Source organism: Pleurodeles waltl, chromosome 5 (assembly GCF_031143425.1).
Source record: "Pleurodeles waltl isolate 20211129_DDA chromosome 5, aPleWal1.hap1.20221129, whole genome shotgun sequence".
In the NCBI taxonomy this organism is placed as follows: domain Eukaryota; kingdom Metazoa; phylum Chordata; class Amphibia; order Caudata; family Salamandridae; genus Pleurodeles; species Pleurodeles waltl.
The window spans coordinates 655,116,767-655,360,559 of NC_090444.1; the positions used below are offsets into that span (position 1 = coordinate 655,116,767).

The 243,793-nt window shown below is 46.0% G+C and overlaps 1 protein-coding gene across 1 annotated transcript; it reads right to left on the reverse strand.

Moving 5' to 3' along the window:
* Positions 1 to 74,686: 74,686 nt before the first annotated feature.
* LOC138297052 (protein unc-93 homolog A-like) lies at positions 74,687 to 243,124 on the reverse strand. The gene is made up of 9 exons (XM_069236562.1): positions 242,964 to 243,124; positions 196,593 to 196,774; positions 137,121 to 137,350; positions 134,680 to 134,685; positions 134,348 to 134,476; positions 127,973 to 128,184; positions 114,508 to 114,643; positions 96,564 to 96,695; positions 74,687 to 74,970 (listed from the first exon to the last, which is right to left on the reverse strand). The coding sequence occupies exons 1-9, from the start codon at positions 243,051 to 243,053 to the stop codon at positions 74,687 to 74,689; spliced, it is 1,401 nt and encodes a 466-aa protein (XP_069092663.1). The 5' UTR covers positions 243,054 to 243,124.
* Between the last annotated feature and the right edge of the window lie 669 nt (positions 243,125 to 243,793).

Consider the following 243,793-nt stretch of genomic DNA (forward strand, 5'->3'; position numbering starts at 1 on the left):
TGTGGACACTTTTTTGGAATATTTCATAAAGATTCATTAAACGGCAGCAAAGATATAGCTAAGTCAAAAAATGCTTTATCAAAAGAAACTATGTCCTAACTATAACTACGTATTGGTGACTAGAAATTAACTTAAAAAAACAAAGGTTACAGGGATGTTATAGTTAGGCTCACATTTTAAATAAATGTACAAAGCCATAGAAATTCACCTGTTATATTTAGAGTTATCTGAACTCGTACCCTAAGGTAACTATAATTTGATATATATACGTGGCAAATACGTTTATTTTACTTTCTACCTAGCTTGATCTCTCTTTTAACATCTATGAATTTGGACTTGAAAATGGTTTTCATGTTTTTTTTCTTTTCTTACATACATTTTCAAAGTTCCTTACTCAGAGCTATAATTACCAAATGCACTCACTACCGCTCAGATATTTAGGGGCATATTTATACTTTGTTTGCGCCGAATATGCGTCAAAATTTTTGACGCACATTCAGCGCAAACCTTGCCCCCTATTTAAACTTTGACGCCCGAGCCCGTGGACGTCAAAATTCCTCTGTGTAAGTCATTTTTTGGATGCGGGAAACTGCCTTGCGTTAATGACATGCATGGTAGGCGTTCCCGCCCAAAAAATGACTTTAAGGCCTGTGTGCCTTATTTATACTCCTGTGTCATTTTGACGCACAGGAGAGGACGGGCCTTAAAAAATGTTGCACAGCCTGATGTGCGCCGTTTTTTAACGCCTCGTTCAGGGCAGGCGTTAAGGGACCTGTGGACTCACTTCCATGGTCTCTGACCATGGAAGGAGTCCAGAGGTGCCCTTCCCTGCCCCCAGGGACACCCCCTGCCACCCTCGCCCACCCCTGGAGGACACACATGGATGGGGGGACCCATCCCAGGTAAGTATTTTTTTAATTTTTTTTTAAGTGGCATGGGGGCCTATTTTGGGCCCTCCTACATGCCACTGTGCCCAATGGCCATGTCCAGGGGACAGAAGTCCCCTCGGCATGGCCATTGGGCAAGGGGGCATGACTCCTTTCTTTGCTAAGACAGGAGTCATTTCAATGGGTTTGTGCATCAAAAAATGGCGCAAGTCCGGTTTGAGGCATGATTTTTGCCTCAAACCTGACTTGCACCATTTTTTGACACACAACCCCCATTTTTCCCCTACGCTGGTGCTGCCTGGTTTGAGTCATTTTTTTTTACTCTGACCAGTCCACAGCACCGGCTAACGTCATTCCTTAAATAAGGCACCCGCACGGTGCGTAGGAATGGCGTTAGCCGGCGGTAAAAACATTTACGCAAACCAGCGCCGGCACTGGTTTGCGTCAAAAAGTATAAATATGGGCCTTAGTTTATAAAAGGCACGGGTGCCGGAAGTTCATGGAAGCTCACAGACGGAGCCATACTGAACTGTTGTCGCCTACTGCCGCCCCCTGTCACCATTTCCGAGGGAAGGAGAGCAGAGTAGCAGGAATGGGCTTCCTGGTGTTCAGTTAAGTTCCTGGGAGAAGGGTCAGATTCTCATGCTTTATTTTAATCTATAAAATCATTTTGCTGCTTTTGATTCACTGCATTTCTCATGTTATCATTGTGCTAGCATTGCGCTATAAATGTACATGCCACTGTTCTGGTAATGTTCATCCATTAATGAATCTAGTGTTATTCACGCAACCACTCCCTTGTTTAACTATTAAAGTCATATTCATTATTGCACTTCTGATTAACTGCATTACAATTGATTCCAGACCGTGTGTTTCCCTACTGTTGTGCTAGCAGAGCACTGTATGCTTGTATTCTTCAGTAATGATCTTGGCTATTGGGTTTGGTATCTAAAGCAAAAGGCTCGATTCTCCTGTGTTAGTCTAAGTGACAGCCTTAAGCCACTGCATCATGAGTGATTGCAGCCAGCTTGTGATCTACCTCTAGCCATGCTGCTAATGTATAACCATCATTCTATATATTTACACACACACACACACATGTATATCTATATATACCTATATATATATATATATATATATATATATATATATATACATATATATATATATATATATATATATATATAGTTATAAATATATATAAATAGATATATTTGTTCTAGTGTTATTCATGCAACTAGTCTGCTGTTTAACTATCATTGTCAATATATGTGCTTGTGCTAGTGTTTTGTTAAAGTCATATTGCATCAGCTACGTGTGCGTTTTGCTGCTTACTGAGGGTCTTTATTGATTTGTACATGACTGCTCGTGCAGCCAGTGCAATACAATATGTCTCATCGATATTGTGGTTTCAATATTCAGTGTGCACACCCAAATGTTGTCAATAAAAACGTTTTTTTACACCAGAACAACAAGAGGAGATAAAATGGAACCAAAACTCTTACGACTGCTGATAATAGTTTACGTAATACAACTGCAGGACACAGACATATCTACCAGTGGTGCAGTAGATGCAGTGACATTGTATCAGGGCCCAGAGGCATTAGGGGCAACGTTCCATGTAATAATTGTTGTCTGCGTGCGGAAAAGGAATGTTTGCATGCACCCATGTTTCACACTGTGCGCGACTGCGGGTAAGTTTGCACTTTTATGGGGTGATTTGAAGGAATTACTATTTGGTTTATCAGTAATTACTTTGGACTACCTAGCATATTTTACAGAATATTACTCACTTTATTTATAAAAAGATATACTTAGGAGGGACTTTTGAATAGGAAATTATGACATCATCAAATATAACACTGCACAATTATACTTTGCGAAATAGGACATTTAAAGGCCATCAAATCGAGAAATTGTAGAGTACGTCCATCAAAACGAATGTGACCAGGTAGTATCTGCATTGAATTGCTAGGCCACAGAATGGTTAATTTGTGTGCTAGTATTTTATCCATAAGAGTCACTGCGCCCACCGAGCATGTGTAACCTCAACCAGTTACAGTGATCAAACCACCTGCCATGCAATTAAGTGTTCCTCAGAATACCTGTTTTCCAGGTATTGTGTGTGGAGAGTGAACCTGAAACATGGGTTGTACTTTCTACAGGTCTTACACTGAGATGCCTTTGCTCATATAATGTAACACTTAAGAAGTATCAAATCCCTGTCTATAATACCTCCCATCATTGGTTCACAGAAGGATTGTCTCCCCTTTCTTTATCTCTCACCCTCTCCTTTTTGAACTATTTGTCTTCCAACTTCTCTCTCATTTTGTCTCTCACGTCAATATGTTTCCTTCCATCTACAGCTCCAAGCCCATACATATCTTCCTCCCACCCACACTCTATTTCTCTATTGCTCTCTGCACCTCACTCTCTCTTTGTCTTACTTATGCTGAGTCTATCACTTGAATTTAGGGTCATATTTATAATCCCCTAGCACCACCTTGCACCACATTAACATAATTATTTTTTACGTTAATGTGGTCCATCGAGGCCGAAATCCCCTCACCGTATTTACAGAGTGGTGCAATGCACGCATTGCACCACTCTGAAAGCCTTTGCGCTACATTATGCCTGCACCAGGCATAATATATGTAAAGGGGGCGTTCCCCGTTAGGAGGGCCAAAAAAATGGCAATGATTTCCTTGCACCATTTTTTAACTGCACTTTTAACGCCTCCTCAGAGAAGGCTTTAAAAGGGGACTTCAATTCCTTTGAATGGGCCCCTATGTACTATGCAGGAGTAGCACCAACAGTTTGGTGCTACTCCTGCAGAGTACATAAATAGCGTGAAAAATAATGATGCTATTGCCCCTACCCTGTTTCATGGTGCGCTGTATTTTGAGTACGGCTATCACATCGTGGAGGAAGGGGTGCGCTAAGGGGTGCAGGGAAAGTGGCGCTGTACTTGGTATAGTGCCACTTTCCATAAAGCTGCCCCTTAGTATCTTACTAGAACATTCATTCACATGGTAACACAGTCACTATCCCTCAGTCACTACCATTTTCAACGATTATAGTGCTCTATATTTTTCTCACTAACTCTTTCTATCTCCGCGAATGACTCTCTTGCTCAGAAATCGGTTATGACCGCTCTCACACCTTCTCTCTTTCTGTCACTTCCTGTGAATCAGTCAGACAAAAGGTGTAAACTTGGCAATAAATAATAGGCGAAATATGAACATGAGGGAATGTGACTTTATGACATTTAAACCTTGCACAATATTCAATGTAAAAATGAAATTACTTTAACAGTAAGGCTTCCAGACCAAAGGTCAGTGATAAACTGGCAGTACCAAAACCCACACCGTTACACCAACAGAAATACACCAACAGCATCAGGACCCATGAATCACCACGACGGACATTCAACCGCAGTAAACCATTGGCGATACACACCGCCACGCTCAAAAAACACACACACTAACAAAACTACACCACATTGGACAGTTCAAACTATACACACCTGACACACATACACACACCACACCCACACACCCAATCCAATATAAAACACACACCCACATTACCCACAACCCCTTACAACAACAAAAAATATTGCCAACTGAGAAAGAAACAAGTGAGGAGCACCCACTGAATCTGAGCCACATAACACCATCACCTATACACTATCCACACACCTCACAGCACACACCCCAACACATCACCCCACACACCCTCACACATACCACTCACACTACACCCATGGCACCACAGAGACACCCCAGGTTCTCAGAGGAGGAGCTAAGGGTCATGGTGGAGGAAATCATCCGGGTAGAGCCACAGCTATTCGGATCACAGGTGCAGCAGACGTCCATTGCAAGGAAGATGGAGCTATGGCGGAGAGTCGTGGAAGGGTCAACGCCGTGGGAGAGCACCCCAGTACAAGGGATGAAATCAGGTAGAGGTGGAACGACATACAGGGGAAGGTGCGTTCCGTTGTAGCAAGACACCAGGTAATCGTACAGAGGACTGGCGGTGGACCCCCACCTCCACCCCCACAACTAATAACATGGGAGGAGCAAGTCTTGGCGATCATGCATCCTGAGGGCCTAGCAAGAGTAGCAGGAGGACTGCACTCTAGTAAGTCAAATCTTTACTACTATATCCCCCACCCTATCTGCATGCTATCACAAACCCCTACCCTCACCCCACCACTCCACCACCTCACATATACCCCACTATCACAACCCACCATCCCAATACCAAGCCCTGCATGCAACACCAATGCATAGACACCCATAACAGACCTGCATGGACACCATCACCACAGCATGCACAGTAGTGACAATCCCTTAGATAAACCAATAACATCTCACACAACCCATATGTGCCTTGCTAATAACAACCATAGAGGGAAACATATCCATGCACAAGTGGCACACACAGATACAATAACACTGCATTTACAGCCCCTCAGGACCCCCACTCAATGTCACCGGAGAGGAGGTGCCACCAACCTCCAGTACCCCCACAGAAGAGGCCCACAGTGATGACAGCAGCTCTGCACGCCTGGATCACGATGACCAACCTGGCCCATCAGGGACCTCTGGACAGTCAGTTACCCTGCCACAGTCCCAAACCACCACAGAGCCTCCACCCTCAGGAAACATCAGAACAGCACCCACCCAGCGGGCCCATCCCTCTGTCCCCAGGACACGTTAATCAGCAGTGTGTCCACCACTACAGGGACCCTAGGCAACCCCACAAACCCAAGACAGTCAGAGACCTGGGATCAGTGGCAGTGGGCACACTGTTCAGGGGACAGAGGCACAGGACAACAGAGAAGCTGGGAGGACTGCTGTGCGACAGGGGGAGGACAGGCCCGGGGAACCCACTCTCCACGAGGCACGTGCAGTGATCCTGGGAGCATTCCAGCATTTCCAGGAGACCTTTGGCCAGATACTGTACAAGTTGCAGGAAACCCAGCAGCTGCAGGAGGGACAGTACCTGGGGATCAGGAAGGACCTCAAACACATCCACACCATGCTGGTCACCATTGCAGAGGTGTTGGCTGACATGGCCAACACCATGAGGGAGGCAGTGGCACACCAACGGGCCCTTGACCCGTTGACACCTCCACCTCCACCGGCGCTAGTGGACAGGAGGCCCCGGTACAGGACCAACAGGCCACCAGCACCTCACCCCTTGCAGAAGGAGAACCACCCCGCAAACGGTCCCTGCGATCCAGGCAGAAGCCAGAGAACACTGCTGAGACCCCCACCAGAAAATAAGACTCTCCTGACTGTCACCCTTCTGTCCCACGCTGTCACCCTGTCCACCTTGTACTGCCATTGCTCCCCTTCCTATGCCCCCTTGGACAATGCACCTGTGATACAAATAGACTGAACTCTATCCTGGACATTCTTCCACCATCACCTTAGCCCATTGCACACCCCCCTCTACTTATTAGCACTTAAATAAACACCCTTGGAACAAATACAAGTATGGAGTCTGTCAAATGATTGAAACATGTATTAGTTTAACAAGCTGTAAACATTGCAATTCATATGTACAGTTATATATACACAGGTATGACCTGTACTGGGCAGCAGTTAGCACACCAAGAACCAGAGTGGGGCACAGAGATCTGAAAATAGAGATGCCAAAGGGTACAGTAAGTGGCCATAGACATAGGGAAATCAGGCTGCCATGTCCAATGTCTAATACAAAACTGTAATGGAAAGTGAAGTTACAGTGTCTTACCTGTGTGTCAATAGAAGAACTGTTCAATGAGCAAACTTTTGTTGTCCACATCTTCTTCCTCTGCCTCCTCTTCCTCACTGTCCAGAGGCTCCACCGCTGCCACAAGACCATCTCCAGGCTCATCCCCCTGCAGAAAAGGCACCTGACGTCTCAAGGCCAGGTTGTGCAACATGCAACATGCAACAATGCTCTGGCACACCTTCTGGGTGAGTAGTACAGCCTGTCAGATGGAGGCACCTGGATCTGGCCTTCAGGAGGCCAAAGGTTCTTTCAATTATCCTCCTTGTTTGCCCATGTGCCTCATTGTAACGTCCCTCGGCCCTTGTCCTGGCATTCCTCACTGGGCTCAGTAGCCATGAGAGGTTGGAGTAACCAGAGTCACCTGCAAATACCAAGGGATACCTGTTTGCCAGACACTAACCCTTAGGGCCAAACCCATACACATTCACCAACATATACTGGGTGGGAACCATGGGCTCACCTATTAGCCACACCTGGTGCCTCTGGAATTGAGACATCACATATAGAATGCTGCTATTACTCAAGATAAAGGCATCATGCACAGAGCCAGGATACTTGGCATTCACATGGGAGATGTACTGGTCGCCAAACACACCATCTGCACATTCAGAGAGTGAAAGCTTTTTCTATTCTTGAACACTTGTTCATTTCTCTGGGGGGGGAACAAATACTACATGGGTACCATCAATGGCACCAATAATGTTGGGGATATGTACCAGTGCATAAAAGTCAACCTTCACTGTGGCCAAATCCTCCACCTGGGGGAATACGATGTAGCTGCGCATATGCTTCATCAGGCTGACAACACTCTGGTCAACACATTGGAGAACATTGGCTGAGACATCCCTGATGCCATGGCCACTGTCGCTTGGAAGGAACCACTTGCCAGGAAATGGAGCACTGATAGGACCTGCACTAGATGGGGGATACCTGTGGGCTGGCGGATAGCTGAAATCAGGTCTGGCTCCAATTGGGCACACAGTTCTTGGATTGTGGCCCTATCAAGTCTGTAGGTAAGGATAATGTGTCTGTCCTCCATTGTCGCCAGGTCCATCAGGGATCTGTACACGGGGGGATGTCTCCATCTCCTGTTCATCCTCAGCGGTTGAACTCTAGGGTGGAAAACTGTGAGCAGAGGGTCATATTTACACATATGTGAAATTTAGAATGCATTTTTTCCTTTACAGAAAGAGTATGTGAATTTGAGAGTCAGTTGATGTGCCAATGTCTGCTGTGATGCAGTTAGGTGCCATGCCCTGTGCCCCTCTGAAATGGCAGCTGCCTGACCTGTGAGGAGAGACAAGTGGAAATGAGGTAACTCTGCTGGCGTTGTGCGCCGTTGCGGTCGGCGGTCGACAACCACCGCGCAACATGGCATTGGTTGTCATTGGTCCCTATGGGTTCCAGGAGCCAATGTCGATGTATGCCAGCAGTGACGGTACGCACCACCGCGAAAGTCACCACCATTTTCTATCTGTTCACTCACTTGCTACCTGACCTTTAACAGGAGAGGATCTACACTGCAAGTGCTGCTGTGATCTGTGTCTGGAAGCGACAATGGCTAGAGTGTCTGGGGAAAGGGCCCCGCCTTCACTTCAGAGGAGTTGGAGAAACTAGTGGGTGGGGTCCTCCCCTAGTACACGTAACTGTTCGGTCCTCCAGACAAACAGGTGAATACACTGTGAGCATGCTGCATGGGCAATGTCAGCTTTGAGTGGTGTGGATGGATGGTTGGAGAGACTGGTGGATGGGGTCCTACCCCAGTATACTTTACTCTATGGTCCTCCAGACAAACAGGTGAGTACACTGTGAGCATGATGCATGTGCCATGAATGTATGGATTGCTGTGTGTGTAAGCCTCATGTAGGGGGAGCTGAGAGGTCTTTGGCAGGTCAATGTCTGTGCGTAAGGGGATGGGAGGGATCTTGTGGGCCATGAGTGTAACAGTCCGGATGGTATGACTAATCCCTTTTTTCTATGCATATTTTCCTGCAGGTCAGCGCCCATCAGAAAAAGGGTATTTGGCGTGCAATCGCCAAGGAGGTGCGGACCCTGTGATCTTTGACAGGCAGAGCACCCACTGCTGCAAATGGTGGGAGGACCTACGCGACTTGGCAAGGAAGACAGCGGAGGCCCAGCTGGGGCTGGCCTCCCAACAAGGAAGGGGTGCCCTTCGTACCATGAACCCTCTGATGTTCCGCATCCTGGTGGTGGCCTATCTGGAGTTGGATGGACACTTGAACGCATCACAGCAGCCACAAGGGGATGAGTACAGTTTCTGAATCATGACTTTGCGCGCATTAAGGTTGTACCTGGGTGGGGGATGTGGGCTGTGGGTGCCCCTAGGCAAGGGCAAACTGGCAGGGTAGGTCCCTTGTTGGGCAGGCTCTGAAGCACTCCAACCTCAATAGTTTTAGTGGGCATCTACTACTGGGCAGGGTCCTGTTGGTTTCAGGTGTGCAGCCAATGGCATTGGGCAATGTACCCTATGGGCTGGTGACTAGCTGTGTAACTGGTAGTGCATGGCCTAGTGCATAGGGCTGATCCCTGTGTGTTGTGTACACCAACGGTAGTGTTGTTGCTGGCATTGACCAAGTGTATGCTCTGTCTCTCCCCCCTTCTTTTTTTGTCACCTTGTCCTTGTGTGCATTAGCATCATCTAGTAGAGGAGGAAAAGCACCGGCGACAGAGTGCACCAGTGGGACGGAGGGCGAGGGGAGCACCACGACGAAGACAGGAGGGGACACTACAGACAGTGACTCCTCCCCCGTTGGAAGCTCCCTGGCTGTGAGGGACACCTCTGTGCCCACCGCAATAACAGGTACAGCTGCCACACCCTGTACCAGCACCACCCTCCCAGCACAGCCCCTCAGCATCTTTCCCATGCCGGCTCACAAAGGAGGGAGGGCATCTCCTTTGCCCCAGACACCTCAGGCCCTGCCCCAGTCAGCCCTGCTGCCCTCAGTGAGAAGGCTATTGACCTCCTGAGATCCCTCACTGTTGGGCAGTCAACCATGCTGAATGCCATCCAGGGTGTCGAAAGGCATTTGCAACAAACATATGCATACCTGAAGGGCATGCACTCTAGCGTGGCGGCCCAACAGAGAGCATTTCAGGCTCTTGCCACCGCACTGATGGCATCCTTTGTCCCTGTATCGAGCCTCTCCACTCCAACTTCCTCTACCGAGTCCCAATCCCCTCAACTCCAACCTATCCCAAGCACACCTTCATACCAGCATTCACCCAAATCAACACACAGAAGTGGCTCAGGCAAACACAAGCACCACACTTCATCTCACAGGCACTCACACAAGCACCATTCCCATGCAGACACACCAACATCCACTGCCTCCACTGTGTCCCCCTCCTCCTCGTTGTTCCCCTCCCTCCCAGTAGCGTCTCCACTTACACCTGCATGCACTACATCCTCATCCACTACCTCCATCACCAGCACGCCTATCACTACACGTCCCTTACTGGCAGTCACCACCCCCACATCCATGCACACATCCCCTCTGTCCTCTCCCACTGTGTCTGTGACCCCTCCTCTCAAAGTACACAAACACAAGCACACACCCACCCAACAGCCATCCACCTCACAAAAGCATCCAGCTCAAGCACCTGCACCCAAACACAGCAGACTGACACCTCCTACAACTACTCCCTCTTCCTCCACTCCCAAACCTTCACCCTCTTCCTGCCCCAATGTCCCTAAGAATTTTTCCTAGCCAACATTGACCTCTTCCCTACCCCCCGTCCTTCACCTCAGGCTAGGGTGGCCAGAAGCCAGCCCAGCACCTCGGACACCAAGTCCACTTCCGCTGTGGTTTCTGCAGCTCTGAGAGGCTCTAAGGAGGCACCTGTAAGCCCAGCCAGTGTGCCACCAACACTTGCCAAGGCCAAGAAGTGTCTGCCACCTGGCAAGGGCAACAAGGGGACAGCATTCAGCAAGGAGAAGGAGGCACAACCAGCCAGCAAGGCCAAGGCAAAGACTCCAGCTGGCAGAAGCAAGGAGGCCCCACCATCTGCCAAGGGCAGGAAGGGGCACAGAACACCATCCAGGGCACTTCAGCCATCCGAGGCTACAGGGGAAGGGCTGGAGCCGCCCCCCCACCACTTTGCAGCACCAACCCCTGCACCACGGCCAGCACCGCCACCAGCACCGCTGCAAGCACCGCCACCTGCACCGGCGCAAGCAGCACCAATGTCAGCAGCAGCAGCCCCAGTTGGCAGCCGCCCGAGGCTGCAGGGGAAGGGCTGGAGCCGCCCCCACCACTGGAAGCACCGACACCTGCACCGCGGACAGCACGCCACCAGCACAACCACCTGCACAACCACCTGCACTGCCGCAAGCAGCACCACTGCCAGCAGCCCCAGTGGGCAGCTACCTGAGGCTGCAGGGGAAGGGCTGGAGCCGCCCCCACCACTGGCAGCACCGCCACCTGCACTGCGGCCAGCACCAGCACCTCCGCAAGCACCGCCACCTGCACTGCCACAAGCAGCACCACTGCCAGCAGCAGCAGTCCCAGTGGGCAGCCATCTGAGGCTGCAGGGGAAGGGCTGCATGCCTCCATGGTGTGTCATGCATCCGGGCCACAGAACATCGTATGGGTCTGATGACCAGGTGAGTGACTGTGACCTTGCAATCCCCCTGTGCTGCATCACTGGGCACAAACCCCCATCCAGAACCAGTGGAAGAAGGCATCCACTCACCCTATCCTTGGCAGGATAACGCACACTGGGCACAAAGCCCCCTCCAGAACCTGTGGAAAAAGGCAACCACTCACCCTATCCTTGGCAGGATGACGCACACTGGGCACAAAGCCCCCTCCAGAACCAGTGTCAGAAGGCAACCAATCACCCTATCCTTGGCAGGATGAAGCACACTGGGCACAAAGCTCCCTCCAGAACCAGTGGAAGAAGGCATCCACTTGAGAGACTGTGGCTTTACACTCCCCAGGACCAAGCAGTGGGCAAACCACCCACTTGAGAGACTGTGGCTTTGCACTCCCCAGGACCAAGCAGTGGGCAGACCACCCACTTGAGAGACTGTGGCTTTGCACTCCCCAGAACCAAGCAGTGGGCAGACCACCCACTTGAGAGACTGTGGCTTTGCACTCCCCAAGACCAAGCAGTGGGCAAACCACCAACTTGAGAGGCTTGAGAGGCTGTGGCTTTGCACTCCCCAGAACCAAGCAGTGGGCATGGAGCCCCCTCCAGGAGCAGTGGTGTTGTACCATCTTCCAGCTGAGGTGCCCCCCCCTTCCCCGTCCCCGTAAGGTGCCTGTGTGTTCTCTCCATATTGAGGCAGGAGTCAAGTGTGGGCTTGGCCTATGTGTTTTGGCCCAGTGGGCCACGGACAGTTTGTGTGGGCATTGTCCCTCATTTTGTATATATTGCATACATTGTAAATACTGTTTTTGATTTCTGAACGTTTTTCTAACTATTTCTAATATTAAAATAATTTGACTCCATTCCTTTTGTCCTTGCATTATTCCTGAGGGTTACGGGGGGTATATGTGATGTTGTTGCATGTGTTTGTGTGGATGGTGTTTGGGGTGAGGGTGGGGGTGTTGCGCGTTGCGTGTGTCACTCTCTTTTTCCTCCCCCCTTCCCTGTGTGCTAGGTGCAGTACTCACCGTGGCTGTCGTCACCGGCATTGGTACTCCTGGTATATGAACAGATACACCAGCATGGGGAAGACCTGCAGCTCGGGCTCCATGGCGTCCTGGTTCTTCCTTGAGTGTCGAGAGGTGAGTTGTTTCCCTTGAGAACACTATTTCCGCAGTGCTTTTGATGGCGTTGGTACCGCCCCGGAAAAGATGGTGGTAGGCCTCTTGTAATACACTGGGCGGAACCTTGTCTTCCGCCTGGCTATTTGTGGTTACCGCCGCAGTGTTTGTTGCTACCGCCGTGGCTGTATGTGTTGGCGGTTTCCGCCGTGGTCATGATTCCATTTTTTTTACCGCCGGCCTGTTGGCAGTGTTACCGCCGCTTTAACACCGACCGCCAGGGTTGTGATGAGAGCCTAAATTTCTTTGCATGTCATTCAGGAAAACTAATTCAAAGTGAAACACAATTTGCAGACAAAAATACTATATAGGACGGTCGTTGGAAGTTTGGCCCCTATTTATACTTTTTTAGCACCGCATTTGCGTAATTTTTTTATGCAAAATCGGCGCAAACTTACAAAATACTATTGTATTTTGTAAGTTTGCGCCGCTTTTGCATCACAAAACGGCGCAAATGCAGTGCTAAAAAAGTATAAATATGGGCCTTAGGCCCTCATTCTGACCTTGGCGGGCGGCGGAGGCCGCCCGCCAAAGTCCCGCCGTCAGGTTACCGTTCCGCGGTCGAAAGACCGCGGCGGTAATTCTGACTTTCCCGCTGGGCTGGCGGGCGGTCGCCTTCAGACCGCCAGCCAGCCCAGCGGGAAAGAGGCTTCCACGATGAAGCCGGCTCGGAATCGAGCCGGCGGAGTGGAAGCTGTGCGACGGGTGCAGTTGCACCCGTCGCGTATTTCACTGTCTGCGCAGCAGACAGTGAAATACATGTAGGGGCCCTCTTACGGGGGCCCCTGCAATGCCCATGCCAGTGGCATGGGCACTGCAGGGGCCCCCAGGGGCCCCGCGACCCCCCCTACCGCCATCCGGATCTCGGCGGTCCGACCGCCGGGATCTGGATGGCGGTAGGGGGGGTCGGAATCCCCGCGGCGGTGCAGCAAGCTGCGCCGCCGCGGAGGATTCAATGGGGCCGCGGTACACTGGCGGGACCCCGCCAGTGGTGCCGGTCCGACCGCGGCTTTACCGCCGCGGTCGGAATCCCCATTGGAGCACCGCCGGCCTGTCGGCGGTGCTCCCGCGGTCCTCCGCCCTGACGGTCAAAGACCGCCAGGGTCAGAATGACCACCTTAGTGTCTTAGAAAAAAGGTGGAAAGGGAGAAAAGCAAAGCAGCCTCAAATTTGTTTCTAGTGCCTAATCACAGTGCACCCAGTGAGAAGATCCACAAATCCTAGATTTAGGTGGTCATTATGAACCTGGCGGTTCAGCACACCATGCCGGCCTGGCGGATAATGTTTCATATGCCGCCAGCCTTTTCCTGGTGGGATATCCCGCCTTGAAAAGGCTGGCGGAGTGGGTGTCCCGGGGCAAAAAGATTGTTGCGCAGCGCACTTCACTGCCGGTGCTCAGTGATGGAGGAGAACAACCTCGAAAATATTTTGTGAACAAGAATCTCACCGCACTCCACGAGGTTCAAATTGACATGTTTTATTGCAAGTATAAACAATGAAAGAAAAGAGGGACTAATTTACTGTGATCAAGAATCCTTGAGAGTCGAAACGCGTACGTGGCTGTTGCTTGCAATAAAAGATGCCAATTTGAACCTTGTGGAGTGGGGTGAGAATCTTGTTCACACAATATATATATATATATATATATATATATATATATGCATGCATGCATGTCTTTTCTGTAGTGGCAGTTGCCATAAAGTAGCTGAGTGGATTAGTAAAGGCAAGCGTTACCTGCGCTTTAAAACAAATGTAATGCCAGGGGGACTATGGAGATATGAGTGGCACTTTTGCTGGGTAGTACTGAGAGAATTAGAAGAGGAGGTAATGGGAGGCAGAGCACCAAAAATGACTATTGCACAGGGTTTGTGGTAAGTTGAAGTAATACATTCTTTTTTTGTTTTTTTCAGTGTTTTCAGAGAATCTGCAGAATTGGAGAAGAAGCGAAGGTAAGGTGACGACATTTCCTGTTGTACACAACAAACATACCCACAAGCAATTTTGTGACTATCTGCCTTCTACGTAGGCTAGTAATTTAGAGGGACAGTTTAGCCAGTTGCAGAGATGGCGTCTCGTTGGATGACTGCTGATCAAGCCCTAGCTCGGGTTATGGAGGACAGTTCTGATGTAGGCTCAGAGACTGAGACCGCAGACACTGAGACAGCATCTGAGGGAGAGGACAATGGGGCAGATTCTGGGAGTGATTTTTCAGTCGGCGGAGTCCCATCTGACGACACCTCTTCCAGTGAGTCTGAAGGAGACAATGACGACATCCGTGCTGTCCCTTCGCAAGCACATTCTGGGCAGCGGGACCACATTGGGTTAGCCGAACCCAGAGAGCATGTGCTTGCTGCCGCAAGCACAGAGAGAGTGCTCTCTTGGCAGCCCCCCTGTTTGGTTCAGCCCCAAATTCCACCTTTTACTGGTGACGCTGGATGTAAAGTCGATACAGCTAACTTTTTGCCAGTCGACTACATCTATCTGTTTTTGGATGTTGACTTTCTTCAGAAAGTTGTGCAGCAAACAAATTTGCGTGCAGACCAATTTCTGAGGGAGTGCGGAGGCACTCAAGGGCCCCGTTCTAGGGCACGCCAGTGGACTCCCACTTCGCAGGCGGAGTTGAAGATATTTTTGGGCCTTACGCTCAAAATGGGGTTAGTGCAGAAATCCACCTTGCAGTCCCACTGGACGACTCGCACGGTTTGGGTAACTCCCATCTTCACACCATACATGAGCAGAGATCGTTTTTTGCTACTGCAGCGCATGCTGCATTTCAATGACAATTCTGCTTCATTGCCCCGGGACCATCCAGATCATGACAGGTTGTTCAAAATTCGGCCTGTCGTGGAACATTTGTCTGCCAGGTTTCCAGAGATCTATACTCCTGGAAAGAATATAGCAGTCGATGAGTCCTTGATCCTGTACAAAGGACGGCTGCTTTTCAGACAGTACATTGCGAGCAAAAGAGCTCGCTATGGCATAAAGCTGTACATGCTGTGTGAGAGCTCTACTGGCTATGTGTACAGCCTGAGAGTGTATACAGGGAAGGATTCTACCCTAAACCCTGTAGGTTGCCCTCCCGCGTTAGGGGTCACAGGTAAGATTGTATGGGAATTTGTCCAGCCACTTCTTCACAAAGGTTATAACCTTTATGTGGACAATTTCTATACAGGAGTAGAGCTGTTCAGTGAGCTCTACAAAGCTGGCACTGTGGCCTGCAGTACAGTTCGTTGTAACCGCAAAGGATTCCCGCAGGAGCTTGTTTGCAAGAAGCTCCAGAAATCACAGAGTACTGCATTGCGTTCTAACGAACTGCTCGCAGTCAAGTTCCTAGATAGGCGTGATGTATACGTGCTCACTACAATTCATGATGAGAGCACTTCTCCCATCACGGTTTGGGGTCAGATGGCCAAAGTCCACAAGCCCATCTGTATACTCGATTACAATAAGTACATGGGTGGAGTGGACAAGAACGACCAGGTTCTTCAACCATACAATGCATGTTGTAAAACTCGCACTTGGTACAAGAAACTGTTTACCCACCTGATTCAGATGGCAACATATAATGCGTATGTTGTTTACCGTCAGACAACAACAGGAAGACTCATGACTTTCCTTGACTTCCAGTTGTCTGTAATTGAAAGCCTCACTGCTGTTACAGAAGAAGCAGCAGCCTCCACCTCATATGTTCTGGAGGATGTGGCTAGGCTGCAGGAGCGACACTTTGCTGATCGCATACCTAAAACACCCAAAAAGGATTGTCCATGTCGTCGCTGTAAAGTGTGCTCAAAGCATGGAAAGCGGCAGGAGAGTCGGTATTACTGTCCCCAGTGTCCATCACAACCAGGCCTCTGTATCCCTACTTGCTTTACATTGTATCAAATAAAGCAAACTTCTGGAAAATCGACTGAGGTTGAGCTGCTGTTGGGTAATCCTTTCAGTGGCAGTGCATGGATACCGAACGTCCATGGGCCACTGCTTCGTTAGGCAAGGAGCCACAGAATTTTACTTCATCATGGACTTCCTTTTGGCGTGGTCGGTGTTCTGTTCAATTAACATGCATTTTCTTCCCTCCACTGCATATACTAGTGGACAGAACATATGCCACATTGCCACGGAGTACCCTTTCTTCAACTGCATGTCTACCTTACTTTCAACGGTAGATATGCTCTCTCAGTTTGAGGAATCACTTTGTACGGCATACTTGGAAACCCCCAACTTGCTTCCACAAACTAGTATAGGTTCACTTGGCTATTATACAGGATTAGCCAGGACTCTGATGAGAACAGAGACATGGATGGGTAAGGAAAGCTTATGGTAGGAGTGCCTTCACAGGGTTATTGCACACGTAGAAGGCAGATAGTAAAGGTAGTGCAGATGTACATCATCTACACCTATGGATTCAAACCCATTGGTGCCATCCCAGCACTAAAGGAGAATGACTTGTATAGGTCAGTGTTGGACCTGCTTTTCATGTTCATCCTCCATCAGAACTTAGTAGATGTTCAGTTTGCTGTATAAATGCATTATAGTCACATCACTGCACATAATGTTGGCTGGGACATATGCTACGTTCTCATGGACTCCCCTATGTACCAAACACTACCCTTTTCCATAGCCTATGACCTTCTCTTAAGGGAACATCATGAGAAATCCCCAGCATGTCTCACTTAGTTTCAAAAGTAGATATGCTCACTCAGTTCGAGGAATCGCTTTGTACGGCATACTCGGACACCCCCAACTTGCATCCACAAACTGGAAGGAGTTGGATTTAGCACAGAGAGTGCGCTAAAGGCGCATGAAAAAAATGTCTTCCTGAGCCTCAGGTGGCTGTCACAGGAGTCATTAGTAAAGGTTTGTTACGCATGCATTTGGTAATGTTAAGGAAGAAGGAGGCAGGTAGCCTATGACCTTCTCTTTAGGTAACAGCATGAGAAATCCCCAGCATGTCTCCCTTAGTTTCAAAGGTAGATATGCTCACTCAGTTCGAGGAATCGCTTTGTACGGCATACCCGGACACCCCCAACTTGCATCCACAAACTGGAAGGAGTTGGATTTAGCACAGAGAGTGCGTTAAAGTCGCATGAAAAACATGTCTTCCTGAGCCTCAGGTGGCTGTCACAGGAGTCATTAGTAAAGATTCGTTATGCATGCATTTGGTAATGTTAAGGAAGAAGGAGGCAGTTACTTGACAGGTGGTAAAATGTAGTCAAACTTATTCCGTTCTGTGGCGTGTGAATGTGATGAGCCCTTGTCTGGCAGCGGTAAGTTAATGTGAGTGGAGTGATTGGTTGGATTGGGCCCGTGGCTGGCGATATGAAAGGGTTGTTTGTTGTGCGTGAATGGCGTGTGAATGGACCATAAAGAGGTTGGTGCCTGGACGCGGCTTTATGGCCAACCTTCAAAAGGCTTGGTTTCAATATTCAGATACTTTGATAAGTAATCATGCTTTGAAACCATAATTTCTGGAGGTGCTAAAACCAACCAGTGTGAGTGGTGGGTTAACTTTAACAAACTAGTACCAGGGGAGTCCAAGGGTGCAGGACTTGCATGGCTCTCACCAGTTTTCCTTCACCCAGAATCCCCTTGAAATTACATTATGTGCTTAAAAAACACATTTTCCTTGCATTCCAATGAGCAGAAGTCCAGGGATCTGCAGGGATCCTCAAAATTCCTACCACCCAGTGTTTCCCCACTTGTCCTGATAAAAACACAACCCCGCTTGTGTGCCTGCGCCTAGTGCCTGCTTCAGGAATGAATCACTCCAGGGTTAACAGTAGACCTCAAGCAAGGACTACCATTGACCCTTGTGTGATCCATACCTGTCGCGGGCGCTAGGCCTACCCACACAAGTGAGGTATCATTTTTATCGGGAGACTTGGGGGGACGCTGGGTGGAAGGAAATTTGTGGCTCCTCTCAGATTCCAGAACTTTCTGTCACCGAAATGTGAGGAAAACTTGTTTTTTTAGCCACTTTTTGAGGTTTGCAAAGGATTCTGGGTAACAGAACCTGGTCAGAGCCCCGCAAGTCACCCCATCTTGGATTCCCCTGGGTCTCTAGTTTTCAAAAATGCACAGGTTTGGTAGGTTTCCCTAGGTGCCGGCTGAGCTAGAGGCCAAAATCTACAGGTAGGCACTTTGCAAAAAACACCTCTGGTTTCTTTCCAAAAATTTGATGTGTCCACGTTGCGTTTTGGGGCATTTCCTGTTGCGGGCGCTAGGCCTACCCACACAAGTGAGGTATCATTTTTATCGGGAGACTTGGGTGGACGCTGGATGGAAGGGAATTTGTGGCTCCTCTCAGATTCCAGAACTTTCTGTCACCGAAATGTGAGGAAAACCTGTTTTTATTGCCACTTTTTGAGGTTTGCAAAGGATTCTGGGTAACAGAACCTGGTCAGAGCCCCGCAAGTCACCCCATCTTGGATTCCCCTAGGTCTCTAGTTTTAAAAAATGCACAGGTTTGGTAGGTTTCCCTAGGTGCCGGCTGAGCTAGAGGCCAAAATCTACAGGTAGGCACTTTGTAAAAAACACCTCTGTTTTCTTTCAAAATATTTGATGTGTCCACGTTGCGTTTTGGGGCATTTCCTGTCACGGGCGCTAGGCCTACCCACACAAGTGAGGTATCATTTTTATCGGGAGACTTGGGGGGACGCTGGGTGGAAGGAAATTTGTGGCTCCTCTCTGATTCCAGAACTTTCTGTCACCAAAATGTGAGGAAAACCTTTTTTTTGCCACTTTTTGAGGTTTGCAAAGGATTCTGGGTAACAGAACCTGGTCAGAGCCCCGCAAGTCACCCCATCTTGGATTCCCCTAGGTCTCTAGTTTTCCAAAATGCACAGGTTTGGTAGGTTTCCCTAGTTGCCGGCTGAGCTAGAGGCCAAAATGTACAGGCAGGCACTTTGCAAAAAACAGCTGTGTTTTCTTTCAAAATATTTGATGTGTCCACGTTGCGTTTTGGGGCATTTCCTGTCGCGGGAGCTAGGCCTACCTACACAAGTGAGGTATCATTTTTATCGGGAGACTTGGGGGGACGCTGGGTGGAAGGAAATTTGTGGCTCCTCTCAGATTCCAGAACTTTCAGTCACCGAAATGTGAGGAAAACTTGTTTTTTTAGCCACTTTTTGAGGTTTGCAAAGGATTCTGGGTAACAGAACCGGGTCAGAGCCCCGCAAGTCACCCCATCTTGGATTCCCCTGGGTCTCTAGTTTTCAAAAATGCACAGGTTTGGTAGGTTTCCCTAGGTGCCGGCTGAGCTAGAGGCCAAAATCTACAGGTAGGCACTTTGCAAAAAACACCTCTGTTTTCTTTCCAAAAATTTGATGTGTCCACGTTGCGTTTTGGGGCATTTCCTGTTGCGGGCGCTAGGCCTACCCACACAAGTGAGGTATCATTTTTATCGGGAGACTTGGGTGGACGCTGGATGGAAGGGAATTTGTGGCTCCTCTCAGATTCCAGAACTTTCTGTCACCGAAATGTGAGGAAAACCTGTTTTTATTGCCACTTTTTGAGGTTTGCAAAGGATTCTGGGTAACAGAACCTGGTCAGAGCCCCGCAAGTCACCCCATCTTGGATTCCCCTAGGTCTCTAGTTTTAAAAAATGCACAGGTTTGGTAGGTTTCCCTAGGTGCCGGCTGAGCTAGAGGCCAAAATCTACAGGTAGGCACTTTGCAAAAAACACCTCTGTTTTCTTTCAAAATATTTGATGTGACCACGTTGCGTTTTGGGGCATTTCCTGTCACGGGCGATAGGCCTACCCACACAAGTGAGGTATCATTTTTATCGGGAGACTTGGGGGGACGCTGGGTGGAAGGAAATTTGTGGCTCCTCTCTGATTCCAGAACTTTCTGTCACCAAAATGTGAGGAAAACCTTTTTTTTGCCACTTTTTGAGGTTTGCAAAGGATTCTGGGTAACAGAACCTGGTCAGAGCCCCGAAAGTCACCCCATCTTGGATTCCCCTAGGTCTCTAGTTTTAAAAAATGCACAGGTTTGGTAGGTTTCCCTAGGTGCCGGCTGAGCTAGAGGCCAAAATGTACAGGCAGGCACTTTGCAAAAAACAGCTGTGTTTTCTTTCAAAATATTTGATGTGTCCACGTTGCGTTTTGGGGCATTTCCTGTCGCGGGCGCTAGGCCTACCCACACAAGTGAGGTATCATTTTTATCGGGAGACTTGGGGGGACGCTGGGTGGAAGGAAGTATGTGGCTCCTCTCAGATTCCAGAACTTTCTGTCACCGAAATGTGAGGAAAACTTGTTTTTTTAGCCACTTTTTGAGGTTTGCAAAGGATTCTGGGTAACAGAACCTGGTCAGAGCCCCGCAAGTCACCCCATCTTGGATTCCCCTAGGTCTCTAGTTTTCAAAAATGCACAGGTTTTGTAGGTTTCCCTAGGTGCCGGCTGAGCTAGAGGCCGAAATCTACAGGTAGGCACTTTTAAAAAAAACACCTCTGTTTTCTTTCCAAAAATTTGATGTGTCCACGTTGCGTTTTGGGGCATTTCCTGTCGCGGGCGCTAGGCCTACCCACACAAGTGAGGTATCATTTTTATCGGGAGACTTGGGGGGACGCTGGGTGGAAGGGAATTTGTGGCTCCTCTCATATTCCAGAACTTTCTGTCACCGAAATGTGAGGAAAACCTGTTTTTATTGCCACTTTTTGAGGTTTGCAAAGGATTCTGGGTAACAGAACCTGGTCAGAGCCCCGCAAGTCACCCCATCTTGGATTCCCCTAGGTCTCTAGTTTTCAAAAATGCACATGTTTTGTATGTTTCCCCAGGTGCCGGCTGAGCTAGAGGCCAAAATCTACAGGTAGGCACTTTGCAAAAAACACCTCTGTTTTCTTTCCAAAAATTTGATGTGTCCAGGTTGCGTTTTGGGGCATTTCCTGTCGCGGGCGCTAGGCCTACCCACACAAGTGAGGTATCATTTTTATCGGGAGACTTGGGGGGACGCTGGGTGGAAGGGAATTTGTGGCTCCTCTCAGATTCCAGAACTTTCTGTCACCAAAATGTGAGGAAAACCTGTTTTTATTGCCACTTTTTGAGGTTTGCAAAGGATTCTGGGTAACAGAACCTGGTCAGAGCCCCGCAAGTCACCCCATCTTGGATTCCCCTAGTTTTAAAAAATGCACAGGTTTGGTAGGTTTCCCTAGGTGCCGGCTGAGCTAGAGGCCAAAATCTACAGGTAGGCACTTTGCAAAAAACACCTCTGTTTTCTTTCAAAATATTTGATGTGTCCATGTTGCGTTTTGGGGCATTTCCTGTCGCGGGCGCTAGGCCTACCCACACAAGTGAGGTATCATTTTTATCGGGAGACTTGGGGGAACGCTGGGTGGAAGGAAATTTGTGGCTCCTCTCTGATTCCAGAACTTTCTGTCACCAAAATGTGAGGAAAACCTTTTTTTTGCCACTTTTTGAGGTTTGCAAAGGATTCTGGGTAACAGAACCTGGTCAGAGCCCCGCAAGTCACCCCATCTTGGATTCCCCTAGGTCTCTAGTTTTCCAAAATGCACAGGTTTGGTAGGTTTCCCTAGTTGCCGGCTGAGCTAGAGGCCAAAATGTACAGGCAGGCACTTTGCAAAAAACAGCTGTGTTTTCTTTCAAAATATTTGATGTGTCCATGTTGCGTTTTGGGGCATTTCCTGTCGCGGGCGCTAGGCCTACCCACACAAGTGAGGTATCATTGTTATCGGGAGACTTGGGGGGACGCTGGGTGGAAGGAAATTTGTGGCTCCTCTCAGATTCCAGAACTTTCTGTCACTGAAATGTGAGGAAAACCTGTTTTTTTTGCCACTTTTTGAGGTTTGCAAAGGATTCTGGGTAACAGAACCTGGTCAGAGCCCCGCAAGTCACCCCATCTTGGATTCCCCTAGGTCTGTAGTTTTAAAAAATGCACAGGTTTGGTAGGTTTCCCTAGGTGCCGGCTGAGCTAGAGGCCAAAATGTACAGGCAGGCACTTTGCAAAAAACAGCTGTGTTTTCTTTCAAAATATTTGATGTGTCCACGTTGCGTTTTGGGGCATTTCCTGTTGCGGGCGCTAGGCCTACCCACACAAGTGAGGTATCATTTTTATCGGGAGACCTGGGGGAACATAGAATAGCAAAACAATTGTTATTGCCCCTTATCTTTCTCTGCATTTTTTCATTCCAAATATAAGAGAGTGTGTAAAAAAATGTCTATTTGAGAAATGCCCTGCAATTCACATGCTAGTATGGGCACCCCGGAATTCAGAGATGTGCAAAAAACCATTGCTCCTCAAAACCTTATCTTGAGCCAATTTTGGAAATGCAAAGGTTTTCTTGATACCTATTTTTCACTCTTCATATTTCAGCAAATGAATTGCTGTATACCCTGTATAGAATGAAAACCAACTGCAGGGTGCAGCTCATTTATTGGCTCTGGGTACCTAGGGTTCTTGATGAACCTACAAGCCGTTTATATCCCCGCAACCAGAAGAGTCCAGCAGACATAACGGTATATTGCTTTCAAAAATCTGACATCGCAGGATAAAATTACAGAGTAAAACAGAAAGAAAAATGGCTGTTGTTTTCAGCTGAATTTCAATATTCTTTTATTTCAGCTGTTTTTTTCTGTAGGAAAACCTTGTAGGATCTACACAAATGACCCCTTGCTGAATTCAGAATTTTGTCTAGTTTTCAGAAATGTTTAGCTTTCCGGGATCCAGCATTGGTTTCATACCCATTCCTGTCACTAACTGGAAGGAGGCTGAAAGCACCAAAAATAGTAAAAATGGGGTATGTCCCAGTAAAATGCCAAATTTGTGTTGAAAAATGTGTTTTTCTGATTCAAGTCTGCCCGTTCCTGAAAGGTGGGAAGATGGTGATTTCAGCACCAGAAACCCTTTGTTGATGGCATTTTCAGGGAAAAAACCACAAGCCTTCTTTGGTGGCCCTTTCTAACAATTTTTTGGGAAAAAACTAATTTTTCACTGTATTTTGGCTAATTTCTTGGTCTCCTCCAGGGGAAACCACAAACTCTGGGTACCATTAGAATCCCTACGATGTTGGAAAAAAAGGATGCAAATTTGGCGTGGATAGCTTATGTGCACAAAAAGTTATGAAGGCCTAAGCGTGAACTACCCCAAATAGCCAAAAAAGGGCCCAGCACTGGGGGGGGGGGAAACGGCCCAGCAGCTAAGGGGTTAAGGGAATATAGCTTAGGGGCCCACTAAACCCAGTTTTTTACTGGCCGTCCAGCAGTAAAGGGGCCCATTTGCCTTGGTTGACCCTGAATGCATGGCACACTTGCTACGCCAGTTCTTTAGGGCTGTGATTTGGAGGGCATGCTTTTAAATTCCCAGAAGGCTTTCATACATGTGAGGTCAGTAAATTGAGTACCATTACATTAGATGATAGTCATGGATGTTATTTACATTGTTTAGAAAAGGAAGGAGTGTGTCATGAAGGCTCAATGAAAAGCAACTCATTATGATGATATAATGGCGGGGACACTCATCTAGGACATCGCCTTGCACTGAAATGTATGATGTAGTTGATTTGTAAAATGTGTCATAAAGTACACAGCTTTTGAGTCTATATTTTAAGCATTTCTTGACAGGAGACTACCCAAGAACATTTGAGATGGTCTGATTTACTCTCCTGTACAATATGGGACTGGTCTGACAAACCTTCATTGGGCGTTTGGTTTCCAATCTATTCCTGCTGGGCTGGCTGCTGGACCAAAAGATAAGCATGGACCATGTGTCCTGAAACTGGGAAAGTGTAGCTGTTGCACCATTTTCTTTGGTGCTCGCCTGACAAGCAGGACAGGCAATGATTGGAACTAATGTGCTTAAAATAAGTGTCAAGTGTTTTTTCATGAATCATACTTCAGGCATATCTAGTAACTAAGGGCCAGGTGTAGGTAGGTTTCCTTTTGCGAGTTGCAAATTGCGAGTCCCAGCGACTCGCAATTTGCAACTCGCAAAAGGAAATGCAAAAAGGTGTCTCAGACACCTTCTGCGACTTGCTATGGGGTCGCAAAGACCCACCTCATGAATATTCATGAGGTGGGTTGCAGTTTGCGACCCCATAGCGAGTCTAGGCACTCACGGGGATGGTGGCCTGCTGGGGACAGCAGACCACCATGTCCGTGACTGCTTTCTTATTAAAGCAGTTTTTTTTTTTCTTTTTGCAGCCCGTTTTCCTGAAACGAAAACGAGCTGCAAACAGAAAAAAAAACGAAACCATTTGTTTCGGTTTTTTCAGAGTAGGCAGAGGTCCATAGGACCACTGCCTGCTCTGAAAAAATATTTTTGTTTGCATTCACAAAGGGTAAGGGGTCCCATGGGGACCCCTTTCCATTTGCGAATGAGGTACCATCCACTTCAAGTGGATGGTAACTGCGAGTTGATTTGCGACCGCTTTCGCGGTCACAAATCAACTCTACATCACGATGCGGTCGCAAATAGGAAGGGAACACCCCTTCCTATTTGCGAGTCGGAATCACATTTTGCGAGTCGGTACTGACTCGCCAATTGTGATTCTGCATCGCGTAAGGGCTTTTGCGCCTCGCAAACTGTGTTTTTCGCTGTTTGCAAGGCGCAAAATCCTTCCTACATCTGGCCCTTGGCTTGCAATGGTTCAGATATGCAAGGAATTCTGCAAAGAGATTTTGATATGTAGGTTTTTTTTTTAAATGAAAAATGCATTGCGCAAGGAAGCCAAATTTCTTAGCTTGCACTCAAGCTCTAACTTATAGTATGTTGGATGTTTGATGCACACTACTGACATGTCGAGTTCTAAGCTCCTTCTAGTGCTTCCCAAGGAGGGTAGCTTGTCCATCCAAAATTCCATCTGGGGCACTATGGAACAGAACACAATGTTGATGAATGCCTGTTCATGCAGCTCCCATTGCAATCCACATAAGATTTGAACTCAAACTGCTGTGAGGGTCCCATGGGAAGATCCTTGGAAGAATGTGCTTCTGAAGAATGAAGTTGAACGGGCAAAGATGGGATGTGCACAAGCATTTTCATCTAATGATATCAGGGTTCTTGCTGAAACTTGTGTTTGTTAATACTTGCATGGCTACTATTTGCAGAAAGCATGGCAACTGCATTTTACATGGAGCCAATAACATTTTTGAAATCAGATGTTAACTAGACTGCTATGCAGAAACCAGGACTTATATTGCTCCCTCCTGAATGGTTTTGGCACAAACGGAGTAGTATCATGGGAGTTCTGAAAACTAACTTATGACAAGTGTTGGACCTGGCCCTATCTATAGGGTCACCCCCTAATGTTTTGCCTTCACTCCCTTCCTTTGCTGAAGCCTTTTTGTTGGCTTCTGGGACTTGTGCACTTTACCAATGCTAACCAGTGCTAAAGTGCTTGCGCTCTCTCCTTTAAACATGGTTAAACTGGTCTACGCCTGATTGGTACATTTAAATTACTAATAAGTCTGTAGTAAATGGTACTACCTGTACCCAGGCCTATAAGTTAAATGCTACTAATTTGTCTACAGCATCCATTGTGCCACCCATTAAAGTAGCCTTTTAAAACATGTCTCAGACCTGCCACTACAGCCTTTAGTGCAGTTTTAAACTGCCTTTTCAGCCAGGCAAAATTAACCTTCTTTTGCCAGGCCTAAAACTTATTTTCTTACACATATAAGTCACCTCTAAGGTAGCTCATGAAAGGACAGTAGGGGCGGGTGCACTGTATTTAAAATGTAGGACATTTGCTCTTAAGTTGTACATATCGTAGTAGTGAAAAACTCTTAAATTCATTTCTTACTACTGTAAGGCCTATCTCTCCCATTGAATGACATTGGGTTACCTTATTATATTTAATAAGTGCTAGCTTATGATTGGGAGCAGATGGGGATGTCAAATTTGGACTCACATGAATGTAAAATCCTATTCTGAAAATGCTACTGTTAGAAAGTTGTCCATCATCACAGGGAGTGATCACATTAAGGAAATAGGGGGTGGGATCCATAAACTCATTATGCAAAACAGTACCCCTATACCATAGATTTAATTGTACCTAGATGGCTAGGGCACCACATATCCATTACATAATATGGTAATGAGATTTGTCTACCATTATACATGACATACATTTCCATTTTTTGTGTTTTATGTGTAGTGTCCAGTACAAGAATACGTAAAGGCCTGAGGAAGACTTTCGCTAATTGAATATCAGTCCAACAGAGAAGGTTGAAGCACGCTGGCATAAAAAAGTGTGTTAGGAGGGCAAATATACCTAGATAAGGTCAACAATAGCCACAGGATAGAGACTGTAAAGATATATACCTCCAACCTGATTGAATGAAGATGGAAAATTGTGCCACAACCACGTCGGGCCTTACGTTACACTCAAGACAGCATAAAGAGGAGCACAATATATTTATCAACTGTGATAAAGATTTGTATTTTGGACACTTATCTTTGTTGAAAAATCTTTATGTGATTATATATGTTGAAGACATTTTTATTGGCATAGAGACTAAAGAAGGATTTGAATATGTTATTGTAGATGTTGGAAAGTCATCTCATTTATTTGATATTATAATGATGATAGTCAACTTGTCCTTTATGTTATGATGTTTTGTATATTAATGTGATTACATGTTCTGAAGAGAACATAGGTTCACAAGAAATAGTTTCTATTTGTCAACAATGTACTTGTGGAGGGATCAGGTCAAATATTGATTGGTATGCTTTGACTTGAATGTGTGTCATGAACGGTTTGCTGGTATAGATGGCATAGACGTGTGAGGATAGACACAAAGAATCACTTTAAATAATTAGGAATGTCTGTTGGCATAAGAATGCATACACTTATATAATTAATCCATGGTTTAGGGGGTACTATTTCTGTACTGACTTTTAGAAAGTTGGCATTTGCTTGTCCTAATCATTTGTTGCCTGCTTCCTATGCCCTAGGTCACATAACTGTGAATGGCTTTTATGTATTCCTCCCATACAGTCAGACAAAGGAGAAGTAAGTGCTGGCACAATGGCTAGTTGCGGAGCTATTCTCTGCCCCACTACACTTAAAAGGGTTTGCCTCCAGCACACACAAAGGAACCTGACAGTAGTCTTTTGTCACCCCAGATTTCTAGAAGCCTTGGCTGAGAAAGGGAAGAGTGTTGCAGAACCAAGCATGGGGATACCCTAGGAAATTCCCCCACTTTGAAGGCTGACACTAAGAATGAATGTTGGACCCTCAGAACACTTCTTCAGTACATCCTTAGACCTGTGTAAGACTTCAGAAAGACTGTCTGGACCCCCAGTGAATTGTCCTGCTATGACCAGAGGGTTGACCTGCTGGTAAAGGCCTGCCTTGATTCTTGTAGGAGAACTGGGCCGTCTCTTTGAACCCAAGACCACCAGAAGTGACTTAAAAAGGCAGTTGGCTGTCCACCTGTGTGATGAGCAACTAGGGCATAACAAGCTCCAGAGACAATGAAACCTGCACTTGGTCTCTGCTGGTGTGAACAGTAACTTCCCAAGTAATATTTCCCAAGTCCTAAACCCTTGAAAGTGCTGTAAGAGGTGCTGATCCTGCCTAACCCTAAAATGTGGGTCTTAGAAATATTTTCACCAAAAAGTACCAAAAGAACTGACAGAAGACCAGGAACTACCTGTCAGCCGACCTACCCAAGGTGCATCACCTGTTGCACTGACATTCCTTTCTGCAGGAGGTCTCAGCTATGGTATCCAGCCTTGTGGAGCCCTTTCTCAGTTACGGCTTGCAGCTTTATCCTGCTGAAGGATTTCCACTTTCAAAACGTTATCTAAGTCCGGAGGTGAAAATCTTTACCAAGCTCGCCGACGACAAGCTCCCCATTGATGACGACAACCTTCCCCGCCTGGAAATCCGGATTTTCCTGTTCAGATCTTTTTCTTTCCTGCCATCCCCGATGGCTTCACTGAGACTTCATCCAGCTGCTTCCTTATGACAACACCTCCTAGGGCACGGCCTGCTGCCTTGCAGATGAACTCTACCTTTCCCTGGACTTCTTTTAAAGAAATGTTCTAAGTCTGAAAGAAAACCAAGACCATGCCCATTCCACCCCTTGTATCATATCACACCTCCCTCATGGTCAGCCATGACTTTTGAATCGATCTCATGTGGTACCCACATTGTTCTTTCAGGTACTAGATGTTATTAAAAAGGTTTTTTTTAAACTTAACTCTGGTTCTGTTGTTTGGATTGAATTCCTTTTGCTGTCAGTTTACTTATTAAAATGTAGCCTATTTCTCTAAATTAGTTTGGGACTTTTATTTTGTTGCGTTTTCACAGTATTACTGTTTGCGAGCTGCATAAATACTTAACAAATTGCCTCTGATTTAAGCCTGACTGATTTCGTGACCAGCTAGGAGAGAGTTAAGCACAGGCTAATTTAGTGACCTGTGGTTCACCCTGACAAGGACTGTGGTTATTCCCTGAGTGGGGCTTCGAACTCGGCCTGTTGGAACTCATGGATTTTAACTCTTTGGAATTCGGCAGAGTTACTTAAAAACTCTGCATATTCTGCAGCTTTTCGAGAGTGGCAACATTTTAGTACGTTGCGCTACTCGTGCTGATTTTTAGCCCTGGGAGCTTGTTCCATGCTGTAAAGTCTGGTCGAAGTGCACCACGTGGCGCCCCAAAGGGCGCTGCTTCTTCCTGTTGCTTGAGTAGATTTTCTACTCAAGGGACAGCTTTCTCAATACAAGCGGTATTGACCTGCCACAACTGCACTCATTAAGAAATTGCACTGGTAGGCATTCTAGCACCTGTAAATAGCACTAGGGGATGCAAATTCTTGCCCATCAACTTAATGTTGGCGAGCCGCATGTGAGAAAAAAATCTGCCACTCTGCAGTTGGCAGAGTTTTGCCCGAACTCTGCACTTCAACCGGAACGTGGAGTAGGCGAATCTCTGATAACTCTGCCAGCAGACAAGAATTATTTGCCCACCCCTACTTTCAACCCCCTCAACAACTAAGCCAATTACTTACGAGTAGATATGCAATGCCTGTAGGTCAAAGTCTTGGTAAGACATGTCTTGCAGAGCTTCGACCTATGGTTAAGGTCACTGACTCTTTGCCAAACCTTCAAGTCTTTCCTTGGTACCGATCTGAAGGAAGCTATGCAAATACCTTTCCACTTGCTATTGCCTGTTGCTGTGGTCAAGGCGGAGACACAGTGAGAATTTCTACGGATCACTGGCTAATGTGGGGTTTTGGTAGGCAAACAGTGACTCTAATCCACAGACTCTGTACATGTATTAAACACATTTTTAGAACAGCCATACTCCCTATAAAACAAAGACAAGGAAGCCATGCCTCTACACTTTCTTTCTAGTTAGCAGTGCTGCATGTAAAGCTGGTGTGTCCAATTTCTTGGTTTGCCAGAAAATCATTTTATTCGTGAATTAGTTCTAATAGTCTGCTTATGGAGTGCTTTTTTTTTTATTGAAGTGTATTAGCTACACTGCAAATGCATTTCCTCGGCAACGAAAAATATATTGTTATTATTCTTTATTGTTATGGGGGGCAGTGAGTCAGTTCCTCAATAGCTGTGCATGTCACAGGTTCGCCAGGAACCCAGCATTGATGTGCTTCATTACTACAGGTATCATATTGGCCAGCCCTTTACGACCATCCTTTCAGGCCTTTCATAATGGGAAACATAAGGGACAGCTACCCGTACATCTCCCCATTTCCTCCAGTGGATGGAGGGGTCGGTCAATGGGCCATGCTATTGGTGAGTGGGAGTGACATCCCGTGCATGCAGGTGTGAGCTGAGCTGAGCCGGAGTTCAGAGAGACCCCTTTCAAGAAAAGAAGCGGTTTTAACACATTTCATATAGCTTTTCTTGCGATGCATTAGTTGTTTATAAGTGGTATATCTAATAAAAAGTATTTACAAATTAGCCAATTTAAGGTGTGTTATTAAGCTCGGAATGCTGAAAGAATGACTCCTAGATTGTTTTGATATTCCAAGGCTTTGCATGAATCTCCTTGCATGCTCCTACCAGCAGGTGCTCGACCAAGAGGCAGCGGCGTTGGAAGGTGGTTTGTCGCTGTGCTCTTTCTTTGGGCATACCTTTTTTTTTTCTTAATCCTAGAGTTGCATAAATGGAGCAGCTCTGCAGTATGCGGTCAATCGTCTCCATCCCTCCTCCAAACCATAAGGACCACAAGGACATCGGTGAACAATCCTTAAAATACCCTTTAAAGGCTAATGAGAAGTAAGTCAAAAGGTCATTTTGGTTTATCTTGTTATCTACATTTTAGTCCTGATCCCTCTATACATTGCCTCTCACTTAAAATGAGGATGCGATCATACCTAACTCCTAAATGTACTCTCAAGAAACTGGAGTAAATGCATGGATTGGTTTCATTAACAGCACAAGACTATAGCGAAAAACACTGGAAATAGTGTCCTACTCCCTGTAAAGCATTTTAATGCATCGTCATGGGTAGCAAGCACTATATAAATGCAAATTCAAGTCCATTAAATAAAATGGAGGAATAAGAGTGCCCCTACCGGTTGCGTTAGAAGGAATAGAAAGTAAGGAAAGAAAAGCACTTGTGTAAACAGATAATAGCTCACGAATCATTTTCAGAAGTTTTACTTTTAGCACTTTTGTAGACAAACATCTTGAAGTCACATTATTTAATCTTGCAGAACTGTAACATAGTTGAGAACAGGGGTTAGTTCTTAGCAGTATTATGATGCCAATTGCATGTGTAGGCAATAATGGTGGTGTGTAGTGAATAGGTAATCGCCGGCTGTGTCTGAAAAAGCTGGTGATTTCTTAGGAGACCAGGGTAAACTACCTTGAGGATTACCACTATTGTTGGATGCAACAAAATCCCTCCTTGCCCAGAACAACAATTTCCTTTTGGGGCATCAATGTAGCATCCAGTGGAAATGGTATGCATGGTATATAGAATGATAATCCACTCCTCCCAATTTACTATCCATTCATGGGGAAAGGCTTTATTTTCAGCAATCAGGAGAGCAGCTTAAAATTAGAAATCACTGTTCTACCACAAATAATTGATTTCTGGAAACAGTGAAATGGCCCACCGTGGAATTTATCAAATTAATTTTCTTCTACGAATGGCACAGTTTGCCATTGCTTAACTACTATTGCAGCTGAAGCACCACACCTCTACCAAGTGGTAGATAACTCAATGCCTCACACTTGGAGCATGACAAAGCCTAGGAAGCATCAGCAGCGCAGCAGTGAAAACTCTTGCTCTGGTCTCTTGTTGTCATGAAGGAAATAACACGCATCCTGAAAATCTTTGCTTTCCGTCTCTGGAAAAAATGGATCCATAACAGATGTATATTGCCAGAAAAACAACAAATTCTTCATGGTTCTTCTGAACTGAAGTGTCCAGATCACAAGGATTTTACTGTGAGTATTCTTGTCTTAGTCTTGTAGAATTACCAACTTACTCCCGAATAAATCCAAGAATGAGCCAGGGCACTCCAGATTTCAAGGGGCAAGCCAGGAGTACTCCTGAATGACTTAGTGAATTTAGTAGTAATCAAGGAGTTGTACAATAGCAAGCCATAGCAACGTCGTTGTGAATCGTGCCCCAAATGTTTACTTTCACCCAAGGAGAAGCATTGCTTCCTGATTTATGCTGTGACCGAATCAGCATCACAATACAACCTTTCCAAACGGAAACAAAATATTGGGATTTTGAAAGCTATTTTTGTGAATAAGCATGTCAATTCATTAGTAAGTCAAACTTAAGCCCAAAGTAACACAAAACTACTCCCAAAAAAACTTTACAAACTTTGCCTGATGTTGGACCTGGCCCTTTTGACTCCAAACGTTTTGCATTCCTCCTAATATGTTTCTGATCTTTTGTTGGCATTAGCACTTTACCACTGCTATCCATTGCTAAAGTGCATGTGCTCTTTCCTTTGAACATGGTATAATTGATTTACAACTGTTTGGCATATTTGATTTACTTGTAAGTCCCTTGTAAAGTGGTATACCATACACCCAGAAAACACAATGTGTGGCAACTCCCTCATCAATGAAAATTATTCACAAATGTAGAACAATACACAATCCAAATTACAATAGGGTTTGGAATAGTAAGTTAGACATTATACCAGCCATCTTGTTGTCAACAATATCTTCGTCATAAACAAAAAATAGAATTGAGTAACAATCGAAAGTTACAACAAATTATGTTCAAATTTATATTTAATGCTTTGATACAGTTCTTGTAAATAGATGACAAATTTTCTGCCTGAATTTGTATTTAAGTACAATTATTACAGATTGGTTAAAAAACCTCTGCCTTAATGACAAAATTATCTGCCTGAATTTGTGTTTAGGTATAATCTTTACAGATTGGTGAAAAAAATCCTCTGCCAACACGTGTTTCGTCATTTGAACATAATTTGTTGTAACTTTCGATTGTTACTCAATTCTATTCTGGATTGTGTATTGTTCTACATTTGTGAATAATTTTCATTGATGAGGGAGTTGCCACACATTGTGTTTTCTCAGTGTACTTGGTCGTTGACCTCGAGGGATTGGGTGTTTCCCTTGTGTTGGCACTTTTTCATCTTTGAACACTAACTGGTTTGATAGAGGATCCTGAGCGCCCACTTAACCCTAACATAACACCCCTTTTTGGTAGTATACCATACACCCAGGGCCTGTAAATTAAATGCTAATAGTTGGCCTGTGTTGCATTCATGCTTTTGTGGAATTGTCGGCACATTCCTCGTGATGACAATTCCATTTAAAGAATGCCCTCGGCATTTGACGGGAGGCAGTTAGTGGAGAAAGCAGAGGAGCCAGACGCTGGTGGTAGTCCTCGTAGCGTGCCTGCATCTACTTTGGATTATGAATAAACTAAAGTGAAACCATACATGGCCTGCCTTATCTGTCACTCTACAACAAATTTATGGTGACAAGCGCTAGCGATCTGGAACCAATTGCCTAGCAGACACATGCAGGGAGAGCCGAACGAACTCACAAGGAACTATTTCTGGCAAAGAACTGAGTTTAAGGTACTGTCAGCGTGGTGGCACTACTTACGGAGGTTCAGTTTATATTTCCAAGAGGGACGGGACTTACTTGTGGAGCGCAATTGAAATTGTGTGGTTGGAGGCACATGCGAATCTCCTCGCGCTGGTAGTTTGAAGTTCCCTGAAGAGTGCAAGCTGGGCTGCCCATCATATTGCCTCACGCAACCACGCATTGAAGGCTATTTACGGAGGTTCTGTTTATATTTCAGACACAGACGGGACTTACTTGTGGAGCACAATTGAAAGTGTGTGGTTGGAGGCGCATGTGAATCTCCTCGTGCTGGTAGTTTGAAGTGCCCTGAAGAGCGTGAGCTGTGCTGACAACTGTAACACCTCGCGCAACCACGCATTGAAGCATTTCCGGAACACGCGCTCACCGCGCGAGAAACTGGTTGCTAGGAGACTCCCCTCTAGGCAATAACAACAATCTTCGCAGCAGTTTAAACGGAGTGCCCTGTTCAAGTGGATTGTTTGCAACAAAGAAAAAGAAGAAGAGGAAAGAAGAAAGCAATTGTATCAGCACAAGGAAGGGGTTGGAGTGCTACTGTCAAGTTTAGGAAAAGAAATAAAATTAATTAATACCGGACAGAGAATACATTAAAAAAATAATTATTATATATATATATATACTGTATATATATGTATAATTTTTTTTTTTTTAATTTTAAATTGTTCAGTATTATTCCGTGGCATATTGTTAGTCTACTGTGGTCATGAGTGCTAACAGTCAGGGTAGAATACCACCACCCTAATTTTTGACACAACCAGGGAATCCAAATATCCCTTGGTAGGAGTGGGTGGACATCTTTGAAAACTATTTGGTGGCACTGGATGGACAAGACCTGAAACCTGCGAGGAAAAAAGCAATTCTTCTCAGTACATTGGGAAAGGGAGGACAGTGGATATTTAAATACTTACCTCCCATAATACAGCAGGAAGGACAACAAACGATGGATATATACACAGAAGCGTTGAAGAGATTGGAAAAGCGCTTTGCAAAAGAATTTAATATAGTTATGATAAGACACAAATTGTATACGCAACCACGAAGAATGGGAGAGAGTATTGACACATTTGTTTCTAGGTTGAGGGAATTGTCTACAAGGTGTAAATTTGGGATAATGACTGATGAGCTAATTCGTGACCAATTAATTGTACAATGCCGAAGTAAAAAAATGCAAGAGAGATTGTGGGCGGCAAAAAATCTTACGTTGAGGGATGCAATTGAAATAGCAAAGGTGGTTGAAGAGTCTGAATACTGTATGAGAGAAATGGAAAGAAAGAACAAAGCAGATGCTGATAGTATTGATGTGAATTGTGTAAGCAAAGTAGGGAGTGAGGATAATGAGGTATTAGCGGCTACAAATTCAACCCGTAAATACACTAACAAAACCAGCAATTTTGGAAAAAATGTGAATAAATCACGTACGAGATGTGGGAGCAAGTTTCATAATTCAGAGTCTAAAACATGCTTTGCAATAGGAAAGGAATGTATGAAATGTGGGAAGAAGGGCCATTTTGCACGTGTGAAAGACAATGTCCAAGTACAATGTGGGAGTGGTGCGTGATAACCCTATACTTGATGAAGGAGCTGCTACAGTATTGTCAATAGGAGATGATGGAGTGCTGCATGATATCAAACCTCCAAGGCCTACAGCGAACTTTGTGATGAGGCAAGGGTGTACAACTGATGATTGACTCAGTGTCACTGTACACAATTACTGTATACCTGAAAAAATGTTTTCACAGGAGTGGCCAGGTGTTAGACTTTTGCCTAAAGATATCAATCCAGGAGGTTACCAGGGAGGAAAAATCGACATATTGGGATATATGTTGGCCAAGATTGAGTTTGGGGAGAGACATGTTGATATTGATTTTGGGATGGCATCATCAGTATGATCTCCATATTAAGATCGATCCACAAGCTTTTGAGAATGTTATGTTGGTGGGCAGTGGTAATATTGAGGAAATTGTGGATGAATACAAGGAGGTTTTCAAGGATACTTTGGGAGAACTTAAAGGTTTTGTACATAAAATCGTGGTGAAGACAAATGCAATTCCAGTTCAACATAAACTGAGGCGGGTACCAATTTTGGCTCGTCAAGAAGTGAGCAAGATGATCTCAAAAATGGTGCAGGAGGGTATTATTGAGCCGATAGAAAAATCAAGTTGGATTTCCCCAGTGGTTGTGATGGGAAAATCAGATGGAGCATCAGATTTTGTGTTGACCTCCACACGCTCAATCAAAACATTGTGGTGAATAACTATCCATTACCAAATATCAATGAATTGATTTTGTTGTCACGAGGGGGGAAGAACTTCTCTAAGCTTGATCTTAGAAGTGCATATCATCAAATTAAACTGCACACTGAGTCTAAAGGGCTTACAGCCTTTATTACCATGGAAGGAATCTTTTAATTTACGCGAATGCCATTTGGCCTTGCTTTGGCTGCAGGAGTATTCCAAAGGTTGATGACTGAGTTATTCAGTGGTGTGGAAAATGTCATTTATTTTCAAGATGATATTTTGGTGTTTGGGGACTCAGTGGAGAGGCATAACAATGTGTTGAGATGTGTTTCGGCTAGGATTAAAAGAACTGGATTAAAGTTGAAGAAAGAAAACTGCAAATTTTTGGTGAATAAGATCGATTATTTGGGGTACACATTGTCTGAGCAGGGTGTTAAACCAAAGAATGGATGCAATAAAAAATGCTCCTCTTCCTCAGGATAAGCATCAACTCAGGTTGTTTCTTGGGTTGGTAGAGTACTATTCGAAATATATACAAAACTTTGCAGACAAGACAGAGAACTTGAGGACATTTTTGCACAAAGGACAGAAATTTCAGTGGGGTGTAGAACAAAAGACTGCGTAAGGAGGAGATGTGCATGGCACAAGTATTGGTGCCATTTGATGTGAATGCTAAAACTATCATTACCATTGACGCGAGTGCTATTGGTTTGGGGGCAGTGTTGTCACAGATGCACGGTGTAGAAGAAAAAACTGTGGCATTTGCTTCCAGATCTTTGACTATAACGGAACAAAATTATTCAGTCATTGAAAAAGAAACTTTGGCTACCACTTGGGCGATTGAGTATTTTAGGACTTATGTGTGGAGGCGTAAAATCATTCTTCGCACAGATCATAAACCTTTGTTGAGGATATTGTTACCAGGGGGTGTAGGCAAAGTTTCGGCCAAATTGGCCAGGTTTGCAGCTCGTTTGCAAGAGTATCAGTTTGAGGTTGAGTATATTCAAGGTTGGCGTAATATTAGAGCGGATTGTCTGTCTCGACTACCGAAAGATTGGCAAAGAGTTGATAAGGAGAGCATACGAGAATGTGAGAAGGAAGGAGCAGTGGCAATTATTGAGGACGTGATCGAATGCTCTCAGGGCACAATTTCCCAGGACGAGTGGTGCGAGAGTATGGAAATTTATGTTGCTATGAATGGTGTAATTAAGTTGATCAAGGAAGAAGGGAGGAGAGAAAGCACTCTTGATGTTCAAATCCGTCCCTATGTGAAGGTGCTGGAGGAGCTATCATTCACAACTGATAACATTAGTTTGAGGGGGGATAGGTTTGTTCCTCCTGAGGAGTTAAGAATTAAATTATTTGTTAGCACATGAGGGCCATTTGGGTTGGACGTTAACTAAGAAAAGGTTAAGGGAGCATTTCTGGTGGCCTGGACTGGATACTGATGTGGATCTGTGGGTTGAGAACTGTATTGATTGTAAGGAAGGTGAGAAGAGGTTGAAAGATGGGAAATAAAGTGCTGTTGGGACTATACCAGGGAAAGCATGGCATACAGTGTGTATGGATTTTATCCCCAGATTTGAGGTGTGCATTGGTCATGGTTGATGTGCATTCACGATGGCTAACTGTAAAGTTTTGAAGAGATAGCACTACCACATGTATAATTAAAGCAATGAAAGAAGTGTTTCTGGAGGAGGGGTGTCCAGCGGAAATCATCACTGATAATGGTACACAATTAACTTCTCTTGAGATGGAACATTTCTTAAAATCGTGTGGGATTGGTCACTCACGCACTTCCTTGTACGATCCACAAGCAAATGGTATAGTAGAGAGGAGTAACCGCATGGTGAAAGGTATTATCCAAATGGCATTGAGTAGTGGGAAAGATGTACGGGATATGGTAAATGACCGAGTTTGGGCTTATAGAACAACTGAAATGGGGGAACAGGTAAAACACCTTTTACGGTGATGAGAGGTAAAGAAGCTGGGACAAAATTGCACGCAATATGGATGCCTAGTTTGGTTGAGAAAGGAGAGGTGTTTACAAGTGAGAGGGTACTCCCCATACCGAAAGTGGGGAATGTGGTTGAAAAGGGGGACTTGGTTAAAGTGCGATCAGGACACATTTGTGGAGGTCTTATAAAGTTTCGAGGACCATACAAATTGAGGGAAGTTAATAATTTTCACGTAGTGTTGGAGAATGGTCAACGGTGGGACAAAAGGAAAGTTGCTTTTTATAGCAAAGGAAGGGAAAAAAAATAATGACTATAGGTGTGAAAATGCTGGTGGCTGCAACAGTTTCTTGTTGATGTCCGGTGAGGATTTGTTGAAAAATAATCATGTAAATGGTGAAAGTGGTGTACAGACACCAACTACCTTGCCCACACCAACCACCAGTTGTGTTACTGACACACGTGGGTTAGGTCCTAAGTGTCGGAAAGTTCCGGCATATTAACAGGAGTTTGTTATGTGATATGATGTTATACAGTATTTTTGTTAAACATTGTTTGATGTTATACAGTAGTTTTGCTGTACATTTTACCTTTAGTATTCTGTTTGTTTATGTGAATTTATTTGTTCATTTGGTTTGTATAAGGGGAATGGATATGTTGTATTCATGTGTTGGTGGAATTGTCGGCACGTTCCTCGTGAAAAAATTCCATTTAAAGAATGCCCTCAGGATTCGATGGGAGGCGGTTAGTGGAGAAAGCAGAGGAGCCAGACGCTGGTGGGAGTCCTCGTAGCATGTCTGCATCTACTTTGGATTATGAATAAACTGAAGTGAAACTATACATGACCTGCCTTATCTTGCCCAGCCTTAAACTCCCTTTTATTACACGTAGGTCACCCCTAAGATAGGCCTTAGGGAGCCCTATGGGCAGGGTGCTGTGTACGTAAAATGTAGGACATGTACTTTTATGTTTTGCATGTCCTGGTAGTGACAACCTATTTCATTTTTTAACTACTGTGAGGCCTGCTCCTCTCATAGGTTTTCAGTGGGAATTCCCTTATACCCTTTTAAGTCCTAATTCCTGATCAGAAAGGAGTAGCTTTGTCATATTTGGTTTATTTAGAATGCTAGTGATTGATCCTCCTTACTGAGAAGTTAGATTTCCCATTACTATTTTAGTAATGGCAATTTTAGAAAGTGGGCATTTCTCTGTGCTTATGACTCTGTGTTTTGCAGTCTGTCTCCAATACACATCTGGGGGACACCTACATTTTGTGCATACTCTCTAGAGAACCACAACACAGGAGGGGCTGACTGTGACAGGGGATACAGCTGCATTCATCTGCATACTGATAGTCTTCCTGGGCTGGTAGAAGTAGAGATGGTTCACACTCACATGTTAATAGGTTGTGTCCTGCCCTCAAACAAAAGGATGATTTACCCTCTAATGATCTTCTGGAGCCAGGGCTGGGCTAAAAGGGATTGTTGGCCAGTCCTGAGGGTTCCTTTGAAGTCACCCGTTCATTAAAGACATATTTGAGTATAAGTACTAGGGCTGTGACCCCATGTTTTTAGACAATGCGTGGAAATTGTAACCAGACCCTGCTGGCTCTACATTCTGCACATAGCCTGAGAACTGCAGTGCTGCCAGGAGGAACCGCCATTTGGACTACCTGCTTACTTGTGCTGGCTATCTATCTTCTGGGCTGCTGGAGTCATTGTCACTCTGCAACTGGACCTTTTTGCTGGCCTCCGTGCTGCTTGAGAAATAGTGCAAGCTGTCAGTAGGAGAAAAAATGCTGCCCGGGAACTGGCATGCCCCCTTTGTGGTTCCCGCTGCACCAGCAGTGTGCGCTGAGCCCTCAGCGCTTCCCGCTTTTTGTGTTCATACCGCACAGGCAGTGCTCGCTGGTTCAGGAGCGGCCTTCCTCTGTCCCCGCATCGCAGTGACAACAAGGAGGCTCCTGTTGATGTGTGCCAGAGTTTCAGATAAGGAGCACCTGGATCATCTTCCTTGGTTGGCCTGCCTACTAAGCTGATGCCAATATTAGGGTAGCACTGTGCTCAAAAGGAACAAGTGGCCTGTGGAGCCACCCCCCATTTTTCTGCAAAGGTTTCGTATCTCAGATCGGAAGCCTGCAAGATTTCATGGCATTGCTAGGCCCCACATAGTGACTCCTGGCTGTTGTTGGCACATACCCAATAGACTAATGGAGTCTACGTTCTTTTATTGTCTGCCTCCTTTGTACTGAGCGTGGGGCATTGTCTTCTGTGTTGTACAGGGGAAGGTGAGCGAGTCATCCCACACTTCTTCGCTGGAAAAGTTCTTTCGGTGACTTGGCTTCTTACATTACTGTATCCAGGTAGTAGGCACACAGGTGCCTCTTTGCCCTACCTTTTATGCCGGCATGCAATTATTTCGACAAGGCTCATAGGAAAATATGATACATGTGGAATAGGGGTGCAGGTGCACTTTTCTTATTGTAATTTATATGATTATCCTAACAATCTGTATTATTTGCACTGTAGGGGTTTTCTCTAATTCTGCATGGGACTTACACTGAGAAGTTACTGTAAAGTGCCTAATATAAGCGCAGGTGCTTCTGATGCGGCTATGTGTTTTATATGCATTTAAAGTGATACTCATTTAAAACTGCATAACCTGCAAAATATTATATTTCATGGCATTTTGTTGGAGGTATAATATAGAAATCTATTTTTACATAATTCTGTGTGGAGTCTTTTGTGTTACTGTGTGAGTGTGTTGTGCACACACTTTACATATTACCTCTGATGACACCTCTGATGATAAGCCTGCCTGCTCAGCACCAAGCTGCCAGAGGGCGAGCACAGATTATCTCTGGTGTGTAACTAACTTACCCTGTCTAGAGTGGTGGGTTCTGCCTGGCATAGGTGCATACCCTAGCCAACCAGAAACCCTATTTCTAACACCTGGTTATTTGTGTCATTCAAATCTAAGACAAAAAATACAGAAATAAGATGTAACTACTCATAGAAAAAGATTTGTTACTAAGGTGCTCTGTTTTTGTTAGTCAAGCTCGGTAACCACTAACTGCATGTATACATCTACTAAAGCCTAAATAACCCAAGAACTGAACTACTGCATGGGTATGATATTAGTTAGCCATTTAACTATGCTGTGCACATTATTTTTAGATAATTGGAGTGTCTGTGTTTGAGTAAGGAGTACGCCAAAATGCCCAATGGTGTTCTTGGTGATTAAAAGGTATTACCCTGCAAAATAAAAGTACTCAGAAACGAAAAAATAAATATATTACGTCACTTAATTACACATTTGAAAACTCAGGCCCATAGTTATACTTTTTATTGCACCGCATTTCCATCATTTTTTGATGTAAAGGTGGCGCAAACTTACAAAATATAATTGTATTTTGTAAGTTTGCTCTGCTTTTGCATCAAAAAATTACACAAATGCAGTGCAAACAAAGTATAAATATGGGCCTCAATATTTTATTCAGGATTGCCATTTTAAGTTTGATAAAGAATTCAAAATCAAAGATAGAAGAACCGTGTGAGTTTATCTCTTTTAATAATAGACCTTTTGCTATTACAAACTTTCCTTTTTAATACTTATGAGTCACCCCCCTAAGGTAGGCCCTAAAAGCTCACAGGGAAGGGGCAAGGGGCCACTCACCTCTCTTTCCCTGAACTTCTGTCTTCTGCCTTCCGCTCTCTCCTCCAACCTCTCTCTACACCTCTGCTGTCCATTTCCCTTCGCTTCCTGCGCCTCCTTCCTGCTTCTGGTAGCCATCTTTCTCTGCTCCTCTTCTGCAGCCCACTTGCTGCGTGTTCTGCTCTTCCTCTGTGCCCGGCTCCTCTTCCTCACCGCGTTTTCTTCCTGCTTTGCTCTTCCTCTGTGTTCTTCTTTTCTCATCTGCACCCCGTCCTGTGTGTTCTTTCTTCTTCTGTGTTCTTCTGTGCTCTTCTCCTCCTCTGCACCCCGTCCTGCGTGTTCTTTTCTTCTTTTTCTTCATGTGTGTTCTTCTTTGCTCTTCTCCTCCTCTGCACCCTGTCCTGCGTGTTCTTTTCTTCTTTTTCTTCATCTGTGTTCTTCTGCTCTTCTCCTCCTCTGCACCCCGTCCTGCGTGTTCTTTTCTTCTTTTTCTTCATCTGTGTTCTTCTGTGCTCTTCTTCTTCTCTGCACCCCGTCCTGCGTGTTCTTTTCTTTTTTTTCTTCATCTGTGTTCTTCTGCTCTTCTCCTCCTCTGCACCCCGTCCTGCGTGTTCTTTCTTCTTCTGTACTCTTCTCTGCGTGTTCCTTTTTCTTCTTCTGTGGCCTTCTCCTCATCTTCTGGACGCTTCCCTCCTCTGCTTCTCTGGTCTCTCCTCTTCTTCTTGACTCTTCTCTCCTCTTCTTCTTGACTCTTCTTCTTGACTCTTCTTCTCTCCTCTTCTTCTTGACTCTTCTCTCTCCTCTTCTTCTTGACTCTTCTCTCCTCTTCTTCTTGACTCTTCTCTCCTGACTCTTCTCTCTCCTCTTCTTCTTGACTCTTCTCTCTTGACTCTTCTCTCTCCTCCTCTTCTTGACTCTTCTCTCCTGACTCTTCTACTCCTCTCTTCTGTTCTTCCTGACTCCTCTCCTCCTCTGTAATCCCCCCTTCCCTATCTTTTTTTCCCTTCCCCTCTACCTGACCCCCCCGCCCTCCGATATCCCGCCGCCACCTCCCGCTTGGCCCCGCCCCCCCTGCTCCCATTCGTCGCCCGCCCCCAGTTGACCCCTCCTCCCCCCCTCCTCCCTCTTATGGCGGCCGCTGTGCGGCCGCGCAGCAGGTGCTCCGCTGGCGCGCCGAAGGAGCGCCACAGGCAAGCCCGTCTGCGCCTGGACCGCGCCTAGCGCCACGACCCCTGGCCCCCCAGCACTCCCAAACCCCGCAGCACTGCTACGACCCCACCTCCATCCATGCTCTCAACCCGGGGTGCTCCAGAACCTGCTTCTAAGCCAACCCTAAACGCACCCACGGACCCTTCGCATGCCTCACCTGCAAACTCACCTTTCACTGCGACTGCACCCCGCCCACCAGCCCACGCGCCAATAACCACCTCAAATGCATCCTGATCAAAGCACGCTCCGTCCACAAGCACGCCATTGAACTATGGGACTCCTGGACTCCACCTCACCGGACGTCGCCTTCATCACTGAGACCTGGATGAACGCCTCCTCGGCCCCCGACATCGCCATAGCCATCCCCGACGGCTACAATATCACCAGGAGAGACCACACCAACCAAGTCAGTGGAGGAATCGCCATCATTTTCAAGGACTCCATCAGCATCACCACCTCCCCCGAAGACACCCCCCTCGCCGCCGAACACATGCACTTCCAGATCCACTCCGACCCCAGGACCACCCTCAGAGGAACTCTCATCTACAGACCCCCTGGACCACGCGCCCTCTTCAGCGAATCCATCGCAGACTTCATCTCCCCGCACGCCCTTGCCTTGCCGGACTACATCCTCCTCGGTGACCTCAACTTCCACCTGGAGCAGAACAACGACCCCAACACCACCACCCTGCTCGACAACCTCGCCAACCTCGGTCTCAAGCAACTGGTGAACACCCCCACCGACATCGCCGGACACACGCTCGACCCCATCTTCTCTGCCAGCAACCACGTATCCTTCAGCCACTCCTCCGTAATACACTGGACTGACCATAGATGTGTCCACTTCACCTTCAGACGCAAGACTCTTCACCTCCGCACACAACCCATCCCATGCAGACATTGGAACAAAATCCCCACGGAACAGCTTCGCTCCACTCTCAGCGACAACCAACCCACCTTCTCCAACGACCCCAATGACGCAGCCCTCAACCTCACTCATTGGATCACCAACTGCACGGACAACCTCGCACCTCTCAGACGCCTCCCAAGACAGACCAGCGCCAGGAAACCTCAATGGTTCACAGACACCCTGAAGGAATCCAAAAAAAACTGCTGTACCCTCGAGAAAGCCTGGCGCAAAGACCACACCGCAGAAAACATGTCTGCCCTCAAAACCGCCACCCGTGAACACCATCAGCTGATCCGCGCCACCAAAAGAACTTCCTTCACAGACAGACTGGACAAGAACACTCACAACAGCAGAGAACTCTTCAACATCGTCAAAGAGCTCTCCAATCCAAACACCAACTCCAACTCCATCACGCCCTCACAAGACCTCTGCATCTCCCTCGCTACCTTCTTCCATCGTAAGATCACCGACCTACACGACAGCTTCGGACACCAGACCCAGCCAACCACCACAGAACCTACTACCCCAGCCATCACTCTCAACGCCTGGACTCACATCAGCGCAGAGGAGACCAAAGCTACTATGAACTCCATCCACTTCGGTGCCCCCTAGGACCCCTGCCCACACTTCATCTTCAACAAAGCCGACGACATCATCGCCCCGCATCTCCAGACCATCATCAACAGCTCGTTTGCTTCTGCCGCCTTCCCCGAGAGCTGGAAACACGCAGAAGTCCTGGACCCGCTTCGCACCATGACCAAACAAGTCAACGCCGTATCATCTTCCTGCTTCCTCACTCTCCGCATGCTCCGAAAGATCTTCCGCTGGATCCCCGCCGACACCAGAAAAACTGTGGCCCACGCCCTCGTCACAAGCCGCCTGGACTACGGAAACACCCTATACGCAGGAACCACCGCTAAACTCCAGAAACGTCTGCAGCGAATACAAAACGCCTCCGCCCGCCTCGTCTTCGACATACCCCGCAACAGCCACATCTCCGCCCACCTGAGACACCTGCACTGGCTTCCCGTCAGCAAAAGGATCACCTTCCGGCTCCTCACCCACGCACACAAAGCCCTCCACAACAAGGGACCCGAATACCTCAACCGTCGCCTCAGTTTCTAAACGCCCACCCGTCAACTTCACTCCGCTAACCACGCACTCGCCGCCGTCCCTCGCATCCGCCGCACCATGGCAGGTGGGAAATCCTTCTCCTACCTGGCGGCCAAGACATGGAACTCCCTCCCAGCCAACCTCAGGACCACCCAGGACCACCCTGTATTCCGGAGGCAGCTCAAAACCTGGCTCTTCGATCAGCAGTAACCCCCTTCCCCTAGCGCTTTGAGACCCTCACAGGTGAGTAGCGCGCTTTATAAATGTTTTTGATTTGATTTGATTTGATTTGATTTGATGGTATTTAAAAAATAGGACCTTTACATGTCCTGACAGTGAAAAACACTGAGGCACATATTTATACTTTTTTAGCGCCGCATTTGTGTAATTTGTTGATGCAAAAGCAGCGCAAAATTACAAAATACAATTGAATTTCGTAAGTTTTCGCCGATTTGGCGTAAAAAAACAAATCAAATGCGGTGCTAAAAATCTATAAACATGGGCCCTAAAGTCATTTTTCACTGTTGTGAAACTATCTCTTCCATAGACTAACAATGGATTACCTCATTACACTTAAGAAGCTAGAGAAATGGTTCTTCCACTCATTTAAAATTGGAATTTAAAATCCTCTTTAATGGCAAAATCGGATTTTAATGTAATACTCTTTTAGAAATTTGCTATTTTTCTGCCTGAACCAAATGTGCCTTTCCCCCAGTGTCAAAGGTCACATGACTGTGAATGGCCCTCATGTGGTGTTTTGTGTATTTCTTCCAGACATGGGGACAGAAGGGCCTTGGGTGTGGGGCAGGATCTTCGTCTCCTGACCATGATGTCCTGTGAGGCTGTACTCAGCCCTTCCTGAGCTTCAAAGAGTAGCCTCAGAACTATGCCCACCCCCTTCCCTACATCTAAGGGTTCCTTACTCTGCCACTGACAAATGCAGCTCACACCTCGACCTGCCTGCCCTTTGTTACCATAACCAGTTTGGAGCCACAGCCAGGAAAGGGGAAAGGTTAAGAAAAGGGGTGTTCCTCTCCCACAGGTTGACACTGGATATAGGAATAGAACCTACAGAACCTCTCACAAGAACACTCCCTGACATGTGGATAATTCAGAAGAAGGAATGTCCTGCTGTCTGAAGAAGGAAGACTGCACCTGCTTGCCTTGAACCCATGCTCCCCAAAAGTGACTCCAAGGCTTAGTTAGATGATCTCTTCTTTGAAATACAGGAACACATCAAGGTTCCAGAGGCCTACTTCCAACTGCTCAACTGACTAGCACTGAATGGACCTGCCTGAGCCCTGCTGCCAGGATCTGCTAGAGTGAGTCCTGATACCTAGGACATGATACCCAGGTGCTGAACCATTAGCTGGCATCAGAGTGTACTCCCCCTGAATTCCAGGTGAAAATCTAGGTGTTTTGGGCTCCTTGCAAACTCTTCGTGTCAACAAACAACCATCTGCAATGCCTGCCAACGTGAAGCTCCAGCAATGGCCAGCTCTTCGCATCAGTGAAAAACATCCACAACAGAAATGAACACCGCTTCTTCTGCCAATATAAAACTCTAGTGTCAACCTGCTCTTCATGCCAAACAGGGATCACCTGCGTCGACCATCAATGTGAAGCTCCATCGGTAACCTGCTCCTCACGCCAACAATGACATCCTCGTGGCCCCCGCCATCATGAAGCTCCAGCTGAGGATCTTTGTGTGTACTTGATCTTTGAGAAAGTAAACTCTTCTCTGTGCTAAGCTCCTTTTACCTCTCTTGAGCTCTATTGCAGTCAGCTTTCACTTGTGACTTTGACCCAGTCCATTGCAGCCAGATACCAGCGAGTGACACTATTTTTACCTAGAACTTTAAAAATTCATAACGTTGGTTCTACTTATTGGATTTTTGTTATTTCAGTGTAATTTTATGTAATATATTTCACTCTATTTTTCTAAATTGGATTTTGCTGTATTTTCACTTTATTATAGTTTGAGTGCTCCATAAATACTTTAGACATTGCCTTTAAGTAGGCCTGACTGCTTTTTTTTTTTAAAGCTACCAGAGGGTAAAACACAGGTTTGTTTAGTGACTTGTGGTTCACCCTGACAATGTTTGCATTTATTACTATAGTGAGGCTCCCCTACCCCTCAACTAATAACCCAATTCGTACATTGATGTCCAGTGGTAGGATCCAATACTTGTGTTTGTGCAGTGCCACTCTGTGATTTTTGTAGTACAAAAGATCCCTCGTAATAATTTGATATCAGAATAATTTTTATTTTTAAATTCTCCTTGATGAGCTACTTTTTCTGTTTTTCCCAAACTAAATTCTGGCCTCATTCATGTGCACCTGGTATAGTTGTTTGAGAAATGAAGTTGGGAGTTCATTAGTATTGATAGTCTCAAGGTGACAAATCTTGCTGGCTCATGAAAAGAGTCAGAAGGAACTGGACTGGAAAGCAAGGACGTTCATAGAGTCCAGTGAAAATGGTGGCAGCAACAAACCAGTGTCATCTAGAAGTAATAGAGTCCACATCCTCAAAGACCTGGTGCCTAGCTTTAAGGTGAATATGACAGAGACAAGTGGTCTGAAGCCTATGAGATAGCTCTGGAGGTGCATAGACCCCTTGAGGAGGAGTAGAGGGCCAGTCTCTGGAGGCACATGTCCAGTAAGGGAAGGGATTGATTAATTTTATTGTAAAGGCTGAAATCCACAATAATATAGTATGAACAAATAGGTTGCTGGTGGACTGAGGCATGAACCCTGGTCAGGCAACAGCCACAATACCTGGCAGGTCATACCACCAAAAGCCACTAAATTAACCTGTGCTTAACCCTAGGTAGCTTGGCACAAAAAGCATTCAGGCTTAATATATAGGCAATGTGTAAAGTATTTGTGCAGCACACAAACAATAATAAAGTGAAAACACAACAAAAGAAAAATCCCACCAATTTAGAAAACCAGAGTAAATTATAAAAAGTTATTTGACACCAAAGCAACACAAATCCAAACAGTAGAACTGGAGTTATTATTTTGTAAATGTTTTTAGTAAAGACAAGCACCTAAAAGTTCAGCCTGTCAACTGGGGACAACTAGTCGTGCAAGACCGGTTCAAAGTCGAAAGAATGGCCAACCATGATGGAGCCCGGGTCAGATACAAAAAGTGGTCTGCACCCAGTCAGCGCTTACCTTCGAACTTAGAAGAATTTTTAAGAACATTTTCTGAGAAGGTATAGTTCAGTGGGGCAATGCTGCAGGTTGTGTCTGAGGAGGGAGTGTTATCATCAGCGAGCCGCTGGATGAAGTAGTGGTGAAGACTTCTATGTTGTCACTTAGTCACTTTTATGAAGTTGAAAATCTCAAGTGTAACAAGGCAGGAGGGTTTAGCTGAACACAGTTCCAGAAGCTTGGATACCCCTTTGACGACGAACTCCTGAACAGGATTTCCTGGTGCTCAGCAGTTCGCATCGGGAGCAGCTGTGGAGTCAGGCCACTCAGCAATGTGCTTTGGGTGGCTCAAAGAACAGGTTGGTCCCGGTCTTCCCCCGGTTCTCAGAGCAGTTTAATCCTAAACATTTTTGATTCCCAAGCTCTGGATTTTGGCAATCTGGGCACAATTAGCACCACAAACAAGGGTCTAGGACAGGTTGTTCACCATTGGAGGATTCAGGACTCACTCAGTTTGGGTCCAGGTGTGGGTTCCTGATGGTGGGAGTCTTTTATGTCCTTGTGGCTCAGAACAAGAGACCAGCAAATTAGCCCTTGGAGTCACTCTGGTAGCCCTGGGTTCCGGTGAAGATGCAGGGCTCAAACAGCAGAGCAGGCCTCTGATGGTTCCATGCAGGCTCCGGGCAGCAAAGCAGTACTTCCAGGTACAGCAAAGCAGTCTTTCAGAGTGCACAGCAGATCACAGCAGCAGGCGGTTCTCAGAACATCCTTACAACGGCCCAGAAAGTGAACTGTAGGGGGGGGGGGGGTCTATTGTCCCATGTTTATACCTGGTGCCTTCTTTGAAGATGGGAGAATTTTCTAGAGGTTTCAATTTGAAGTGCTTGGAATTTCCTGACTTCCCCTGCCTTGGCTCCAAGATGGCTGCAGTGACATTGTGGAGGTGATAAGGCCCTTTGTGTGGGGGCAGAGCACAGCCTTTTTAGCTGCAAGTTGGGCTGTGCCCAGCTCAGGCCCCCATTCTGCCAGCAGACAGCTCATTCAGGCATACCTAATCCCTCTATTGTGTGATTGTTTTGAGTCACAACATCAGTAACACCCTCTCATGTGCCCAAAGCGGTTCTTCGCAACCAAAGAGCAAAGGACAGGAAAATGCCAACTTTATCAACTGTATAACTTAAAATCAGACTTTACCATTGAAGAGGATTTTTCATTACAATTTCAGAGATCCCAAACATGAACTGCCTATCTAGTCAACATCAAATGTTAGTACTTATGAAATGTAAAAAGGCAACTCTTATCCTTTGGGACAGGTAGAACTCACAGTAGTGAAAAAGGAATTTAGGTGTTTTTCACTACCAGGACATGTAAAACTTTAATGTACATGTCCAACCTTTTAATTGCGATGCACCCTGCCCTGTGGACTACAAAGGGCCTACCTTAGGGGTGACTTATATTCAGTAGAAGGGTCATTTAAGGCTTGGCAAGTGGGTTATGTCTAGTGGAATTAGAAATTTAAATCTGCATTCAGACTGCAATGGCAGGCCTGGGACATGTTTTCAGGGGCTACGTAGGTAGATGGCACAATATATGCTACAGGCTCACTAATAATATTTATTTTAAAGGCCCTAGTATTATGGTATACCAACCTACAAGGTACTTATAAGTACATTAAATATGCCAATTCGATATAAACCAATTTAACTATGTTTAGGGGAGTGGGCACAAGCACTGTAGCACATGGTGGCAGTGGTGAAGTGCACAGAGTCCTAAGGCTAACAAAAATAAATTTCAGCAGAAAGATGGAGGTAATTAGGCATAAAGCTTGGGGAAAGATCACTCTTAGGTTGACAGGTCTAACATAGAGTGATAGCTTTATTATTGCAGCTTTTCTATTATCATTCCTTAAAGATCTGGAATAAAACCTGGATTCTTCAAAGTTTTGATGAGATAACATGCTGTGCTTCAGTGAGCACATAAAAGTGCTATATCTTTCAAGATCATTAGAATGATATCTGGGAAAGTCAGTATTCTAGTCGCTTGCCCTGTATGGATATACTTTATTATGGTGGATGGTATAACACATTGGTTCTTGTTGCTTTATTACAATTAGAATGAAGTAAATGCCTTGCGTTTAATTCTTCAACAGTGCATGCACCAGAATGGCATCATTCATTGATAGAAAAAAAGCTGTTAGCATGCTGTTGGGCCATACAAAAGCTCTAACTGTATAAACATCTTCTGTTTATTTTAGATGGTAATAAGGTGCACGATTAGCGTGATTATCCTCAAAGTTGTGAAATTACCACCTAGATGTGAAATATACTTCTTGAAGTACAAGAGCCAAAGGAAATGATCTTTGCTGAAAGCATATGGGGTATTAAGAACAGGATGAAGCTTAAAATGAAGATAAACAATTTCATGTGGTACTTGTTTACATTACAAGTGCCTACTAAATTCCTATGGTACAGCTAATAGGAGTTATGAGCCCTACTGCTATTATTCAATGAGTAAGCCTGAAGGGAGTCATTATGGTGAAAGTAAATTCAGAGGTAGATGAAAGGGTCTTTTGGACGTGGCACATTCTGGAGGTCGGAGGCGAGGCCCCAGTCAGGTAGAACCTACCACTTCCGTCAGGGGTGAGTGATTATTCTCACTATATAACCTGCTCTCACCCTTGGGTAGATTGGCACAGAACAGTCAGGCTTATCACAAAGGTAATGTATAAAGCATTGGCACAACACTCAAACACAACAATTACACTGAGTGTCACAAAAGAGACTTCACACTGGGTTATGTAAATAAAGTTTGTATTCAACACTCACTTTAACCGCTTAGCTGCTGGGCCTTCCCCCCACCCCCCACCCCCACCCCAATGCTGAGCCCTTTTGTTGGCTATTTGGGGGTAGTTTGCGCTTAGGCCTCCATAACTTTTTTGTCCACATAAGCTATCCAATGCCATATTTGCATCCTTTTTCTCCAACATCCTAGAGATTCTAAAGGTACCCAGAGTGTGTGGGTTCCCCTGGAAGAGGCCAATAAATTAACCAAAATATAGCTAACATTATGGGCCTCATTATGACCCTGGCGGGCGGCGGAGGCCGCCCGCCAGGATCCCGCCCTCCAAATTACCGCGCCGCGGTCAAAAGACCGCGGCGGGTATTACGAGTTTTCCCCTGGGCTGGCGGGCGGTTCCAGTTAAACCGCCCGCCAGCCTAGGGGAAAACGACCTTCCCACGAGGATGCCGGCTCGTAATCGAGCCGGCGGAGTGGGAAGGTGCGACGGGTGCTACTGCACCCGTCGCGTATTTCACTGTCTGCAAGGCAGACAGTGAAATACATTTTGGGGCCCTCTTACGGGGGCCCCTGCCGTGCCCATGCCATTGGCATGGGCACGGCAGGGGCCCCCAGGGGCCCCGCGACCCCCCCTACCGCCATCCTGTTCATGGCGGCTTTCCCGCCATGAACTGGATGGCGGTAGGGGGGGTCAGAATCCTCATGGCTGCGGAGCGCGCTCCGCAGCCATGGAGGATTCCAATGAGCAGCGGAAAGTCAGCGGGAGACCGCTGACTTTCCGCTTCTGACCGCGGCTGAACCGCCGCGGTCAGAATGCTCATTGGAGCACCGCCAGCCTGTCGGCGGTGCTCCCGTGGTCGGTGGCCCTGGCGGCCACCGGCCGCCAGGGTCAGAATGACCCTCTATGTGTTTTTCAGAAAAATTAGAAAAAAGGGCCGCTGAAGAAAGCATGTGTTTTTTCCCTGAAAATGGCATCAACAAAGGATTTGTGGTGCTAAAATCAACATCTTCCCAGCTTTCAGGAACAGGCAGACTTGAATCAGAAAACCACATTTTTTAAACACAATTTTGGCATTTTACTGGGACATACCCCATTTAGAAAAAAATGTGTGCTTTCAACCTCCTTCCAGTTAGTGACAGAAATGGGTGTAAAACCAATGCTGGATCCCAGACAGCTAAACATTTCTAAAAAGTAGATGAAATTCTGAATTCAGCAAGGGGTCATTTGTGTAGATCCTTCAAAGTTTTCCTACAGAAAGTAACAGCTAAAATATAAATATATTGATATTGAGGTTCAAAAAAGAGACATTTCTGGCAACCTTTTCTTCTATAAATTTTTCCAGCTATGGCAGATTTTTGAAAGCAATAGACCGTTATGTCTGCTGGACTCTTCTAGTTGCGGAGATATATAGGGCTTGTAGGTTCATCAAGAACTATAGGTACCCAGAGCCAATAAATGAGCTGCACCTTGCAATGGGTTTTCATTGTATACCGGGTATACAGCAATTCATTTGGTGAAATATAAAGACTGAAAAATAGGTATCAAGAAAACCTTTGTATTTTCAAAATTGGCACAGGATAAGGTGTTGAGAAGCAGTGGTTATTTGCACATCTCTGAATTTTGGGGTCCCCTTACGAGCATGTGAATTACAGGGCATTTCTCAAATAGATGTGTTTTTAACACACTGTCTTACATTTGGAAGGAAATGTAGAGAAAGACAAGGGGCAATAACACTTATTGTGCTTTTCTGTGTTCCCCAAAGTCTCCCAATTGTGTTGGGAGGCCTACTGCCCGCGACAGGAAATGCCACATGGACACATCACATTTTAACATTGAAATCTGATGAGGTTTTTGGAAAGTACCTAGCTGTGGTCTTTGGCCTCTAACTCAGCCGGCACCTAGGGAAACCTGCCAAACCTGTGCATTTTTGAAAACTAGACAACTAGGGGACTCCAGGATGGGGTAACTTGTGGCGCTCTAACCGTCCTTTGCAAAACTCAAAATTTTGCAAAAAAACCACTTTTTCTTTATATTTCAGTGATAGAAAGTTCGGGAATCTGAGAGGAGCCATTAATTTCTTCCACCTAGCATTCCCTGAAGTCTCCCGATAAAAATGGTACCTCACTGTGTGGGTAGGCCTAGTGCCCGTGTCAGGAATAGATCACACAATGGTCAATGTTGGTCCTTACATGAGGGCAACTGTTGACCTTGGGGTGATCCATTCCTGACGGAGGCACTAGGTACAGGCACTCAAGTGGGGTAGCATTTCTATCAGGACAGATGGGGAAACACTGGGTGGTAGGAATTTTATGGATCCCAGCATATTCCTTTAGTTTGTGTGACAGAAATTTAAGAAAAAGAAGAGTTTTTATTCAGGGTATTCTGTGTAAGAATACTTTGGGGAACCACACAAGTCACCCCACTGTGGACTCCCCCGGATGTCTAGTTTCCAGAAATGTCTGAGTTTAGTAGATTTCCCTATATGGCCACCGACCCCAGAACCAAAAACGCAGGTGCCTGCCTTAAAAAACCATGTTGTTTTGTGATAGATAATTTTGATGTCTCCACAATACAATTGGGGCAGTGGAATTTGGGGATGAACTAAATTGGGGAGCTCCCAACAGAGCACTCTCTCTGTGCTTGCCACCACATGCACCTGCTTTCTGGGGTGGACTAACCCGCTATTGTCTCGCTGCACAGACTGTGCTTGCAAAGGGACAGCTGGACTGTCCTCATCAACTCCATCATAATCACTGGAAGAGGAGTTTTCGAATGGTACTCCTCCAACTGAAAAATCACTCCCAGAGTCTTTGCCATTGTCCTATCCATCAGATGCTGTCTCAGTATCTGCTGTCTCAATCTCTGATCCTACATCAGAGTTGTCCTCTATAACCCGAGTTTGGGCTTGAGCAGCAGTCATTCAACGAGATGCCATCTCTGCTACAGCCTAAACTGTCGCTCTAAAACACTAGCCTATGTAGACAGTCACAAAATTGCTGGTGGGTGTGTGTGATACCTGCCACAGTAGGGGTCACCTTACCTTTGCTTCTTCCCTCAATCAGCACGTTCTCTCAAGACACTCAAAAAATAAATAAAAAAGACACACTATTACTTCACCTTGTCACATACCAATCATCACAGTCTTTAGAACCTCTAGCACCCAGTCCAACATTCATTATTGGTGCTCCCACTCCCATGACCTCCTTCTCCGATTCCCTCACCACCACCGAGCAACAGTGCATTTCATCTCTCCTTAGCCCCCCCTTGCACGTATATTTTATTTGTATTATAGCACAGGTAATGGCTGGCTTCCTTATCCACTCAGCTAGTCACATAAAATACAGATAAACCTTCTGATCTTCTTTATGTCACTAGACAAAAGTCAGATCCTTTTCTAGCAGAAACATAATCACAAGAGTTACTTGACTATTTTTTAATGCTGCTTAAAAGCTACATTTGAAACGCGTCAGTTGAATTATGTGCATTGCTTTGAAGACGCAAGCTGCAACTGCAAGAGAACTGATGGCGAATATATATATATATATATATATATATATATATATATATATATATATATATATGTGTGTGTGTGAATAAAGAGAGAATGGCTGACCAGGAAACATTTGACAAATGGAGGTTTGGCCACACCTCGGGAAGTTCACTCAGGGGTCTCCACACCGGCCTGCCGGCATGGGCCCTGGTCGGCAAAGCACTGGGAGGGTCACCTTGGGACACACGCTGTTCACAATGGTACACAGCCAAGCCAGACACTCCAATCCACAAATAGTTACCAATTCCATGCCTCCCAGGAACAGGGGCACCACGTCAGGGGCACAATGACTTGGGCTGCCCCCGGCATCCTGGTTGCAGACGACAAGTTACCAAATCCACATCTTCCTGAAAGAAAGCACAAGGTCCGGTGCACGATGACTTGAGTTGCACCAGATGATTTTGATCACCCATGAACAATTACAAATTTTTGGGCCCTCCTGGTACGGGCACAATGTCTGTTGCGCAATGACCTGAATTGGCACTGGGTGATTCTAATCGCATGCACACACAGACACAAGTTCAGCAGTGCAGGAAAAGGTAGAATGCAGCACTGCTCCAGATGTACCCTCACCTCCAGGGTGCACAACCAGTGACACAAACACCTCACACAATGAGCCTGATGTGGATGTCTCACAAGAGAAATGCAGCATGCTCAACAGCAGCGGCCACGTGGGGTCCTGCAACTGCCGAATCTGCTTACTACCAACCAGACCGTTATGCATGTTGTGGCCAGACGATGAAGGGCCACTCTCTTTGACTGTGGGCAGTACTTCAAAGGCTCCTCACCAGGTGAAACTGGTCTCCAGGCGCAATACTTAGTTCTATACTCATACCACTGCCACCCGGTGGAATCCAGCAGACGACGTGGGCTTGTACGAGGGCAATGTTCTCCAGATGACACAGGTAGAAGGTGTAGGTCCCACGCAGAAGGTCTTTGATGTTCCTGAGATCTCCATAAAGAGCATGGTGCATGCCAACAGGCCCTTAGAGAACACACCTCAGAGTGGCAAACTGCAGCAAGCAGTTTGCCCAGGCCATCCACAATGCAGAAATGATCCACAGCCCATTCCCGGGGCAGTAAATACTCCTGTGCACAACAGATTCCTCTGGCAGTGTGCACCATGCAGTTCAGGGTGTCTGTCCCACATTCTTGCAAGTGTTTCTCTGAGGTGCTAATGTGTGGTACCCCTACGTATACTGAAGTGTGCCTTTAAAGTTGGGTGTGGTTCAAAAGGTTTCCCCTTTGAACCAAAGATGCTTCCCCTAAATTTCAGTCTTCTCTGTCATGGGGCTGTGGAATGCAGATCTTAATCATTAGTGGGCCATGATGTGGCTTCCAGAGGCCAAATTTATAAACTTCTCCATCCAATCTATCCACCTAGGCCCTCAAATGGCGGAGGTTTGTCGTTCCAGTAGCCCACGTTTTATAACTGTCACTGGGGAATGCACAGAGGTGTTTTCCCCCGGCCTCCAGATAAATGAAGTTGAATTAAAAAGGCACACAAAAGGAGTTTTTGAACATAGAAATGCCCACTTTCTAGAAGTAAAAAGAACAGATGATGGACAGAATGCTGAACAAGGCAAACATTCACCCCCAATCACAAAGATCTGGGTTTAATCCATTGTTTTTTTTGCCCACCACGCCACCCCAGTTTGGACCCAGCCATATGCAAATCAGTCATGACCCTGTTCCCCATGGGAACAATCCAGCCCAAACTGCCAAGCCAGGTCCCCCCTGGACCGGAAACAAGCATCCAGGGACCGGTTTCAGGGTCCCGGGGAGGTGAGCATTAGGTAATGAGCGGGAGTGTCGCTTTGAGGAAAGTGTGACTACAAGCACACACCCCTCCCGGCGGATCTAGGATACTGTAGCCAGCATACTACAGAGTATCATTTGAGGACCCCACATAAGATAGGTATCATTTGAGGACACTACATAAGATAGGTGAAATGCACTTTATCGGGTAGCATGCAATATTTATGCACACACTAGTGGTAGATATATAAGGAATGGAACCAGGGAGTCAGCCTTGGTCTTGAAGAGGAACCTAGGGGTTAACATGTAGACCAGGAAGACAGTTACATGGCATACCCAACTTCCATATAACCCCCTTTTTTTAATGATACCTCCAACAGGAGATCTATTAAACTATTGGAACCACTAGGAGGCAGATATTTTTAATTTGTTCAAGACTCCACCACTTCTATCCCTAACTTGAATCACATTGATGTGACTACATCAGTGCTCCCAGGTATTTCACAGGTTGTTGCACACCCCATTCCGTAGTGGAACGTGAGGAACCCAATGATGAAGCATGCCACCAAGGGGTAACCATGGTGGGTGAGGGTTTTTCTAGAAGGAAAATCCTTTTTCCTTGTCGATCCTGTGGGATTTTCCTTTCTACTGGGCCTTTTTTGTAACATTACTTGAATGAAATGATAGTAAACATTTTGAGGCTGCTCCACTGCAATCCACTATTGAAACTAGGATTAATTGTAAACTTTCCCCCATATTACTCTATGGACAAATCAGCTTTCAATGGTAGTGAAAACGCACATGGGCATCCTTCACTCCCTGGGCACAAGTACCCTGGTGTACACATAAGCCTGCAGAGGCAGGCTGGACACAATTGTTAAGGACACCACAAAGGTGCCAGTGAGCTCATAAAGGCCTGCTGTGACAGGCTCAGTGTACATATGAAAACATCACTATATATATATATATATATATATATATATATATATATACATATATATATATATATATTAATAACACAAAAGGATGATGGACGGAGTGCTGACAATGCAAACATTCACCCCCAGTCACAGATCTGGGTTTAATCCATCGTTCTTTTGCTCACCATGCCACCCCAGTTCGGACCAAGCCATATGCAAATCAGTCCTGACCCTGTTCCTCATGGGAACAGTCCAGCCCGAACTGCCAGGCCAGGTCCTCCCTAGACCGGAAACAAGCATCCTGGGACCAGTTTCAGGGTATCACCCTTCTTCAGCCTGGCTAGCTTGATTCCAGTGGCACAGTGAGCAAGGGACCCAGGTCTGGGCATACCCTTCCCACTTAGGGCAACATTAGTAACACAAAAGGATGATGGACGGAGTGCTGACAATGCAAACACTCACCCCAGTCACAGATCTGGGTTTAATCCATCGTTCTTTTGATCACCATGCCACCCCAGTTCGGACCAAGCCATATGCAAATCAGTCTTGCCCCTGCTCCTCATGGGAACAGTCCAGCCCGAACTGTATAAATAAACACCATTGTGCAAATGTGCAGTTACTGGTAAGCCACGCCAGGCTCAGCATATATCTGAGAATACCAATGTGCAAGTGTGCACATATTGGTAGGTGCCCCTTCCTAACATATATAGGAAGGGCGCACACACTTTCACACTGTACTTACAGTGGGAAAGCATCCAGGGTCCTAAGGCCACTCCAAGAGGACCAGCAAAACTATGGGAAGAGCTGACCTCCTTTGTAGGGAAACCCATGTGGGGGTTATCCCTGACCAGGGCATCGGGCACCCTTGTGTATCTGTTCTACCTTCTGCCTACCACCTGATCTGTCCCCCAGGGGGTGCGCTAGGGTAGTGGAAGGCCTACTCAGGGTTGGCCAAGGTGGGAGAGGTGCCACCATGAGCGCAGGCCTAATACATGATGGCCAGGTTTCTCTGGTGGGTGGCACACTCAGTGTAGCATCCCACTAGTGGCCAGGGCTGTACCTGGCCTGAGTTTGTGGGGTACCTTTTTACAGGGCATTCCTTGGTACAGCACCTCAACCAATCACATAAGCGCCCCTTCTTAAGATGGGTAGGAAGGGCATGCGCACTTTCCCACTGCAGTACAGTGGTAAGATTTAAAACCAATGCACATCACACTTGCATTGGTCTGTAACCTATAGTAATGCAAAGCAGTGCAATGTGCTGCCTTGCATTACTTTCTTTCAGGCAGGCATTCCACGGGTGACACCTCAGCATCCCCATATGTCCACCCACAGGTTTTACCACAAATTCATATCTATAAAACTTTTGTACACATGGATTTACAAACAAATCTTATGACTGTCTGAGGCTGATTGAACAAGGAGAAACTTGTCCTCATTTTTTTCTGTAGCACACCTATAGAGTAAATAGCCTAAAATGATAGTATTTATGCAGAAAGGGGCCTGCTAGAAATCGGGTTGTTGGTGGCTGGTGTGTAAGCCCTGGTCAAGCAGCAACCACAATCCTAGTCAGGGTAAGGCTTACGTAAACCCTGGGTGAATCCATGCTCACCCTCTGGTAGCTTAGCAGAGCAGTAAGGCTTAACTTAGAGGCAGTGTGTAAAGTATTTGGGCAACACTTCCAACAGTAAAACAGTGAAAACACCACACTCAAATATTTCACACCAGGTTAGAAAACTAGTTTTCATTTCAATAAATAAACAACAACAAAAAAAAAAATTCACAAAAATCCAATAATTAGAACTGGAGATATTGAATTTCAAAGAATTAAGTAAAAGTAATGGCTAGAAGCAAGAAGCATTATTGGGGATATCTGATTGTGCTGGACAAGGACAAAGTCAGAAGTTCTGTCCCACTGTGTTAGAGCACGGGTCAGCTAAATGTACCCAGTTAGGCTTGCTGAACCAAAGTTCCAAAGTACCTTAAATCCTGTAGATCGTTGTGTGGATACACGTCAAAGATGTGTAATGCAGCTGAGACAGTGCGTAGTTTCTGAGATGCTGCAAGGCTGTGATGCAAGGTCATGTTGCGGTGACATTAAGGATCCTGTTGACGGGGCTTGAGAAGCAAAGGCCAGTGTTGACGATGCATTGTGCAGTTGGAACAATTCGTAGGTTCCGATGAGCAGTGAAGTTTCAAAGTATAGTTTAGGTGTCATCAGTGAGGCTGCCATCAATGGGAAATGTGAGGAGTTTGAGTCAGGAAATGCGTTGTGCAGGAGGGGTTCCAAAGACGATGAGTCAAGCCTAAAATGCAGGATGTGAGGGTAATGGAAGTCAGTTGCAACGAGTCCAATCACTGCAACAGCAGGGATGAATTGGTCCTGCTCGAGGATGCACTTTTCAGCCAAGGAGATGCATTTGTTCTGCTCTGGGATGCATGGCTCATCAGAGGATGCATTGATTCTGTTGAGAAAACAATTTAGGCCCACTTCCAAGGGTACAGGAATGGGGTGGAACAGGAGGCCAGGTGACCAGCCCTTGAACTTACTCTGGGTTCTAGGTTCAAGTGATACAGGTCCAGTCCTTCTCACCCAGGCAGAAGGCAGCAGGATGCAGGTCTGCAAAGCAGGAGTCCAGCACAGTGCAGTCCAGTAGACTGGCAGTCCTTTCGCAGCAGATCAGTCCTTCTTCCTGGTAGAGTATTCACAGGTCCAGAGCTGTACCGTGGTGGTGTCTGGTGGTCAAGTTCTTAAACCAAGTGGTGCTTTTAAACTGGGGGAGACTTGAATGACATGTCTTTTAAGTACCCAGATGCACTCTCTTTCTTCCCTGGTTGCAAACTCGCTACAGGGGGAATGCAGCCCTATGTGTGGAGACAGGGCAAAGCTGATTCAGGTGCAAGTGAGGCTGGGTCCATCTCCTTCCTCCCATCCTGCCCCAATGGAAAATCACACCTAAGCCTCCATTGTGTGTGGTTGTCTAGGAGAAATACACAAAACCTAGCTGTCACCCACCCAAGGCATGTGATCAGAGGCAGGCAGCAGGCACCCAAATGGTTAAATAAGAAAATGCCAACTTTCCCAAAAATTGCCTTTTTAGAACTGCAATTTAAAATCTGACTTCACTATAAGGCAGGATTTTACGTGAAAGAATTGTCTCTTCCCATTTGGAAATGATGCTTATAAATTGTAATAAGGAAACTCCAAAGCTATTCTATGCAAGAGATAGGTCTTGTAGAGGTGAATAATGAATTTAAGAGTTTTTCACTACCAGGACACGTAATACGTAAAAGGGCATGTCCAGCCCATTAACTACATTGCATCCTGCCTTCTGGTTTGTCCAGGGTCTACCTTATGGGCGACATATATGTATAAAAAAGGAAGGTTTGGGCTGGCAAAAGGGTTATTTTGCCAGGTCGACAAAGCAATGTAAAACTTCCCATACAGGCTCTGCAATGGCTGGACTGAGACATGGTTAAAGGGTTACTTAACTAGGTGGCAGAATCCGTGCTGCAGGCCCACTTGCAGCATTTCATTTACAGCACTTGGGTACATGCAGTGCTCTTTACTCGGGACTTATAAGTAAATGAAATATGCCAACTGTGGATAGGCTAACAATACCCTGTTTAGAGGAGAGGGCACAAGCACTTTAGCACTGGCTAGCAGTGGCAAAGTGCACAGAGCCCTAAGGCCAACAAAACAAATTCAGCAATAATAGGAGGAAGAAGACAAAAAGTTTACTGATGACCCTGCAGAAAGGGCAAGGCCCAACAGGACCCCTTCTTGCACAAAAACTATCCTGAACTCAAAGCAGTCAAGCGTGCACTACGGCACAAGGTTGCCTGCATTGGAACAAGGCTTCTCAAAGTGTGCTTACGAATGGAGAGAGATGAACTGCACCATTTATTTGTAGATATAGCAGCGCGCAGTTCTGCTGTCTCCAATTCACACAATGCAGCATAGCAACTTTGCTTGCTGCCCTGTGGGAAACTATTTGTAAATCTGGACCTTTGTTTTTTACTTATGAAGAACAAATGGAAACTTAGATATTAGCTGTGAAACACTTGAATATTATGTCCAGTAGATCGCATATAGGTATGCTTCCAGCACGACTGTCAAGACCAATACATTTTGGTTGGAGCTGTGGTATGTTAAAAGGATCTGGGATTTGTTAAGACAGTTATACGTAAATACAGGAAAATATTTGAAAAGACTCATTGAAATTGCTGTTAGCATTATGGTTGCTGAATGGTGCAGATACAAGCATGTTATGGAAAAAAGTACTCCATAATAGTGTTTTATTTTTTGTTTTCATTGGGCTGACCAATTGGGTTTTTAATTCATGTGTGTTTCCTTTGGTGTGTGTTTTGATATTTGTTTGGGAAATTCGAAAACCTGTTGAATCTAATCTGCCTCTATCTGTGTATAGCGACACAAAAGGATGATGGACAGAGTGCTGAAACGTTTGAAACACTCACCTTCAGTCACAGATCTGGGTTAAATCCATTGTTCTTCTGCTCACCATGCCACCCCAGTTTGGACCCAGGCATAAGCAAACCTCCTGAAAGGCTTCCTGTATACTTCTTCTTGCCCAATGAAGTGCCTGAAATTCTGCCAAACATTATAGGAATTACACTGGCACCACCATTCAAACATCCATCATCTTCAAGGCCAGCTGACATATTTATATTAAAACATGCAATAGAAAGCCTGCATATCTGGCTGGGAAATTAACTCACCTCCGATGGAAAGCTTCACAATTGGAGCAAGGACATCACTAAAACATACAAGAAAAAGAAAGCCTAAAGGCTGGCCGTCTCAATCTATGCACCTAGGATCTAGAACTACATCCCCAATAACATAAGGACTGCTTCTACTCTACTAAAATCCAGATAGGGAACTTATAACTCACCTGTTCAGAAAATACTACCGACTAAGCACCATATCAATATTCTTCGTGGTTGCAAATTATCATGAATCATCATGAGGGTATGTGCTCTTGTTCGGTATTCCATTTCTCTCTGGGTAGATTTGCTCTATAAAAATATTTTTACATACGTACATAAACGGTTAGAATAATACCAAATACGGCAGTGAATAACAGTGATTCCTTTGAGTTGCTGGAAAATTCATTTCTAATGCATCAATATATCTTGTGATAGGTAATTTGAATCAACGCAATTTCTCATTTCCATCTTTCCAGCTTCCTTTCCTATTTCTCGTTAATTTTATACATGTCTTTGACCATTACAACGCCCCGTTACCTTTTGGCTAGGTTTGCACTATAGAAATACCATATACATACTTGCATGCACATACATCTTTCTGAGTGTGCCTTCAAAAAAAGGAGGACAGAAATCCGGCGAAACAATCCGCTCAAAGTGGTGTGGAACAATTCTATATACTGCTTAAGGTGCTCTGACAGTGATGTGTGCGATGCAATGATGGTGCAAGCCAGACCTACCTATGAATAAGGTGCTTGTAGGAAATTGGATTGGATTGCTGCATTTATATAGCGCTTCACACTGCAAAGTGCATTATTGGATGCATGGCATGCTAATCTGTGGGGTAGTGCGTGGTTGGCAAAGTATTGCACTTATTGTAATCTGGTATGGGAATTATTTTGGTGTCATGCAGGGGTCACCAGAGAGGTGCCCTAATGACACCTTTGGCCACAGTGCCTAGATATGGGATGAAGAAGATGTGAGAGATGGGCAAAATAATTATGTCATTAGAATTAAAACATATAGGCACCTACACAACACGACTTAGCCAAAGGGGCTGTGAGGTGCTGTCTGCGTGTACACAAGAAAAAGGGGAGGATTCAGAGAAGGCTCACTAATTGTTGGAGCTGGCCCTTGTGGCAGGTTCATCCCCTGACTTTTTGCCTCCTTCCTCCTATTTTTTCTGACCTTTTGCTGTTGGCTCTAGGACTCTGAGCCCTTTACTACTGCTGATCAGTGCTAAAGTGTAGGTTCTCTCCCATCTAAAGTTGGTATGATTGGCTTATACCTATTTGGCATATTTAATTTACCTGTAAGTCCCTTGTAAAGTGGTATCTCTATACCCAGGGCCTGTAAATTAAATGCTACTAGTGGGCCTGAAGCGCTGCTTGCGCCACCCACTCAATTAGCCTTTCAAACCTGTCTCAGGCCTGCCAGCACAGGGACCTGGCATCTAAATTAACTTGCCAGCCCCAGTACTCCCCTTACATGTTAGTCACCCCTAAGGTAGGCCCTAGCTAGCCCTATTAGCAGGGTGCTATGTATGTAGAAGGAAGGACATGTGCCAGGTTACGTGGCTTGTCCTGGTAGTGACAATAGGATTGCATTGGAAATGCCCTGCCTTATGTGTAGGGGGTATTGTCTGATTATGAGGAGTAGCGTAGGCATGTTTGGTATGGTTGTAATGGTAGTGAGAAATGCTGCTTACTGGTGTAAGTGGATTTTTTTTACTATTACAGAAATGCCACTTCTAGAAAGTCAGCATTTCTCTGTGCTTATGACTCTGACTCCAATCCACGTCTGGGCAGAGTGACAGTTGGGCTTTGTGCATACTTTTCAGACAGCCTGTACACAGGGAGGGTGGAGGTTTCACAGAGGTCCATCTTCATGCTGAATAGTGCTCCTGGGTTGAGAGAAAGCATTTGTAAAGGCTGTGCCCTGGCCTCACACAATAGGGTTGTTTACCCGCAACTGATGTTTGGAGCCTGTACTAAAGGAGAGAGGGGACACTCCCAGAACCAGTTGGAACTGGTTGGAACCTCCTCTCCCCTCCTTTGTGGACACACAGTAAAACTGAGTATAAGTACTGGAGAATTTTCCCCACAATAGGGGAACTCTTGGATACATTTTGGAACTGGACACAGAATGCTGGAAGGACTCACCAGGAACCGCCATGGACTGCTGCTACTGTGCTGACTTGTGAACTGCTTGGTCACTGTAAGGAACTGCCACTTGCCTGCATTTATCTTGTGCTGGCCTGCTGCTGGACCCTGCTGCCCTGTGCTCCTTGAGTACTTTGTCCCCCAGGAGCAGGGTGCTGTGGCCCCTGACCCCTGCAACAGCCTGCGGTGATCCTGGAGGAGTGCTGTTGTGCTGTTTCTTGATATAGGCATAGCCCCTGGAAGAGCGCTCTGCCTTAGCACTTTGAAGAGAGCTCCTGTTTGGCATCCTAAGGACTTTGGAAAGCACTGCCATGGCCCCTCTGCGCTCATGGAGCGCTTATCGCAGTGAATAATCCCCGCTGCGACCCGGGCATGACGAGACTCGAGCACGTCAAGAACGTGCTTCTGGAGGTGCCCCCGGGGCACGAGTAAGGCCAGAGAAGGAGCGAGCGCCCTCCAACCATGGCCCCGAGGCAAAGCACGCTCCATGGAGCACCCCCGGGCACAGGCAGGCACCCGCTTCGGTGTCTGCCTACGTTCAGAGCATCCGTTTCTCCGAGGGGGATGGGCAGTAAAGGAAGCCTCATAGGAGGCTCCCCGCCCCACCAGAGTCCCTCACTGGAGTCCTGACAACAGGCGGGGGGAGGAAGCCTCATCGGAGGCTCCTCCTGTCCAAACTGAGGCTCCAATCTTTTTCAGAGACCGCAGGCAGGGCGGAAGCCTCGCCGGAGGCCCCCCGCCTCACAGGTCTCCCTTGTATCTTGGGGGCCCCCGCAAGAGTGTGGTGAGGCCCCCCATCGGTGGCCCCAATTGTTTCTGCTACCTTTGCCCCCCCCGGAGGGCCAGTTGAGGCAACAGGGGGCCCCAGGGATTGTGGGCCCTAGTAGGGGCCCATTATAAACCAGAGGGGGGTGCATGTCACAACACTCCTCCCCCAAATCATCAAAGTGGCCCAGAGGAGCATTGGAACACCAGGCGCCCCATTTCATTCTTCCTGGCACTAGGAGTACCCGCACATCTTAATAAAGGTACTTTTAAAGGACATATATTTGTCATAGGTGCCTTGTATGGACCTTATTGATTTATATATTGCCTACCTATTCTTGTGATGTGTCATATATGTTTGCTAGTGTTCCTTTTATGGACATAACATGCTAACTTGTTTTTCTGACTTGCCATATATTTTATAATGTTTCTGATATGGGTGATTATGATATTTCTATGACAAGTGCTTTTATTTAGTAATGTGATTCCTGACTATTGCTTATGTTGCAGAATACTAGGTAACCTGTGTGTTACATGTGACTACTGCTGGTACTGCAGAGTAACTAATGTGTAATGTTCTGACAACTGCTAAGGTAGCAGGATATTACTGACATGTTGGGTTTGGTATAATAATTGTGTTGTGTACAATACAGTATATTTTCCTATAACTTGGTGTTGTGTTTCCTTTGTGGTGGGGATAGTGTGTCACGTGTGTTGTGTGTGTTGTGCAAACGCCTTACACATTGCCTCTGGGATAGGCCTGACTGCTCTTGACAGCTACCAAGGGGGTGAGCAGGGGTTATCTTGGACGTGTAACTTCCTTGCCCTGACTAGAGTAGGTGGGTTCTGCCTGGCTTAGTGCATACCCTAGCCAACCAGAAGCCCCATTTCTAACACTAATCCATTGCAACATGAGAAAGCCAGAGATTATGTCACATGAGTAAAATGATGGCAAATGAGGAAGAACGTGTGTAGCAGCCTTGCATATTTTTTAAAGGCAAGAATGTTGCCTACTGATGCACAAATATATGAGCAAAAAAAGTAGCGGAATAAAGGTTGGCAAGTAGTGGAGAAAGTATTTATTCTTCAAGGTGACCAGATTTTAGCTACTTCTTCAAGGATGAAGGAAGCCAACATTTTGAGTTAGGGTTTGCATCTGCTCAAAGGTGGATCCCAAAGGTGGACAAGCGACAGACAGCAAGCTCTAGTCAGGTCATGCTCTGACCCTAGCCATGTCAGCAACCTGCTCATGCAAGAATGAGAGACACAGTGCTTGGTAGGTTGCTGTCCTTATTGTTGAAGAATTAATATGCCTGCCCTATGTTACCCTTCTTTCTTTGCCCCTCCATTCAAGACCAATAATTGTTCCTTGATTCCACAGTCCATTGCTCCTATTAGTTTTACATGAGAAGGCCTTTCTGTCACTCAAAAAGTTACTCCCAGACAACGTCTGCTTTAATTATTAATAGGGAATAACATCCTAGCATTACTGGATAGTCCTGGTTTATGGGTCAAGTCATGGACTGACTTAATAGTTATATACTACTGAAATTAAACTATACTCTTATTAGATTGCATACTTTGTCTTGAGGTGAGGTGAGGGCCTTGCCACCTTCAGTGTTACAACCACCACATCTTATCAGAGCTTGCATAAAGCGCCTATGAAACTGCTCTTGTAGCATTCACTTGTATAGTCTGGCTTTCCGTACAAGACAGATCCATAAATCTCCTATGTACTGACTTAATCAGCTCCTTCACAGTCACAGACCACATATATGCAGAGATGTTTTAAGGAATGGGCAAAGTGGGCTCTGCCCAGGGCCCCAGCCTTTCAGGGGGTTCACTGGTAGATCTGGCTCTGTTCTCCACTCAGTCCTGCCCTGATGACCTCAAATGATTTTTAAAAGATAAATACCATTTTCCTTCAATTTATTTTTAAATTAGGTAATGTGTGGGAGCCTATTAGAGATATTTTGCAGAGAACTGTTTTTTTTTTTGTTTTCCAACACCATGCACCATCTATTAAAAATATTCTTTTAGATCAAAACAGGACCTCACATATGTGAAATAGCAGTCGGTTGCAGAGATTATCAGTAATAATGTTAGTGAGCTGTTGCTATATTACAATATGGAACACTGAATATTAGATGAATATTATATAAAAACACAATTATAACTTGGACGAGTCTGCCTGTGCAGTGTCATTGACCTGGTCAAAGGGGGCATGAAAGAGCTGAAACTGGATCATAATTCAAAGCTGCTCCTAACAGGGGCCCTGAACTATATTTTGCCTTAGGCCCCCAAAATCCTTAAGATGTCCCTCCATTTCTGATGCTCTGGATATGTTCTTTAAAATGACATCAGTATCTGCTGTGTTAGGTGGTTGATCACTCTGAGGGACTTTAACGAACACTCTTGTATATTGGCACTTGAAATCTTACAGAGAAATGATAATACTATGAGTGACAGTATTTCACTAGGTCATTACTGCTTGCCAACTCAGATCAGAAGAGATGAGAATGAGGGCTTAATTTGTGGTATTGTAGATTTGTATCCTGATATTTGAAAGCTCCACAGTTATCTCATCCAAATTGCTTCCCACACTAACCTATGCAAGAGTGGCAATGCACAGTCAGGATGAACTCATGATAGACAAAACACAGCTTAAAGTATTTGGACGAGTCTTCAAATTACCAAACTCTACCTCACCGGCGCAGGTACGCCTTGAATTCGGACTTGTACGGTAAGACTTAGCCCCAAGAGCAGTGGCGGCTAAAACATGATACAAAATCAGTCATTCAGCAGACAAATTGAACGAGGCACTCTGGCGGGCCCTAGAATATGACCAGCACTCAGCCTACCACAAGTATCTTCGATCATCAGTCATCCAACTACGACTTAAGGATCTGTGGGAGGTAGCACCAACATACAATTAATTTTAAAGAGGGGTTAAAAAGGCCATTAAACTGCTTTCGTTCATTGAAGATGGAGCCAAATTTAGTGCCCGGTCCCATGCCTGGATAAACATAAAACACAATGCCAAACTGGAACTGGCTGCCTATCTTTTCACCATCTATGCACCACACATGAAACATGAACGTATGACAATACGACTAGGTAACTTGCCAACCTCGGCCAATGCTCCGTTATGGAGGAACATTATTGCGCAGCAGTGTAGGCACTGTTTATGTCAAAAGAAAGATCTACTACACATGATCTGCATCAGTCTGGGTCTGTTAGACCTTCGAAGGAGATTTCTTAAGAGGATGTTTACTGACGGAGCCATAAGGTCCTGTAGGGGAGCCAGAGTAGCCTGCTTCAACCCGCACAATCCTCAGCTAAACTGTGAGTTTGTTAAGATCCTGAAACATTCTATGCAAAAAAAGAGGTGTTCGGGTTTGTAGCACCAGTAGGCCACAACCAAAATAGTATGTCTAATCAACTACCCCAGGTCACACACAGATCACTTCAACTGTACATACACCAATTGGTTCATGGTACTGGCTCCAACATAGGGCACTTTCGGCCCTTTTTTTTGCCCCATTTTTAATTATCCCTAAGTCTAAAAAGCTTTCAAGATGAATCATGTTAGGCCAGCGGGTCGGGTAGTCGCAGTATTTATGATATTTCTTTATCAAAGATATCTGCATATCTTTTACTACAAGCAAGACATTTTACAAGATTTACTTATCTCAGGAAAACTAAAATGTAATTTATTTTTTTCTTTTTAACTTTTCAATTTATATTTAATCACTCTATATAAAAAATCGTAATTTATTTTAGAATGTTTTTTATCTTGTAAAATGGCATAACTGTGATGGTTTTAATTAACTGAAACAATAAATTAAATTACCCAATTACCATTCAAAAAGGCTGCCCCTGACAAAACACGCACGGGAAAACAACCTAAGATTATGGTAAATCATAATCCTCTTGCATATCCTTATTTACTCTTGAAAAAGCGGATCACATGATCTGCAAAAGAAGCCTTATATGTAAATGTGTGTTCTCAAACATGTCGCCAATTGCCCCAGCATCTCTTATTTGGTTAATTCATTTAAAAATTATAGATTTTATGGCAATGTTTGGAGAAGGTGAAAAAGTATGCAACATCATGAAAGTTAACTAGATAGTTGCTTTCACAGCATTCAGTAGAGAATTTATAATTGTGACTCCAATAGCGATACCCAATAGAGTTGATGAGATGGAAAAATAGTGGGGTACATGGAGAGAGTATTGTACAGTCTACATATTTAAAACAAAGCCTGTCAGATAACATTGCGGTGTAGAACAAGATTCTCTTTGGACAGTCAACTATCCAGAGGTGGATGACCAAAGATATTCTTTTACTTACACAGAGCTGCTACAACTGTCTACCAGGGTGTTGACAACTTGGAGTTGAATTTATCTCAAGCAGCTCTTTGAACTGTTAATGTTTTCGTATCCACTGCAAGTCAGGTGCAGAGTGTGCCTGTTGTAGAGTGTGATTGAGCAATAAGTAGGGAATATGATCAACAAATGATGCAACTAATACAGAGTCGAACTGACATGTAATTTAAATGAGACAGAGTGTGAAAGGTGTAGAGTGTGACTCGTGGTGACTGTGAGACATGTACTGAAAGAGTGGTGAAAATATTGAAATATATAGAGTTTGATTAAATACTAATGTGGGATTTTGTAAAAAAAAAAATAGGTGCAGGTGTACAAAGTTGGCCACCACCCACTTATTATCTGGGCATACAAATCAGCTTCAAATACATTCACTTCACTATTTCGATCAACTACTTGGCTGAAAACTTCATCTGAGAAGAAACTAGCTGCAGATTTCAACATATCTGCCCTTTGAGACTCACATACTCTGTAATTTGTTCTTTCATCAATCCCTTTGACCGTTGTTCTGGCTGAGTCACAGATAACACATTGAAAATCCTCTGGTTTCTGATCAGTTGTTGGAGGTGAATGAGGGGTAGCCATTGATCTTCTAAGTGGATGGGGACTGGGTTTGGTTATCATCAATTTCTCAGGAGACTCAGATTCTTGTTGTGATTGACTGTTTTCTGCTATTTTTGACTAATTCTTTCAAGGATTTTTTACTTTACTTGTAGTACTTTTTGTTACAACGATAAAATATTTGATCCTCCTCACCCATCAGTTTCAGTCTTTTGTGATCTTCGTCTTGCTGTATTTCTCCAACATCTCAGACTTTCTTCTCCCAGCCGCAGTTGATGTTAGGTCTTCTTTCGGATGAGTTTGGCATATGACACATTTTTCCCAGTTGAAGGAGTCCTCAGATTTTTAAGTGATCAACACTGTCAGGAGGTAAAGATCCTCTGCTACCACCTGCTTCGCTCATGTTTGTGAATTTGAATCAATGGAAAACCTAAAACAAAAACAATATTAAAATAAATTACCAATATGTTGGCTAAAACACATCATTATAGAGCCACCATTTTGGAAAATAGCAGAATGTGTGCTCTGAGGAGTTAATTTCTGTCTGTATAAAACTACTTGATCCCTATAAACCTATGTTTTGACCCCAAAATTAAATATGTAATTCGCATGGTTCCGGAATTATTACATCATCACTGCAACACATAGAAATGTCGTCCAGAAATGTTTTGCCTGGGTTAGCAATGTTTACCCAAGCTAAATTACTTCTCTAATGATACAAAAAGACAAATAAAAATGTAAATCTCTGGACAACAATTTTTTTTACAGAAGTATATCAAAGGGCCAGGACTAAAAACAGAATATTCCTCAAGGGTGTGAAGAGACCTGTGTCATGTCCCATCCAGTAATCATCAGAGGACATGATTAAGAAAGTGGCTTATCATTAAGCTGAAGTACAAATATGTTCCTGTTGCACTGATGCAAAGGAATTGTTCTGCAGGAGTACTGCTCTTTAAATAAATAATCACAGGTATTTATTTGCATAGCAGTACTTTTACAGAGCATTTACTTTGCATTTGTGCAGTAGGAATGAAAGGCTCCTGCTTCTGTTCTACAATGCTGATTCCAGCAATTTAAATCATTCATGAGTATTTAGTTTTTGTACATATATTTGGGGTTAATATTAGGTGATCATAAAGAGGAAGGATTTACCAAGTTTCAAAACAATTAATTATCATAATGATATCATAACATAACCCATTAAATAAACTCATTAATGGCTACTTTGTGACTTGCCGGTTACAACAGTGCTATGCAGGAGGGATATATATTCGCCTATTTGTACTGTTTGAAACGTGTGCACAGCGGACTGCACATACTTTTCTGTTGCAAGTGCAATAACCTTCTGAACTACATTACTAGAATGATCCCCAGAGTCTTGCTTGGTATGCATAGATTACCTATTACTTGCAAGTGAGTGATTTGCCATGCAAACATTATTACTATGCGCCAGGCTGTAATTATTATGTTGGGTATGTAAAATAAATGTTCATTTCACCTCTTCAAAGGCTGCTGCAGTAGCACTTCTCCTTGCGAGTTGCTGCTTGTGACGTCTTTGGAATTGTACCAGTCAATGGTTTGGCCTCTTCCTGAGAGACCATATAAAACAGAGAGGGACAGAACTGGTTTAGGGCCCCTGCCAGCCCTGTAACTTTCCCCAGACTCAGCGCAGACAGCTGAACACTAACCACTTTCACCCCACCCGGAGTGCTGTATTTCATGTCCCTGGAGAGGCCTGTACTCGGCAACATTGCAGTAGAAATATTGCAATGTTTTGTATTTTAGCTCTGTGGATATCAAGAGGCTTGTGTGAGCTTTGTTTTCATTTTGTTTGCAGTTGTGGAGAGGTTTCCAGGAAGCTGGGGGCCCAAAGAACAACTGGGTTCTAGGGCCCTTTGTTAAGCCCCTGGTTGTTGGCTTTATGGTCCCAATAGTCAGAGTGGTCAACAGTTGCTGCACATGGCGCGCAGTAACGGCGGTTAGGGAATAAAAAGTAAATTAAAAAATAAACACTTACCTTGCTCATCGCCATAGCACCGCTCCATCTGCTTCTCCTCAGCAGGGAGAGGCTCCTAGCCTGCCCTGTGGCCAATCCTGACACTGCTGGGAGCACCCAACCAAGGCGCTCCCAGGCAGACCTGGAGCCCGTGCATGCTCTCTCCAGCCCAGCAACACAGTAACGGGCTGGAGAGAGACGGTCAGCTAAACATACATGCGCAGTGAGGGGGAGTGCTGTGGTTTATTATCGTTTTTTGGTAAAAGGTTTGCAGCTGCTGCTACTGGCGGGGTTGCAACACTCTTCCGCCCTAATGGAGGAGCCGCCCAAGGTGGCCAATGGAATTGGATTCAAGACTGTGCTGCAGCAGTGAAAGAAATATGGCAATTTTGCACTATTTATGTTTGGTAGCTTTACATTTATATGGTTAACTGTTAAATTTAATTTAAACCATTTCCAATCTGAAATAGTGTGCAGTTTTTGTGAAGATGTTTAAGAAGGTGTACATTTCAGGGAGTGCTTAACAAGCTGTTGGGCTTTTAGTTCTTTTTAGTACTCGACTGGAATTGTGTGTCCAGAATGCAGTGGAGAAAACCACCATCAAATTTACCATCCTCTCAGATCTTCTTTTGATCTGTGTGCTTCCACTAAAATCATGAAATTCTGTTTAATGATTTTCAGAACATTGGAGTTACATCAAATATTACTCTCTGAATGCAGTATAATACCAGAAGCCACGACAGGGCAGCAGCACTTAAATAACTGAAAAAAGAAGTGTTGTACCATAAAAAGTCTTAACTACACTGAAAATATTCAGGCATTATATGCTAAGAAATGCAGCATTCAGGTCTTAACAACTACCAGTGCAGCTTTAAGTACTCCTACAGCACAAAGCACACATCCAACATAAGCAGCCATAGGGGGTCATTACGACCCTGGCGGCCGGCGGTAAGTTGGCGGTAACACCGCCAACAGGCTGGCGGTGTTCCGCCAGCAATTATGACCGTGGCGGAAAAGCCACGGCCATACCGCCGGCCCCTCCATTTTCCCGCCAGGATTGCGCCTGGCGGTCATAATCCCCAGGGCAGCGGTGCATGCACCGCTGCCCTGGGGATTATGAGTCCCCGACCGCCAGCCTGTCCGTGGCGGTACACACCGCCATTGAAAGGCTGGCGGTAAGGGGACTTGGGGTGCCCCTGGGGGCCCCTGCACTGCCCATGCAGTTGGCATGGGCAGTGCAGGGGCCCCCAGGCATAGCCCCGTTGCGCATTTCACTGCCCGAATTTAGGGCAGTGAAATGTGCGACGGGTGCTACTGCACCCGCTGCACATCAGCATTGCAGACGGCTCTATTATGAGCCGGCAGCAATGTTGATGTGACATTTCCGCTGGGCCAGCGAACGGTAAAAATGTTACCGTCCGCTGGCCCAGCGGAAATGCCATAATAGGGAGCCAGGAATACCGCCGGCAATGGCGGTATTCTGTCTCCCGCGGCCTCAGCGGTCTTTCTTTACAGAGTCACAGCATCATAGGATTTAGGGGCCTTGATGGTGAATTTCAGACCTCTTGTTTATTTTTGTTTTGATTTGATTTTAATGTTACAGTCTGCTAGGTAAATGTATTGCCTTCATTGTAAGTGTGTGCAGTTGGTTGATGGAAATGGCAAAATAGCAATTGCCTCATTACATATGTTTGTAAATTTTATCCTAAGCTACGTACAAAGAGCTGCTAAAAGGAACATACATAAAGGTTAAGATCATGCCATAGAGGCTCAAAGGCAAGAACAGTTCGCTCGTATGAGATGGGCCACATAGGAAAGGAAAGCTTACATAGAAACAGTGCAAGTTCAGAATTGTGCGCATTCAGCATTAGCAAGATAAATCTTACAACTGCCTTATATTGGACAACCATGTCATTACAATAACAGCAAAACCGAAAATGAAAAATTTTGCTGATCATTGCGTATCTCAGATGTGGAGTGTGTAGCACTGTGTGCAGATTAATGTAGAGGGCTGAGTAAAAAACCTATTGCACACTTGTGAATAGAGGTATACAATAGCTTCATGGACTGTGAGACCTGGGAACTATCCCGCTGGAGTGGGATACTTTTGTGCTCCCCCCACCCTGTGCTACTGGCATTGGGGAAGGCGGTCGGGGAGGGGAATAGTAATTGGGTTAGGGGCGCCTCTGCCCTGCACAGGGATGGACTACAGCACATTTGGGGGGACCAGCATGACCCCTGAGTCTCAGGGATCTGACCGCTCTCCCTTCCCTATCAATATTCCTACGAGAGCATACTAGCAGATTTCTATGGCTTGCTGGGTACCCATTGCTGGCCAACAATTTCCTTTAAGTTATAATTTGTTGTTTATGTTTCTCTCTTCAAATGACTTTGCTGTATTGTAGATGTGGAGTGCCCTGAAAAGTCTAATGATGTAGTATTGTATCCAGCGCCTTGAGACTCTCACGGGTGAGTGTTGTGCTTTACAAATTCCCAGCTAAATTTAGCACCAGCGCAGGGTGAAACGCAGGGGTGCGTTGTATTCCCTTAAATACGGTGCATCCCTGTGTTTCTAAAGTGAAGTAGCGCTGCGCTGCCAATTTTGGGGGCAGCACCTCGCTGCGCCACTTTTCTTTAAATCTTTCCTTAAATCTTTCATCTGTGCAAGCTTCAGCGGCTGTTTTGTTTTCCAGTGATCCATTAGCAGCCTTTGAATCCTTAGAAACATAGAAGCAGACATGCCTGCCACAGAAGTATGCAAATTTTGCACCTGTAGCTAGAAAGGGATGTCACATTATTAATGTTCTCAATGGCACAGTCCAAGTGGTTAAAATGTTAAATAATCTTGATAAAGCACAGAATTTTCATATTTGTTTAATTGTAGTGAAATCTCAGACTTTACATGAAAGCACTGGGGATAATACACGTGACGTCCTACAGTAGTCTCATGTTTACATTGTTATAATTCTCTCATGATACAAGTGAGATATGGAGAAAGCATGCTTACATTTTGATTTACATATACAAAGTTTCTATTTTAAAATGCACTGACCAGTTTAACAAAATCTGAGCCTGTGGTAAATTCAATGATGCATTATTTAAAAAAATATACCAGTCAGACCCCCTTGCCAGTCTGGGATACATACATCATAATAGTAATACTAAATTAGATGGGGTCCCTGAGGAGAAATATTTTTTTTCTTCAAGTTTATAATTTCAAGGGATGTTACGACTTAAAATATTTGATTTTACTTTTACTAATCTTACTGTAAAGAAGAATCAATTTTCTTAAAACTAACTTTATTGGTTTTTTGCACTTTATTCATCCCTGCTTGTAGGTTGGGATGCTTGTTGTTTGGGTATCCAGGGGGATTTCTCTGTCTTTGATATCGGTAGTTGTTACAGGTTTTTTCCTGGATTCAATGTATTCAACAATGCCATAGAGAGTCATGCTAAGCACCAGGAAAGACAGCAATATGTAAAGCTTCACATAGATGCACAGGGCTGCGCTGTATCCAAAGGAAAGGGCGAATCCCACTGAATTCCAGACGTGATAGTTAGAAAAGGCGGCCTCCTTGTGCTCATCAAATAATACTCCATACAGAGCTGTGAATATATGACAACAATTTTGCAATGTTAAAAAGGGGTCACTCCAGTAAAAGCATCTTTAAAAACAAACATAAATACCTCTGATGTGTGAAATAGGACATTTTGCTATCATTTTCGGAGGTGATAACTGATATCAGTGTAGCACACATAAATCTAAAGCTCCCAACATATTATATATTGAGTGTTTACACGTGCATTCAATTATCTGCTGTGTGTTGATATACTTAAAAGCATGCAATATATATTTTACATTTTTTAATATGATTTCTTTCAAAATCTAATGAAATTAATATTTGTACAGCCAACTATCTCATACTCAGCACCAAGACAGAAGTAGGGAACTTCGGCAAGATCACCTCACCATCGGAGTCCAAATGGTGTCTGACCAAACTCAGACCCAAACCCACATCCACACCCACACCCACACCTACACCTTAAACCCACCTTGAACCCACACCAGGAACCTCAGTATAATCATCAACAGTAAAATGGACATTATTGCACAAGGCAATGCCATCCCTGTTTTCTGCTTCCATACACTGAAGATGCTGAAGAAAATCTTCAAATGTTTCCCAGGCAACACTGGAAAAACTGTCACTCACATCCTAGCCACCACAAGTTGGAGTATGAGAGCACCCTCTACACCATGATCACCAAGCATTTTAGTAGAAGACGAAACACTATCCAGAACTTGGCAGCTAGAATCATCCTCAACCTTTCACAAACAACTCACATCACACCACACCTCACAAAAGTCACCTTTCTCCTGATACACAAACTCGCTCAATTCAAACCCCTTGCATACACATTCAAGGTACAACTTGGGCCCACCTTTCTGAACAGTCTCATCTCCTTCCAACAACCACCTAGACAGCTCTGCTCCACAGGGCTCATAATCACACTCATTCCTACGCATACACAGAACCAGATCAGAAGGACAGCATTCTCTTACATCATTCCCAAAGTGTGGAATGGCCTCTCACTTCACTCTAGAGCCTCCTTCTCTCTTCCTTCATTCAGTAAGAAGGTGGCTTTTCAGTTAATTAACCTACCATAGATCGGTCTAGGCACACACACCTGCTCAGCGCTAGGATACCCTCATGGGTGATAGTGTGCTTTACAAAAACACATTACATATAATCAGTGTGCCTTGCTTAGCAATAATATATGTGTATTATGCGACACATTATGTAATCTGCACTCAGCCTGTGGATTCATAATGCTTTGCTACTGCTTTAGAAGTAGTTTAGGATAAGAATGCTACGCATGAAAACTGTGACACATTGTGGTTTAGAAGATTTCCAAGTGAAGTTATGAACAAAAACTGAAAGAACGTTCTTGTAGAAACTCACTGGATTTGTCTTATAACTGGGCAATGGATGGCATTGGTTTTGCCAGAGACATAAGCAGATGTACTTGTCAGTGCTCCATCCAGTAGACAGCCTTGTGTGTGTTAGTGAAACAATTCATGGTGACTTAAGAGCAATATAAATTTGCTCTGGACAGCTGCATGAACCAGCAGGTGTTTCAGTAACTGGCTGAAATGTTCAGCAAGATGACAGCCCTGACCAAGAAAACCTCCCAAATCTACTTGGAGGACTTAAATCCATTTTAGCAGAATACAGGGAATTAGATTAGGTTTATAACCCCCCAACTCACCCCCCACCCACCCCGCGTTTTCAGATTTGAAGACAATGCGATTGGCTGTGCAAACAATCTGTGTAATAAATGTGTTGTTGTGCATTTAATAGTACTGTTGCTCTAATTAATGCGTTTTGGGCAACGTTTGTTTCCAAAATTACAGGTGGAGTTTCTTTTATATCTTTTATGTGGGGATCTGGCATGCAATCGATCACATAAGTTGAACCTGATGTTCTTCATTGGCAATATAATACCAACTTATTTGGTGTTATGTTATAATATGTAGCTTTTCTAAAGAGCCCATACATACAACCAAGTCTCATGACAGTAACACTCTCCTTATGGGTGATATGGGAATACTGATGTGGTATTCCAGCACTTTGCAACCCAGTTCCATGAGCATTGGTAATTTCAAGGAGCAAGAATAGAATAGTATTCTGAGATGCATCAGATACCTCTGATAATGATGTAGGAATCTGGGTTTTTCCACTTAATTTTATGATAATTACACGTTCTGGCCTCGCCCCCATCCTGATGTTTCACTAGGTTTCTCGTAGAGAAATTTCCAGGGTGAAAGAAGGAGGTGTACACACCACTTTGGTTGTAATTCCTGGTTCGGCATTTACCAGCCTGGTAAAGCAAACCATTCAGAATAATGGCCTGGCAGTGGGGGAGGGGGGCTAGAATACAAGAAATTAAAGCAGCTAGGAAAAAATCAGGTTTTAATGGTTGAATGGAATGAAGAAATTATCGAGAAATACTTTCAGGAAGCTGGGGAGAAAGTTTTAAAGGATAGGTGTTAGGGACCAACGTGAGAACAAATGACTTTCTGGCACCCATTTTGGGGAATAACCGAGAAGTATGGAATGTATGGTCTAGCAAGGCATTGATAAGCGAGATGTTTTCAGCAAAAAGGCACTGTTCAGAATACAGCATGATAGGCAATAAAAGATACCTTTAACGGGATCTGGCTTTCAATGAGAGCCAATGAAGAGTGAGAAGAATTGAAGAGGCACTGCAAAATTACGGACACTTGGATACCGCTCTACGAGTTGCATTCTCTTCTCGATTACTTCTAGGAGTTTAAATAGGTCTTTTTACACCACTCAAATGAAGAGACATGGAGTAGTCCTGCCCTGATACCATGACAGCAGCAACTGCAGATTTATTTACCAGTAAGCTAAGGTAGAATCTTCCTCAAGTACTGTAGGTGGAACACAATTAGGACATGCCTGTGCTAAATTGAGACGATAACCGAAGATTAGTGTCAAAAAAGAAATCAAGTTTTTTCACAGTTTTAGTCGAAATATCAGAGGATCACATCTCAGTAGGCCAAAGCCCCGACACGAATGTCGGGATTTTGCTCTGCTTCCATGATTTCAGCTTTGCTGGCTTTTAGTGCGAGCAAGAGGGTGCACATCCACTCTCAAACCTTTATGACAGAAGGTTGAACAGACACTCAGAAGCACCACCAAGTCCAAGAGAACGATAATTTGGAAGTCATACACATATATAAAGATGTGGAGGGTTAGGCCCAAATTTATACTTTTTTAGCGTCGCATTTGTGTAATTGTTTGACGCAAAAACAGCGCAAACTTACAAAAGGCAATTGTATTTTGTAAGTTTGTGCCGTTTTTGCGTCAAAAAGCGGAGCAAATGTGGTGCTTAAAAAGTATAAATATGGGCCTTAGGGGCATATTTACATGGAACTGGCGCATCACGGCTCTGCCACAAAATTGGCTCCGCCGCACTGCGTCAGTTCTGAAATGTAGGGATGTGCCGTATTTACAAAAATACGGCACACCGCTGTATTTCCCCTATAGCTACATTTCGCTGCCATAACCTACTCAGGCATTCTTGCACCATAGTGCAAGGGTGTCTGCATTGAAGGGAATGTTTGTTTATGTGCAGTAAGGAACACCTTCCTGCACATAAACAATCATTAATGGGCTTTTGCTCTTTCTATGCGTGCTGCCAGATGCAACACACATGGAAAAAGCAAAAATGAGGAGAAATAAAAGTACTTCTCCTCATTCCGTCATGCTAGTGACTCCCCTGGGTAAATCTGGGGAAGCGCCAAAAGCAATGGGTGTTGCAGTGGAATGTCCAAAGCAACACCCATTGCACGCCCCTCTGATGCAGAAAACTGCATTGGAGGGGCCCATATTTACTACCTGGCGTTAAGTCTCAAAAAGTGGCTTAGCACCCCCTTGTAAATATGGTGCAATGCACAGCATCACTGGAGCATCGATGAAAGTAATTCTTTGGTGGCTCTAGGGGCTTGTAAATATGCCCCTTAGAGTGGCAATACGGTTTGCCAGCAAATGGAAGTGAAAATCCTGGCACGAGAGATATCAATTCTGGTCAGTAATTCCTCCCTCAGTATGCTCCATTATGCGTTTCTGAGCCCAGAACCGAGGAAAACATTCAGGACCTGGATTTAGCAAATCGAGTTCCAAATGTGATTCCCAATACTAGGTCCCTTTTTGGATACATTTTCATCCCACTTCCAGCAGCAGAAATATGTGTGCAGAAATACATTGTACATTTGGAATCAGTATGCCACCCCAGGCTCATTGCATGGCTTGACTCAAAATGAGGGCTTTTAAGAGTAGATGAGCCTGGCCAGATGCTCGAATTAGAAGCTAAATTATAAGAGAGAGGGCACATTCTTGAGGAATCCCAACAGAGATGCTGTGCTTGGAGCACTGAAATGGAGGAAGGCAGACTCTCTGTGAAGTTTCAATAAAGAAGAGGACATCCAGTCAAGCACCACCTGGTGCTTGTTCACCAAAATTTAGTTGTCATTTGTGTCGAATGCTGCTGATAGATCTAAAAGTATCAGGCTCTGACACCATTCTCATCAGTGATTAAACAGAGGTTGTTAAGATGGATTTCCTGCCCAAAGGAAGATGGAACTCAGCTTTTGAACTATCTAAGATTATGTTAGAGTTGTCACTAGGAAGGCTATGAATTAGGCATGAACATAACTTTCAAAGCTATAAGCAGAATGCGCATACTTACAAATGGCTGCCAAAAAAAGATTTGTTTCTTGACAAGGAAGGTGACAACTCCTTCGTTGAGCTCAGGAGGATCAGAACCTTTGAGAGAAATTGATTAGGAGTGGCACAAGGAAAATTAGAAATTATCAAGCTCAGTATTTTGGCTAGCGAGGTGGACATGTGTCAAACACGGGATTAGATTGTTGATGTAGGGCAATACCTATAACCCTGTAGAGTTTCAGTGATCTTTGTTGGTCCACATAACACTTGCCATGAAATTTGTGTCTCAGATAATGTGATTCCACATAAGTTCATTTACAAATGCAAGCCAAAACCATGGATAAGACCTCTCCAATACATTTCAAGATCTGTCATAAAAGGTTCAATACACTTCTTAGAATATAATTATTATCCCACCTTCAAACATCATTATCCACCTGAGGCTGTGTTACATAAAGTGCCCAAGGGATGCAAAGAGTGCTTGTGCCAGATTGTGCTGATGTACACATAGCGCCAGCGTTATCAGCAGAAGGTGTTCTCTCATTTGCACAGGAGTGAGGCCCCCTGCAAATGAGGGAATCTTTTTGCCTCTGCAATCATGCTGTATTATGGAAATGGGCGCAAAGGCAAAGAAGCTCTCAGGAGGCATACTGACTCTGTGCCACAAAAAGGTGCAGCCCTCTGCAAGGGGTGAAGGGGGTCCTGTGGACTCCCCAGACATCCCCTTGCAGATGGGTGCAGTCACTCACTGCATCTGCCTGCAAGGGAATCTCTCACCCCTATTAAAAGTGCAGGTGGGGTGTCATCTGCACAGTGAAACATGGAGTGTCTGCTTCAAAGCCCCTCAGTATTTCACTTGAATGCGCTGCCCCCAGGGCACTGTGAGTTTGCAGCTACCGTGGGTGCAGCACATTCATTCTTATATGGTACACTCTCCTTGTTTGCACAGGGCACACCTTCTGAAAGGTGCACTCGGCCCAAAGAAGGAAAATATGCTGTATTTCTAATATTGGCACTGGAGGCCTATTTTGATGATGAGAGATGCATCTGCTCCTAAACTGGAACCTCATGAACAGTAGTTATGGTGATTTGCATTGCTGCTGATTTCATCTTCATGGTTGAGATAACAGGGATGCTTCTGCATACTCCCAACGTCTAATTTATCAGTAGTCTTTTTACATGTAACCACAGAGCACTGTGCTGAAAAGTATGCTGGGAACTGAAGGGTACTCCAGGGTTCAGATGATTTAGTCTAGAGTAGTTATGTGGTTCTTCAGTCACAAATAAATGATTTCCAGGAACAGTAAACAAAACAAAACAATAAACACTTTGAAAACAGGTTGCTCGTGTGTTTATCTTGGCCAAAGGAGAAGCTGAATCAAGCAGTAATCTCATTCATTTTGTGTTCCTTACTTCTCCTTCCCACAAACCAATTCTCAGCCCTAATAAGAGTGCTGTGTGTTTATCTGATTCAATAGAAGTTACTTATGTCCTCAAACCATCTTACATACTAGTCATTAACCCTGTTCATGCTCTTTGACTTGAGGAGGAAGTGGAATCATTGTTTTGAGTTCCTCTGATATTTTCTTTTTATCCAACAAAATTACAAAGAAAGGGAGCAAACTGCCTACACTCCAGCAACAGTGTCCAACCCCAATGCATCATAGTAAATGCAGTCGAATTCGTACTCCGTTCAGCAGATAATAAAGTCTTTCACCTCCGTAGGCGCAGCAAGTGCTGTATATCCCTGTACACGTGTTTCTGGGTTTAGCCCAGCCTCAGCAGGGAGCAGCATGGTATAGGGGCTTGCTTGAAATGCCGCCAAATGTCTTCTCAGGTTTACAAAGCATCATTACAATAGTACCAAAAAGAAAATACTCTAGATTTCATTAATTCTACTTTAACTCTCTTTCTCGGTTTCTCTTTCTATCCCGTTATTGAATTCTAATGGAAATATGAGCCAGTTTCTTGAGTGTGCACTTTTCAGGAAAGAGAAAGCTTACTTTTTTCCAGGAAAACTCTCACTTTCTTTATTTGATGGTGCAGGGAGGGTATGCAAAACAGCCTATTGTGTCTTCTGCTAGGTTCAAAGCACATCCTGCCATTATTTATTTACTAGAATATAAAATAGATTTTAGATTAATGAAGGATTATTTTTACTATCAGTATATTACTTTTATGTCTGTTGGTGGCATTCGTGTTTCACTTCATGCCAAGTGACACGGTGGTGTGCTGAGTGAGCAGCTAAAGACACACCTTGTTTAATTCTGGAGAAGTGCAGCGTGCCGTACTGTGGGCGAGACATTTTATCGGATTCTGACTCTAGATCCAATGTTTCAATTGGGAACTTTCTTCCCAGACTCATTATGGGTGACATTTGCAAGAGGCCTGAGCTGGCATTGCATTATTGGCTCTGCGTCTGGCAGGAATGAAGGATGGATGTTCATCCTCCAAGAGGGGAAAGTTAGTCAACACCATATGTAGGATCTCTCACCTACAGACAGGTACAACATAGAAATGTACTCGTCAGGCAGACAAATGATAACCATGCATAGCAACTGGATTTATTGAGAGGTGGCAATCACTGCACATATCAACCACAGTCAGCATTCCAATGCTTGTCACATAGTAGAACATAATGAATGCATGGATCAGGCCGCAAGATGAAGCACTTGCTCTGATGCCCTGTTGGAGCGCAGTTTGCGAGCTTTCTGATTTTGTTTCCTGGCTGGTTCTCATACACACCTCATTTTTCAGCCTGGAAATAGGAAGGTAGGAAGGTACGCCGTTGAGTGAGGTGACCAAAAGCCAGGTATCATCACAACACTACACCCCAATTTATGTTGACTGCCCATGTTAGCCCATTTTAGTTATGAGATGCCCTAGAGCTATAATCTTTTTTGGCCTTGACAGGTAAGTGAAAGAGACAGGAGGTACAACATGACTGACAGAGTAAGCGGTATTGACATTTGAGATTGCTTCAGATTGAGAGACAGGTGGAGAAGCAGTGTGACAGTCTGAAGAAAGAAAGGAATGGAAGATGTGTGAAAAGGATGCTTGGCCAGCCAAATTAGTTGAGCGTTCACCTGGAATTTCAGTCTACTACACCTTCTTCTGCACATTTAATATCTGAGAGAATTGATATTCTTTCCAATAACAGCTCCCAAGTGTCCCAAGTAAAGTCTGAAAAAAAAGAGTTTCGTTTGATGTTGTGTCCAGCTCACTATGAATTGTCATGGAACCAAAGATGTCTGTGACCACATATGGCCTGGATTTTTCTTACAAGTACGCCAGGATTTGACTGACACATGAATTCCTTGAGCTAGGTGTGTGGAATGAGCTCTTCCCCTTAATCATTATAGTCATTCATGTCACGTCCTCATTTGTGGGAAAGTGCATCAGGAAAGTGCAGACATCGGATGCAAAGTTAAGATTCTTCCAACTCCAGTTTTTTTTTGTGTTTGGTAGTCACTTCTGCTTCATATTCTATAGTTGTGGACAAACATGTGATGAGAAGGATGTTTTCCACCTTTCTGAGAACAGTGAAATCACAGCCAGCAATGATCGGAAGGCTTCGTCAGTCTTGCAGTTGTCAAACCCACAATGTTGCAGATGCTCCTTCAGTATTGTGACAAAACAGTCAGTAGTGTCACTCTGCTTCTGCACTGTTGAATGGACTAGGTTGCGTTCATAATCAACTTTTCGCTTGGGCTGAAAAGACAGCATAAAGCCTTGTTTCAGGTCTTCATACGATGATCTTTCATTGTCATCAGACTGGTAAATGATGCCATGAGTATCAGGGCCCACACAGTTCCTTAGCAGTGGGACTCCAAAGGACAATGACTTTGGGGTGGTGATGCGAAGGTCGAGCTGGTTGTACAGGTGCACATTCGGAATAACTTTAACCTGCAGTTACGCATGGCTTGTCTTTTTCGGATGATGACTTGACCATGCTGCGAGCTGTACTCTCGATATGCCTGTTGTGCAGGGCCCATGGCGGTGTCACAATGCGTGCTTCATGCCTTCCTCATTGACATTATAGGATTTCTCGCTTTCAGGCAGGTATGACAAAGGATCCTAAACATACTTATCAGGCAGACAAGCAATGACAATGCATATCAGCAGGATTTATTGAGAGGTGACATTTGCTGCACTTATCAGCAAGTAAGTACTTGTCATACTGATTAACATAAAGTCTGCCTGAATGAGGCTGGAGATGGAGTGCTTGTGCCGGCATCCTGCTTGAGTGTCGGTTACATACTGTCTGCTTTTTGCCCACCTGCTTCCAGCATGTATCACTTCCTAGGCCTGAAGAAGGAAGGTATCATCACGCCGGGAAATGATCCTCACAACACTGCAGGCTTCTGTGTAATCATCAAAATCCTTTAGCCATCGACACCACCAGGAGCCAAGATTGTGATATTGGTTACAGCAAAATGCTTTGACACTTCCAATGACAACAGCTCAGGAGTGGTGATGGCAGAAGGTGAAACTGTTTGAACAGGTGCTCTTGTGCCTTCAGTTTCACCTGCCTTGTCTTCGTCGAAAGATGATGAGGCCTTGCTGCAAGCTGTATTGTCGAAATGTGAGTTGCATGGTTCCAAGAGCAGCCTCACGATGCATATTTTGTGTCTACTTTGTTGAACGTGAAAGATTTCACACCTTTGGGCAGGAGACACCAAACGTACGTATCAGACAGACAAATGATGAAGATGTATAACAACTAGATTTATTGAAAGGAGACAATCACTGAATGCATGGGCCACAATCAACACCGCAATATGGGCCTCATTTACAAGCCCTTTGCACCATGGCTGCGTCATTTTCTTTTGATGCAGTGGTGGTGCTAGCGGTGCACTACACTGCTCCATGTATACAAACTGACGCATTGTGCCCAATGCATCCGTTTGTAAAGCTCTGTGTCACATTATGCCTGTGCCAGGTATAATGTATGCAGGGTAGGCGTTCCCACAGGAAAAGTCATGCAGGACTGATTTAGTGAAATTACAACATTTTACTGTCATTCTGCAACTTCACTGCATCAAAATTTTACCGCCTGCTCAGAGCAGGAGTAAAATTGACGCAGGGGGTTTACCGTTGGGAGACTCCTCACATCAGTTCAACAACACTACTCCAGTAACGCGTGAGTTTAGCACCAACATATGCATCAGAAAATTGTGTGCCATGGAGCTGTGTATTGTAAATACAGCGCATCCATGGCATTGCAGGAAGCGCAAGAGATCTGATGCATCAATGGTGATGAGTCAGATTTAAGTAATGAAGCCCTATGTGTCATACAGATTACCATCAGGCCAGCATGCATCAGACCTGGGGACAGAGATCTTGTGCCAATGTCCTGCTCTGACGCCAGTTGCTTCCTTCCTGACTTTTGCCTATCTGGTTCCTGCACGCATCACTCCCCAACCCAGTCATTATCCTGGGGAGTGACATAACTGGAAACCAGGCATCATCGCAAAACTACACTCTTGGGCTCTTATACCAAAATACTTCAAATGTTGAAAATGAACTAGATGGCCATGGCTTAAATAGTATGCCAGTAGAAGGCACAGCAGTGCAGAGCTGACAGACAAGACTGGACTGGGCAGCAAAAACACCTCTGGCAAATTTTGGAATCTCAGCCCCCATACTGCGTGCAGTGAGCGAGCTCAGTGTTTTACTGGGGGATTGGCAGGGTGGGGGCAAGTTTCAATGCCGGTGGTTACCGGTTTTGTTGCTGTAGCCAGCCGGCCATGTTCTTGACTGCAGGAGAAAGGAACTACCGAAATGCAAAAAACAAACTGTTTTACAGCTCGGTTTTTTTGCATTGTTTATTCATATGTTTTGGAGGCAGGAACGTGTCCGGCTGGTCCCCAGGAACAAAACCAGCTGCCACCAGCAGTGAACCCAACACCCCCACTCTGCCAGTCCACCAGGGCAACGCTGAAGCCTGGTAATGCCAGTCAGGTCATGGGATGTATCATGAAAGGTGCATGTGCATGTGCAAAGCATATTTGGACGTATTTGCATTCCGGAAACATCTACTTACACTGCACTCAAAAACACACCTGTGCATGAAGGCAATGGGATTGGCTGGAGTGCAATTGATTCCGTCACATCATCGCACAGTGGCGGCCTGTCCTTTAGGGTGGGGGGCCACGCCCCCCCACCTTTTGTCCCTCATGAAGAGTGTCTGTCAGGCCGAACAAAGGCCAGCCTGACAGACACTCTTCATTTTCAGCTCAGACAGCCAGGAGTAAGCCACAAACGATTTGCGCAGACTCCTGGCTGCCTGAGCTGAACTTTGCTGGGCTAAGGAGGTCACAGCTCCTATGGGCGTGACCTCCTCGGCTCAGCAAAGGTGCCTCGAGGCCCTCCCCTGGGTGATGAGGAAAGCGTCACCCATTGACACTCGCCCTGGGCGCTTCAGGTTTAAGCCCTGAAGCGCCCAGGGCGAGTGTCAATCAGTGACACTTCGTCACAGAGTGGGGTGGGGTCAGCAGTCTCACTGACCCCATCCCACTCTGTGACGAGGCTGGGACTGCTGCCTTCCCTCATTGGCTGACCAATCAGCCAATGAGGGAAGGCAGCAGTCCCAACCCTCCTGGGACCTGGAGGCTGAAGGTAAGTGTGTGTGTGTGTGTGTGTGTGTCATGTTTTAAATTGAATGTTTGGTGCGTGCGTGCATGTTTGAGTGTTATGAGTGTTGTTAATGGCTGTGCATGCGTGTGTGAAAGAATGAGTGTGTGTGATGTTTTAAAATGAATGTTTGGTGCGTGCATGCATGTTTGAATGGTATGAGTGTTGTTAATGGATGTGCGTGCGTGCATGTCTGTGTGTGAAAGAATGAGTGTGTGTGTGTGTGTGTGTCCCGCCCGCCCGCCCCCTCCCTCCTAAAGCTGCCGTCCGCCACTGTTATTGCATGAGAGTTTTGAAAGCATGTGGTGTAACTCATTCAGGAGTGGAGAAGGTGAGGTGCTATGACACTCTGACTCAGGTGCTGTGTATTAAAAAGGGCAGTAGTCTCTTACATCAAGGTCGAGTAAGGCAGGATAAATCAGGAAGAGAGGGAGGAGACAGCAGTTTCTCAGGAAGAGGGAGGAAGTTGTGAAAGAACAAGAATACTGGTAAATTGGGGGAGAGTTGGCATCCAGAGAGGGGAAGGGCATGCACCAAAAAGTAACCCTGCCAGCTTTGCAAGCAAGTGATGGAGGCCCGTCCGAGGTTCTCCTACCCATCACTAAATGATACCCAGAAACAAGATTGGTTGTGGTGATAGAATGGCTGCAGTTTATTAACATTAAAAGCTGGTACAAAGATCATCACAATTTATACAGTCATTAGCATGTCCAGCATGATTATTTTACATTGTAATAAAAACATTAATTCTTAATACTCTGTGTATCCTTTCAAATTTATTGCATAGTAACATTCACATCAGTTCAATATGTCATGTCTCATTCAGTCATAAATCATTTTGTTTGTCGTGATAGGCTCTCCTTCTACAGCGGTTTGCGATTTCAAGGCTTCCCCAGCCACAAACTGTATGGTGCTCGTGGCCATGAGGCCATGCCTGGGCTGCAGATGCAGTGGGGCCTGCAGTGAGATGCAGTGAGATACAGTGAGGCCTTACCTTTCGTTTGCCTTCAGGTGTCCCTACTGTGAGGGTTCCCAAGGATCCTGTCCAGGTAATTGTGGGTTCCTGCCATGAGGCATCACAAGGACCTCATCCAGGGCCCCCTTTTGCCTTTAGTGTGAGGATATATGTTGTTACTGCCTTGCAACTCCTGCCACACCACACCTTCAACTCCTGCCTCCAAGGATTATGAAAAAAACAACAACATTTCAAGTGCCCGGATGATGTTCAGTATGAAAATATCCATCCGTGTATTGGAGAGATGAGCAGGAGCAACAGAACAAATCAGGAAGGGGAGAGGAGACAGCAGGCTCCCAGAAAGAGGCAGGAAGATGTGAGAGAAGATGCATACTGATAAATTGGGGGAGAGTTGTTATCCAGAGAGAGGGGCAGTGCATGTACCCAAGTAGAAGAGAAATGCAGGCACACAGTATTCAGAAAAAAGTATCCTGAAAGAGCTGGCGTGGAGGTACAGTCCCAAGCAGGCCAGTTGGGCCTGTCACAGCTCCCCAGCCGCTCCAAGACCCTCCTGCCTGCCACTGACAGCTCTGCCCGCATTCCTCAACCTGATTGCGACAGCTCTGTCTGCAATCCTCAGCCTGAGTGTGTCTGCTGATGCCTCCTTTGCAGCACTTGCGCTCCCGCCCTCATGCCTTCCCGCCTCCCACCCTGGCCCCTCCCACCTCCTGGGACATATATTGTAGTCCGCAGTGCAGTCTCGGTAAGAAGTGCCTGGGCCATTGGGCCAGTCATAACTCCCTAGCCACCCCACGGCCCTACTGCCTGCAGATGATTGCTCAGCCCGCAATCCTGAGCCTGATTGTGACAGCTCTGCCTACATTTCTCAGCCTGCTTGCAACAGCTCCACCTGCATTCCTGAGCCTGATTGCGACTGCTCTGCCCACATTCTTGAGCCTGATTGCGACAGCTCCACTTGCATTCTTAAGCCTGATTCTGTCTGATGCCCCTGCCGTCGTCTCCTTCACACCACTGCTGCTCCCACCCTTCCTCCTTCTCGCCTCTCACCCCGGCCCCTCCAACCTCCCAAGACATATAATGGAGGCCACAGTGGGGTCGCACAGCAGACATGTGCAGTGGTAAGCTCATCTGCAGCCGTTGCTGGCCATACCCCCAACTCAAATAAATGGGGCCAAAGTTGTTCTGTCCACCAGTGGGTAGATGGGGCAATTACCCCTGAACCACTTCCTGGGGGGAAGAAAGCCTACTAGATGCCAGGAAATAAAGTAAATAAATAAAAAATAGTGGGGTGGTGGCCACCAACCAGTATGGGCATGGTTATGCCCCTAACCCAATTGAGTGGAGTGACAGTCATTCAGCTCTTCCCCACACACTAAAACATCTTATCCCACAGCAAGCAAGAGGACATTTGATTATTTTGAGTCTTGGTTTTACATTTGGGCCATGAGAGCCCCACTTGTCAGCCTAAAAATGATTTTTTTTCAAACTGTCCTTTTGGACCTACTCTGGTTCCCCCTCAATTTTGACATGTTTTTGGCTCTACTCTGTCACAGGAACTTGGCCCACCTACACAAGTGAGGTATCATTTTTAGAGGGAGACTAAGGGGAATGCTGAGTGGTAGAAAATGTATCCCGGTGTGGTGATCCCACACAGGATTGTGGGGAAAATTTGATTTTTTAGCTAAATTTGAGGTTTGCTGAAGATTCTGAGTAAGAAAACACTGGGGCTTCCATGCAAGTCACACCTCCCTGGACTCCCTCGGGTGTTTTGTTTTCAGAAATGTTTGGGTTTGGTAGGTTTCCCTATATGGCTGCTGAGCCCAGGACCAAAAACCCTGGTGCTCCCCGGCAAAAATAGGTAGTTTTGTATTTGATAATTTTGATGTGTCCACATAGTGTTGTGGGGCATTTACTGTCGTGGACACTAGGCCTAACCACACAAGTGAGATACCATTTGTATCGGGAGAATTGGGGAAACACTGGGTGGAAGGAAATTTGTGGCTTCTCTCAGATTCCAGAACTTTCTGACACCGAAATGTGAGGAAAAAGAGGTTTTGGCCAAATTTTGAGGTTTGCCAAGGATTCTGGGTAACAGAACCTGGTGACAGCCCCACAAGTCACCTCATCTTGGATTCCCCTAGGTGTCTAGTTTTCATAAAAGCACAGGTTTGGTAGGTTTCCCTAGGTGCGGCAAAGCTAGAGGCCAAAATCCACAGCTAGACACTTTGCAAAAAAAAAAAGTTCTGTTTTCTCTGGAAAAATGTGATGTGTCCACGTTGTGTTTTGGGGCATTTCCTGTTGGGGCACTAGGCCTACCCACAAAAGTGAGGTACCATTTTTATCGAGAGACTTGGGGGAATGCTGGGGGGAAGGAAACTTGTGGCTCCTCTCAGATTCCAGAACTTTCTGTCACCGAAATGTGAGGAAAAAGTATTTTTTGGCCAAATTTTGAGGTTTGCAAAGGATTCTGGGTAACAGAACCTGTTGAGACCCCCACAAGACACCCCATTCTGAATTCCCCTGGGAGTCTACTTTTAAAAAACATATAGGTTTGCTTGGTTTTCCCTAGGTGCGGCAGAGCTAGAGGCCAAAATCCACAGCTAGGCACTTTGCAAAAAACAGGTCAGTTTTCTTTGGGGAAATGTGATGTGTCCATGCTGTGTTTTGGGGCATTTCCTGTCACGGGCACTAGGCCTACCCACACAAGAGAGGTAAAATGTTTATCTGGAGACTTGGGGGGAACGCTGGGTGGAAGGAAATATGTGGTTCCTCTCAGATTCCAGACCTTTCTGTCACCGAAATGTGAGGAAAAAGTGTTTTTTTGGCCAAATGTTGAGGTTTGCAAGGTAACAGAACTTGGTGAGAGCCCCACAAGTCACCCCAGCATGGATTCCCCTAGGTGTCTAGTTTTCAAACTGCACAGGTTTGGTAGGTTTCCCTAGGTGCCGGATGAGCGAGAGGCCAAAATCCACAGGTAGGCACTTTGCAAAAAACACGTCAGATTTCAATGTAAAAATGTGATGTGTCCATATTGCGTTTCCTGTGGCAGGCACTAGGCCTACCCACACAAGTGAGGTACCATTTTTATTGGGAGACTTGGGGAACACAGAATAGAACAACAAGTGTTACTGTCCCTTGTTTTTCTCAACATTTTTTCCTTCCAAATGTAAGACAGTGTGTAAAAAAGACGTCTATTTGAGAAATGCACTGTAATTCACATGCTAATACGGGGACCCCGGAATTCATAGATGTGCAAATAACTACTGCTTATCAACACCTTATTTTGTGGCCATTTTGGAAATAGAAAGATTTTCTTGATACCTATTTTTCACTCTTTATATTTCAGCAAATGAATTGCTGTATACCCGGTATAGACTAAAACCCATTGCAAGGTGCAGCTCATTTATTGACTCTGGGTACCTAGAGTTCTTGAGGAACCTACAAGCTCTACATATCTCTGCAACCAGAAGAGTCCAGCAGACGTAACAGTATATTGCTTTCAAAAATCTCACATCGCAGGAAAAGGTTACAGAGTAAAACGTGGAGAAAAATGGCTGTTTCTTTCACCTCAATTTCAATATTTTTTTACTTCAGCTGTTATTTTCTGTATGAAAAACCTTGTAGGATCTACACAAATGACTCCTTGCTGAATTCAGAATTGTGTCTACTTCTCAGAAATGTTTAGCTTTCTGGGATCCAACATTGGTTTCACACCCATTTCTGTCACTAATTAGAAGGAGGCTGAAAGCACATTAAATAGTAAAAATGGGGTATGCCCCTGTAAAATGCCACAACTGTGTTGAAAATGTGGTTTTCTGATTCAAATCTGCCTGTTTCTGAAAGCTGGGAAGATGGTGATTTTAGCACCACAAACTTCTTGTTGATGCCATTTTCATGGAAAAAAACACAAGCCTTCTTCTGCATCCTTTTTGTCACATTTTTTTTTAAAAAACGATATGTTGGCTTCATTTTGGCTAATTTCTTAGTCTCCTTCAGGGGAACCCACAAACTCTGGGTACCTCCAGAATCCCTAGGATGTTGGAAAAAAAGGACGCAAATTTGGCATGGGTAGCTTATTTGGACAAAAGGTTATGAGGGCCTAAGCTCGAACTGCCCCCAATAGCCAAAAAAAGGCCTGGCACCTGAGGGGGAAAAGGCCTGGCACCGAAGGGGTTAAAAGCAGTATGTGCTGGAGGAATCTTGAGCAAAGAAATAGTCCCTGTTATAACAAGCCATTTTGCACAGTGAAAGTGACTATCCCAGATAATGTCCACTCTGTCTCCGAGAACAGACATATCAGTTGGTCAATCCAATGCTCTTGTTTTCTTCGAGTGCGCAAGGAGGGATTTAACCAGACCCTGACTGGACCTACATGCTGATTCTGGGGAGAGGCACAGTGCGCTCAGTGTCAGGAGATGCAGCCTTCTGCACACCCAGGCTTATCCATACATTTTCCTCTCCTGGTGTAGTTCCAGAACATTCAAACAAACAGAAAAGATACAACCACATTTGTTGAAATGCCGCAGTCAGCGCTGCCTGATGAAGCATCGTTAAAAAGAAGTGTTGTGGTGTAGCTTGTTAGACTATTAGGAATGGGGATGGCTTATGTGACATCATGGGAGTCTATGTGCCAACACGAAGAGCATAAGTGAGAAAAGGAGTCAAGAGTGACAATATGGAGAATCATTCGTGACAATCTATCGATCACATATGATGGCATGTAAATATCAAGGCAGTGGCGACATGGGGAGAGAGGATACAATTTGACAAACTATTCGAACAATTCAATGTGACAATAATGTGTTTGCCTCTGGCTTTCTGTGTCCCTTCCCATTTCTTTCTTACCGTCTCTCTGCATGTGGCTTACCCTGTACTTCTATGTCTTTTTGTTTCTTCATGTATTTTTTCTGTCTGTCCCTCTAGTTCTTTGTGCCTCCCTGTCTTTTTTCCATTCCCTCTCTCTCTCTGACGCTTCATGTCTTCCTCTAATTTTTGTCTTTCTTGTTTCTGTCTTTCTCTCGATCTTTCTCTACCTCTATCTTTCGTTCGATTTCCTCTCTCTTTTTTCCCTGTCTTTATCTTGCCCTGTATTTCTCTGTCTCTCTTTGTTTCTCTTTCTTCCGTTATCCTGCTCTCGCTTTTTATACCATCTTTCTCTGTTTCTCCCAATCTTTTTCTCACTCGTGACTCTCCCTTACACTGTCTTTGTCTATGTCAATGTCACATTGTTTTTCTGTGTGTCTAAGTGCTACAATTGGTCAGGGCATCCGTTGGGATTAAATTTATTTGAATCCACAATTAGTTGCACATTCTGCAGGCACAGAAGTGCATCATGGCTACAATCTGTCTCAGTATTTGGACTGGAGGGCTTTTGAGCCACAATTTGTTCCAGCTTCTGTGCGAAAGGAAGTACATTTTGGTCCTTATCATCTGCAGAAAGAGAAGTGCACTGTGGCGACAAAATATCCCAAAATTTGAGGGATCAATGTGTGCTTTGGCCACAATCTGTCACTTCAGTCACAACATTTTTTGTGTTTGTGCCTCTCATTCAGATTGTACCTGTGCAAATGATATTAGCTCTAGTGATGATGATGTGATTTTATGTAGGGAGTGGGCAATAAATTCTGCTCCGCTGGTGCAGTTGGCCTCATTTTGGCCACCCCGCTTTATGCTTGTGAGGAGGCGTTCTGCAGAGTTCCAGCCACATTCCACCAACTGCTGCGCGGTGGAGTTTTTTCACGTGCACAGCATGCCAATGGTAAGTTGGTGAGCGAGAATGAGCAACATTTTCAGGTGCTAGGGCGACACCTGGTGAGATATTCTCACTGCAAATGCTTGCAAATGGACAGCAAAATCAACTTGAGCAGCAGCGCCCTCTGGCGTACAGCGCGATGTTGTTTGCACTGATTTTCATAGCAGAACAAGCTCCCAGCACAAAAAATCAGCGTGAACAACGCAACATGCAGATTTCTGCCCATTCACAGAACTGGGTGGATACTCGTAGAGTTTTCACGTTACTCCGTGAAATTACCAGCGAGTTCTGTCCACCCTCTAATTTTTATGCTAATATAGGCAATTCCACATTAACACTATTACTGATATCTTTGAACTCATGCACAATCAGATCGATCAATGCAAATGCAAACATATGTGCAGCGTTTCTAATGTAAGAGGGTGAGAAACATTGTGGTTCTTTTTAAAAAGATGAAAACTCAACTTCTGTCTTTGGCTTGGAGTGCATTTTTTTTTTCTTGCTACCTCTTGGCACTGCAGAGTTTAGCCTCTCAGAGTACCCCCTCCATATGTGTTACTTTAGAAGTGATGAATACAAATATCTAAAACAGCTCACACCAAATATTTTCTGATTACAAAACAATTGCAGGTGCTTTATCTGATTCAGTTGAGATGCTGAGAAAAAGTTGACTGAACCAAGTCACACATACATCAAGTAGACCAAAAAGGATTCCTCTGCTTGGCCATCACTTGTAGTACGAGGCTTATTGAGTCACTAATTACTTAGGGGCATATTTATACTCTGTTTGCACTGAATTATTCAGTGCAAAACTAACTCCATATTTATACTTTTCTGCTAGATCCATCTAGCGCCTAATTTATGGAGTTAAAGTAATTTTTTTGGATGTGCAAATCTACTTTGACTTAATGAGAGGCAAGGTATGCATTCCAGCGCATGAACGCCATATTTATGATGGACGGAGTGCTGACAATGCAAACACTCACTGCCAGTCACAGATCTGGGTTTAATCCATCGTTCTTTTGTTCACCATGCCACCCCAGTTTGGACCCAGCCATATGCAAATCAGTCTTGACCCTGTTCCTCATGGGAACAGTCCAGCCTGAACTGCCAGGCCAGGTCCTCCCTGGACCGGAAACAAGCATCCTGGGACCGGTTTCAGGGTATCACCCTTCTTCAGCCAGGCTAGCTTGATTCCAGTGGCACAGTGAGCAAGGGACCCACGTCTGGGCATACCCTTCCCACTTAGGGCAACTTTAGCAACACAAAAGGATGATGGACGGAGTGCTGACGATGCAAACACTCACCCCCAGTCACAGATCTGGGTTTAATCCATCGTTCTTTTGCTCACCATGCCCCCCAGTTTGGACCCAGCCATATGCAAATCAGTCTTGAGCCTGTTCCTCATGGGAACAGTCCAGCCCGAACTGCCATGCCAGGTCCTCCCTGGACTGGAAACAAGCATCCTGGGACCGTTTTCAGGGTATCACCCTTCTTCAGCCAGGCTAGCTTGATTCCAGTGGCACAGTGATCAAGAGACCCACGTCTGGGCATACCCTTCCCACTTAGGGCAACTTTAGCAACACCATGCCACCCCAGTTTGGACCCAGCCATATGCAAATCAGCCTTGACCCTGTTCCTCATGGGAACATTCCAGACTGAACTGCCAGGCCAGGTCCTTCCTGGACCGGAAACAAGCATCCTGGGACCAGTTACAGGGTATCAGCCTTCATCAGCCAGGCTAGCTTGATTCCAGTGGCACAGTGAGAAAGGGACCCACGTCTGGGCATACCCTTCCCACTTAGGGCAACTTTAGCAACACAAAAGGATGATGGACGGAGTGCTGACAATGAAAACACTCACCCCCAGTCACAGATCTGGGTTTAATCCATCGTTCTTTTGCTCACCATGCCACCCCAGTTTGGACCCAGCCATATGCAAATCAGTCTTGACCCTGTTCCTCATGGGAACAGTCCAGCCTGAACTGCCAGGCCAGGTCCTTCCTGGACCGGAAACAAACATCCTGGGATCGGTTTCAGGGTATCATCCTTCATCAGCCAGGCTAGCTTGATTCCAGTGGCACAATGAGCAAGGGACCCACATCTGGGCATACCCTTCCCACTTTTGGCAACTTTAGCAACACAAAAGGATGATGGACGGAGTGCTGACACTGCAAACACTCACCCTCAGTCACAGATCTGGGTTTAATCCATCCTTCTTTTGCTCACCATGCCACCCCAGTTTGGACCCAGCCATATGCAAATCAGTCTTGACCCTGTTCCTCATGGGAACAGTCCAGCCCGAACTGCCAGGCCAGGTCCTCCCTGGATGGGAAACAAGCATCCTGGGATCGGTTTCAGGGTATCATCCTTCATCAGCCAGGCTAGCTTGATTCCAGTGGCACAGTGAGCAAAGGACCCACGTCTGGGCATACCTTTCCCACTTAGGGCAACTTTAGCAACACAAAAGGATGATGGACGCAGTGCTGACAATGCAAACACTCACCCCCAGTCACAGATCTGGGTTCAATCCATTGTTCTTTTGCTCACCATGCCACCCCAGTTTGGATGGATTAAACCCAGATCTGTGACTGGGGGTGAATGTTTGATTTGTTCTGCATTCCGTCCATCAACTGTTGTTTTTGTTTTTGTGTTTGTGATATTTATACTCCCATGCAAAAATGGTGCGCAGGAGGGGTCAAAAAATGGTGCAAAGCTTGCTTTGCCCCATTTTTTAACGCCTGGGTCAGGGCAGGTGTTAGGGAACCTGTGGGTCTATTTCCATGGTGGAACACCATGGATTAAGTCCACAGGGGCCCTCCCCAGGCCCCAGGGACACCCCCACACACACCAGAGGGACAGCGGAGGATGGGGGACCCCAACCCAGGTAAGTACAGGTAAGTATTTTATTTTTATTTTTAAAGTGTCATTGAGGGCCCTTTAATGAGCCCCCCTACATGGCACTGGGTGCATTGGCCATGCCCAGGGGACCCTGGTCCCTTGTGTTGGCCATTGGGGTGGTGGGCATGACTCCTATCTTTTCTAAGACAGGAGTCATGTGGTACCGATGGTTTTGCATCAGAAAATTACTCTAGGCAGGTTAGAGTCATTTTTTTACTCTAACCTGCCTAACGTCATTTTTTAGTGCAAAAATCCCTTCTTCCATTCTGCCAGCCCAATCCGACTAAAGTCATTTTTTTTGCCACTAGCCTACCCTTTGCAGCCGGGGCTAAACTTTTTGGTGCAAAACTGAGTTGGTGCAGTTTTGCACCAAAAAGTATAAATCAGGGCCTTAGTTCTACAAGGGTTTTCAAAATACTCAGAAGCATGCAAAGCATCCCCACTGAAATGATTGTTGCATAAACTTCCTTTATACATATTCATATTTGATATTCTAAAACTCAAACTAGATTTTACTATTCGGAAGGTTAACTAACATCTCTCCATTGTAATCCTCTGCTGGAATCATTGCATGAGACCCATATTTCTTTCCTGCTTCTGCGGCACTTTAAGCGATCTGCATGTAGCACAACAGATATAGTTTAATATTCTCATGTCCATTTGCGGAGTTGTTCAAAGCTTACCATTCAGCAGTGTCAGGAAGATGGCATCAGCCATACTCCAGAGAGTAGGGAAGACGAAAAACACCGCAAACTGCTCAGGGCGAGGTTGCCACAGTAGTAGGGCAATGATACAGGAAGCGTTTGTAATTGCAGCTGTGTGGAGGGGAGACAGTCACAACAAAAGCAGGATTAGTGTTAGATGATCTGCTTTATAGACTCAGAAACATTTAATTGCATCTATAGTTAGTGGAAATTTATCATACAATTTGCTAATGGCAATGACGTATCTGTGGCATCCAGAAGTTGTTGAGCATAAAAAAGCTAACTCAGAAAAAAGAGTGTAGAAATCCCTTAGGAGGACACACATCAAAACTATTGTTTAATCACCAAGAAATCTGCATTATCAGCATGAGTAAAATAAAAAGAGCATGGCTGGCGCACAGTATTCTGCAGTGCAAGAAACTCTTTCCACCTACAATTTGTTAACCAGCCCAACCTCATATGTTACTCGGTCATTCAGCAGACGAAATTCCACACCTGTGCATAAAGAGGCGCAGTAGAAAATTTACTGACAAAAAAAGAGACTGGGGCAGATTCATCAACACTTTGTGCTAGTGCAAAGTCACAAACAGTGATGCTAAGTGGTGCAAAGTGTTGATAAAATATTCAGGGGCACATTTATCAAAAAGTCACGCAACACAGCAAGTCACCTTGCTGTGCTGCATTTTGGAAAGGGCAGGAATGCACTGTGTCTAACATTACATGGTGTATTCCTGCCTTTTCCCCACGATGGCACACAATGTGCTGCTAGTGCCAATGCAGACACCCTTGTAACATGGTGAAAGGGCGCCTGAAGTAAGCAGGATTGTTTTTGTGCAGGAAGAGGCACCTTCCTGCCCACAACAATGCCCTGACACATTTTCCTCTTTTGTATGTGCTGCAGAATGCAGCACAGATAAAAAGAGGAAAAACGAGGAGAAATAAACATATTTCTCCTCGTTCTCCTCACCAGGGGAGGCTCAGCAGTTTTGGGTCATTCCCAGGTCTACCACGTCTGGTAAATCTGGGAATGAGTGAAAATCTATGGATATTGTGTGGGAACACCCATGCACCACCCATGGAATGTCTCCCTGGGATAGAGTAAGGCAACTCAGCAATTTGTGCTGTGTTTCATTACTCTGGATTTATCAAGCCACTCAGGGCCAAGCAAGGTGGCCTTGCGTGGCTTGATAAATCTCATTTTAAGGGTTGCATCACTTTTGCACTCCTTTGCATGGTGCAAAAGTGATGCAACCGATTAATAAATCTGCTCCTTAATTTCCACCAAATAACTTAGGACCTCATTTACAAAGTTTTAGTGAAGAGCATTGGCTCAAGCCTTTTTGCTGCGCAGCCCTGCATCAAAACATAAGGGCAGGAATGTGCTGTATCTACAAGATAGGGTACATTTCCACATTCCTGTCCTTGTCTCCTGTGCTGGTGCACAAATTGCTGTCATGCGACTACATAGGCACCCTTGCACCATGGTGCAAGTATGCTTGTGAGGCGAGGATGATTGTTTTTGTGCAGAAAGGGGAACCTTCCTGCACAAAAACAATCACATGAGAGGCATTTTTCTCCTCCTATGTGTGCTGCAGAATGGACATAATGTCATTTCTCCCCATTGCGCCACCCTTGGGGTGGCGTAGGAAACTGATGCATTTCTAGGTTTGCAAAACCTTGTAAATCTGGGAATGCGTCAGATTCCATGGGTGTTGCATGGTAACACCCACAGCAACACCCATGGAACGCCCCATTCATGCAGAGTAATGTGTGAAAGGGGGCCATATTTACAAGGCCTTGAAAAGCCACGCAATGTGGCTTTGCTGGCCTTGTAAATAGGGCCCTGCAGCCTGCGTCGCCGGGACATCATAAAATGTGAAGCACCAGTAGTGCAGATGGCTCGTAAAGGAAGGCATTCATTTGATCTGGAAAGTAGTCTAAAAGTAACACAAATAGCAACCTGTGCTAATTTTGCATTTTACCCCACGGGCCGTCCCGTGGGTGTTATGCTTATATGACATAATGTTGAAATAACAAATATAGTAAAAAATATTGAGGACAAGAATATTGACTTTACATTCATAGGTGCCAATTCACAAAGATAAAACATTTGCATGAGAGTAAATATACACGTGTTAAATTACTCATACACTTTGTAGTACATTTGTAGTAAATTTACTACTTTTGCTTTTTACCATTTACGAGCATGAATTGACTACAAAGTGTAGATGTACATGTCTGCATCCCCCAAATTCAGGGGTTGGATAAAACATTTGCATGAGAGTAAATATACACGTGTTAAATTACTCATACACTTTGTAGTACATTTGTAGTAAATTTACTACTTTTGCTTTTTACCATTTACGAGCATGTATTGACTACAAAGTGTAGATGTACATGTCTGCATCCCCCAAATTCAGGGGTTGGATAAAACATTTGCATGAGAGTAAATATACACGTGTTAAATTACTCATACACTTTGTAGTACATTTGTAGTAAATTTACTACTTTTGCTTTTTACCATTTACGAGCATGAATTGACTACAAAGTGTAGATGTACATGTCTGCATCCCCCAAATTCAGGGGTTGGAGCCTAATGTATTTTCACACATAGGTACCAATTGCTAAAGTCGGAGCACAGATCTCGCTGGTGTAAACTGTTGTAAAATTGCATAATGTTCATTACATAAAACAAAATATATTGCAAATATTTTATGTTACATAATAATGCAAATTAGTATAACATATTTATTTTAAATGTGGGAACCTAAAACAAAATAACAAAATGCAACAGTACTCTTAACCTGATTTGAAGAAAATACATGATAATTTTAAATGTAATACATTTGACTTATTTTTTAAGGTTTATAATTTATTATACTTAACATATATTAAGAATTATTATTAAAAAAATACCCAACAAAATTAAAATGTTCATATTCATATTATCTGTATTTAACATTATGTATAGAATTAATTTATATTACTTTAATTCTTTTTTAAATTGTGTCATGTTTATTTGTAAAGTAAAAAGTTTATTGAAATACTTTATAGTGAAATAATATTTAATTTTCACTTGTATGTAATTTTGAACATTAAAACGAATGTCTATGGTTGTTAAGAGTTGGAATAAATTTATGTTTGTAACTATTATTTCTATATTTGTTACTATTATTTCCTATGGGGAACTATCATAGGTCCTTGAATGCATTATTTTCTATAGAAGGCTGCTTCACTGGCAGTGGTTGGTCATGTGTGGTGCTCAATTTACTCCAAGTCTGAGCTGGCATACATTTACAATTGTTTTGGGTCCTTTTTCGGTATACCATCTTTAGAAGTGCAGTTTGTGAATAGGTATGGATTAGTTTTTTGTGGATAGGTGCATGACCATTCCTGAACCCTTATCTAGCCCTCCTTAAACCCATTCCTACTCTCACCTAAACCCCTCCAATCCAGCTGTAAGCAATTTCCAGCTACTCACCTGTCCCTCCCACATTTACTACAAAAGCATATGTATATGTTTTGGGGAGCCCCTGTACATGGGGCAGAGATTTTTGCATGTTAATGACAGGAGAGGCAGAGACCTAAACATGAATATTTGTGAATAGCATGTTAGTGCTAATAATGTATTACTACTATAGGTACTACACAATGCGGTTTGTAATTATGCCTTTTACCATGTAAAAGTACAGAAATGTAGACTACAAGGAAACAGTTGCCAAAAAAGGTGACATATATATATATATGAAATACTGGCAACCATACATTTCGGACATAGGGGGTCATTCTGACCTCGGCGGTAAAAGGCGCCTACCGCCGGTCAGAAATCCTCCATAATCCCGCCGCGGTCGCGGAAACCCACCACGGTCATTCTGACCCGCAGAAGGCAAACCTCCGAAAATCCGACCGCCACAACAGACCGCCAGACCAGCGGTCGGCGGAAAGGTGGAGGTGACAAAACCTCCACCGTCACGCCAACAGAAATACGCCCATGCCATTACGACCCACGAATCCACGCGGCGGTCATTCAAACGCGGTATTCCATTGGAGGGACACACCGCCGCGGTCAGAATACACACAAACGAACAAAACTCAGCCACATTGGACGATTTGAATCCCACACACCTGATACACATACACACACCACTCCCACACACACAATACAATATAAAACACCCACCCACATCACCCACAAACCCCTACGCTAAAAAATTCGTAAAGAAGGCAAGAGCGAGACACCAGCATCCAAAAAATAACAGCCACAGCCACTCAACACCATCACCCACACACTATCCACACACAAAACAACACACACCACCACACTCAACTCACTTAAATACACATACTCCACCCCACACATCATACACACCACCCCATGGCACCCCAAAGACAACCCCGCTTCACAGACGAAGAACTCAGGGTCATGGTGGAGGAAATCGTTCGGGTAGAGCCCCAGCTGTTCGGCACACAGATACAATACACCAGCATTGCCCGGAGGACGGAGCTATGGCAGAGGATTGTCGACAGGGTGAACGCAGTGGGACAGCACCCCAGAAATCGGGAAGACATCAGGAAGCGATGGAACGACCTACGGGGGAAGGTGCGTTCCATGGTATCCAGGCACAACATCGCCGTGCAGAAGACTGGCGGAGGACCCCCACCTCAACCCCCACAATTCACATCATGGGAGGAGGAAGTCTTGAACATCCTGCATCCTGACGGCCTCGCAGGAGTCGGCGGAGGAATGGATACTGGTAAGTTGAAGCTTCAATACTGCTTCCCCCCCACCTGCATGCCAAATCAGACCCCAACCCTCACCCCCATCCTCGAACCCCACCCTCACCCCCACCCCCATCCTCACCCCCACCCTCACCCCCACCACCATCCTCACCCCCACCACCATCCTCACCCCCACCCCCAGCACACCTATTCCCCGCCAATGTCTCACCATCACAACCCACACATCCCAAAACCTAGGCCTGCATGCGTCCACTAAGCATGGACACCCATCACCAAAGCATGCCCAATGCATATACACATCCCCCCCACAAGCCACCCTCACCAAAGCCCCCACACACGAATGCCAGCACTTGGGGACACGAGAACCCACAGATACACCCATATGCCACACATTGAAACTATAACCATACCTCTATACCCCTGCAGGACCCGACCGTCAACACACCGCGGCGGAGGGCCCAGAATTCTCCACACCCCCCACCCAAGAGGCCGTCAGCGATGACAGCTGGACACCGATGACCAGCCCGGACCATCGGGGACCTCTGGACAGTCGGTTCCCCTCACACAGGCCCAGGCCACTACAGACCCAAACCCCTCTGGGAACACCAGCACAGCTCCCACCCAGCGGGCCCATGCCTCTGTCTCCAGGGCGCGTCAATCTGCGGTGTGTCTACCACTACAGGGCACCCAGGATAACCCACCACCCCAACAACAACAGGGACCTGGGGGCAGTGGTAGTGGGCACACCGGCCAGGGGGCAGAGGCCCAGGGAAACAGGGGAACTCGGAGGGCAGCTGTGCGACAGGGGGGGGAGGAGAGGCCCAGGGAACCCACTCTCCACGAGGTCCTCACCACCATCATGGGAGCATACAACCGCTCCCAGGAGACGATGGCGACGGTACTGGCCCGGTTCCAGGAGATCCAGGTACTGCAGGAGGAACACTATCGGGGGTACAGGGAGGACATCAGAGCCATCAACACCACCCTGGTTACCATGGTAGGGCTGCTGCAGGACCTCGTCAACAACAGGGCGGACACTGAACAACACCCAAGGGCCCCTGCCACTAGCCTGGACCAAGAACAGCCAACCACCTCCGCCGGCGCTAGTGGACAGGAGGCCCCCGCACAGCAGCAGCCCACCAGACCCCCACCTCCTGCAGGAGAAGAACCACCCCGCAAGAGGGCCCTGAGATCTCGCAAGAAGACAGAGTAGGATGTCAAGACCCCCGCCAGCAATGGATACCACCTGATGTCATCCCACTGTCCCACATTGTCACCCTGTCCATCCTTGAACTGCCCATGCTCCATCTCTCCACAGGCCTCTGGACAATGCACCTGTGTGACTGTTACTCTGGACTCTGCCATGGACATTCCTTCACCATAGCCCCCACCCACTTGAAACCACCCATCCCATTTTGAGCACTTCAATAAACACCTATTTTGCACCAAAATATCTGGAGTCTGGCTGTGATTTCAATAGATTGTAATTGACATGACAGTGCAAATATGTCCTTGTACATGGTGAAGTCAACAAACAGCTGCCACAAAGCTGTAGTCCATGGGGAAACGAAGCACAGGACTCGTAGTGGGGACCCCAGATCTGAAATAGGGAGGGAAAAGCCAAAACTCAGTCATCATACACTGGGGCAAATAGACAGGCAGCAGAGATGCTGGAGAGTAGTTAACATTTACTAAATTATCTTTGAAATGTTACCTGTGTCCTATTGGAAGTACTGTTCAATGATTCTGTCCCTGTTGTCTGTTTCAGCCCCGTCGTCTTCCTCCTCGTCACTCTCCTCAGGTTCCACCGCTGCCACAACACCACCGTCTCGACCATCCTCCTGCAGGAAAGGCACCTGGCGGCGCAAAGCCAGGTTGTGAAGCATGCAGCAGGCCACGATGATGTGACACACCTTCTTAGGTGAGTACATTAGGGATCCACCTGTCATATGCAGGCACCGAAACCTGGCCTTTAGGAGGCCAAAGGTGCGTTCGATCACCCTCCTAGTACGCCCATGGGCCTCATTGTACCGTTCCTCTGCCCTGGTCCGGGGATTCCTTACTGGGGTCAGTAGCCACGACAGGTTGGGGTACCCAGAGTCCCCCACTAGCCATACACGGTGTCTCTGTAGCTGTTCCATCACGTAAGGGATGCTGCTATTCCTGAGGATGTAGGCGTCATGCACTGACCCTGGGAATTTGGCATTTACATGCGAGATGTACTGGTCAGCCAAACACACCACCTGGATGTTCATTGAATGGTAATTTTTTCTGTTCCTGTACACCTGCTCCCTGTCTCTTGGGGGAACCAAAGCCACATGGGTCCCATCAATGGCACCAATTACGTTGGGAATATGTCCAAGGGCGTAGAAATCACCCTTCACTGTAGCCAATTCGCCCACCTCAGGGAAAATGATGTAGTTCCTCACGGATTTCATCAGGGCAGACAACACTCTGGATAACACCTTCGAAAACATGGGCTGAGACATCCCAGAAGCAATTCCCACGGTTGTCTGAAATGACCCACTTGCCAAGAAATGGAGTACTGACATGACCTGCACCAGAGGGGGAATCCCTGTGGGTTGGCGGATGGGGGACATCAGGTCGGGCTCCAGCTGGGCACACAGTTCATGGATAGTGGCACGGTTAAGACGGTAGGTCAGGATAATGTGGCGTTCTTCCATTGTCGACAGGTCCACCAGCGGTCGGTACACGGGAGGATTCATCCGTCTCCTCGCCCAACCCAGCGGACGGTGCCTAGGAAGGACAACATGGAGCACACAGTCAAGCAACCCACAGGTACGTACTCACAGCTAGCACAGTATACGATTCTCTATGCAGTGAATGGCGTGTCTGAGTGGCTATGCAAGGCCTAGGCCTGTGTGACGCAGTTGAAATTGAGCCATGTGGGCCCTGGAAATGGCGGCTGCCTGACCTGTGAAGTGTGACAATGGGATGTGAGGTCAATGCGCTGGCGTGGCACACCGCGGCGGGCGGCGGGCGAAGACCGCGGCGCAAAGCCGCATTGGTTAACATTGAAGCCTATGGGTTTCAGGAGCCAATGGCGAAGGGCGCCGGTGGTTGCGGGACGCACCGCCGCGGTACGCACCGCCGCGGACGTCACCGCCATTTTCTATCTACTTATCCACTTGCGACTTGAACTTTCACAGGAGAGGACCTATACTGCAAGTGTTGCTGTGACCTCGGTCTGGAAGGGACAATGGCTGCTGCGCCTGGGGAAAGGGCCCCTGCCTTCACTGGAGAGGAGTTGGAGAAACTTGTGGATGGGGTCCTCCCCCAGTATGCGCTACTCTACGGTCCTCCAGACCAACAAGTGAGTTTAATTCAATATGGATTTGGGGCCACTGGCTGGCTTGGGGGCCTGGCGGGGGGCCTGGCGGGGATGGGGGGGCATGTTGGGCCTGGCGGGGGGCATGGCGGGGGGCCTGGCGGGGATGGGGGGCATGTTGGGGCTGGCGGGGGGCATGGCGGGGGGCCTGGCGGGGATGGGGGGCATGTTGGGGCTGGCGGGGGCATGGCGGGGGGCCTGGCGGGGATGGGGGGCATGTTGGGCCTGGCGGGGGGCCTGGCGGGGGGCCTGGCGGGGATGGGGGGCATGTTGGGGCTGGCGGGGGGCATGGCGGGGGGCCTGGCGGGGATGAGGGGCATGTTGGGGCTGGCGGGGGGCATGGCGGGGGGCCTGGTGGGGATGGGGGGCATGTTGGGGCTGGCGGGGGGCATGGCGGGGGGCCTGGCGGGGATGGGGGGCATGTTGGGGCTGGCGGGGGGCATGGCGGGGGGCCTGGCGGGGATGGGGGGCGTTAGGCCACTGGCAACGAAAATGCAGACAAACTTGAACGTGGTATTTCTCCCTCCCTGTACGTGTCACATAGGTCCGCGCCCATGAGAAGATCGGGATTTGGCGTGCCATCGCCAAGGAAGTCCGGACCCTGGGGGTCCACCATCGACGGGGCACCCACTGCCGCAAGAGGTGGGAGGACATCCGCCGCGGGACCAAGAAGACCGCCAAGTCTCTGCTGGGGATGGCCTCCCAACGTAGGCGGGGTGCCTGCCGTCAACTGAGCCCCCTGATGTTCCGGATCCTGGCGGTGGCCTACCCTGAATTGGATGGGCGCGTGAGGGCAGCACAGCAGACACAAGGGGGTGAGTACAAGCATTATCTACTCTGTTGTCGCGCAGTGGAGGTGTCTGGTTGGGGGAGGAGGGCTGGGGGTCCCCCTAGGCCAGGGCGATATCTGTAGGCTGGGCACCCCCGTAAGCCCCTGTGTCCCCAGCCACCACCCTCAGTAGTTTGTCAGTACAGCCATCCCTGGGCCGTGTCATCCATGGGTGCAGTTGTCAACTCTAGGCGTGTAGGGCATGTTCCACGGAATGCGTAGCGGACCCCAAGTGCGCAACTTAGTGCAGGGGGCATCTGTGTCTGTCATGTCCGCTAACTGTACCGGAGATCCATGTACTCAATATCCCTTTATTTCTCTCTCCCCCCCCCCTTTTTGTTTGTCTTTCTGTGCTTGTGTGCATCAGCATCATCAGGCGGAGGAGAAGTGGCATCGGGGCAGGAGGGAGCTGCATCTCACATGGCCCAGGAGGGCCATGCCACAGAGTCTGACTGGACCAGTGAGACGGAGGGCGAGGGGAGCTCCACGACGGGGACGACTGGACCCTGCAGCGACACGGACACGTCCTCGGAAGGGGGCTCCCTTGTGGGGGTGGCACCATCCGTGCCCCCCGCCATTACAGGTACAGCCGCCACCCAGCGCACCATCTCCGCCCTCCCAGCAGCCCCTCAGCGTTCGCCCCGTGCCCGCTCTGCCAGGAAGCCGGGCATCTCCTTCGCCCCAGGCACCTCAGGCCCTGCCCCTGTTACCCCCGCTGCCCTCAGTGAGGAGGTCATTGACCTCCTCCGAACGCTCATTGTTGGGCAGACTACCCTTTTGAATGCCATCCAGGGGGTGGAGAGGGAGGTTCATCGCAGCAATGCGTACCTGGAGGGCATTCATTCGGGTCAGGCTGCCCATCAGCGATCGTTCCAGGCTCTGGCCTCAGCACTGACGGCAGCCATTGTCCCTGTCTCCTGCCTGCCTCTACTAACTCCCTCCTCCCAGTCTCCTGTTCCTCTGCCTGTCCCACCCACACCATCAGACCAGCCTGCACACACCTCAACACCCAAGAGAAGCTCATCCAAACATAAGCACCACAGATCACGCAGACATTCACACACGCAACATTCCGATGCAGACATGCCAACAGTCACTACCACCTCTGTGACCCCCACCTCCTCGTCTCCCTCCTCCCTCCCTGTGACGTCTACACTCACACCTCCATTCACCTCACCATCAGCCAGTGTTTCCATCACCAGCACACCCTCCACTCCAGTCCGCACACGTGCAGTCACCACCCCCACTGCCATTTACACGTCCCCTGTGTCCTCTCCCACTGTGTCTGTCACCCCCTCTTCCACACCACACAAACGCAGCCACCCACCCACCCAACAGCCATCCACCTCACGACAGCCTATCCCTCCTGCACCTGCACCCAAAGACAGCAAACGTGACTCACCTACAACCACATCCTCTCCCTCCACTCCCATTCCCACTGTACCTACCACTCTCCATTGTCCCAAGAAGCTCTTCCTCGCCACTACTAACTTCTTTCCTGACCCTGAGCCCCCCCCTCCTTCTCGTCGGGGTAAGAAGAGCACCTCAGCCACCACCAGCCCTGCAGCCCCCTTGACAAGGGTGCAGGGGTATTGGAGCCCGCCAGCCCGCATGTCTGGATCTTCGCCCAGCAGCAAGGGGACAGCCAGCCCACCCCCTGGGAAGAGGAGCAGAAGGCGGAAGGGGCGCCGCAGGAGCCCGCCTTCTACATCCCCCCCGGACACCACCCAGAGACAGTCACCAGCCACAGCTCCAAAGGGAGGAAAGGGCCACAGGCCCACGACTAAGGAGGGCAAGGGCAGCAAGTCGGAGAGGTCAGGCAGCAGGCCTGCTGCCCAGGAGGAGCCCACAACCCCCATAGCCGCTGCCCCGGGAGGAACCGGCACAGCTGCCCCGGGAGAGCCCACCACCCCCATAGCCGCTGCCCAGGGAGGACCCAGCCCAGCTGGCCAGGAGGGCCCCACCACCCACAGCCCAGGTGGGCAGTGAAGGAGCACCATCCCCGCTGCCCAGGAGGGCACCACCAGGCAATTAGCAGTTGGCCATAGACCGGCCGCCGTCTCAAGAACCGCTGAACTGGGCCCTTCAAGGCAAGGAGCGCTGAACTGGGCCCGCCGTCTCAAGAACCGCTGAACTGGGCCCCGCCGTCTCACTCACCGCTCCGCTGGGCCCTGCCGTCTCAAGAACCGCTGAACTGGGCCCTTCAAGGCAAGGAGCGCTGAACTGGGCCCCGCCGTCTCAAGAACCGCTCCGCTGGGCCCCGCCGTCTCAAGAACCGCTGAACTGGGCCCCGCCGTCTCAAGAACCGCTGAACTGGGCCCCGCCGTCTCACGCACCGCTCCGCTGGGCCCCGCCGTCTCAAGAACCGCTGAACTGGGCCCTTCAGGGCAAGGACCGCTGAACTGGGCCCCGCCGTCTCAAGAACCGCTGAACTGGGCCCCGCCGTCTCACGCACCGCTCCGCTGGGCCCCGCCGTCTCAAGAACCGCTGAACTGGGCCCTTCAAGGCAAGGAGCGCTGAACTGGGCCCCGCCGTCTCAAGAACCGCTCCGCTGGGCCCCGCCGTCTCAAGAACCGCTGAACTGGGCCCCGCCGTCTCAAGAACCGCTGAACTGGGCCCTTCAGGGCAAGGACCGCTGAACTGGGCCCCGCCGTCTCAAGAACCGCTGAACTGGGCCCCGCCGTCTCACGCACCGCTCCGCTGGGCCCCACCGTCTCAAGAACCGCTGAACTGGGCCCTTCAAGGCAAGGAGCGCTGAACTGGGCCCCACCGTCTCAAGAACCGCTCCGCTGGGCCCCGCCGTCTCAAGAACCGCTGAACTGGGCCCCGCCGTCTCAAGAACCGCTGAACTGGGCCCCGCCGTCTCACGCACCGCTCCGCTGGGCCCCGCCGTCTCAAGAACCGCTGAACTGGGCCCTTCAGGGCAAGGACCGCTGAACTGGGCCCCGCCGTCTCAAGAACCGCTGAACTGGGCCCCGCCGTCTCACGCACCGCTCCGCTGGGCCCCCCCGTCTCAAGAACCGCTTAACTGGGCCCTTCAGGGCAAGGACCGCTGAACTGGGCCCCGCCGTCTCAAGCACCGCTCCGCTGGGCCCCGCCGTCTCAAGAACCGCTGAACTGGGCCCCGCCGTCTCAAGAACCGCTTAACTGGGCCCCGCCGTCTCAAGAACCGCTGAACTGGGCCCTTCAAGGCAAGGAGCGCTGAACTGGGCCCCGCCATCTCAAGAACCGCTGAACTGGGCCCCGCCGTCTCACGCACCGCTCCGCTGGGCCCCGCCGTCTCAAGAACCGCTGAACTGGGCCCCGCCGTCTCAAGAACCGCTTAACTGGGCCCTTCAGGGCAAGGACCGCTGAACTGGGCCCCGCCGTCTCACGCACCGCTCCGCTGGGCCCCGCCGTCTCAAGAACCGCTGAACTGGGCCCCGCCGTCTCAAGAACCGCTGAACTGGGCCCGCCGTCTCAAGAACCGCTGAACTGGGCCCCGCCGTCTCACGCACCGCTGAACTGGGCCCTTCAAGGCAAGAACCGCTGGCCCTTTGGCAGACGTGGCAGGGCAGGATCTATCTCGGGCAGGGCTGCAGGATGTCCTCTGGCCAACTTGCCTCCTCCAGTGGCAGTGGGGTCTGTTATGGACTGTATGGACTGTGGCTTTGCTCTCCCCAGGATGGCCCAGTGGCCAGGCCACCCACTGTATGGACTGTATGGACTGTGGCTTTGCTCTCCCCAGGATGGCCCAGTGGGCAGGCCACCCACTGTTTGGACTGTTTGGACTGTGGCTTTGCTCTCCCCAGGATGGCCCAGTGGTCATGGAGTCCCCTCGTGGATCTGGCGTCGTGTACTCAAGTGGCTGAGGTGCCCCCCCTTCCCTTCCCCCTGAGGTGCCTGTCCTATTTTCTTTCTGATGCCCCTGCAGTGTTCTCTCCGTGGAGTTCTTGTCGTGGGACTGGGCCTTGCCCCTTTGCACAGGACCCCTGTGATCCACGGACAGTGGTTGGACTACATTTAGTAGCTGTATATATTTTGTACATAGTTTATTTATTTATTGGGATTACTGGTGTACATATTTCAATATATCTGCCCGTTTATGATCTCTTCTTTTGGTCTTTGCATTATTTCGGAGGGGGGTGGTTTGTGGGTTGTGACAGTGATCTGTGGGAATGCATTGATGTGTGTGTTGTAGTGGGTGTGGGTGGGTGGGTGTGTGCCGGTAATCTTTTCCCTCCCCTGTGTCGTAGGTGCAGTAGTCACCGATGTCTTCCGCGCCGCCGGGCGTGCTCCTGATATATGAGCAGGAATAGGAGTGCGGGGATGACCTGCAACTCTGGTTCCATACTGCCGGAATCTCGCGTGGAGTGCGTAGAGGTGAGCGTTTTCCCGTTCGTAGTCTGTTTCCGCCGTGTTCTTATCGGCGGTGCTCCCGCCCCGGAAAAGGTGGCAGATTGGTGGGTCGTAATAGGGTGGGCGGTACATTGTCTGCCGCCTGGCTGTTGGCGGGAACCGCCGCGCTGTTTGTTTGTACCGCTGTGGCGGGCGGAGTGTTAAGTTGGCGGGCTGTGTTGGCGGTTCCCGCCAGGGTCAGAATTGCATATTTTAGACCGCCGGCCTGTTGGCGGCTTGGCCGCCGCTTTATCACCGACCGCCAGGGTCAGAATGAGGGCCATAGTTTCCACAGGAAAATCATTTTTTTGTTTTTGCTAATAACTTTGGCACCATTTAACACATCTTTATGAAATTTTCAAAACTGGTTTGCCAGACACTTCCGCGGCTGTCTGTGAAGTTGTGGGGTGATCCATCAAATGGGGTTTGAGAAAAAAGGGAGGCCCCAAAACACATTTTCCCCATGCAATTTCCAATAGGAATTTTAGACAAAACTGCAGCCTAAATCGCTGAAGGGAATTACACCAAATTTGTCAGAAAGCTAGATCTTCATCCAGCAAGAGTGTTTTTTGTAATTTGGTGTAAATCTGTCCAGCAGTTTTGGAGTTATTACAGTAAAAAGATTTATGTTTATCTAAAGACGTGGATCTGGATGAATTTGCAGATCATTGCGGCTAGACAATCATGTAGCAATGCCATGACTGACTAGCTGACACAGTCTAACTTAGGGCCACCATTCTCTTCATTGGGACTCAGTTCCCAGCAAGTAAAGTAACATTTGAAAGTCATTGACCCCATGGGACTGGTGGAGGTCTCTGAGGGACCCATCATGGGCAAGAAATTGTTCAAAAATGTTTTCTTTGAAGGGAGATCCACCCAGACCCTCATGGATTTGGATGGATCTTTGGATCCTATGGATTCAGGTGGATTTGTGGATCCAGACCCCAATTAAAAAAACACATACACCCACTCACAGACCCATACACCCACTCACACACTCACGCAACCACTTAGACACTCACACAACTACTTAGACACTCACACAACCACTAGCATATCATCACACACACATACAGCCACTCACACACCAACTAACAGACCCACAAAATCACTCACAGACCCACACAACACACACACAGCCACTCACACAACCACTTACACAGCCACACAAGCACTCACGCACCCACTCACACACCCAGGTTACAGGGGTGTTATAGTTAGGAAATAGCATTAAAAACATTGAAATTCACTGAAAAAACAAAGGTTACAGGGACGTTATAGTGAGGAAATAAAATTAAAAAATATTTGAGACTTGTTGAAAACGCCAAAGGTTACAGGGACAGTACAGTCAGGTTCAGATTTTATACACACAAAGCCAAAGAAATTCAACAGTTATAGTTACCTCAATTCACTATAATTCGAGCCCTATGGCAGCTATAACTCGCACCCTTGCAATGTACTGCTAATTAACCCATATATTACATCACTCATGACAACTTCTATGACATCATTGATAATATCACAGCAACATTTACAGTGAAATTATTGATGAAAAACTGCATGGCAGGATTTTTTTCACTGAATATATATATGTGTGTATGTGTGTGTATTTATACTTGCCTATGTAATTTAGATATTCACTGAAAAAACAAAGGTTAAAGTTACAATATAGTTAGTTGAAGATTTCAGTGCCAACATAAGGTTCTAAACTAAAACAAATAGTGAAATGTACATATTATAGTTATCTCTAGTAACTATAAACCATGTACTAAGGTAACTATAACTCACACCCCCATGCACAGTCTTGTCATCAAAGACGTCATTTTGGATGTTGCAGCAATGTTGTTAATGACATCATAGAACATATCATGAGTGATGTAGTATGGGAGGTAATTAGCTGTGCCTAGCAAGGGTGTGAGTTATTTGTGCTAGCTCCCGCCACATGGGACCAATCAGAGATTTCCTACCTACTAGAGCACAGTAGTAAAGCAGAAGTGTTCTCCCCTCGCCGGAGCATTTTCAGCGCTCCCACTGGGTAGAAGCAAAATTATTTCCCTGCATGGGCTCCTTCGGGCAGAAAAAAATATTCTGCCCCAGGAGTCGCACCCGGGACACAGTTTGGTTTAATTTAGAGGCTGGCTACTCAGGGAGGGGAGCTGTGTGTCCTAAGGGCTGTATGCCCCCATATTCTCAAGTTATTAATTGGCCCCAGAGGTTGGGGTCCCCGGGCCAGCTTAAGGCTCAGGGAGGTGTGCCATGCAACTCCTCCCATTTTCTGTTAATGTGGTCCTTAGGGATGAGGTCCCCTGGGCTTATCTCTGGCTTGGAGCGGAGGGCCACAGGCCCCCTCCCCTAAGTACTCTAAATATTAAAACATTAATGAGTGTTTATTTTGTTTTTAAATTAGTTACGATTCCGCTGGAGTCCAGCGAGTCTAGCGGGATTGGAACTTTTTTTTTTTTAAACATAGGGGCATATTTATGAGCCCCTTGCTCTGCCGTTGCATCACTTTTTGTGATGCAACAACTGTGTAAACCTTGAACTAAAATCTATGAGGGCACGCAAAGCCACTTTGCATGGCTTTGAATGGCCTCACAGATATGGAGTACGTCAAGGAAGTGCAATTCGCTGAGTTGCTTTACTCTGCACAAGGGAGGCTTTCCATGGGCATTGCTGTGACTGTTCCCATGCAACACCCATGGATTTTCACACAGCACCATATTGACAAGAACTTATAAACACGGGGATGCGCTAAAACGTTCCGCCTCCCCAGAGGAGGCGCAAAGAAGAGAAATATCTTTACTTTTCCTCATTTTATCCTCTTTCTATGTGTGTTGCATCACAAAAAGTGCACATGTGTACATGCTAATGAAAAACATGCTGCTTTGCTTGTGTGAAGGGATATGTATACAACAGCCCATGCTCAGGCAATCATATCCTAAGATCCCTCCTTCCTCAGTTGATTGGCACAGACCTGCTTGCCTGAGCCACAGGAAAAGGAAACGTGGACCTAGGCATTACAATTTATGCTATAAATCATGCCAGTTTCTACCTGTCTCTTCCACTCTGCTGGTTTTTGCCATGTGCCGATTGGGAAGAAAATCTTGAAGTTGCCCATGGGAGCTTTTGTGGGGCAAAAAGCCTGTCTGTGCATGCATGCATGTAAGATCTCACATGTGTGCCTGTTTGTACACTTCTGTGTATGAGTGCATAGCTGCATGTAAGCATGCCTCTGTAATGTCTATGTACATTTGTTGGTGTGTTCCATGGACACTGGTGCAATTGGTAGCCATTGCATGAGCTGCCAATTCTTTGGAAAATGAAGACGTCACAGGTTGCATAGTTTTGACTCTGGCATAATGATGACTATTCTTGACACATTGTGGACATTATTTATCTAATTCTGGCTATCTATAGTATATCAGTGGCCCCGGAATAATGTTGCACACCTTGAACATATGGACATTTCTGCCATAATGAGGACAATGGAAGCCTGACATGATACAACATTTTGACATACTGCTTGTATCATTGATCTAAGTGGTGTTATCCTTTGGCATAATATTGTCCCTAGGATAATGGTGCTTATTTTCGACATATGGGTATGCCTGACATAATTATGGTGACTGCTGACAAATTCCAGGCTTTAACACATCTAACACCATTCATCAATCCTTCTCAGGAGCTGCAGCTCTAATATGGAGCTCTCTAAAAGCAACCTCAAGACTCACTCCATCCTCTTGTTATTTCACCAATATCTAAAGGCTCTCCTTTAATGACTTTATCTGACTCAAAAAGGCCTAACTGATATATTTGACCTCCTGTGATTGTCTGCATTCCTTGTGTTCTTCCAGGAATCCTCCATATAATCTCCCTCCTGACTTTCTTTCTTACTGTGTACTGCTATTGGTCTCTTTCTTCATTCCGTATGTGAAAGTTGATGTATTGCTTCAGTGAATCTACGCTGTTTCCCTCAAACTCCACCCTTGATCCTTATTGGACTTCCTACAGACCCCTAAATTTGTCTTTCAATTTTCATATGCACCTATGCCTTTGATTGATATCAAATTGTTTATAACAACACTTCTATGTCTCCCCCATCTTCTTTACTCCTCCTATCTTCCCCTTCCACCCCCTGTGGTTTTAGTCAGTGCCCTACAATTTCAACTTCATTGATTTTTTTATTGCAAAAATGTTGTTCATTTCTGCTAGTTCTTTATCAGATGTTTAATTTTATTGCACATTAACCTCACACATACTTCTCTATAGATTTTCCTGAATACCCAAGCAAAGCTACCAAAGGTGAAACAATAATGTTCTAATGGGCAAAAGGTTTTCACCCTATGGGCCCTGCTGTTCTGACAGAATGAGACCTTAGTCTAAGTTCCTATGAAGACTTTGAACCATCTCCCTCTCTCTCTCTCTCTCTCTCACTCTCAAATTTTCTGTCATGTTAACCACATGACCTATAAAAAGCAAGTGCAAATGCATATGAGCTGAAATTAATGTGCCGTTTATTAGTAATTAAATATAGCAATTCAGTAAATAAAGTCCACATGTCACTACCAACAAAGTTGGCAACCTCGATCATCATCCAGTCATTGAGGTGCACACATGGAGATCCTTACCTAAAATGAACATTGCGATTTTACTGGTGTACTGGGAAAGCTTTCCAGCCAGCACTGACAGGATGGAATTGCCGACTCCAAAGCAGATCATCACATATCCCACAAAATGTATCCCAAGGACACAGGTTACATAGTACTAAGAGAAAAAAATAATGCATAGATGTTAACACTTATGAATAACTGCCGCAAATCCCAAGAAGGGGTGCAGGGGGGTGGCGGGGGGAAGGAGGAAATACATTTTTTTTAAAAACACTTATTTTTCTGTTTTCGCCGCTGCCTCCTGCTGCCTTGCTCGTCGCTCCTCTTCTGGCGACACAAGCACAGGTTCCCTAGCAATCCTGGCACTGCTAAAGCTAGCATGAAAGCAGCATTAGGATTGGGCTGAGCAGCTCGGACTGCCGCTCAGACACAGCCCTGAGGCCTGTGCAGTTTCTCCAGCCGGCTGTTAAGCACAACTGGACTGGAGAAACCTAAGTGCGCATGTGTGTATGCCCAGCCTGAGACGGCCGGCCAAACACACATGCGCACCTAGGTGCACTCTCTCCTTCTCCTCCCTTCAACCTCCCGTGGCACAGCCCTGCCCCTCCCTGTACTGCTGGCTGAGCCAGCAGATGAAAAATAAAACAATAGTGGAACTATTGTTTCATTTTTGATCTCTTGACCAGGGGGCGAAGCTCCTTTGCCATGGCAGAGGAGCCGCCCCTGGTATAGTACCTGAGTGGCATCAGCATTGGAGTGACCTAGTTGGTCAGGAGATCAGTGCAGCACCTACTAAAAAGGTTGATTGTCAGAATATTATTGATAAAATACCATCTGAAATAAGTATCGAATTCTGAATGTTGGTTAAAAAAAGTCACATTATTTTTAGAATTTCTTTTATCGACTCCAATAGGGTGATATTTTTGTAAATTATATTCAAGACACAATATTTAGACCCAATAGTTTCTTAGACAATATTTATTCCACAATATTTCGGCACAATACCACCAACATTCTAATCACACTGTGAATGCTATGGCACTGGAGAGACTGCTTAAGTGTGGTTGAATGAAACAACCATGCATGCCTATACCACCCATGCCTTAACTACACAGTCAGCACCACATGTCATTATTTCCACACATGCCTTTACCATGCATGCCTTTACAACGGATTTCGTTATAAAAGTATGCTTAGCAAAGGCAAATGAGGAAATGGCATGTGTGGTTGTGTCATACAACCACCTCTCTTAACCTAAAAACCTACCCCAACCCCTCTGAACCACCCTGAGGGCCAAAACTATCCCCACCCCTAAGAAACCTCCCCCCCCACAAAACCTGGCCACTGTTTACATAACAAAACTACCCAAACCCCCACCTGCCCAGAGCCCTAAAACCTCCCACACCCCTAAAAACTAAACTACCCCAACACTCCTCACCTGCCCTGAGCTCTAAAACCTTCCCCACCCCTACTAAACTACCCTAACCCGTCCACCCACCTTAAACCCTAAACAATAAACTACCCCAACCCCCCATCCGCCCTGAGCCCTAAAACCTTTTTCTGCCCCTAATAACTAAACTACCCTAACCCCTCCACCCATTGTAAACCCTAAAACAAAACTACCCCGACCACCCCACCACTGCACCTAAAAATAAAGTACTCTGACATCCTTCAACCGCCCTGAGTCCTAAAACCTTCCCCATCCCTAACCCCACCCTCCCACCCACCCTAAGCCCTAATAAATAAACTTCTCTAACTCCCCTACCGTGCCCCTAAAAAAATAAACTACCCTGACCCCCACCCACCCTAAGCCCTAAATCTACCCTACCACTGAAAACGACCCCCAAACCCTGCTTCAGCCCCACTTACCTCACCACGTCCTCTCCCGATCCACTAGACCGCTCTCTGCCTTTTCTCTGCCTTAACCACGCATGCGTGATTAAGGCAGAGAAAAGGGTAGTCGTGGTTTAGGCAAGCGCTGTTCCGCTTGCGTGGGAAATGTCTGTGTTGTTTAGGAAATGTTGTTTAGGGCGTTTCCCCTTAAGTGTAGAAGAAATGGTGGTAGGAAATAACAGGAAATAAAAGGGGTGAGAGAAGAGACCCTACATGCATTCCTGTACCAAATTCACGAGTTCAATCCTTTCCGGCACAATATGTTATTCAATAATTTAATCATATAAACCTTTAATACACGTCAACTGCTGTACATCTTCATCCCCCAGTCTCAAAACCATGACTCTGGTTATCCCCTGTTACTCATAGGACCCAATTCACAAACTGCATTTTATAGTACATTAAGTAGTAATAAAGCAGTAATACTTCATGTGCTATAAAATGCTATTCACACCTGTCTTTTATATACGGTGATCTCCACAACTTTGGTATGGCTACTTATTAATAGTAAACGAGAAAAGGACAAGGGGAGTGACTTGAAAATGAGGAATAACTACTCCAAAATGGCATAGCAGCAGACAGCTGCATGTGTCTCCAAATCAGTTTTACAAATTGTCATCTTGCTGATTTAGCATCAATGTTCTTATTAATTTTTCAAATACTTGCTTTCTTTAAAAGGACATAACCTAATTTTGTCCCCAAATATCTGACCCAGTTATGTGCCATATGCCAGTCAATATTAGGCTGTGCCCTATAAACCTCCACATTACAGTCAATGTCATTCAAGCACCCCCATATGCCAGCCAATGCCTTTGCCAGGTCCCAGGTGCCCTGTAAATGCCAGCCAATGCCCATGGTATAGTCTGGGAAGCTCTGGCATATGCCAGTCAATGTGCAGAGTCAGAGTTATTGCCCTTGCTGTGCTCCAGGTATTTCCATATGCCATTCCATTCCTCTCATTAGTCTCTGTATCATCTCAAAACAGTGAGAAAGTGCCATGACACCCTCAGCTTGCCTCCAAACGTCTTAATGCTGCCTTGCAGGCACCTTCAGTTGGCCCTCAGAAACTATTTGTTTACACTCTGGGGCCCACATCTGGATGTTTCAAGACCCTGCGCAGGCTCTCAGTATTCCTCAGGTGGTCCACAGAATACCTCATCCATTCATCAGAGATCATTAGTCGGTCTACAAGACCTTAAGCCAAACCACCTTCAATCACAACCAGCTGCCTTTCAGACATTCTCAGCTAGCCCCCTAGAGTGTCTCGTTTAGAGGCAGTGTGAACGCTGAATTTATGACTAATAATTTTATACACTATGAGTTAAGAATTTGCATAGAACTTAGACTAATAAAGAAAAGGATGTGCAACTTGGAAAACGTGCCCACTTGAGTGGCCTTCATTAAACATGTGATGCTTTAATACATGCCTAATAATGATTATTAAAAGTATATATGTAGAGGAAATTGTACTAGTGTGCTATATTAATGATTTGATGTTCTGTATTTGCGTATTAATTGTAGGCCTTTAATTAGCGAGGTTTGGGCCTAGTTTGCACAGCCTCATGTTAAACTGCAATGTCTGAATAAAATTGTGGGAATGTATGTCCAGAAGATTTAATACATTTATTGTTCATACTGTGTTTACAAAACGCTTAGCAGATGTCTTTAACTTTCGCATGAGAAACAGTTTGTAGAATAATGTTGTACTCCAAAAGCTACAAATGTTAACTTGATGCGTGAGACGGGAATGTTCCCAGGAACCAACAATGGATGCACTGACTGGAGTACAGAGTGTTTAAAAATTGTCATCTGACGAGGCCGACGATGAGAACAGGTGAAGAGGAGCCAATCATCGACATGTGAAAGACACATTTAGTTATATATTAGATTTGGGTTTTAATTCTTATTGGATTGACTGTAAATGTACGATTTTCTGACCAATTGCAATGTTGGAAGTTCTTTAGGAGATTTTAACTTAGCCAGATGACACAGAGGAGAAGCACACCTTTCGTACTTTGATTTTCCCCCTGGAGGTTCTGTTTGAGGAGCTGACCAGTTCCTGATGACTTTAATTTAATAGCTTAGCAGATAATAGTGGAGATTGTTCTTAAAGGGTTCAGATTGCTCAAAGTCCCCTGCGTCTGATCCACTCCCTTTCTCTGTCTTTTGCTCAAGATGACCAGACAGATGCCCAGCTGACAGAGAGAATTGCAGCTTGCTGATCCATATTTGAGGAGAGGTATAACAAAATGCTATTGTCTTGGTTGTAGATTTGTTATTTGTTTCTATGTACTAACCGCTATTTTGTTAGAGCCATACCTAGATGTTTTTTCCAAATTAACTCTTGACAAAAATTGTTTTGTATGAATCCCAAGCATGCTATTCTAATCTGAAGGTTAGTTAGGGAGACACCAAAATGATAACAAATTATTGCTAAAAGAGGTGATATTGTTCATTTGCTGAATTCATATTTCTGCCATTTCTAATGCACAGTTGTTTTTGTTGCTGATTTGTACAGTGATTCTGGAATGCTTAACTGTCAATGCGTTAGCTAAATTGAGATTCTTTACAAGATTTGGTCAACCAGTGTTATTTGGGTATGTATCCCATTTGGTTTTGAGACTAATTTATGTGATATTAGGATTGTTAATTTAGGGAGATAAACCTTTTCACTTTTACTTAACTTTTACTAAAGGTGTGGTTATTCATGGTCGGATAGGTCATAGTGCATGAGGATTATTGAGTCTTGAGATATATTTGTTGATGCTTATTAATTATGATGATGTATTTGCATTGAAGTTGGGACTTATGGTGGAATCACTCTAAGCATAGTCAAAAGGTCCATCAACCTTATCGTCTCCTTATAAATGAATAATAAGAGACCATATAAGGACTGACGCACTAACAGTAGTGCCCCAGCCAAACCAGGTGCTAGCAACAAAGGCAGTACAACACACCTGGGAATTAGATGAGGCAGAAGGCAATTACAGAAGTCTCAATAAATGAGTGAATTAGACAGTGACATAGTTTAGGCATTGATCAACCGCTGTTTCACTCACCATCCATGATCCTGGGTAATTGCTCTCTGCCATTCCAGAGGAATTCCAAGCACAATGTGTATATGAAGGAATAGCATTAGATTAAAGTGCCCGTTCACCCACATGTAGGGCCTCTTTCACAATATTTTGGTGCAGGGCAGCACTGGAAGGCTTCTTGCTGTGCTGGCCTGTCTCAAAAGAAAAGGGTAGGAATGCGCCGTATCTCATAGATCAAAACATGCCGCCATACACCAAAGCAAGGACCCTTGCCCCTTGGTGCAAGGGTGTCTGTGTTGTAGGAATTATTGTTTTTGTGCAGGAAGGTGAATTGTCCTGCACAAAAACACTCAATGGAGGTGTTTTCCTCACCAGCAGCGCAAGGTGCTTCTAAATAAGCTCCAGGGTATAAAAGAGGCAGTAGCAAAGCTGATAACCTGAACTGTGTTCACCTTTCATCTTTTAAATCCTTCACTTATGCTGTTCTTCACAAACCACTTGCAACATTCCTACATTGTTTGTACATTTATTTTAAAACTGTTCAGTTATGATAAGTTTTCATTACACAATGCCATTTTTAAAACAGTGCTTTGAATAATAGAGGGGAATCCAGCACAAGGAATCCAGTAAGAAGCTGATCAAGGAATAAATTGGCTAGAGAAAAGTACAAGTGGAGGAGACAAAATGTGATCAGAGAGGGCGATGAAAAATGAACTTCAAATACATTGTCACACATCTCTTAATATAATGGATGTTTGTTGTCATAGAAAACTGCAGAAATCTATCTTGGTTTGGTCAAAAACAACTGAAGGTGCAGTAATGGAGGCCATCATCAATTGGGATGGATTATGAAGTTGGCTTTGTCTCTTCCTTTCAGCCACCAAGATGCTGGAATCCACAGAGAGTGGTGAAGAGCAAGCCTCCTTCTTTTTACTCTATCCAGCCCACTGTTTTCCTGCCCTACCTTTACACCACTACTTATGTCTTCCATTCCCCTATATACTACATCTCACATGAGAAAGGAGAAGGGCGGTACAACTTGTCATGTTTAAAGTGTGCCTTGGCAAGTAGAGCCTCAGTGCAGGCTTGTAGAAGGGCTCTCAGGCACAGCACGTGAGCCAGACTGCATGGCTGAGATCTGTGCTGGCGTCCTAAAGCAGCACTCCTGGGAGGGGGTGGTTTGAGTCCCTAAGAGACATGCTCACTTCCAAGATGCTGCAGCCCAAACTATGTTCTGCCAGAAACTCTTGAGCCGGCGGACCATGTAGAATCGAATAAAATCATTCATTTATTTCCTTTTCACATTCCATTATTCAGTTTTAGTTCTCGGCTGCTTCCTTCAGGCCTCTTCTTTCTATATGTGACTCCATACTACAATCAGGGCTTTCCTTTTGCAAACCAGGACTATAACTCCCTGAATACATCAGGTTTAAAGAAACGCCCAGGCAGAACTTGTTGTTAATCTTATATTCCAGCTTGTAAATTCGCCTGTGGTAAAATCTTACCCCTTTTTCACTCCGTGGGCTGGGCTAAAGTGGGTAAAATATGAGAAATCGCTGGTGTTGGACTTGGCACTCTCAGCATTGCCATCCCCAGACTGTTTGCCTTCACCCTCTTGTTTTCTGAACCCGTTTCTGTTGGCTTTTAGGTCTCTGTGCACTTTACCACTGCTAACCAGTGCTAAAGTGCTTGCGCTGTCTCCTGTAATCATGATATAATTGACTTACACCCAATTAGCACATTTTATTTACTAGTAGAGTGGGACGAGAGGGCCTGTAAACTTAGGGGCATACTTACAAGCCCGCAATGTGGTACAGGAGCAGCACAACTGTAAAATGAGATTTATGAAGCCATGCAAGGTCACCTTGCATGGCCATGAGTTGCTTCATAAATCTTGAGTAATGAATGCAGCACAAACCATGGTGCCTGGGTGCCTGCATTGGCGCTAGGCAGCCTATTGTGTGCTAGCGCTAGGAAAAGGACAGTAATGCACTGTATTAGGATAAATCAGAAGAAGGACTGTTATGCTGCTCTGCTGCAGGAAGGACTGCTCCTCTGCTGCCCTGCTGCCCTGGTGCCCTGCTGCCTGAGTGAAAAGGACTAGACCTGCTTCTTGAACCCAGGGCCACCAGAATGACTGCAAAGGGCTAGTTGGCAAGCCTCCTAGTAAGAGACTCAGGCGCAGAAAAGGCTCTAACCACCTTGAATCCAGCACCTGGACTGATGTAGCTCTTGCCACACAAGTGGTTCCACCCCAGCACTGGACCCTTGAGAGTGGGCCTGAAGGTGCACTGCCAGCCTAGCTGTGGTCAAGACAAAACCAATGCTGCATGACGCATTGCCTCGCAGTCTTGCATTGAAACCACAGGTGCATGACGCATCCCTAATACAAGAACCTGCAGCTCCTTTGAACCATTGCTGTATGATGCACCCTCAACATCGCATCCCCTTACCTCCTTGTAACTGCTGCTACGTGGCACACCATCAACAGAGGACCTTGCATCACATCTCCGCAGCTCCTTGTAACCGCTGCTGTGTGGCGCATCCTCAATAGAGGACCTTGCATCACATCTCCGCAGCTCGTTGTAATTGCTGCTGCGCACCACATTCTCGATGCAAGACGTAACATCTCAGCCCCTAATCACCACTGTGCAACAAATTCTCGACATCGGAGCTTGCAACACTCTGCAACCAGAATTTAATGTGCTTTGTTCAGCATGCCTGTTGGAGGCTGGCCTGGTTTGTAATGGGCACCCTAGGTACTTACAACTTATACCAGGTCCAGTTATCCCTTATTAGTGAAATGTAGTCAGTGTTCTAGCAGCTTAGGCTGTCTAGAGGTAGCTGTAGCAGAGCAGCTTTGGCTGAACTAGGAGACATGCAAAGCTCCTGCAATACCACTATAGTTACACAGTACTTATACACAATAGAAGACAATACTCCATGGTACCATAAATAAAGGTACTTTATTTTAGTGACACAAGGCCAAAAATATCTTAGAGGCAATACTCTTTCTTGAGGTAAGTATTATACACAATATATACACTAGAGACCAAAATCAGGTAAGTAAATAGTCACAGAATAGTGCAAACAGTAGAACATACCGTAGAATGCAATAGGGAGAAATAGGTCTAGGGGTAACACAAACCATATACTAAGAAAGTGGAATGCGAATCATGAATTCCCCCCTAGGCACGTGTAATGTGTAGAGGATCGCTGGGAGTGTAAGAAAACACCAAAGGTAAGTAAAATACCCAACCCAAGAGCCCAGGAAAGTAGGAGTACAGTACTGCAAGTTTCCTTAGGACACACTACAAGTCGTGATTAGAGTTATTGGAAGAACTAAGCAAGACTGCAAGCAACAAATGGTGGATTCCTGGACCTGAAGACCTGTGAAAAGTGGAGACCAAGTCTTGAAGTCGCAGAAGATTCCTGGAAGGATAGGAGCCCCTGCCAAGCTAGAAGATGGTGCAAAAGAGGATTCTCCAGTTGGAAGAAGTCTGCAGAAGAGCACCAAAGAAGATGGCTGAGGGTTCCTGCATGATGCAAAGGATGTCCCATGTCGAGATGTTGGATGCAGGCGAGTTGCCTTGGTTCAAGCAATGTTGCGGTTTGCATAAAAATGTCGCTGCCTGGACCCTGGAGGGACCTGGGGGCCTCAACTCGGACTGAGGATGCAGAGGGGGATCCCAACACTGGAGGGAATCCACAGATTACCAGGCAGCACCCACGGAGGTCCCAGGACATGGGGACAAAGAAGGTGCAAATTGCAGTTGCTGCAGCACTACAAAAGGAGGCCCCACGCCGCCGAGAACAACTCAGCGAGTTGAGCATCGCAGGATAGAGTGCTGGGGACCTGGGCCAGGCTGTGCACAAAGGATTCTTGCAAATAGTGCACAGAGGCCTCATGAGATAGAAATGATGCGGTGCAGAGGGGTACTGTTCCAAACCAGGAGGGCAAGCTCTTACCTCCGCCAAATTTGGACAGCTGGACCTTAGGACAATCTGTGTCGAAGACGTCCCCCCCCTGTGTTCCAGGGAGCACGCTTGTTGTCAGGAGAAGAGTCCCAGAGAACCGGTTGTCATTCTAGAAGGTGCCTGCTGGAGCAGAGAAGTGACTCTGTCACTCCACAGGAGATTTCTTTGGTCCTTATGGTGCAGGGTGAAGACCAGGAGTCCTCAGAGCATGCACACCTTGGAAACTGATGCAGTTGCTGGCTGGAGCTAAAGTTGCAGAGTAACAGTAGCCTTCTTGGATACTTTGTTGCAGTTACAGCGGTTCCTGGAGCAGTCCGCGGTTGATCCGACGGTCAGAGGATGAAGCAGAAGTTGCAGAGGATTCCTGGTGGAAACTTGCAAGCCAAATCTGAAGAGGAACCCACAGGAGAGACCCTAAATAATCCTGAGAGAGGGATTGGCTACCTAACCAGGTATGCACCTATCAGGAGGGGTCTCTGAAGTCACCTGCTGGCACGGGCCACTCAGAGATCTCCAGAGTGTCCCCACACCTTGGAAAACAAGATGGCTAATACCAGGGACACACTGCAGGAGCTCTGGGCACCCCCTTGGGTGGTGATGGAGAGGGGAGTTCTCACTCCCCTTACCTTTGTTCAGTTTTGCACCAGAGCAGGGGCTGGGGGTCCCTGAACTGGTGTAGACTGGCTTATGTAAGGAGGGCACCATCTGGGCTCTTCAAAGCATTTCCAGAGGCTCTGGAAGGCTACCCCTCCCAAGCCGGTAGCACCTATTTCCAAAGGGAGGGGGTGTAACACCCTCCTCCCCATGGAAATGCTTTGTTATGCTTTCCTGGGACTGAGCTGCTCAGACGCCAGGAGGGCAGAACCCTGTCTGTGAGGTGGCAGCAGATGAAGCTGCAGCGCAAGCCTCAGAGAGCTGGTTTGGCTTAACAGGGGATCCATGGTGGAGCCCCCAGGACGCATGGGATTGGCCCCCCAATACCAGATTTGGAATGGGGGACAATTCCATGATCTTAGACACCTTACTTGGCCATATTTGGAGTTACCATTGTGAAGCTACATATGGGTATTGACCTATATGTAGTGCACGCTTGTAATAGTATCCCCGCACTCACGAAGTCCGGGAAATTGGCCCTGGACAGCATGGGGGCATCTTTGCTAGTGCAATGGTGCCCTCACACTTAGTAACTTTGCACCTAGCCTTCAGTAAATTAAGGTTAGACATATAGGTGACTTATAAGTTACTTAAGTACAGTGAAAATGGCTGTGCAATAGTGTGTGCACTATTTCACGCAGGCTGCAGTGGAAGTCCTGTGAAAGGGTTTTTCTGAGCTCCTTATGGGTGGCAAAACAAATGCTGCTGCCCATAAGGATCTCCTGGAACCCCAATGAGCTGGGTACCTAGATACCATATACTAGGGACTTATAAGGGGGGTCCAGTGTGCCAATTGGAATTGGTAAATGAAGTCACTAAACTATAGTGACTAATTTGGAAGCAAATAGAGCATATGCACTGAAGTTCTGGTTAGCACAACTTCAGTGACACCGTTAAGTACTACTGACAATACACACAATAGGCCACAAACTATGAGCACTGGGGTACTGGCTAGCAGGATCCCAGTGAGACAGGCAAAACACACTGCCAAATAGAGTTTTAACTATGAGCACTGGGGTCCTGGCTAGCAGGATCCCAGTGAGACAGTACAAACACACTAACACACACTCACAAACAGGCCAAAAGTGGGATTAACCATGCTAGAAAGAGGCTACTTTCTCACAATGCCTAAATTGGTCCAGGTATCTGGCGCGCGTTCCATCAAGTTCGGCCTGAACTTTTAACTTTTTCCTGGTCTGGCATCATCAGGTAACAACAGTTGCCACTTTGTGCTTTTAGGCACTATTTTTACATAAATCCTTCAAATTGCATATCTCTGGTTCTACTGATTGGATGTTTGGTATTTTAGCCTTACGTGATTTATTATTTTTCTAAATTAGTGTGGGATTTTTCTTGGGTTGTGTTTTCACTTTATGTTTGTGTGCTGAGTAAATGCTTTACACGTTGCCTCTAAGTTGAGCCTGACTGCTTTTGTGCCCAGCTACCAGAGGGTTAAGCACAGTTTAACTTGGAGTTAGTGTTTCACCCTGATGAGAATTGTGGTTGCTACTTGGGTAGGGTTTTACGACCCTGAACTAGAACTCAAATTTCCTGAATATATTCGAAGCAAAAGCATTTTGTTTAGCAGGGCAAATCATTGAGCAGCGTAATACCACTTAAGCTTGCAAGTTGACCAGACACTATACCTGGACCCACAAAAAAGATCCATTCTGACCTTTGAGCTTTTTATTGACCATTTCTCATAGAAAGAAAACAAATGAAATTGATGAATCAAATGATTCAATTAGTTTCAGTCACTAGTAGTTTTTTTTAAAAGCCGCATTCAAGTCAATTGTTTTTTTGTGCGCATGGGATCCAAGTCCTGTATATACCTATTGTTTTAGTGTGCCTCATGAAGAAAAACAAACAAAATATGTTCATGAACTTCTCAATGTATAGATGGAGGGTCTCCTCAGTATGAAAGGCTCCTTAATCCATGGCATCCATGCCTAAGCTGTCTCAAGTCCAGTCCATTGAAACTGAATTTATTCATATCTGTATGCTGAAAGTTACACAGTTATGGCTTGACCCCCTCAAGGGCCATGTGAGCCGAAACACTAGATAGTTGTATTGACCCCCCATATGCCTATGTCATCACCCATGGAACATACAACAAATAAAGGACACGTCATGCTTTACTCTGTAAACTGAAAGATTGACTTTTATCCAGAGACCTGTAGAACAGGCCAGGTTGTTAAACCAGAGTAGATTATAAATATGCCATCTTGGCAAGCACTATAATGTCCTCTTCAACATCACTCAAACCAAATGTGTCATGTGACAACAAGGCTGATTTCATGGAAGAGAAAATGTGACTATATTTCTCCAGATCCAAAGGATCTCTATTGGCTCCACTTAGAACCTAAATTAAAGTGTAAACTGCTGGCTATCAATTTTAAAATGCATCTGCAACAGTTGAATATCTTTGTTCATCTTTAAAGATCTCTGGTGTCAGCAAAATCTAAGTAATCTACATAATTTCATATTTAAAACCTAAAAGCTTTAGAACTCATAAAGAATATCTTTGTGGTTCTGTTGTGGGTGCTTAATGCTGGGAAATTCCCTGATGGACAAAGGACACTTGAAATAAGAATAACCCCAAACTGTTTCTGAAAGTGCAGACAGGAGTTCCACATCTCCTATTTGCTTTGACCATGTAATTGTGACCAACTTGATGCTCCAGTTGCAAGTTCTCTTTGACCAAGCATTGGAGGTCTCCACAGAGTCCTCTGAGCACTGCTGTGGAACTGAGCTGGGGTCTGCCTGGCAAACAACTTCCCAGAGGTAAAGGGACATCACCTGCATTCTTGGATTGCTGGAAGAAGCAGTTCACCTGACTTGAAGTGCCTAGTAGCAAGCCTGCCTGCTGAGAGAAGGATGGAGCCTGCCAGCCTTGCAAGAAGTGTGATGTGCAGGCAGAGCCAGGAGCGATGAAATCCCAGTGTTGATTGGATCCACTATGAGATGGAAGACAGAAGAAAGTGGTTTCAGAGCCATAAGAGTGTTGGATGCCAGTCTTTGCATTATTGCAGTTCCAGGCCGGAATCACAAACCTATATCCAAATTTGCAGCTGAATGTAACTTCAGGTGATATCACCTCTGTAACAAGAACGGCTGCACTGAATGTGCCACTGTGAACAAGAAGTGTGTTTGCAGCAGCCCTCGCCTCAACTTTCAAGAAGTGTGTCTGCAGTGGTCCATGCTACTGTATTCTCGAAGGACTCCTATGGCTATCCAGTGTTACTTTGTGACCACTGTTTCAGGTAGTGTGGCTCACCTACAACATGTCATCATGTAACTCAGAAGCGGAAGCTGATAGAAATCTGCCACTTCCTGAGGGCACCAGCAACTCCAAGTGTTCATGCCGGAGTGGACCTTGGACGGTCCACCCTGCTAACATCTCTCACTGGGGCATGCCTGGACTGGCAGTGACTGCTCCTGTGAACATAGCGCCTCCTCCTAGAGGTGGGAGCAAGTGAAGATCTGTACTCCTGGATCCCTGCCAGCCACAATTTGTGCAACAAGACCCGAGAGTTGGTGAGCACTGGATTGGCCATTCAGTTATGCTGGTACTCGGTGATTTCCGAGTTGTGACTTTGCACACTCCCACACTACCTTCCTAAAAATCCTGTGATTGTTCACCATCACTATCACTGAGAAGGAAGTGCTGAAGTGGTTGTATTTGCCCCAGTGTGCCGGGCCATAGTAGGGTGCACCCTAAAACATCAGAGACAAATTACCTCAGCCCACAAAAGCTGTGCGCTAAGGGCCCCTGCTTGCCTCCAAGCACCTGAAAAGGGTCTAAGAATAAAACTTGGCGCTTCGACTAGATTCAATAAAATAACTAACCAGAGTACAAGTAGCAAGTACGAAACATATTTGTGAAAGGGAAAGCAGATAAAGCACATCCCCATACCACTGCATACCCTTGTATAATCACTAGAAAGGAATCCGTGTTGCAGACCAGTCAGCATAGTCAAAGGAATCAGGAGGCACTGCCGTTTATCTTTAAGGTGCCGAAAGGTAGCTAGAAAATACATAGAGATGTTCACTTCTTTTTCCTCCTTTTCCTGGCCTTCTGTGAGATTGATTTGATCCAGAAATAATGCAACGACCAACACTGCTAGGACACCACAACCTGCAAAAATGGAAAAGAAAATTAAGGAAAAAACCCTATTAATGGTGTCAGGTATCACTTGCAGCACAGTCAATAGTACACTTTGCCAGATAAGATGGTTAGCTACATACAGTATATCAGAAGCGAAACAGACCTCCTCTGTATAGGCTAGCTACTAAAAAGAAATGCTACCCATCCCAGAAAACTTTAACCCCCTTATGTTAAACTTAACTTTGAACACAATCTATTTTTATATTTTCGTGTTTTGGTGCTTATTATTTTTGTCATTGCAGTTTTCTGCTACAAGTCTTTAACATATGCCAACGGCAAAAACAGAATTCCTAATTGTGGGAAAACAGGGCTGATTGCAGAGGCCCCCTTACTTTTTGCCCCCATTTTCCACTTTATGCTGGTGTTTTCCTGACTCTGAAGGTGCCCTGGGTACTGCTAACCAGTCCCAGGGCCTGTGCTCTGTGTAAAATCAATATGCAAATTAGGCTAATTATAATTGGCTAAGTTAACCTACCTATAAGTCCCTAGTATATGGTAGGGCATGTAGGTTTAGGGACCACAGCATAGGTGGTGCACACCTAGGTGCACTGCTGAGGTGCCCAGTGTCATTTTAAAAGCAGGCCTGCCTTATTTTTACATATAAGTCACCCCTAAGGTGTGCCCTATGTGCCCCTAGGGCTGGGTGCCATGTAACTATAAGCAGGGACTTTATAAAAATAGATTTATAAGCCCTGGTGAGGTAAAAACAGCCAAATTCGTTTTTCCCTCATGGAAGTAAATGGCCTTCATAGGCTAGAATGGGCAGACTTTATTTTAAATTTTAAAGTCTCCTTAAATGTTACATACCAAGAATTTGGTATCAAATTGATTGTTGTAATAAATCCCACAACTTCCAGTTGGATTTAATATAACTTGTCCAGGTAAAAAGTTTAGACTTTACCTAAAAAGTTGCCAATTTCAGCTCTGCATTGTTTTTGCTGCTGTGCTCTGATTGGCCAGCCTGCAGCAGCTTCTGCCAGGCTACCTTGATGAGGTGTGAAGTGGCCTGACTTCACACAAAGGAATGTGCTTGGGGGAGAGAAATCTCCCCTCAGCAGATGGTGAGGCAGGAAGGGGGAGGGCGGCCAAACTGGTCTTCAAAGGCAGAGAAGGACATTTGAAGCACCCAGCAACACCCCCACATCCTGCAACCCCAGACAATTAGGTGCCCCCTTGATTAGATTAGGAGAGGGCAGGAGAGGGGTGTGTTTATGATTTTTAGCCACACCAGTGGGTGGGCTCAGTCAGATGTAACCTCCAAAAATCAGATTCATCCATGTTGGATTTTTAGAGACTGTTGCCTTCCGGGATGGATTTTTGCCACACTTCCCAGGAAGTGGTCATCACAGGGGGACGACCCTGTTCCTGATTGGAGAACCAGGACCCCCCTGCTTTTCACCCAGAAGCAAGGATAAAACTGGCAGACCTGCACCCACACCTCAGATCCCCTCCAGAATTCAACAAGAAAGGAACTAAAGAAGAAGAAGGACTGCCCTGCTGGACCCCTGGCCTGCACCTGGAACCTGCACTCAGAAGGACTGCACCAGCTGCACACTTGGGCTTCACCACAAGAAGGACTTTGCCTGGCTTCAACTGGTTCAAGGAGGGACTCCCTGTTTGCTACAGGTGAAAAATTGCTAACCAGAGTCCCCTGCACCAACTCCTGAAGAAAGCGACCAGCTGACCACTGTCCAGTGGCCAAAAAGGAGTTTGCGCCAGGTGCATTCTGGGAGTTGAAGTCCGCACCCCCCAAGGACCATCACAGAACTTCTGGACCCTTGGGGTGAGCTGTGGACCCCAAAAGAACCTTAAAAGAACATCTGGGTGAAGCCCCAGAAGTTTGGAAAAGATTTGAGAATTTTGGGAAAAAAGCTCCAGAGAGGGACCGACCCGCCGCGGAAATTCTAGCCGGCTTGCCTCAACCGCGACCCGGCCTGACTTCGTGGTTCGTCCCGGTAAAGAAAAACATCCAAAAAAGAGACTATAAGGGGGTTATTCTAACTTTGGAGGAGTGTTAATCCGTCCCAAAAGTGACGGTAAAGTGACGGATATACCACCAGCCGTATTACGAGTTCCATAGGCTATAATGGACTCGTAATACGGCTGGTGGTAAATCCGTCACTTTTCCGTCACTTTTGGGACGGATTAACACCTCCAAAGTTAGAATAAGCCCCTAAGTCCGAACGTAAAAAGTTGACCGGGACCTCCCAGCCATCGTATCCGAGAAGGGCTCCATGGACGTCGGATCAAGATCCAGGTTTACCCCGGTCGAAGGATTTTCATCTCGAAAAAACGACTAAGTCCGAAGGTAAAAGTCTCCACTGAGGAAACCCACATCGCGTATCCGGACAAGGGCTCCAGGAGGTCGGATTCAACTGGCAGGTTTGTCCCGGTGAAGAAAAACTTCAAAATAAAGACTAAGTCAGAAGGTAACTTTTTAACCGAGGCCTCCCGCGACCTGTAGCCGAGGAGGGCTCCATCGCGGTCGGCCTGAAAGTTTGACTTTGCCCCGGTCGAGGTGCAACCAGATGACCCGATTGGCGCTTTTTGTTTCTAAGCGCTAGAAAAGTAATAATCCTTTAAAAATTCATATCTCCGGTTCCCCTGAACCGATTTTAATCGTTTTTGTGTCATTTTAAAGATAAAAATATAAACTATTTTTATAAATTGGTTTTGGATTTTTAAACTGTTTCCTGTGTTTTATTTAATTACTGTTTTGTGATATTTGAATGCTTTACACTTTGTCTCCTAAGTTAAGCCTTGACGCTCGTTGCCAAGCTACCAAGAGTTGAGCTGGGATTAATTTACTGAGACCTAACTGTACCTATGTGGAGGTTAGTGGCTTGTTGCTAGGTGTAGGTACCTACCTGCCCTACCAATAACCCATTTTCCAACACTAATATTTGCCAAGATCAAGAAAAACACGCCCAAACATAGCTCAACAGCACAAACAAGGACTAATATGAACCCAACTTGCTTTCAATGTTTAGTCCCTTGGATTCACCCTGGGCACGAACCTCACCCTCTCTAACTTATTGACTCAAAAACCATTATGGGCTGGTTCTGGGTTTCTCTGAGGAATAGAGAGAAACCATTGCACAGAAACAGCGACTTCAGAACCGCCATTCAAACCCTCATACTCTTGCAATGGTATGCTGGCAGTACACTGCTCCACAGCCTCCCAGTCTGCTACATTGAGGGCATCATACATATCAGAAAAGTCCTCATCAGGGGCCTAAAGAAATATGACCATATCACCCCCATCGTGAAGGAACTCCTCTAGCTCCCCATGCTGCACCGTACCATCAGCAAAACCAGCTGCATCATCTACAATGCCATCATGACCGGCAGACCTGCATATCTAGGTAACAAGCTCAGCACTGTCATGGTTACCAGGGCACCAGGTACCTGAAGCTGGAACAACATCCCTGTTTCAATGAGGACAGTACTGATCCAACTTGGGAAAGACTTGAAGACATTCCTTCTTTAAGGACACAACATAACAACAAAGTAACAGTATACTTCTGCTCTCATAGCCCATCTAACCCCCACACTTGTTTACTGTTTCTTTGCCTTTGACCCAGTACTGCACTCCATGCATCCTTTGTGGTACGGTTGCACTGAACAAATACCATATGCAGTCTGAATACGCTCCTTTGGTGAATTGCTGAATGTCCCAGACCAAAGGGTATCAATGGTTTCTGTGAAGTATTAGGGAAAGATTTGAAGGTAGTATGTAAAAAATGAAGCTGTTGATTTGTGAAATACATCTTGTTTTATGCCATAAATAGAGACATCAGGATGATTTCCAAAAATTGGAGCAATAAGGCTGGCATAGGCAGTAATTCTTATGGGAAAATGGGACCTGGTAGTAAAAATATCGATAACGTCAGTGCAGGGAGACTCTCACCTCCTTGGGGACTGGTATGAATACCATTTAGGGGTCTCCAGAGGCCACTTCTGGACGTTGTATAATGCTATGCAACGTTTTGATGTTATATTGTTATATTTGCTCACCCCACGCTGATTGTGCGATTTCCACTGCTTTCCATTGTAAAATGCATCATGAAAGGGATCAGTTTCAGGGGTGATCTCTACTAAGGATGCTGTCCATTTCTCTATTGATTTGCTGCACCTTCTGGACTTAGGGCCTGATTTAGATCTTGACGGAGGGAATTCTCTGTCACTCATGTGATGGAGATGCCGTCCGCCTTATTGAGGTCTCCATAGGATATCATGGGATTGTAATGAGGCGGGCAGGATATCCATCACATATGTGATGGAGTATTCGCCTCCGCTAAGATCTAAATCAGGCCGTTCGTCTATTTGCCAGACTTACTTATGGCTACCTCTATTTTAAAGGCTAATATACTTTATGGCAGGTGATTTCCATTATATTTTTGCCTTCTGCATTACACTTTAATATTTTTATAAACATTTACGTTTGTCGTAATTTAATTATCTTGAGCCATTAGAGTCAGTACTTATTTATTGACTATATTTTGAAATGAGGTGTTGAATATTATCTTTAGGAACACAGTTCCTTATCTATTCTTAAGGACAACACCTTCCCTGACCCTGGATTGGGTGTTTCATCTTTGTCATGCAGATTATCTGAGAGAAAGCATCCACAAGTACAGTTAGCTGAAATAATGATAATAATTATGTCCCGTGCAACTGAGTTAAGTAAAAAAGGCATTTAAATATATGTTGTGGGCATGCTTGTGGGTGAGAGTGTGATTATGTGTGTGAGAGTCTGTGTGTGTATGTATGTGTATCTGGGTGTGTGTGTGTGTGTGTGACTGAAAGTGAGTGAAAGTCGATGACAGGTAGTAAGTGATAATGTATGATACTGAGTGTCAGTAAGGCAATATGAGTGAGTCAGAGTGTGCAAGACTAAGTAAGAATGGCTACAAGTGAGTTAAAATGAATGAGTGGGAGGGAGTATTAGAGATTGGGAGAATCAAATTGAGTGAGAATGAACTAGAGTGACAGGGAGGGAGGGAGAAAAAAGAGTTAGTGAGAGCAGGAGTTAGTTCAAGTGAGAATGATTGAGAAAGTATAATTGAGTCAGAGTAAGAGAGAATTCGAGTGAGTGTGAATGAGCAAGAATGTGTGAGACAAGCTGTGTGTTAATAAGGGAGAGTGAGTACCAGGGAGTGAGAGTAGGAGTGAGTGAAAATGAATGAGTGAGTGCAAGATAGTGAAAATGAAGTGCTAGTGAGTTAGCGAGAATGAGTGTGAGTGAGTGAAAGTAAGTGAGAATGTGGTATTATACTTAGCTTTTGGCGCTGGTGGGGCCCCACTCAACGGGGACACATGCAAATAAATTCCCCTTCTGTCCCTTATGGGGTCAGGGAGACTGTTGTGCTCAGGGTCGTGCCCATGAATAGGAGGGCTGCTCCTGCACCAAAATCCCTGGGAAGCATGTTGGGTGCAACACCACAAATCTGTCCCTGGGGCCAGAAAACCCATGTGACGTGCTTTGGGATTTTCCCTTGTTCTGATGCCTGGGCAACTGCCACTCCTTTTTTTCTATGGCACCTTTATTTTTCTAATGTCTAGTAGGCTTTCTGTCCCCCTCTCTCCCGAGGTAGATTTGGACTAAACACGATGCTTTCAAAAAATAATTTAATAAAATATAGTGACCGTAGTTTAAAGAAGCTTAGTACATTTCTGAGCTGGAGGAATTACAATGGTCATGCACAGCATGGAGGAAATTGTTACAACTGCTTTTTCGGAAGACTATACTTTAGCAACTTTCTCTAAATCATATCCTAATGATACTTCGCTTGCTTAAAAAATCCTTGTTTCTTTAGTTTTTATTTTGACAGAACTTTTACAGTTCTCAACGGTTCAAATTGTTCTGAAACACCTAATAAACCTCTTTTCACTAAAAATCGAGAACAATCATCACATACACACAAAAAACATTTGTAATGTCATAAATGAATGCGAAAAATATGTGTGTGTATGTGTGTGTGTACGTAGACAAAGTATATTCATATACATTTATATATGTGATATGTGTTATATACCATAAAATACATATCTCATAGATAGATAGTTAGATAGATAGATAGATATCATCTCCAGGCTCCCCTTGAATACCTGTAACTGTGTAAGCACGTACCTGTATAAACTCCCATTAAAATGTAAATTAAAACAATTGAAGGCCGTGCTGTCTCTGTAGAATTAATAGCACCAATGGTCATATCTGGACAACTGACAGCTCCACAATATGAGTAGTTCAATGCGTGCCCTGGAGAATCGAAATAAAGCCATTACTCAATTAAAAGTCTTTTGAGACCAAGACTAAACACAAGGAAGTGTCTTTATGTATCCATTGGGATAGTAGGGGTGCTGAAGCAGTATAACGTTTTTAAAACATCTGTATTAAAATATTACGTGAGTGAAGGTTAATAACATTTCAATTTAAGAGCCTCATACTAAGCAGAAAGGTACCCACCACTTTGTGCAAGTTACATCACCATCCGATACTCCCATCTCTCTTTGTGCCAAATTAATATATCAAATTAAAATACAAAAACACTCCTGTGGCAGTTGGATATTGGCAACGACTCCATTTGATTGTGGTTACTGGACATAACTGACAGCTTCATTCGCCTCAGATTAGAACGAATTACCCCTAATCGTTCTTCTGTTCCAACTTAGAGGAACCATTTTGAGACTCAGGAATGAGGTGGGACAATGAACAAAGTCACCGTGAACTACTAATGAAGTGAAAACACTTGCTAACAATCGATATAAGCGAGTTAATGAGCGATAGGAATGAAAGGATGAATGAGTGACTCAACAGGTAATGAGGTCTAACTCTACAAACTGAATTGTTTTATATGGATTTTTCTTCATTAATGAAGAGGCGAGGTCAGCAATTTCAGAAGTTTCGTTTTTGAGTGGCCATCATGGTTAGGGGTACAGGTTGTAGGTTCTGTAGTTTGAGCAGTCAGCAATAATACATGAGCCACACATCATGATTTGTCTTTCCTGTGGTGCTTTTCCTGGAAGTAGTTGAATGGAGAACTTCACAGGCAATAGTGGGTAGAAATGCAAAAATGTTGCATACTGAAACATCGTCTTGTATAAATATTGTGTCCTGAGTGCCTTTTATAAAATGATCGTCAAATTGAAGTTAATAATTGAAAATGTACAGCCATATTTTTGTAGACATTTTTTAGGACACAATACTTATGTGAGAAGATAGTCTAACAACGATGTTTTAGTACAATACCTTAATTATTGCAGCGGGGGGGGGCTATGCCTGCATATATAAATGTGTGAAGTTCATTAAATGGATACATATGTTAATAAATGCACTCAAATAATTTCACAGAGAGCCAGATGCAGAGCGCCAGATTCACAAAAAGGCTGCTTGCAGCACATCGCTTTGCGTTGTACTGGAAGCAGCCTCACCCTACCCCACCCAACACACATGCATTGTTTTCAGTGAGGCCGAAACTGCCTGCCTCATTAAGATTTATGTATGCATGCGCCTCATTGCGAACAGTAGATAATGATTGGACCATAGCCTGAATGGGCCAGCCACCTCACTCCTAGCATTTACATTTGTAGTGTGCCAGCATTGCGACTGCAGTCCTTTAAAGGTACTGACTTGGACATTGAGGAGGCATATAGTTGTACGCAGGAATGCTCTATGCTCCTCCCATTGTCAGTAGGCTGCAAACGCACAATTTAACTTTTTAGATATTAACTTACACTTTGCTAATAGTTGTTGCCTGAGCTCAGCATTTGGCACCATTAGTTGATTTTAGACCGCATTAGAGGTTGCACATTTGTGCATTTCATGGAAAGTCCCAGGGAGGTTGAGGGGGGGCTCCCCTGGCCACCCCCTTTCACTTATTTTTGTGTATTGGGAATTGGGATTTCCATTTGTGCAGTCATTTGAGCTGACTTTATTAATGCAACTTCATTTGTGCGTCACGACCCTAGAAAAGAAGGATTTATACTTTTTGACGCTAAACTGCGCTAATGCAGTTTAGCGTAAAAAAGTACACCGCTGGCTAGCGCCATTCCACGACACCGGCCGGGCGTCTTATTGAAGGAATAGCGCAACCTGGCGCAAAGGGTAGGCTAATGTCATGGAGAATGATGTTAGCTGGGTGGGGGTGGTGGTATGGGAGAAGGGGGTTTTGCACCAAAAAATGACATTAGGCTGTTTAGAGTAAAAAGAAATGACTCTAACCAGCCTAGCGCCATTTCTTGATGCAAAACCTAACATACTACATGACTCCTGCATTATAAAAGACAGGAGTCATGCCCACCACATCTATGGCCAGCACAGGGGACAAGGGTCTCCTGGGCATGAGCATTGCACCCAGTGCCATGTAGGGAGGCCCATTTCAGGACCCCCAATGGCACTTTATAAAAAATCCCAAAATACTTACCTCTACTTACCTGGGATGGGGTCCCCCATCCTCCGCTGTCCCTCTGGTGTGGGTGCCCTTGGGGCCTGTTCCACCATGGGAATAGGCCCACAGGTTCCCTAACGCCTGCCCGAACCCAGGCGTTAAATAATGGCGCTAAGCAAGCTTAGTGCCATTGTTTAGGCCCGCCTCCCTCCAATGCACCATTTTTGCACGGGGTGGATAAATAAGGTGCTTGGGCCTTAAAGATATTTTTTGCCTGGGTACACCTACCGTGCATCTCATTGACGCAAGGTAGTTTTCGGCAGGCAAAAAATTACTTTAACTCCAATATTTTGACGCTAGACAGTTTTAACGTCAAAATATAAATATAGAGTTAAGTTTGCGCTGAAATTGCGTAAAAAAATGACTAATTCAACACAAACTGTGTATAAATATGCCCCTAAGTTTTAAGTGAAGTAATTGAATGAAAATGAAAAGAAATACATATATAATATTTACCATTAGTGGGTCTCTGACTAAATATCAAAGAAGAGATGAGATTACCCCATACGCCTGATGAGTGGAATAACAGGAAGAATATACCAAAGTACAAGCTGACAATGTGTGTCTTGTCTTTGCCTTTTTCCTCTGCATATCTGATGCCACTTGTTGTAAGATATGTGCTTTGCGCAGTCCAAAGAGGGCCTCCTGCGAACCCCAGGATTATAGAAGTCGGTATCAAAGTGTACCTGAAAAGGACAGCAGTAATTTATGGATACGTTTTATCCTGAAAAAATATGAATTACAAAAATACCACAAACCATTTTCCTTTTCAATGACATGCATTATTTTTTATGTAACAGGGTTATGCCTTAACTTTGCTTTCTCTGGCTCTGGAAAGAGACTTCACAGATGGGCTGCGACCAGTGCTTAATTTGAGCCAGTGGATGCAGATTGGGTTTACTGGTACTTATTTTTGGGCACGACCGCTTATTTTACCTCATCAGACTTTGACCCAGAGCAAGAGAGAAAAAAATGCAAAAAGGAGAAAGAAGTAACACGAAGAAGATGTAAAAAGAGTGGCAAAGGGAGAAAGGAAGGACGAAAAGGAATGCGTAGGAGCGATTTTGAGGGGCAGAGGGTGTCTGGTGATGGATTCATGATGCATGAGGTGAAATCAATTCCAAGCAGTCTTCGTATTCAGCACCACTACATTTTTCAGCACCACCACAAGCTTCTGAGGAAAAGTTTGGACGCTAGCACGTATTACTTTACAAATGAAACACTGGCCATGGCAAAATGATACTGTTTGCACCAAATATAGAGTATTCTCTTATTTATTTCACACTGGCATGCCAGAGGGTATAATTGGGCACTAGGGCTTGGGATCCACACTGCGACTGCCAGACGAAGACTGAGGAGGTGCGAAGCAGTTAGACAAAAAGCAGTGTCTTCCGGATTTTTGTTAACAGGGCGTGTTGCATAGGCGAAGGCACAGAGCAAAAGCATATTAGAAGTGAATAACTTTACCTGACAATCCAAGTTCAGTATTCATGACAAAAGTGTGAAAGCCATCTTGATGGAATCAAAGCTGTAAAACTAAAAGCAATCCCTACAAAGGATATTGCAGTAAATTAAGAAATAATAGCACTGGATAACAAAAAAGTATCCCAAGATGCCACCCCAGAAAAAAAGAGCTCAAATCTAGCCCAACTATCTCACTCTCTCTCACACACACACACTCACACAGTTGCCCAAATATAGCCCAATGGTAAGAGTGTGCAAAATACTTAAGTAATTTGTAGAACAAATATTCAAGTGATCAACTCAATAAAAAAAAACATAAAAATAGCCACTATTTTAAAAGTCCTTTGTCGCAATTTGAGAGCTCAGAAAATGTGTCCTCATTTTAGCTTTCTAGAGCACTAAACATAATTTGTATGAGAAAAAACCTTCATTTTGTTCATTTCTAAACAAAATGCTTTAGGTTTACCCTTTTAATTCCACCAAGATGACTTCGGATGTGACACACCTTTGTCATAAATAAATAATGTTAAAACACTAGTTGTTCATTAGAAAGCTGTGGGGAGGGAGAGGACAGGAGCACAGCCTTGGACAACAGAGGACAGGTGTGTGGGAGCGAAGCAGAAGCAGGAAGCTGACCAAACTGGGCCAGCAGGAGGGGCATTAACAACACAACAGGTGGGAGGGGCAGAAGCACAGCAAGAGACCTTGGAGGGCAGGAGGGAGTGGGCAGGAGGGAGTGGGCAAGAGTAGCAAGTTGGAGGGTAGTATCAGCACAATGGACCATGGAGTGCAGGAAGAATAGAATAGGGGCATGCACAAAGACAATGGAGGGCAGGGAGAGGGAGACAAGGGCAGCAGGCAGACCGTTCAGGGCAGGCTGAATGGTCAGTGATGGCACAGACCATAGAGGGCAGGATGAGGGGGCAGTGGTAAACCAATGGACTATGGAGGGAAGGAGGGAATGAATGGGGCACAGACTCAGACAAATAAGGCCAGAGAGAGAGGCAGGAGCAGGGGCAAAAAACTGACCATGCTAAGCAAGCAGGAGGTTCAATGGCAGCACAAGATACAATACAGGCCAAGCAGAGGGAAAGTGACAGCACAGTGGACCACAGAGGGCAGGAAGAAGGGGCAATGGTAACACAACAGAACATGAAGGGCAGAAGGCAGGGGTAGGAGCATGGACTTGAACAATGAAGGGCAGGGGAGAGGGGACACAGGCAACAAGCTTCCCACACAGGGGAAGCGGGGGAGTGAACGGCAGCATAACAGACCACACAGAGCAGGCAGGAGAGGGAGTGGCAGCTTAATGAACCATGAGAGGAAGGATGGTGGGGGCAGTGGCAGTGGTAATCATAATTCCTTACATGAACGAAGGAAGACCGGATGAAGGTGATGGAACAGCAAGCTGATTATGCAGTGCAGACAGGAGGGGCTTTGGAAGCAAAACACAGCATGGAAGGCAGGGGTATCGGCACACACATGGACAACAGAGGGCAGGTGCCAGGTGGTCAGAAGCAGGGCAGGGAAAGCAAACTGACCAAGCAGGGCATGTAGAAGGAGCAGTGGCAGCACAATGAACCACACATGGCAGACGGGAGGGTTAGTGGTAGCACATCAGTCCATGGTGAGCAAGAAGGAGGAGTTTGAGGTATGTGTAAATGACCATGGAGGGCAGAAGGGAGGGGCTGGACCAAGACATCAAAGTGTGGGGGAAAAGGGCGAGGACTGTAAGTTGACCATTTACTGTGGACAGGAAGGACAGTAACAGCACAGCAGACCATGCAGGTCGGGCTGGAGGGTCAGTGGCAGTACAAAAGATCATGGTTGGCAGGTAGGAGGGAATAAGGGTCTGGACTCACACAATGTAAGGCATAGGGGAGGGGGCAGGGACAGAGGCAGCAACCTGACCATGCTGGCCAGACAGAAGAGGCAGTAGCAGCACACCTGATCACAGAAAGTAGGCAGGAGGGGCAATATCTGCTGAATGGATCCTGGAGGCCGGAAGGATGGAGCAGGGCCACTCATATGGACAACATAGGGCAAGGGGAGGGGGTAGCGGAGGGGACAACAAGCTAATTATAGAGGGCAAAAGAAGGCAGTAGTGGCAGCAGACCACACCATGCTGTGCAAGAGTGAGGGGCTGGGGCATGGACTCGGACACTAGAGAGCAGGAAGGATGCCGGTAAGAACAGCACTCTACAGACATAGAGAAAGTGGGAGGGGCAGTGGCAGCCCAAACGACTACACAGGGCAGGAAGAAGGGGCAGACAGAGGGCAAGGGGCAGTGACAGCAAGCTAACAACCCAGGCCAGGCAGGAGGTCAGTGGCAGTACAACATACCACGCAGTGCTGGAGTGAGGGAGAAAGGATGTGGACTCAGACAATGGAGGGTAGAGGGATGGGGAGGGCCAAGAAACTAACCATGTAAGGCAAACGGGAGGTGCTGTGGCAGCTCATCAGACAATACAGGGCTAGAGAGAGGGGGCAGGGCCAAATGCTATGTGCAGTCAGGATTGGCTTCAGATGGCAGGTTAGACAAAGGGCCAGGCCAAAAATGGAAGGCCAGTGGCAGCGAAGGTAAGCAGACCATAGCAGGTTGGCAGCTCAGAATCAGAATAGGTTGGCTTTGGGGCCCGGACAAAGGCTATTGCAGTGGGTTTGGTTAAAATCTCCTGCACACAACCCCTGCTGTACATAGTCAATGGGTGTTGCAATGGTTTATAATTAAAGTATTGTAATAAGGAAGAGTCTGCTCTTGCAGACTGCATTTTTTAAAGCAATAGAAAGTCTGCTGGTTTGAATGGAGCCTTCCTGACTCAATGTACATACACAGGTTTTGACACATCGCCTTAAAGGTTGTGGGCTGCAAGTAAAACCCCATGAATTTATATTACCGAACAGCAACATATAAAGTTGAACAAACACATTCATTACTTCTAACATGACATTTGTTGATAATGTCCAGAAGAAAAATGTAAATTGCAGTGTACTATTATGGTAAAATGAGATGTTTTTCTAATATTATAAGCCAACCAACCCTGAAACAGAAGCTTTTTTAACCTAAAACAGAACTTACACCCCAGATCTCATTGATAAAGGTAGGATGTCTTGTCTAAGCCTAAATGCCACAAGCAAGCATTTGTCAGGCATTTTGTATTAAAACTATGGGATATATATGTATATATTGATAAAGCCAAAGGTTATAGTTGGGTTGACATTTTACCCATACAAAACCACTGAAATTCAGCAGTTATAGTTCCACTTATTGTTATAATTATGTTAAGAAACTACTGTATAACTCATTGCCCAAAGTTACTTTCCAGCACAAGGTATAGTTTCTTCAGATAAGTATAACTATGACTGCTGAATTTCTATGGTTTCGTATGGGTAAATCATCAACCTAACATCCCCGTAACCTTTTGTTTTTTCAGTGAAATTCTATGTTTTTTTAATGCACAGGTTAATATTAGTGTCAGGTTGCGGCAAGCCAATCAGGGCCTTGCTTTTCCCCCGGATCCGAGGAGGGTCCCAGGAGGATCATCAAATCCACGGATCAGCCACAAAAAGGCATATTTTTGCCCATGAGGTATCCCTAAGGGAGCCCTCCATGTGTCCTATGGGGACAGGCTACCTGTATCCTGACCCTTTGTATGTTTTTCCACTGTTTTATTTCCCACCCCCCCCAGGCAATGTGAAAACACTAAATCGTGGATGCAACTTTTCTGTCAGGTTGTGGCCAGCCAATCAGGGCCTTGCTTTTCCTCCAAATCCGCAGAGGATACGCAGAGGAACTGTGTCCCTATATATACTAATTTGGTTTCAATGTAATAACTAGAAAACTACTTAACTGATTTACACCAAATCATAAAAAGGTCGCTTTCTGGACCAAGAGCTACCTTTTTACCAAATTTGGTGTAAGTCCGTCAGTGGTTTGGTCGCTATACCTGTTCAAATTCCCTATGGAAATTAACATGGAGAAAACATTGTTTTGGAACCCGCCCTTTTTCTCAGTCCCCGCTTGACTGACCACCCTGAAACTTGCCATGCAGCAGCTAACGTGAAAGAAACTTTCTTTGGAAAATTTCATGAAGATTCATCAACTGGCGCCAAAGATTTAGGCAGGATTTTGTGTAGAAACTAGGTTGCAACTATACCAGGCCCTGTGTCCAGCTTCCCACAGCTGAAGGCTGTGTGCAGCGCGGGGCTGGGTGGTTGTAGGAGTTGGCCGCAGGCCAGGCCCAGCAGACAACCCCACTGCGCATGACCAAATGCTGTGCGCAGCACAGGTTTGGGTTCTTATAGGGGTTGACCACAGGACCAGACCGCAGGCCAGGCTTTGGACAACCCCAGCCGTGCATGGCCAAAGGCCATGTACTGCGGTGGTTGTACTAACATATAGTAATGAAAATTACTAAATGTTTAAAAAAAACATAGAAATTCACTGAAAAAAAACAAATGTTACAGGGATGTTATAGTCAGGAAATAGAAATTAAAAAAACATGGAAATTAATTTAAAAACCTAAGGTTACAGGGACGTTATAGCTAGGCTCCTATTCTAAATGTACAAAACCATAGAAATTCACCTGTCATAGTTAAAGTTATCTCAAGTAACTATAACTCGTGCCCTACAGTAACTATAACTGGCAGTCTTGTCATGCACTGCTAATTACCCCACAAATTACGGCACTCATGACATCTTTAACAACATCATTGATAATTGAGCTATAGTTACCTTAGGGCAACCTTACCTTAAGTGAGTATATATATATATATATATATACATATATATATATATATATATATATGGAACTTTCTTTACACATACATGTTTTTGCAGGCAGTTTTTTTTCTAACCGGTTTTATATACTTTTATTATTATTATAAATAATACTATATTACAAAGGTTACTGTTTTTATAGTACTATTTATGTTATAATTCACATAATTTTTGATAGTTTCTTAACAGATTTATTGACATTTTTTAAACATTTTATATAATTAGATCCTTTAAAGTCCCATAGTCCCATAGTTTTCTATAGGGAGATGGTCTTTTCATTGTTTTCTGTAACAACCATTTTTTCCACTCTAAGGGCCTCATTACGATTCTGGCAATCAATGGACCGCCATGGCTGCATTGGCGGTCTGACCGCTGTCAGGTTGGTGGTCAGACGGCCGTATTATGAGTCATTGGGGCATAAGGAAAAAAGACCACTGAGGTCCCACCAGCACCGCATGGCAGCACAGACCGCCACGCTCGCAAGGCAGCACAAATAGTCTGGTGGAGACAGTGGCCTTATTGTGAACTTGACAGAGGAGTTTCCTCCGCCACAAATGTAACAGATATCCCAGGCGCCGTATTACGATCACCATAGAATATAAAGGGATCATAATATGGCAGATGGGATATCAGTCACACTCCTCCATCAAGGTCGTAATAAAGCCCAGTGTTTCTGCCAGGCACATTATGACATTGCACACCACCAATCTGGCAGTGGCGGTCCAACAACCACGTCTCAGCAGGCGGAAACAGGGACTATAAAGGGAGATACCCACCGGCAGTGCCGACATGGAGTCCTTCACGCACGTCCTGCTGCTGCTGCTGATCATCCAAGGTGCACAAAGTCCACACTGCCGTGGGTGCAACCAGATTGTTGTGCCACTTCATATGGGGGTAATGCTACGGGCACTAAGTACAACTGTCATTGTGTCTCGAGTCGGAATCAGACACAAGGAAGGATACATGCACAGTCACAATACGCCCCCTTTGAGCATCTCACTCACATTGCACCACAAAACTACACAAAACACATGTCTGCTCACCTGAGGCACAGGGACAGTGAAGTGTACACAACATTGTTTTACACAGCACCAACAAGACACCAACATCACACCTACAAATACAACTCAGACATTCACATTGCACACATGCCATGGACTGCTGTCATATTCAACACACATATGTATGGATGTAGCTTGGAACACAAACACCACAACCAGTAAACAGCCTGCAATGGACACACAGATCACACACATTGCAACACAGTGGAAGGACAATGGGATGCACAATAGATACAAAGACAAATATCCAAAGCTCACTATGCAAACAACAGCTTCACAATAGGGATGGGGCCAGCAGGAACACTTAGGAAAGGTGTCTGCAATGGGACACATATCACTTTGCACACACCCCTAAAACAACATTTGCACAGGAACTGGCCCTTCAGGTGTCTCTGACAAACAATACTAGACCAAAAGTACATGCCTCTCTGAACAATGAGAAAGGGCAAGTCAGCAAAGCACATACAACTCCAACTTCATGGGACATACCTCTACATGAACTAGCTGCAAGGTACTCACAGTTGAATAGACACATGCAAATGCAAACAAAGCTAGCACAATTTAACACACTCCATGTCTGCAGAAACAAAACTCAAGCTCCCACATGTTAGATGAATCCATAAGCCATATCGGGGGGCAAGTCTAACACCATACACGCTCACATTGGACAACACAAGATGAAATACTTATCATAACAAACAGTAAACAATGCCACGACACCAGCATTGCATTTACACCCACATATCCATACAGTCTACATATACCCTGGTATTGGAGGAAACCAGCACTGCCCACACAATCAGACACTGCAAACAACAGCAAATGGATCAGCAAGTAGGCTGAAACAAGCACAACTGTAGGAAGACAAAATATGTCACACAGGAACAACATAGACGTAGAAAAGGAATTGCAGGGCAAATGTATACCCCAAAAAAACACTACTCACCCCCTTGGGTTTATTTAAACCAACTTTCAATAATCCAAGGCCATTGGCCAGTCCAAGTTATCGCTAGACAAATAGTTGCCATGTAACTATAGACCAATTACTTTAATCGTTTGTGTCCTGAAAGTCTTTGAACACCTTCTCCTGGGTAGGAACCAGGTATGGATTAATGATAATGATGTTTTGTCCCATCAATAAGCCGGGTGTCATAGGAAAACAAGCACTACAGACCAGGTCTTTTGATTTTTGCTTCTGTATTGAAAGACGGTGGAAATCGGCATACGCAGCACATATGTTGCCTTTGTCGATCTCAAATCAGCTTTTTACCTGCCTCCCCAAAGAAATTGTGTCAGGCTCTTAATTTGGGTATTCCTATGGATCTCCTGAGAGAGTTAAATCGATTACTCGAGGGATACTGTGCCCGGGTCCTTTCTTTAGGAATGCCTTTGGAAATCCTGAGAGTGTTAATTCGATTACATGAGGGCAACTATGCCTGGGTTCGTTGGGAAAACCAGGAAGGATTGATTGAACCTTTTTCTACACTCAAGGGGGTACGCCATGGTTGCATCCTGGCTCCCACCTTATTTTAATTATTTCTTAATGACATTGTTTCCTTCCTTTCTGGATTCTACACTGATGTGGGAAACACCCGGAACAACGACTCCTAAACCACGAAGTCGTGGAAAACTAAAGCGAAACAACGGTTTCGTTTTCCACGACTTCCTGGTTTTCGTGCCTTAACCGCGCATGTGTGAACCACGTACATGCTGGGTTAAGGCACAGGAGAAGGGAGTTGACGCGGTGAAGGAGGAAGTAAGTTGGGCTGGGACTGGGGCCGTTTTTTTGGGGGTGGGGGCTCGGGGTGATTAGTGTTTAGGGGGAGAGGGGGTCAGGGTTTAGGTTTTAGGGGTATATTGGGGGATTGGGGTGCTTTAGATTTAGGGGCGGGTGGGGACTCAGGGTATTTTTAGTTTTTTGGGGTGGGGTGGGGGGCTTGGGGTGATTAGGGTTTGGGGGGGCAGGGTTTAGGTTTAAGGGGTGGGTTGGGGGTAGGGGTGCTTTAGGTTTTAGGGGAGGGGGGTTGGGGTTGTGGTAATTTTGGGGGTGGGGGGGTTGGGGTGGTTGTGGGGGTGGGGTGGTCACGGTAATTTTTAGGGGTGGGGGTTAGGGGGGAAGCATGCTGGAACCGTGCATGCTGATCACTAATGCCTTTACCAGGAATGCCTTTAAAATGAAAAATCATTGTCAAGGCATTCGTGGTAAAGGCATTTGTGATACCAATGAGTTTGTTGTTCCGAACTCGTTGTTGATCCATGGGTGCTTGAAGCACTCGTGGTTTCAACATATAACCCACTGATGTCCCTACTCTGGCTGCTACAAAAATACCAGTTCTGTTTGCGGATGATACTTTATTGATCTCTATGACACCTAGTGGGCTTCAGCAAGTTTTATTTCGGTATCTTCTAAGGGCAGCTGAAGTTTCACTGGTGGTTTTCTTTGTATGTTCTATTAAGCATTTTAAAGTGGGCATAGCTAGTAGCTGACCTATGATGTGTTCATGTACTTTAAAGAGCACAGATCTCACAATTAGAACTCGCTTCACTTCCATTTCAGTGACATTTGGGGGGCAGTTGTGTTCTCTCACATTAATGACAAGGTAATTTTTTGTAGTAGCTCTCCCATAACAAGTGTAATAGCAGTATTCTGGACAGTTCCAATTGACATTCTTGGTAGGTAGGCTTTTTTGGCTATAAGTATAGCCCATGTGCAAGAGCGGTTGTTTGTCTTTCTCTCATCTGATATATCTTGCTCTTTCTGCCATTCTGTTTGAAAATAGTGTTAAAACAGTGCAATAATATAGTTAAATAAATTGTAATAATTTTAACTTTGCTGTGCTAATGTATAAAAAATATTACCGCATAACTTTTTGGATTTTATACTTACAGATGCGGTGTTGATTAGAATTGCAGTTGTTTTTTTTTTGTTTTTTTTCATTGAAGGTGTTTGAATGTGGATCATGTGGTTTGTTTAAAGTTGAGAAAAAAATTGTGTTAGTTATATTTTGCAAGTTTATTTTTGATTAGTTAGTCTGGTTGTGGGGTTTTAGGTTTATTTTTTCCATTCACAGTTTAGTTGAGTTTAGAAGTGCTTTGTTTTTACTTATAATGTGCTGTTGTCCAGGTGTTTGAGTTTGTAATTTAAGTGGTATTTGTAGGTCGTGATTTTGTTGTCCTTTTTCTCTAGTACCTAAAGGTTGGTAGATAAAATGTAGAAAGTTTGGTAAGTTTTTTGTGCTATAATGTATTACAAATAAGTTACTTTCAAGTATATTAAATGTGGTGTTTTAACTTACTTGTGAAGGTAGTTGTACTTTGTTTTTGTCTTTCAGTTTTTTTCTTTGGTCTTCTGTTGGTTTCTGACACCGGCATGTTGCTTTATTTACACGCGCTCCCGGTTAGCGCGTCTTGCCCATAAGCAGGTCCCCGGGAATTTAGTGACCCGGGCCGCTGCCTATTAAGAGCACACAAGTTTATATTAGTATTGTACCGCGTTTACAGTTGATGCATTCATGCATCTTCTGCCGCAAGGCACCTTTTCCATTGTCCTGAAGAGCCCGGATTCTTTAAGGCCGAAACCCGTCGACTGTTATTTCAAAGGAGTGACCAACGGAATTCCTGAATTATTGTACTTATAACTTGCGGATTGTATCGGACTTCTTTCCTTTGGACTATGGTCACTATCTGTTATTGTTACTGCTTGCCACTGGATGGTTAAAGCAGCCTTTGCTTTATATATTATGGTGCCCGAATGAATTTGTTGGGTGTGGTGCTTTATGTATAGGATTTGTATATATTTAGATTTTATTCGGTGTATTAGTCTTTCTAGTTGCACAGGTAATTCGTTGACACTATGATTTAATTATTTTGACTATATTAAAAGAAATTACTTTTCAGCGAGAAATTGAGGTTTTCGCTTGGATAGTTGGGTCTTCATTTTTTCCTTCTGATGATTTTCTTTGATGTTCTGTTGGTAATCCGGCATAGTGTTGTTGAGTGCAGTTTTAGTATTTTTTTGTGTGAGAAGTGCAGACAGTTTCTGTTAATTTTTATTGTACTGTTAATTACTAAAGTATTTTTATTGGTGAGTTTGCTGTACCAATAACAAGTGCCATATACCCCACAGCAATTGTGATAAGGCAGTCGGCAAATCTCTCTCATTGTGATGGAGTAGACTGTCCAACAAACTCTAAATCAGGACTTTAGTATTATTCTTGGGTTTGTTAGTGGCTAGATAACATATTGTGAGAAAGTTGAAATTCCCAGCACTATTGTCATTACTGAATGGAAAAATGAAATCCCTGAGGGAACTCAAATGGAATTATGTTACCAAAATAGGGTTACATAGAAAATGAAACTGGTCAGGAGTGATTGCCTTTCTAAAATAGCTGACATATTATCATAATGCTTATCAGAATTCAACGTTTATGGCACATAAGGAGAGAGGGGGCGGAGGAAGAAATGAAAGGACCAAAGCAGGATTTCATTCTCACACTGAGTAAGAAATTAATTGATAACCTGTCATTACCTATTCCATTAAATGTTTTGTGTAACATTTTGGTCTTTAGTGCATACCCAGTGACTGATAAAATATTTTTTTTAAAAGGATAGTGGAGAACAATAATTGATAATGTTGAGATTAGGTAAAGGATGGAGTAGGCAGAGTAATCAGAGTTAAAAAAATTCCTTGAACAGCTCAGTTGTGAGTTGCAACCTGAATGACATAAGAAGGTTTACGGTCCTCAAGAAAGACGGAAGGGAGTTCAACAATGAAACAGCTGTTCCTGAGGATTATTCACCTGCAATTTATCTCTGAGAAAACAGGGCTGATTGCAAAAGCCCCCTAAATTTTTGCCCCCATTTTTCATTTTTTGCTCATTGTTAGAAATTGAGTCTTTGGTTGGCAGTCAGGTTACCCCCTGTCCAAGCAAGGACCCTCACTCTAGTCAGGGTAAGTAACACACAATCCAAATTATCCTGTGCCCACCCTCTGGTAGCTTGGCAATGAGCAGTCAGGTTTAACTTAGAAGGCAATGTGTAAAGTATTTGTGCAATAAATTATGTAATAACACAGTATAGCAACACAAAAATACACCACAGAGTGTTTAAAAAAATGTATAATATTTACCTGATAACATGCAGGTCAAAACGATTAAAATGCAATATGTATATGTGGAGATATCACTGTAAAAGTGATATAAAGTGTCTTTTAGTCTTTTAAAAGCAATAAATGTCTCTTTCAAGCACAAAGTACCTGGTTCGTGTGCAAAATCTCCCCAAAGAACCGCAGAGGAGGAGGTGCATGGAAACAAAGGGGGTGTGCGTCTGATTCTCTGGCCGCACCGAGCATTGCGATGTTTAGTTTTCACGCAGGGACGGCGGTGCGTCGATTTCCGGTGCTCGGCTGTGCATCCTCTTCGGGTTGCAGGGTTTTCGGATGCTCCAGGGACGATGCGTGGATTTCCTGAGCTGGCAGGATGAAGTCTCCGGGGCTGCATCGATCTGATGGGTGTTGCGTGAAAATTTCTACTGTGCGGCAGTTGCTGCGTCAATTACTCTCAGGAAGTCGGGCTGCGTCATTCCAGCTCGGCTGTGCGTCCATCCAGTGGGCCATGCGTCGCTGGTGCTGCATCGGGCTGCTTCGTTCCGGTTCGGTGTGCAGTAAATTTTTCACCGCGGTGCAGGCTGTGCATCTTTTCTGGCAGGCTGTGCGGTGATTTTCACCGCAAAAGGAGTCCTTCTTGTAGAGATGAAGTCTTTTTGGTCCTGAGACTTCAGGGAACAGGAGGCAAGCTCTATCCAAGCCCTTAGAGAGCACTTCTTCACCACAGCCAGAGAGCAGCAAGACAGCAGGGTAACAGTAGGGCAGCAGTCCTTCACAGAAAGCAGTCAGGTGAGTCATTTTGGCAGCCAGGCAGTTCTTCTTGGCAGGATGCAGGTTCTGGTTCTCTTCTCCAGGAAGTGTCTGAGTTGGTAGGGGCAGAGGCCCTATTTAAATACCCAAACGTGCCTTTGAAGTGAAGGACACTTCAAAGAGTGGCTTAGAAGTGCAAGGTCCCATTTCAGTTCAATCCTGCCTGCCAGGGTCCCAGTAGGGGGTGTGGCAGTCCTTTGTGTGAGGGCGGACTACTGTCCTTTGACTTGCAAGTGTTAGGCCCTCCACCCTCCCAGCCCAGGAAGACCCATTCACAATGCAGATGTATGCAAGTGAGGCTGAGTCTCCTGTGTTTGGGGTGTATCTGAGTAAATGCACAAGGTTGCTGTCAACTAAACCCAGCCAGATGTGGATTGTAAGGCACAGAAGGATTTAAGTGCAGAGAAATGCTCACTTTCTAAAAGTGGCATTGCAAAAATAGTAATATTAAATCCAATTTCACCAGTCAGCAGGATTTTGTACCACCATTCTGGCCATACTAAATATGACCTTCCTACTCCTTTCAGATCAGCAGCTACCACTCAAACAATATATGAGGGCAGTCCCAATGTTAGCCTATGAAGGGAGCAGGCCTCACAGCTGTATAAAAACGTATTTAGAAGTTTTACACTATCAGGACATGTAAACTACGCAGGTACATGTCCTGCCTTTTGCCTACACAGCACCCTACCCTATGGGTTACCTAGGGCATACCTTAGGGGTGACTTACATGTAGAAAAAGGGGAGTTTTAGGCTCGGCAAGTACTTTTAAATGCCAAGTCGAATTGTCAAAGAAACTGCACACACAGGCCTTGCAATGGCAGGCCTGAAACAAGGTTAAGGAGCTACTTAAGTGGGTGGCACAATCAGTGCTGCAGGCCCACTAGTAGCATTTAATCTACAGGCCCTGGGTACATATAGTGCACTTTTCTAGGGACTTATAAGTAAATTAAATAGTCCAATTGGGTATGATCCAATGTTACCATGTTTAAAGGGAGAGAGCATATGCACTTTAGCACTGGTTAGCAGTGGTAAAGTGCGCAGAGTCTTAAAACCAGCAAAAACAGTATCTAAAAAGAGGAGGGAGGCAGGCAAAAAGTTAGGGATGACCTCCCTAAGGCTGTCAGGTCTAACACTCATGTTTTCCTGACTCTGAAGGTGCCATGGGTACTGCTAACCAGCCCCAGGGCCTGTGCTCTTTTTAAAATGAGAATGCAAACTAGGCTAATTATAACTGGCTATGTCAACCTACCTATAAGTCCCTAGTCTATGGTACGGCATGTATGTTTAGGTGCCCCAGCATAGGTGGTGCACCAATAGGTGCACTGCTGAGGTGCACACTGTCATTTTAAAGGCAGGCCTACCTTTCTGGTTGCTTTTAAAGTAAAGTTATATGCAAATTCGTTTTTGGAATTAAAAGTACTTCCAAAGTCATAAACTAACCTTATTTTTACATATAAGTCACCCCTAAGGTGTGCCCTAGGTGCACCCAGGGTTGAGTGCAGTGTAACTATAAGTAGGGACCTTATACAATTTGTTTTATAAGCCCTTGTGAGGAGAAATAACTAATTTGTTTTTCCTTCATTGAAGTGAATAGGCTCCAAAGGCTAAATTAGGGAGATTTTTTTTTAAATAACAAAGTCTCCAAAGGAGCTGCAACAACTTGCCATTGTTCGATTTAATATAACTAGTTCAGGGAAAGAGTTTTAGAACTCTTATTAAAAGTTACCAGTGTCAGCTCTGCAGTGCCCTTCTCTGACTGGCCAGCCTCTGGCAGCCTGGCCAAGTTGCCTTGATGAGGAGTGAAGTGGCCGGGCTGATCACAAAGGAAGTGAATAGGGAGGAGATATGCCTCAGCAGATGGTGAAACAGGAGGGGTAGAGCAACCAAATTGAACTTCAAAGGAGGGAAGAACATGTGGAGCAGCTCAGGTCCTCCCCCATTTCCTGTAAAACCAGACAACCAGGTGCCCTTTTTATTAGATTAGGAAAGGGCAGGAGAGTGGTGTGTTAAGAATTTGTAGCCACACCAGGGGTGATTCAGACAGAGCTAACCTCCAAAATTCAGTTTCTGCCATTTTGGATTGCTAAGGAATGTTGGTCCCTGGGATTGATTTTTGCCACACTTTCCAGGAAGTGGTCATCCAAGAGGGTAGTGGCCTGCCTGTAATTGGACAGTTGCCCCTTCTGCTTTCCACCCCAGGACCAAGGATAAATAAGGGAGAGCTGCACCCACACCTCAGATCCCTACAAGTAACAACATCCGAAGATTAAGGACTGCCATGCTGGACACCTGACCTGCACCTGGACACTGCACTATGAAAGATTGCACCAGCTGCATACTTGGGCTTCATCACTAAAAGGACTTTGCCTGTTTTCAACTGGTTCAAGAAGGGACTCCCTGCTTGCTACAGGTGAGAAAAAGCTAACCAGAGTCCCCTGCATCAAAACCTGAAGGAACTGACCAGCTGACCAGTGGTTAGTGGTCATTCTTGGATTTGAACCAGGTGCATTCTGGCAGTTGGAGTCGTAGCCCTCAATGTGCAACTCAGAGCTTCTGGAACCTTCGGGTGAGTTGTGGACACCTAAAGGGCCTTGAAAGACCTTCTGGAAGAGGATCCAGAAGTTTGAAGAACTTTGGAGAACTGTTGGAAAAAAGCTCCATAAAGTGACCGACCCGCCGTGGAGAGTCAAGTCGGCTTACCTCAACCGCGACCTAGCCTATCTTGCAGGTTTGTCCCGCTAAAAACCTCCAGAGCCCCAGACTTCCTGGATTTCACTGGGGGTTCTTGGAAAGGTAATCCGATGACCTTGCATCGAAATCGGCTTGTGGTGGAGGGTTGACCCCCGTCAGAAGGAAAAAGCACCCAAAAAGTGACAGTGTCCAAACATAAAAAAGTTGACCGGGGCTTCCCGCGCAGCGTATCCAAGGTTGGCTTCAGGGACGTCGGATCAAGATTCAGCTTTGGCCTGGATGAAGAGTTCCATCCTGAAAAATCGTTTAAGTCCAAAGATATTCTTCACTGAGTTCTCCTGCGACGGGTATCCTAAGAGGGCTCCAGGAAGGTCGGTTCAGATTGGTGACTGTTCCGATGATGAAAATCTTCAAGAAAAAGACTAAGGCCTATATTTATGGAAAATGGCAGACATCATTTTTTTAACACCGGCTAACACCATTCCCTAACACCATCCATGCACCATATTTAAGAAATGAGGCACAACAGCGCTAAGGAATGGCTAGTGTCTCCAAAAAAGACGCTAGCCGGTGAGGGATGGCATTAGGGGAAATGGTGCTAGTGGGTCAGAAATTACATTAGGCTGGTTAGTGGCAAAAAAATATGCAGCTAATCAGCCTAGCGTAATTTTATGAGTTGTACAATCAGCCAAAAAATTACTCCTGTCTAAGTATAGACACAAATTATTACCACCACCCCAATGCACACCACAGGGGACCAGTGTCCCCTAAGCAAGCCAACCATACCTAGTGCCAGGCAGGGGGCTCCATGTAAGGGGCCCTCAGCGGCACACCACACACATACACAAACACTTACCTGCAACTTACCTGGGATGGGCTCCCTCCTTCTGTAGTGTCCCTGTGGTGTGGGTGATGGTGTTGCTGAGGTGGACATCTTTGTTCCCATTCCATGGTGTTTACCTATTGAAATGGGCCTACCTGCACTTTAACGCCTGGTCTGACCTGGCATTTGTAGGAGGCTGGCCTGGCTTATAGTGCATACCTTGTGGTACTTACACCCTGTGCCAGGTCCAGTTATCCCTTATTAGTAGAATAGAGGAGTTTCTAGCAGCTTAGGCTGATAGAAGGTAGCTATGGCAAAGCAGCTTAGGTTGAACTAGGAGAAATGCAAAGCTCCTACTATACCACTTATATCATATAGCACAATATCATAAGAAAACAGAATTCTCAGAGTTACTGAAAATAAAGGTACTTTATTTTAGTGACAATATGCCAAAAGTATCTCAGAGAATACCCTCACTTAGGCAGTAAGTAATATACACAAATTATATGTACACAAACCCAAAACAGGTAAGTAACAGTAAGAAAAGTAGTGCAAACAATGTAGAATCACAATAGGATGCAATAGGTAGACATAGGTCTAGGGGCAACACAAACTATATACTCCAAAAGTGGAATGCGAATCACAAATGGACCCAAGACCTATGGGAGATTGTAGAGGGTCGCTGGGACTGTGAGAAAACAGTAAGGGTGTCCAAAATACCCCAACCCAAGACCCTGAAAAGGAGGAGTAAAGTTACCCTACTACCCCAGAAAGACACAATAGTCGTGCTAGGTGATTCTGCAAGAACCACAAGCACCAGAAAAACACTGAAGATGGATTCCTGGACCTGAGGACCTGTAAAGGAAGGGGACCAAGTCCAGGAGTCAGGTGCCCACTAAACCCCAGATGAAGGTGCAAAAGGGCTGCCTCAGGGTGGAAGAAGCCAAAGATTCTGCAACAACGAAAAGGGCTAGGAACTTCCCCTTTGGATGGAAGATGTTTACGGCATGCTGGATGTTGCAGAAGTGTTTCCAGGCAGAAATACCACAAACAAGCCTTCCTAGCTGCAAGAGTTGCGGTTAAGGATTTTGGGTGCTGCTGGGGACTAGGAAGGACCAGGATGTCGCCCCTGGGAGGAGGAGACAGGGGGGGAACTCAGCAAGACTGAGAGCCCCCTCAGAAGCAGACAGCACCTGCAGAAGTACCGGAACAGGCACTTAGAAGATCTGTGAACTCGGAGTCACAAAAGGAGGGTCCCACAACGTCAGAGTCCAACTCAGCGGGTTGAGCACTGCAGGACGGAGTGCTGGGGACCCCGGCTAGGCTGTGCACAAAGGAATCCTTGGAGAAGTGCACAGAAGCCGGAGCAGCTGCAAATCATGCAGTACACAGGTTTGCTGTCTGGCGGGTGAAGGCAAGGACTTACCTCCACCAAATTTGGACAGAAGGGCCACTGGACTGTGGGAGACAGTTGGACCCAGCTCCTGTGTTCCAAGGACCACGCTCATCAGAATGAGAGGGGACCCAGAGGACCAGTGATGCAGAAGTTTGGTGCCTGCATTGGCAGGGGGAAGATTCCGTCGACCCACGGGAGATTTCTTCTTGGCTTCCAGTGCAGGGTGAAGGCAGACAGCCCTCAGAGCATGTACCACCAGGAAACAGTTGAGAAAGCCGGCAGGATGAGGCTCTACAATGTTGCTGGTAGTCGTCTTGCTACTTTGTTGTGGTTTTGCAGGCGCCCTGGAGCAGTCAGCAGTCGATCCTTGGCAGAAGTCTAACAGGGAAGTGCAGAGGAACTCTGGTGAGCTCTTGCATTCGTTATCTGAGGAATAGCCCAGAGGAGAGACCCTAAATAGCCAGAAAAGGAGGTTTGGCTACTAAGAAAGGAGGCTTGGCTACTGAAAGAGGTAAGCACCTATCAGGAGGAGTCTCTGACCTCACCTGCTTGCACTGGCCACTCAGAGCAGTCCATTGTGCCCCAACACCTCTGAATCCAAGATGGCAGAGGTCTGGGACACACTGGAGGAGCTCTGGGCACCTCCCCTGGGAGGTACTGGTCAGGGGAGTGGTCACTTCCCTTTCCTTTGTCCAGTTTTGTGGCAGAGCAGGGCTGGGGGGTCCTTGAACCAGTGTAGACTGGCTTATGCAGAGATGGGCACCATCTGTGCTCATCAAAGCATTTCCAGAGGCTGGGGGAGGCTACTCCTCCCCAGCCCTTCACACCTATTTCCAAAGGGAGAGGGTGTAACACCCTCTCTCAGAGGACATCCTTTGTTCTGCCTTCCTGGGACTGGGCTGCCCAGGCCCCAGGGGGGCAGAAACCTGTCTGAGGGGTTGGCAGCAGCTGCAGTGGAAACCCCAGAAAGGCATTTCGGCAGTACCCGGGATCTGTGCTAGAGACCCGGGGGATCATGGAATTGTCCCCCCAATACCAGAATGGTATTGGGGTGACAATTCCATGATCTTAGACATGTTACATGGCCATGTTCGGAGTTACCATTGTGACGCTACACATGGATAGTGATCTATGAGTAGTGCACACGTGTAATGGTGTCCCTGCACTCACAAAGTTTGGGGAATTTGCCCTGAACGATGTGGGGGCACCTTGGCTAGTGCCAGGGTGCCCACACACTAAGTAACTTGCCACCTCACCTTCACCATGGAGCAATAATTCTTTATGAATCTCCTATAGTACCCTGCGAGGCCTAAAAAGGCTCCCACCTGGGTCTGGATTGTAGGGGGAACCCAATCTATGATAGTTTGGATTTTCCCCTGTAGTGGTGCAATCTGTTCTCTACCAACCAGGTGGCCCAGATAAACCACTTTCCCCTGCCCTATCTGGCACTTTGAGGCCTTGATAGTGAGGCCTGCTTTTGCGGGGCCTCCAAAACTTTCCATAGGTGGACCAGGTGATCATCCCAGGTTGAGCTAAAGACAGCAATATCATCTAGATATGCTGCACTGAAAGCTTCCAACCCTTGCAGGACTGTGTTCACCAACCTTTGAAAAGTGGCAGGTGCATTTTTCAAACCAAAGGGCATTACTGTGAATTGGTAGTGCCCTCCAATGATAGAAAATGCAGTCTTGGGTTTAGCATCTTCTGATAGTCTAATCTGCCAATACCCGGTAGTTAGATCAAAAGTGCTTAGATACTTGGCAGAATCCAGTTTATCTATGAGCTCATCTGCAATGGGTATAGGGTGAGCATCTGTCTTAGTTACCTGATTGAGCCCTCTATAATCTACAAAAAAACTCATCTCTCTCTTTCCATCTTTGGTGTGAGGTTTTGGTACAAGCACAACTGGGTAGCCCAGGGGCTTTCAGATGCCTCAATCACCCCTAAGTCCAACATTTTCTGCACCTCTTGTTTAATGCAGTCCCTGACATGGTCAGGCTGCCTATACATTTTACTTTTGACAGGCAGACTGTCTCCAGTATCAATTGTATGTTCACACCAGGAAGTTGTACCTGGTACAAGTGATAAGAGGTCTCAAAACTGACTAAGACTACTCCCGCCACTAAACCATCAGTTACAGTGGTGGAGAAGAGATCAGGGAGAGGGTCACTCTCTTCCTCCTGTCCCTCATCTGTTGCCATGAGCAGGGTGAGATCAGCCCTGTCATAGTAGGGTTTTAGGCAGTTGACATGGATCACCCTAAGGGGACTCCTGGCAGTGCCCAGGTCTACCAAATAGGTAACCTCACCCTTCTTTTCAACAATTAGATGGGGCCCACTCCATTTGTCCTGGAGTGCTCTTGGGGCCACAAGCTCCAATACCCACACCTTCTGTCCTGGGTGGTACTGAGTCAGGACAGCCTTCTGGTCAGACCATTGCTTTTGCAGCTCCTGGCTGGCCTGAAGGTTTTTACTGGCCTTTTTCATATACTCAGCCATTCTGGATCTTAGGCCAAGTACATAGTTGGTCATTACAACCCTAGCGGCGGTGTTAAAGCGGCGGTAAGACCGCCAACAGGCCGGCGGTAAAAAAATTGGAACTACGACTGTGGTGGAAACCACCAACAAAGACAGCCACTTTAACACACCGACCGCCACGGCGGTACAGACAAACAGCTTGGCGGTCACCGCCAACAGACAGGCAGAAGACAATGTACCGCCCACAGTATCACAACCTACCAATCCGCTACCTTTTCCGGGGTGGATTCCCCGCGGACAAAAACACAGCGGAAACAGGACTTCTTAGGGAAAACGCTCACCTCTACATACCCCACGAGGAATCAGGACGCCATGGAACCTGAGGTGCACATCCTGCCAGCCCTCATCTTGCTCCTCTACCAGGAGCACGAACGGCGGCGGCGAAGACAACGGTGAGTACTGCACCTACGACACAGGGGAGGGGGAGGGAAAAACAGGGACACACACACGCAACACCCCCACCCCCACCCTCACCCACTGCAACACACCCACTAATACATATTTATACATTATAGTTACACCCCCAACCACGTCGGAAGGATGCAAAGACAAAAGGAAATGAGTGTAACCATTGTAATATATTAAAATCAAGTAAGCAAAAATATATATATATACCATAAACAAAATATACACCAAGCTTAGTAGTCCAGGTAGTGCTCCAATGAAGTCCGTGGAACACTGGGCCCACACGGTATGGGCGAGGCCTACACAAGATCCCCGACCATGACAGAGAGAACACTGCAGGGGCATCAGAGAGCAAGAAAACAGGCACCTCAGGGGGAGGGGAGGGGAAGGAAGGGCACCTCAGCCGGTTGAGTGCATGACGCCAAATCCACGAGGGGGCCACATGCCCACTGTTCCATCCTGGGGAGTGCAAAGCCACTGTCTCTCAAGTCTCTACAGTGGGTGGGTTGCCCACTGTTCAATCCTGGGGAGTCCAAAGCCACAGTCTCTCAAGTCTATACAGTGGGTGGGTTGCTCACTGTGCCATCCTGGGGAGTGCAAAGCCACAGTCTCTCAAGTCTATACAGTGGGTGGGTTGCCCACTGTTCAATCCTGGGGAGTGCAAAGCCACAGTCTCTCAAGTGGATGACAGTCTCCACTGGTTCTGGAGGGGGCATGGTGCCCAGAGTGTTTCATCCTGCTAAGGACAAAGGTAGTGGATGACAGTCTCCACTGGTTCTGGAGGGGGCATGGTGCCCAGAGTGCTTCTTCCTGCTAAGGACAGAGGTAGTGGATGACAGTCTCCACTGGTTCTGGAGGGGGCATGGTGCCCAGAGTGCTTTATCCTGCTAAGGACAGAGGTAGTGGATGGGAATATCCACTGGTTCTGGAGGGGGCATGGTGCCCAGAGTGCTTCATCCTGCTAAGGACAGAGGTAGTGGATGGGAATATCCACTGGTTCTGGAGGGGGCTCTGTGCCCAGAGTGCTTCATCCTGCTCGTGACAGACTCAGTAGCGTCAGTGCCCTTGCTGCTCATGGACCAGCGGTGTTTGTAGCGGCGGTGCCCTGTTCAGCGGTGTTTGTAGCGCCGGTGCCCTGTTCAGCGGTGCATAAAGTGGCAGTGCCCTGTTCAGCGGTGCTTGTAGCGGCAGTGCCCTGTTCAGCGGTGCTTGTAGCGGCGGTGCCCTGTTCAGTGGTGCTTGTAGAGGCAGTACCCTGTTCATCGGTGCATGAGGCGGCGGTGCCCTGTTCAGCGGTGCTTGAGGCAGCGGTGCCCTGTTCAGCGGTGCTTGTAGAGGCGGTGCCCTGTTCAGCGGTGCATGAGGCGGCGTGCCCTGTTCAGCGGTGCTTGAGGCGGCGGCCTCCTTTGCAGTGACTCAGCTGCTGGCGGTCCTCTCTGTCCCAGCGGGGCTTGTGCTGGCGGTCCTGTCTGTCCCAGCGGGGCTTGTGCTGGTGGTCCTCTCTAGCCCAGCAGGGCTTGTGCTGGGGGTCCTCTCTAGCCCAGCGGGGCTTGTGCTGGTGGTCCTCTCTGTCCCAGCGGGGCTTGTGCTGGCGGTCCTCTCTAGTCCAGCGGGGCTTTTGGTGGCGGTCCTCTCTGTCCCAGCGGGGCTTGTGCTGGCGGTTCTCTCTAGCCCAGCAGAGCTTGTGCTGGTGGTACTCTCTGTCCCAGCGGGGCTTGTGCTGGTGGTCCTCTCTAGCCCAGCGGGGCTTGTGCTGGCGGTGGCCTCCTGGGCCGCGGGGATGATGGCGGTGGCCTCCTGGGCAGCGGGGATGATGGCGGTGGCCTCCTGGGCAGCAGGGATGATGGTGGTGGCCTCCTGGGCAGCGGGGATGATGGCGGTGGCCTCCTGGGCAATGGGGATGATGGCGGTCTCCTCCGCCGTGCTGCTCTTCCCAGACTTTCCAGGTTTCTTGTGGCCCTTCCCCACCTTGCAAGGTGTCGCAGCTGACTCCACACTCCCACCGGGAGTGGGCTGAGGTGCCTGGGGCGAAGGTGATGCCCACCCTCCTGGGTGAGCGGGCAAGGGAGCAAAGGCTGAGGGGCTGCTGGGAGGGCGGTGCTGGTAGGGGGTGTGGGGGCTGTACCTGTAGATGCGGGGGCACCACAAGGGAGCTCCCATCAGAGGATGAGTCCGTGCCGCTGGTCTCAACTCCTGTCCCTGCCGTGTAGCTCCCCTCGCCCTCCGTCCCACTGATGAATTCAGACTCCGTAGTGTCGCCCTCCAGGGGCATGTGGGATGCAGCTCCCTCGTGCTCCGGTGCCACTGCTCCTCCGCCTGATGATGCTAATGCACACAAGAACAGAGAGAGCACAAAAAGGGGGGGACGACAGAAGAAAGACATGTTCAGTGCATGCATTACCGCTACCATTGGCGGACACGACAGACACAGAAGCCCCCTGCACTACACCGCGCTCTTGGGCTCCACTGTTCAATCCCTGGGAAATGGCCTACTAGTCTATGGACGATATCTGCACACATGGATGACACAGGGGCATGACTAGGTGTACTTGGCACTCTACAGAGGTGGGGTGGGGTGCCACATGGCCTGTCTTACGGAGGGACCTTGCCTACTAAACTCGCCCTGGCCTAGGGAAACCCACAGCCCACCTCCCCCACCCAAACACCTCCACTGTGCGCAAAATCAGCAGGAGGAGAGTGTTCTCTCCCCCCTGTGGCTACTGTGATGCCGTCAAGTGCCCATCGAACTCCGGGTATGCCACCGCCAGGATCCTGAACATCAGGGGGGTCATGGTGCGACGGGCACCCCTCCCATGTTGGGAGGCCATCCGCAGCTGAACCTTCGCTCCAGCGGCGAATGTCCTCCCATCTTTTCCGGCAGTGGGTGCTCCATCTGTGGTAGACCCCCAGGGTCCGGATGTCCTTGGCGATGGCACGCCAAATATCTTTTTTCTGGTGGGCGCTGACCTACATGAATTGTACATGGGGAAAAGAAAAGTTATTACCAACTGCACCATCACAGTCATTGGCCCCCATCCCTACACTTGCCATGTGGCACATGCACTCACCGTCGTTTCATGCACGCCGCAATCTCCCCCCCATTCTTACATCCAGCCCACTCCACACAGGCATAGCCCATACAGCATGCTCCCAGTGTACTTACCTGTTTGTCTGGAGGACCATAGAGTAGCGTGTATTGGCGAGGACCCCGTCCACGAGTTTCTCCAACTCCTCCGATGTGAAGGCAGGGGCCCTTTCCCCAGACACTCGAGCCATTGTCTCTTCTAGCCCTAGGTCACAGCAGCACTTGCAGTGTAGGTCCTCTCCTGTCGAAGATCAGGTATCAAGTGATTGAACAGATAGAAAATGTCGGTCACGTCGGCTGCGGTGCGTACCGTCACCGCCGGCGTACATCGTCATTGGCTCCTGGGACCCATAAGTTCCAATGTTAACCAATGCAGCATTGCGCCGCGGTCTTCGACCGCCTACCGCGACGGTGTACAATGCAAGCGCAGTTACCTCACATCCCATTGTCCCACTTTAGAGGTCAGGCAGCCGCCATTTCCGGGGTCCACATTGCTTCATTTTTAAGTGTGTCACACATACCTAGGCCTAGACTTAACACACATACAGCCCACTTTTCAAATTAGGATTCGTGTTCTGTGTAAGCTATGGGTACGTACCTCTGAGTTGTTTGACTCTGTGCTCGCTGTTGTCCTTCATAGGCACCGTCCGCTGGGATATGTGAGGAGATGGCGGCATCCTCCGGTGTACAGACCGCTGGTGGACCTGTCGACAATGGAGGAAAGACATGTGCTCATCACATACAGGCTTGACCGTGCCACAATCCAGGAACTGTGTACCTAGCTGGAGCCAGACCTGATGTCAGCTATCCGCCATCCCACAGGAATTCCCCCTCAAGTGCAGGTGCTGTCAGTGCTCCATTTCCTTGAAAGTGGGTCATTTCAAACAACAGTGGCCATAGCATCAGGGATGTCCCAGCCTATGTTTTCCAACGTGTTGTGCAGAGTGTTGTCTGCCCTGCTGAAACACATGGGGAGCTACATCGTTTTCCCTCAGGTGGAGGATTTGCCTACAGTGAAAGGTGATTTCTATGCCCTGGGACATATCTGCAACATCATAGATGCCATTGATGGGACACATGTGGCTTTGGTCCCCCCGCAGGAGTGAACAGGTGTACAGAAACCGGAAGAGTTATCATTCAATGAATGTGCAGATGGTGTGTTTGGCAGACCAGTACATCTCCCATGTGAATGCCAAGTTCCCTGGCTCATGTCATGACGCCTACATCCTGCGGAATAGCAGCATCCCTTATGTGATGGGTCAACTCCAGAGGCACCGTTTGTGGCTATTAGGTGAGCACCTGGAAGCAAGACAGTGGGAATGGTTGTCTGGGTCTGGGGTTATCCCTACAGGTTAGTGTGTGTCTAACAGTTGTCCCTCACCATTTGCAGGTGATTCTGGTTACCCCAACCTGTCATCGCTACTGAACCCAGTGAGGAATCCCAGGACAAGGGCAGAGGAATGCTACAATGAGGCCCATGGGCGAACATGGCGGATAATCGAGCGGACCTTCGGCCTCCTGAAGGCCAGGTTCAGGTGCCGCCATCTGACAGGTGGATCCCTATTCTACTCATCAAAGAAGGTGTGCCAGATCATCGTGGCCTGTGGATGCTTCATAACTTGGCTTTGCGACGACAGGTGCCTTTTCTGCAGGAGGATGGTCCAGATGGCGGTGTTGTTGCAGCTGTGGAGCCTGTGGACAGTGAAGACGAGGAAGCAGAAGAAGAGGACATGGACAACAGGGACTCAGTGATCCAGCAATATTTCCAGTGAGACACAGGTAAGAATACAAACCTGCCTACTACATGTACTTTAACACTACTACCTCTCTACTGTCTGTCGTTTTCACCAAGTGTATGGTCACTGAGTTGCCACTTTCCCTTACGATTTCGCAGATGTGGGTCCCACTGTGTGACATCTGCTTTGATTCTTCATGGACTACAGCTGTGTGAGATAGGTATGTTGACATTACAATTGAAAGATCTTTTTGCCACAGTAATTGCTAATACACTATTCCGAAATCACTGACTGACTCCAGATTGTTTTGTGCTTCAAGGGTGTTTATTTATGTGCAAAATATTGGGGGGGGTTGCAAAATGGTGAGGGGTGATGGTGGAGGAATGTCCATGGCAGAGTCAAGTCTATTAGTCTCACAGGTGCCTTGCCCAAATGGGCATAGGAAGTGGAGCTAGGGCAGTTTAAGGATGGACAGGGTGACAAAGTGGGACAGAAGGAACACATTCAGGGTGGTCTCATTTCTTGGCGGGTGTCTTGGCATCGTTCTCTGTCTTAGTCCTGGATCTCAGGGACTGTTTGCGGGGTGGTTCTCCCTCTGCAGGGGGTGGGGTGCTGGTGTGGTGGTCCTGTGGCGGTGCCTCCTGTCCACTAGCGCCGGCGGAGGTGGTGGGCAGTTCATCCTCCATGCCAGTGTCAGGGGCCCCTTGTTGTGCCACAGTGTCCCTCCTGGTGTTGAGTACTTCCTTCAGCACCCAGGGTGGAATTGATGGATCTGAGTTCGTCCTTGAAGCCCAAATACTGTTCCTCCTGCAGGCGCTGAGTCTCCTGAAACTTGGTCAGTACCGTTGCCATCGTCTCCTGGGAGTGGTGGTAGGCTCCCATGATGGAAGAGAGGGCCTCATGGAGAGTGGGTTCCCTTGGCCTGTCCTCCCCCTGTCGCACAGCAGCTCTCCCAGTTCCACTGTGTTCGTGGGCCTCCGTCCCCTGGACCGTGTGCCCACTGCCACTGCCCCCAGGTCCCTGTTGTTGTTGGGGTGGTGGGGTTAGCCTGTGTTCCCTGTAGTGGTGGACACACTGCTGATTGACGTGTCCTGGGGACAGAGGTATGGGCCCGCTGGGTGGGTGCTGTGCTGGTGTTTCCAGAGGGGGGAAGCTCTGTGGTGGCCTGTGACTGTGTCAGGGGAACCGACTGTCCCGAGGTCCCTGATGGGCCGGGCTGGTCATCTAGATCCAGTTGGACAGAGCTGCTGTCATCACTGTGGGCCTCTTCTGTTGGTGGTGTGGACATGTGTGGACCCTCCTGTCCGGTGACGTTGGGTAGGGGTCCTGCAGGGATATAAAAGGATGTTTATTACATCTGTTTGTGGCATGGTGTGCAATGGGTGGGTGACCGTGTACCCCAGTGCTTGCATTCCTATGTGGGACCTTGTTTGATGATCGTTTAGGGGGGTGTATGGGTTTGTGCAGTGGGCATGCTTTGGTGATGGGTGTCCATGCTTTGATGTTGCATGCAGGGCTTGGTGTTGGGATGTGTGGTTTGTGATAGTGGGACATATGTGAGGAGTTGGAGTGATGGGGGTGAGGGTGAGGGTGAGGGTGGGGGTATGTGATGGCATGCAGGTAGGGTGGGGGATGTAATAGTTAAGATTTGACTTACCAGAGTCCAGTCCGCCATCTACTCCTGGGAGGCCCTCAGGATGCAGAATCGCCAAGACCTGCTCCTCCCATGTTGTTAGTTGTGGGGGAGGAGGTGGGTGACCGCCGCCAGTCCGCTGAACCGCAAGGTGGTGTCTTGAGACCACGGAACGCACCTTCCCCGGTAGGTCGTTCCACCTCTTCCTGATGTCATCCCGATTTCTTGGGTGCTGTCCCACTGCGTTGACTCTGTCCACTATTCTTCGCCATAGCTCCATCTTCCTTGCAATGGAGGTGTGCTGCACCTGTGATCCGAATAGCTGTGGCTCTACCCGGACGATTTCCTCCACCATGACCCTGAGCTCCTCCTCCAAGACCCTGGGTTGTCTTTGCCGTGCCATGGGGTGGTGTGGGTGATGTGTGGGGTGGTGTGTGTGGTGATAAGTGTGCTGATATGTAGTGGGGTGTTGTGTGAGGTGCGTGGAAATTATGTGGGTGATAGTGTTGTGTGCCTATGGATGCTAGTATTGTTGATGGTGGTGTCTCTCTCTGTGCTTCTGTCGCAATTGTGGTTGTAGGGGTTTGTGGGTGATGTGGGTGTGTGTTTGATATTGTATTAGGTGCGTGAAAGTGGTGTGTGTATGTGTATCAGGTGTGTGTATTTTGAATTGTCCAATGTGGCTGTGTTGTGTATTTGTGTGTGTATTTTGAGCGCGGCGGTGTGTACCGCCAATGGAATACCGCGCTTGAAAGACCACCACGTGGATTCGTGTGTCGTGATAGTGTGGGTGTATTTCTGTTGGCGTGACGGTGGAGGTTTAGTTTTTGTCAGTTTATCACTGACCTTTGGTGTGGCGGACTTGTGTGGGTGTCTGAATTTTGGCGGATTCGGTGCTGTGGGTCATAATAGCTGTGGCGGATTTCCGCGGCCGCAGTGGTGTGTTGGCGGTCTTCTGCACGGCGGTGTCGCGTGGGCTCTCATTATTCTAAATGAGACTACTGGATTTCTAGGTAGCAGGATCTATAACGGTGTGGGGGACTGAGTCTGACCCATGTGTAAAGAACTCTGTCACCCTAAATCCGGTTTTTGCTCCGGCTAACTAGCAGTGCCTCATTTCTCCCATGAGGAAGGAATGATTCGGCAGCCGAGCGCATGACATCTTTGGAACTTCTCAGGGAAGTCGTGGTTACTCAGATCCAAACAAACTCTCTTATTTCCAATATGATCTCATATACAAATGACAAAGACAGTATAAGTTTTATATAATGTTTTTTAATAAAACAACTGTATTTTAGATATTAAGGCGTGAGCCGCAATAAACAGAACGATACAACACAGTAGGATTGTAATAGTTACCAGGAGAGTAAAACATAAGAACAAAGCTATCATATTGTCAAACAGTTTCTACTCTCCCTCTGCTTGTTTTATCTAGAGCACAGCATGTTAAGCTTCTAGCTTGCCTATTAGAATCACTGTGGAGACATCAGCCCTCATACCTGAGCAAAGACCTGTGATCTTGGTTCAGCATCTGCAACGAGGCAGTCAGCGTCTAGTTGTGGTTCCCTGGTCGGAATCTCCCTCTTGCGTGTATTGGGACAAGGAAGTGATTTTATAACTAACATGTCATCGTGATCACAAAATGTCCCTACGCAGGAATGCCAAGTCTAAACTCTTACCACGTCTATCGGCAATGTACCAGACTGTATCCTTGACTGAAGCACAGAGTAAATATGTTATGGAGAACTCCAGTGCTGAAGTAGGCAAAACAGTGTGATATGAATAAAAAAACAACACCGTAGAACTGGCTATTTGAAAAATAACAGTACGAAGCCTAATAAAAAGCATGTAGAGCAAAGTGCACAGAGGCTCTAAGCTGTCAGCAAATGAATAAAATATATTCAGGGCAAAATGCACAAAGGCCTAAAGCCTGAAGCTAAAGCGCAATGAATACGTAAAACTAACCACACTACACCCTCCCCTTGTCGGTAGCAAGTGGTTCCAATAATATAAAAGGATGCCCTATATATAAACAATACCTAAAACAATCATTTCGACAAGGTGAGAAGACAACAAAGTCATAAATTTAGGTAACATGTGATCATAAAGCCAAATTCAATATAGTGTCAATTTCGTAAAAATCCAATCGTCAGATAGAAGCAATAGAACGCAGGAGTTCCTCCACTTCGATATGTGTCAATATCGGAAGATCCACGCCACAAAGTACCATGGAGGAGGTGTGATCCAAAGCCCCAAAACCATTCAGGGCAGCACCCCGGGCAGGGCCTATGAAAGAGACAATACCATCTTCCTCCAGGAAGGGAATCTCATAAACTGCCTCACGAAGCAAGCGCATCCGTAGTGCACAAGTCTGGGAATGAGCCCTAATCGGGAACATCAACAGATCAGCATCGACCATTGGAGGGCGCTGCAAGGAGAGACAGAGAGCCAGTGCATGTTCAAACGAGCACCAAAGGCATCGAAACACTGGTTGCACACAATCCAAAACCGGTCTGAATGACAGAGACCAATCACACTCCAAATGTCCCAGGAGTGTCGCTCCAAAATGCTGCATCATGCGTTCACGACACAGCTGCGCTGACGGGAGCAGCAATACAAGATCTCGTCGTGACGGGACAGCCATTGCGAAAAAATAGCAACAACAGCAAGACTCCAGCCAATAAAGCCAAAGTAATCGGGAAACCCCCAAAAATGCTTCCGAAAATAGAATGTATAGCCGAAGGTATCAAACCGAATATGGAAGAGAAGGTATGAGCAAAACCAACACCAACGACTTTGAAAAAATGTGCAATACCAGCAGTGCTGGATGCATTAAATATACGTCCCACAAGTTCACCGAAGTGATTTGGAAAGTTAGTATTCAAAAGGGACTGTATCTCCGCCGATGACCTTGCCACCTGAAGTGCGTAGGTCTCGCTAGCAGATGTAAGGGCCACATGTTTTTGAAACAATAAAGCTTTTAGCCGACTCAACTTGTCGAAATCAACCTTGGAAGTAGCAATATGCGGCCAGATGTCCGCTACCTCCCTAAATTGAGTGGGGGGAAACAACACATTCCCGCAGCACGTAACGGCCTTGTTGACAACGACGATGTAAACTATTCCGGCACGCATGCCACAGCAGTGTTCGCTGTTAAGAACAATGTAACTGCCGTTAGAAAGCACCTGGAAAGTGTTTTTAATAACCGGGACTGGAACTCCCTTCAGATAACAAGCTAAGTTAGCAATCGAAGCGTTACACGCCCCGTGCAAGGACAGCTGTTTACAAACCATTGAATGGCTGACAGAAGCTTCGCAGTTGCTGCCGCTAAGAAAAACTTCCTTCAAACCATTAACACATCTGTACTGAAAGGGAAGGTCCCACACCTCGTGTATGTAACTGTCTCCCAATAGTTCATATCTACCCACCGGAATGTGCTTTAAACACGAAGTAAATTGCAAAGTGGAGATAGGCAAATTAATAACCCCATGAATCAACCATTCAGCTGACGGAATCTCAGCTACCGTGAAAGGCAGTTTCTCTAATTTCTCAATATTTAACATAACATATGTTGCTTCCTTTTTAGCCATCAGTTGTTGTTGACGAGTCAAATTAAAAGAGATAAAGGTCTCTCTGGCACGAACGTGCTGCCATGGAACGCGACCCGCCTTCAAGGTCTGAAGAGTCCAACCCAGCTGCATGATGGACCGCGTCTGACTCTGCCCATGATATAAAGAAGACATGTCCGATTTAATAATGTCAATGGCAGAGGAAACAATGCTGTCAATCGTGTAAACACGGTCAGAAAGGGTATGCATGCCATTATCAACAACAGACAAAGTCTGCATCAGATTTTCTTGATCAATCTGCCGCAACCGGGCTGCAGCCTCTTGTTGTGAAAGCTTCCAAATCTCATTATAAACCTTGTATAAGAACCTTTTCTTCCGTGGTACTTTGGGACCTGACAAAAAATCTTGTAAATCAGTATCATTAGACAGTAACGTGAGATGTGACTTAACTGCATCCAGCGTGGATGACTTCAACCATTGCTGACAAAGCTTCCCGACACTGTATGTAGTTATAATATCAGCATGTTCTGGTGAAACGTAACGAGGGTCTGCCCTACTAGTCCTGAACCCCCCTGAAGAGGTGACAAAACGTTGATGACACATATTAGTGTCTACAGGCCATAATAACCACCCGCCTGGATGTAACGATGAAGTGTTAAGCGTACCATTCTGGACCCAATGTGTAAAGTCACTGAAAGTAGCATTCACATAGTGCTGCCAATTTTTTAATTTAGAAGGGACAGGTATACTAGGAAAAGTCAACTCCCTAATCGTTGCTAAGCCCAAACAGCTAGTCTGTTGTACTGTGTCATTGAGGAAAATCATCTGCACAGGGATAATACATGCTCTAAATAACGTGTCCCTGCCTCGCATTTGCCAATTTTTCAAACCCCAAACACTTTTCAAGTCAACAGTTTTAAACCAGTATTCATATCTGTAAGGAAATGCCTCCTTGGCATGGTTGCCCCCTGACTTTTTGCCTTTGCTGATGCTATGTTTACAATTGAAAGTGTGCTGAGGCCTGCTAACCAGGCCCCAGCACCAGTGTTCTTTCCCTAACCTGTACTTTTGTATCCACAATTGGCAGACCCTGGCATCCAGATAAGTCCCTTGTAACTGGTACTTCTAGTACCAAGGGCCCTGATGCCAAGGAAGGTCTCTAAGGGCTGCAGCATGTCTTATGCCACCCTGGAGACCTCTCACTCAGCACAGACACCCTGCTTGCCAGCTTGTGTGTGCTAGTGAGGACAAAACGAGTAAGTCGACATGGCACTCCCCTCAGGGTGCCATGCCAGCCTCTCACTGCCTATGCAGTATAGGTAAGACACCCCTCTAGCAGGCCTTACAGCCCTAAGGCAGGGTGCACTATACCATGGGTGAGGGTACCAGTGCATGAGCATGGTACCCCTACAGTGTCTAAACAAAACCTTAGACATTGTAAGTGCAGGGTAGCCATAAGAGTATATGGTCTGGGAGTCTGTCAAACACGAACTCCACAGCACCATAATGGCTACACTGAAAACTGGGAAGTTTGGTATCAAACTTCTCAGCACAATAAATGCACACTGATGCCAGTGTACATTTTATTGAAAAATACACCACAGAGGGCACCTTAGAGGTGCCCCCTGAAACTTAACCGACTACCTGTGTAGGCTGACTAGTTTTAGCAGCCTGCCACAAACCGAGACATGTTGCTGGCCCCATGGGGAGAGTGCCTTTGTCACTCTGAGGCCAGTAACAAAGCCTGCACTGGGTGGAGATGCTAACACCTCTCCCAGGCAGGAATTGTCACACCTGGCGGTGAGCCTCAAAGGCTCACCTCCTTTGTGCCAACCCAGCAGGACACTCCAGCTAGTGGAGTTGCCCGCCCACTCCGGCCAGGCCCCACTTTTGGCGGCAAGGCCGGAGAAAATAATGAGAAAAACAAGGAGGAGTCACTGGCCAGTCAGGACAGCCCCTAAGGTGTCCTGAGCTGAAGTGACTCTAACTTTTAGAAATCCTCCATCTTGCAGATGGAGGATTCCCCCAATAGGGTTAGGATTGTGACCCCCTCCCCTTGGGAGGAGGCACAAAGAGGGTGTACCCACCCTCAGGGCTAGTAGCCATTGGCTACTAACCCCCCAGACCTAAACACGCCCTTAAATTTAGTATTTAAGGGCTACCCTGAACCCTAGAAAATTAGATTCCTGCAACTACAAGAAGAAGGACTGCCTAGCTGAAAACCCCTGCAGAGGAAGACCAGAAGACGACAACTGCCTTGGCTCCAGAAACTCACCGGCCTGTCTCCTGCCTTCCAAAGAACTCTGCTCCAGCGACGCCTTCCAAGGGACCAGCGACCTCTGACTCCTCTGAGGACTGCCCTGCTTCGAAAAAGACAAGAAACTCCCGAGGACAGCGGACCTGCTCCAAAAAGACTGCAACTTCGTTTCAAGGAGCAGCTTTAAAGACCCTGCAATCTCCCCGCAAGAAGCGTGAGACTTGCAACACTGCACCCGGCGACCCCGACTCGGCTGGTGGAGAACCAACACCTCAGGGAGGACCCCCGGACTACTCTCCGACTGTGAGTACCAAAACCTGTCCCCCCTGAGCCCCCACAGCGCCGCCTGCAGAGGGAATCCCGAGGCTTCCCCTGACCGCGACTCTTTGAACCTAAAGTCCCGACGCCTGGGAGAGACCCTGCACCCGCAGCCCCCAGGACCTGAAGGACCGGACTTTCACTGGAGAAGTGACCCCCAGGAGTCCCTCTCCCTTGCCCAAGTGGAGGTTTCCCCGAGGAATCCCCCCCTTGCCTGCCTGCAGCGCTGAAGAGATCCCGAGATCTCTCATAGACTAACATTACAAACCCGACGCTTGTTTCTACACTGCACCCGGCCGCCCCCGCGCTGCTGAGGGTGAAATTTCTGTGTGGACTTGTGTCCCCCCCGGTGCCCTACAAAACCCCCCTGGTCTGCCCTCCGAAGACGCGGGTACTTACCTGCAAGCAGACCGGAACCGGGGCACCCCCTTCTCTCCATTCTAGCCTATGCGTTTTGGGCACCACTTTTGAACTCTGCACCTGACCGGCCCTGAGCTGCTGGTGTGGTGACTTTGGGGTTGCTCTGAACCCCCAACGGTGGGCTACCTTGGACCAAGAACTGAACCCTGTAAGTGTCTTACTTACCTGGTAAAACTAACAAAAACTTACCTCCCCCAGGAACTGTGAAATTTGCACTAAGTGTCCACTTTTAAAGTAGCTATTTGTGAATAACTTGAAAAGTATACATGCAATTGAAATGATTCAAAGTTCCTAATGTACTTACCTGCAATACCTTTCAAACAAGATATTACATGTTAAATTTGAACCTGTGGTTCTTAAAATAAACTAAGAAAAGATATTTTTCTATAACAAAACCTATTGGCTGGATTTGTCTCTGAGTGTGTGTACCTCATTTATTGTCTATGTGTATGTACAACAAATGCTTAACACTACTCCTTGGATAAGCCTACTGCTCGACCACACTACCACAAAATAGAGCATTAGTATTATCTATTTTTACCACTATTTTACCTCTAAGGGGAACCCTTGGACTCTGTGCATGCTATTCCTTACTTTGAAATAGCACATACAGAGCCAACTTCCTACATTGGTGGATCAGCGGTGGGGTACAAGACTTTGCATTTGCTGGACTACTCAGCCAATACCTGATCACACGACAAATTCCAAAATTGTCATTAGAAATTGATTTTTGCAATTTGAAAAGTTTTCTAAATTCTTAAAAGACCTGCTAGGGCCTTGTGTTAGATCCTGTTTAGCATTTCTTTTAGAGTTTAAAAGTTTGTAAAAGTTTGAATTAGATTCTAGAACCAGTTGTAGATTCTTAAAAAGTATTCCAACTTTTAGAAGCAAAATGTCTAGCACAGATGTGACTGTGGTGGAACTCGACACCACACCTTACCTCCATCTTAAGATGAGGGAGCTAAGGTCACTCTGTAAAATAAAGAAAATAACAATGGGCCCCAAACCTACCAAAATACAGCTCCAGGAGCTTTTGGCAGAGTTTGAAAAGGCCAACCCCTCTGAGGGTGGCAACTCAGAGGAAGAGGATAGTGACTTGGAGGACAATTCCCCCCTACCAGTCCTATCTAGGGAGAACAGGGTCCCTCAAACCCTGACTCCTAAAATAATAGTCAGAGATGCTGGTTCCCTCACAGGAGAGACCAACACCTCTGAAATCACTGAGGATAGCCCCAGTGAAGAGGACATCCAGTTAGCCAGGATGGCCAAAAGATTGGCTTTGGAAAGACAGATCCTAGCCATAGAGAGGGAAAGACAAGAGATGGGCCTAGGACCCATCAATGGTGGCAGCAATATAAATAGGGTCAGAGATTCTCCTGACATGTTAAAAATCCCCAAAGGGATTGTGACAAAATATGAAGATGGTGATGACATCACCAAATGGTTCACAGCTTTTGAGAGGGCTTGTGTAACCAGAAAAGTGAACAGATCTCACTGGGGTGCTCTCCTTTGGGAAATGTTCACTGGAAAGTGTAGGGATAGACTCCTCACACTCTCTGGAAAAGATGCAGAATCTTATGACCTCATGAAGGGTACCCTGATTGAGGGCTTTGGATTCTCCACTGAGGAGTACAGGATTAGGTTCAGGGGGGCTCAAAAATCCTCGAGCCAGACCTGGGTTGACTTTGTTGACTACTCAGTGAAAACACTAGATGGTTGGATTCAAGGCAGTGGTGTAAGTAATTATGATGGGCTGTACAATTTATTTGTGAAAGAACACCTATTGAGTAATTGTTTCAATGATAAACTGCATCAGCATCTGGTAGACCTAGGACCAATTTCTCCCCAAGAATTGGGAAAGAAGGCGGACCATTGGGTCAAGACAAGGGTGTCCAAGACTTCAACAGGGGGTGACCAAAAGAAAGGGGTCACAAAGACTCCCCAGGGGAAGGGTGATGAGACAACCAAAACTAAAAATAGTAAAGAGTCTTCTACAGGCCCCCAAAAACCTGCACAGGAGGGTGGGCCCAGAGCCTCTTCACAAAACAATGGGTACAAGGGTAAAAACTTTGATCCCAAAAAGGCCTGGTGTCATAGCTGTAAACAGCATGGACACCAAACTGGAGACAAGGCCTGTCCCAAGAAAGGTTCCACTCCAAACTCCCATCCAGGTAACACTGGTATGGCTAGTCTCCAAGTGGGATCAACAGTGTGCCCAGAGCAAATCAGGGTCCACACTGAAGCTACTCTAGTTTCTGAGGGTGGGGTGGATTTAGCCACACTAGCTGTCTGGCCGCCTAACATGCAAAAATACAGACAGCAACTCTTAATTAATGGGACTAGAATAGAGGGCCTGAGGGATACAGGTGCCAGTGTCACCATGGTGACAGAGAAACTGGTTTCCCCTGGCCAATACCTGACTGGAAAAACTTACACAGTCACCAACGCTGACAATCAGAGAAAAGTACATCCCATGGCAATGGTTACTTTAGAATGGGGAGGGGTCAATGGCCTGAAACAGGTGGTGGTCTCCTCAAACATCCCAGTAGACTGTCTGCTTGGAAATGACCTGGAGTCCTCAGCATGGGCTGAGGTAGAGCTAAAAACCCATGCAGCAATGCTGGGTATCCCTGAACTGGTGTGTGTGAAAACTAGAGCACAGTGCAAGGCACAGAGTGAACAAGTAGAGCTGGAGTCTGGAAGAATGGCCCAGCCTACCAAGAGAACAGGAAAGTCAGCTGGGAAACCAACTGCAACACAGCAAAAGAAAGGAAACCTCTCTTCTCAGGAAGAAGTTCTGCCCTCTGAGGGAACTGAGCCTTTGGAGCTTGAACCTTATCAGGTTGAGCTCTTAGGCCCAGGGGGACCCTCAAGGGAGGAGCTGTGTAAGGGACAAGAAACCTGTCCCTCTCTTGAAGGCCTTAGGCAGCAAGCTGCTGAAGAGTCCAAAGGCAAGAAAAATGGAACGCATAGGGTCTATTGGGAAGATGGACTCCTGTACACTGAGGCCAGAGACCCCAAACCTGGTGCCACTAGGAGAGTGGTAGTGCCTCAGCTGTTCAGGAAGTTCATCCTAACATTGGCCCATGACATTCCCCTTGCTGGACATTTGGGACAAACCAAGACGTGGGAGAGGTTAGTCAACCACTTCTACTGGCCCAATATGTCCAACATGGTTAAGGAGTTTTGCCTCTCCTGCCCCACCTGTCAAGCCAGTGGTAAGACAGGTGGGCATCCAAAGGCCCCCCTCATTCCACTTCCAGTGGTGGGGGTTCCCTTTGAAAGAGTGGGTGTGGACATAGTTGGTCCACTGGAACCTCCCACAGCCTCAGGAAATATGTATATCCTGGTAGTAGTGGATCATGCTACCAGGTATCCTGAAGCTATTCCCCTTAGGTCGACCACTGCCCCTGCAGTAGCCAAGGCCCTCATTGGTATCTTTACCAGAGTGGGTTTCCCTAAGGAGGTGGTGTCTGACAGAGGTACCAACTTCATGTCAGCATACCTAAAGCACATGTGGAATGAGTGTGGAGTGACTTATAAATTCACTACACCATACCATCCACAAACTAATGGCTTGGTTGAGAGATTCAACAAGACATTAAAAGGCATGATCATGGGGCTCCCAGAAAAACTCAAAAGGAGATGGGATGTCCTCTTGCCATGTCTGCTTTTCGCTTACAGAGAGGTGCCACAGAAGGGAGTAGGATTCTCACCCTATGAACTTCTGTTTGGTCATCCTGTAAGGGGACCACTTGCCCTTGTTAAAGAAGGCTGGGAGAGACCTCTCCATGAGCCTAAACAGGACATAGTGGACTATGTACTTGGCCTTCGCTCTAGAATGGCAGAGTACATGGAAAAGGCAACCAAAAACCTTGAGGCCAGCCAACAGCTCCAGAAGTTTTGGTATGACCAAAAGGCTGCACTGGTTGAGTTCCAACCAGGGCAGAAAGTCTGGGTTCTGGAGCCTGTGGCTCCCAGGGCACTCCAGGACAAATGGAGTGGCCCTTACCCAGTGCTAGAAAGGAAGAGTCAGGTCACCTACCTGGTGGACCTGGGCACAAGCAGGAGCCCCAGGAGGGTGATCCATGTGAACCGCCTTAAGCTCTTCCATGACAGGGCTGATGTGAATCTGTTGATGGTAACAGATGAGGATCAGGAGGCAGAGAGTGAACCTCTCCCTGATCTTCTGTCATCAGACCCAAAAGATGGCACAGTAGATGGAGTGATCTACTCAGACACCCTCTCTGGCCAACAGCAAGCTGATTGTAGGAGAGTCCTACAACAGTTTCCTGAACTCTTCTCCTTAACCCCTGGTCAGACACACCTGTGTACCCATGATGTGGACACAGGAGACAGCATGCCTGTCAAGAACGAAATCTTTAGACAGTCTGACCATGTTAAGGAAAGCATCAAGGTGGAAGTCCACAAGATGCTGGAATTGGGAGTGATTGAGCGCTCTGACAGCCCCTGGGCTAGCCCAGTGGTCTTAGTCCCCAAACCTCACACCAAAGATGGAAAGAAAGAGATGAGGTTTTGTGTGGACTACAGAGGGCTCAATTCTGTCACCAAGACAGATGCTCATCCAATTCCAAGAGCTGATGAGCTCATAGACAAATTAGGTGCTGCCAAATTCCTAAGTACCTTTGACTTGACAGCAGGGTACTGGCAAATAAAAATGGCACCTGGAGCAAAAGAGAAAACAGCATTCTCCACACCTGATGGGCATTATCAGTTTACTGTTATGCCCTTTGGTTTAAAGAATGCCCCTGCCACCTTCCAAAGGTTGGTGAATCAAGTCCTTGCTGGCTTGGAGTCCTTTAGCACAGCTTATCTTGATGATATTGCTGTCTTTAGCTCCACCTGGCAGGATCACCTGGTCCACCTGAGGAAGGTTTTGAAGGCTCTGCAATCTGCAGGCCTCTCTATCAAGGCATCCAAATGCCAGATAGGGCAGGGAACTGTGGTTTACTTGGGCCACCTTGTAGGTGGAGGCCAAGTTCAGCCACTCCAACCCAAGATCCAGACTATTCTGGACTGGGTAGCTCCAAAAACCCAGACTCAAGTCAGGGCATTCCTTGGCTTGACTGGGTATTACAGGAGGTTTGTGAAGGGATATGGATCCATTGTGACAGCCCTCACTGAACTCACCTCCAAGAAAATGCCCAAGAAAGTGAACTGGACTGTGGAATGCCAACAGGCCTTTGACACCCTGAAACAGGCAATGTGCTCAGCACCAGTTCTCAAAGCTCCAGATTATTCTAAGCAGTTCATTGTGCAGACTGATGCCTCTGAACATGGGATAGGGGCAGTTTTGTCCCAAACAAATGATGATGGCCTTGACCAGCCTGTTGCTTTCATTAGCAGGAGGTTACTCCCCAGGGAGCAGCGTTGGAGTGCCATTGAGAGGGAGGCCTTTGCTGTGGTTTGGTCCCTGAAGAAGCTGAGACCATACCTCTTTGGGACTCACTTCCTAGTTCAAACTGACCACAGACCTCTCAAATGGCTGATGCAAATGAAAGGTGAAAATCCTAAACTGTTGAGGTGGTCCATCTCCCTACAGGGAATGGACTTTATAGTGGAACACAGACCTGGGACTGCCCATGCCAATGCAGATGGCCTTTCCAGGTTCTTCCACTTAGAAAATGAAGACTCTCTTGGGAAAGGTTAGTCTCATCCTCTTTCGTTTGGGGGGGGGTTGTGTAAGGAAATGCCTCCTTGGCATGGTTGCCCCCTGACTTTTTGCCTTTGCTGATGCTATGTTTACAATTGAAAGTGTGCTGAGGCCTGCTAACCAGGCCCCAGCACCAGTGTTCTTTCCCTAACCTGTACTTTTGTATCCACAATTGGCAGACCCTGGCATCCAGATAAGTCCCTTGTAACTGGTACTTCTAGTACCAAGGGCCCTGATGCCAAGGAAGGTCTCTAAGGGCTGCAGCATGTCTTATGCCACCCTGGAGACCTCTCACTCAGCACAGACACCCTGCTTGCCAGCTTGTGTGTGCTAGTGAGGACAAAACGAGTAAGTCGACATGGCACTCCCCTCAGGGTGCCATGCCAGCCTCTCACTGCCTATGCAGTATAGGTAAGACACCCCTCTAGCAGGCCTTACAGCCCTAAGGCAGGGTGCACTATACCATGGGTGAGGGTACCAGTGCATGAGCATGGTACCCCTACAGTGTCTAAACAAAACCTTAGACATTGTAAGTGCAGGGTAGCCATAAGAGTATATGGTCTGGGAGTCTGTCAAACACGAACTCCACAGCACCATAATGGCTACACTGAAAACTGGGAAGTTTGGTATCAAACTTCTCAGCACAATAAATGCACACTGATGCCAGTGTACATTTTATTGAAAAATACACCACAGAGGGCACCTTAGAGGTGCCCCCTGAAACTTAACCGACTACCTGTGTAGGCTGACTAGTTTTAGCAGCCTGCCACAAACCGAGACATGTTGCTGGCCCCATGGGGAGAGTGCCTTTGTCACTCTGAGGCCAGTAACAAAGCCTGCACTGGGTGGAGATGCTAACACCTCTCCCAGGCAGGAATTGTCACACCTGGCGGTGAGCCTCAAAGGCTCACCTCCTTTGTGCCAACCCAGCAGGACACTCCAGCTAGTGGAGTTGCCCGCCCCCTCCGGCCAGGCCCCACTTTTGGCGGCAAGGCCGGAGAAAATAATGAGAAAAACAAGGAGGAGTCACTGGCCAGTCAGGACAGCCCCTAAGGTGTCCTGAGCTGAAGTGACTCTAACTTTTAGAAATCCTCCATCTTGCAGATGGAGGATTCCCCCAATAGGGTTAGGATTGTGACCCCCTCCCCTTGGGAGGAGGCACAAAGAGGGTGTACCCACCCTCAGGGCTAGTAGCCATTGGCTACTAACCCCCCAGACCTAAACACGCCCTTAAATTTAGTATTTAAGGGCTACCCTGAACCCTAGAAAATTAGATTCCTGCAACTACAAGAAGAAGGACTGCCTAGCTGAAAACCCCTGCAGAGGAAGACCAGAAGACGACAACTGCCTTGGCTCCAGAAACTCACCGGCCTGTCTCCTGCCTTCCAAAGAACTCTGCTCCAGCGACGCCTTCCAAGGGACCAGCGACCTCTGACTCCTCTGAGGACTGCCCTGCTTCGAAAAAGACAAGAAACTCCCGAGGACAGCGGACCTGCTCCAAAAAGACTGCAACTTCGTTTCAAGGAGCAGCTTTAAAGACCCTGCAATCTCCCCGCAAGAAGCGTGAGACTTGCAACACTGCACCCGGCGACCCCGACTCGGCTGGTGGAGAACCAACACCTCAGGGAGGACCCCCGGACTACTCTCCGACTGTGAGTACCAAAACCTGTCCCCCCTGAGCCCCCACAGCGCCGCCTGCAGAGGGAATCCCGAGGCTTCCCCTGACCGCGACTCTTTGAACCTAAAGTCCCGACGCCTGGGAGAGACCCTGCACCCGCAGCCCCCAGGACCTGAAGGACCGGACTTTCACTGGAGAAGTGACCCCCAGGAGTCCCTCTCCCTTGCCCAAGTGGAGGTTTCCCCGAGGAATCCCCCCCTTGCCTGCCTGCAGCGCTGAAGAGATCCCGAGATCTCTCATAGACTAACATTACAAACCCGACGCTTGTTTCTACACTGCACCCGGCCGCCCCCGCGCTGCTGAGGGTGAAATTTCTGTGTGGACTTGTGTCCCCCCCGGTGCCCTACAAAACCCCCCTGGTCTGCCCTCCGAAGACGCGGGTACTTACCTGCAAGCAGACCGGAACCGGGGCACCCCCTTCTCTCCATTCTAGCCTATGCGTTTTGGGCACCACTTTTGAACTCTGCACCTGACCGGCCCTGAGCTGCTGGTGTGGTGACTTTGGGGTTGCTCTGAACCCCCAACGGTGGGCTACCTTGGACCAAGAACTGAACCCTGTAAGTGTCTTACTTACCTGGTAAAACTAACAAAAACTTACCTCCCCCAGGAACTGTGAAAATTGCACTGTGTCCACTTTTAAAGTAGCTATTTGTGAATAACTTGAAAAGTATACATGCAATTGAAATGATTCAAAGTTCCTAATGTACTTACCTGCAATACCTTTCAAACAAGATATTACATGTTAAATTTGAACCTGTGGTTCTTAAAATAAACTAAGAAAATATATTTTTCTATAACAAAACCTATTGGCTGGATTTGTCTCTGAGTGTGTGTACCTCATTTATTGTCTATGTGTATGTACAACAAATGCTTAACACTACTCCTTGGATAAGCCTACTGCTCGACCACACTACCACAAAATAGAGCATTAGTATTATCTATTTTTACCACTATTTTACCTCTAAGGGGAACCCTTGGACTCTGTGCATGCTATTCCTTACTTTGAAATAGCACATACAGAGCCAACTTCCTACAATATCCCTCGACCGAAAGTTTAGATACAAACAAATTGGAATACAGTAATTTAGTATCGGTCAATAACATCTGCTTATTAGAATACGGTACAACTTTAAAATAGTAGGACTTAGCATCACGTGGATCATGCCCAGAAAAATATGCAAATTTATCATAATACGTTTTTGAACTCCCTTGTGGAGGAGTCGAGCAATGTTCCCATTGCACATAATTAAACATCGACTTGGGGCTACTAGCTTTATGAATAAAGTGGTGTCCATAATAGTTGTAACAAAACATGTCACCATGAGTATCTCTAAACTGGTAAGCATCATCATCGTCATAGACAGTATAATATTGCAAATCCGTAAGCATAGAATCTACTGTCTTCACATCCCAATCATCAGAAACAATGCCAGGTATAACAATATCATTAATTGATAATTTGAGGACATACGGTATTTGAATCAATTCAGTGGGACCATATATATCAAACATTACTTTATCCCACACAATTCCATCCGGAACTGGTATCGCAGAAATGTTAACAGTGGACAAATCTCTTCGAACCATATGAGACGAAAAATGCGGTTTCAACACAGTCTCTACGTGCTCAATGTCAGAGCGATCAGGAAGAAAATGACCATGTATTATCAGAAAAAAAGTAACCACAAATCCCAACCATAATAAAACAGTCATCACGGCCAAAAACAGCCAAAAATAGTTCCAAGGAAAAACAAAATATGTTTGTTTAAGCCATCCCAGCAGCCGTCGTGGACCGTGGACAGAAGACATCGAGGACGAGGAGCCGGACCCATCATTATCAGCGTCGTTGAAGCAGCCAGAAGCAGTTCTAGCAAAAGGTGCAACTGTGAACGAAGAAGCAGATGGAGGCTCTCGCCGTGGCACGCTATAAACCACATGTTCAGAAACATCAGTAGAACGTACAGCAATTTGATCACAAGATTCCATATTAATCGCCGTCGGTGGAACAATCGCAAGATCATCATCCACCCTCCCCAAGCTCGGAGAGGAAACAGTGTCGGTGAAAATCACCTGCAGCGGGACTTCCTCCCCAGTAGTGAGAGGGATTCCGGAACTACTGGGTGTCCCTCTTGGTCTGCTGTGCAGAATCGGCCACATGTTGTAACTTGACATTATCAATGGAAACAAAGCGATTTCCTTTGGCCCCTCGCAGCGGCGGTAAAATCACAGTTCTCGTGCCGCTCATCCCCAACACAGGGACAGGTTCTCGATAAGAAGGACCAAATTCTTTTTTAACTGCAACCTTTTCACGCACTAGATCCCCAATCCTGGGTATCCAACCAGTAGGTGTTACTGGCTCATCCTTAATTCCTGAGGAGGCAGCACTGGCAGAAGAGTTATCTTCACGGAATTGTTGTAAATCCTGCAAAACAGTGAAACGATCATTTATGTCAAAGGGCGTATCTGCCGCCTCCACACCAGGACCATCTAGATCAGAAACATACATTTGTGTTCCAAACAGGCACTCATATGAAGTACGACCCCCCAGTGACCTCCTAGGCAAGTTATTAAGTGCTCTCTGTACTCCATATAGGTGGGCTAGCCAACCACGACCCGTACCTATAACTCTGGCCGTTAAGGACTGCTTTAAATCACGATTTAAACGCTCCACGACAGAATTTCCCTCGGGATGAAATGGAGACGAGAATTGGAGTTGGACCCCCAACGAAGCCATGGTGTCCCTGAATGCCTTAGAGGCAAAAGCAGGGCCCTGCTCCGAATGAAAAGCCGCAACTGCAAATATATCGACAAAGATACGCAAATCTTTAATAACAGTTCGAGCGTCAGCCGAGCGTTGTGGCCATACCCATACAAATCTGGAGCACGAATCTACAGCAACCAATATATATTTGTATGCACAATCTGGTGTCAGCGGACCACAATGATCCAAGTACACACACTGTAAAGGTTTATTTGAAATCAGAAGGGGCGTCTGCTGCGGGCGTCTAGCCAACGATGCTTTAATTTGTTGACAAACGTCACAACAAAGGACATATTGCTTCGTCTCTTTATAGAGACCAGGCCACCAGTAACAAGCCTGTAAAAGTGAAATCGTGGCAGCCACACCAGCATGTGCAGAAGCAACCCCCTCATGTGCTGCAGAAATTAATCGAGGTCTCTCAATTTTATTGGGAATTTCACGTACACCAATGCCTGGAATTGTAACAGTAGCATTTAGCGCACCATTCAAGCAGTAACTATATTTTGAAGGAAATCCTTTAGGAAAGGGCGTGCCAGCAGCCGTAGCCTTTATGGCAGCCGAAATTTCTGTGTCTGGTTTGGAACTCGAATGAGTCACTGCGGCCACAGTGGCGACAGCCACTGCCGGTTTCGCGGCTTCATCAGCCAAAGTATTCCCAGCAACGTGTATTCCAACGCGCTGGTGTCCAAGTGTATGCACAACATGGACATTAGGAAGCGTTTCCTTCAGATCCGCAACCTTACCCCACAACATTTTATGTTTAATGGTGTTGCCTTTAGAATCTCTGAACCCATTCATCTTCCAATAGTGTAAATATTCGTTGAAAGACTGCACACAGTAGTAGGAGTCACAGACCAGCAAGGTTAAAAGTGCCAGATCCGCGTGCTCCAACGCTAACAATAGAGCTTTGAGCTCAGCCAGCTGTGCCGTGCAATCTCCCAAGGTTTTAGTATAAGTATGTTGGGGGCAGATCACTTCCCCCTCCATAGTGCCGCTCACCACCGCACATGCAGCAGAATACTGTTGTTTAGTCCCAACCGCTGGTTGCGCAGAGCCATCGGTATACATGACCACTTGATATTGGTCAATAGGCAACGTACCAGCAGGAACAGGGTATTCTATTTCGTATTGAAGAAATTCTTGAGTCTGCAGTTTAGGGTCAAATACATAATCTACATCAGTGGCTGTCAAAGACGTAGCCCATTGTATCCATTGCGGGTGTAAAGCTTTCGAATTAGGAACACTCGCTTTTGTAACAGCCTCTAAGGCCGGAACCGGGGAAACGACAACAATGCGTTGACCCTGGGCCAGCGGTCTTTCTTTAATAACAGCCATCTGTACTGCAGTGAGAATTTTCTCAGTTTGTGCAAAACGTTGCTCTGCAGCAGAATACAAGTGAGACTTGTATGCAATCGGGACTGTCTCCCCTTCATTAAAGGTGACATAAGTAAACCCAACAGCCCCAGGTATCACCCTGATGACTAAATGTGTCTTATTGTCCCGTGTGTGTAAGTGTTTAACTGCCAAGAGATCACTCTGTAACTCTCGCAGTATGTGTGTATGTTCAATCGTCCAAAATCTACTCGAAAAATTTGGGCGAATCAACTCGTATAAGGGTTTTATACGCGTCGCATATTCAGGAATGTAAGTTCTGCCAAAATTCAGAAACCCCAACAAGGACTGGAGCTTCCGAACCGTATTAGGAGGCTGCAATAAAGCACATTTCTCCAAAAAATGTGGCGCTAGGCTCTTGCCCTCACTCGACAACTCATATCCCAGGAAAATGACGCTGAGGAAGGCAATCTTTGATTTCTTAAAATTAAATTTATAGCCAATATCAGCAAACCCCACAACAATGCGCGATACACGCCTTAGATGTTGCAGAATCTCATCATCTGTCAGATATATGTCATCGACATATGATAACGCTTCAGGGTCGAACTCATGCAGCATTTCAGTTACACGAGCCGAAAACAGTCCTGGGCTATTCTTATACCCCTGAGGCAAACAACAAAAAAATTTCTGAGAGCCAAACGCACTGAAACAGGTATAGTCCCGACTCTCGGGCGCTATATTCTGGCAGAAAAATCCATTCGAGATATCCAATGTTGTCTTGTATTTTTTACGCACTATATTATTCATAAGCGCTGCGCTGTGTGAATTCTGTATTGCATATGTGCGTGTATGACTATTCAAATGTCGGTAATCCACCACGATCCTATATGAATGGTCCGGTTTAGCTACCGGAAACAAGGGATTATTCATCGGCGAGACACAGGGCTCAATTACACCCTGATACTCCAATTGTGTAAGAATTGTTCTAACCGATGCCCTAGCTTCAAATTTGATAGGATATTGCGGTTGTGGCTGAGGTTCGCCCTTTATTGGAATTACATGATAAGGTGATTGTCTGTCCCACCCCACATTATTTCTATACAAGGCGGGAGCTTGTGCTAGAGCCCATGATTTAATATAGGACTCCGCTAGTTCTTTCGGAACAAGTGGTGAGAAGGAAGGTGTAATAACCTCCTCCCCAACCGGACAGTCGCGAACAAAGTCAGGTGGCCAATCTTGTTCGGCCAGCAGAACATCATATGATTTTACCACATGGTCCCAAAAAATGGCGTTTACAATACGGTCAATGTCCCCTTCCAATCGTAGAGTCACTTCATATACTCTATCAGGATCAGAGACTCGCATATCCGCCATCTCGACTTGTATGAAGTCATCAGTTGCTTTCACCTCCAGATGCTCTAGAAGACTCCGGCGAACTATTGTGACCTCTGCCGCGCTGTCTAACAGAGCTAACGCCCACGTCTTGTTCGTCAAGAGAACTCTCTTCTTGAGCGGCATGTCTAACTGAGACTGCTGCCACTTTTTAAATTGCTGTTTTTGTTGCAGCGGTTTCTCTTCTTGTTTAATAGAAACCTCCGCTGAGCGTTGTGAATCCTGTCTCGGTTTCACGTACTCCGTCCTCCGCTCTGACCGCCCACCTCTCTCACTTCTCTTTTCCGAGGAGTCCTGAAAGGAACGAGATTCGCGTGTATCAGTATATTGATATCTATCAGGCGTCTTCAAGGTATCCCTATTCCTGAGATTATACTTATTCTGTGGGGTCTCTGGTTGCGGAGACTGCCCACCATCTTTCTTAGGTGTTTGCTGTTTCTTTTCCCAGCGCTTTTTCGAACCCTCAGGTTGTTGCTGTTTAGCATTCTCTTTATTATTTTTACCCTGTAACTGGGGTTTTTGTGGTCTAGCCCCTAGGCTATCACGACCAATACTAGAATATGTTTCTGCTATTATTCTCGGAAGCTCCGGCTCCTGATTAAGCAGCGGAACATCCCGAAGACGCATTCGCACTGCTAGTGCTACTGCCTCTCCTTTGAGATTACTCAAAATAATAGAAGAAACTGTGGCAAAATTGCCCAGCAACTGCATGCCCAAATCCAAGGCAGGGGCAGCCCCATATTCATCCTGAATCTGTTTAAGCACGTCCGGTAAATTAGCTAATGTCGGTGTACTGTGTGCCGTAGTGTAGAGCGCGGCAAACACCGTGCCCCAGGTATTACAAAGGTCCACCGGAGGAACCATCCCGTACGGCAAACACATCGTCAAAATTCTATGTTTATCCTGAGGTCCCGTATGGGGAAATACTGCTTCCAGCGTATTAATTTTTGGCGCCAGCCAAAATGGAGTCTCCTCTCGTTTAGCCGGTACTTTACCCATAACTGAGTGTACAGTGGCCGGATAAATACCCGGAACCACAGCCTGTGGGTGAGCTGGAGCAGCACGCGCTGCATTCGTATTTAGTGTCTGCATGACAAACTGAACTAATCGTCTATATGTAGCCGTTAATTCTGTATACAAACGACGAACTTCAACCACTGCCAATTGAGCAACCGCAGGATGAGGTGTATATGTAGCCAATAAAGGCCAGGTAGGACCATCATTACTCAGTGGACCTAACCGAACTTGTGCTACTGAGTGTGGGAGGGCGCCATCAAGCCAATTATGGTGTTCTTGATAAGATAGAGGTATTTCTAAATAAGCGTAAGCCCTGTATTGTCCAGGGACATTCGCAACAGTGTATTCGTGAAAAGTATTTGTTCCCCCATCCACTGCTGGAAATCCGACCCAAGAATAAAAAAGTTCCGTTCTATAGGCTGCATGGGCGTCCACCACAAAAGTGACTGGACCCCCCTGGACTGTCAGTCCATGTGTCAACAGATGTCCCGTGAGCGTATGACGCATATTAATTGCTATATTCACTACATTAGGATTCGCCATTTTATAAAAAATAGCTTCAGGTCAGAGAAGGCACACCAATATCGGGGTTTTTCCTTTCAGAGTTCAAGCTTGAACAACTAACCACTAAGCAATATTAAGCACCTATGCCGTGGCGGCAGAACCCTCAGCCCCACGGACGTCTCCGAATACGGAACCGAGGAGTCAAAATATGTATGAGACCAAGAGAGTCAGTCGGACCTAATCATTAGAGCCAGACCAAACGTTGGCGGCGCCATGTCGCGTGGGCTCTCATTATTCTAAATGAGACTGCTGGATTTCTAGGTAGCAGGATCTATAACGGTGTGTGGGACTGAGTCTGACCCACGTGTAAAGAACTCTGTCACCCTAAATCCGTTTTTTGCTCCGGCTAACTAGCAGTGCCTCATTTCTCCCATGAGGAAGGAATGATTCGGCAGCCGAGCGCATGACATCTTTGGAACTTCTCAGGGAAGTCGTGGTTACTCAGATCCAAACAAACTCTCTTATTTCCAATATGATCTCATATACAAATGACAAAGACAGTATAAGTTTTATATAATGTTTTTTAATAAAACGACTGTATTTTAGATATTAAGGCGTGAGCCGCAATAACCAGAACGATACAACACAGTAGGATTGTAATAGTTTCCAGGAGAGTAAAACATAAGAACAAAGCTATCATATTGTCAAACAGTTTCTACTCTCCCTCTGCTTGTTTTATCTAGAGCACAGCATGTTAAGCTTCTAGCTTGCCTATTAGAATCACTGTGGAGACATCAGCCCTCATACCTGAGCAAAGACCTGTGATCTTGGTTCAGCATCTGCAACGAGGCAGTCAGCGTCTAGTTGTGGTTCCCTGGTCGGAATCTCCCTCTTGCGTGTATTGGGACAAGGAAGTGATTTTATAACTAACATGTCATCGTGATCACAAAATGTCCCTACGCAGGAATGCCAAGTCTAAACTCTTACCACGTCTATCGGCAATGTACCAGACTGTATCCTTGACTGAAGCACAGAGTAAATATGTTTGGAGAACTCCAGTGCTGAAGTAGGCAAAACAGTGTGATATGAATAAAAAAACAACACCGTAGAACTGGCTATTTGAAAAATAACAGTACGAAGCCTAATAAAAAGCATGTAGAGCAAAGTGCACAGAGGCTCTAAGCTGTCAGCAAATGAATAAAATATATTCAGGGCAAAATGCACAAAGGCCTAAAGCCTGAAGCTAAAGCGCAATGAATACGTAAAACTAACCACACTACAGCGGTAAGCGGCTTTTACCGCCAATTTTGTAATGAGGGCCATAGTCTACTATGTCCTGTTTAGGAGCTTTTAAAGGTTGTTCCCAACCCTCCTTCACAAGAGCAAGTGGACCTCTTACAGGGTGCCCAAAGAGGAGTTCAAAGGGGCTGAATCCCACTCCTTTCTGGGGTACCTCCCTGTAAGCAAAAAGGAGGCAAGGTAACAGGACATCCCATCTCCTTCTGAGTTTTTCAGGGAGTCCCATTATCATACCTTTGAGAGTTTTATTAAACCTCTCAACCAGACCATTTGTTTGTGGATGGTAAGGGATGGTGAACTTGTAGGTTACACCACACTCCTTTCCCATTGCTTTTAGGTATGCAGACATGAAGTTGCTACCTCTGTCTGACACCACTTCCTTAGGAACACCCACCCTGGAAAAGATTCCCAGTAGGGCCTTTGCCACAGCAGGAGCTGTAGTGGTCCTTAAGGGGATGGCTTCAGGGTATCTTGTGGCATGGTCCACTACCACCAAGATAAATCTATTGCCTGAAGCTGTTGGAGGGGCAAGGGCACCAACTATATCAACCCCTACCCTTTCAAAGGGCACCCCAACCACTGGACGTGAAATTAGAGGGGCCTTTGGAGAGCCACCAGTCTTGCCACTGGCTTGGCAGGTCACACAAGAGCGACAAAACTCTTTTGTGTCCTCTGACATATGAGGCCAGTGAAACAAGGGGATACGTCTTTCCCACGTTTTCGTCTGGCCCAAATGCCCAGCCAAAGGAATGTCATGAGCCAGGGTGAGCAGAAACTCTCTGTACTGCAAGGGAATGACCAATCTCCTGGCAGCTCCAGGTTTAGGGTCCATTGAATCTGTGTACAAGAGGTTGTCTTCCCAGTACACCCTCTGGCTATCACTGACGTCCCCATTCTGCTGTTTGACAGCTTGCTGTCTTAAACACTCTAATGTGGGACAGGTTTGCTGTGCCACACTCAGCTCTTCCCTGGCAGGCCCCCCTGCACCCAAAAGTTCAGCAGTGTCTGCTGCCAGCTCCTCTGGTGTACGTTCTGCACAGGGAGAGGATTCCTCTTCCTCAAAAGGGGAATCATCTGTAGAGGGAGGGATAGTGGGCAGGGATTTACCCTTTCTACCCCTAGTTTTTGGGAGCACTTGGTCCATTGTTCCAGGATCTAGGTGGCTAAGAGTGTTGTTATGAGCATCAGTCACTTGGTACTGCTGACCAAGTAGGTGTTGATCAGGGTGGACCAGTTTTTCTATCACCATAGTTACACTGGCTCCTGTGTCCCTGTAGGCCTCAACCTCAACACCATTGATTAGGGGTAGTTGTTTGTACTTACCCATATTAAGGGGACAAGCAACCAAGGTGGCAAAGTCAATGCCGCCATCAGAGACTAAAACAGCCTCTGTGGTCTCCCTAACAAGACCAACCCAACTACATTGCCAATAGTGAGCGCAGCTACACCCTTGGATTGGCTATTTGTAGTAGATTTCCCACCACCACTGCTATTACTAGGGGCACTAGAGGTTGCAGTAGTGGTTGTGGTGGTGGGAGGTTTGGTGTTTTTCTTTGGACAAGTGGAATCACTTGCCCAATGGCCTTTGACTTTACACAAATAACACCAAGGCTTTTTCTGATTGTTTGAATAGGATTTGGACCCACCACCCCCAGAGGATTTTTGTGGGCCTGATGAAGACTCAGAATGTTTACTTTCGTCCCCACCCTTCTCAGAAGACTTACCATCCTTCTTCTTGCCATTCTTGTCACCCCCTGTATGAACTTTTCTGTTCACCCTTGTTCTGACCCATTTGTTTGCCTTCTTTCCCAATTCTTGGGGCGAGGTCAGATCAGAGTCTACTAGGTATTGGTGCAACAAGTCAGATACACAATTGTTAAGAATATGCTCTCTCAGAATAAGATTATATAGGCTTTCATAGTCAGAAACTCCACTGCCATGCAACCAACCTTCCAAGGCCTTCACTGAACAGTCCACAAAATCTGTCCATTCTTGAGAGGACTCTTTTCTGGTGTCTCTGAACTTAGGGCCAGATGTATGAAAAAGTTTTGCACTCGCAAACGGTGCGAATCGGTAAATTCGGCTGTTTGTGAGTGCAAAACAGTGGTCTGCGATGCATGAAAGGCATTCGCAGACCACAAATAAGAAATCGCTAAAATTGCGATTTCTTGCGTTGCGACCTGGAAATTGCGAGTCGCAATTTGCGATTCACAAATTCCAGGTCGCAAGGCTATGCTGCAAAAAATCGCAAATTGCGATTTTTCGCAGAATGGCATTTTGCACTTGCAAAATATCATGGACTGCAACCAGGTGGTAACCTGGTGCAAAATTTTAAAATGCATTTAAAATGCATTTTTAAATTGAACATGTAATGCACACATGCCCTTTTGGCATGTGTGTACATTACATGTCCCCCAAAACATTTTTGGGGTGCAGCAGAGGGGGCCAAAGGCCCCCAGCACCCTGGTGATTTGCATTTCAAAAATTGCGATTTCTGGTTCAGAAATCGCAATTTTGGAAATGCAAACAATTTGCAGCTATGGGCCAACAGGACCATAGCTGCGAATGGGGCCGGTATCACAATTTGCGATTCGGTAATAGCATTAGCGATTTTTAAGAAATCGCAATTACCGAATCGTAAATGTGATACATGGCCCTTTGCAAGTCGGTAATAGCGATTTCTTAAAAATCGCTATTACCGAATCGCAATGGGCCGTGATGATACATCTGGCCCTTAATCCTGTATTGTTCAGTGGTTAAGCCAAATCCATCCCAGAGTGCATCTTTCAAAACATTGCAATTATTGGCATCACTTTCTCTGACAGTAAGGAGCCTATCCCTACCCTTTCCAGTGAAAGATAGCCACAAGATAGCAGCCCACTGCCTTTGAAGGACCAACTGTACCATACAGGCCCTCTCAAGTACAGCAACCACTTATTAATGTCATCCTCCTTCTTGTAAGGGGGGACTATCTTATGCAGATTCCTGGAATCTTGCTCTCTAACAGGATTGCTATCAGAAATACTGCTGCTGCCACCATGGGGAACTAACCCCAATCTCTGGGATTCCCTGTCTAAGGCCAGCTGCTGCTGTTTAAGTTTCAGTCTGGTCTCTTCCATCCTCAGCTTTCTGAGTTCCCTTTCCATTAGGTTATCCTGAGGGTGGGAGATTTGGGAATGTTTGGACACAGAGGAAATGTGGGAATTTGCAGAGAGAGACCTGTCCCCAGCTGGCTGGACCCTAGTAACCTGGCCTCTAGGAGTGAAAGATGTCCTACTAATGTGTGACCCTCTAACACTACCATTGTCACTAGGTGGCCTGCTAGGGGGCAGGACTTTGTAAGAACCCTCCCCAGCATCTTCAGGGAACTCCTCTGAGTCTGACTGGGAGGCCTCCCCTTTTTCTACCCTTTCCTGAGATGGGCCAGACTGGTTCTGGTCATCCTGTAAGAGCAGGTTAAAGAGAAACTCTTTTGTTGGATTATTACCTATGCTTAAACCCCTTATCCAGGCAGAGACCCCTCAAACTTTTGTAGTTTAAACTTTCATAAGTTGCCTGAACAACCTTGGAAGTGGCCTCTACTGTAGACATGATAGAAAAGGTTTAAAGATAGTGAGAGAAAAAGGTTTTAGAACTTTAGAAAGCACAGAGAAAAAACCTTTTCAAACTTTTGAAAAACTTTTAGAAGTTTTCAAAACTTTTCAGAAACTTTGTTAAAAGTTTTTATAGTAGAAAAGTAAACTGTTTTGGTTAAGTGTACATATACTGAACTATTTGGTATAAGATTTTCTTATGAAAAGCACCAAATGATAAAGTGGTAAAGCAGCTGCAAGTACTTATCCCACCGCTGCACCACCAATGTAGGAGGCTGGCCTGGCTTATAGTGGGTACCATGTGGTACTTACACCCTGTGCCAGGTCCAGTTATCCCTTATTAGTAGAATAGAGGTGTTTCTAGCAGCTTAGGCTGATAGAAGGTAGCTATGGCAAAGCAGCTTAGGCTGAACTAGGAGACATGCAAAGCACCTGCTATACCACTTATATCATATAGCACAACATCATAAGAAAACACAATACTCAGAGTTACTAAAAATAAAGGTACTTTATTTTAGTGAAAATATGCCAAATGTATCTCAGAGAATACCCTCACTAAGGAGGTAAGTAATATACACAAATGATATTTACACAAACCCAAAACAGGTGAGTAACAGTAAGAAAAGTAGTGCAAACAATGTAGAATCACAATAGGATGCAATAGGTAGACATGGGTCTAGGGGCAACGCAAACCATATACTCCAAAAGTGGAATGCGAATCACGAATGGACCCCAGACCTATGGGGGATTGTAGAGGGTTGCTGGGACTGTGAAAAAACAGTAAGGGTGTCCAAAATACCCCACCCCAAGACCCTGAAAAGTAGGAGTAAAGTTACCCTACTACCCCTGAAAGACACAATAGTCATGATAGGGGATTCTGCCAGAACCACAAGCACCAGCAAAACAGTGAAGATGGATTCCTGGACCTGAGGACCTGTAAAGGAATGGGACCAAGTCCAAGAGTCACGAAAGTGTCCAGGGGGGCAGGTGCCCACTAAACCCCGGATGATGGTGCAAAAGGGCTGCCTCCGGGTGGAAGAAGCCGAACATTCTGCAACAACGAAAAGGGCTAGGAAATTCTCCTTTGGATGGAAGATGCCCGACGGTGTGCTGGATGTTGCAGAAGTGTTTCCAGGCAGAAATACCTCAAACAAGCCTTGCTAGCTGCAAGAGTCATGGTTGAGGATTTTAGGTGCTGCTGGGGACCAGGAAGGACCAGGATGTCGCCCCTTGGAAGAGGAGACAGGGGGGGGGGGGTGCTCAGCAACTCAGAGAGCCCCCGCAGAAGCAGGCAGCACCCGCAGAAGTCCTGGAACAGGCACTTAGAAGATCTGTGAAATCAGAGTCACAAAAGGAGGGTCCCACGACGTCGTAGTCCAACTCAGCGGGTTGAGCACTGCAGGACGGAGTGCTGGGGACCCAGGCTAGGCTGTGCACAAAGGAATCCTTGGAGAAGTGCACAGAAGCCGGAGAAGTTGCAAATCACTCAGTACACAGGTTTGCTATCTGGCGGGGGAAGGCAAGGACTTACCTCCACCAAATTTGGACAGAAGAGCCACTGCTCTTGCATTCGTTATCTGAGGAATAGCCCAGAGGAGAGACCATAAATAGCCAGAAAAGGAGGTTTGGCTACTAAGAAAGGAGGCTTGGCTACTGAAAGAGGTAAGCACCTATCAGGAGGGGTCTCTGACGTCACCTGCTGGCACTGGCCAATCAGAGCAGTCCATTGTGCCCCAACACCTCTGAATCCAAGATGGCAGAGGTCTGGGACACACTGGGGGAGCTCTGGGCACCTCCCCTGGGAGGTACTGGTCAGGGGAGTGGTCACTCCCCTTTCCTTTGTCCAGTTTCACGCCAGAGCAGGGCTGGGGGATCCTTGAACCGGTGTAGACTGGCTTATGCAGAGATGGGCACCATCTGTGCCCATCAAAGCATTTCCAGAAGCTGGGGGAGGCTACTCCTCCCCAGCCCTTCACACCTATTTCCAAAGGGAGAGGGTGTAACACCCTCTCTCAGAGGAAATCCTTTGTTCTGCCTTCCTGGGACTGGGCTGCCCAAGCCCCAGGGGGGCAGAAACCTGTCTGAGGGGTTGGCAGCAGCTGCAGTGGAAACCCCGGAAAGGCAGTTTGGCAGTACCCGGGTTCTGTGCTAGAGACCCGGGGGATCATGTAATTGTCCTCCCAATACCAGAATGGTATTGGGGGCACAATTCCATGATCTTAGACATGTTACATGGCCATGTTCGGAGTCACCATTGTGACGTTACACATAGGTAGTGTCCTATGTGTAGTGCACGCGTGTAATAGTGTGCCCGCACTCACAAAGTTCGGGGAATTTGCCCTGAACAATGTGGGGGCACCTTGGCTAGTGCCAGGGTGCTCACACACTAAGTAACTTGGCACCTAACCTTTACCAAGTGAGGGTTAGACATATATGTGACTAATAAGTTACTTATGTGCAGTGAAAATGGCTGTGAAATAACGTGGACGTTATTTCACTCAGGCTGCAGTGGCAGTCCTGTGTAAGAATTGTTTGAGCTCCCTATGGGTGGCAAAAGAAATGCTGCAGCCCATAGGGATCTCCTGGAACCCCAATACCTTGGGTACCTAGGTACCATATACAAGGGAATTATATGGGTGTTCCAGTGTGGCACTGAGAATTGGTCAAATTAGTCACTAGCCTGCAGTGACAATTTTAGAAAGCAGAGAGAGCATAAACACTGAGGTTCTGGTTAGCAGAGCCTCAGTGATACAGTTAGGCACCACACAGGGAACACATACAGGGCATACATTATGGCCACTGTGGTACTGCCTGGCAGGATCCCAGTGACACATGGGCAAAAACAAACATACATACAGTGAAAATGGGGGTAACATGCCAGGCAAGATGGTACTTTCCTACAACGTTAAATAATATTGCTAAGCAGGCTTAGCACCATTATTTAGGCTCACCTCCCAGTTGCGAGTTGTTTCTGTATCAGTTGTTAAATATGGTGCTAGGAAGTTAGTGCCATTTTTAAGAAGGAAACGCCTACCTTGCATCTCATTGACGCAAGGTGGGTTGGCACTATAAATATGGAGTTAAGTAAATGCTGCTTGAGCGTAAAAAAATAAACCTAATGCAACGCTAAGTTTTCATAAATATGGGCCTAAGTTCGAAGGTAAACTTTTGACTGAGGCCTCCTGCTTGCTGTAGCCTCAAACTTTGACTTTGCCCCAATCTAGTGCAACCAGATGATCAGATTGGCGCTATCAGTTTCTATGCGCAAGAAAACATTAATTCTTTAAAAATTCATGTCTCTGGTTCTCTTTGTCGGATTTTAATCCTTTTGATGTAATTTTCAAGATAAAAATATACTACATTTTTATAAATTGGTGTTGGATGTTTACTGTGTTTTGTGTTTTACTTATTTACTGTTTTATGATTTTTAAATGCTTTACACATCAGTCTCCTAAATTAAGCATTGATGCTCGTTGGCAATCTATCAAGGGTTGAGCTGGGTTTAATTTACTGAGACCTAACTGGACCTTGTGGGGGTTAGTGGACTATTGCTAAGTGTAGGTAAATACCTGCCCTTACCAATAATCCACTGTCCAACACCAAGGCTTGATTTTCTTCAAGACGAGAGAGACCCTGTTTCTCAATACTCTAGTAGGTCCAGGAATGTACAGCAATTGAGCGATAGGAAGGATTTTTATAATCTATGGGACACATGTATGACCATTTCCTATTGCGACTTGCAACTTGTGAATGTTTGTGACTCGCAAACTGCAAGTCACGATACGAAATGTACAACAGTGTCTTCAAAACTGTTAGCGATTCGCAGTGAGTCGCAAAGAGACTTGCCTTATTAATATTCATGAGGCAGTTTTCAATTTGCGACCCACTTTGAATGGCTACAATCACAGGGATGGTGGCCTGCTGAGGTCAGCAGACTACCACGTCTGTGATTGGTTTTTAAATAAAGCAATTTTGTTTTTGTAAGGCAGCCCGTTTTCCTTAAAGGAAAACAGGATGCATTACAAAAAGAAAACTGAAAGTTTTATTTTTATTTGTTAAGAATTTGCAGAAGTCTGTGGGACCACTGCCTGCTCTTAAAAATTGTTTGCACCCCCATTCGCAAATGGGAAGGGGTCCCTTGTGGCCACTTCCATTTGTGAATGGGTTACCACCAAATTGAAGCTGGTGGTAACTGCGAATGGGTTGTTTGCGAATGGTTGAAGGCTTTGCACATTGGGCTCGTACTGCCTTTTGGAAAATGACTATGGGGGTTATTCTAACTTTGGAGGAGTGTTAATCCGTCCCAAAAGTGACGGTAAAGTGACGGATATACCACCAGCCGTATTACGAGTTCCATAGGATATAATGGACTCGTAATACGGCTGGTGGTAAATCCGTCACTTTTCCGTCACTTTTGGGACGGATTAACACCTCCTCCAAAGTTAGAATAACCCCCTATGACTTTTTAATTGTACCCTAGATAGAATGGGTAGCCCATGAAGGTCATCGAGAATTAGTGTGGTGTGATCATCAAGGTCTCTCGTTGTCCTTAACCATAACACACAACTATGTAACTTTGTATTATGCAATACATTTTCTAGTGCAGTAATATGAAGGAACCTCAATTAATGTGTAATTTTCATTATTTAGCTTGCTGCCCTGCAATTATTTTACTGACATGCATACACTAATAAACAAATCTACGATATGAAAATGAAAGCTAAAAATAATTGTTGCTCTTAACTAAGAAAGTGCACTTCTATCTAATCAATTGCCCATAACAGAAACAGAAGTCAGTAAAAATCTATCTCAATTGATTATCTCTCATGTGCACTTATTTGATCTTTTAAAATACCCGCGAATAATTCTACTCTGCTAACCAAATGGTACATGATATAATTTTTTTTCAAGTTGAAAGAGAACAACATTTCCGTCTTAATTATGATTACTGTGCTATTGACAGTTTCTGCCTTTCCTTGCCCAGTCCCTTGAAAGTGAGCGTGATCAACTGATATTTCATCTTAACTGTTTCAGTGTGGAAGATATGTCTGAGCAAATTATAAGAACTCCATCGACGCAAGTAATTGAGCATTTTTGAGAGAAGCATACTGGGAACAAATTTTGTATTTTCGGAAACGTCTTTTGTATCCTGCATTTGCAAGTTCAGTGGCTTTTCTGTCCATATGTTACAGGTGCTCAAACAGATGATCAGCATTTAAGTAAATGTCTTCGTTATATATCTCGGCACTAGTATCGTCATGTACTAACTCAATAATGCCTGCTGAAAAGGTTGGGTGTTCACAATATCTGTGTCAAAATATCTATTTGCAAAAATAACACATCCACAATATAGACTACCACTATATTGTCAAGTAGATGTAGAGTTTAATCTACTTGGAGATACAGTGGTAGCGTTATCGACGGCAAAAATATTCCAACCGCAATATCGACTATCACTATATCATCATACAGATATGAAGGTACATTTATTTATTTTACATTACGGCCCTATAATAATCTTGTGAATGCAATATTTTTTACGTCTATTTTTAGGCCATGATTTTGTGACATGCAGCTGCTGGAAAATTCTCAGGACTATTTTCGTACTGCTCAGGTAAACCTCTCAACACGTATTGGTTCCCTCCAGATTTGAAAGGTGATTTCTGTTGAGAATCTGTATGATTAAAAAGGGAAACACTAGCAGACCTGTGTGTGATCTACTCTGAATAAATAAAATAATTAAATATGATTTTTAATTATGTTGCATGAATCATACGACAATTTTATTCTCAAGGGCTACATTTTGAATACAATCCTTTGTAAACATCACTATGATTGATTTAAAATCAGATTTGATGTTTTCCTCAATTAAGCAAGGTAAATTCATCCACAAAGCTATGCACCCTTTTACCTGTTAGCAGGACTGGTTACCAAATAAGTGTATCTCGATTTCAAGAATAAGGCCTACTTTGACAGTGATGCAGTATAAACGCACTTAGTACATCAGGGTGCAGTACTCTTTCATGTGTTAGGGGTCATACCGGAAGGACCTGGTTTCTGGTAACACGCCCACAATTACGAGTTTACATGCAGGATTCAGGGTGGAAACATTGGTTCCAATACGTTATTCACCATATCATACTCAGCTATAGACGATCAATTTATGACCTCCTCTTAATAGCAGAACCGAGTTATGCAGATGTGGTACAAGTAGCACTGGGTGAAGTACTACAGAGTCCTAAAACCAGGACACTGGTAGTGAGTTCCCACGTTGATAGGAATTACCTGTAATTGTCTGCCTCTCAAAAACTACGATTCGTAACTAGTACGTGGCCAGACGGAATCTGTGCCACCTCGAGCCAATCCTGTCTTTTTTTTAAGCAAAGCACTTTTGGTTCTTGGATTTGTAGTTCACTTTTCCCATAACAAGAGCTTAAAGGTCACAGAGAGCAAATTTCTGCGTTATACTTGTCAGAACAATAACGAGTGTGCACTTAAATCATGGCATAACATTACATTTCCGTAGCTGTCCGCTTATATTACTGTTTTCGATTACATGAAAAGTGTGCAATGTGTTCGTTACCACTGTGGGTAGAAGTTTGCCACCGTGTATGTGACGTAGCAGCACATGGAGACAGCAAGTGTCCACTTGCAACCAATTTTCTTGATGATTATGGAAGGCAGGAACATAGAGGAGGTGATAAGGGAGCCATAAATGACACTTAATGAAGCAACACCCATCCCCTTGGCAGGGTTCAGACTGTTCTGTAAAAAACACAAAACAACAACTAATGTAATTCGACAGGTGCACTCAGAACAGATGTTAAACTGCATCATCTGGAGAACATGTTGGTGTAATCACCAGTTACATAAAAATGGCTAGCAATATATGCCAGTGGGGAAAAAGCAACAGTAAACGCTTTCCTTTCTTGCTTGTGAAGTGTGTGGCCATTCCGAATTTGAGGTAATTCAAAGTTCCCAGAAAATGCTGTAATACGAGCTTCCCGTCAAATAGGTTCAATTTGCTCAATTAGGTCAATGTGGTTTAGGTTCAATGTGCTTTCGACCTTTCTTCTTCTATTTGAAGTGGGTACTGTAGAAACATAATCTAACAAGCAGCGAAAACCCTTTCATAAACCAGTTAACCAGTTCTATTAACTCAATCCCGTAATAGTTCACTATTTTTTTACTGTAAGAAATGTATGGGATAAAGTGCACCAGTAGAAAAACAAGCATTAGCAAAGCCAAAGGGACGTTTTCTGGGCAAGTTGTATATATATATCTATATATATATCTATATATAGATATATAGATATATATATATATATATTTATATACACACACACATGTATTTTCGTAAGCATATAGCACAAAAAGAGGTAAAGAAAACATGTCACTGCCTAAATGTGACGGCCATATGCTTGCAATAAAAGGTTTTCATTACAAAAATAAGAATCCTTGCATATAATATTTACAGATTGGTAGGAGTGGTTTCACACAGGTAAGTGGACTTAAAACAGGTATAGAAGCCCTTTTTAGTTTTAACGCACATCATAGGTAAATATAAATATTTTTGACACATGGAAGGTACAGTTGACTTTGAATACTGTAAATTGAATCGATAGTTGAAACACACATGTATGGCTAAAAAAAATTAAAAAATAAAGAATGGAAAGAAAAAAGCACATGCAAAATAAAGTAGTGGCCTATCATAGCCTTGACACTAAAGTACACATCTTTTAAGAAGATGTGTGATCAGAAAAAATGCATTCACTCACAGTGCATGAGAACTAATGGCTGAGGGGTTGACACATTCCCCTATGCTTTATGCAGAAGTGGACAAATGCAAAATGTAAATAGCAGTTGAATAGACCAATGGATGCAGAGGGAGGAACCAAGGCCTTTCTATTTATAAAAGTACTTTTTTCCTACATGAGTCCCAATAGACTAAAACAATCTCCAAGCCAAACCTAAAAATGAATGTTTTCTTCAATGGAAGTGATAGTAATGCTCTTCAACAGATACCTGCTCTCAGGAGACCATGCCTCTTTTTACAGCGGCACTGACCTTAAACCTTGGAAGACCATTTGACAGTGGTTTTGCAGCAACGTTTTTAGCTTTGAGTAGAGGATGTTGCAACAATCATTAGGCAACAGAATACCTAAAGAGCTTAAGGGCCTCATTATGAGGCTGGCAGTCACAAGACCGCCAGCCTCGCGGTGTCGGTCGGACCATTGCGGCTGTCTGACCGCCACATTACAAGTTTGACAGGTGGACCCCCCTAAGGACCCGCTGTCCCCGCCAGGATCAAAGATCCCGACGGACTGATGGCACTACTGGTTGTAATCAGCTAGGGCGGTGCTGAACTCAGCACAACCCTGCTGAGTACTCTACCAGCCTTTTCATGGGGGTTTCCCCACCATGAAAAGTCTGATGGAGAACAAGTGCAGAGAGCCACAGGGGACCCTGCTCTGCCCATGTCAATGGCACGAGTAGTGCAGCCCCCCCTGCCCAGACGGAATGAGCACTGTCTGCTTTGCAGAAAGAGCACATTCTGAGGGTGCTGGTTGGCCACATCTGTGCTATAAGATAGCACTCAGCTCCTTTAAGGGAGTTTTCAACAAGTCTGCCAGGTCAAGCCAGCCAAAACTTTGTAATATGGTACGGGGGATGCCAACATGCCGTCCTCCCCAGGAGTTGGCCGATCCCGCATTTGGGCCCAGATTTATACTAGCTTTGCGCTGAATTACCGTCATTTTTTTTTTTTACTCTACTTCAGCACAAACGTAACTCCTTATTTTTACTTTGGAGCTAGACCCGTCCATCACCAAAGTTATAGAGTTAAAGTCATTTTTTGCTAGCGGGAAACTACCTTGCATCAACGAGATGCAAGCTAGGCATTCCTTGGCAAAAAATTACTCTAGGGCCCAGGCGCCTTATTTATCCCCCCGTGCAAAAATGGTGCATGGGAGGGAAGTGGGCCTAAACAATGGCACTAAGCTTGATAAGCGCCATTATTTAACGCCTGGGTCAGGGCAGGAGTTAGGGGACCTGTGGGCCCATTTCCATGGTGGACCACCATGGAATAAGTCCACAGGTGCCCTCCCCAGGTCCCAGGGACAGCCCCAACATCCAAGGTAAGTATAGGTAAGTAGAGGTAAATATTTCGCATTATTTTTTTAAATGCCATTGGAGGGCCTGAAATGCCCCCCCTCCCCCCACATGGCACTGGGTGCAATGGCCAATCCTAGGGGACCCTTGTAGGGTGGGGGGGCATGACACCTGTCTTTTATGAGACAGGAGTCATGTGGTATGGTAGGTTTTGCATCAAGAAATGATGCTGGGCTGTTTAGAGTCATAATTTCTTACTCTAATGTCATTTTTTGGTGCAAATCCACCTTCTCCCATACCACCACCCCCATCCGGCTAACGTAATTTTCCTTGACGTTAGCCCACCCTTTGTGCTAGATTGCACCATTCCATAAATAAGAGGCCTGACCGGCGTCTTGGAATGGCACTAGCTGACAGTAAACATTTTCACGTAAAACTGCATTAGCGCAGGTTTGCGTGAAAAAGTATAAATATGGGCCTTGGACCACCAAACTCGTAATGAGCCCCTAAATTCAGTCACTACCCATAACTTGTGCTTTGATAGGCAAACATTACTTGCAATCCAACTTGCCAAATGGTAAAGCTTGACTTACTAAGTTAATGTCTCTATTGTCTATTTAGGAGGAATTGTCAAATAAATTAAGCTCTCTTTATAGACATATCACTATATGGTATATTAGTAAACCCTTACTAGAAGAGACAGTACACATAGACAGTTTGTGCAGTTTGAATGCATATGCTGGATGTATGTCTGCCTATGAGGGTCACAATGCATAAAGAAATACAGTGCTGAGTAGTGTGTGCACGTTAAATGCTAGTACTGGATTTATATGTGCCTGTGAGTGATACAGCCCATGGACGATACAGTGGTTTGCAGTGCTTTCATTCTGTATACATGCACTGGGTGTATGTGTGCCTGTGAATGTTTCCATTTTGAGAGACCCTGACCTGCATAGTAAACATGGGGAGGAGGTAGAGAGATCTCCCCAGAGAGATTTGTGTATTGCTGCATTTCTTTAAGCTGAATGGGACACACACTGGAGAGAGAAGAACCAGGCCTCCGCTGTACTCTTCACAGGGTGTTCTTTGATTCACTTAGAGGTCATAAGGAAGGAGCCTCGGCACGTTTCAGGAAAAAGATGGGGAGTGATAATAGAATACTAAAGAGCTGGGCTGGGCCCCTGGGCTATAATTTTGAGGCACATATTAATGTGGCTGTCATCCAGGTGGGAACTTTAATCACTCCCAGGGCCTGTGTTGTGGGATTATGAGCTGTGGAGGCACTCCAGCTGTGGCAGGCAGCTTTTTAAGTGGAAGAGGGAGAAGAAGAGTCAATACTTCAAAAGAAGCAGGGCCCCAATATAAAACATCAGAGACTCAGATCCTAAATCACATTTGGTGTCTTGATATGTACTGTGAGAAGGGGAGTTTGAGAGCACAAGAACTGTCATCTGCCATGCATCCAGAAGGGGTGTGATAAGAAGAGAAACTCTTCATAACTTCTTCCTATGACTAGGACTGGGGGGGAGGCCTCATAGTCTCCCTACTTGGGGAAGGGGCTTCACTTAGGGAATCCAATGCCACCTGCCCTGGAGCATGGAGCACTAACGCCTGTCTGCTTGCCAAATCAGTGTGCCCTGTGAGGAAGAGGAGAGCGTTGGAGGAGAGCACTGTGAAGACAGCCATCTGAAAGACTGACACACAGTAAGGACCGAAGTCTGGTGCGGTAGCAGTGAGACAATCCTGATGTGAGGAGGGGCTGCAGTGTGAAAGAATGCCATGTGGTAAGAGCTGAAGCAGTGTGCAATTGTGGTGCAGCAACCCTCTATGCCAGGAGGAACCGCTATGTTAAAGACTGCCTTGCGGTAAGGGCTGAAGCCTTGTGCCGTAGCGTTGTGGTGACCTGCATGCTAAGAGGGGCTGTTGTGGAGAACTTCACTGTGCTGACTGAATCAGAGCCAATGGACAGTGAGTTACAGTTAGCCCATATGTCGGAGGGGATCACCAGGCACATCATGGACTGCCACTTGGAGAAAGTGAGGATGCTGTATGCATGTAAATGTAATGTCTTTTGTGAGGTGCTGCCTGCACACCAATGGAGTTTTATCAATTAACAAGTTTTCTTTTCTAGGTGTTTGTTTACCTAACATAGGTTGGTGTCTTTTGCTACTAAGTGCATGGTAGTATGTACATTCACTAATAGTGAATTGCCGCTAGACAATAGTCTGCTTAGTGTGAATTGTGTTTGACAAGTGATGTGAATGTACAAGTCTAGCTTCTGTTGGTTATGGGATTTTTTTTATTTTATCCTGCTGAGAATCGTTTTGGTTTATTTAATGTGCATGTATTGAGAAGGGCTGTGCAATTGTTTCCTCATTCACAGAGAAGTCATGCTGTGCTTGTTCAGTTAGATGAGGAGCTGTGCTTTTATTGGTTGGTTGCTGACAGAGCTGCACTGTGATTGGTTGACCTTTGGCATAGCCACACTGGGATTTGTTGTGATTGGCTAGCTGGTTTTGTGCAGTTTTTGTTTTGAATGAAAATAATGGGTATAGTGTTGAAAAAAATTAAAACCTTCATCGTACCTCCGACGAAGGGTCAGATATTATCTGCCAAAGAAACGCCTTCATATGCGATGATGATGGGCATTGGGTTTTATACGTGTTCCTGAATTTCTCAATGGTATGAATATGCCTCGCCTGACAAGACTTGCAGTTTCCTTTAGAGGGTACCTTTAAGCTAGATTTTCTAAGACAAGTATGAATGATAGAAAGCTGTTACCTAGATCTACACAGTTTGCGGCATTGAACAACTGGGATCGGATGGCAAAAGAGAAGGAGAAAAAGAAAATGTCAAAGCAGGTGAGAGGTTAATTTAAACACTGGCTTGAAGTGAAGTGGGATCAAGACGAAAGGCACTGGAGGAAACACATGATGGAGGGGTTAAAAGTTTTCTTGCAATAGTCATAGGGATGGCAGACAAAAAGAAAACCAAAGTGGGAGACAGAGAGAAATCAAAGCAGGACTCAGATGAGAAGGATGACTTTTTAAATGAGCTTTGGAATTCCAAACCTCTTCCATATACAGATGGAGTATAGTGACAGGGACCTGGTTCAGTTAAAACAGATATGGGGTCGGCATGTGATCATACAGGTGTACAAACACATGGACTAGCCACACCTGTAGTTGTGAGTATATCAGCGAGTGCCCCATCTGAGATTGCAATGGCAGCTTTACCACATATTATTAGAGATACAAAAAATGTTTCTCTAGTTTCAGTTGACCAGTCTGTTAATACTGCTGCTATTGAAGAGACTCCAAAAAAGAGGACTATTATTGTTGGACTTTTGAAAATAGAAATTGGGGACATTCCGAAAGAGATCATTGAGATGAACAAGTTGTTGTCATACAATGTTGATGAAATGAAGGCCCGTATTTATACTTTTTGACGCTAAACTGCGCTAACGCAGTTTAGCGTCAAACAGTTTAGCGCCGGCTAACGCCATTCTGAAGCGCCATGCGGGTGCCGTATTTATTGAATGGCGTTAGCCGGCGCTAGCAGACCGGCGCTGCCTGGTGTGTGTGGAAAAAAACCACGTACACCAGGCAGCGCCGGCGTTGGGGAAAATGGCGTTAGGGCGTCTTAAAAATGGTGCAAGTCAGGTTGACCAAAAAAATCGCCTCCACCCGATTTGCGCCATTTTTAACGACGCCCAGACGCCATTTACATGACTCCTGTCTTAGTAAAGACAGGAGTCATGCCCCCTTGCCCAATGGCCATGCCCAGGGGACATATGTCCCCTGGGCATGGTCATTGGGCATTGAGGCATGTAGGGGGGCACAAATCAGGCCCCCCTATGCCAAAAAAAAATATAAAAAAATTAACATTTATACTTACCTGAACTTACCTGAATGTCCCTGGGATGGGTCCCTCCATCCTTGGGTGTCCTCCTGGGGTGGTCAAGAGTGGCAGGGGGGTCCCTGGGGGCATGGGAGGGCACCTCTGTCTCATTTTGAGCCCACAGGTCCCTTAACGCCTGCCCTGACCCAGGCGTTAAAAAGAGGCGCAAATGCGGGGTTTTTTGCCCCGCCCACTCCCGGGCGTGATTTTTGCCCGGGAGTATAAATACGACGCATTTGCGTCGCAGTCATTTTTTTAGACGGGAACGCCTACCTTGCATCTCATTAACGCAAGGAAGGCGTTCACGCAAAAAAATGACGCTCATTCCTCATACTTTGGCGCTAGACGCGTCTAACGCCAAAGTATAAATATGGCGTTAGTTTTGCGCCGAATTTGCGTCGAAAAAAACGACGCAAATTCGGCGCAAACGGAGTATAAATATGCCCCGAAATGTATTATAAAGTAAGCAGCAACATGTGCCAATGAGGCACATGACAAACTCGAGGAACTGGCTGATGAGTGTGAGGCAGACAACAGTAAAATGAAAAATGTGAGAATGATTACAAAATGGATTTAACTAATAATCAACTAAAGGAATTAGTTCTAATGACCATAAGAACTCACATTAAGGATCTGGTCAAAAAGACAAGGGAATGGAGTGATTTGAAGAAATACAGAGAAATGTGTAAGAAAGGTACTACTAATAAAATGAAAACTTCAGATTGAGGAAAACAAAGTGGTGAATTAGTGATTCAAAAAAAGGACAGTCTCAGAATGTCCCCTAAGAGAAGTACTTGGAGGCACAAAGGTGCATTAGCCTTGGATGAGAGGCAATCTTTATGCTTTTATAACAAATTTTCTAAAACTTTATGAGGAACCTGAGAAATAGTACAAAGAAGTCCATCCATTGACAGCTTTTGGAAAAATGCTTTGGACTAACTTGAATTCCTTATATGAGATTGTAGTTCCTAGTAATTTGTGGTCCAAGTGTAAGGGGGGTGTTGCTTGGCCAACTGAGGAACCAGCTAGGGTTGTACCTAAATAATGCTCCTTCTGATGTGATTGATGACAAATACAAGAATTAGACAGAGCATTTGAAAAAGAAGATGCCAGAGAAAAACATTAATTGGGCAAAGATTTAGAGACCTTTACTATAGCGAAAAGAGTCAGTGTATGCCTATTTCGAGAGTAATTTTAGCAACTCTCAACGATGGGAATTAAAAAATCAAGTGGTAGAAAGAGAATTGTGCAGGATATGAGGAAAATAAATAAAATAGTGATTCCATGTTGTCCAGTGGTACAAATCCTGCAGTTGTTTTATTCCAAATTCCAGCAGATGCAGAATTGTATACAGTCATTGATCTATGGCAAGCATTAGTTTCCATACAGCTCCATGAAGACAGGTAACACTTAATTGAATTTAAATTCCAAAGTAAAGTTCTTATTTGGTGTTGAAATCCAAACAGGTATATGGAAAGTCCTTCAATTATTAGTGAAATTCAAAAGACTGATCAGGAAAACTCACAGTTGCCCTACAACCCAGTATGGTGCAATACACTGAGGACCTATTGGTTGCACCTAAGATGAAAGATGATTGTAAAATTGACACCATTGCACTGTTTAATGATTTAGCTGACAATGTTGACAAGGTTTCCCCACCAATATGCAGTACTATTAAAAAAAAGTTTATTATTTTGGTCATCACATTAAAAAAAGAACAAGGAAAGTCTCAAAAGAATGTGTTTCTGCAATTCTGAAAATAGATCCTCCTATCACCCAGGGAGAGAGGAATTTGGACAAAATATTGAGATGTAAATGATGAGAGACCAAAATATCAGAAAACAGTATTGTGTTACAAAAATATTGTGATGCAGAAATATTGTTGTCAATAATATTGTTTTTTCAGTTAAGTAAAATAATTGTTGTAAGTATTGTTTTCAACAATATAGTTGTAAAATATCTTGTTGTTAGTTATTTCAGTGTCTTTTACTTTATACATGGTGTTACTATTGTTTGTATAATTGTTTTGAAGGTTTTTAACCCCTTCGCTGCCAGGCCTTTTCCCCCTCCTGTGCCAGGCCTTTTTTTGCCTATTTGGGGCAGTTCGTGCTTAGGCCCTCATAACTTTTTGTCCACATAAGCTAGCCAAGCCAAATTTGCGTCCTTTTTTTCCAACATCCTAGGGATTCTAGAGGTACCCAGACTTTGTGGGCTCCCCTGAAGGAGGCCAAGAAATTAGCCAAAATACAGTGAAGATTTCATTTTTTTCAAAAAAATGGGACAAAGTGGATGCAGAAGAAGGCTTGTGGTTTTTCCCCTGAAAATGGCATCAACAAAGGGTTTGCGGTGCTAAACTTACCAGATTCCAAGCTTTCATGAACAGGCAGACTTGAATCAGAAAACCCAATTTTTCAACACAAATTTGGCATTTTACAGGGACATACCCCATTTTTACAATTTTCTGTGCTTTCAGCCTCCTTCCAGTCAGTGACAGAAATGGGCATGAAACCAATGCTGGATCCCAGAAACCTAAACATTTCTGAAACGTAGACAAAATTCTGAATTCAGCAAGGGGTCATTTGTGTAGATCCTACAAAGGTTTCCTACAGAAAATAACAACTGAAAAAGAAAAATATTGAAATTGAGGTGAAAAAAAATCAATTTTTCTCTACGTTTTACTCAGTAACTTTTTCCTGCAATGTCAGATTATCGAAAGCAATATACCGTTACGTCTGCTGGACTCCTCTGGTTGCGGGGATATATAGGGCTTGTAGGTTCATCAAGAACCCTAGGTACCCAGAGCCAATAAAAGAGCTGCACCCTGCAGTGCGTTTTCATTCTATACCGGGTATACAGCAATTCTTTTGCTGAAATATAAAGAGTAAAAAATAGCTATCAAGAAAACCTTTGTATTTCCAAAAAGGGCACAAGATAAGGTGTTGAGGAGCAGTGGTTATTTGCATATCTATGAATTCCGGGGTGACCATACTAGCATGTGAATTACAGGGCATTTCTCAAATAGATGTCTTTTTTACACACTCTCCTATATTTGGAAGGAAAAAATGTAGAGAAAGACAAGGGGCAATAACACTTGTTTTGCTAATCTATGTTCCCCCGAGTCTCCCAATAAAAAGGATACCTCACTTGTGTGGGTAGGCCTAGCGCCCGCGACAGGAAACGCCCCAAAACATAACGTGGACACATCCCATTTTTTTTAAAGAAAACAGAGGTGTTTTTTGCAAAGTACCTACCTGTAGATTTTGGCCTCTAGCTCAGCCGGCACCTAGGGAAACCTACCAAACCTGTGCATTTTTTAAAACTAGAGACCTAGGGGAATCCAGGATGGGGTGACTTCTGGGGCTCTGACCAGGTTCTGTTACCCAGAATCCTTTGCAAACCTCAAAATTTGGCTAAAAAACACATTTTCCTCATATTTCGGTGACAGAAAGTTCTGGAATCAGAGAGGAGCCACAAATTTCCTTCCACCCAGCGTTCCCCCAAGTCTCCCGATAAAAATGATACCTCACTTGTGTGGGTAGGCCTAGCGCCCGCAACAGGAAATGCCCCAAAGCACAACGTGGACACATCCCATTTTTTGACAGAAAACAGAGGTGTTTTTTGCAAAGTGCCTACCTGTAGATTTTGGCCTCTAGCTCAGCCGGCACCTAGGGAAACGTACCAAACCTATGCATTTCTGAAAACTAGAGACCTAGGGGAATCCAAGATGGGGTGACTTGTGGGGCTCTGACCAGGTTCTGTTACCAAGAATCCTTTGCAAACCTAAAAATTTTGCTAAAAAAACACATGTTCCTCACATTTCTGTGGCAGAAAGTTCTGGAATCTGAGAGGAGGCACAAATTTCCTTCCACCCAGCGTTCCCCCAAGTCTCCCGATAAAAATTATACCTCACTTGTGTGGGTAGGCCTAGCGCCCGCGACAGGAAATGCCCCAAAGCACAACGTGGACACATCCCATTTTTTGACAGAAAACAGAGCTGATTTTTGCAAAGTGCCTACCTGTAGATTTTGGCCTCTAGCTCAGCCGGCACCTAGGGAAACCTACCAAACCTGTGCATTTCTGAAAACTAGACACCTAGGGGAATCCAAAATGGGGTGACTTGTGGGGCTCTGACCAGGTTTTGTTACCCAGAATCCTTTGCAAAGCTCAAAATTTGGCTAAAAAAACACATTTTCCTCACATTTTGGTGACAGAAAGTTCTGGAATCTAAGAGGAGCCACAAATTTCCTTCCACCCAGCATTCCCCCAAGTCTCCCGATAAAAATGATACCTCACTTGTGTGGGTAGGCCTAGCGCCCGCAACAGGAAATGCCCCAAAACGCAACGTGCACACGTCAAGTTTATTTAAAGAAAACAGAGGTGTTTTTTGCAAAGTGCCTACCTGTGGATTTTGGCCTCTAGCTCAGCCGACACCTGGGGAAACCTAGCAAACCAGCGCATGTTTGAAAACTAGAGACCTAGGGGAATCCAAGATGGGGTGACTTGTGGGGCTCTGACCAGGTTTTGTTACCCAGAATCCTTTGCAAACCTCAAAATTTGGATAAAAAAACACATTATCCTCACATTTTGGTGACAGAAAGTTCTGGAATCAGAGAGGAGCCACAAATTTCCTTCCACCCAGCGTTCCCCAAAGTCTCTCGATAAAAATGATACCTCACTTGTGTGGGTAGGACTAGCGCCCACAAAAGGAAATGGCCCAAAAGACAACGTGGACACATCACATTTTTTCATAGAAAACAGTGCCTACCTGTAGATTTTGGCCTGTAGCTCAGCAGGCACCTGGGGAAACCTAGCAAACCAGTGCATTTTTGAAAACTAGAAACCCAGGGGAATCCAAGATGGGGTGACTTGCGGGGCTCTGACCAGGTTATGTTACCCAGAATCCTTTGCAAACATCAAAATTTGGACAAAAAACACTTTTTCCTTTCATTTCGGTGACAGAAAGTTCTGGAATCTGAGAGGAGCCACTAATTACCTTCCACCCAGCGTTCCCCTAAGTCTCTCGATAAAAATGGTACCTCACTCCTGTGGGTAGGCCTAGCGCCCACGAAAGGAAATGGCCCAAAACACAACGTGGACACAACATATTTTTTCACAGAAAACAGAGGTGTTTTTTGCAAAGTGCCTACCTGTGGATTTTGGCCTCTAGCTCAGCCGGCCCCGGGGGGGGGGCAGAAATGCCCTAAAATAAATTTGACACCCCCACCCACCCCCAACCCCCCTGCCCGGGAGCGACCCTTGCCTACGGGGTCGCTCCCCCTGTGTGACATTGGCGCCAAGAAACAAATCCCCAGTGCCTAGTGGTTTCTGCCCCCTTGGGGGCAGATTGACCTAAAATCGGCCAATCTGCCCCCAAGGGGGCATTAATGGTCAAAATACAATTTGCCCCCAGGGCAGCGACCCTTGCCTGATGGGTCGCTCCCCATGTCTAAAAAAACAAACAAACAAAAAAAAAACACCCAAAACAATTTGCCCTGGCGCCTAGAGGTTGCTGACCCCCCTGGGGGCAGATCGGCCTAATAATAGGCCAATCTGCCCCCATGGGGGGCAGAAATGGCCTAAAATAAATTTGCCCTCCCATCCCCCACCCCCCCCAGGAGCGACCCTTGCCTACGGTGTCGCTCCACCCGCGTGACATTGGCGCCAAAAAACAAATCCCGGTGCCTAGTGGTTTCTGCCCCCTTGGGGGCAGATTGTCCTAAAATAGGCCAATCGGCCCCCAAGGGGGGCAGAAATGGTTTAAATACAATTTGCCCCCAGGGCAGCGACCTTGCCTGATGGGTCGCTCCCCATCTCTGAAAAAACAAACAAACAATAAAAAAACACCCAAAAAATTTTGCCCTGGCGCCTAGAGGTTTCTGACCCCCCTGGGGGCAGATCGGCCTAATAATAGGCCGATCTGCGGGGGGCAGAAATGGCCTAAAACAAATTTGCCCCCCAAACCCCCCCCCCCCCCCGGGAGCGACCCTTGGCTACGGGGTCGCTCCCCCTGTGTGATATTGGCGCCCAAAAACAAATCCCCGGTGCCTAGTGGTTTCTGCCCCCTTGGGGGCAGACTGACCTAAAATCGGCCAATCTGCCTCAAGGGGGGCAGAAATGGTCTAAATACAATTTGCCCCCCAGGGCAGCGACCCTTGCCTGATGGGTTGCTCCCCATCTCTAAAAAAACAAACAAACAAAAAAAAAACATCCAAAAATATTTGCCCTGGCGCCTAGAGGTTTCTGACCCCCCTGGGGGCAGATCGGCCTAATAATAGGCCGATCTGCGGGGGGCAGAAATGGCCTAAAACAAATTTGCCCCCCCAACCCCCACCACCCCGGGAGCGACCCTTGCCTACGGAGTCGCTCCCCCTGCGTGACATTGGCGCCAAAAAACAAATCCCCGGTGCCTAGTGTTTTCTGCCCCCTTGGGGGCAGATTGACCCAAAATCGGCCAATCTGCCCCCAAGGGGGGCAGAAATGGTCTAAATACAATTTGCCCCCCAGGGGAGCGACACTTGCCTAATGGGTCGCTCCCCACCTCTAAAAAACAATCAAACAAAAAAAAAAACACACAAAAAAAATTGCCCTGCCGCCTAGAGGTTTCTGCCTCCCCGGGGGCATATCGGCCTAATAAAAGGCCGATCTGCCTCCAGGGGGGGCAGAAATGGCCTAAAATAATTCCCCCCCCAGGGAGCAACCCTTGCCTAAGGGGTCGTTCCCCTTGCGTGAAATTCACGCAAAGAAAAAAAAACTCCCTGGTGTCTAGTGGTTTCTGCCCCCCTTGGGGGCAGATTGGCCTCATCAAAATAGGCCAATCTGCCCCCAGGGGGGGCAGAAAAGGCCTTCCCGAAAAATGCCCCCCCCCTGGGAGCGACCCTTGCCCAAGGGGTCGCTCCCTTTTGTCACTTTCTGAAAAAGAAAAAAATCCCTGGTGTCTAGTGGGTTTTCAAAAGCCGGATTGCAAGCAATCCGGCTTTTGAAACCCTGGGAGAGACTTCAAAGGGAAGGAAATACATTTCCTTCCCTTTGAAGCCCCTCCAGGCCTCCCCCACGTGATTGAAAGCGAAATGCAAAGCATTTCTCTTTCAATCGCGCTGGAAGGCCCCTGTGACAAATCAGTGCGCACTCGCGCGCTGACGTCTCGGGGGGCGGGGGGGGTCGGGTGTGGAAGGGGAAGGTCTTCCCCTTCCATCCCCGCCTTGGGAGGGTGAGGGGGTGCACAGGGGGGGGCGTGCTAGTGCTCCCCCAAGTTCCCGTGCTTTGGACGAGGTGACCTCGTCCAAGGCACATGGGAACTGTAGCCTTGGACGAGGTGACCTCGTCCAAGGCACAGAAACGGTTAATGCTTTTAGATATAATTTGTAATTTGACGTGATTTAGAAGTTTTATTTTAATTACTAATAGTAATTCATGGTGTCATAGCAGGATGTTATGTCTGTAGGGGGATAGGGTGGGTATTAAATTAACAAATAATTTATTATGAATTAAATATTAATTTTTCAGTAAGTATGTGATAGATAATAATTTTGTACATTGTGTAATACTGATTTATTTTACTCAGATTTTATGTGGGGGCTGCTACATTTGTAAGGGTATAGGTCTGAAGAACAAATAGCTAATACTTATTTAACAATTCATTTTTAATTTATTATTATATAGTTGATTATTAATTATGTAAATTGTTAAAAAAGCATATATTTGACTTATATTTAAGTGTGATCTGCTGGGTTTGTAGGGGAATAGGGTGGGAAGCTAATTTAGTAATAATAAACAATTAAATATGAATATATTATTAATTATTGAATTGATTTTGAATTCTGTACATCATGTAATATTGATTTATTTTAGTCATATTTTAGTTTTGGGGTGCTAGGTTTGCATGGGTAAAGGGTGGGAAGTTAATTAAGTAATAATTAAAAATAAAAATGAGTATTTAGAATTAAATATTTAATTGATTAATAAATAGGTAAATTGTGTAAAAAGAATATATTTTTGGTGTGGGCTGCTGTGTATGTAGGGTTATAGGATGCCAAGTTAATTAAGTCATAAATAACAACGTACTAGTGATTGTTAAATAATTATGTAATTGATTATTAATTATGCAAACTGCATTATATTCATTTGTTCTAGTTGTATTTTAGGTGTGGGTTGCTAGATTTGTGGGGGTATATGGTGTCAAGTTAAGTAATAATCAAATAACCATTAGTTTGTAATTGAAAATGTGTTATCACAGTGTTTATTAATTCTGTAAATTGTTTTTTTTGTTCATTATGTTTAATTGTTTTTAATGTATTCATAAATCAATAAGAGTAGCATGGTAAATTTAACGCCTCTGAAGTCCAGTGCTTTCGCTACTGTTGCACAGACTGGAGCGGGAGTAGTAAATCCTACCCCTCCAAAGTCCAACACATTTCCTAATATTGCATTGCTTGGAGTTTGCAGAGTAAGCTAAGCCCCTCACAGATCAAACTTTTCCCTACGGTTGTGCTGTTTGGAGTGGGAATAGTAAATTGAACCCCTCCAAATTCCAACACTTTCACCACTTTTGTCCTGGTTGCAGTGGGAATAGTAAATCTAATCCTGACAAAATTCAGCACTTTTACGACTGTTGTGCTGTTTGGAGTGGGAATAATATATTTAAATCTTCCAAAATCCTACAATATTTGTACTGTTGCTTAAACTGGAGTGGGAATAATACATCTATTATTCGCAGACTCCAATATATTTCCTAGTATTGGCTAAATATATTATGAATATTTTTTTTTATAGTTTCAATTTTATATTAATTATTTATATTTGTAATTGTTTGTACACTTTTATAATGTTTTTGGAAAAGCCTTTTTTGGCTTTTTTTATTTTTTTATTTTATTTGTTTGGCAATTTATTTAATCCTTTAGAATTGAATTGTTAATATTTTGTATATTACATGTAAAAAAATCATACATATATATATATATATATATATATATTTATATATATATATATATATATATATATATATATATGTATGCATATAGTATTTTATAGGAGTAAATTTGAAGACTGAAACAAAAAAAGTTTATAATGTTAAATATTATTTGTATTATTTTTGTTACATTATATATGACAATATATATCCAAACATACAAACATATATATCAATGCATATGTGTTTATATAAATATATATTCATATACTGTTTTAAATATTAACGAGAGTTATTTAATTAACATTATAACAACTGAATATATTACAATATTTAAGATTTACTACTTTAAATTAGATGCAGATTAAGAAACAGTATCTTTGCATATTTTTCAATGATATTAGTGTGAAACAATATTTTTTTGATAATTTTGTACTTTCCATTATAAGGAAAGGGGCACAATATTTTTTACACAATATTTATGTTACGCAATTCTGTTGATTTAGATATTGTGTCTGTGATCCGAGAGAGGTGAGGATGTTCCTGGCGATTGTTGGCTACTGTCATCAGTGGATTCAAAACTTTTCCTTGATTGCAAGGACTTTATTAAGGGTGACCTGCATTGATATCAAAGATCCAGTACCTTTTGATGATAAATGTTTAGAGGCCGTCATTGAGGAATGATGAGGCCGGTGGCCTATATATCTGCTGTATGAGATGCAAAAGTTTCCTGAATGTTTTAAAGAGGTTGCAGCTATTTGCATTGCAATTGAGCAGAGTGGATTTGTCCATGTTCTGTTGAGATCTTGCTGAATCCTACACGATCTCAGCAAATGACAAACAGTCAACTGACCAGATATGAGCATGTCATACTAGTAGTTGAAAATATTTAAAAAGATGTAATTTCTTAAACGCAGCAACTTTGTTTCCTGTTCTAAACAACAATTGTGAAGACAAAAACAGGCGAGATGATGATGCGGATAAGCCAGAGCATGACTGCATCAGTCTTACAGAACTATACCAAACCAAGACCAGATATTAAATAAAGTTTGTTTGTTGGTGAGCTCAATGTGGAGCACTGAAAGCTGCCAATGCAGCAGCTTCGATTTCTGAAGTCCTCAAAGCATCACATCTGCTGAATGTTTCTGTAGTACAAGTGGCAGAGTTGGTTGCATTGACCAGCGTTTGTTGTTTATATGAAAATGTGAATGGGCCAATTTATACAGACAGCTAGCATGGCTTTGGAATGACATCTTCTGGAACTTGCATCAGAAAAATTATTTGTATACTTGATTCATTAAAAAAAATACAACTGCCAAAAGAGATTGCTATAAGCAGGTGTACTGCCCACAAGGCTGCGAAGGACATGGTCGTACTTGGAAATAGGTATGGGGACCAAGCAGCCAGAAACTGTACACTTGAAAATTGTATTGTGGTTCAAGAAGCAGAACAAAAAAAAATGATTCAAAAGAAAGTTAAGTACTGAATAGAGAAAATTTGGTGAGTTGTTATGTATTAAATATAATTCAGACTTCTTTAAGTGCATTGAAAGATCTCTGGAAAGAAGTGCCAGAGCACAAGAAAAGGATATGGGAAATGTTGGGTTACAGAAATAATAAAGACAAGAGACAATAAAGACACTAAAATCACAGTACCTTAATATGCGTGAGATAGAATCCTGGAAAGTGTTAATAGGTAACAATAATTTATAATATGTTAAAATTCAAATAAATGAAATTAAGGATGTCCCTTAGGATTTTTTTATTGGATACTCATGGTGATAATATACACTGAGCATAATAATTAAGGGCCTGAGTACGAACCTGGAAGTCTTAAAACTGCCAAACTCATGGTGGTGGTCAGATCGCCGCACTCCTGTTGTTCCGACTGCCATATTATGACCCTGGCAGTCAGACTACCAGGGGATCGCTGCCACCACCAGAAACATGGTCCCTGACGGGGGTGGCGGCGGTCAGAGGCGTGGTCAGACATGGCAGCTCTAAGTTCAGCCTCATGGCGGTCTTCTCCCCACAGGTCTGGCGATGTGGGTTTCGGACCACCAGACTCGCAATGAGGCCCTTAATATGTATGAAATTAGACTTGACAAAGAATGATATAGAAAAAATCATGTCTATTGATGCTTCATTTATATAATATAAATAAATGTCATGTAAATAGTCATGCCTTTTTGTCTTAATGTGTGGTGTGTATAAAAGAATTAAAGTGAGAACAATATTGTGTGCCCAACCGTATGTATTTAGATATCTGCTTAACAATTGTCTTTATGAAAACATATAATTTATGTTTTCTCCTAGTTTTAATTCAGTTATTGGTTCTGAAGATGGGGGGATAAAAGTCAAGAAGCCACCGGAAAACATAATCGACACAATAATCTTTTTTAGTACTTTGATTGTATAGTTGATTTTATATATTATTGTTTTACTAAAACTTTTGGATGAAGTGTCTAGCACAATGAATGATGAACTATATTAACAAGTTCCAATAATATTTTATGTGTATTTTTTTAAGTAATTATGAGATTCTAAATATTGTGGTTGGAGCATAATTGGTTACTTTTGATATTGAAGTTACATCTGTTGTTCTTAGGTTGATAATTAAGCATCCACATAGTGAAATATTGGATTTTAACATCAATAAATCAAGACCAAAAAAACAAAAAATCAATCATTAAAACCAGAGATATGCAGTTTTAAATATTTATGTGAAAATAATTCCACAAAGCCCAAAGCATCACACGTGGTTATCTGGTCATGAGGGGCCATGAGAAAATCTCTACTTCAGGCCAACTGCAATGGAGCAAGGGTCAGATACAGGGACCAGGTTAGTCCAGCTGAAAAGTTTCCACTGCAAGGAGTGCCACTTGCAGTGTAGGGAGCTTTGAGGAGCAGGGAAGAGGCAATGTAGCTCAAAGAGCAGGACTTGAATCATGGATAGTGGTCACTGTAGCACAAAGATCCTGTAGTTGTCATGAGTGGTTGGGCTGGAGCTTCGCTGTGGCACTGCCCACAATCAGTTGACTCTGTAGCCCGAAGGGTCAGGTTGACAGAACTTCAATTTGGTGGGCAGTGCAAGTGACAAGGTTTTGATGGCAACTGGCCCACTTGCGGTCAAGAAGAACACAAAAACTTACATTAATTCCTAAAGAGGCCACACCAAGGGCCAAAGACCTGGGGGTACCACTTGGGGTAGAAGGGCTTCCTCCAGCTGAATCTGGATACTCTTTCAAGTGCTTGAAGCCTGTTGTGTCCCTGTGGCTCTGAACAGGAGGCCAGCAGACTAATCCTTTGAGTCACTCAGGGAGTCCTGGGTTCAGGGGCAAGTCCAATCACTCTGTCTCAGGCAGAAGGGAAGCAGGTCAGCAATCCAGGAAGGCAGCAGACCTATAAGGTAGTAGTCCAGTATGGCAGCAGTCCAGCAGAATGGCAGTCCTTTCAGCAGCATAGCAGTCCTTTTTGATAGCAGCCTCCACAGTTCCAGAGGTATATGGAAGAGAAGGTGTCTGAGGTCCACAATTTATACCAGGTGCCTCATTTGAAGTGGCAGAAGCTACTACTGGTGTCCCTTTGAATTGCTAAGGTTTCCTGCGTCCCCTGCCCTGGCACAAAGCTTACTACAGGGGATATACATCCCTGTGTGTGGAGGCAGCACACAGCTTATTCAAGTGTAAGTAGGTCTGTGCTCAGCTCCACCCTCCCTTCCTGCCAGCAATGGCCCACCCAGGCACTCCTAAGCTCTCTTGTGTGGCTGTCTATGAGGAATACACAAAGCCTGTCTATTAGCTATACCCAGTCACGTGGCCCAGTGAAAATCTGCAGGCCCTATGGTTAAGGCAGGAAAATGCCAACTTTCTAAAAAGTGGCATTTTCAAAACTGTAATTTAAAATATGACTTTACAATAACAGATACTTTTCCATTACAATTCTGAAGACACCAACCATGAACTGGTTACCTGTTCCGATTTCAAAGTTACAGCTTGTTCAATGGAATAAGGTAACTTCTAGGTTATCCTAAGGGAGGGGTAGGCCTTGCATTAGTGAAAAACAAATTTAAGAGTTGTTCACTACCAGCACAAGTAAAACATAAAAGAACATGTCCAACTTTTTAAATACACTGTAGCCTGCCCTCTAGGGTGTCCAGAGCCTACCCCAGGGGTGTCATGTGTATTATATTTACTAGAAAGAAACGTTTGAGCCTGGCAAAAGGTTCATTTTGTCATTACAAAATGGCAGTTTAAAGCTGCATACACAGGCTGCAATGGCAGATCTGAGACATGTTTAGAGGGCTACTTAAGTGGGATGCACAATAAGTGCTGCAGGCCCGCTAGAAGCATTTAAGTTTCAAGCACTAGGTACATGAAGTACCACTTTATTAGGGACGTAAATTAAATAGGCAAGTTGGGTGTAAGCCATTGTTTCCACGTTTTAAGGAGAAAGCACATCCACTTTAGCACTGATCAACAGTGGTAAATCCTACAGAGTATTATAGGCCAACAAAAGCTGGTTCTGAAAACAGGAGGGTGAAGGCAAAAACCTTGGGGATGACCTTGAAGAAAAGTGCCAAGTCCAACAGTGAGACACCAATTCTGAGACAGATTTATTATGTGTGTGGTAAAACTGCTTATTTCAATCTGCCATGTAAGTGGAATGGATCACATTGCTTTGCCTTAGTGTTCTCTAAAGTGTTTCACAAGAGTGAAGTGAATGACATAGTTGGTTTGAAGAGAGTGAAACACCATTTTGGACCATTAGTATTAGATATATTAGGATCTATTATTCTACCTATAGGTATAGCTATGAATGGTGTGAAAATAAGGCATTTTTCTACACTTGTGGATCGGGCCGTAACCCAGATTAATTTGAGTTTATTGCAATGTAATGAATAATTATGCTAAATCGCTTAGCGCTAGAGGTCCTTGCAAACCAAGGTGATGTTTGCAGGGTAGTGAAGATAAAGGAGTGTTGCACTTTCATACCTGAGAACAATAGGCTTATTTACACGTATGTGAATGACTTTATTAATATCTTTCATGAAGTTCAAACTATAGAAGGGCATGATTTGTGGGAAACAGTGGGTCCCTGGGTTAGGGGTGTGGGGAAGGTTTCAGCAAGGTTGGTGAATGTTTTGGCAGTGTGCGAGGTGGGAAGCTAAGACTCATCTTAATCTTAACCCCTGTAATGATTTGTGCAACTGTCTTGTTTTTATTGTTTACATTTTCTAGGTATTGTATTTTTAAATTGTGGGTATGAGGGTGAAAGAAAGTTATTAAAGCACAAGAAAGAAGAGATCGCGATGGAGAATGTTAAAGATCATGTTTACAACCTGCTAAAATTATCGGAAGAATTAACTCAAATTAAGCAGAAAGTGAGAAGAGTGTGTTGTAATTTCTGACTAGATTAATTTTATTGATTGTGTGTTTAGTGGTCTACAGTAGTGAGAGGGAATTTGTCAGAGATTTTTGAAGGTTTGTATTTTTGTGCATCATTAATAATACACATAGGCCCTCATTACAACCCTGGCGGTAAATCCCGCTTACCGCCGTGCAGAAGACTGCCAACATACTGCTGCAGCCGCGGAATTCCGCTACGGGTATTACGACCCACAGTTCGGAATCCGCCATAATACAGACACCCACACAAGTCCGCCACACCAAAGGTCAGTGATAAACTGGCGATAACAAAACCTCCACCGTCATGGCAACAGGACTATGCCCACACTATCACGACCCACGAATCAACGCGGCGATCTTTCAACCGCAGTAATCCATTGGCGGTACACACAGCTGCACTCAAAATACACACACAATTACAAAACCACACCACATTGGATAATTAGAAATACACACACCTGATACACATACACACACACACTACACCCACACACCCAATCCAATATAAAGCACACACCAACATCACCCACAAACCCTTACTACCAGAAATGTGAAAGCAGGCCACAGAGAGACACTACCTAAAACAACACCAGCATCCACAGACACACAACACCATCACTTACACAACATCCACGCACCTCAAACAGCACACACCAACACATCCCCTCACACATCACAACACACACCACCTCACACATCACCCACGCCACATCATGGCACCTCAACAACACCCCAGGTTCTCTGAGGAGGAGCTCAGGGTCATGGTGGAGGAAATCGTCCGGGTAGAGCCACAGCTATTCGGATCACAGGTGCAGCAGACTTCCATTGCAAGGAAGATGGAGCTATGGCGCAGAATTGTCGACAGGGTCAACACAGTGGGACAGCATCCAAAAACACGGGATGACATCAGGAAGAGGTGGAACGACCTACGGGGGAAGGTGCGTTCCATGGTCTCCAGACACCAGATTGCTGTACAGCGGACTGGCGGTGGACCCCCACCTCCTCCCCACAACTAACAACATGGGAGGAGCAAGTCTTGGCAATACTGTATCCTGAGGGCCTCGCAGGAGTAGCAGGAGGGCTAGACTCTGGTAAGTCAACTCTTTACTACCATATCCCTCACCCCACCTGCATGCCATCACATACCCACACCCTCCCCCTCACCCCATCACTCCAACACCTCACATATGCCCCACTATCACAACCCACCCATTCCAATACCAAGCATGGACACCCATCACCAAAGCATGTCCACTACAGATACCCACAAAGACCCCAAACCAACTATCACACAAGGACCAAGCCAAGAATGCAAGCACTGGAGTACAGGGCCACTCACCCATTGCACACAATGGCACACACAGATGCAATAATCATGCCTTTACACCCCTACAGGACCCCAACCCAACATCACCGGACAGGAGGTGCCAGACATATCCAGTCCCCCACAGAAGAGACCCACAGTGATGACAGCAGCTCTGCACAACTGGATCAAGATGACCAGACTGGCCCATCATGGACCTCGGGACAGTCGGTTCCCCTGACACAGGTGGTCATTCCAAGTCTGGCGGGAACCGCCATTTGGCCGCCACGCGGCCAAAATAGCGCTGCCGACATTCCGACCTTCCCGCTGGGCCGGCGGGCGCTAACCATGTTAGCACCCGCCGGCCCAGCGGGAAGGAGGCCTGCAACACAGAAGCCGGCTCCGAATGGAGCCGGCGGTGTTGCGGGCGTGCGACGGGTGCAGTTGCACCTGTCGCGCTTTTCACTGTCTGCTAGGCAGACAGTGAAAAGCTTCATGGGGCCCTGTTAGGGGGCCCCTGCACTGCCCATGCCAGTGGCATGGGCAGTGCAGGGGCCCCCAGGGGCCCCAGGACACCCGTTACCGCCAGCCTCTTCCTGGCAGTGAAAACCGCCAGAAACAGGCTGGCGGTAAGGGGGTCACAATCCCGCTGCCATGGTGGATTCGCCCAGCCGGGGCAAAAACGGCTGGAAACCGCCGGCCCCGGTTTAAAGCCGCGTCAGAATGGGCTTGGAAGCACCGCCAGCCTGTTGGCGGTGCTTCCGTCATTCGCGAGACCGCCAGGGTCAGAATGACCCCCACAGTCACAAGCCACCACAGAGCCTCCCCCCTCAGGAAACACCAGCACAGCAACCGCCCTGCGGGCCCATCCCTCTGTCCCCAGGACACGTCAATCAGCAGTGTGTCCACCACTACAGGGAACCCAGGCAACCCCACTAACACAGGATGATCAGGGACCTGGGGGCAGTGGCAGTGGGCACACGGTTCAGGGGACAGAGGCACAGGAAACAGGGAAGCTGGGAGGACTGCTGTGCGACGGCGGAGGACAGGCCCAGGGAACCCACTCTCCACGAGGCACTCTCCAACATCATGGGAGCTTACCATCATTCCCAGGAGACGATGGCAACGGTACTGGCCAATTTCCAGGACACCCAGCGGCTGCAGGAGGAACACTACCTTGGGATCAGGGAGGACTTTAAGTCCATTATCAACACCCTGGTCACCATTGCAGGGGTGCTGCAAGACCTTGTCAACACCAGGAGGGACACAGTGGCACAACAAAGGGCCCCTGACACTAGCCTGGATGATGAACAGTCCTCCACCTCTGCCGGCGCTTGTGGACAGGAGGCACCGCCACAGGAACACAACACCAGCACCCCACCCCCTGCAGATGGAGAACCACCCCGCAAACGGTCCCTGAGATCCAGGAACAAGACAGAGAACATTGCCAAGACCCCCACCAGGAAATGAGACCCCCCTGAATGTCACTCTTCTGTCCCACTTTGTCACCCTGTCCATCTTTCAACTGCCATTGCTACACTTCCTATGCCCTTTGGACAATGCACCTGTGAAACAAATAGACTGGACTCTGCCATGGACATTCCTCCACCATCCCCCAGCCCATTTTCCAACCCCCTCCACTTATTTGCACAGAAATAAACACACTTCAATCACAAAACAATCTGGAGTCACAAACGTGTAATTGCAATAACCATGGAATATAGCAATGTCAATATACTTGTGCACATACCGATGTAACACAGCTGTATGCCTGGAGGAAATATAGCAGAGGGCACAAAGTGGGACCCACATCTGTAAAATGGAAAGGTAAAGTGACAAGTCAGGGTCCATACACTGAGTGAAAAAGACAGACTCATGCTAGGTCCAGGAATTGTATGAGATGTGGGAGGCAGTAACATCTTCTTACCTGTGTCTCACTGGAAGTATTGCATTATTATGTTGTTTCGGTTGTCGACATCCTCTTCTTCTGCCTCCTCTTCTTCACTGTCCACAGGCTCCACAGCTCCCACAAGACCACCAGCTGGCCCATCCTCATTCAGGAAAGGCACCTGGCGTCACAAAGCCAGGTTGTGCAGCATACAGCAGGCCACGATTATCTGGCACACCTTCTTTAGTGAGTAGTAGAGGGAACCCCCTGTCATATAGAGGCACCGGAATCTAGCCTTCAGGAGGCTGAAGGTTCGTTTGATCACCCTCCTAGTTCGCCCATGTGCCTCATTGTAGCGTTCCTCTGCCCTTGTCCTGGGATTCCTCACTGGGGTCAGTAGCCATGACAGATTGGGGTAACCAGAGTCACCTTCAACTATCGAGGGTTAACTGTTAGACACACACTAACCCTTAGGGACAACCCCATACCCAGACACCTATTCACATTGTATTGGGTCCTTGGCCTCACACATTAGCCACTCACGGTGCCTCTGGAGTTGCCCCATCACATAAGGGATGCTACTATTCCTCAAAATGTAAGCGTCATGCACTGAGCCAGGAAACTTGGCATTCACATGGGAGATGTACTGGTCTGCCAAACACACCATCTGCACATTCCTCGAATGGTAGCTCTTCTGGTTTCTGTACACCTGTTCACTCCTGCGGGGGGGGGGGTAACCAATGCCACATGTATCCCATCATTGGCACCAATTATGTTGGGGATATGTCCCAGGGCATAGAAGTCACCTTTCACTGTGGGCAAATCCTCCACCTGAGGGAACACGATGTAGCTGCGCATGTGTTTCAGCAGGGCAGACAACACTCTGGACAACACGTTAGAGAACATTGGCTGGGACATCCCTGATGCAATGGCCACTGTTGTCTGAAAGGAACCACTTGCCAGGAAATGGAGTACTGACAGGACCTGCACTAGAGGGGGTATCCCTGTGGGATGGCGGATAGAGACACCAGGTCTGTCTCCAACTGGGCACACAGTTCCTGGATTGATGCACAATCAAGTCTGTATGTGACTATTATGTGTCTCTCTTCCATTGTTGACAGGCCCACCAGTGGTCTGTACACCGGAGAATGCTGCCATCTCATCACCTGCCCCAGCAGACGTGCCCTGTGGAGGAGAACAGCGAGCAGAGAGTCAGCCAACACTGAGGTATCCCAAAATGTCATTTGCACTAATTTATTAATCCACAATGTGCCTGTAACTGTGTGCATTCCAGGCCTACATAGGTGTGACTTGGTTATTATTAATGCCATGTGGCCCCCTGAAATGGCGGCTGCCTGACCTGTAAGGTGGGACAAGGGGATATGAGGTAACTGCACTGGTGTTGTACACGGTCGCGTTGGGCGGTCGAAAACCGTGGCGCAATTCTGCATTGGTTAACATTGGGCCCTAAGGGTCCGAGGAGCCAATGACGATGTGCGCCGACGGTAACAGTACGCACCACCGCGGACATGACCGCCATTTCCAGTCTGTTCACTCACTTGATACCTGACCTTCAACAGGAGAGGACCTACACTGCAAGTGCTGTTGTGATCTCAGTCTGGAAGCGACGATGGCTGTGTGTCTGGGGAAAGGGCCCCTGCCTTCACTTCGGAGGAGTTGGAGAAACTAGTGGATGGGGTCCTCCCCCAGTTCACGCAACTGTACGGTCCTCCAGACAAACAGGTGAGTACACTGTGAGCATGCTGCATTGGCAATGCCTATGTTGAGTGGTGTGGATGGAAGATACATGGGGGGGCAGAGGCCTGCATGTGCGGATAGTGAGTGTATGTGCGTCAGGGCAAGGGTGGGAACGGGGGGCAATGAGTATGACAGTCCAGACGGGTAAGTAATTTCCTTTCCCCTTGTACCATTCCTCTAGGTCAGCGCCCACCAGAAGAAGGGTATTTGGTGTGCCATCGCCAAGGACGTCTGGACCCTGAAGGTCCACCACAGACGGAGCACCCACTGACGGAAAAGATGGGGGGACCTGCGCCGCTGGAGCAAGAAGATGGCGGAGGCCCAGCTGGGGATGGCCTCCCAACGTGGTAGGGGTGCCCGTCACACCATGACCCCCCCCTGATATTCCGGATCCTGGCGGTGGCCTATCCGGAGTTGGATGGGCGCTTGAGGGCATCACAGCAGCCACAAGGGGGTGAGTACACTCTCATTCAGCTGACTTTCATGCATTACGTGGTGTCGGTCGGGGGAGGTGGGCAGTGGGTTCCACTAGGCCAGGGCGATCTTGGTAGGCAAGGTCCCTTGTGAGGGTGGCTATGTGGCACCCCAACCCCACTAGTGGTTAGAGCCATCTACACCTAGTCAGGCTCCTGTAACTTCCGGGTGTGCAGCAATTGGGCTTAGGCCTCATACCCCATGGGCATGTGATTAATCTAGGAACTATAAGTGCATGGCGTAGTGCAGAGGGCTGCTCACTGTCTGTTGTGTCTGCCAATGGTAGTGGTGTTGCATGCACTGAACATGTCTTTCTTCTGTCTCCCCCCTACCTTTTTGTGGTTTCCCTGTTCTTGTGTGCAATAGCATCATCAGGCAGAGGAGCATTGGCACCGAAGCAGGAGGAAGCTGCATCCCACTTGGCCCTGGAGGGTGAACCAACGGAGTCTGAAGCCACCAGTGGGACGGAGGGCGAGGGGAGCTCCAAAGTGGGGACAGGAGCGAGACCAGCGACAGCGACTCCTCCTCTGATGGGAGCTCCCTTGCGATGGCGGGACCCTCTGTGCCCACCGCATCAACAGGTACAGCCGCCAACCCCCTACCGGCACCGCCCTCCCAGCAGCCCCTCAGCATGTGTCCCGTGCCCACTCACCAAGGAGGGTGGGCACCTCCTTCGCCCCAGGCACCTCAGGCCCTGCCCCAGTCAGCCCTGCTGCCCTCAGTGAGGAGGCTATTGAACTCCTGAGATCCCTCACTGTTGGGCAGTCTACCATTCTGAATGCCATCCAGGGTATTGAGAGGTATTTGCAGCAAACAAATGCATACCTGGAGGGCATTCATTCTGGGCAGGCAGCCCAACAGAGAGTATTTCAGGCTCTGGCCTCAGCACAGATGGCAGCCATTGTCCCTGTGTCCAGCCTCCCCCCTCCAACCTCTTCCTCCCAGACCCAATCCCCTGTACCGCAGCCTATCCCAAGCACACCATCAGACCAGCATGCACACACATCAACACACAAAAGTGGCTCAGGCAAACATAAGCACCACACATCCCACAGGCACTCACACAAGCACCATACCCATGCATACATACCAACATCCACTGCCTCCACTGTGTCCCCCTCCTCCACGTTTCCCTCCTCCCTCCCAGTCTCGTCTCCACTCACACCTGCATGCACTACATCCTCACCACTACCTCCATCACCAGCACGCCCATCACCACACACCGCTCACGTGCACTCACCACCCCCACTACCATTCAGTGTCCTCTCCCAGTGTGTCAGTGAGCCCTCCTCCCACAGTACACAAACGCAGGCACACACCCACCCAACAGCCATCCACCTCACAACAGCCTCCAGCCGATGCACCTTCACCCAAATTCAGCAAACGTACACCTCCTACAACCACTACCTCTTCCTCCACTCCCAAACCCCCTCATCTACCCATCCCAGTGTGTCTACAAAAGTTTTCCTGTCAAACCTTGACCTCTTCCCTTCACCTCCCCCGTCCTTCTTCTAGGGCCAGGCTTTCCAGGTCCCAGTCCAGCACCTCAGCCACCACATCCCCAGGCACAGTGGTGCCAGCAACTGGGGGGTCATGGAGTGAGCCATCCATCAGGGCTGCCATTGTGCCACTGAGCGAGGGCACGGACATTCCGCCACCTGCCAAGGTGAAAAAGGTGCCCACATCCCAGAGGGAGAAGCCGAAAACACCTGCCACCAAGGGGTCAGCGAAAACAAAAGGGGATCGTGGCAAGACAACTGCACCACCATCAAAGGTTGGGAAGGGCCAAAAACTGAAGGGCAGGTCAGTAGAGGGCATGGTGGCACAGACTGAGGGACCAGTGTCACACCTTCTGTCCACGTCCACGCCAACTTGTACGGTGGCGAACACCTCCGCCTGCACAGCCACCTGCACCGCCACCTGCACTGCCTCCAGCACGTCTATAGCCGCTGTGACAGTCCCCAGCCTCTTCCCCGGTGGGCAGCCGTCCAAGGCTGCAGGAGACATCCTGCTTTCTCCCTCAGCAGGTGCTGACACGTGCCCCACCGCCACAGACCCCGCCACCAGCACCACCGCCACAGACCACGCAGCCAGCACCGCCGCCACAGACCCCACAGCCAGCACCACCGCCACAGACCCTGCAGCCAGCACCGCAGTCACAGACACCACAGCCTGCACCGCCACGACAGATCCCGCAGCCAGCACCGCCACGACGGACCCCGCAGCCAGCACCGCCACGACAGACACCGCCACAAGCATCATCAGCGACCCTGCGACGTCCTCGGACAGTGGTGCCACCGCACACATGCCTACCATCCCCAGTGGTCAGTCTTCCGAGGCCTGTGGTGAGTTCCAGGACCCTGGGCTGCTTCCATTAAGCATGAGTGTCATCACTGTTGTCACCTGCAGGTGGAATGCGATGCTGCTGCAGTGTGGGGTATGTCACTGCCTCCATGGCGTATCATGCTACCTGTACCTCAGCAATCTTGTGGCACACACACCCAGGTGAGGGAATTGTACCAGCCACACTGCACGTTGAGCACTCTGGGCACAAAGCCCCCTCCAGAACCATGGAGAAAGGCATCCACTACCTCTGTCCTTGGCAGGATGAAGCACTCTGGGCACAAAGCCCCCTCCAGAACCAGTGGAGAAAGGCATCCACTACCTCTGTCCTTGGCATGATGAAGCACTCTGGGCACAAAGCCCCCTTCAGAACCAGTGGAGTATCAAATCCACTACCTCAGTCCTTGGCAGGATGAAGCACTCTGGGCACAAAGCCCCCTCCAGAACCAGTGGACAAAGGCCTCCACTACCTCTGTCCTTGGCAGGATGCAGCACTCTGGGCACAAAGCCCCCTCCAGAACCAGTGGAGTATCACATCCGCTACCTCAGTCCTTGGCAGGATGAAGCACTCTGGGCACAAAGCCCCCTCCAGAACCAGTGGAGAAAGGCATCCACTACCACAGTCCTTGGCAGGATGAAGCACTCTGGGCACAAAGCCCCCTCCAGAACCAGTAGAGAAAGGCATCCACTTGAGAGACTGTGGCTTTGCACTCCCCAGGATAAAGCAGTGGGCAACCCACCCCCTGGAGAGACTTGAGAGACTGTGGCTTTGCACTCCCCAGGATAAAGCACTGGGCAACCCACCCACTGGAAAGACTTGAGGGACTGTGGCTTTGCACTCCCCAGGATAAATCACTGGGCAACCCACCCACTTGAAAGACTTGAGAGACTGTGGCTTTGCACTCCCCAGGATAAAGCAATGGGCAAACCACCCACTGGAGAGACTTGAGAGACTGTTGCTTTGCACTCCCAAGGATACATCAATGGGCATGGAGCCGCCACGTGCAGCAGTGGCGTTGTGCATTCATCTGGCTGAGGTGCCCCCCCTCCCCCTTCCCCTAAGGTGCCTGTTTCATTTTGATCTGATGCCCATGCAGTGTTCTCTCCGTTCCCAGTCAGGTATCTAGTGTGGGCTTCGCCCATGCATTTTGGGCCCAGTGGTCCACAGACAATGATTGGTGCACTATCCGTACTTGTGTAGTTGGTGTGCATAATTGCGTTTACTGGATTTTGAACTTGATAATGAGATTTCACATGATTACATTCGTTCAAATCAATTCCTTTTGTCCTTGCGTTCTTCCAGGGGGTGGGGGGGTGTATGTATACTGTTGCTGCATGTATTTGTGTGTATGGTGTTGTGGGTGGGGGTGGTGGTGTTGCGTGTGTGTGTGTCACTCTCTTTTCCCTCCCCCATCCCCTGTGTTTTAGGTGCACTGCTCACCGTGGTCGTCGCCGCCGTCGTTGGTGCTCCTGATTGAAGAAATGGAAGACCAGCATCGGCAGTATCTGCAATTCGGGTTCCATGGCGTCCTGGTTCCTCGTGGGGTGTGGAGAGGTGAGTGTTTTCCCTTCTGTGTACTGTTTCTGCCGTGTTTTTGTTCGCGTTGGTTCCGCCCCGGAAAAGGTGGCAGATAGGCATCTTGTGATAGGGTGGGCGGCACATTGTCTTCCGCCTGTCTGTTGGCGGTTACCGCCACGCTGTTTGTTTGTACCGCCGTGGGGCATGTTTGCGGTATTACCGCCACCTTAACACCGACCGCCAAGGTTGTAATGAGGGCCATAATGTATTTTCACACTCAATTATACTTGTATACACTGATATAGAAGTATTGTTTTTGAAACAATTCTCTATGATGTTTAGAAATGTGGCTTTCTGATGTGTTAATTAGGCCTCAGTTTAGGTATAAATGCCATCTTTTCTAGGATGGAAGTTACCTCTGTCACTTATGTTCTCCCTGTTCCCTACATTTTTTCTCACATTTTCTACAGCACACGGTCAAGCTGAAATGTATTGGTTTATTTCTACTGTTATTGTTATGTTGCTGTATTCATTCACATAACACTCTGTTGTTCAAATATCCATTTTGCTCTAGAATCCCCAGATAACATTATCATAGCGAGGGCAGAATAATTATTCATGTAGTAGGATAGTGCTTAGGTATCAAGGGAATATGAAAATTATTTTTGAGTGCTCTGGTTTGCTGATTAAATTGTATTTTTGCTCACACCACAGGTATTCTGCAGTTCCTGTAAGTTCATATGCAAAAATAATGTATAAAGCCCTTGATTTAAATGGTGGGGAGCCAGAAGACCTTTCTATTACACTAGGAAATGCTGCCCTTTACTCTCCTGATTTGGCTGTCCACTTGGGACTTCTAGACACTGTTTCTGCATTTCTCTTTATAACCTTTCCACTGAGAGCCTTCATGACATTGACTCTGTACTGCATTACTTCTGGATTTTGGTAGAAAACCCTTCAGCTTTTCATTGATCCAGAGCTCAGTTAGTGAGTGAGCCCATTTAATGGATTGATTTTATTTTCTGATATCTGATGCTTTGGGGGTGCCTTAACGTGGGACCCATTGCCTCATGAAGTTGAGGTTTAACATTGTCTCCAATCAAGTAAATATGGGCTGATTAAGGTAGAATTTTGAGGTGTCTAAAATTTCAGGGTACCTCACACCCACGCTAACTATTCCATCAATAACAGATCTATTTTTTCAGAACAGTGATGTGACATTTTTATGATGAAGGCACTGGCTTCATTTAGCAGTGAATGCAGTAGCAGAACCTCATTTATAACTGGTAAAAGTTTTTGTTTCACTATATTTTAATGGCAGTGGCTGCACTGAGAGTTATAGGTGAGTACTGGCAAATCCATTAGATCTAATCCTACCAAACCTTCAATTGTTTGTGTGCCACTTTTGGCCGGAAATATAACACCATATGTTGAAATATCTAAAATAAGCAGCAGAAGATAACGCAATAACACACACAAAGTAACATAACAAAACAATTAAACTATAACAGTTTCATGACAGAATAAAGAAAATATAACACAACACGACAATCAAAGTACAGCACAAGAAAATCACATTGCAATAATGCAACAAAAATAACAACAAATGTGCACAGACCTTCTTGTCATGTAGGACCATCTCGAATCCTGTTTTTTTAATAGACTGTAAAAGGTATTTGGAGCAAGCACTGCTTTAACTAAGTGCCAGAATATCAGTGTGGGCGATAATGCGCTTTATAAATACACATAATATAACAGAACATAATCAAGGACATGAAATAGCGCCTGCCAAAAATGTTCTGTGATCTGACCACATGTGTCTACTTTCTTCAGTTGAATTCACTACTTTGTTGATACAGAGTTGGGGCCCTGGTGGTTTTGAGGAATGGTCAGCTCATGCAGAAGTGACAATGCCACATTTCTAGATAGCACAGCAATGAACAGTAAAGAAAATAGGCATGCAAAGATTTTACTCACTGAAATATATTTTAGCAAAATATTTTTTGTTCCTTACTTTAGGTAAAAAAATTAAAAATAGGCATGTTTCACAAACGCACAAGATGCTAGCATGATATAGATTTGTGGACAATCCTTAACTAGCCATCTTGTCTCTTAAGCACGCATCTCTAAAACGAGAGAGAAAATCCTTTAAATCTTGCCTAAACAACCCCTACTTTTGAAAGCAACACACGCCAAAATAGCCTGCATCGAGGGGCGGCTTCTCTATTAGGGCGGAGGAGAATCGCCCCGCCAGCAGCAGAAGCTGCAAAACTTTCACAATGAGAGGATAATAAACTATGTTTTTTATCCCCTCGTGAAAGTGGCAGGGCACATGGGATGAGGAGCAATGAGGGGGAGTGCTCAGCACTCTCCCTCACTGCGCATTTATGTTTGGCCAGCCGTCTCCAGCCAGCCAAACACATGTGTGCAGTGGGCTCTCTCAAGCCCTGCAACGCAGTTGCTGGGCTGGAGAGACCCTGCACAGGCTCCCAGTCTGCCTGGGAGCGCCCAGGCAGACTTTCAAAAGATCACTCTTTGGCTAAAACCTGCTTAATTCTACAGTAAATTAGGGAATATGTAGAAGCATCAATTCCAGAACTCTGAACATATAGGTAATAAGGTACAATGAAACCAGAAACCTTATTGGAATTTTATTTCATATGCGGGCATGCTTGTTCAGATTTTGTCTCATTCAGGCCCATACTTATGGGAAAATGACGGAGCGCGACGCTACACCAAAATTGGCTGCGCCGCGCTCTTTCATTTTCAAATGCAGGGATGCACTGTATTTAAGTGAATACGGTGCACCCCTGTGTTGTCCCCTGTGCTAGCGCTAAGTTCAGCTGCCAGCACCAACTCAGGCATCCTTGCACCATCGTGCAAGGATTTCTGCATTGACGGGTGTGATTGTTTATGTGCGGCAAGGTGTCCCTTGTGGCACATAAACAATCACTAATGGCGCTTTGGCACCTCTGAGTGTTCTGCAGAATGCAGCACACACAGAAGTGCCAAAGCATAATTTTCAAATTATTGTTTCTGTTCAGAAAGGGACACCTTCCCGCACAAAAACAGTCATTTCTGGCAGTTTGCTCTTTCTATGGGTGCTGCAGAATGCAGCACCCATAGAAAAAGCAAAAAACAAAGAGGAATAAAATCATTCCTCCTCATTGTGCCTTTCTAACGTCAACCCTGGGGGTGGCGTGAGATTTTGGCTCTGCCTCTGGTTTATGAAATATTATAAATATGAGGCAGCGTCAAAATGTAATTGGTGTTGCTGGGCATGCCCACAGCATCACCCATTGCACGCCCCTCTGATGCAGATAACTGCGTCGGAGGTGCCCATGTGTACAAGGAGGTTACACCTCCTTGAAAATATGGAGCAGAGGTTAGCGCCACTGGAGTGTCATGTAAAGTGACGGTCCAGTGGTGCTAGGGGCTCATAAATATGTTCCTCAGTGCTTCCACACCCAACTTGGTTTGGTTTATATGCTATAGAAATTTGTAATATCATTTGAGTGCTAAAGTGACTTTTGATTAGTTGTTACATATCTGTCTTTATGTGTGACCATTGCTTGCAGGTAGCCTAACCCCTCACTGTGGCAGAACCCACTAGTGCTCACAAGTAATTTCAGTCAATCATGTGCTTGTCCTTGAAGGTTGGTGACCAAGTATTGTGTCAAAAATATTGTGAATGTCATGAATATAATGCAACAGAATGAGATGAGTTTTATTAGTTTTTGTGTTATTATTTTATTTTTAAGTATGTATGATTATTCTTTAGTGCTTCTTTTTTTTATTTGGTGATACATTTAATGTGTTTTTATTTTATGTCAATTTTGCTGGCGTGTTCTTTGGTTTGTAGGGGAATAATGTGGAAAGTATGTTAAATATTTATCTTTACATGATTATAAATGTTTTAATTAGACATTATTAAGAAATATGAATACATTTTAGGTATTTATAATATACTGTTAAAATACATTAATATGTTTTTATTTGTTAGTAATTTGAATGATTGTGTTAATTGTTTAAATATTTGTATTATTTTGGATATGAATTCATTATATTGTGCTTATTTTTCTCTTTAATAAATAATTTAACATTTATAAATATTTTAAATAAAGCAAATTGTTATTTTTTGTGCTATTAACTCAACTAGCTTATGTGTTTGTTGAAATGTTAGGGTAATAGCTTGGGAAGTCCAGCATACAGCCTTCCAAACAAGACATTCCATTAATGAATATTGCTGAAGAAAAAAACAGCAATACTTTATGACAAAAGCATTTAAGTGGGTGATAAATGTGAAAATAGTAAAATGGAACCTTTGAGATGCCTTCCTCTCTTACCAAACCTTCATTATACATGGGCTATGCAAAAAATATGGAAATATGTTTCTAGGAAAAATGATTGACACCACCTTGCTCTGGAAAATTCTGTTAACCATCTTCGAAAGGAAAGAGTTTGAGGCAAGCCACACCTACTGCTTCATGATAATGGTGCTCCTTCAAAGGCGCAGTCATGATTTGTTATGTGTTATGTTATTTTATAAGGATTTGTAAAGCACTACTAATCACCTGTGTAGTATCCAGGCACTGGAGCAGGTGTGAAGGTCATCTGCAAGGTCTTAGTTGAAGGGCCCTCTTCAGCTTCCTGCAAAATTCCAGAAGCAAAGAGGAGACTCCTAAGTGTCGCAGGAGGTCATTCCATGTTTTTGGTGCAAGTAATGGAAAGGCTAGCCCTCCTGTTCTGCTTCTGCAGATGTTGGCTATGTAAGCGAGAGAGAGAGGCAGAGTGTAGGTGTCAGTGGGCAGGTGGAAGTGGAGGCGGGAGATGAGGTATGGTGGTCTAATGTTGTGCAACACCTCGAATGCATTTGTGAGGAGTTCGAATTGGCAGCGTTTGTGTATCAGCAGCCAGTATAGTTTTCTGAGGAGAGGCGTGAAGTGGGTCGAGGGAGGGCCAGTATAAGTCTGTCGGCAGCATTCTGGATGGTCTGAAGTCAATGGAGGAGGCGGTTGGGGAGTCCAGCATAGAGTTTGTTGCCGTAGTAAAGTCTGCTGGTGATTAAGGCTTCCTTGTCCTTGGTTCTGATGCTTCTAGAAATACATCTGAAGACTCTTTAAGAATGTGTAGCATGTAAAAACAGAAGGAGCTGGCTGGCTTTTTCTGAATGGCTATTTATCCCCAGGTTGTGTGCGTGGTTGGTGGTTGATTGAGTCGGACCAAACTCTGATGGCCACCAGGTGGAGTCCGAGAGGGAGTTTTTGTTCCTAAAGACCAGCACTTCAGTCTTATACGTGTTTAGTTTCAAGCAGTTGGTTCTCATCCATTCTGATACATGGACCATGCATTTGGTGAATCTGGATCTGGTTGTGGAACATGGGTCTGACATGGATAGGATGAAATGGGTGTCATTGACGTAGGAGATGATAGAAAGGTGTGAGATCTGATGACGTCCGTGAGTGGTGTCATCTAAAAGTTGGACTGGATAGGGCTGAGGGTTGATTCTTGAGGGACTCTGCAGATCAGGTTCTTGGGCTCCGAGGTGTAAGGTGGCAGTTTGACTCACTGTGGTCTCCTTGTGAGGTAGGAGCATATCCAATTGAGGGCAGGGCCTTGGATGCCTGTGTTGTGTAATTCTTTGATGAAGCTGGGGCGTGACACAATGTTGAATGCTGCAGGGAAGTCCAGCATTAGGAATGTGGCAGTTTCTCCTCAGTCTAGAATGGTCCAGATCTCATCTGTGGCAGCGATAAGTGATGTCCCTGTGCTGTGAGTGCTGTGGAATCCAGATCGGAAGTGGTCAAGAAAATTGTGGAGATCCAGGTGGTTGATGAGCTGCTGGTTAATTACTTTTGCTGTCATCTTTGCTGGGTATGGTATCGGGAAAATGAGTTGAATGTTGTTAAGTTCATTGGGGTCAGCCAGTGTTTTTTTAGGAGCCCTCCTCTGGGAAGGCTGCAGACTCAACGGAGGAGTGGATGATGTGAGTGAGGAATTTGCTGAGCACCGGTCCTTCTAAGTTGTAGGTATGGTGTGGACAAAGGTCTGTGGGGCTCCGGAGAGGATGGTCTTCATGATTAATGCTGTGTCTTCCTCAGTGAGTGTTCTCCAGTTGGTTAAGTGTGTGTCTGAGTGGTAGGTGTGCAGTTTGCTGATGATGTCGTCTGGATTTTGTTGTTTTTCAAAGTTGTTGCAGATCTTCTAGATTTTGCTGTTAAAGTAATTTGAAAGGTTGTCACAGAGTTCTTGAGAAGGGGTGCTGGAGATGGCAGTAGAATATGTGATGGTGGATTCCTTGATGAAGGCAAAAATTCCTTTACTGGTAATGGAACTAGCTTTATTCTTATTTGTGAGGGCTCTTTTCTTGGTAACGTTCAGGAGGTGGTGGTGGTAGTGTCTGGGGGTAGCCTTGTAGCTTGATCTGGCCTCAGTGTTGTGGTTGGTTCTCCACTTCGTCTCCAACTGTTTGCAGAATCTTGTGGATTACCGGAGTTCTTCTGTGTACCAAGAGGCTCCGTTGTTCGTTCTATGTTTTTTGAGTTTTGTTGGATGCAAGGACGTTGGTGGAGAAGGAGATCTATTGGTTGAAGTTGGTAATGTCCCTAGCTATATTGTTAGTGGTGTTGGGATGCTTTGATTTGAGAGTGTAACACCAATTTGTTTCAGTTTTTCTTCTCCAGTTCCAGCTGGGTTGGTTGGTTTCGATGGGAGCTTTGGTTTGTGTCATGGGGATATTGAAATGGATAATGTAGTGAGTGGTCGGTCCATGTGAGTGGAGAGGTGGAGCCGTAGCTCATACAGTTGCGGAGGCGAAGATTGCATCTAAGGAGTGTGCTGCAATGTAAGTAGGATCTGTGATGAGCTCAGAAAGTACTATGTTGTTTAATCCTATTAGGTCAGCAGAGCAGTAGTAGGATGGTTCTTCCAGTGGAAGTTGAAGTAACTGAGAAGAAAAAAGTTCTTAAAGTTGATGGTAGGGGTGATGAAGTCTTAGATGAGGGTGCTGAAGTCCGCTCATGGATTGGGTGTTCTGTAGGTTAGGGTGCCCTTCACAATGGTTTTGTTGTTTGCTTGTGGGTTGAAGTGTATGTGTTCCATGAAAGGAGTGTCTGGATCAATGGTGGCAGGGCATTGGAGGATGTCTTTGGAGATGATGGCAAGACCACCACTGGATTTGTGGAGGCAGTCCTATCATACAATTTTGTATCCTGCTCGGACGGCCACAGAGACGTCAGGGCTGAGATGGGGTTCATCCAAGTATCCATTGTGAAGAGTAGGTCCGGTGTGCTGTTGTTGAGGACATCCAAAATTTCAAAGGTGTGTTTTTGAGTGAACGGATGTTTAGGAGTAGCCATGTAAGGGTGCGCTGATGGTCAGGTGTGGCGGTTGGTGAAGAGAAGTTGTGGGCTGGCGACATGGGAGTCTGGGTGATGGGGGTGTGTGGTGCCAAGTTGCTGTAGGGGAAGAGGCAGTATAAGCAAGGGAAAGGTCCTACTGTGTTGAGGTCCTGTTTTGTGGTTCAGCAGCAGTGGATGGAGGGGCATTCATAGTCGATTGTGTGGAGGGTTGTTGCACAGTAGCGGCAGTGGCTGGTCCTACCAGGGGTCATGGAGCTTTGCATGGTCCAGGTGCAGGCAGGCAGGCTTGCTTTTGGTGTGCCATTTGCCTTCAGCTGCCATGAAGTAGGTCCTGGGAGGGGGGAGGAGTGCAAGGGGCAGTGGGCGGGGATGAGGGAAGGTGGGAAAAAGAGGTGGGAAGGAGACATGGGAGGAAGACACAGAAGAGAAGCTAAGAAGTGAGAGGAGAAAGGAGGGTTTTCGGGGCTGGGGAAGGAAGGGGGCACAAAGTACAGAGGCACAAAGTAAAGCTGCATAAGGAAAAGAGGCAGGAAGAAGAGGTACAAAGAAAAGTGGGACAAAGAAAAGGGGCACAAAGTGAATGGAGAATGAGAGAAAAAGAGGCAAAGTAAACGAAGGGAGTGAGAGAGAGAAAGAACCAAAGTAATGGAAGAGAGTGAGCGCAAGAACTAAATCTAGGACAATGAGTGAGAACAATGGTCAAAGCAAAGGCAAAGAGTGAGAGAAAAAGGCAAAGGCAGAGGGTGACAGGAGGGGAAAAGGCGTGTGAGAGAGAGAGAAAGTGAGAGAGAAGAACGTAACAGGCACAGAGAGCTGTGGCAGTGAGGCTGGGTCAGAAAAGCCCTTAGACTGGTCAGAGAGCAAGTCCCAAGTAAATGGGGAGCAGGGGCATAGGCATAAGATGAAGAACCCTATATTGAACATTCTTCTTTAACTCCATGCTCTAGCATTTCACCAGATGATTCTCTAGTGCAGAGCTTTGCACTGCATGCCGAACCTTCCATGTTGTTGAGGCTCTGGGAACACCAGATGACTGACCACTAGGAGCACTATCCTCGCCATATGCTGAGCATAAGGGCAAAATACATGGTTTCTTCCCCTTTCTGTATGTGAAACTCCCTTGTCAACTGTGTAAGTCTCAATTCAAGGTGCAACAATATTACAAGAGCAGCAGGGAATATTTACTTGGAGGAGAAGAGAATTCGGCTTGAGGAACTTTCCAGAATTTTGAGTATCTTGAAATCATTTAGCATAAAAATTTTAAAAATATGACGCAATGTAGCAAAGCAACCAAAGTTGTTGTGCTATGTTGTGTTAAAGGGAGAAAATAGGTATATCTATTAAGATATGGCATTGTTTCCCTGTGCTTGCACACTCTGGGCTACTACATACCCTTGCATCATAGTGAAACGGTGTGTGCATTCTGTCAAGCCTAGGTTTTGTGCAGAAAGTGGAACTTTACAGCACATACACAAAGTTTGAAAAGACTTGAGAAATTAAAAAATTTCTCCTCCATAAGATCTGTCTCTTGGAGGTGTAAGGTTTTGGCACAAATCCCTGTCTTTAATTGTTAGAAGATTAGGATGTGCATCAAAACCTGCATATGAACATTAGCTTGAATGAATCAATATGAGCTTGTAAAGTGCGCAGCTACTCAGCAGAGTGCCCTGGTATTGCAGGATCATTGATCGCTGATCTAGCTGGGAGGAACAAAGCTAATTAATTAATTTAAAGGCCAGGTTCTCAAACTAAATTTAAAGGATCCAGCATCCTTAATGGCATAAAAAATGCAGGGAAAGGGAATTTCAGCCTGAAGCCGCAAGTGCAGTAAAGAAGGTACCTCCCCATCTCTTCCTCTTCGTCTTAGGCACCACTGCCAACAATGCATCTGCAGAGCATAAGGTTCTGGAGGGAAAATAGTACAAGAGTCTCTTACTTTAATATCAGGGGCCTAGTTCATGAAAAGCTCCATGAGCTAGCACCAATCCCTTGAAATTCACTCTTGCCCTGATTGCCAGCCAATGTAATTCCTTGAGATAAGCCTGAACGGAAATGTTCTTCAGAATGTTGAGCAGGGGTCAGACTGCCGCATTCTAGACCAACTGGAGTCTCTTCAGTAAGTCCCCCAGTATAATGCATTAGCATAATCCAGCCAAGATGTTATAAGGGCATGGACTACAGTCTTCTGGCAGGAAGCTGGAAGCATGGATAAGAACTTCCTCACCAATTGAAAGAGACCAAAACAGGCCCCAACTATACTTTCCACTTGTGTCTTAAAAAACAGATTGTTGTAGAATTTCACTCAGAGATTCATGACCACTGTGTTGGGGATCAGCAGAGAAGAGGAAAAACTAGGCCAGACCTCACTACCCCACAAAGGTTAGGTGGACCTAAAGATCAAAACCTCTGTCTTACTTGTGTTACACTGAGGATTACTGCAGTGCATCCACTGAAACACCGCTGACAAACACGATTTAAATCTGTCTTGGGCTCAAGAGATGTTCTAGTCACAAGTTAGAACAATTTGTGTGCTGTCCAAATAACAGATGATCTGTACTCCAAAGGATTCCACCAGGGTTGCCAGTGGGGACATGCATATATTAAAAAATGTCGGACTCAGAGCAGAGCCTAGGTGACTCCAAACTCCATCAATCTGGAGTCAGACACGAAAGGCAGCATCCATTCCGACCGACATCTATTTGATAAGATAGAGCCCAGCCAAGCCAGTGCAGTCCCACCTAGACAGATGTGACACTGCATCAGGATGGGGGGAAACATTGTCAAACGCTGCAGAGAGATCCAAATCAGCAATACCACTTCCTTCCCATAATCCACAGCCAGTTTGACAACATTGAAACGTCCACCGGGGCATATTCAGTGCTGAATCCCAGGTGAAAACCTGAGTGTGAGGGGGGTAGCAACTGATTATTATCAAGATATCAAGAGAGATGGATGTTAATTCATTTTTCAAGAATCTTTGAAAATGCTTGCAGCAAGGAGATAGGCCTCTATTCAGACAGAACAGTTTTATCTGCTGAAGGTTTTTACAGCAGTGGGATCAGCCTACCATTCTGCCAGCAACTGGGAACAATAGCCTGGTGCAATGATGTATTTAACAGCTAATTCAGGGGAGGATTAATGGCCTCTGCATTTACAACCAGAATATGAAGTGGCCAAGGGTCATTAAAAGAGCCATACTTACAGGCTCTAAGGGCTTGCTAGGAGTCTTTCAATGAAATACTGGAGAACCCCATCAAGGAGGAAGAGTGTAAAGAAGGAACTATCAGAGGTTGGTTTCCAGACCAGTGGAGCTCACTATTGTTAATAATTGTGGAAACAATGTGTCCATCTGACCCATAAGAGTTTGTGAAATTGTTTGATCCCACTGTCTTTAAGATCTCACAATACCCAAAATCTTGTCCTTGAAAACATTAGAGAGTTGAGCACAAAGTTTCTGGGAGGCTTCCAGGGGCTGAGAAAGAGCTGGTGGGTTGGTAAACTTCTTAATAATTTTAAAAACCTTGTTAGGTTTATTATTGGACCTAGTGGTTTCATTGACAAAGTACTTCACTTGAGCTCTTTCTATTTTTCGATTAAAATTGTGCAGCTCCTTTTCATAGTGTTCTTCATCATCTGGTAAGTACAGCTTGCACAAAGATCTTTCAAGCTTCTCACAGTGCTGTCATATAGATCTAAGCTCCTCTCAAACCAAGGGGTTAAAGGGCGTCCCAGACCACCTGCACCTGATCTAATGGGTGTTATCTGGTCAGCCATGTTATTTAACCAGTCATTAACAGCCAGTGCATCTGCTTCAATCTTGACAGAAGACATAGGGAAGCTATTATTAAGAATGGCTGTTATTTCCTATGTCTTGGTCTTAACAGAATTACGGTATGAACGTGGGAAATTAAGCCCTCTGCATCTGGGGCCTTGCTCCAGTGTCCAACAAATGTACACTATAAAATGATCAGAGGAGGTGTTACTCCGGATCTCTACCACTTTGATACAATCATTAGAAAAAACTGAGTTGCGGATATGACCTGCTGATTAAGTGGATTTGTCCACAAATTGCTTTAGATCGGTATGATTGCATGGGAACACCCATTTGCCACCCATGAAACACCCCTTTGAGAAAAGTAGCACAAAGTAGTGCAAAGCGCCACTTTGCATTACTTAGGCTAACTTTCCATCAAATATCCTGATATAATAATAAATCCACTTAAAAGTATATCAGATAAGGAACATATATTCTCTTGAGCAAGATGAAATGTAATAGTCCGACATCTAAGTATGGTCAGTGGCAAATATCCTTAAGTCCCACCAAGCATTTGCTCTGAAATGTACCCTCGGGTCAGGATTATTGGAATCCTTGCTGACTTGGTTCAAAACTTCCAACCACCTTTTGAAGAAGTGCAACACATGAAGCATAGCTGTGTGAGTAGGTGAAGGAATGGCTGCATCGAATGCGACTTATACTACTTACTAGATCAGCTGTCAGATAGTATATAGCCAGCTAGGCAACTGGCCATATGGAAGGATCTGCAATGTTATGGAACACATTACAGAGCAACCATCCCTACTTCTCCTGAGTGATGATGCAGATTTAGTACTCTCCTCATCTCACTCCCCACATAACATTCTTCGTAAGTTGAATGTTCATCCACAGGATATCTAAAGTAATGATCAAATTGAGGACACTACTGCCAATTACTAGAAACGCCGACTGAGGGATCTCTCAAGCAGTTTGATGTGTCTGCAAGGTGTGAATTTGGGCTTTTACAAAACAAATAGATAAATATATCCAGTAAAAGGCCCTTTAGTACCCCTGGCAGAATGAGGTTTGCAGCTATTATCCATATCTGGGCTGTAGATTTGTGCAAAACCATAAAGAAATGGCCACATTTTACAAGACTAGGACTGTTCCCTAAAATACTCCTTAGCCTAAAGAGAAAGGTAACATTGAACATTTAGGGTCTGTAAAGGAAGCACCATCAAAAGATCAAATAGTGAAGAAAGAGCCAAGCAGTCAAAATTGGATCAGTGGCTGTATCCTGATCTTAAAGGGCTGATAACCAAATCCCTGTGACAGGTATTCTTTATCATTTGGGCCTGCCCATCGCAGCAAGTTCCCTTCTTCAGAGAGGAAAGATTTGTACATACTGGGCAGTATCCAGGTAAGCTGGTACTCGAAATGCAGGCTAGATAGGAAAGAAGACAGGTCATCGTCCTTACAGATGAATGAGGTCTATAGTTACGCTGTCCCACCATAATATGAGAAGAGACTGTCACCCGTCAAACACCCTCTAGTTCTGAAAGTAGCCATATAGGAACCCAGACCTGCAGAGGATAGATACTCTCTCTTGAGATCTCCCATAAGAAAGCTCAACTTTACCACCAACAAGAGGACTTACAATATTTTATTCAATCCTCAGAGTGCCTGGCGTACTTGTCAGCCACTTTCAAAGCACACCCTACTATTCTGGAATGTGATGTCACTCACATCCCAATCATATAACTTGTATCGCAAGGTCTTCTGTGCCTTACTCCCCATCTGTACACCCCTCACCCCTTGCTTAAGTAAATCTTGAGGGATGGGCTAAATACTTAGGCAGTGATTCCAGTGCTACCTGGAAGGTACGATTACCACCACCAACAGGAATAACTAGAGCTCTTTTGAACTCTCATAATACTCTTCATAGTGTGCTCAGTGCTGGGCAGTATTGACTAATATGGGATGTCCTCTAAAAATGTTCCTCTGGCAAGGCTAAGGCCAAGGAGAGGATGTGACCTCTAGCGTCCTGACTGAACTGTGGCTTGGGAGCCAACATGTGTAAAGTAAAACTTGCTGTCCTGGCCAGGACCAAAGTATCAAACATTTTGGCTCTGCAGCAGACCACTGGATAGGGAAGTGATACAGCCCTTGAGTAGCAGATCCCCCCTCCTTCCAAGAACACCAAAGAGACCTACACAGGCATACAGTGTGGCAGGCATAAGCCTTAGTCCTCAGTGGATAACTCCTTCCACGTGCTGTAGTGGCTGGAGGTCTTTGAGGTATGTTTGTGTTACCAGGCAGTGCAGACTGGAAACTGAAGCTGCAAGATGGCGGTGTTCTTCAGACCGATACACAGCACTTATGTAATCTCTAGAAATCAGTGCAAGAGGGGAAGTACTCATATTGGTTTTATCCCTGATGAAGGCATTAAGGCCCACCTGTTGACGGCCCCAGCCTTGTCAGCCTTTCTGCAGTTTATCTGCTGAATAAGGATGTTACGAAGGGTGGAGGATATTGGATACTCTGCAGAGGAGTGCATTAACCATCTGTGCATGGAGCAATGGTATGCTTTTCTGTCATGGGCACATGCCAGATGCCATGGGCTCCCTTTGTCATGGAAACGCATTGGTGAGCTAACATAATGCGCCCAGGCTGCTTGCTGTAAAATGGGCAAGGTCCTGGCACACCCACTGCCATGAGAAGGCACCTTAAAAAAGGCAATAGTATGTTTTGATGAATATGAAAACACCACCATATTTCTGTCATTGATGGTGACTGGGTGTACAAACTCGGAACACAAAGAAGTAAGACTCAAACACGGACCACAGGAGAGGGAGTACATATAGTATTAGCTAGCAGAGAAATGGTCGTATGTCTGGCCACTGCCCAGCAACAGGTAATCCCTTCACAATCAAGCACTAAGGCATATGTACATAACACTACTCACCACATACACAACAGTGATACAGTCAGGATTGTGGCGTACCAGCCAGAGCTTTTGCTTTTGGAGCTGGGGAACTAGGTTTGAGTCTCAGCATCGGCTCAACATCATGTGATTCGGGGCAAATCACTTAGGGCTTCATTATCACCATGGCAGTCCGATGACCACCAGGGCCACGGTGGCGGTCTCACCACCGACGGGCTGAGGGTGAAGACTGCCACATTATGAGTGTGGCAGGTTGGCCTCTGACAACCCGCCCCATCCTCACTTGTACCACTAGGGCGGTCGGACAGCCGGGCCAGAGATTAACATCTCTGATCCGGCGGTCCAATGTGGACCACCGGCGGTATCAAGAGTCAGCTTTCCACCAGGGTTTCCGCGGTGGTAGCACTGCCCTGAAAACCCTACCGGGAGGCTACCGGTTACAGGAGATTTCTTCCCTGTCACCGGCAGACGACTCCCCCATCCTCCCTGCAATCCCAATACCTTCCACCCCCCCTCCATACCAGAACCCTCCTCCCCAAACCTCCTTCTAGTAGAGGCCCTCTACCCCCTCCTTCCCCGCACACCCACACACACACTCATTCATGCACCCCGCATACACTCATTCACAAACACTTACATACACACATTCACTCACAAGCATCCATTCACGCACTCGCTCACAAGTATCCATACACGCACTCACTCAATAATCATACATGCATTCAAACACGCATACACACACCTATACACACACGCATTCAAAAACACATACATAAATGCATTCAAACACACATACACACACGCATATACACTTACATGCACACACGCAGACAACACCCTTTCACACATGCACATACAACAAAAAAACACCCTCCCATCCCCAGCAGCGCCCCGCCATCAGGACACCGCCAGGCCATATTACAGGTCATTATACAGCTGGTGGAGTCATTTTAGCAGAGCGGGCCGGTGGTGGAACCGCCTATGAGCCTCCAACCGCCAGCACGACTACTGGAGAATTTCTGTCCAGTCCTTCAGTACTTCCCTGTCACCGGCAGATGACTCCCCCACCCTCCCTGCAATCCCAATACCTTCCACTCCCCCTCCTTACCAGAACCCTCCTCCCCAAACCTCCGTCTAGTAGAGGCCCTCTACCCCCTCCTTCCCCGCCTACACGCATACGCACACAGACACCCACACACACTCATTCATGCATCCCGCATACACTCATTCACAAACACTTACGTACACATATTCACTCACAAGCATCCATTCACGCACTTGCTCACAAGCATCCATACACGCATTCAAAAATACATACATACATGCATATAAAACACACATACACACTTACATGCACACACACAGACAACACCCACTCACACATGCACATAGAAAAAAAAAAACACCCTCCCACCCCCAGCAGCGCCCCGCCATCAGGACACCGCCAGGTCATATTACAGGTCATTATACGGCTGGTGGAGTCATTTTGGCAAGGCCGCCTATGCGCCTCCAACCTCCAGCACGACTACTGGAGGATTTCTGTCCAGTCCTTCAGTACTTGTAATATGGTGGTGCCCGTGGCTTTGGCGGTCTGCTGAAAAGACCGCCAAAGTCATAATGAGGGCCTTAATGTCCCTGTGCCTACCAAAATATGAATGAGTCCTTTTGTGATGTAACTGGTGCTCATGTAAAGTGCTCCAATACCTTTGGGTCGATTTTGCACTCTATAACACTGCCAAAAAAAGAATAAAAAAAAACTCAGGCCCTCATTATGAGTGCGGTGGTCCTAAGACCGCCACACTCGAGGCAGCGGTCAGACCGCCGCCAAAGTGGTGGTCCGACAACCACAGTACGACCAGCGAAAGTGCACGGTTAGACTGCCGGCACCGCTATATTTTGAAAGGGTGAGATGATTGGAATTCCACTTCAGAATCTGTCTATTACCTTTGTTAATTCTTACATTACCAGACATTCAGGCTCACACTGTTGCAGTCAGATCTGTCAAAGGAGTACCTGTAGATGCTAAAATACACAGAGATTAATATCCTAACACAAAAGTACACATTTTTTTATTAGAGGCTGTAATTAGCATTTTTTTATCTTCACAAACAGCTGTGTGTTGATTCTTTGATTGAGCTCAGTTACGCCACTCCAACATTTTGAACAGGAGAACAATTCTAATGTGTAAGGAAATAGAAAAAATGATGGAACAACTGTACAGTTAAGTGTACAAACTGGAGAGAATGGAAACAAATTAGAAAATGCACAATGAGCCCATATCGTTTACCTGCAAATTCTGAAGTCCTCCATAGGCAGTAAATAGAAGCATAAACCCAACTCCAAGGATAAGGATGTTCTTCAGATGCAGTATTTCCATTGTCACTTTCGGTTAAACATGTAGACGTGAATACTCAGAGGTCATTCAGTTTTGAACAATATCCAGAAGTGAGGCAGACGCTGCAGAAATAAGATAACCCGACATGTAATCATGGTCTAGCATATTCATTATGATATTGTTTAGTGCACACTGTAAGGGTCTACTCAGAAAAGTATAGGATTTTGAACCTCATGGGGATTTGGCATAAGGGAGCACAGCAAGTTACCTTGTTGCACTGCCCTACGCCAAAGTGGAAGGACAGGAATGTACCTTACATATGCAGTATGGTGCATTCTTGTCCTTTCCCCTGCACTTGCATCCTAGCACCAACGCAGGAACCCTGGATGCCTGTGTTGTCAGCAAGATTGTTTTTGTGCAGAAAGGGGTAACTTCCTAGCCAAAAACAATCCTGAGAAGTGTTTTCCTCTTTCTATGTGTGCTGCAGAATGCAATACACAAGGAACGAGTAAAAATGAGGAGAAATAAAGTTATTTCTCCTTGTTATGCCTCACCTCAGTAGGTGTAAGGTTTTGGCACATCCCTGGGTGTATATAGTTTTGTGACTCTGGGGAAGCATCAATCCATGGGTGTTACATGGGGACACCCACCGCAGCGCCCATGGAGCGCCTCCCAATTGCAGAGTAAGGCAATGCAGTGATTTGTGCTGCCTTGCCTTACTCCATATCTATGAGGCGATTCCTCAAGGGGTTCTAAATGGTGGGTGTACCTGAATATATCTG

Excerpts from the sequence above, each read along its gene's own strand:
- LOC138297052 (XM_069236562.1), bottom strand. The coding sequence starts at position 243,053 with ATGGAAATACTGCATCTGAAGAACATCCTTATCCTTGGAGTTGGGTTT. Across the intron at positions 196,775-242,963 it reads GAGGACTTCAGAATTTGCAG|AACAGTCTGAACCCTGCCAA; the intron begins GTAAACGATATG and ends TGTTTTTTACAG. Across the intron at positions 137,351-196,592 it reads GCAAACTTCTACCCACAGTG|GTACACTTTGATACCGACTT; the intron begins GTAACGAACACA and ends TGTCCTTTTCAG.